General features: G+C 47.8%; 8 protein-coding genes and 1 pseudogene across 15 annotated transcripts in view; 5 read left to right on the forward strand and 4 right to left on the reverse strand.

Moving 5' to 3' along the window:
- The window catches only part of samd1b (sterile alpha motif domain containing 1b), a 22,532-nt gene extending 15,545 nt beyond the window's left edge, over nt 1-6,987 (forward strand). Inside the window, exons 5-7 of the mRNA XM_078429547.1 lie at nt 2,585-2,681; nt 3,094-3,205; nt 5,612-6,987. Of these exons, the coding sequence (XP_078285673.1) occupies nt 2,585-2,681; nt 3,094-3,205; nt 5,612-5,761 (359 nt within the window). The 3' untranslated portion in view covers nt 5,762-6,987. The remainder of the gene's footprint in view (nt 1-2,584; nt 2,682-3,093; nt 3,206-5,611) is intronic.
- A 5,672-nt stretch (nt 6,988-12,659) lies between these two features.
- LOC144610640 (protein Niban 1-like) lies at nt 12,660-49,101 on the forward strand. The gene is made up of 14 exons (XM_078429497.1): nt 12,660-12,764; nt 24,557-24,687; nt 26,143-26,274; nt 31,271-31,385; nt 33,004-33,171; nt 33,674-33,789; nt 35,402-35,506; nt 37,794-37,956; nt 38,764-38,951; nt 39,532-39,693; nt 42,350-42,466; nt 43,622-43,729; nt 45,852-45,963; nt 47,646-49,101. The coding sequence occupies exons 1-14, from the start codon at nt 12,710-12,712 to the stop codon at nt 47,864-47,866; spliced, it is 1,893 nt and encodes a 630-aa protein (XP_078285623.1). The 5' UTR covers nt 12,660-12,709; the 3' UTR covers nt 47,867-49,101.
- A 2,842-nt stretch (nt 49,102-51,943) lies between these two features.
- LOC144610646 (procollagen galactosyltransferase 1-like) lies at nt 51,944-100,782 on the forward strand. The gene is made up of 12 exons (XM_078429508.1): nt 51,944-52,232; nt 80,927-81,037; nt 82,017-82,134; nt 83,541-83,675; nt 84,758-84,962; nt 86,451-86,570; nt 88,412-88,488; nt 91,343-91,449; nt 93,000-93,132; nt 93,962-94,089; nt 95,372-95,578; nt 98,234-100,782. Exons 1-12 carry the CDS (start codon nt 51,997-51,999, stop codon nt 98,499-98,501), a joined length of 1,845 nt encoding a protein of 614 aa, XP_078285634.1. The 5' UTR covers nt 51,944-51,996; the 3' UTR covers nt 98,502-100,782.
- Nucleotides 100,783-102,121: 1,339 nt separating this feature from the next.
- Nucleotides 102,122-105,413, reverse strand: nxnl1 (nucleoredoxin like 1). The gene is made up of 2 exons (XM_078429616.1): nt 105,008-105,413; nt 102,122-103,089 (listed from the first exon to the last, which is right to left on the reverse strand). The coding sequence occupies exons 1-2, from the start codon at nt 105,331-105,333 to the stop codon at nt 102,813-102,815; spliced, it is 603 nt and encodes a 200-aa protein (XP_078285742.1). The 5' UTR covers nt 105,334-105,413; the 3' UTR covers nt 102,122-102,812.
- Nucleotides 105,414-116,584: 11,171 nt separating this feature from the next.
- On the forward strand, nt 116,585-154,470 carry tecrb (trans-2,3-enoyl-CoA reductase b). The gene is made up of 13 exons (XM_078429615.1): nt 116,585-116,727; nt 130,710-130,760; nt 133,880-133,931; nt 134,537-134,581; nt 137,878-137,981; nt 139,547-139,662; nt 141,115-141,220; nt 143,040-143,112; nt 144,777-144,820; nt 145,621-145,678; nt 150,740-150,828; nt 151,419-151,464; nt 152,038-154,470. The coding sequence occupies exons 1-13, from the start codon at nt 116,713-116,715 to the stop codon at nt 152,163-152,165; spliced, it is 927 nt and encodes a 308-aa protein (XP_078285741.1). The 5' UTR covers nt 116,585-116,712; the 3' UTR covers nt 152,166-154,470.
- Nucleotides 154,471-154,626: 156 nt separating this feature from the next.
- On the reverse strand, nt 154,627-161,360 carry ndufb7 (NADH:ubiquinone oxidoreductase subunit B7). The gene is made up of 3 exons (XM_078429617.1): nt 161,179-161,360; nt 157,505-157,673; nt 154,627-154,839 (listed from the first exon to the last, which is right to left on the reverse strand). Exons 1-3 carry the CDS (start codon nt 161,288-161,290, stop codon nt 154,755-154,757), a joined length of 366 nt encoding a protein of 121 aa, XP_078285743.1. The 5' UTR covers nt 161,291-161,360; the 3' UTR covers nt 154,627-154,754.
- Nucleotides 161,361-168,288: 6,928 nt separating this feature from the next.
- On the reverse strand, nt 168,289-241,109 carry gmip (GEM interacting protein). 3 transcript variants are annotated; one of them, XM_078429533.1, is made up of 22 exons: nt 240,716-241,109; nt 234,270-234,413; nt 206,881-206,974; nt 205,805-205,880; nt 204,249-204,318; nt 199,835-199,960; nt 198,092-198,156; nt 195,839-195,949; nt 193,074-193,154; nt 190,729-190,923; nt 187,360-187,497; nt 186,608-186,798; nt 185,373-185,467; nt 184,601-184,702; nt 182,745-182,837; nt 181,424-181,584; nt 179,548-179,736; nt 179,310-179,447; nt 177,486-177,706; nt 175,534-175,831; nt 170,482-170,602; nt 168,289-169,804 (listed from the first exon to the last, which is right to left on the reverse strand). In XM_078429533.1, exons 1-22 carry the CDS (start codon nt 240,930-240,932, stop codon nt 168,522-168,524), a joined length of 4,209 nt encoding a protein of 1,402 aa, XP_078285659.1. In that variant the 5' UTR covers nt 240,933-241,109; the 3' UTR covers nt 168,289-168,521. The 3 variants fall into 3 exon arrangements, with proteins under 3 accessions (XP_078285659.1, XP_078285658.1, XP_078285660.1); XM_078429532.1 differs by having other exon boundaries at nt 234,270-234,416; XM_078429534.1 differs by lacking the exons at nt 234,270-234,413; nt 240,716-241,109 and adding an exon at nt 232,512-232,738.
- A 6,016-nt stretch (nt 241,110-247,125) lies between these two features.
- trappc5 (trafficking protein particle complex subunit 5) lies at nt 247,126-253,003 on the forward strand. Of its 5 annotated transcripts, XM_078429448.1 has the most exons (3): nt 247,442-247,489; nt 247,710-247,719; nt 249,255-253,003. In XM_078429448.1, exon 3 carries the CDS (start codon nt 249,259-249,261, stop codon nt 249,829-249,831), a length of 573 nt encoding a protein of 190 aa, XP_078285574.1. In that variant the 5' UTR covers nt 247,442-247,489; nt 247,710-247,719; nt 249,255-249,258; the 3' UTR covers nt 249,832-253,003. The 5 variants fall into 5 exon arrangements, with proteins under 5 accessions (XP_078285575.1, XP_078285573.1, XP_078285572.1 ...); XM_078429449.1 differs by lacking the exons at nt 247,442-247,489; nt 247,710-247,719 and adding an exon at nt 247,126-247,190 and having other exon boundaries at nt 249,258-253,003; XM_078429447.1 differs by lacking the exon at nt 247,710-247,719 and having other exon boundaries at nt 247,133-247,467; nt 249,258-253,003.
- A 1,229-nt stretch (nt 253,004-254,232) lies between these two features.
- On the reverse strand, nt 254,233-264,915 carry LOC144610614 (zinc finger protein Gfi-1b-like; annotated as a pseudogene). The gene is made up of 6 exons (XR_013549440.1): nt 264,782-264,915; nt 262,411-262,663; nt 258,865-259,115; nt 257,320-257,463; nt 256,269-256,434; nt 254,233-254,505 (listed from the first exon to the last, which is right to left on the reverse strand). The product of XR_013549440.1 is annotated as a zinc finger protein Gfi-1b-like (transcript).
- Nucleotides 264,916-278,712: the final 13,797 nt, after the last annotated feature.

Consider the following 278,712-nt stretch of genomic DNA (forward strand, 5'->3'; position numbering starts at 1 on the left):
TCTTTTGATGTGCATTGAGATGTTTTATTACATTAAAAGGGATTATATATGGTTGGCAGTGTGCCTCTTTCTATGCGGATGTGTTATGTCAGTGCCTCTCTGATGGTATTTCAATGTTCTGTATTGTCTGCTGTGAACTACACCTCCTTAGGCACAGGAGGATCACCTCTTATTATTTGAAGTTTCTGAACTCCAAATGTTGTTTGATCTTTCCTTTTGCTTCCTGCTTCTGCAGATGTTGGAGATGAGGGTTAATCTCCGATTACCAAAGACAGCTTTGTAGCAGAGTCAAATAAAGCTGTATTTCTATTGCTGGTTCTGTAAGTGACAACCAGAACTGCCTAATATGTGACATATTAATTCTGGATACATGATAAGGGAATAACGTTTGGTGCAAGGTAAAGCCAGCAAAGTCCAATCAAGGATAGTCCGAGGGTCACCAAAGAGGTAGACAGTGCTGAACTACTATCTACCTCTTTGGTGACCCCCGGACTATCCTTGATCCTTAAGAGCTAGATAGAGCTCTTAAGGATAGCGGAGTCAGGGGGTATAGGGAGAAGGCAGGAATGGGGTACTGGTTGAGAATGATCAGCCATGATCACATTGAATGGCGGTGCTGGCTCGAAGGGCCAAATGGCCTCCTCCTGCACCTATTGTCTCCCGCACCTAAAGTCTATCTGACTTTGCTGGCTTTACCTTGCACCAAACGTCACTCCAGTATCATGTATCGATACACTGAAACCGAAGATAGACACAAAATGCTGGAGTAACTCAGTGGGACAGGCAGCATCTCTGGAGAGAAGGAATGGGTGACCCCCCTTCAGACTGAAGGGTCTCGACCCAAAATGTCACCCATTCCTTCTCTCCAGAGATGCTGCCTGCCCTGCTTACTCCTGCATTTTGTGTCTATCCTCTCTCTCTCCTCCCATGGTATTTGATCCCAGTCATTGGATTAGATTAGGTTTATTATTGTCTGGGGTACAGTGAAAAGGTTTGTTTTGCATTCTATCCAAGCAGATCAGATGGACCATGCATAAATACAATCGTCAAACTCAAGTACAATGGGTAGAGCTAACGGGAAGATACAGAGCACAGAATACAGTTCTCAGTTCTCAGCATCAGTTCCAGAGACTAACTCCAATGTCTGCAATGGGGTAGAGGTGAATCGGATAGAGCATATGGAAGTCCTGAGTCCATGCAATGCATTTCTTTGTCGGTTTTCCAGCGCTGCAGAATGCAACAAAGCATGTCGGGGCCCTGCACTCCTGTGCCTCTGGCAGCACTGAATACAGCTGCATTTCTGCAACAGCCAAAGCATTCTTTGCCGCACCGCACAATGACCCCTTAGCACGCCTCTCCTGCGCCAAGTAGCCTTGAAACTCCTTGCGCTCTCTTTCTAAATCCTTCATACTTTTGAACCCTTCTATGAAACCTCCCCTTGGTTTTCCCCATTCCTGAGGACTGTGAGGCGAATTACTTTTGTGAAGGAAGGAACTGCAGATGCTGGCTTGCAACGAAAATAGGCACAAAATGCCGGGGCAGCTCAGCTGGTCAGGGTGCATCTCTTGAGAAAAGGGATATGTGACGTTTTGGGTCGAGGTCCTTTTAGCATTGCTGCCTGACTGCTGAGTTAATCCAGCATTTTGTGTCCAGGCCAATTTCTTTTGATTTTTGCTGGCGTTGGAATCTGAAATATTTGTGTGGTCCTGATTCTATTTGTTATGTGCTATGAATTGTAAGCTATTGGCCCACATCGTCCCCATATTGGTTTGATATCTGTTAAACCACTCTTTGTCTGCACAAGTTTCTTTGTCATTCACTGATGTGATTGTACACAGCGCGATCTACCCTGAACGTATCATTGACATTCAGTCCTGCCAGATCCCAAAGCTTACAACTGTGAACGTTTGTGTCGTAAAGCGAAGAATTTACACTAAATATTTACATTTTAAACAGTAAAATTGAAGAGACTAGAAAATATTTTAAACACTTGTAAACGGTTGAGAGAGATGGAAGCAGGCCCTTTGGCCCACCGAGTCCGTGCAACTAATGATCATCCATAGATTAGTTCTTTCCAACATACGGGACAATTTACGGAAGCCAATTCACCTACAATCCTGCACGTCTTTGGAAAGTGGGTGGAAACCAGAGCACCTGGAGAAAACCCACGCAGGTCACAGGGAAAACGTACAAACTCTGTACAGACAGCACCTGTAATCAGGATCGAACCCTGGTCTCTGGCGCTGCAAGGCAACAATACCGCTGCGTCACTGTGCCACTGTATATTAACTAAAGTAATGAAACAAGATCTGAATATACCTAACCTTCTGCCTCAACCTTCCTCTTGCAATGTGCTGGCTTGTTCTCCTTTGTTGACCTAAGATCGCATGTACAGTGGGTGGATGTCCTGGTGGTGATAGAAATGTGTGGCACTCTATACTCTGTTGCTGGTCTAGCGAGCATTTACAGCTATTGATATATATATATATATGTATATATTTATAAATTTAAAGACGTGGGTCATTATGATTCACCAGATGATTGCTGCCTAAAGTCTGATGTTTGCATTTTCCTCTTGTTTTAGCGGTTCCTGAGGTTAGCGGTGCTTCCTGTCTACTTACGCCATCGGCTTCTCCAGTAGAGATGGTTCCTGAAGAGAACGGCCCCACAGATAGACACCTGTAAGTAACGCACTCTTGCAGAGTTCAGGGCTCGCATTACATTTTGTACCGCCCATCCTTGTCTGTAGCCTTGCACATTCGGCTTTGCATGTTCTGTGCAACTTCAACCGTGAATGAGTCAAGATGCCTCCGGAAAAACATAATCAAGGACCACTCGCATCCCGTCGGTCCATTCTCTCTTCTCACAGTGCCTCAGTACACGTGACGATAATAAACTAAAGTAAACTGATCTGAACGTAAAATGGTAACCCCTAGCATGGCCTTTTATCTGCGTATCCGCCATCTCAGCCACTTCTTCACCTACTTCACTTTGGCATCTCAGTTGGTTGAGGAGGAAGTGCAGTCAAGCTTAGACGGAGATGTGAATTAGAAGGGTATTAAGGTGGTTTATTCTTGGCGTCTTTGTTAACAGGGTGGAAGAGGAAGGGAAATCTGTAGACCCGACGGAATGGAGTATCGTTGACGTGGTGAATTACTTTAAAGCGGCTGGATTCCCAGAGCAAGCCGTTGCTTTTGAGGATCAGGTGAGTGACTGGGTTAACACATGATGAGCGTTTGACGGCACTGGGCCTGTACTCGTTGGGGTTTAGATGAGGGGGGACTGCATTGAAACACACAGAATAGTGAAAGGCCAGGGTAGAGTGAACGTGGAGAGGATGTTTCCACTAGTGGGAGAGTCTAGGACCAGAGGTCATAGCCTCAGAAATAAAGAATGTGCCTTTAGGAAGGCGGAAGAGAAATTTCTTTAGTCAGAGGGTGGTGAATCTGTGGAATTCATTGTCACAGACAGTTCAAGGAGGCCAAGTCAATGGATATTTTTAAGGTAGAGATTGACTGATTAGTAAGGATGTCAGGGGTTATGGGGAGAAGGCAGGAGAATGGGGTTGAGAGGGAAAGATAGATCAGCCATGATTGAATGGCAGAGTAGACTTGATGGGCCGAATGGCCTTATTCTGCTCCTAGAACTTATGAGTGTGAAGCCTTGTGATATTGAATTTACAAGCAGTGCCGATGTTTCTATTTTCTGAATTCCTCAAGAAGTGTTTTATGGTTGAAGGTGTTTTAAGTACAGACAGCATGCAAAACAAAGCTTTTCACTGTACTTCAGATGTGGCAATAATAAACTAATACCAATAAACTCTGCACTTAAAATCCCTTTAACCATAAAATCCCTGTTGGATGCCCGTTGGATGTAATGAATTCTGCCACAAGGAAGCTGCTGTTAATTTACAACTTGCTGTTCTTGCTTAATGGGTTCCACACGAGGGCTGTTTTATTTTCATTGGAACTCGTTACTGGTGTTTGCCGCAAAATATTTTTTTACAAGAGGGGGAGTGTCACCAAGATAGTTGGCTTACAACTAACTAAAATGGGTGGAAGATTAAATGTGTAAGTGAGCCCCCCTAGTTCAACTGTAAACGCATGCAGCTTCAGGAAGAGTATTTTATTTGAAAGCAGAGCAGTGCCTTGGTTTCCCTCAGGCATATCCAAGAGGGCAGCTGTCGGATTATTGCCAGATGCTCATGGGCCACACATCAAGAGTTTAGTTTAGATATACAGCGTGGAAACAGGCCCTTCGGCACACCGAGTCCGCACCGACAAGTCACATAAAAATATTAACACACACTAGGGACAATTTTACAATTATACCAAGCCAATTAACCTACAAACCTATACGTCTTTGGAGTGTGGGAGGAAACCGGAGATTTCGGAGGGCATTTAAAACTGAGGCGAGAAGCAACTTTTTCACCCAGAGAGTTGTGAATTTGTGGGATTCTCTGCCACAGAGGGCAGTGGAGGTCAATTCACTGGATGAATTTAAAAGAGAGTTAGATAGAGCTCTAGGGGCTAGTGGAATCAAGGGATATGGGGAGAAGGCAGGCACGGGTTACTGATTGTGGATGATCAGCCGTGATCACAATGAATGGCGGTGCTGGCTCGGGCTAAATGGCCTCCTGCACCTATTTTTCTATGTTTCTAAAACCTACGCAGAGGGGAGAATGTACAAACTCCGTACCGACAAGCACCCATAGTCAGGATTGAACCCGGATCTCTGGTGCTGTGCCTCTCTAAGAGCTCCCGGCAGCTGCAGAGTCTCAACAATTGCAGCACAGTTCCTCCAGCACACAGCCTGGGAGTCCCTGTTCCCGATCAGTCTGCATGTTGTTCTCCTCACTTCTTGCTTCGTCGCTGTTACCAGCCGTGTGTGGTATCTCCAGCTGAGATGCAAGTGTGGCGTTTAGCTGCTGCACACAGAGTGACCTGGTCTCATCACACGGTATGTTGCACTGGGCTTTGTAGTCAGGATTCTGAATACAACATTATTCTCTTAAAGCGAGAGACAGAAGGAACTGCAGATGCTAGTTTACACACAAAAAAAAACCCCACCAAGCTCTGGAGTAATTCAGCGGGTCAGGCAGCATCTCTAGAGGACATGGACAGATGATGTTTTGGGTCAAGTCCCATCTCCCCCTCCCCTAATTTCCTTGTGTATCTACTCATTATCACACAAACTCATAAAATCGCCATTGGTTCTTTTGTTTTGCACATTTGCCAATGATTTTATACTTGCAGTAGTGATGGTTTGAAGTGAGCAAGTAACCATCCAGCAGATAATTGGGATGAGGGAGGAAGCTAGCTCGGTGTCAGGGAGAATGTGCAGCCCCTGCACGGACAATACTGAGGGTCAGCTTCAGTCCTGGGTCTGCAGAACAGTGACGCAGTGGTACAACTGCTTCACCACCGTGGTTGTGGCTTCCAACCAGTGTCTCGTACCCCTGTGTCTACAAATGTTGTAGCTGAGACAGAGGGCGTTGCCATCTGGGCCATTGAACAAGCATGCAAAGTCAATATAAACATGAGGAACCTCATTGTGTCATTGTATTGAAATTATTTTGTCTGTAGACAAATTTTAATCTTCTTTACTCCAGGAGATCGATGGCAAGTCCCTACTCCTAATGAAGAGGAACGATGTTCTGACAGGACTGGCAATTAAACTGGGGCCGGCTCTGAAGATTTATGAATTTCATATCAAGGTTCTACAATTGCATCATTTTAACAATGAGGCTCCGTCGTGCTGATCTGCATACACCATTGGCAGCAGAATGTTTGTCCAGCTCCTGTCTGTAAGCACCTCACTGAAGTCTCGCTTCAGTGTGCTCCCAAACTAGACCCAAGTGAAAGGTGGAGCGACACCAGGAATAAGAAGTTCATGGAAGAAAAGTACTGGGTTTCTATAGTGTTTGGGAGTTTGTTGTAGACTTTCCAACACTATCTGACATATCTGAAGCTGAGATGATCTCTGTTGCAAGGATTGGCTGCACTCCTGGTGTGGGGGTCTTTAACCCATCTCTTTGCAGATGATGGCCAATTACCCCACTGGCCGAGGTGGGTGCGCTGTTCTACTACAGGGTCCAATGCCGTTCAAGCGTAAATGGAGGACTGCTCTGCAGGACTTGTTCTTCATCCTTTATGAAGCGTGGGATACTGCAAATAAACTAGAAAGCCCAAAGAAATGGGCAAATATTAAACACACAGAGTATCTAATAGATGAAGCATCTTCCTGCAGTCCGGCGGTAGTTGATTGTCCGACTAGCTTCATATTAACAGGAATCTTCAAGGTAAATATAAAATGTGCAGGAAGGAACTGTAGATGCTGGTTTAAACTGAAGATAGACACAAAGTGCTAGAGTATCTCTCCTCTCCAGAGATGCTGCCCGTCCCGCTGAGTTACTCCAGCATTTTGTGTGTATCTTGAATATAAATTGTCTCCATTGAGCCCATAATAATGTGATGGGCTCATCACAAACATCATCTCTGTGCTTTGTCTTCTGACCTTTACATCCTCCTCAAATTTGTCACTTTGAAGTTTTACTTCGAGTTACAAGGTTGTTACTGGTGTTTCTTGTGTATTTTTAAAGATTTTATTATTTTGGAAATGTGTATATTCCAAAGTACAATGAAAGCCTTAAAATTGAAATCTTGAGAGCAGGGGGGTTATGACTGTGTGATGACTCGTGCAGGAGTCGGTGTGCTTGTGAATGAATCTGCAACGTTTAAAAATATATATTTATATTATATATTGTGCTTCTGCTTGCTCTTTTTCTATTATAAATTCCTATATCTATACAATAGAATCTGAATGACTAAACTTCTCATATTCCCACAATCTTCTATGTTTTTGCGCTACCACTATTAGGGAGATGAGCTTACAATATGTGCAGGAAAAAAAACCTGCAGAAGCTGGTTTAAATCGAAGGTAGACACAAAATGCTGGAGTAACTCAGCGGGTCAGGCAGCATCTCAGGAGAGAAGGAATTTTTTTCGCTCCTGAGATGCTGCCTGACCCGCTGAGTTACCCCAGCATTTTGTGTCTACCTTGTGCTTACAATATGTTGTTTACATTGGTAGTTTCTATACGAGGCTGGGTATGGATGTATAGCAAAATGAGGACAAGATGTCCACCTTTTAAAATGGGTACTGAGTTTTCCTTAATTCTTCTTCGTCTGAAATTATAGTCTTGATTTGCAATCTTGCCGGATATTACTTTGTACATATCTAATCTAACTCTTTGGTTATCAGGTTGGTGAAGTTTAACTACAGTCTTGTTTAATGGATGTAACAGGTGTGACTAATTTTTTGCTTAAGAGGTGTTTCCATATAATATTTGGAGGATTTTACAATTTAGAATAGACCCTATCAATCGATGATCATGATTTGTTTTATGAATGATTTTACTGTGTTTACTCTCGATTGATAGGCGACTTTTAACTTTTACATTTTGTGATTTCTTTTTTTTGTCCCTCCAAGATCTTTTTCTGGTCTCCCATCAGTTTGAACATGTTTAAAGTTACAGTTCTGTTTTCATTTGCAGTTCAGTAGGAGCCACTTGATGGATTCTGTCTCACAGGCGTTTGTGTGTCAGTGACATTTATTGGAAACTGACTAAACCAGAAGGTGCCTTTAGACATGACTGCTGAAAGCTGAGGATGAACAGGGTACTTTCCAATGTTAGCTAGAAGTTAACAACAATTAGGGTGGCGCAGCGGTAGAGTTGCTGCCTTACAGCACCAGAGTCCCAGGTTCGATCCTGACTACGGGTGCTGTCTATACAGAATTTGTACGTTCTCCCTGTGACCCGTGTGGGTTTTCTCCGAGATCTCCAGTTTCCTCCCACACTCCAAAGACGTACAGATTTGTAGGTTAATTGGCCTGGTATAATTATTAATTGTCACTAATGTGTGTAGGATAGTGTTAGTGTGCGGGGATCACTGGTCAGTGCGGAATGGCCTGTTTCCACGTTCGTATCTAAACTAAACTAAACTCATTGTCGATGGATGCAGTACGGTTGTAATGATTCAATTGCCTAAATGAATTTTAAACGGGATAGAATGGTTTCAGGGAGCACTGACTTGGCAAATGCTCACACATGCAGGACTCTGTGCTGTGTGTGAAGACAAAACACCTTTGGCTAAATCTAGGAGGCGGTTGTGTTTATTGAGTCTCTGATGCACTTTGAAAGCTGGGTGTGAAAGCGCCGATTAGAACAGTATCGCACAGGAACAGGCCCTTCGGCCCACAATGTCCTTGCTGAACACAATGCCAAGTTAAACTAATCTCTGCCTGCACGTGATCCATTCTCACAGAGGTAGAGGAGAATTCTGTTTAGGCTCTCTACACTCTTTCAGCATTTAATTTTGATTATCTTGCTGCATCTTAACGTCCACCATGTGCCTCGCTTCCCACCTCCATCCCTTATAGGTCAAATCCTATCAATGCTCGTCCCAAAACATTTGAGTGATTCCCAGTAACTTGCCTCTCGGAGAGAGAAATCCACATTAGCTCTACTCTTTGTGTGTAGAAGTATTTCCTGATATCAGCTCAGCTGCAAATGTTCAGGTTTAACTAGTTCCAGCGTGCTCCATTAGAGAAGATATCTCCAGGTGTAATTATTAAACTGCCATTGCAGGTTGCCTTGCCTGAAGTTAGTATGCCAAGCTGGAGATATATTGTGTAGGAAGGAACTGTAGATTCTGGTTTACACCGGAGATAGACACAAAATGCTGGAGTAAGTCGGTGGGGACAGGCAGCATCTCTGGATGGAATGGGTGGCGTTTGGGGTCGAGACCCTTCTTCAGACTGAGTTAACCTCAGCTAACAATGATCCTTTCTACCTCTTCCTTGAACTTCGTCCCCTTTGATCTCTTGTTTTCTTTCCTTACCCGTACATATCTCTATGTCTCCCTCTCCCCTGACTCTCAGTCTGAAGAAGGGTGTCGACCCGAAACGTCACCCATTCCTTCTCTCCAGAGTTGCTGCCTGTCCCGCTGAGTGTTTTGTCCAGCATGTTGTGTCTATCTGGGGGTACATGGCAAGGCTCGTGTAAAATAAATATTGCATATGTGTTGGGAATAGCTGAAAGTGGGAAAAAACTAATGGGAATGAAATGGAAACATTCTCTCTGCCTCCACCCTTGTGTACCGTGTCCTAGATTCATTGGATAGTGGTTCAACTTTCCCTTTGCACTCCACATTTGCATGCTTTCTCCAGCATTGTCTTGCCTAGTTGGTCGTTGTACTTGAATTTTTATGGAAGCAGGGCTCCTTTACAGATGTGCTTTCTTACGTTGAGTTTCTTTGCTCAAAGGTGCTGTTATTTGGCAGTGGGCTGCAGGCCTTTGCAATGCGCTTCCATGTGGAAGTATAAGATGGCTAGTTGCCAATAAGCTGGTAGTATATCCCTTTCGTGGGATTGAATTGCAGATTGGAACTGAGATACAGAGCCTTGGTGTCCTTTGTGCAAACACCAGCTGTCAGTGCGCTTTATAAATGAGTGAATTATTTGAATTCATAATAAATAAAAGCCATGTGTCTTGAATGGAATGCACAAAATGAATAGGTGGGTTTTTAGAGTTTATTCTTGCTAATTGAGATGCTTTAAGCAATAAGAATATTAAAATGAAATGTCTAATAAAAAAATTGTTGATTCAGAATTACTTTGTTTGGCTGTTTGTAATTTTTTTTTACTGTAACTTAACATTTCATTTTGTAGCAACATTTCTATAACACTTTTATCACGGTGAAACATCACACGCTACTCCCCCGGAATATTATCAAACAACTGTCGACACTGAACGGTACGAAACAAAATGATGGGGGGGGCGGGGTTGTCAGGGACTACTTTATGTAAATGTACAATTATTTGGGGCAGGGAAAAGCTAAACAGTGATTGCCATAACAACTGAAAGCTGAAAATGAGGCCTAACGCTAATTGGAGGAACAGCACTTGGGCAGCTTACAACCCCAGCGGTATGAATATTGATTTCTCTAACTTCAAGTATCCCTTGCTTTCCCCCTCTACAACCTTATCTCCCTACTGGTTTCACTGACCTAATTAATTTTACTGTTTGTATGCTTCATTGTCACCTTCCCCTCAGCCAACAATGAACCATTCTACATTTTTTTTAGATTTATTTTTTATATTTAGAGATACAGCGCGGAAACAGGCCCTTCGGCCCACCGGGTCCGTGCCGCCCAGCGATCCGCGCACACTAACACTATCCTACACACACTAGGGACAATTTTAAAAAACATTTACCCAGTCAATTAACCTACAAACCTGTACGTCTTTGGAGTGTGGGAGGAAACCGAAGATCTCGGAGAAAACCCACGCAGGTCACGGGGAGAACGTACTGTAGTCAGGATCGAACCTGGGTCTCCGGCGCTGCATTCGCTGTAAGGCAGCAACTCTACCGCTGCGCCACCTCGCCTTAATCTTTGTCTGCTTTGATCTGTTTTCATACCTTACATGTTCTTTGTGCCCTTCCATATCTCTCAATTTCCCTCTCCCATGACTCTCAGTCTGAAGAAGGGTCTCGACCTGAAACGTCACCCATTCCTTCTCTCCAGAGATATTGCCTGTCCTGCTGAGTTACTCCAGCATTTTGTGTCTTATCTGCTTCAAGAAAATGGTTCAAGAGTACCAGCCAATAAGTTTAGTATAGAGGTACAGTGCGGAAACAGGTCCTTCGGCACACAGAGTCTAGCCACCAAATCCACACCGACCAGCAATCCCCGCACATTAACACTATCCCACACACACTAGGGACACGGGAGAATGTACAAACTCTTTACAGACAGCACCTGTCAGGATCGAACCCGGGTCTCTGGCGTTGCAAGTGCTGTAAGGCAGCAACTCTACCGCTGTGTTATCCATCCAGAGATCCTGCCTGCCCTGCTGAGATACTCCAGCACACTGTCTGTTTTGTAATGGGCATTAAGTGCTGTCCTGGACAGTGAAACTTCTGTCCCATGAATAAATAAATAAAAATAAAATTCTCATCCCAAACATGGTGTGGAAAATTGCAACATCTCTTTGACTTTTTCATCAACTTTAGTAAACCAGAATGGAAACAAAACAGGATTACAGTCCTGGTGAGTCAGCGAGAGTGTGGTAGCTCTCAGTGGAAAAGGTTACAGCGTTGGACACAGAGGTCTGAGTGTGTTGGGCAGCAACTAGAAAGACTTTGATAGAGAGCAACCAGAAAGTGGCAGAGTGATACCAATACCAGGAGATCAATGATCATAAGTATGGATCCAGTAATGGGATGGGCTGAAACACCAGGTGGACCATGTGTGGGTCATGCAACACCAGCCCCGGACAGAGTGGATGTGGAGAAGATGTCTCCACTAGTGGGAGAGTCTAGGACTAGAGCGCACAGCCACAGAATAAAAGGACGCACCTTTAGAATGGAGATGAGGAGGAATTTCTTCAGCCAGAGGGTGGTGAATCTGTGGAATTCATTGCCACAGAAGGTGGAGACCAAGTCATAGGGTATTTTTAAAGTAGTGATCGCTAGGTTCTTGAATTGTAAGGGCGTCAAAGTTTACGGGGGGAAGGCAGGAGAAAGCGGTTGAGAGAGAAAAATAGATTCTGCCATGATTGAATGGCGGAGTAGACTTGATGGGCCAAATGGCCTAAGTGAGACCGCAGCTGGAGTACTGTGTGCAGTTTTGGTCTCCAAATTTGAGGAAGGATATTCTTGCTATTGAGGGCGTGCAGTGTAGGTTTACTAGGTTAATTCCCGGAATGGCGGGACTTTCATATGTTGAAAGACTGGAGCGACTAGGCTTGTATACACTAGAATTTAGAAGGATGAGAGGAGATCTTATCGAAATGTATAAGATTATTAAGGGGCTGGACACGTTAGAGGCAGGAAACATGTTCCCAATGTTGGGGGAGTCCAGAACCAGGGGCCACAGTTTAAGAATAAGGGGTAGGCCATTTAGAACTGAGATGAGGAAAAACTTTTTCAGTCAGAAAGTTGTGAATCTGTGGAATTCTCTGCCTCAGAAGGCAGTGGAGGCAAATTCTCTGAAGGCATTCAAGAGAGAGCTAGATAGAGCTCTAAAGGATAGCGGAGTCAGGGGGTATGGGGAGAAGGCAGGAACGGGGTACTGATTGAGAATGATCAGCCATGATCACATTGAATGGTGGTGCTGGCTCGAAGGGTCAAATGGCCTCCTCCTGCACCTATTGTCTGCTTCTATAAGAGATGAACATATGAAGGCAGGAGAATGGGGTTGAGAGGGGAAAAATAGATAATGCCATGACTGAATGGCAGAGCAAACTCGATGGGCTGAATGGCCTAATTCTGCTCCCACGTCCCTATATCTTACCAGGATGCATCATGAGAAATTGCCAAGTACAGCAACAGTCGGCAAGGAAATAAACCATGCAAAATTATAAAAATCCTAAAGACCCAGAGGGCAGGGAGGAAAGGTAAATAATTCCCAGAGAACATTACTGTACCTGGATGATTGTCTTGTTGTTGCTATTAGTGTGCAATGTGAGACGGGTGTTCCATATTCATGAGCTGAGCTGTAAGGGCAGGTCACTGTGAATGATACCAGCCGCCCCACCCAGTCGGAGCCTCAGCAGATCCAGCTGACTTGCCTTCGAATCAGCACAAGGAGAAAGTGTTCGGCTCCTGTTATCCCCCCTCGCCGGGCACCTTCTCACCGATTGCAATGGGATTGAATTTCTCTGCCCAGTTGGACAGCAGAATGCAGGATTACCTGAGAGGTAAGGACAGCTGTTATCATATCAATATATAGTATAAGAAAATAACTGCAGATGCTGGTACAAATCGATGGTATCACAAAATGCTGGAGTAACTCAGCAGGTCAGGCAGCATCTCAGGAGAGAAGGAATTGGTGACGTTTCGGGTCGAGACCCTTCTTCAGACTTCAGACTGTTATCATATCAATCCTGTCAGGAAAATAACTGCAGATGCTGGTACAAATCGAAGGTATTTATTCACAAAATGCTGGGGTAACTCAGCAGGTCAGGCAGCATCTCAGGAGAGAAGGAATGGGTGACGTTCTGTCTGTCTTCAGTCTGAAGAAGGGTCTCGACCCCAGAAAAGTCACCCATTCCTTCTCTCCTAGATGCTGCCTGACCTGCTGAGTTACTCCAGCATTTTGTGATACCATATAAATCCTGTCAAGTATATATATATATATATATATATATATATATATATATATATATGTGATCTATATGTGTATTTGTGAGTGTATATATACACACACACAAACTTTTTTTCTCTCTCGAAGGTAGATACAAAATGCTGGAGTAACTCAGCAGGTCAGGCAGCATCTCAGGAGAGAAGGAATGGGTGACGTTTCGGGTCGAGACCCTTCTTCAGACTGTGTCTACTACCATCGATTTAAACCAGCATCTGCAGTATTTTTTCCTGCATACTTTTTTTCTCTCTCGTTTATTATATTGTTTGCAGTGTACTGTGTTTACATATTCTGTTGTGTCATTAAGAATATAATTGTAGATAGACCTCTTAAGGATAGTGGAGTCAGGGGGGTATGGGGAGAGGGCAGGAATGGGGTACTGATTGTGAATGATTAGCCATGATCACATTGAATGGTGGTGCTGTCTCGAAGGGCCGAATGGCCTCCTGCTGCACCTATTGTCTATTGTGCTGCTGCAAGTAAGAATATCATTGTTCTATCTGGGACTTATGACAATACAACACGCTTGAGTCTTGAAGCGCTGTGCACGGTTTCCAATGATGCCTCAACGTAGGAACGAGGATGTGCCAGTTGTTGTTCGACAAGCCTCTAAACCCCAGACCTGATATCAGCACTCATAACTATCAGATTCCACAAACCTTTTTGTCAGCCCGACGTTTTAAAAGTAATAACCTGTCTCATTTCCCTTCCTGTACATTCAACCCCTTCCTTGCTCTTTTAATTTCTTGGCAAGCTCTCCGGGTTTATTTTGAGAACAGTGAGATTGTGTTTGATATTTGGCCGCTGGGTAAAATTCCCCGTCCCATTACACTGGAAGTTCCTTCCTCAGTAGGTGACGGGTGGGGTGGAGGGCATCAGATATACGCCTTGTGGGATCTTTGCAAGGTGTCAAAAACATATTTTGCAGTACGTTTGAGGTACAGTCACTGCTGTAGGATCATAAGATCACAAGTGATAGTAGCAGAATTAAGCCATTCGGCCCATCAACTCTACACCGCCATTCAATCATGGCTGATCTATCTCTCCCTCCTAACCCCATTCTCCTGCCTTCTCCCCATAACCCCTGACACCTGTACAGATCATTAATGCAAGAAATTCACAGCCAGTTTGCAAGCACCAAGCTCCCATAGCCAGCAATGCGATAATGATGTTATGGAAGTGTAGACTGCCGGATAAATAGCATTCGGCATATTAGATATAACTCGCTGCTGATCTTTGAAGGATGCATATACCGACAATACTGTAACACAGTGAAATGTGTAGGAAGGAACTGCAGATGCTGGTTTATACTGAAGATAGACACAAAATGCTGGAGTAACTCAGCAGGACAGGCAGTAATACTGGAGAGAAGGGATGGGTTCGGGTCGAGACCCTTCTTCAGACTGAGAGCCAGGAGAGAGGAAACTAGAGATATGGAAGGGTAGGGTGTGAAAACGACAGATTTGAAGGAAGGTCCCGACCCGAAACGTCACCTATTCCTTTTCCCCAGAGATGCTGTCTAACCCGCTGAGGTACTCCAGCTTTTTGTGTCTATCTTAGATCTGCTTTGATCTGTTGTTTTCACACCTTATCCTTAAATATCTTCAGGATTCCTCTACCCTAACTCACTGAAGAAGGGTCTCGACTCGAGACAACATCTTGATTTTAGATTTCGATTTAGAGATACAGCGCGGAAACAGGCCCTTCAGCCCACCGGGTCCATGCCGACCAGCGATCCCCGCACATTAACACTATCCTACACACACTAGGGACAATTTTTTAAATTTTTACATTTGCCCAGCCAATTAACCTATATACCTGTACGTCTTCGGAGTGTGGGAGGAAACCGAAAATCTCGGAGAAAACCCACGCAGGTCACGGGGAGAACGTACAAACTCCGTACAGACGGCGCCCGTAGTCAGGATCGAACCTGAGTCTCCGGCGCTGCATTCGCTGTAAGGCAGCAACTCTACCGCTGCACCACCGTGCCGTCCTATCTTACAGTGAAGGTTGATGCCCACCAGTAAACTCATGATTGATTTTATGCATAAGGTTTATATGTTGTTATCAATAGACAATAGACAATAGACAATAGGTGCAGGAGTAGGCCATTCGGCCCTTCGAGCCAGCACCGCCATTCAATGCGATCATGGCTGATCATTCTCAATCAGTACCCCGTTCCTGCCTTCTCCCCATACCCCCTGACTCCGCTATCCTTAAGAGCTCTATCCAGCTCTCTCTTGATTGCATTCAGAGAATTGGCCTCCACTACCTTCTGAGGCAGAGAATTCCACAGATTTACAACTATCTGACTGAAAAAGTTTTTCCTCATCTCAGTTCTAAATGGCCTACCCCTTATTCTTAAACTGTGGCTGCTTGTTCTGGACTCCCCCAACATTGGGAACATGTTTCCTGCCTCTAACGTGTCCAACCCCTTAATAATCTTGTACGTTTCGATAAGATCCCCTCTCATCCTTCTAAATTCCAGTGTATACAAGCCTAGTCGCTCCAGTCTTTCAACATATGACAGTCCCGCCATTCCGGGAATTAACCTAGTGAACCTACGCTGCACGCCCTCCACCTGCTGCGTCACCTGATAGATCCACAGACGGGAGTTACAGGTTCTGGAAATTCAACAGGACTGTTGATATTGGTTGAATTCCAAGCTGCAGTTTCCAAATGCAAGCCCCTCCTGCCTTTGTGTAAGATACATCCCAGGTTGTGTTTGATGGGGATGCTGTCCCAGAGAGGGCTGAGGATCGCGGTGTAAACTGGGAGCCCTGATTATCAGACGTGTAAAGCAAACAGCTCGAATGATATCTAACATTCCACAACACTCCTGGAGAATCTCTGGAATCTGGCCATGAGTCATCTCAATGGTTACAGTGAACAGAAACATTCTCGACATAACTAGAGTTCAAGGGTGCTTCCAATCTTTAACAGCATCAACCCCATGAGGTCGCAGAGCATGGTGTCTGCAGTGGGAATGAACCTTCTGAGCACAAGCACAAGCCAGAGTCCTCCCCCCCATGATGAGCCAGTGCTGAAGAAGGGTCTCGACCCGAAACGTCACCCATTCCTTCTCTCCCGAGATGCTGCCTGACCTGCTGAGTTACTCCAGCATTTTGTGAATAAATCGATTTGTACCAGCATCTGCAGTTATTTTCTTATACTATATGAGCCAGTGCTCCATGTTCAACAACACTCAGGGATTAGCTCTTTTGCCACAGGGAGGAGATGTTGTAGAGGATTCATTGTCCATGTGCTAGATGGCATTGAGAGCCCCCAATATTCACCACAGCTACGCTCAGAGCCATGGAAATATATAGCGTGGAAACAGGCCCTTTAGCCCAACTCATCCATGCCAATGTCTGAAGAAGGGCCTCGACCCAAAACGTCACCCATTCCTTCTCTCCGGAGATGCTGCCTGTCCCGCTGAGTTACTCCAGCTTTTTGTGTCTGTCTTCGGTTTAAACCAGCATCTGCAGTTCCAACCAAGTTGCCTAACTGAGCTAGTCCCACTTGCCTGCGCATGTCCCACTTACCACTGAACCTTTCCTATCCATGAACCCATCGCGGTGTCTTTTAAATGTTGTAAATGGACCCATTTCTTCCATTCCACTGGCAGTTTGTATCTGTGACCTCCCCCCCCCCAAAGGTTCTCCACCCCTTAGTCCACAAGGACCCCCTTCCAATGGCCACGCTGTCCACGCCTTCAAGGGTGTGAATGAAGACCTGGAAGGTCCTAGTGTGTAGGGAGTGGATGAGAGTGTGGGATATCATAGGACTAATGTGAACGGGTGATCGTTGGTCGGCATGGACTCGGTGGGCCGAAGGGCCTGTTTAAACGATGTATCTTTCAATCAATCGATCATCCCCTGGCACTGTTTCAACCAAAACAGGGCATGACTTCAGGCTCCCAGCACATCCATTTAGAAGGATGAGAGGAGATCTTATCGAAACGTATAAGATTATTAAGGGGTTGGACACATTAGAGGCAGGAAACATGTTCCCAATGTTGGGGTAGTCCAGAACCAGGGACCACAGTTTAAGAATAAGGGGTAGGCCATTTAGAACTGAGATGAGGAAAAACTTTTTCAGTCAGAGAGTTGTGAATCTGTGGAATTCTCTGCCTCAGAAGGCAGTGGAGGCCAATTCTCTGAATGCATTCAAGAGAGAGCTGGATAGAGCTCTTAAGGATAGCGGAGTCAGGGGGTATGGGGAGAAGGCAGGAACGGGGTACTGATTGTGAATGATCAGCCATGATCACATTGAATGGCGGTGCTGGCTCGAAGGGCCGAATGGCCTCCTCCTGCACCTATTGTCTATTGTCTATCCATATCCATGTGCCTCTTCAGGAATGTTCGAAGAAGGGTCCCGACCCAAAACATCACCTTCCTCTTTCTCCAGAGATGCTGCCTGACCCGCTGAGTTACTCCAGCGCTCTGTGTCTGTCTTTCATGTGAGGTCTCCAGTGTACAAACGTGGTAGAATGCGTCATGCCATTTGCTCATGCCACATGCTATGTAACTGGAGAGTTCAGATGTATAACTGGCTGGGGAATCTGATGGCTAAATGGTTCTTTGCAACGCTTGCCATCTGTGCTTGTGGCTAATTGGGGGGTTGTGCATGACTGGAGCTAGTTGCTGGGATAGGGGGTTTGATTGGTAGGTTTTGGATTTGGTTACCAGGTTAGGGAATTGGCTGTTAGGATAGTGATTTGGTTGCTAGGTTCAGGATCCGTTTTGATCAGTTAGGGATTTGGTCGTTAGGTTTGGACTTTGGAAGAAGGATCCTGACCACAAACGTCACCTATCCATGTTCTCCAGAGATGCTGCCTGACCCGCTGAGTTACTCCAGCACTCTGTGAAACGTCACCTATCCATGTTCTCCAGAGATGCTGCCTGACCCACTGAGATACTCCAGCACTCTGTGAAACGTCACCTATCCATGTTCTCCACAGATGCTGCCTGACCCACTGAGATACTCCAGCACTCTGTGAAACGTCACCTATCCATGTTCTCCACAGATGCTGCCTGACCCGCTGAGTTACTCCAGCACTCTGTGTCCTTTTTTGGAATTTGGTTGCTAGGTGAGGGATTTTATTCTTGGGTGAGGGATTTGTTACATTAGGGATTTTGTTGACACAAGAAACTGCAGATGCTAGTTAACAAAAAAAAAGACACAAAGTGCTGGAGTAACGTCGCGGGTCAGGCAGCATCGCTGGAGAAAAAGGATGGGTGACGTTTCAGGTTGGAACCCTTCTTTAGACCTATTCAACTCGAAACCTCACCCATCCTTTCCCTCCAAAGATGCTGCCTAACCCGCTGAGTAACTCCAGCACTTTGTGTCTATTTATGGTTTGGCAACATTTCAGTTCAGGATCCTTCTTCTAACTGAATGTCGTTGCGAGAGAGCTGGAAGAGAGGTGGGGTGGGACAAAGACTGGAAAGTGACAGGTGGATACAGGTGAGGGGGGTATTGATAGGCAGATGATTTGGAAAAAGGCCAGAGATGTCAAGACAAATGTTAGTGAGATAAGTAATTAAGAAGTGTGAAATGTGAAGCCAGAGGAAGAAATATACAGATGCTCCTTGAGTTACGATGGGGTTACGTTCTGATAAACCCATCGTAAATTGAAAATATCGTAAGTCGAAAATGCATTTAATACACCTAACTTACCAAACGTCATAGCCATCTAATCTTCTGAACATCGTAGCCACCTAACCTACCCAACATCATAGCCACCTAACCTACCGAACATCATAGCCTAGCCTAACCTACCGAACCTCATAGCCTAACCTAACCTACCGAACATCATAGCCTAGCCTAACCTACCGAACATCATAGCCTAGCCTAACCTACTGAACATCATAGCCACCTAACCTACCGAACATCATAGCCTAGCCTAGCCTAACTTAAACGTGCTCAGAACACGAACAAGGGCGGCACGGTGGCGCAGCGGTAGAGTTGCTGCCTTACAGCAAATGCAGCGCCTGAGACTCAGGTTCGATCCTGACTACGGGCGCTGTCTGTACGGAGTTTGTACGTTCTCCCCGTGACCTGCGTGGGATTTCTCCGAGATCTTCGGTTTCCTCCCGCACTCCAAAGACGTGCAGGTATGTAGGTTAATTGACTGGGTAAAATGTAAAAATTGTCCCTAGGGTGTGTAGGATAGTGTTAATGTGCGGGATCGCTGGGCGGCGCGGACTTGGTGGGCCGAAGGGCCTGTTTCCGTGCTGTATCTCTAAATCTAAATCTACAAAACCCATCACATTAGAAAAGATCAAAATTAAAAACTTGAAGTACGGTTTCTACTGAATGTGGATCGCTTTTGGACCATCGTACAGTCGAAATATCGTACGTCGAGGAGCATCTGTAGATGGGACAGGGGGGGAATGGGAGAATGGGTGTGCATCCAGATGGGGGACAGGGAAGAGAGGAGGTGAGGAGAGAGGGAGGGGTTGTTAAATTTTAATTCACATCAGCTGGAAACAGCGGAGGTTTGAGCCCATAAACAAACGGGTTGTGAGAAGAGTCGCTTCAATGCCAAGCTAGCAAAGTACTTGGGGGTGCCTGGCACTGTGGGACTTCATTGCTTGGGTTGTGCAGCTCCCTCTCACTCCGTTACCTGGTACCAAAACCAGTTTAGAAGAACGAGGGAGGGACCTCATTGAAACTTACCCAATAATGGATAGAGTGGATGTGGAGAGGATGTTTCCACTGGTGGGAGAGTCTAGGACTAGAGGCACAAGTGATAGGTGGATACATGTAAGGGGTTGGGTGGTGATGGGTGGAAAGAGCATATCGAACAGATGGAAGATGATACCAAGTGAAACTGATCTCATCCGCCTGACTATGATCTATATTCTTCTATTCTCTGCACTTCCATGCACCTATCTAAATGCCTAGAGGTCATAGTCTCAGAATAAAAGGACGTACTATTAGGAAGGAGATGAGAAGGAATGTCTTTAGTCAGAGGGTGGTGAATCTGTGGAATTCATTGCCACAGACGGCTGTGGAGGCCAAGTCAGTGGATATTTTTAAGGCAGAGACTGATAGATTCTTGATCAGTACGGGTGCCAGGGGTTATGGGGAGAAGGCAGCAGAATGGGGTTAGGAGGGAGAGATAGATCAGCCATGATTGAATGGTGGAGTAGACTTGATGGGCCGAATGGCCTAATTTTTCCCCTATCACTTATGAACCAAGGCTGAGGTGAAGACTTTGCAGATCAGCAGGGAGTGGTCGTGGGACTCGCACGAACGGTTTGCCTCTAAGCAGCAAATGTTTAAGTGTTGACCTCAGGCATCCTTGGCTCTTCAAGAATGCTTGGGCGGAGTTGGAAACGTCATCTTGACACCTTAAGTGGCCATTTATTCCTTCTCAAGGCCAATTGTGCGCAGGGCATCTGCTGCAGAGATACGGCCAGATAGTATAGTGAAGGTAGACACAAAATGCTGGAGTAACTCGGCGGGTCAGGCAGCATCTCTGGAGAGAAGGAATGGGTGACGTTTCAGGTTGAGACCCTTCTTCTCAACCCGAAACGTCACCCATTCCTTCTCTCCAGAGATGCTGCCTGACCAGCTGAGTTACGACAGCATTTTGTGTCTAGCTTCGATTTAAACCAGCATCTGTAGGTTTTGTTTCCCCAGTTAGTATAGTGTGTGAGTGTTGATTTACTGCATGCAAAATAAGAAACTCAGAGGGTCAGGCAGCATCTGTGGTGGGAAAGGGATGATAAACATTGCCTCCACAGATAGACACAAAAAACTGGAGTAACTCAGAGGGACAAACAACATCTCTGGAGAGAAGGAATGGGTGACGTTTTGGGTCGAGGCGTTTCTTCAGACGTCTGCTCCAAGTTCTATGTTCCCAAGTTATAGGAGTAGAATTAGACCATTCGGCCCATTGTATCCACTCCGCCATTCAATCATGGCTGATCTCTGCCTCCTAACCCAATTCTCCTGCCTTCTCCCCATAACCCTTGACACCCGTTGTAATCAAGAAACTGTCTATCTCTGCCTTAAAAATATCCAAAGACTCGGCCTCCACACCCCATGCTCTAATGAAGAGTTTGGTCATGTGATAACCGATGGTTGTCGGAGGGGTTTTGTTTCAGTATCTGGGTGTCACAGGTCAGCCAGCATTTAATAGCCATCTGTAATTGCCATTGAGAAGGTGGCGATGAGCTGCCTTGTTGAATCACTAATATCCTTCTGATGAAGGTGTTTCCTCTGTGCTGCTGGATAGGGTGCTTCAGGATTTTAAGGGTGTTTCAGGATAATGACAGACTAGTGATATATTTCCAAGCAGGGATGTAATGCTGAGGCTTTCTAAGGTGCTGGTCAGACCACATTTGGAATATTGTGAGCAGTTTTGGGCCCCATATCCGAGGGAGGATGTTTTTAGATTTAGAGATACAGTGCAGAAACAGGCCCTTCGGCCCACCGGGTCCGCGCCGCCCAGCGATCCCCGCACACTAACACTATCCTACACCCACTAGGGACACTTTTTACATTTGCCCAGCCAATTAACCTACAAACCTGTACGTCTTTGGAGTGTGGGAGGAAACCGAAGATCTCGGAGAAAACCCACGCGGGTCACGGGGAGAACGTACAAACTCCGTACAGACGGCGCCTGTAGGATGTGTAGGAAAGAACTGCAGATGCTGGTTTAAATCGAAGGTAGACACAAAATGCTGGAGTAACTCAGCTGGACAGGCAGCATCTCTGGAGAGAAGGAATGGGTGACGTTTCGGGTCGAGAAGAAGGGTCTGAAGAAGGGTCTCAACCCAAAAACGTCACCCATTCGTTCTCTCCAGAAATGCTGCCTGACCCGCTGAGGAAGGTTGTGCTGGCTCTGGAGAGGGTCCAGAGGAGGTTTACGAGAATGATCCCAGGAATGAGTGGGTTTATATATGATGAGCGTTTGTCTGCACTGGCCCTGTACTTGCTGGAGTTTAGAAGAATGAGGGGGGGCCTCATTGAAACGTACAGAATAGTGAAAGGCCTGGATAGTGAGGATGTGGAGAGGAAGTTTCCACTAGTGGCACGACCTCCTTTACAAAGGAAATGGGGAGGAACCTCTTCAGCCAGAGGGTGGTGAATCTGTGAATTCTCGACCCGAAACGTCACCCATTCCTTCTCTCCTGAGATGCTGCCTGACCCGCTGAGTTACTCCAGCATTTTGTGAATAAATACCTTCGAGAGGGAGAGATAGATCAGCCATGATTGAACTCCATCCTGGGTTTGTGGAGGGAGAGGGGGTGGAGGTTGGTTGAAAGTGTTCCACTGAAGCTCACAGCTCAGATGCACTGGTTAAACAAGGAAGGTCACAGAGGAGAGTGTGAAGGATGAAAGGCAAAGCAAAGTTTGTTTTGGAACAAACACACACCCCTGGTTTCGGCACACAAGGCAGCAAGTTTGCTGTACACATTCAGGAACTCTGGTGACCTGTTTAATGACAGCTTCCCGTGACTAGCCTGCTGTCTTCACACGCATTCAATCGCCAGCATTAGCAGAGAGTCATAGAGTGATACAGTGTGGAAACAGGCGCTTCGGCCCAACTTGCCCACGCTGGCCAACATGTCCCAGTTACACTCGTCCCCACCTGCCCATCTTTGGTCCATATCCCTCCAAACCTGTCCTATCCATGTACCTGTCTAACTTTCTCCAACGTTGGGATAGTCCCAGCCTCAACTACCTCCTCTGGCAGTTTGTTCCCTACACCCACCACCCTCTGAGTGAAAAAGTTACACCTCAGAATCCTATTAAATCAGTTTCCCTTCACCTTAAACCTATTTCCTCTGGTCCTCGATTCACCTACTCTGGGCAAGAGACTCTGTGCATCTACCCGATCTATTCCTCTCATGATGCTAAACACCTCTATAAGATCACCCCTCATCATCCTGTGCTCCAAGGAATAGAGTCCCAGCCTACTCAACCTCTCCCTATAGCTCAGACCCTCTAGTCCTGTGTTTTTGATTAATCAGGCCCTTCAGCCCACCGGGTCTGTGCTACCCTCCAAGCAGTAGAACGTCACCTATCCATGTTCTCCAGAGATGCTGCCTGACCCGCTGAGTTACTCCAGCACTCTGTGAAACGTCACCTATCTATGTTCTCCACAGATGCTGCCTGACCCGCTGAGTTACTCCAGCACTCTGTGAAACGTCACCTATCTATGTTCTCCACAGATGCTGCCTGACCCGCTGAGTTACTCAGACACTGATAATTGTGTTTAGTTTATTGTCAGTTTATTGTCACGTGGCAAATGGTTCAATAATTTCTTTGAGAGAAGGGACACTGCCTCCATAAACTACACAAAGATTCAACCTGACAATATGCAGAAAAATGCCAGATGTGCTTGAGGTGATGAATACGGCCTTGCAGATACGTTTAGCTGTGATGTTGAACACACCCAGTCTGAGTCCATTTGAGTTGAGTTTAGTGTATTGTCACATGTACTGAGGTACAGTGAAAAGCCTTTGTCGTGTGCAATCCAGTCAGCAGAACGACAATCAATACACGATTGCAATCAAACCATTTACAGTGTACAGATAATGGGAATAATGTGAATAGCATTTAGTGCAAATAAAGTCCGATCAAAGATAGTCCAAGGATCTCTGTTGTAAGTGGAGTTAGAGTGGTTAGTGGACCTGTTGTAAGTGGCACAGCGGTAGAGTTGCTGCCTCACAGCGCCAGAGACTCAGGTTCGATCCTGACTACGGGCGCCGTCTGTACGGAGTTTGTACGTTCTCCCCGTGACCTGCGTGGGTTTTCTCCGAGATCTTCGGTTTCCTCCCACACTCCAAAGACGTACAGGTATGTAGGTTAATTGGCTGGGCAAATGTAAAAATTGTCCCTAGTGGGTGTAGGATAGTGTTAGTGTGCGGGGATCGCTGGGCGGCGCGGACTCGGTGGGCCGAAGGGCCTGTTTCCATGCTGTATCTCTAAATCTCTTTTTTTTTTTAAATCTAAAAAATGTTAAATTGTCCCTAGTGGGTGTCGGGTAGTGTCAATGTGCGGGGATCGCTGGTCGGCGCGGACTCGGTGGGCCGAAGGGCCTGTTTCCATGCTGTATCTCTAAAAATTAAAAATAAAACTAAAGTGGATTTAAGGTACATGGATAGGACAGGGTTGGGAGGATATGGGCCAAGCGCGGGCAGGTAGGACTGGTGTAGCTGGGAGGTGTTGGTCGGTGTGGGCTTGTTGGGCCGATGGGCCTGTTTCCGCGCTGTACCACTCTCGTGGTTGGTGGTATAGATGGAGTTAGTGTTGTTAGTGTGGGTGAGCGCTTTGCCAGTTGCTGTCCCTGCCTGCTGACTGAGTTTCTGTCTGTTGCATCCTCAGGGAGGGCGGACGAGGTTGTGGACGACCTGCGGCCTCTCTGTCGCAGGTGCTGTGCGGCTGCCTTCCTCAACCAGGTGAGCAGCGAGATGGAGATGCAGGCGAGCCGAGCTACCCAACTGCTACGCAACAAGGTAAGGAGTCCCGCCCCCTCCCCTGACATCAGTCTGAAGAAGGGTCTCAACCCGAAACGCCACCCATTCCTTCTCTCCAGAGATGCTGCCTGACCCGCTGAGTTACTCCAGCATCTTGTGTCCCGTCTCGCATGTACCTTTACACTCTGTGCCCCTGAGCTTTGTACTCTGTACCCTTGTGGTAAAGGATGACAACCATTAGCCTTCCTGAATGCTTCCCTCACCTGCATGTTTACTTTCTGCAACTCCTGAGCCTGCACACCCTGATCCTTCTGTACACAAACATTTACCACTTTCTCACCATTTAAAACATATTCTGCTTTCCTATTCTTCCAAAGTGCACAAACTCATATTTTCCCACATCGTCACATGTTGAAAGACTGGAGCGACTAGGTTTGTACACACTGGAATTTAGAAGGATGAGAGGAGATCTTATCGAAACGTATAAGATTATTAAGGGGTTGGCCACGTTAGAGGCAGGAAACATGTTCCCAATGTTGGGGGAGTCCAGAACAAGGGGCTACAGTTTAAGAATAAGGGGTAGGCCATTTAGAACTGAGATGAGGAAAAGCTTTTTCAGTCAGAGAGTTGTGAATCTGTGGAATTCTCTGCCTCAGAAGGCAGTGGAGGCCAATTCTCTGAATGCATTCAAGAGAGAGCTAGATAGTGCTCTTAAGGATAGCGGAGTCAGGGGGTATGGGGAGAAGGCAGGAACGGGGTACTGATTGAGAATGATCAGCCATGATCACATTGAATGGCGGTGCTGGCTCGAAGAGCTGAATGGCCTCCTCCTGCACCTATTGTCTATTGTCTAAATCAAAGATAATTCCAGTAACGTAATGATTGCTTAGACTGTTTACCCCAACCTAAGAGAACATAGAACAGTACAGCACAGGAACCCACAGCCCACAATGTCCGTGCCGAACACAATGCCAAGTTAAGGTGATCTCATCTGCCTGTACATGGTCCATACCCCTCCATTCCCTGCATATCCATGTGCCAATCCAAAAGCCTCTTAAACACCACTATCGTATCTGCCTCCACCACCACCACTGGCAGCGCGTTCCAGGCACCCACCACCCTCTGCGTAAAACACTTGCCCCACCTACCTCCAGTAAACGTTCCCCCTCTCGCTTTATAGCCATGCCCTCTGGTTTTGAACATTGCCAACCCGGGGAAAAAGGTTCTGACTGTCTCCGCTGTCTATGCCTCTCATAACTTTATGTTCTTCTGTCAAGCCTTCCCTCAACCTCCGACGTTGCTGAGAATCGTCCTCAATATTCAGGGGTAGGTATTGAACTTGATATTTCCAATCAATAATAAAAACTGGCCTCTCTTTTCTCAGAGTCTGAAGAAGGGTCTCGACCCGAAACGTCACCCATTCCTTCTCTCCAGAGATGCTGCCTGACCCGCTGAGTTACTCCAGCATTTTGTGTCTCTCTGTTCTTTCCCCAGGAGTCTGGAGATACCGACCAAGTGATATCCAGTGGCTACATCATGCAGTATGTGGGACACAAGAGGAAGTGGAAGGAGAAATACTTTGTGATGAAGGGGAGCTACCTGTTGGAGTGTTTTGAAACTAAAGAGGTAATGATGTTACCAGTTGCTATTGGAAGGGTGTCATCAAACCGAAAAGACTGCTGTGAAGATAGACACAAAAAGCTAGAGTAACTCAGCAGGACAGGCAGCATCTGTGGAGAGAAGGAATGGGTGACCTTTCAGGTTGAGACCCTTCTTCAGACTGAAGAAGGGTCTCGACCCTAACTTCACCCATTTACTCCAGCTTTTTGTGTCTACCTTCAGTTTAAACCAGCATCTGCAGTTCCTTCCTACACAAGAGTGCTGTGAAGATTTACAAGGATGTTTCCAGGACTTGAGGAACTGAGGTTGAGCAGGCTCGGATTTGGAGCACAGGAGGATCTTATAGAGGTGTATAAAATCATGGGCAATAGATAGATTTCGCTAAAGAAGAATAGATAAACTAAACTATGCTTCTGAGCGAAGGTGGCTGGTGAAATACCAGATGCTTTATAGCAGTACCCTTCCAATATTCCCTGCGTTTCTCATCATTCCCAGAAACTTGGACAGTCGCAGGATCTAAAACACTTTTCCAGGCAGCAGAGAGAGAACAAAAATGTGGAATCGTAGAGCAGCTAGCCAGACAAACACTTGCCCCAGCATTTTGTGTCGATCTTCGGTATAAACCAGCATCTGCAGTTCCTTTGAGTCTGAAGATGGGTCTCAACCCGAAACGTCACCCATTCCTTCTCTCCAGAGATGCTGCCTGTCCTGCTGAGTTACTCCAGCATTTTGTGTCTATCTGCAGTTCCTTTTGTCTGCTCCGCTACAAAATCTCCTCAAGGTATGCCTACTTTGAAGAAGTTATTTTCAGGCTGAGGAAAACCCCTGATCCGAAACGTCACCTGTTCCTTTTCCCCAGAGATGCTGCCTGACCTGCTGAGTTACTCCAGCACTTTGTGTCTATCTTCGGTGTAAACCAGCATCTGCAGTTCCTTTCAACACTATCAGCAGAATGTGTAGGAAGGAACTTCAGATGTTGGTTTAAACCGAAGATCGACACAAAACGCTGGAGTAACTCAGCAGGTCAGGCAGCATCTCTGGAGAGAAGGAATGAGTGACGTTTCGGGTCGAGACCCTTCTTCAGGCTGATGTCGGGAGAGGGAGATATGTAGATATGGAAGTGTAAGGTGTGAAAATAGGACAAAGGGAATGATTGGACTCACAACTGAAGAAGGGTCTCGACCCGAAACGTCACCCATTCCTTCTCTCCCGAGATGCTGCCTGACAATAGACAATAGACAATAGACAATAGGTGCAGGAGTAGGCCATTCAGCCCTTCGAGCCAGCACCGCCATTCAATGCGATCATGGCTGATCACTCTCAATCAGTACCCCGTTCCTGCCTTCTCCCCATAACCCCTCACTCCGCTATCCTTAAGAGCTCTATCCAGCTCTCTCTTGAAAGCATCCAACGAACTGGCCTCCACTGCCTTCTGAGGCAGAGAATTCCACACCTTCACCACCCTCTGACTGAAAAAGTTCTTCCTCATCTCCGTTCTAAATGGCCTACCCCTTATTCTTAAACTGTGGCCCCTTGTTCTGGACTTGTTACACTATTTTGTGAATAAATACCTTCGATTTGTACCAGCATCTGCAGTTATTTTCTTATACTCTTTAATTATCGAGCTGCCTTCCACCACCAGATGGAGCTATTCCAAATATAACCACATCTTCATTGACAACATCACAGGTTCTCAACACTAGTGTGAGGACAATCAGCTGCTACACAAACCATTCTTACCTAAAAGAAAGGTTCAGAGGCTTCCCACTGAGTGGGGGAGTCTAGGACCAGAGGGCATGGCCTCAGAATTAAATGACGTTCCTTTAGGAAGGAAATGGGGAGGAATTTATTTAGTCAGAAGGTGGTGAATCTGTGGAATTCGTTGTCACAGAAGGCTGTGGAGACCAAGTCAATGGATATTTTTAAGGCAGAGATTGTCAGATTCTTGCTTAGTGCGGGTGTCAGGGGTTATGGGGAGAAGACAGGAGAATGGTGTTGGGGGGGAGAGATAGATCAGCCGTGATTGAATGGCGGAGTAGACTTGATGGGCCGAATGGCCTAATTCTGCTCCTATCACTTATGAAGACGAAGGATTTGGGGAAAATAATTTGCATGGAAAGAAGATTGGTTGAAGCACAGAAAACAGAATCTAGAAAGAACAGATGGAAATATAAAACAAAAGCTTGAAATCTGAAATCGATCTGAGGGCTGCACAGTGGCACAGCGGTAGAGTTGCTGCCTCACAGTGCCAGGGACCCAGGTTCCATCCTGACTATGGAGTTTGTATGTTCTGCCCATGACCACGTGGGTTTTCTCCAGGTGCTCCCATTCCCTCCCACACTTAGAGTTAGATAGAGCTCTAGGGGCTAGTGAAATCAAGGGATTTGGGGAGAAGGCAGGCACGGGTTACTGATTATGGATGATCAGCCATGATCACAGTGAATGGCAGTGCTGGCTCGAAGAGCCGAATGGTCTCCTCCTGCACCTGTTTTCTATGTTTCTATGTAACTCCAAAGATGTATGGGTTTGTCGGTTAGTTAGATTCTATAAAATTATAAATTGTCCCTAGTGTGTAGGATAGTGTTAGTGTGCGGGGATCGCTGGTCGGTGCGGACTAGGTGGGCTGAAGGGCCTGTTTCCGCGCTGTACCTCAAGTCTAAATGCAGGGAACTGGGCTTCAGGGTGAGAGCTGGCCCTGCAGACTCTGTTAGTGGGAGGATCGGATGCTACTGTGTTACTGGCTCCCACCTGAATGAATGATGAATGTATGAATGCCTTTATTTGTCGTTGAAAGCATTGCATACAACGAAATTATTATTGCCACTCAATTGGTGCATAATATACTAACATAAAAGCACAGGACACAATTTTAAAACAATGTTATATAACTAGGGCTTAAGATAAATAAATAATCAATATTGCAATATATCAATAAACAATGGTGATAGTAAGGTAAAATGTAAGATAGGTCGCAGCGTGGAAGAGTGAAGCATGAGTAAAACTCAGTAGCTTTTCATATTGAGTGTGCAGATTACTTTGGGGAAGAAACTGTCTCTTAGTCTGGAGGTGCGTGTTTTGACTGACCTATAACGCCTGCCAGAGGGCAAGAGGTCAAACAGGTGGTGACCAGGGTGTGTGGAGTCTTTAATGATGTTAGTGGCTCTGCTGAGGTGGCGTGAGGTGGCAATATCCTCCATAGAGGGCAGTGGGCAGCTGGTGATTCTCTCTGCTGTTTTTACCACTCTTTGGAGCGTTTGTACAGGGCCCTAGTGAGACCGCACCTGGAGTACTGTGTGCAGTTTTGGTCTCCAAATTTGAGGAAGGATATTCTTCCTATTGAGGGCGTGCAGCGTAGGTTTACTAGGTTAATTCCCGGAATGGCAGGACTGTCATATGTTGAAAGACTGGAGCGACTAGGCTTGTATACACTGGAATTTAGAAGGATGAGAGGAGATCTTATCGAAACGTATAAGATTATTAAGGGGTTGGACACGTTAGAGGCAGGAAACATGTTCCCAATGTTGGGGGAGTCCAGAACCAGGGGCCACAGTTAAGAATAAGGGGTAGGCCATTTAGAACTGAGATGAGGAAAAACTTTTTCAGTCAGAGAGTTGTGAATCTGTGGAATTCTCTGCCTCAGAAGGCAGCGGAGGCCAATTCTCTGAATGCATTCAAGAGAGAGCTAGATAGAGCTCTTAAGGATAGCGGAGTCAGGGGGTAGGGGGAGAAGGCAGGAACGGGGTATTGATTGAGAATGATCAGCCATGATCACATTGAATGGCAGTGCTGGCTCGAAGGGCCGAATGGCCTCCTCCTGCACCTATTGTCTATTGTCTGTTGTCTATTGTTTTTTTATTTGCAGCAGAGCAACTGGCATACCACACTGACATGCAATATGTCAGTAGACTCTCAATAGTCGCTCGATAGAAGGCCATCGGGCCTTCTCTGAAGTTGCTCTCTGGGGTTACGTCTGTCCGTGCCCGGGTGGTTTTAGAGAGGGACCGCGTGCTGTTGACGGGAGCCCTGCAGGGATTTCCGGGACCGTAGGGAGTGGAGTGTATCCTTGACAAGGATAGTAACATCGTTGTTCAATAGACAATAAGTGCAGGAGGAGGCCATTCGGCCCTTCGAGCCAGTACGCACCGCCATTCAATGTGATCATGGCTGATCATTCTCAATCAGTACCCCGTTCCTGCCTTCTCCCCATACCCCCTGACTCCGCTATCCTCCACTCTCTATCTAGCTCTCTCTTGAATGCATTCAGAGAATTGGCCTCCACTGCCTTCTGAGGCAGAGAATTCCACAGATTCACAACTCTCTGACTGAAAAAGGTTTTCCTCATCTCAGTTCTAAATGGCCTACCCCTTATTCTTAAACTGTGGCCCCTGGTTCTGGACTCCCCCAACATTGGGAACATGTTTCCTGCCTCTAACGTGTCCAACCCCTTAATAATCTTATACGTTTCGATAAGATCCCCTCTCATCCTTCTAAATTCCAGTGTATACAAGCCTAGTCGCTCCAGTCTTTCAACATACGACAGTCCCGCCATTCCGGGAATTAACCTAGTAAACCTACGCTGCACGCCCTCAATAGCAAGAATACCCTGCCTCAAATTTGGAGACCAAAACTGCACACAGTACTCCAGGTGCGGTCTCACTAGGGCCCTGTACAACTGCAGAAGGACCTCTTTGCTCCTATACTCAACTCCTCTTGTTATGAAGGCCAACATTCCATTTGGCTTTCTTCACTGCCTGCTGTACCTGCATGATTCCTTTCAGTGACTGATGCACTAGGGCACCCAGATCTCGTTAATACTCAGTATAGTTGATATTTAAGAATATTTGTTTAACTTTGTATTCAGGCGGCAGGCTTGTTGGTATTGTTTGGTATTGTACATACTATTCTTGTGATGATTGATGACATTTATTTTTGGGTTAACAAATAAAACTCTGTGATGTTGCTGAGCCCCTGTGTCCTGTTACTGTGCTGCCCTGTGTTACAGACTGCCCAGAGAGGGGTGAGACCAGACAGTGAGGTTCGCCTCTCGGGCTGCATCCTGCTGAGCGAGGCTTCCGACTACAGGCAGATGCTGAGTCAGAGCTGGCCGGCGTTCAATGGTAAGAGACCACGGGGCCAGTGGATCAGACCTGGGCTGCACCTTCTCATCCAGGTTAATTCCCGGGATGGCGGGACTGACATATGATGGAAGAATGGGTCGACTGGGCTTATGTGTAGGAATAAAAACTGCAGGTGCTGGTTTAAATCGAAGGTAGGCACAAAATGCTGGAGTAACTCAGCGGGTCAGGCAGCATCTCTGGAGAGAAGGAATGGGTGACGTTTCTGAAGAAGGGTCTCAATCCGAAACGTCACCCATTCCTTCTCTCCCGAGATGCTGCCTGACCCGCTGAGTTACTCCAGCATTTTGTGTCTACCTTCGACTGGGCTTATATTCACTGGAGTTTAGAAGGATTAGAGGGGATCTTATAGAAACATATAAAATAAGGTAGACACAAAATGCTGGAGTAACTCAGTGGGACAGGCAGCATTTCTGAAGAAGGGTCTCGACCCGAAACGTCACCTATTCCTACTCTCCAGAGATGCTGCCTGACCCGCTGAGTTACTCCAGCATTTTGTGTCTACCTTCGATTTAAACCAGCATCTGCAGTTCTTGCCTACACATACAATTATTAAGGGATTGGACAGGCTAGATGCAGGAAAAATGTTCCCTATGTTGGGGGGGAGTCCAGAACCAGGGGTCACAGTTTAAGAATAAGGGGGAGGCCATTTAGGACTGAGATGAGGAAACACTTTTTCACCCAGAGAGTTGTGAATCTGTGGAACTCTCTGCCACAGAAGGCAGTGGAGGCCAATTCACTGGATGTTTTCAAGAGAGAGTTAGATTTAGCTCTGAGGGCTAACGGAACCAAAGGATATGGGGAGAAAGCAGGAACGGGGTACTGATTCTGGATGAACACTTCTTCCTACTCCTTTTCGCACATGTCAAGACGTTAAGTAATGGATGAAATTCTTTGTATTTCTTCTGTTTTTTTGTTTATTTTATTTTTTAATTGATGTCTTTTAACATGTACGAAATAAAATGATAGAATGAAATGAATCATATTAAATGGTGGTGCTGGCTCGAAGGGCCGAATGGCCTCCTCCTGCACCTATTGTCTATGTTTTCTATTCCTCACATGTCAGTGTATGGATACACCAAGGAATGCTAGCATTTATTTCAAAATGACGAGAGTATATCAATACACATCAACACACAGTAAATGGCTCAATTGTAATCACATATTGTCTTTCCGCTGACTGGTTAGCACGCAACTAAAGCTTTTCACTGTATGTGACAATAAACTAAACTAAACTATAGAAGCAAGCATGCAATGCTGAGGCTTTATAAGGCCTTGGTTGGACCACATTTGGAGTATTGAGAGCAGTGGGCGCCATATCTGAGCAAGGATGTGCTGGAGCTGGAGAGGGTCCAGAAGAGGTATCTCCAAACTAGAACGAACCCTTCTTGAGAGACGGGAGTGTGACAATAGACAATAGACAATAGGTGCAGGAGGAGGCTATTCGGCCCTTCGAGCCAGCACCGCCATTCAATGTGATCATGGCTGATCATTCTCAATCAGTACCCTGTTCCTGCCTTCTCCCCATACCCCCTGACTCCGCTATCCTTAAGTGTGTGGCTGTGAAAGGTGCTGTCTAAATGTAGTTGCTGCTTTGCAGGTGCGGTGGACTCTCACCTGGAAGAACAGCACATGAACTTTCCGACCAGGCACCACCTCTTCCTGTGGCATGCCTACAGACCCCACCTCCTGCTCAGTTTCCGCACTGAAGATGACTCTCACACCTGGGGCATGTTCCTTGCTGATGGGGTTCGACGTCTAAACACTGGTGAGAGCCTCCTAGCTTTCCTCCCCACCTCCTTCCCCCTACTGAGGCAGCACGGTGGAGCAGCGGTAGAGTTGCTGCCTCACAGCGTCAGAGACCCGGGTTCAATCCCGACTACGGGTGCTGTCTGTATGGAGTTTGTACGTTCTCTCCGTGATTGCGTGGGTTTTCTCCAGGTGCTTTGGTTGCCTCCCACACTCCAAAGACGTACAGATTTGTAGGTTGATTGGCTTGGTGTAAATGTAAAATTGTCCCTAGTGTGTGTCGGATAGTTTTATTGTGCGAGCTTCGCCGGTCGGTGCGGATTAGGTGGGCCGAAGGGCCTGTTTCTGCGCTGTATCTCTAAACTAAACTAAACTAAACCTGCAGTTCTTTGCTTCTCCGGATCTTGTGCTGTACTCTTCCATGTTGTGGCCCTACCTGTTCCTTAGCAGACCTGCAGAGAGAAGTCTATTCTTGTGATAATGCTAACCCGTGTGCACCAGTGTCAGTGTTTTCCTTGCAGTGCTCTTTGGCAGAGACTCCTTCGAGGCCCGTGTGTTCCTAGAAGCCGTGCGTGGATACAGGGAACGGAACGGACGTTACGGCACCTGTGACTTATACCTGGGCTCAGAGACCGAGGTAAGGTTCATGGATCGTCTGACAATAGACAATAGGTGCAGGAGGAGGCCATTTGGCCCTTCGAGCCAGCACCACCATTCAATGTTATCATGGCTGATCATTCTCAATCAGTACCCCGTTCCTGCCTTCTCCCCATACCCCCTGACTCCGCTATCCTTAAGAGCTCTGTCTAGCTCTCTCTTGAATGCATTCAGAGAATTGGCCTCCACTGCCTTCTGAGGCAGAGAATTCCACAGATTCACAACTCTCTGACTGAATTTTTTTTTCCTCATCTCAGTTCTAAACGGCCTACCCCTTATTCTTAAACTGTGGCCTTTTGTTCTGGACTCCTCCAACATTGGGAACATGTTTCCTGCCTCTAACGTGTCCAACCCCTTAATAATCTTATACGTTTCGATAAGATCTCCTCTCATCCTTCTAAATTCCAGTGTATACAAGCCTAGTCGCTCCAGTCTTTCAACATATGATAGTCCCGCCATTCCGGGAATTAACCTAGTAAACCTACGCTGCACGGCCTCAGACGGCATTTGCCCCCTTCTGACAGTAAAAGGATGAATCCCCATCTGTAAAAAACTACTGGTCATTTAGACGATGAAGATGGTGCAGCGGGTAGAGCTGCTGCCTCATCGTGCCAGAGGCCCGTGTTCCATCCACTGTGTGGAGAAACAGACCCGACCCATGCAACACAGAGTGCAGGTTCGGAAAGTTCTCTGAGACCTTTCAAACCTGGCTCTGCCTCTGATCCCGGCTGGGGTAAACATCAGGAACATCCATCGGATCAGGATTAGTGTTTCCACCGCTGTCAACAGAATGGAAATAGAGAGAGGAAATTGTGTCCCTACACCTTGTGTGGTCTTTATGTTTCATCTTGGAGATCCCCCATTCACCCAGTTTGATACCATAACTCTTAATACCTCAGCTCAGTTTAGTTTATTGTCACGTGTACCGAGAGGTACAGTGAAAAGCCTTTGTTGCGTGCTGACCAGTCAGCGGAAAGACAATACATGATTACAATCGAGCCATTTACACTGTACAGATACATGATAAGGGAATAACGTTTAGTGCAAGGTAAAGCCAGCAAAGTCCGATCAAGGATAGTCCGAGGGTCACCAATGAGGTAGATAGTAGTTCAGCACTGCTCTCTGGTTGTGGTGGGATGGTTCAGTTGCCTGATAACAGCCGGGAAGAAACTGCCCCTGAATCTGGAGCTGTGCGTTTTCACACTTCTGTACCTGTAATGTATTTGAAGGGGGGAACTCTGGCACTCTTGTGGGCAGCTCCAGTAAGAGGCGATCAGGAAACTCCGTGACGATGAGGGTTCTATGGATGAAGACCCCATGGTAGAGGGTGGACGTTTGTCCTTCCTCATGAACAACCCACCAACGAGGAGATCCTCCAGCGATACAAACCAAGGGAAGGCAGCGTGGAACCACATTAACAGCCCACCCTGTCTCAGGCAGACACTGAGAACCAGATCACAATGGATGGACACCACCCTAAGTATCTCACAACATCTCCCCCACTTCTTCAAGCCAAAGGAAGAAATGCCTACGCTGACTCAGAACAACGCTCAGTTCATGTGGAGATACATTGACTTCTGATCTCTTCTCAGATCCTGACTAATCTGGTGATGGAAGACCTGTGTCCTGTGTTGGAGTCTCAGCTCATTCCTCACGTCAGAGGGCCAGAGAGCAAGCGGAAGCAAACCTGGCTCAGAGTGAGTCCCACCTGAAAACGGGTTCAGACTAATCAACGGGGAGTTCTCAGTTCTCATTTCTCTACTTCTCTCCCTCCATCTTTGTGCCAGTGCCTCCTGCTTCCTCTCTCTGTGTCCCTGCAGTATTGAGTGTGTGTGTGTGTGTGTGTGTGTGAGTGAGTGTGAGAGTGTGTGTGTGAGAGTGTGTGTGTGTGAGTGAGTGAGAGTGTGTGTGTGTGTGAGTGTGTGTGTGTGTGTGTGTGTGAGTGTGTGTGTGAGTGTGTGAGTGTGTGTGTGTGTGTGAGTGTGAGTGTGTGTGTGAGTGTGTGAGTGAGTGTGTGTGTGTGTGTGTGATTGTGTGTGTGTGAGTGAGTGTGTGTGTGTGTGTGTGTGTGTGTGTGAGAGTGTGTGTGTGAGTGAGTGTGCGAGTGAGTGTGTGAGTGTGTGTGTGTGTGTGATTGTGTGTGTCTCGCTCTGTCTCACGCTCCCTGTCTCCCTGCCCTCTCTTTATTGAGCTCTCCCTCTCAGCCTCTTGTGCTCTCCCTCTCCTCTCTTGCACTCTCCCTCTCTCGCCTCCTCCCTCTCTCGCCTCCTCCCTCTCTCGGGCTAATTGGGTATTTTTAAAACAGTGATTGATGGGTCCTTGATTCGTAAGGGCGTCAGAGGTTACAGGGAGAAGGCAGGAGAATGGGGTTGAGAGGGAGAGACAGATCAGCCATGATTGAATGGTAGCCTCATTCTGCTCCTGTGTCTCACAGTGATGGCCTCTGCCTCTCTCTGTGGAAAGGTTTTCAGTTAAATATGCCATACTTGTCCATGCATCAGCACAAAATCCCTTGCCTTCTCATCCACGTCACTCCTCGAAGTTTCCCGCCACATAGTTTGCAACATCTTGTGTAGTTATTAAATGTTGCCACGTTATTGATTTTTTTCACAGAGGTCCGATCCCTCGCATTCCAGGAAGAGTAGGCAATTTCCTTTCTTCCTTTCTCCCCAGCTTTTGGGAGATCTGGTTTCTTGTGTGTAGGTGCCGTTCTCTGCGGTTCCGTTTATTACCGACTCTGTCCTTTGTCAGAGTGGGTTGAGCGTTACAGTCGCAGGAGGGAGGGTTGGTTGGTTGGTGTGCAGAAGTCAGACCTAACAAAAACCACTTCAATTGATCGATCTTTCGAGTAGCAGCCTCCCGCCATGTTTAAGATGCAGGCATTTATTATTTCTATTACAATTTGGATAAAGTGAATGAAAATAGAAGTCTTCACACACACAGTCACTCACGCGTACACACACGCACTCACATTCTAGTATATTGTATTGTACGTCTAGTTTAGTGTAGAGACACAGCATTGAAACAGGCCCTTCAGCCCACTGAGTCCATGCCAACTATTGATCACCCATTCACACTTGTTCCATCTAATTCCACTTTCTCATCCACTCCCTGCACACGAGGGGAAATTTACAGAGGGCAATTAACCTACAAACCAGCAGGTCTTTGGGATGTGGGCGGAAACCAGAGCACCCAGAGGAAACCCACGAGGTTACAAGGAGAACGTACAAAACTCTGTACAGACAGCACCTGTAGTCAGAGTTGAACCTGGTTGTCTGGCGCTGCAAGGCAGCAACTCTACCACTGCACCATCATGCCGCCCCTTGTTGGTTGGTGTCGATGTGTCGGTTGGTATGTGTTGCTCTCTGCACGGTGGCGCGGCGGTAGAGTTGCTGCCTTACAGCGCCGCAGACCCGGCTACGATCCCGACTACGGGCGCTGTCTGTGCGGAGTTTGTACGTTCTCCCCGTGACCTGCATGGGTTTTCTCCGAAATATTCGGTTTCCTCGCGCACTCCAAAGACGTACAGCTTTGTAGGTTAATTGGCTTGGTATAAATGTAAATTGTCCTTAGTGTGTGTAGGATAGTGTTAGCGTGCAGGGATCGCTGGTCAGCTCGGACTCGATGGGCCGAAGGGCCTGTTTCCGCGCTGTATCTCTAAACTAAACTAAACTAAATCTACGGTCTGAAGAAGGGTCTCGTCCCGAAACGTCACCCATTCCTTCTCTCCTAGATGCCGCCTGACCTGCTGAGTTACTCCAGCATTTTGTGATACCTTCAATTTGTAGCAGCATCTGCAGTTCCCAACTGTGACATTCCTGGCCGGTAGATATGCCGGAGCATGCACGGGAATTACCGTTTGGAATGGCACAGGGTGGAGCCCCAGCACCAGCATGGCTCAGTTGGGCCGAATGGTCTGTCGGTGATGTGAACTGGAGATGTTGTTGATGGTTGGTGTTGGAACCAGTTATCTTTGCTCCGCAGATGCTGGGGGCGATATTCGCCGTGGTGGAAGGGCGCGTGTCCGAGAGGTTCCCGGCTCTAGTCCAGGACAACAAGGAGCAGAGGCAGCGACTGGAGCGGGCTGTGCGGCCAGACCTCAGCCAGATCCTCACCTCCAAGAAGCAGCTCGGCCACAAGATCCAAGGTAGCCGCCATCTTGAATTATTGCATGAGTTCAGGGGGAGGTCAAAGGCACATCGAGCCCAGGTCACGACCCCAGCCAGGTCATGATCCCAGGTCGCCCCCAACCCCAACCAGGTCTGACCCCACCAGGTCATGACGCCAGGTCTGACCCCACCAGGTCATGACGCCAGGTCTAATCCAACACGGGTCACCCCAATCCCAACCAGGTCATGACACAAGCTCACGACCCCAGGTCTCACCACTCCCAGGTTACGACCCTGGGTCTGCTTCCACCAAGGTCAAGCCCCAGATCTGACCCCACGTAGGTCACGACCCCAGGTCTGACCCCAACCCCCCCCCCCCTCAGGACACCAGACCATGAGGAACATAGACACTGCACTCTGAAACACCGTTCATGGAGACCGCAATCTGACCTGTGCATGTTCCTGGCGTTCATCCATCCCTGGAACAACATTTCCAACATAATCCCAGCCCTGGGACACCCACTCGCTCCACAGGATCTAGGGGCAGAGTTTCAGATCTCTCTGGAGCTCCGGTTGTTGTGTGTCCCAGCAGCGGCACAACAACATGGACATGGTGTCCACTCCCAACCATCCCAGCCACATCTGATGGGGAAGATCAGCTCTCCGCCCCATTACAGAGGGTAACGTGGGTTGAGTTAGGTTAGGGTGGGTTGTGTTGGGTTGGGTTGGGTTGGGTTGGGTTGGATTGGGTTGAGTTGGGTTGGGTTGTTTGTTGGGTTGGGGTGGGTTGTGTTGGGTTGGGTTGGGTTGGGAGTGGGAGTGGGTGACAACTGTTGTCTCCACAGCCTCGGTGGAGGAGAGGGTGCGGGACTTCTGCCGAGAGCAGGTGGAGCCGCAGCTTGGGTCAGTGCGAGACACGGTGGCAACATCCATCAGAGATCTCCTCGCCGAGACCCGAACACTCTTCTCGCAGGATGTCAGTGAAGTGATCAGTGCGGTGAAGAGTGGAGGAGACAACTGTTCACTGCCCCAGGTACACAACCCGACTACAACATTTTGTGTCTAACGTCGGTTTAAACCAGCATCTGCAGTTCCTTTCTACACATCTTGACACAACTAAACTCCATCTGCCATTTCTCTGCCCAGCCCTTGTGTTCCACCTTTAGTTGAGCTCAGAGATACAGCATGGAAACTTGGTCCACCGGGTCCATGCCAACCTTCGATCACCCGTTCACACTAGTTCTACGTTATCCCACTTTCTCATCCACTCCCCACACACTAGGGGGCAATTCACAGAGAGCCGATCAACCTATAAACCCGCACGTCTTTGGGATGAGGGAGGAAACCGGAGCACTCGGGGGAAACCCACGCGGTCAAGGGGAGAACGTGCAAACTCTGCACAGACAGTACTCAAAGTCAGGACTGAACCTGGGCCTCTGGCACTGCAATGTAATGCAGCAACTCTGCCACTGTGCCACCCAATGATTGTGTTGTGAAGATAGGTGCGGTTCTGATCTCGCTGTGATGTGGAAGGTTGGGTCAAGGAGCCGTTACTATGGGGTCCCACCCTGGCTGAAGCTTCTTTGTTCGTCTCGTCCCCCCCCCCCCCACAGGTGGGCAGCCAGCTCCTGGAGTTTCCACATCCCTCGGCACAGCTGCATCACTGTTACAGGAAGACCAGCGAGCTGGAACAATACCTGGGCGAAGTGGCCCCACCTTTCACCTTCGACGGGGTTCACTTTCTGGTTCAGCGAGCTCAAAACATCGTCCAACAGGTCAGCACTGCCACCAGGCCTGGCAAACACGTCCACACCCGCTGGGGCAGCAGCACTCAGTGCAGTGGGGCACACATGCATGCATGCATGGACACAGCAGTGCATGACTCCAGCACGCACACATGCAGTCAGTTACGCACAGACAGGCAGGCAGACACTAGACTCACTCCCTCACTCACTCTCTCACACACTCTCTCACTCACTCCCTCCCTCACTCACTCACTCACTCACACACTCACACACTCTCTCTCACACTCACTCTCATCCTCTCACACTCACTCAATAGACAATAGACAATAAGTGCAGGAGGAGGCCATTCAGCCCTTCGAGCCAGCACCGCCATTCAATGCGATCATGGCTGATCACTCTCAATCAGTACCCCGTTACTGCCTTCTCCCCATACCCCCTGACTCCGCTATCCTTAAGAGCTCTATCCAGCTCTCTCTTGAAAGCATCCAACGAACTGGCCTCCACTGCCTTCTGAGGCAGAGAATTCCACACCTTCACCACTCTCTGACTGAAAAAGTTCTTCCTCATCTCCGTTCTAAATGGCCTACCCCTTATTCTTAAACTGTGGCCCCTTGTTCTGGACTCCCCCAACATTGGGAACATGTTTCCTGCCTCTAATGTGTCCAATCCCCTAATTATCTTATATGTTTCAATAAGATCCCCCCTCATCCTTCTAAATTCCAGTGTATACAAGCCTAATTGCTCCAGCCTTTCAACATACGACAGTCCCGCCATTCCGGGAATTAACCTAGTGAACCTACGCTGCACGCCCTCAATAGCAAGAATATCCTTCCTCAAATTTGGAGACCAAAACTGCACACAGTACTCCAGGTGCGGTCTCACCAGGGCCCGGTACAACTGTAGAAGGACCTCTTTGCTCCTATACTCAACTCCTCTTGTTATGAAGGCCAACATTCCATTGGCTTTCTTCACTGCCTGCTGTACCTGCATGCTTCCTTTCAGTGACTGATGCACTAGGACACCCAGATCTCGTTGAACATCCCCTCTTCCTAACTTGACACCATTCAGATAATAATCTGCCTTTCTATTCTTACTTCCAAAGTGAATAACCTCACACTTATCTACATTAAACTGCATCTGCCATGTATCCGCCCACTCACACAACCTGTCCAAGTCACCCTGCAGCCTTATTGCATCTTCCTCACAATTCACACTACCCCCCAGCTTAGTATCATCTGCAAATTTGCTAATGGTACTTTTAATCCCTTCATCTAAGTCATTAATGTATATCGTAAATAGCTGGGGTCCCAGCACCGAACCTTGCGGTACCCCACTGGTCACTGCCTGCCATTCCGAAAGGGACCCATTTATCCCCACTCTTTGCTTTCTGTCTGTCAACCAATTTTCTATCCATGTCAGTACCCTACCCCCAATACCATGTGCTCTAATTTTGCCCACTAATCTCCTATGTGGGACCTTGTCGAAGGCTTTCTGAAAGTCGAGGTACACCACATCCACTGACTCTCCCCTGTCAATTTTCCTAGTTACATCCTCAAAAAATTCCAGTAGATTTGTCAAGCATGATTTCCCCTTCGTAAATCCATGCTGACTCGGAGCGATCCTCACTCTCACTCACACTCACTCTCTCTCACACACACTCTCTCACACTCTCTCACACTCACACTCTCTCTCACACTCTCTCACACTCACACTCTCTCACACACTCACACACTCACACACACTCACAGCAGACACAAAGACACAAAGGCACAGCAGACACAAAGACATAAATGCAGTCTCTCACGTACAGTGCCCTCCATAATGTTTGGGACAAAGACCCATCATTTATTTATTTGCTTCTGCACTCCACAATTTGAGATTTGTAATAGAAAAAATCCTGTAATTAAAGTGCACATTGTCAGATTTTATGAAAGGCCATTTTTATACATTTTGGTTTCACAATGTAGAAATTACAGCTGTGTTTATATATAGTCTCCCCATCTCTCAAAGAACAGGCATCAGAGGAATGTTCCATCGGCCTGCAGGGAAACCCATGCTCTAGTGTGAACTAAAGCTTAGAGAAACAAGATCCTGCACAGATTGAAATGGCAGTGAGAATTATCAGCCAAACCTTTCGTTTAACTAATAACCTAACCTTAAACCCAAACCCTCCCGAGATTGAAATTTCAGGTAGAGTGAGTAATCAGCCATACCTTGTGTATAATGTTGTAACCTAACCTGAAACCCTAATCTCACACAGCCAAATCTCGTGTCTCTCCAAATAAGAGAATAAACTGTGGTGTATTGAAAAATTCTGAAGCCAGGAATTAGTCTGATGATAGACACAAAATGCCGGAGTAACTCAGCGGGTCAGGGCAGCATCTCTGGAGAGAAGGAATGGGCGACGCTTTGGGTCGAGACCCTTCTTCAGACCAAATCCTTCTTTGAGATCCTTCATCGGTTGTCTGGTGTTAATACTTGAATCAATAAATGAATACTTTATTCTCACATGGGACAAGTCACAGTGAGATTCTTTGTTTTGTGTACCCAAGGTATCGCCACACAAAGTTACAGTGTTTCCCACACCAGGCTTATGCCTTTGTTGTGGGTTGTGTGGTGATGTTGGGGTCTGTGTTGATCTTCCACCCCGTGGTGCACATTACCTCCTCTCTCGCTCTGCTTACAGTTGACGGACGATGCAGTGTACACCTTTCAGCACACTCTCGCTTCCCTGCAGCCTGCCATGGGACTGCCAGCTGAAATCAACCAGCTCCTCGATAACACCAGAGTCCTTGTACTGAAGGTACCTGTCGAGGGAGGGAGGGAGGGAGGGAGGGAGGGAGGGAGGGAGGGAGGGAGGGAGGGAGGGAGGGAGGGAGGGAGGGAGGGAGGGAGGGAGGGAGGGAGGGAGGGAGGGAGGGAGGGAGGGAGGGAGGGAGGGAGGGAGGGAGGGAGGGAGGGAGGGAGGGAGGGAGGGAGGGAGGGAGGGAGGGAGGGAGGGAGGGAGGGAGGGAGGGAGGGACAGACAGACAGGGGGTGAAACACATTGGGGGCGAAACACATTGGGGGAGAATGGGATGGGACTCAGAGCGCTGGAGTAACTCAGCGTGCCAGGCAGCATCTTTGGAGAATGTGGATAGGTGACGTTCCAGTTTGAGACCCTTCTTCAAACTGATTGTAGGGGGAGGAAGAAAGCTGGAATGGGAAGGAAGTGAGACAATGCGTACACGTACAATGTGTATTTGGCCCATGTAACAAACTGTGAGATTGAGGGGTGTGTACATTAAGTGCGAGCAATGTGTAAACAACAGTGGGATTAAGTGTGGAGGGTAGGGTTGTTTGTGTGTGTTTGTATGTGTGTGTGTGTGTGTGTGTGTGTGTGTGTGTGTGTGTGTGTGTGTGTGTGTGTGTGCGTGTGTGTGTGTGTGTGTGTGTGTGCATGTAAGAGCAGAAGGTGTAACAGTCTAAGAATAAAGAGGAGGCCACTTAAAACTGAGGTGAGAAAAACCTTTTTCACCCAGAGAGTTGTGAATCTGTGGAATTCTCTGCCACAGAGGGCAGTGGAGGCCAATTCACTGGTTGAAATTAAAAGAGAGTTAGAAAGAGCTCTAGGGGCTAGCGGAATCAAGGGATATGGGGGGAAGGCAGGCACGGGTTACTGATTGTGTATGATCAACCATGATCACAATGAATGGCAGTGCTGGCTCGAAGGGCCAAATGGCCTCCTCCTGCACCTATTTTCTATGTCTATGTCTATGTTAGACATCGTAACATGAGGTTTGTGGATAGGACAGGTTTAGAGGGATAATGGGCCAAACGCAGGCAGGTGGGACGAGTGTAGACTGGCATGTTGGTCAGCGTGGGCAAGTTGGGCTGAAGGGGCCTGTTTCCACGTTGTGTGGATCTATGGCTCTCTGGCCATGACTGGTTAACCTCTGTGTTGTCCTGTTCCCTGCAGAAGTTGGACTCGGACAGCAACACTGCTGGACGCCAGTTTGTTCGGGACACCCTCTTGGAGCTGGCCCTGCCCTATGTGCTGAAGAACCTGGATCCTGTCTGCAAACCAGTGAGTACGGGTCCGTGTGCTATCCAGTCAGCGGAAAGACAATACATGATTACAATTGAGCCGTCCACAGTGTACAGATACATGATAAGGGAATAACGTTTAATTCAAGGTAAAGCCAGCAAAGTCCAATCAAATATAGTCCGAGGGTCACCAATGAGGTAGATAGTAGTTCAGCACTGCTCTCTGGTTGTGGTGGGATGGTTCAGTTGCCTGATAACAGCCGGGAAGAAACTGTCCCTGAATCTGGAGCTGTGCGTTTTCACACTTCTGTACCTTTTGCCCGATGGGAGAGGGGAGAAGAGGGAGTGGCCGGGGTGAGACTGGTCCTTGATTATGCTGCTGGCCTTGCCGAGGCAGCGTGAGGTGTCGATGGAGTCAATGGAAGGGAGAACTCACACACACACACACACACACACACACACACACACACACACACACACACACACACACACACACACACACACACACACACACACACACACACACACGCATACTCACACACACACACGCATACTCACACACACACACGCATACTCACACACACACACACACACACACACACACACACACACACACACACACACACACACTCTCTCTCTCTCTCCCTCTCCCCCTCTCCCCCCTCCCCCTTTCCCTCTCTCTCTCTCTCTCTCTCTCTCTCTCTCTCTCTTTTCCATATTCTGAAGTGTATACAAGACACATACACGCAGAGACACACACTCTCAGACACGCATACTCACACACACACGGACAGACACACACACGCAGACTCACATGCACATGCATACGCACACACACACACACACACACACACGCACGCAGACACACACACACACACACACACACACACACGCAGACACACACACACACGCATACTCACACACACACACACACACGCATACACACACACACGCAAACACACACACAAGCACATGCATACTCACACACACAGACGTAGACACACACACACACACACATGCTAACTCACACATGCATACTCACACACACATGCATACTCACACACACACACACACGTACACACACACACACACACATGCTAACTCACACACACACACACGAAGGGTAGGCTCAGGGGGTGAATCCCTTCTGTAACTCTGTCAGCCTGCAGCTGCTGTGATTAATATCAAGTTTCAAACTGTTGAAAGTACATAAAAATTGTCGGAGAGGCAGTAACTCTTTGATGGCTTTCCAGCCTCATGGAACGGCTGGAGATGTAACAGCATCGGCCAAACCAAAGGTACAACTGGTCTGTGAGTGTCCCCAGCAGCTGCCTTCTACAAAGCCCACTTGACCTTGCAGTGCCATGCTGAGTTACTCATGAATTCATTTTTAGCAGCAGAGTAATATATTGTGCATTAAATAGCATAATGGTCCAGCAGGTTGCTGTAATTTATATCATATAACAGTATTCCTGATGTTTATTTAGTTAATTCACAAAATCCTGGAGTAACTCAGCAGGTCAGGCAGCATCTCGGGAGAGAAGGAATGGTTCAGTTTAGTTTAGAGATACAGAGCTGGAACAGGCCCTTCGGCCCACTGAGTCCGTGCCAACCAGCAATCCCCGCGCACTAACACTATCTTACACACTCTAAGGACGATTTACAATTATACCAAGCCATTTAACCTACAAACCTGAACTAATCTGAAGGCCTTTCATGTTTCTCACTATTGACTGATTGCTCTCGATTCTGCTGGCCTCTCAACACCTTTAACTCTCTTGTAATCATCCTTTGTTAAAGGCAGAGATATGGCCTCATGTCAAACAGCGGTAGATGTAGAAACAAAGACCTGCAGATGCTGGTTCTTACCAAAGAAAGGCACAGAGTGCTGGAGTAACTCAGCGGGTCAGGCAGCATCTCGGGAGAAAAAGTATGGGTGACGTTTCGGGTCGGGACTTAAGGTCGGTCTGATGAAGGGTCCTGACCCGAAACGTTACCTATCCTCTTTCTCCAGAGATACTGCTTGACCTGCTGAGTTACTCCAGCACTTTGCCTTTATCAGCGGCAGATACAGTCTTTCTTGCTCCCTATCACACTGTGCTTCTGAACAATGGACTCTGGGCGGCAGACTGGAATAATGATTCTTTTCTATTCCATTCTAGGAGCTGGCTGCTTACGAGTCGTATGTGCCTGTGGATGATGAGGGAGTGATACAGATTGAAAGCATCTATAAGGAACTTGTCCTACATATTGTGTCCGAGGAAATTAACAAAGGTATGTCATAAGGAATAGTAGAATTAGGCCATTCGGCCCATCAGGTCCACTCTGCCATTCAATCATGGCTGATCTATCTCTCCCTCCTAACCCCATTCTCCTGCCTTCTCCCCATAACCTCTGACACTTGAATCTATCTATCTCTGCCTTAAAAAACATATCCATTGACTTGGCCTCCATAGCCTTCTGTGGCAATGAATTCCACAGATTCACTACCCTCTAACTAAATACATTTCTCCTCATCTCCTTCCTAAAGGAACGTCTTTTAATTCTGAGGCTGTGCCCTCTGTCCCTAGACTCTCCCACCAGTGGAAACATCCTCTCCACATCCACTCTATCCAAGCCTTTTACTATTCTGTGTGTTTCAACGAGGTCCCCCCTCATTCTCCTAAACTCCAGCGAGTACAGGCCCAGTGCCGACAAACGCACATCATAGGTTATGTGGTTTGGGTCAAATATCAGAAGAGGGATTGTGAGGACTTAAAGTGCAGAGACCGGAGACTGCAGATGCTGGAATCTTGAGTTCAAAAGACGTACAGGTACCTAGGTTAATTGGCTTGATAAATGTAAAGATTGTCCGTAGTGGGTGTAGGATAGTGTTAATGTGCCGGGATCGCTGGGCGGCGCGGACCCGGTGGGCCGAAGGGCCTGTTTCTGCGCTGTATCTCTAAATCTAAAATCTAAAAACAAACTGCTGGAGTGATACAGAGGGTCAGGCAGCTTCTGTGGAGGGAAATGGCCAGCAAGGCTTTAACTTCCAGGAGGAGCGTTTACACAAGGCAGTCGATACTGTGATCAGTGACCTCGTAAGATTTCAGGTACAAACTCAGACACATATCTGTCTTGCTGGCACAATGAAATCAGCCCCATCTTCAGTTTAGTTTAGTGTATGATTATTGTCACGTGTACTGATGTACAGTGAAAAGATTTTGTTTGTGCTCTACCCAGTCAAAGACTGTACGTGATTACAATCAAGCTGTCCACAGATAAAGGGTACAGCATGTAATGCAAGATAAAGTCCGATTAAAGATAAGTTCATGAGTCAAGTGAACAGAACTAGGTTAATAAACCTTGTTCAAAATCATCTGATCACGGTGTCAAGTGTGATGAGACTACGCTGAATGTAATTGGCTTTATGACTGGACAGGTTTGCAAGATCTGGGTGGTTCGATCCTGACCTCGGGTGCTGTCTGTGTGGAGTTTGCACGTTCTCCCCGTGACCGCGTCGAGTTTCCTCTGGATGCTCTGGTTTCCACCCAAAGACGTGCGGTTTGGTCGGTAAATTGGCCCTCTGTAAAAATTGCCCCTGGTGTGTAGGGAGTGGGTGTGGTGGGATAGCAGCACTAGTGTGAATGGATGAAGAAGGGTCTCGACCCGAAACGTCACCCATTCCTTCTCTCCCGAGATGCTGCCTGACCTGCTGAGTTACTCCAGCATTTTGTGAATAAATACCTTCGATTTGTACCAGCATCTGCAGTTATTTTCTTATACTGGATGATGTATGGTCAGCTTGGGCAGAAGGGCCTTTTTCCATGCTGTTTGAGTGAACTAATCAGCCATGATTGGGGGGCCGCATCCTAGATTGATTGTGGATGGTCGGCATGGACTTGGTGGGCCGAAGGGTCTGTTTCCATGCTGTGCCTCTAACAGAAACCCATGCAGATTTTCTTTCTCTCTCCCAGCCATGAAGGTGTCGTCCACACGACCAGAGTTCAGTCTGTACAATGAGAGTACGGTCCATGTGTGGGATGGCGAAGCCCAGCATTCCATTGCTGAACACTCCAATTCCACCCGGCCAACAAGTCCGACGGATTCACCAGCACTTGGGACGAGTGAAGAACACAGGGATGAAATTGGGAGCACGTCACCCTCGGGGAATGACACAGCAGCTGGTGCAATGTGATCACCATGCCTGCTGGAGATGTGGGACTATAGTCACTGGAGTGATGGATGCAAGAGACCCAGCATGTGGATGGACAACAAGCAAATTGGAAAAGAAGGTTAAAAGGAACCTGCAGATCAGCTCGAAGAGCCAATGTCATTTGGAGACCTGGGGCAAATCCTGGACAGTCCCAGACGCAGTTAATGTGGAGGACTTCAATCATCCTTCTGGATAACTGTAACCCTGAAATGATCCACAATGACATGAGCTGTTGAACATTGACTTATGTAGAAACAAAGAACTGCAGACGCTGGTAAATACAAAAAAGGACACAAAGTGCTGGAGTAACTCAGCGGGTCAATAGACAATAAGTGCAGGAGTAGGCCTTTCGGCCCTTCGAGCCAGCACCACCATTCAATGTGATCATGGCTGATCATTCACAATCAGTACCCCGTTCCTGCCTTCTCCCTGTACCCCCTGACTCCGCTGAAAGCATCCAGAGAATTGGCCTCCACTGCCTTCTGAGGCAGAGAATTCCACAGATGTACAACTCTCTGAGTGAAAAAGCTTTTCCTCGTCTCCGTCGGGCAGCATCTGTGGAGAACATGGATAGGTGACGTTTCACAGAGTGCCTTTGTTCCAACCATCTGCCTATCAAACACCCCCTTCTCCCGCCACACTTTCTCCTACCTCTCCTCTTTTCCAACTTTCTCCCCACCCTCCTCCACTTACAATCAGTCTGAAGAAGGTTCCCGATCTGAAACGTCACCTATCCATGTTCTCCAGAGATGCTGCCTGACCCGCTGAGTACTCCAGCATTCTGTGAAACGTCACCTGTCCATGTTCTCCAGAGATGCTGCCTGACCCGCTAATAACTCCAGCACTTTGTGTCATTTAACAGTGATTACAGTGGGGCCATGATAAGTGGAAGCAATTGATTGTAAAATGATCTATTTCAATAGATGTATATGATGAAAAATGAAGTTCTGGATCTGCCATAATTATTTTTTAATATATGATCTTATGCAGCTTAAGTTAAAAGTATTTTTGTCTTATTTTGGAGAGGTGGAAGTTGCCACCTTGGTATTAGACAATAGACAATAGGTGCAGGAGGAGGCCATTTGGCCCTTCGAGCCAGCACCGCCATTCAATGTGATCATGGCTGATCATTCTCAATCAGTACCCCGTTCCTGCCTTCTCCCCATACCCCCTGACTCTGCTATCCTTGAGAGCTCTATCCAGCTCTCTCTTGAATGCATTCAGAGAATTAGCCTCCACTGCCTTCTGAGGCAGAGAATTCCACAGATTCACAACTCTCTGACTGAAAAAGTTTTTCCTCATCTCAGTTTTATAGTGTAGTTGGAGTCACAGTGATCACTGGTTTATTTAGACATCACTGCAGTTGTCAGGACCTTTGCTGCTCTACAGAACATTGTTATATTCGTACACACTCACCAGCCTGACGATAACACATCGCATTGACTCATTTTTGTTTTTTTGGTAGGCTTTTGGAATCATTGCATCTGGGTGGCACGGTGGTGCAGCGGTAGAGTTACAGCGCCAGAGACCCGGGTTCAATCCCGAATACGGGTGCTGTCTGTACGGAGTTTGTACGTTCTCCCCTTGACCCGCGTGAGTTTTCACCAGTTTCCTCCCACACTACAAAGACGCACAGGTTTGTAGGCTAATTGGCTTGGTAAATTTGTAAATTGTCCCTAGTGTGTATAGGATAGCGTTAGTGTACAGGGATCGCTGGTCGGTGAGGGTTAGGTGGGTCAAAGAACTTATTTCCGCACTGCAAAATAAAACTAGTTTCTCTAAAATAAACTAAAACTAAAGTAGTTTGGCTTCCTGGATTGGATATCAACATTATTCTCAATTGTGCATTAATCCAGGCAAATCTTCTACTAAGTAGAAACAGAGAATTTGTAATTAAAATTGTAGGTTTTTGAGATTCCTGAGAGGTTCCACAACAAAAGAGTGAATGTTCATGGATGTTTTGCAGATTGAACTTATAGACAGGGCATGGAATCAGGCCCTTCGGCCCACCGAGTCCAGGCCGGCCATCGAGCACCCGCTCACCACGTTATGCCACTTTCTCATCCACTCCCGACACACTAGGGACAATTTACAGAAGCCAATTAATCTACAAATCCGCACGTCTTTGGGATGTGGGAAGAGATCGGAGCACTCGGACAAAACCCACGCGGTCACGGGGAGATGAAGGGGAATGAGGGATAGTGCAAACTCCACACTGGCAGCACCCAAGGTCGGGATCGAACCCAGGTCTCTGGCGCTGCGACGCTTTTCAAATAACTGAAGACCTTTTTATCTGTAGAAATGACAAAGATGGCACTGCTAACCAGCCCTTCTACGCAGGTGCAATCCGCATTGAATCCCTTCTCTCAGCTTAAATTGCAATTTTTCCCTCAAAATATACTTGAATTGTGAAATATAGAGTTACATATTCCAGAACATTGCATTATCTTTATTCATTGTAAAAAGCATACCAATATGTTTAATTATAATGTTTGCATTGAGTCAAAATGGCATCAGATTTTTCTTTGATCAATTGAAAGATACAGCATGGAAGCAAACCCTCCGGCCTACTGAGTCCAAACCGACCTTGAGGTTGTCCCTGGCTCTCATCATCTTTTGTCTGGTGATGCCCCCTTTGAAGAACCCACCTAGCCCCAACCTCCCTCATTCCCCCCTTGCTCCTCATTCTCTCAAACTATCTCTCCCTCATTCCCCTAAGTCACCCCTCTCTCCTCCCTTGTTTCTACCTCCTTCTCCCCCAAACCCCCCCTCTGGCCCTCTATAGACAACAGGTGCAGGAGTAGGACATTCGGCCCTTCGAGCCTGTACGCACCGCCATTCAATGTGATCATGGCTGATCATTCTCAATCAGTACCCTGTTCCTGCCTTCTCCCCATACCCCCTGACTCCGCTATCCTTAAGAGCTCTATCTAGCTCTTTCTTGAATGCATTCAGAGAATTGGCCTCCACTGCCCTCTGAGGCAGAGAATTCCACAGATTTACAACTCTCTGACTGGAAATGTTTTTCCTCATCTCAGTTCTAAATGGCCTACCCCTTATTCTTAAACTGTGGCCCCTTGTTCTGGACTCCCCCAACATTGGGAACATGTTTCCTGCCTCTAATGTGTCCAACCCCTTAATAATCTTATACGTTTCGATAAGATCTCCTCTCATCCTCCTCTCCCCATCCCCCCTCCTCACCCTCATCCCCCCTCCTCTCCCCATCCCCCCTCCTCTCCCCATCCCCCCTCCTCACCCTCATCCCCCCTCCTCTCCCCATCCCCCCCTCCTCTCCCCATCCCCCCTCCTCACCCTCATCCCCCCTCCTCACCCTCATCCCCCCTCCTCACCCTCATCCCCCCTCCTCACCCTCATCCCCCCTCCTCACCCTCATCCTTCAACCATATTCCCCACCCCTCCACGCCTCCCTCATTTCCACCTGCCTCCTTCTCCCCTCATTCCCTCCTCCTCTCCTTTATTCTCTCTCCTTCCCTCTCACATTCCTTCTCTCCCTCCTTCCCTCATTCATTCCTTCCCTCCCATTCCCCTCTCCCTCGTTGCTTCTCATTCCCTCCCTCCCTCATCCCTCCCCCGGGCAGTGCGGCTCCTCCCCGGGGCGGGCCTGAGCCTGAGGGCGGGGCCTGTTGAGGCGGGGCCTGTGGGGCCGGGAGGCGGGGCCTGTGGGGCAGGGGGGCGGGCCTGAGGCCGGGGAGCGGGGCCTGAGGCAGGGGGGGCGGGCCCAGTGGGGCCGGGCCCTGTGAGGCCGGGGGGGGGGGGGGGGGGCGAGCCCTGTGAGGTCGGGGGGGGGGCGGGGCCTGTGAGGCCGTTGGGGCGGGGCCTGTGAGGCCGTTGGGGCGGGGCCTGTGAGGCCGTTGGGGCGGGGCCTGTGAGGCCGTTGGGGCGGGGCCTGTGAGGCCGTTGGGGCGGGGCCTGTGAGGCCGTTGGGGGGCGGGTCTGTGAGGCCGTTGGGGGGCGGGGCCTGTGAGGCCGTTGGGGGGGCGGGGCCTGTGAAGCCGTTGGGGGGGCGGGTCTGTGGGGGAGGGGCCTGAGCCGGGGGGCGGGGCCGTAGCCGCTCCGCTCAGCAGCATCCTCCACGCTCCGGGCTGCCCGCTATGTCGCGCCGGCCGCCGCTGCTCCTCGCCGCCGCGCTGGGCCTGGCGCTGGCGCTGACGCTCGCCCCCGCCCCGGGCCGCGGCTACTTCCCCGAGGAGCGCTGGGCCGAGGAATCGCCGCTGCTGCCGCCCCGCGTCCTGGTCGCCATCATCGCCCGCAACAGCGCACACGGCCTGCCCGCCTTCTTCGGCCACATAGACGAGCTCAACTACCCCAAGGACAGGGTCAGCCTGTGGTGAGCGGGGGGGCGGGGGTGGGGGGGGAGAGATGGGGGGTGAGATGGAGGGAAGGGAGGGGAGGGGTGAGTGAGGGAGGGAGGGAGGGGAAGGGGGAGAGATGGAGGGAGATGAGGGGCTGAGGGAGATGAGTCAAGTCAAGTCAAGTCAAGTCACATTTTATTTGTATAGCACATTTAAAAACAACCCACGTTGACCAAAGTGCTGTACATCTGATTAGGTACTAAGGAAAAAAATGAAACATACAGTAAGTAGCACGCAAACAGTTCACAGCGCCTCCTCAATGAGCCTCAAACGCTAGGGAGTAGAAATAGGTTTTGAGCCTGGACTTAAAGGAGTGGATGGAGGGGGCAGTTGTGATGGGGAGAGGGATGCTGTTCCACAGTCTAGGAGCTGCAACCGCAAAAGCGCGGTCACCCCTGAGCTTAAGCCTAGACCGTGGGATAGTGAGTAGCCCCAAGTCGGCCAACCTGAGGGACCTGGAGTTAGAGAGGGGGGTTAGAAGATTTTTGATGTGGGGGGGGGGGAATGTCCATTTAGGGCTTTATACGTGAATAGGAGGAGCTTGAAGTTGATTCTGTACCGTACAGGGAGCCAGTGGAGAGAGGCCAGAATCGGGGTGATGTGGTCCCTTTTACGGGTACCCGTCAGGAGTCTCGCTGCGGCGTTTTGGACCAGTTGCAGGCGGGACAGGGAAGATTGGCTGATCCCAGTGTATAGGGAGTTGCAGTAGTCTAGGCGGGAGGAAATGAAAGCGTGAATGATTTTTTCTGTGTCGTCGAATTGGAGGAAAGGTTTGATTTTATCTATGGTTCGAAGTTGGAAGAAGCTGGCTTTTACCACAGCGTTGACTTGCTTATCAATTTTAATGCAGAGTCAAATATCATGCCGAGGTTTTTGACATGCGGTTTGACTAGGCAGATAGACTTCCAAGACTGCCTGTATCAATTTGATGGAGTCGGGGGGGCCGAATAGGATGACCTCAGACTTGCTCTGAGGGGGGTGAGATGGAGGGGAGGGGGTGAGATGGAGGAGAGGGGGAGAGATGGAGGGGAGGGGAGGGGGTGAGATGGAGGGGAGGGGGGTGAGATGGAGGGAGGGGGAGAGATGGAGGGAGGGGGGAGAGATGGAGGGAGGGGAGGGGTGGATGGAGGGGAGGGGGAGAGATGGAGGAGGGGAGGGGGTGAGATGGAGGGGAGGGGGAGAGATGGAGGGAGGGGAGGGGGTGAGATGGAGGAGAAGAGGGGGTGAGGGAGTGAACAATGAGGGAAGGAGATGGAGGGAGAGGAGGCGGTGAGATGGAGATGAGGGGAGGGGTGGGAATAAGGGAGATGGAGAGGAGGGAAGGGGTGCGTGAGTGGACAATAAGGGAGGGGGTAGTGAGGAGAAAGGAGATGGAGGGTGAGGGAGATGTGGAGGAGGGGGTAGGTGAAGGAGGGGGAGATAGAATGAGAGGAGAAGAAGGGGCTGAGTGAGGATTGATCAGGGTGAGCATTGAAAAGGCGTCTGTGATTTTTGCAAGATTTCTACATGTGGTTTTGTATTCAGTCATTAAAGTGTGATCTTTATAAACAAATTCTGAATTTTAGGCACGTCTTTGTAAATGACATCAGAAAGAGTAAACTGAATTGGAAATTGCCATGGTTGTGTATTTAAGAATGATACTTTTCACAAACCTCCCCTCACGATGACTTTCTGGGAAGCCTTGTGTTGGTTGGTGCACTATCTATACACAGAGTCAAACTGTGGCTGGAGTGCTTGAATTCTGAGTCAAAGTGTATTTGAAATTGTCGACACAAGGCGAGACACCCCAAGATAAAGTAAACGAAATGGACAGGGATTTTCCTGGAAGGCTGGGTGTGTGCTGGCTCTCAGCCTGCAGAACACTGAGCTGCAGGGTTGGAGTGAGTGGGCAGTGGAGGAGGTGGGGCAGTTCCCATGGCTATTCACCCCCACCATCTCCGGTGGGAAAATGGAGACCTTCTGAAAGCATGAAATTTGATGCCTAAAGTGAACACTGTTGCCTAAAACTCAATTAGAAGTTGTTTTTTGATCTTCGGATTGATCCTGTGCAGCTGTCTTATCAGAGTGCTTGAGAAACCACAAAATGATGGTGTAATTCAGCAGAAGAATCAAGGAACTGCAGCTGTTGGTTTACACAAAAGGACAACAGAGTGCTGGAGTACCTCAGCGGGTCGGGCAGCATCTCTGGAGAACATGGATAGGTGATGTTTCACAGAGTGCTGGAGTAACTCTGCGGGTCAGGCAGCATCTCTGGAGAACATGGATAGGTGACGTTTCACAGAGTGCTGGAGTAACTCAGCGGGTCAGGCAGCATCTCTGGAGAACATGGATAGGTGACGTTTCACAAAGTGCTGGAGTAACTCAGCAGGTCAGGCAGCATCTCTGGAGAACATGGATAGGTGACGCTCTGGTTGGAGACCCATCTTTAGATTTAGATTTAGAGATACAGCGCGGAAACAGGCCCTTCGGCCCACCAGGCCCTTCGCCGCTCAGCGATCCCCGCACATTAACACTATCCTACACACACTAGGGACAATTTACACATATTACCCAGTCAATTAACCTACATACCTGTACGTCTTTGGAGTGTGGGAGGAAACCGAAGATTTCGGAGAAAACCCACGCAGGCCACGGGGAGAACGTACAAACTCTGTACAGACGGCGCCCGTGGTCAGGATTGAACCTGAGTCTCCGGCGCTGCATTCGCTGTAAGGTGGCAACTCTATCGCTGAAGAAGTGACCCGACCCAAATCTTTGCTTATCCATCGCCTCCTGAGATGATGCCCGACTTGCTGAGTTACTCCAGCACTTGGTGCTGTCTACTCATGGTTCCAGCGGCCCTCAAATGGGTTGAGTCTCTGCAGACTCCACGCTCAGACAGCATGGTCATCTTTTATAGTGACAGGGTTTGGGGAGCAGGCTGCCAGACGTGAGGATGAGGGGAGTGTAACTTGATCCCCTGCTGAAGATGTTGGCTGAGTGAGGAGGCGACTGCTTCACTTGTCCTGCACGAGCATTTGAAGGCTTTTACCGTGACCCTCTTTGGTGGTGTCTCTACAGTGCTTTGAGATAGTGCATATCTCTAAAGAGTACAGGAGAAAAGGCATCACTGCGCTGTGGAACATGTACCAGGTTTAAGGTTGTAATCAGAGAACATAGAATAGTACAGCACAAGAACAGGTCCTTAGGCCCACAACGTCTGTGCCGAATATGATGCCAAGACCATCACCTGTCTACCTGCACATAACCCATATCCCTTCAATCTCTGTTTACGCATATGCCTGTCCAAAAGTATTTTAAATGCCACTAATGTATCAGCTTCAACCACCAACCCTGGCAGTGCATTCCAGGCACTCACCACCCTCTGTGTAAAAAGAAATTGCCCCACACAAATCCTTTAAACTTTGCCACTCTCACCGTGAAGCTTTGCACTTCAAAAGACACTTGGACAGGTACATGGATAGGAAAGGTTTAGAGGGATATAGACCAAGTGGACCCGTTGGGCCCAAACCTCTCCTGCATTGGTGAAGACTCTCTCCTACCCCCCCCCCCCCTCCCTCTCTCCTCCCCCCCCCTCCCTCTCTCCTCCCCCCCCCTTCCCCCTCCCTCCACCCCCCCTCTGCCATCCCTCCCTCCTCCCCACCCCCCCACTCCATCCCCCTCAAACCCCCTTATCCTTCCTCTTCCCCCCTCTCCCTCCTACCCCATCCCTCCCTCCCTAGGAGATAGATTTAAACTTTAAATTGTGAATAACTTTAAAAATATGACACCGATTTCAATGAAACTTCTTCCATTGGCACCAAAGGGACGACGGTGAGTAAGGTGGGCCTATAATTGCCATGCTATCATGTACCGTTTTGGCTGTAGTTCAGGACCTGTTGGGCCCAAACCTCTCCTGCATAGGTGCAACATCTCCCCTCCCCACTCCCCTTCCCCCCTCCCTCCCTCCTTTCTCCCCTTCTCCTCCTCCCCTCCCTTCCCCCCTCCCTCCCCCCCTTTCTCCCCTCCTCCCCTCCTTTCCGCTCTCCCCCTTCACCTCCCTCCTCCCTTTCCCCTCCCCCCCACTCTATCCCCCTCAACCCCCCTTATCCTCCCCCTCCCCCCTCCCTAGGAGATAGATTTAAACTTTAAAATGTGAATAACTTTAAAAATATAACACTGATTTCAATGAAACCTCTTCCATTGGCACCAAAGGGACGACGGTGAGTAAGGTGGGCCTAAAGTTGTCGCGCTATGTTGGACCGTTTTGGCTGTAGTTCAGGAACAAACAAACAAACGAGAGTTTTAGTATATAGATGAGTCAAGCGTGGGCAAATGTGACTAGGTTGGATGGGGCATGTTGGTCGGCATGGACAAGATGGGCCGAAGGGCATGTTTCCATGCTGTATGACTCTGGGACTCTAAGCTCTCTTACTCTGATTGCCATGGTGGGAACTGAGGGCAGTGGTGAATGTCATCACTTTGTGTAAGAAGGAGCTGCCGATGCTGGAGTAACTCAGCAGGACAGGCAGCATCTCTGGATAGAAGGAATGGGTGACGTTTTGGGTCGAGATCATTCTCCAGACAGTGTATGTGCCCGCTGACAAGTGGTTGGTGACACATGGGTCACAGTCCCTTTCATCAGGTCTTGTCATCAACCTTTATCAGACAGAAAGCAAAGAGTGGGGATAAATGGGTCCCTTTCGGAATGGCAGGCAGTGACCAGTGGGGTACCGCAAGGTTCGGTGCTGGGACCCCAGCTATTTACGATATACATTAATGACTTAGACGAAGGGATTAAAAGTACCATTAGCAAATTTGCAGATGATACTAAGTTGGGGGGTAGTGTGAATTGTGAGGAAGATGCAATAAGGCTGCAGGGTGACTTGGACAGGTTGTGTGAGTGGGCGGATACATGGCAGATGCAGTTTAATGTAGATAAGTGTGAGGTTATTCACTTTGGAAGTAAGAATAGAAAGGCAGATTATTATCTGAATGGTGTCAAGTTAGGAGGAGGGGGAGTTCAACGAGATCTGGGTGTCCTAGTGCATCAGTCAATGAAAGGAAGCATGCAGGTTCAGCAGGCAGTGAAGAAAGCCAATGGAATGTTGGCCTTCGTAACAAGAGGAGTTGAGTATAGGAGCAAAGAGGTCCTTCCACAGTTGTACCGGGCCCTGGTGAGACCGCACCTGGAGTACTGTGTGCAGTTTTGGTCTCCAAATTTGAGGAAGGATGTTCTTGCTATGGAGGGCGTGCAGCGTAGGTTCACTAGGTTAATTCCCGGAATGGCGGGACTGTCGTATGTTGAAAGGCTGGAGCGATTGGGTTTGTATACACTGGAATTTAGAAGGATGAGGGGGGATCTTATTGAAACATATAAGATAATTAGGGGATTGGACACATTAGAGGCAGATAACATGTTCCCAATGTTGGGGGAGTCCAGAACAAGGGGCCACAGTTTGAGAATAAGGGGTAGGCCATTTAGAACGGAGATGAGGAAGAACTTTTTCAGTCAGAGAGTGGTGAAGGTGTGGAATTCTCTGCCTCAGAGGGCAGTGGAGGCCAGTTCGTTGGATGCTTTCAAGAGAGAGCTGGATAGAGCTCTTAAGGATAGCGGAGTGAGGGGGTATGGGGAGAAGGCAGGAACGGGGTACTGATTGAGAGTGATCAGCCATGATCGCATTGAATGGCGGTGCTGGCTCGAAGGGCTGAATGGCCTACTCCTGCACCTATTGTCTATTGTCTATTGTTTATTGTCGCCCACAGCGTTGTACAGCAGGCGTTACGAGAGATGACCTCTGAATGGTATCCAGCCTCAGATCAAAAATAGCCTTTCCCACAAATATCTTTGCCTTTTTTTTGCCAATAACTTTGTTTGTGTTGTCTGGTTCTTTACTTATTCACCAAAGGCAAGAGTATTTTTCTCTCTACCCTGATGAGCTATTTCTGAATTTGCTCAAAAGTGTTTCATTGTCACATACTGAAAACTGAAAATGAAATTCGCACTTCCAGCAGCACGTTTTTAGAATAACCCAATTTAAACTTCAAATTGCCACTGAAGTTTAATTTACACTCTCCTATTTCCAGAATAAAGCCGCAACTAGATGCCTGGGTCCATATGGCAGAATACCAAAGATGTGTACTTACAAAATTCTTAAGGGATTGGACAGGCTAGATGCAGGAAGATTGTTCCCGATGTTGGGGAAGTCCAGAACAAGGGGTCACAGTTTAAGGATAAGGGGGAAGTCTTTAAGGACCGAGATGAGAAAGTTTTTTTTCACACAGAGAGTGGTGAATCTGTGGAATTCTCTGCCACAGAAGGTATTTGAGGCCAGTTCATTGGCTATATTTAAGAGGGAGTTAGATGTGGCCCTTGTGGCTAAAGGGATCAGGGGGTATGGAGAGAAGGCAGGTACAGGATACTGAGTTGGATGATCAGCCATGATCATATTGAATGGCGGTGCAGGCTCGAAGGGCCGAATGGCCTACTCCTGCACCTATTTTCTATGTTTCTATGTACAAAGTGCTGGAGTAACTTAGCGGGTCAGGCAGCATCTCTGGAGAAAATGGATAGTCATTCATTTTCTCCAGAGATGTTGCCTGACCTGCTGAGTTATTCCAGCACTTTATGTCTATCTTTGTTATAAACTGCAGATCTCTGTTTCCACATGGTTGTGTGCAGTGCATGGAATTGATCTGATTTACGTGCGTTTTGTTTTATGCGCTGCCTTTCAAGCAGCTAACCCACCCCCGCGTAAAAAGAGAGGTGCCTGGACTCGGAGATAAGCAAATGCAAGTTCAATAACTTAATTAAAAAATATATTAGTGCAAAACAAAAACCTGAAGACCCAAGGTAGATTGTACTCTGTAGTTTAGTTGGTGTTTGTAGTTTAGTTTAGTTCAGAGATACAGCACGGAAACAGGCCCTTCTGCCCACAGAGTCCACACCGACCAGCGATCCCTGCACGCTAACACTATCCTACACACACTAGGGACAATTTACATTTGTACTAATCCAATTAATCTACAAACCTATATGTCTTTGGAGCGTGGGAGGAAACCGAAGCTCCCGGAGAAAACCCATGCAGGTCATGGGGCGAACGTACAAACTCCGTACAGACAGCACCCGTAGTCAGGATGGTGAGGCAGCAACTCTACCACTACACCACCCTTAGTGTTCAAGAATCTGTGTAGGAAGGAACTGCAGATGCTGTTTTAAACTGAAGATAGACACAAAAAGCTGGAGTAACTCAACGGGACAGGCAACATCTCTGGGGCGAAGGACATTTTAGGTCGAGACCTTTCTTCAAGTTTGTTCCTTGGCCACCATCTCTCACTCTGTACACTTCCCTTTGGAAACATAAGTGCAAATACCAAGTCGTAATCCGTATGCCCACTAATGACCACAAACTGGGTCCTCCTAACCCACCCACTCAATGCTCCCAGTGTTGCCAATTAGTCAGCTTGTGTGGCAGGCAGCCACAAGTGTGTTGCAATTTCTTCCAGTGAAACGTCTGAAAATCAAAGCCATCATTTAGTGAGTCCTTCATCCTTTCTAGCAGTGGATTGGCAGGGAATGGAGGGATATGAATCATGTGCGGGCAGATGAGGTTACTTTGTGTGGAAGCAAGGAACTGCAGATGCTGGTTTACAAAAAAGTGCTGCATTAACTCAGCGGGTCAGGCAGCGTCTCTGGAGATCATGACAGATAGAGGACATGACAGTCAACCTCACAAGCCTAACGGGAGCAACGATTACTACATGGAACAGTACATCGCTGGAACAGGCCATTCGGCCCACAATATCATTTTTTTTTCCTTCATATTTCAGATACATCGCGGAAACAGGCCTTTTCGGCCCACCAAGTCCGCACCGCCCAGCGATCCCCACACATTAACACTATCCTACACACACTAGGGACAATTTTTTACATTTACCCAGTCAATTAACCTACATACCTGTACGTCTTTGGAGTGTGGGAGGAAACCGAAGATCTCGGAGAAAACCCACGCAGGTCACGGGGAGAACGTACAAACTCCTTACAGTACAGCACCCGTAGTCAGGATCGAACCTGAGTCTCCGGCGCTGCATTCGCTGTAAGGCAGCAACTCTACCGCTGCGCCACCGTGCCGCAAATGGCACATCAATGGCAATGTCTGTGCTAAATACGATGCCAAGTTCAACTAAACTCATCTGCCATCAAATGATACATTCCCCTACATTCCCTGCATATCCACATGCCTATTTAAAGCCTCTCAAACACTACAATTGTCCCTCCTCCACCACCACCCCTGGCAGCACATTCCAAGCATTTGCCTCTCTCAGTGTAAAAGAAAACTTGCCCAGCACATCTCCTTGAAACTTCCCTCCTGATGTTACAGCTATGCCTTCTAATATTAACATTTCCATCCTGGGGAGAAAGGTTCTGACTGTCTACCCTATCTATGCTTTGCATAATTTTATATATATCTGTTAGGTCTCTGCTCAGCCTCTGGCACCCCAAAGAAAACAACCCCAGTTTGTCCAACCTCTCCTTCGAGCTAATGCCCTCTAATCCAGGCAGCATCCTTGCAAATCTCTTCTGCACCCATAGCAACGCCTCCACATCCTTCCTATATCGGGGGTGATCAGATCTGCACACAATACTCCAAATGCAGCCTGACCAAAGTCGTCTCACGCTGCACCACGACTTCCTGACTCTTGTACTCAAAGCCCTGACTGATCAATGTTTTGAGAAAGCTGTCTCGGGATTGAAACATTAATTGTTTATCTTTCCATAGATGCTGCCTGACCTGCTGAGTTTTCCCCGACATTTTCTGATTTTACTTATAACGTGTTATCCCCAAAATACCACCCTTTCAATCCCATGCCACCGACACCAGCTAACTCACCCATTCCAGCAAGTATTCAGGCTATTGAGTTAGCCTGGCCTGATATCTATTTCTGTGCCGTAATCTTGCATGTGGATGGAGCTACTAGTAATTTTATCCTACACTTTCCTGGCTTCACACTTCTCATCTTTCAAAGTCAACAGGAGAGCACTGCAAGGAATTTTTGGTGACTTCAAAAATATAATTCTTGTGTAAACTTCTTCTGCACATGAAAGGAAGCTGCTATCGTGTCAGTTTTTTTTTTTTTTAGCTGGAGATTTTTAATGTACTTGCACGCAAACACACTTGTGCCCTCTGTCACTGCCTGTCGTTCACTATCCTCCAATTCCATCTCCTTTACTGGAAACCCTCTCGATTAGAGAATGAAGATTCACCCTTGCAGAATTCACACATCCAAACTTTTGAGAAACATTATAAAATTTGCCGTCACGGTATTTATGTGGGTGAGAAATAAATTAAATAGTCACCTCTGATGCTGGGATGCTGACTGGCCTGTTGAGTTACTCCAGCACTTTGGGTCTTTTTTTTTTGTAAACCAGCATTTGCAGTTCCCAGCTTTTACACAGGACTAATACGTTTAGTTGCCAATAAGATTGAAACCAAAAGGTCTTCTGCTTTGTGTAGGAAGGGACTGCAGATGCTGGTTTACACCGAAGATAGACACAAAAAGCTGGAGTAACTCAGCGGGACAGGCAGCATCTCTGGAGGAAAGGAATAGGTGAGGTTTCAGGTCGAGACCCTCCTTCAGACAAAGATCTTTAGCTGAACTGCATCTCTTTCTTCCTTTGCTTGGCAAAGCTTGTAATGTTCCGCTCCCTCAACTCGACTTCCCAATTACTCTTGGATTTTAGCTTAGAGATACCGCACGGAAACAGGCCCTTCAGCCCACTGAGTCCGCATTTCCATCAATCCCCGTGCACTACCCTACACACCAGGCACAATTTACAGAGGGCAATCAACCAACCAATCCGCACGTCTTTGGAGTGTGGGAGGAAACCGGAACACCCGGAGAAAACCCACGCAGTCCCAGGGAGGGCGTGCAAACCACATACAGACAGCACCTGTAGTCAGGATGCAACCTGGCTCTCTGGCACTTTGAGGCAGCAACTCAAACGCTGCGCCACCACGCCTCTATTTCTCTAATTTCTCTCCTGTTCCTTCTCATGTTCTTTGTAAATCCACACCTTGCACATCCTTGCGACTGACTTGAACTGTATCCGTGCCTGTTGATCTCCACAAACATATTTACCTCCCACTCTGCTTTTTCTCCTCTCACCCGAAACATCACCTATTCCTTTTCTCCAAAGATGTACAGGTATGTGGGTAAATTGGCTTGGTAAAGGTAAACCTTTCCCCAGTGTGTGTAGGGTAGTGTTAATATGCGGGGATCGCTGGTCGGCGCGGATCCAATTGGGCCGAAGGGCCTGTTTCTGCGCTGTATCTCTAAACTAAACCTGTCACCCTGATCCCTGCCTTTGTTACATCTTCATCTCACTGTTCTAACACTCCTCCCTTTTCCCGATCTCCTTAAACCTGGAAATATCCTGGTTCTGTTTTAACTAGTACTAAACACCATAAAAATCTCCACCTGCTATTGTCTATTGTCTATGCTGTTCATATTAGTTCCCAATTCCATATCTCCAGTTTCCCTCTCCCCTGACTCTCAGTCTGAAGAACGGTCTCGACCCGAAACGTCACCCATTCCTTCTCTCCAGAGATGCTGTCTGTCCCGCTGAGTTACTCCAGCAGTTTGTGTCTACCTTTGATTTAAATAAGCATCTGCAGTTCTTTCCTACACTGTTTACATACAAGTGCATTTTCTATTGGGCATGTATCTCGTGGGCAAGGCAGCGACTAGTAGCTGCTCAGATCACGTCTTACAATGAAACATTTGAAAGCTGAAAAGTGTTGCAGTTTAAATAACTTAGCTCCTGCCTGTACATGTTTCGTCACAAGCACAGATTTCACTCACTCTGTTAGCATTAATCTTGATCTCGTTTATTTAGAGTTGAGTTATATTAACGGTGGTGTATGTGTCCAGTCTTGTTCAAAGAATTCCGTGCCACTGATTTGGGGCCCCATTTAGGCAGAACTTTGCTCAAGGAGATGGAGCACTGACATTTGATCTCAGCAATAGAATTCGGTAACTGGATTAATCCTGAATGCGTTAACTCACTCCATGCCAGTGCTGGGACGATGTGTAGGAAGGAGCTATAGATGCTGGTTTACATCGAAGATGGACACAAAATACTGGATTAACTCGGCAGGACAGGCAGCATCTCTGTTGAGAAGAAATGGCGGGACTGTCATATGTTGAAAGACTGGAGCGACTAGGCTTGTATACACTGGAATTTAGAAGGATGAGAAGGGATCTTATCGAAACGTATAAGATTATTAAGGGGTTGGACATGTTAGAGGCAGGAAACATGTTCCCAATGTTGGGGGAGTCCAGAACAAGGGGCCACAGTTTAAGAATAAGGGGTAGGCCATTTAGAACTGAGATGAGGAAAAACTTTTACAGTCAGAGAGTTGTGAATCTGTGGAATTCTCTGCCTCAGAAGGCAGTGGAGGCCAATTCTCTGAATGCATTCAAGAGGGAGCTAGATAGAGCTCTTAAGGATAGCGGAGTATGGGGAGAAGGCAGGAAGGGGTACTGATTGAGAATGATCAGCCATGGTCACATTGAATGGCGGTGCTGGCTCGAAGGGCCGAATGGCCTCCTCCTGCACCTATTGTCTATTGAAATGGGTGAGGTTTCAAGTCGAGACCCTTCTTCAGACTGAGAGCCAGGGGAGAGGGAAACTGGAGATATGGAAGGTTTTGTTTAGAGACACAGAGCGGAAACAGGCCCTTAGGCTCACCAAGTTTGCACCGACCAGTGATTTTACTGAAGCCAATTAACCGTGGGACTTGTATCCCACTAATTGAGAGTTTCACTCACGGCAGGGTAGAGAATGTAATTAAATTCAGCAAGTCTGTGCACTCGTCTACAGACACCTGGCAAGCATCTGTAGGAGCTCGGAGGGGCACAGCTGGAAACGCTCTGGGAAGCTTAACTCTGTTAATAGATCATGGGTTTGAGTCCAGCAACGCAGGCTGCTTGCAACATCTGGGCTGGTGCTTTTGGAGAGAGTGCAGGAAACACGGCCCCTTGGCCAAAATATTGCCCTGGTGAATGGTGCTCTCTCTCTCTTCCGCCCTGAGTAAATATTAAAGCTCCCACAACAATTGTGCGTCACGGTGGCGCAGAGGTAGAGTTGCCTCCTTACAGTGCTTGCAGCGCCGGAGTACCAGGTTCGATCCTGATGCTGGCTGTACGGAGTTTGTACTTTTTTCCCCGTGACCGCCTGGGTTTTCTACGAGATCGTCGGTTTCCTCCAACACTCGAAGGACGTACAAATCTGTAATTTAATTGGCCTGGTATAAGTGTAAATTGTCCCTAGTGCGTGTAGAATAGTCTTAATGTGTGGGGATCGCAGGTCAGTGCGGACCCGGTGGGCGGAAGAGCATGTTTCCACGCTGTATCTCTAAACTAAATGAAACATCATGTGAATGTTTTTCCCCTGATCCCCTGGTTAATATTTATCTTTCGTGGAAAATGCATTTGGTGATTGTAATCTGTGAAAGCTTGCGGAAAAAGAATACATTTCCCCTGCAGTGATTTCGTGTCAAGCATTACTAATGTGTAGGAAGGAACTGCAGATGCTGGTTTACAGCAAAGATAGACACAAAATGCTGGAGTCCTTCTCTCCAGAGATACTGCCTGTACCAAAATGTTATTACTAGTTGCAAAGACACAGTTTGAAGAAGGTCCCGACCCGAAACATGCCTATTCATTAACCTCATCAGATGCTGCCTGACCCGCAGAGTTACTCCAGCACTTTGTGTGTTTTACTCAAGATTCCAGCATCTGCAATTCCTTGTGCCTCAGCAATCTGTGTATTTCCCCCAATCACGAGCATCAGAATTGTCCCTAGTGTGCTTAGGCTAGTGTTAGTGTGTGGGGATCGCTGGTCGGTGCGGACTCGGTGGGCCGAAGGGCCTGTTTCCGCGATGTATCTATAAACTAAAAACATCTGCAGTTCCTCGTATCTCTGTAAAACAAGGTTGTGATAGACCGAGTGTGTACACATGATTTCCTGTCTCTTCCTTTGAGGGCGTCTGCTGCCATCATTGCTTGCTTTGGCAGACTAACCAGCAGCCTCGCCTGGCGTGTCTGACTCACTGTCTCCCTGCACTGGGCCTACCAGAATTTGTAGATGGCTGGTAAACGTGGCAGTGCCAACAAACCTTGTATTCAAGGCCGGGTATTTCACTCTGCAGTTTGAGCGTTTGTCAGCACTGGGCTTGTACTCGCTGGAGTTTAGAGGAATGAGGGGAGACCTCATTGAAACTTACCGAATAGTGAAAGGCTCGGATAGAGTGGATGTGGAGAGGATGTTTCCACTAGTGGGAGAGTCTAGGACTAGAGGTCATAGCCTCGAAATTAAAAGAAGTCTCTTTAAGAAGGTGATGTGGAGGAATTTCTTTGGTCAGAGGGTGGTGAATCTGTGGGATTATTTGCCACAGAAGGCTGTGGAGGCCAAGTCAATGGATATTTCTAGGGCAGAGATTGATAGATTCTTGATTAGTACGGGTGTCAGAGGTTATGGGGAGAAGGCAGGAGAATGGGGTTAGGAGGGAGAGATAGATCAGCCGTGATTGAATGGCGGAGTACACTGGATGGGGTGAATGGCCTAATTCTGCTCCTATCACTTATGACCTTATGAGATGCTTTGAATCCCTTTCATTTAGGGGTGTATGTTTTTAGCTTGTGTGTCATAGAGGCATACAGCATGGGTAGAAAAAAGACTGCAGATGCTGGTTAAAATCAAAGGTAGACACAAAATGCTGGAATAACTCAGCGGGTCAGGCAGCATCTCTGGAGAGAAGGAATGGGTGACATTTCTGAAAAGGGTCTCGATCCGAAACGTCACCCATTCCTCTCCAGAGATGCTGCCTTTCCCGCTGAGTTACTCCAGCATTTTGTGTCTACATACAGCATGGGAACAAGCCCTTCAGTCCAACTAGTCCATGCCAACCAAGAAGCCCCATCAAAACTCATCCAATTTGCCTGTGATTGGTCCATATCCCTCAAATTCTTTCCTATTCGTGTACCCTCCAAGTGTCTCTTAAATGCTGTTACAGTCCCTGCCTCAACTACCTACTCTGGCAACTCGGTCCATATACCCACCACCCTCTGAGCAAAAAGGTTGCTCCTCAGGTTCCTATTAAATCTTTCCCCTCTCATCTTAAACTGATGGAGCGTCACAATGGCGCAGTGGTAGAGTTGCTGCCTTACAGCGCCAGACACCCACGGTTTGATCCTGACCACAGGTGCTGTCTGTACGTGGCTGCGTGGGTTTTCACTAGGAGCTCGGGTTTCCTCCCACACTCCAAAGACGTACAGGTTTGTAGGTTAATTGGTTTTGGTAAAATTGTCCCTAGTGTGTCGGATAGTGTTAGTGTACGGGATGATCGCTGGTCTGTGTGGACTCGGTGGGTCGAAAGGCTGTATCTCTAAACTAAAAAACTAAACTTAAACCAATGTCCTCTAGTTCTTGATTCTATTACCTTGGGTAAAAGACTGCACTGATCTTGTGTGTGTGTGTGATGAAGTTGGGATGTGCTATGTATGTGGTGATCAGACGGCTTTGCAGTTTGCATAAATCTCCTCTCCTCCCTTGACCTATAACTTTAAGAAGGAAGTGTTTCATAATTTGGAAACATACTTTGCCTGGCAAACAGGCATGTTGGGGTTTGTAGTGTTGGTTAACTTCTCTGAGGCACTCGCTGGGAATCCTAAAAGGATTCTTTATTTCTGTGTTATTGCCTTGTCTCTATAAATAGTCACTTGTATAACTGCCTGGTTGGCAAGCCAGTTTGGGGGAAGGGTGGATGCACTCAGATCTCACAAACGCTTCTGGCCAAACCTCGCCGATGATGATGTTGCCTTTCATTGTTCCTCAGAGCTCGATCGTCATCTTTTCACCCGGTGAAAAGATGTACATGTGTGAGCAGTGGCTGCTCTCAGCCAGAAAGCTGCTTGTGAACGACACAGAGTGCTGGAGTAACCCAGCAGGTCAGGCAGCATTTCTGGAGAATGTGGGTAGGCGACCCTTCAGGATGTGCTCCAAGATCAAACACAACCTAAACTTAGGGCGGCACAGTGGCGCAGCGGTAGAGTTGCTGCCTTACAGCGCCAGAGACCCTGGTTTCATCCTGACTACGGGTGCTGTGCGTACGAAGTTTACATGTTCTCCCTGTGACCTGCGTGGGTTTTCTCCGGGTGCTCTGGTTTCCTCCCACATCCCCAAAGACGCGCAGGTTTGTAGGTTAATTGACTTCTAGTGTGTAGGATGCAAAAGTGGGATAGCACAGAATTAGTGTAGGGGGGATCGACAGTCGGCATGGACTCGTTGGGCCGAAGGGCCTGTTTCCACGTTGTGTCATTCAATCAATCATAGAACATAAAGTGCTGAAGTAACTCAGCAGGTCATGCAGCATCCAGAGATGTCAGACTAGTCGGAAGAAGGATCCCGACTCCAAACGTCACCTATCCATGTTCTCCACAGATGCTGCCTGACCCGCTGAGTTACTCCAGCACTTTGTGATCTATGCAAGATTTCAACATCTGCAGTTCCTTGTGCCTTCAATTAAATCAATTAAATTTACAGCAGCAGCAACCAGTTGCATTTATGTAAGCACTTTTATGGTAGTAAAACTTTCCAAGTTTCTTTGGAGGAGCAGTATCAAGCAAACAAGGAATATTCAAGCAAGGAATAAGGGTAGATCATGGGTGGTGGCCAAATGTAGGATTGAAGATTGGCACAAAATGCTGGAGTAACTCAGCGGGATCTCTGGAGAGAAGGAATGGGTGACCTTTTGGGTCGAGACCCTTTAGACTGAGAGTCAGGGGAGAGGGAAACAAGAGATATGGATGGATACGGTGTAAAAAACTAGAGAAATGGTTGAAGAGGCGGACTTTAAGGCACGCCTTATTTTGGGGAAAGAGACGTGGTGAGGCAAAAGGATGAGTGTACAACGCGGAGTGACTGTCAATTCTGGGGCAAGATGGTTTCAGTTTGTACATGTCCTCAGGGCTGGGGGAGTGCACAGCTCCCAGATTCTCCCACTGGAGGCTTTAGTCACCTGGAGCATTGAGATCGTAGAGGAATTTGAAAAACATAGGAAAGTTTTTTGGCAGAATCCAGGCCTCTTGCACAGTTCATTCCATTCCACACATGTAAGGCCTTCTTGTTCCACCCTAGAACAGGAAGGTAACGTGGCTGTCAAATTGACACGGTGTTCATACGGGTTTTACCATCTGCTGCACTGGTGTTTGCTTAAGCTGACTGGGAACATGCGCTTTACCCTAGATTGACTTGTTTGAAGTATGTATTGACCACAAGCTGCTGGGATGCAGAGAATCCAAAGGGCTGGAAAATGTTGTGCATTGAAAGTGGGAGCTGGCATTGATGTGGTGGGTGATGGAGGTCACAGTATCTACCACAGGTCCACAGGCAATTACAGTCCGGGAGCTCGGAACACACCAGGCGTTTGTGTGTCTAAACATCTCTCATATACCAGCCCAATGAATTGCCAGTTAACGTCTTCTGTGATGTTTGTTGTGGGATAAATAGTCAACAGGCTACTGAGAAAACCTCTGACCACTTCTACAACATGAGCAGATAGGGTGTCAGCCACAGAATGGTGCTTCTGACCGTGTACTTCTTTCTTCCTGGGCTCTCTGCTTAGAATAAACCCAAGACCTTTCTTTGCATTTTTTAAACTTTAGAAATACAAGGAGGAAACGGGCCCTTCGACCCACTGAGTCCGCGCCGACCAGCGATCGCCCGTCCACTAGCACTATCCTACACAATAGGGACAATTTAGGGGACGTACCACGAGATCTGGGTGCCCTAGTGCATCAGTCACTGAAAGGAAGCATGCAGGTACAGCAGGCAGTGAAGAAAGCCAATGGAATGTTGGCCTTCATAACAAGAGGAGTTGAGTATAGGAGCAAAGAGGTCCTTCTGCAGTTGTACAGGGCCCTAGTGAGACCGCACCTGGAGTACTGTGCAGTTTTGGTCTCCAAATTTGAGGAAGGATATTCTTGCTATTGAGGGCTATTACTAGGTTAATTCCCGGAATGGCGGAACTGTCATATGTTGAAAGACTGGAACAACTAGGCTTGTATACACTGGAATTTAGAAGGATGAGAGGAGATCTTATCGAAACGTATAAGATTATTAAGTCGTTGTGCATGTGGGCACGAATGACGTCGGGCGGAAGAGGAAGGAGGTGCTACAGCGGGAGTTTAGAGAGTTGGGAAAAACACTGAGAAGTAGGACGTCGAAGGTGGTTATCTCTGGACTGCTACCGGTACCTCGTGCTGGTGAGGCCAGGAACAGAGAGATAGAGGGTATGAATATATGGCTGAGGGGCTGGTGCAGAGAGCAGGGATTTAGATTTCTGGACCACTGGGATCTCTTCTGGGCTAGGGGTGACTTGTACAAAAGGGACGGGTTACATCTTAACAGCAGGGGGACAAACATTCTGGCAGGCAGGTTTGCTAGTGTGACACCTGTGGCTTTAAACTAAGTAGTGGGGGGGAGGGGTTGACAAATTGTGAATATGAAGATGAGGTATAAAAAGGGAATACAGGAGATATTGCAAAAGACTCTCGGAAGAATGGGAACAGAAGTTCTAGAGGGGAAAAGAAATTAAGGGCAGGGCCAATTGTGACCGATGTGAGAGAGGAGGTGAATACAGAAGTTAAAGTGTTGTACTTAAATGCGCGTAGTATAAAAAATAAAGTGGATGAGCTTGAGGCTCAGTTAGTCATGGGCAAGTATGATGTTGTAGGGATCACTGAGACATGGCTACAAGAGGACCAGGGCTGGGAACTGAATATTCAGGGGTACACAACGTATAGAAAAGACAGACAGGTGGGCAGAGGGGGTGGGGTTGCTCTGATGGTAAGGAATGATATTCATTCCCTTGCAAGGGGTGACATAGAATCAGGAGATGTTGAATCAGTATGGATAGAAATGAGAAATTGTAAGGGTAAAAAGACCCTAATGGGAGTTATCTATAGGCCCCCAAACAGTAGCCTCGACATAGGGTGCAAGTTGAATCAGGAGATAAAATTGGCGTGTCAAAAATGTAATGCTACGGTGGTTATGGGAGATTTCAACATGCAGGTAGACTGGGAAAATCAGGTTGGAAATGGACCCCAGGAAAGAGAGTTTGTAGAATGCCTTCGAGATGGATTCTTAGAACAGCTTGTACTGGAGCCTACCAGGGAGAAGGCAATTCTGGATTTAGTGTTGTGTAATGATCCTGATCTGATAAGGGGACTAGAGGTAAAAGAGCCATTAGGAGGCAGTGATCACAACATGATAAGCTTTACTCTGCAAATGGAAAGGCAGAAGGGAAAATCGGAAGTGTCGGTATTACAGTATAGGAAAGGGGATTACAGAGGCATGAGACAGGAGCTGGCCAAAATTGACTGGAAGGAGGCCCTAGCAGGGAAGACGGTAGAACAGCAATGGCAGGTATTCCTGGGAATAATGCAGAGGTTGCAGGATCAATTTATTCCAAAGAGGCGGAAAGACTCTAAGGGGATTAAGAGACACCTGTGGCTGACAAGGGAAGTCAGGGACAGCATAAAAATTAAGGAGAGGAAGTATAACATAGCAAAGAAGAGTGGGAAGACAGAGGATTGGGACTCTTTTAAAGAGCAACAAAAGTTAACTAAAAAGGCAATACGGGGAGAAAAGATGAGGTACGAGGGTAAACTAGCCAATAATATAAAGGAGGATAGCAAAAGTTTTTTTAGGTACGTGAAGAGGAAAAAAATAGTCAAGGCAAATGTGGGTCCCTTGAAGACAGAAACAGGGGAATTTATTATGGGGAACAAAGAAATGGCAGACGAGTTAAACCGTTACTTTGGATCTGTCTTCACTGAGGAAGATACACACAATCTCCCAAATGTTCTAGGGGCCGGAGAACCTAGGGTGATGGAGGAACTGAAGGAAATCCACATTAGGCAGGAAATGGTTTTGGGTAGACTGATGGGACTGAGGGCTGATAAATCCCCAGGGCCTGATGGTCTGCATCCCAGGGTACTTAAGGAGGTGGCTCTAGAAATAGTGGAAGCATTGGAGATCATTTTTCAATGTTCTATAGATTCAGGATCAGTTCCGGTGGATTGGAGGATAGCAAATGTTACCCCACTTTTTAAGAAAGGAGGGAGAGAGAAAACGGGTAATTATAGACCAGTTAGTCTGACATCAGTGGTGGGGAAGATGCTGGAGTCAATTATAAAAGACGAAATTGCTGAGCATTTGGATAGCAGTAACGGGATCATTCCGAGTCAGCATGGATTTACGAAGGGGAAATCATGCTTGACAAATCTACTGGAATTTTTTGAGGATGTAACTAGGAAAATTGACAGGGGAGAGTCAGTGGATGTGGTGTACCTCGACTTTCAGAAAGCCTTCGACAAGGTCCCACACAGGAGATTAGTGGGCAAAATTAGGGCACATGGTATTGGGGGTAGGGTACTGACATGGATAGAAAATTGGTTGACAGACAGAAAGCAAAGAGTGGGGATAAATGGGTCCCTTTCGGAATGGGAGGCAGTGACCAGTGGGGTACCGCAAGGTTCGGTGCTGGGACCCCAGCTATTTACGATATACATTAATGACTTAGACGAAGGGATTAAAAGTACCATTAGCAAATTTGCAGATGATACTAAGCTGGGGGGTAGTGTGAATTGTGAGGAAGATGCAATAAGGCTGCAGGGTGACTTGGACAGGTTGTGTGAGTGGGCGGATACATGGCAGATGCAGTTTAATGTAGATAAGTGTGAGGTTATTCACTTTGGAAGTAAGAATAGAAAGGCAGATTATTATCTGAATGGTGTCAAGTTAGGAGGAGGGAGAGTTCAACGAGATCTGGGTGTCCTAGTGCATCAGTCAATGAAAGGAAGCATGCAGGTACAGCAGGCAGTGAAGAAAGCCAATGGAATGTTGGCCTTCGTAACAAGAGGAGTTGAGTATAGGAGCAAAGAGGTCCTTCTACAGTTGTACCGGGCCCTGGTGAGACCGCACCTGGAGTACTGTGTGCAGTTTTGGTCTCCAAATTTGAGGAAGGATATTCTTGCTATGGAGGGCGTGCAGCGTAGGTTCACTAGGTTAATTCCCGGAATGGCGGGACTGTCGTATGTTGAAAGGCTGGAGCGATTGGGCTTGTATACACTGGAATTTAGAAGGATGAGGGGGGATCTTATTGAAACGTATAAGATAATTAGGGGATTGGACACATTAGAGGCAGGAAACATGTTCCCAATGTTGGGGGAGTCCAGAACAAGGGGCCACAGTTTAAGAATAAGGGGTAGACCATTTAGAACGGAGATGAGGAAGAACTTTTTCAGTCAGAGAGTGGTGAAGGTGTGGAATTCTCTGCCTCAGAAGGCAGTGGAGGCCAGTTCGTTGGATGCTTTCAAGAGAGAGCTGGATAGAGCTCTTAAGGATAGTGGAGTGAGAGGGTATGGGGAGAAGGCAGGAACGGGGTACTGATTGAGAGTGATCAGCCATGATCGCATTGAATGGCGGTGCTGGCTCGAAGGGCTGAATGGCCTACTCCTGCACCTATTGTCTATTGTCTATTGGACACGTTAGAGGCAGGAAACATGTTCCCAATGTTGGGGGAGTCCAGAACCAGGGGCCACAGTTTAAGAATAAGGGGTAGGTCATTTAGAACGGAGACGAGGAAAAACTTTTTCAGTCAGAGAGTTGTAAATCTGTAGAATTTTCTACCTCAGAAGGCAGTGGAGGCCAATTCTCTGAATGCATTCAAGAGAGAGCAAGATAGAGCTCTTAAGGATAGCGGAGCCAGGGGGTATGGGGAGAAGGCAGGAACGGGGTACTGATTGAGAATGATCAGCCATGATCACATTGAATGGTGGTGCTGGCTCGAAGGGCCGAATGGCCTACTCCTGCACCTATTGTCTATTGTCTAATTTACAGAAACCAATTAACCTACAAACTTGTATGTCTTTGGAGTGTGGGAGGAAACCAGAGCACCCGGAGAAAACCCACGCGGTCACAGGCAGAACGTACAAACTCTGCACAGGCAGCACCCGCAGTCAGGATGTCACAAAGATCCACAGGTTTGCAGGTTAATTGGCTTCTGTAAATTGTAAATTGTCCTTAGTGTATTGGATAGAGCGGATTTAGATTTAGTGATACAGCGCAGAAACAGGCCCTTCGGCCCACCGGGTCCGCGCCGCCCAGCGATCCCCGCACACTAACACTATCCTACACCCACTAGGGACAATTTTTACATTTACCCAGCCAATTAACCTACAAACCTGTACATCTTTGGAGTGTGGGAGGAAACCGAAGATCTCGGAGAAAACCCACGCAGGTCACGGGGAGAACGTACAAACTCCGTACAGATGGCGCCCGTAGTCAGGATCGAACCTGAGTCTGCGGCGCTGCATTCGCTGTAAGGCAGCAACTCTACCGCTGCGCCACCGTGCTGCTGGTCAGCGCGGACTTTGTGGGCTGAAGGGCCAGTTTCCAGGCTGTATCTCCAAAACAAAAGCCTTCCTTTCAGTGTGTCCGAGCATCACCCTATGGAACCTGTGACCAGGTGAGGCCAACGCAAGTGAACCGACTCTTTCTGCAACTCCGCTGGGCTGGTGCGAGCGTGTTTATTTGCACGCACAGCGCAGGAGCCGAGGGAGTTGGTTTGCGCAAGAACATGCATTAAAGGTGCCTTTGTGTGCGGGCCTGATGCGGACCAGAGACACTGGCACCACTGTACCAGCCTCTCACTGCTCTCTCTGAACAAGCAACCGGCCTCCTGACATGCGCAAGCCGGCTGATTGATTGCTTTCGCTCTGAATTGGATACCGTGTTCAGAAGCACAAGTGATTCTGCTTTGAGGGCTTTTAAGGCTTTTAAAATATTTCACTGATTAATGGGCCAAACACAGGGTTTCGCGAGTCATCTCCGCAACCAAGTTTCCTGCAACTTTCTTTACACCGACTGTTGAATGCTTCCAGTGTAACTTTCCTCGAAATTCTGAACACTTGGAATAAAGAAGGGATTTAGATTTGAGTAACTATGGAGCTTGTTACATGGGTAACCAGGCTGGAGTTGTCAAATACTAGAGAGAAGAGCTTTAAGGTCAGAGGGGGAAAGTTGAAAGGAGAACTGCAGGGCAGGTTTGTTCATGCAGAGAGTGGTGGGTGTCTGGAACGTACTGCCAGGCCCGGTGGTGGAAACAGGTAGGATAATGGAGTTTATGAGGCTTTTATGGTCTTTTAGAGGCTTTTAGATAGGTACATAAATATACAGGGAATGGAAAGATATAAATCACATGCAGGCAGAAGGAATTAGTTTAATCTGGCTTCGTATTTGACACAGACATAGTGGGCATTGGAGTATAGAGTCATACAGCATGGAATCATGCCCTTCGGCCCGACTTTCCCATGCTGTCCGTTGCCCCATCCACACTCGTCCCACCTGCCCGCGTTTGTTCCATATCCCTCTAAACCTTTCCTATCCACATACCTGTCTAAATGTCTTTTAAATGCTGTTGTAGTACCTCTCTTGGAAGCTTATTAAGGGATTGGTCACGCTAGAGGCAGGAAACATGTTCCCAATGTTGGGGGAGTCCAGAACCAGGGGCCACAGTTTAAGAATAAAGGGTAGGCCATTTAGAACGGAGATGAGGAAAAACCTTTTCAGTCAGAGAGTTGTGAATCTGTGGAATTCTCTGCCTCAGAAGGCAGTGGAGGCCAATTCTCTGGATGCTTTCAAGAGAGAGTTAGATAGAGCTATTAATGATAGCGGAGTTAAGGGGTAAGGGGAGAGGGCAGGAACGGAGTAGTGATTGAGAATGATCAGCCATGATCACAGTGAATGGCGGTGCTGGCTCGAAGGGCCGAATGGCCTCCTCCTGCACCTACTGTCTATTGTCATTCTGTACACACCACCTAGATGTCATGTTCTACATCTGAACGTGGGTGACTGGAGCTGAGGGCATTTTCCACCGCTGCGTCCCTGTGCTGCCCCAAATAATGCCCTCAACCACGAGGGAGCTTCTCCTGGTCACCAAAGGCAGTCAATGTCACACCAGGGTGGCACGGTGGTGCAGTGGTAGAGTTGCTGCCTCACAGCGCCAGAGACCCGGGTTCAATCCTGACTACGGGTGCCGTCTGTACGCTCTCCCTGTGACCGTGTGGGTTTTGTCCGGGTGCTCCGGTTTCCACACTCCAAAGACGTACAATTTTGTAAGTTAATTGGCATCAGTAAAACAAATTATAGATTGTCCTTAGTGCGCCGGATAGCGCTAATGTGCGGGGATCGCTGGTCGACATGTACTTAATGGGCCGAAGGGCCTTTTTCCACGCTCTATCTCAGTACTAAGTCTAACGGGTGAGTAGCAGTCATGATTTGAAGACCTCAACGCTGGGGTGAACACTGGATATCGGATTGGTTGAGTAGCTCCTGTTGGGTTGGTGGTGACCCCCTCTACCCTTGTACCCCCTGTACCCTCGTTACCTGGTCAAAGTACAGGCATAACTAGATGGAGTTTTCCACAACTCCTGAGCCTTGACTGCAGGGCCATTGTTCACCACTCAGAGGTGGCCCTTACGCTAAAGATCACGCCCCAACTATTGCTGCTAAATATGACTGGTTTGGTTTGGTTTAGTTTGTCATGTGTACAAGGCACAGTGAAAGGCCTTGGTTGCCTGCTATCCAGTCAACAGAAAGACTGCAGAAGAGTCTCGACACAGTTATAGGAGCAAAGAGGTCCTTCTGCAGTTGTACAGGGCCTAGTGAGATCGCACCTGGAGTCCTGTGTGCAGTTTTGGTCTCCAAATTTGAGGAAGGATATTCTTGCTATTGAGGGCGTTCAGCGTAGGTTTACTAGGTTAATTCCCGGAATGGCGGGACTGTCATATGTTGAAAGACTGGAGCGACTAGGCTTGTATGCACTGGAATTTAGAAGGATGAGAGGGGATCTTATCAAAACATAAGATTATTAAGGGGTTGGACACGTTAGAGGCAGGAAGCATGTTCCCAATGTTGGGGGAGTCCAGAACCAGGGGCCACAGTTTAAGAATAAGGGGTAGGCCATTTAGAACTGAGATGAGGAAAAACGTTTTCAGTCAGAGAGTTATAAATCTGTGGAACTCTCTGCCTCAGAAGGCAGTGGAGGCCAATTCTCTGAATGCATTCAAGAGAGAGCTAGATAGAGCTCTTAAGGATAGCGGAGTCAGGGGGTACGGGGAGAAGGCAGGAACGGGGTACTGATTGAGAATGATCAGCCATGATCACATTGAATGGTGGTGCTGGCTCGAAGGGCTGAATGGCCTACTCCTGCACCTATTGTTTATTGTCTAAAACAACACCCATTCCTTCTCTCCAGAGATGCCGCCTGACCCGCTGAGTTACTCCAGCTTTTTGTGTCTACCTTCAACAGAAAGACTATTCATGATTAGTACAATTGAGCCATCTGCTGTGTACAGACACATGACATGCCTGTTCTCACTGCCTCTCCATTTACTGCTTGTTCTGCCCCCCTGTGATGTGTAGCGAGCTGTCCAATGTGTGGGGAGAGTGTGGTTGAATGCACGGGCAGATCGGCCAAGCTGGGACATGTCTGTTGAATGCTTAGTACCCGTTGAATAGCTCCAATGTCTTTCTCCGATTTGTTAATTCTAAGTTTCACTGAGAATTGCCTGCAGGCTCCGTAAATGGCAGCAAGTTCAGAGCTTTGCCGTAAGCTTATCTAACTGCATCAGCTCCCAACCTGCTGGGCACATTCCACCTAGTAAATCCTACATTCCACATCAAATCCAGCGGCAGACAACAAACTAGCCGGCATTCACCGCCATTTGTGCACATCACACCGTTATTTTGAAAGGCGATTTCACCAGCTCTAAACTAAATCTCTAAACTAAACTGAAAGCTGCAATAAAAAAAGGTAAGATAGACACAAAAAACCTGGAGTAACTCAGCGGGACAGGCAGCATCTCTGGAGAGAAGGAATGGGTCAAGACAGAATCTGAAGAAGGGTCTCGACCTGAAACGTCACCCGTTCCTTCTCTCCAAAGATGCTGCCTGTCCCGCTGAGTTACTCCAGCATTTTGTGTCTAACTTCCGTTTAAAGCAGCCCCTGCAGTCCCTTCCAACACAATAAAAAAAAGGTAATATCTAATCCAGGCAGCATTCAGGTAAATCTCTTAATTTAAAGAACTTTTTAGAAATTACTGGAAACAAAAATAATTTTAAAATTGCATAAAATGCAAGTTGCTTTTTAAAAAAAAAAAAAAATTGTTTGCAGTAATTTTTTTAATGAAGTGATTTATCAGAATGCTGTCTGGATTATATGAAGGGGTTGTAAAGACTTGGATTGTGTTTGTTGCAGCATTGGAGGCTAAAGGGAGACCTGACAGAAGTATATAACATGATGAGAGGCATTGAGAGGGTAGACAGTCAGAACCTTTTTCCCCAGGATGGGAATGTCAAAGATTAGAGGGCGTAGCTTGAAGTGCGAAGGGCAAAGTTTAAAGGAGATGTGTGGGGTATTTTTTTTTACAAGGATTGGTAGGCATCTGGGATTGTGCTGCAAGGAGTGGTGCTGGAGGCAAATACAATGGTGCATTTGAGAGGCTATTAGATGGGCACATGGATGTGCAGGGAATGGAGAGGGATATATCACGCGCAGGCAGATAGATTTGTTTAACCTGGTCATCATGTTATGCATGGAGATTGCATGCCAAATGGCCTGTTACTGTACTGAACTGTTCTCTGTTTCAGCTGATTTTGTAAAAAGAATTGTTTAATAATTAATATATGTAGGAAAGAACTGCAGATGCCGGTAAATCGGAGATAGACGCAAAATGCTGGAGTAACTCAGCAGCATCTCTGGAGAGAAAGAATGGGTGACGTTTCAGGTCGAGACCCTTCTTCAGACTGATAAATTAATAATTAGTATTGTTGTTTATTTAAATTTCTAATGGTGTGTGAATGTTCTCTACAATCTTCAGAACATTGATAGCCAATGTTAGCAATCTAATCTCTGGAGAGAAGGAATGGGTGACGTTTCGGGTCGAGACCCTTCTTCAGACTGATAAATTAATAATTAGCAATACACTGGAATTTAGAAGGATGAGAGGGGATCTTATGGAAACGTATAAGATTATTAAGGGGCTGGACACGTTAGAGGCAGGAAACATGTTCCCAATGTTGGGGGAGTCCAGAACAAGGGGCCACAGTTTAAGAATAAGGGGTCGGCCATTTAGAATGGAGATGAGGAAAAAAAAATTCAGTCAGAGAGTTGTGAATCTGTGGAATTCTCTGCCTCAGAAGGCAGTGGAGGCCAATTCTCTGAATGCATTCAAGAGAGAGCTGGATAGAGCTCTTAAGGATAGCGGAGTCAGGGGTATGGGGAGAAGGCAGGAACGGGGTACTGATTGAGAATGATCAGCCATGATCACATTGAATGGCGGTGCTGGCTCGAAGGGCCGAATGGCCTCCTCCTGCACCTATTGTCTATTGTCTATCATCAAAGTTTGGATGGCATGGTGTATCAAATGGTTTTGCAAAGAACTGGTAATGACAGAATTAAATGGAGTTATTTCATGAAATGGAAGAGAAAATAAAAATGACTGGAATGGAAATCTGTGAGAATGGAAGAGCCGCAGGGGGAAGCTTAACAAAGGAGCTGCAAGTGAAGTGAAATCCAGCCTGACCTCAGTCAGCAGATGATGAAGGGGGTTGCAGCGAATTTTCAGCTTTTCCTAATCCGTCCCCTGGGGTGGCATTCCTCACTCCTTCTGTCTGCCTCTCTACTTCGGAAATACTGGCTGTGCAATAACTCGCCATTCGAAGTTCTTTAGTTTTAGTTTTTGAGATAAAGCCCTTCAGCCCAGAGAGCCCACGCCAACCAGCGATCACCCCGTACACTAGCACTATACTACGCACTGTGGACAATTTACTGAAGCCAATTAATTAATGTACAAAGCTGCACGACCTTGGGGTGTGGGGAGGAACTGGAGCACCCGGAGAAACCCCACGCGGTCACGGGGAGAACGTACAAACCAGCCATTAATCTGAATGTAGAGCCTGACCTCTGATTGATCACCGTCCCCTTTCAGAGTTCTCATCGGGAGCAGAATTAGGCCATTTGGCCCATCGTCTGGCTGATCTATTTTTCCCTCTTGCCTTCTCCAGATAACCTTTGGCTCCTTTACTGTTCAAGAAACTATCAATTTCCACTTTAAAAATACCCAATGACGGCCTCCACAGCAGTTTGTTGGAATAAAGTCCACAGATTCACGCCCTCCGGCTAAAGAAATTCCTCCTTATCTCTTGTCTAAAGCTACGTCCTTTTATTCTGAGACTGTGCCCTCTGGCTCTAGACTCTCCCACTAGTTCCAGCAGTCACTGCATGGTGGGGCATTGCCTACATGCAGCACCTCAGTCGTACAGTTCATTCAGAAACCCAACTCATGGCAACAAGGTGTGTTGCAAGGAACTGCAGATGCTGGTTTACACCAAAGATAGACACAAAGTGCTGGAGTAACTCAGCGGGACAGGCAGCATCTCTGGATAGAAAGAATGGGTGATGTTTCGGGTCGAGACCCTTCTTCAGACCCAGAACGTCACCATTCCTTTTTCTCCAGAGATGCTGCCTGTCCCGCTAAGTTACTCCAGCATTTTGTGTCTATCTTAGCAACAAGGGACTGCCCGTTCCTGTCCCACGGCCTTGAATCTGGATGACTTTATGCTCACTCCTGGACATGATTGGATTCAATATCTTGCGTGAAGGTGCACAAACTATCCCACATTCTGTAGAGCAGACTGTTCTAACAGAGCCATTGCCTCACAGCAGCAGAGACCTGCATTCCATCCTGACCTCAGGTGTCGTCTGTATGGAGTTTGCATGTCATTCTGTTGCTTTGGTAGAAGCCTCCTGTGTGTGTCAGGTTGCCAGTATAGATGACATTATGCTTTACATACACACAGAGTGCTGGAGTAACTCAGCGGGTCAGGCAGCATCTGTGGAGAACATGGATAGGTGACGTTTCACAGAGTGCTGGAGTAACTCAGCAGGTCAGGCAGCATCTGTGGAGAACATGGATAGGTGACGTTTTGGGCTAGGACCCCTCTTCAGACTGAATCTGAGGGGGAGGGGGATAGTGGTGAGACTTAACGGTGGCTACGGTGGCGCAGCGGTAGAGTTGCTGCCTTGCAGCGCCGGAGACCCGGGTTCGATCCCGACCACGGGTGCTGTCTGTACGGAGTTTGTACGTTCTCCCCGTGACCGTGCAGGTTTTCTCTGCGATCTTCAGTTTTCTCCCACACTCCAAAGACGTACAGGTTTGTAGGTTAATTGGCTTGGTGTATGTGTAAATTGTCCCTAATGTGTGTAGGGTAGTGTTAGTATGCGGGGATCGCTGGTCAGCACGGACTCGGTGGGCCGAAGGGCCTGTTTCCGCGCTGTATCTCGAAACTAAACTAAACTGAAGGTGAGGAAAGGCTAGGACCTCGGGCAGGGTGGTGCCCTGGTAGACCATTAGTTGAAATGGGAAGGTGTGATCTCAAGAGGGTTTCATCGTGGCAAACGGTGGAACTGGTTAAAAGACTGGGATGGAGTACGGGGTGGGGTGCGCTCCACTGTGTAATCTCTGTCTGGTTTTTAACATTACTCTTTGTTCTCTGTAGGATCGCCACGGACCACAATGTGGACAACACCACTGCAGTGATGCGGGAATGGCTGGTGAATGTCCAGAGGTTCTACCACTCCATTGAGTGGAGACCCTTGGATGAGCCCAAGTAAGTCCAGCTGCTGCCTGTGCACAAGGACCCTTCATTAACCCTTCAATTCTGGGCGGATATTTCCAATGGGCAACACTCTACGTTTAGTTTAGAGACACAGCGTGGAAACCGGCCCTGCGGCCCACTAATCCCCTGCCGACCAGCGATCACCCCGTACACTAGTTCTACCCTACACACTAGGAGTAATTTACAGAAGACGATTAACCTACAACCTGTACGTTATTGGAATGTGGGAGGAAACCAGAGCACCCGGAGAAAACCAACGCAGTCACAGGGAGAACGTACACACAGTCTACTTTGAAGAAGTTCTCCTCCTCTCTTCGATGAGAGTTTAGCAACATGCTCTCTCGCTGCTCCCCCTCTGTTATTTCTGCCCTCCTGCTCTATGACCACATTTTCCTCTTTCCCTCTCGTCCCCTCCCCCTTCCCAGATCTCCCTCTATCTTCCTGTCTCCACCTATATCCTCCTTTGTCCCGCCCCCCTGACATCAGTCTGAAGAAGGGTCTCGACCCGAAACGTCACCCATTCCTTCTCTCCCGAGATGCTGCCTGACCTGCTGGGTTACTCCAGCATTATGTGAAATAAATACCTTCGATTTGTACCAGCATCTGCAGTTATTTTCTTACACTTATTATACACACTCCGTACAGACAGCACCCGTGGTCAGGATTGAACCTGGGTCTCTGGTGCTGTAAAGTTGCAACTCTACCGCTGCGCCACCGTGCCGCTCTAAAGTCTGAACTGATGCCAATGCTAAAACGATGCAGTAACTAGCTCTGAATTTGGAGAACCATTGGGTAGAGTAGAAGTGGATTGGATAATGCTTCCAATGAATCACTTTGCAAGGGGGACTGAAATGGAGGTAGATGAGTGGGCAAGATTGTGGAAGACTTGGTCATCTGTTCAGTGTTGTGAAACACGGTTGGTATGCTGGCTCCTAACGTCCTGTGTGTTCTTTGCAATGTTGGGTTCCAGATCTTACCCCGATGAGACTGGGCCAAAGCACTGGCCAGACTCCAGATACGAGTACCTGATGAGGCTACGACAAGCAGCACTGAAGTCGGCCAGGGAGCGATGGGCCGATTACATTTTGGTAAGGACAGTCACGGGGAAACGCACACAACGCAGGAGCAAATCCCTGGAAGCTGTTTTGGTGTTAATTGGCGGTGCTGTTTTACTGGACATTTGGTTGTACATTGGTAAAGTGGTGGTTGCGAAGAGCTCTGAGATTTTGTGCAGGAAAGAACCGCAGATGCTGGTTTAAATCTCCAAATTTGGTCTCCAATTTGGTCTCCAAATTTGAAGAAGGATATTCTTGCTATTGAGGGCGTGCAGCGTAGGTTTACTAGGTTAATTCCCGGAATGGCGGGACTCTCATATGTTGAAAGACTGGAGCGACTAGGCTTGTATACACTGGAATTTAGAAGGATGAGAGGAGATCTTATCGAAACGTATAAGATTATTAAGGGGTTGGACACGTTAGAGGCAGGAAACATGTTCCCAATGTTGGGGGAGTCCAGAACAAGGGGCCACAGTTTAAGAATAAGGGGTAGGCCATTTAGAACTGAGATGAGGAAAAACTTTTTCAATCAGAGAGTTGTGAATCTGTGGAATTCTCTGCCTCAAAAGGCAGTGGAGGCCAATTCTCTGAATGCATTCAAGAGAGAGCTCGTTAGAGCTCTTAAGGATAGCGGAGTCAGGGGGTATGGGGAGAAGGCAGGAACGGGGTACTGATTGAGAATGATCAGCCATGATCACATTGAATGGCGGTGCTGGCTCGAAGGGCCGAATGGCCTCCTCCTGCACCTATTGTCTATTGTCTAAATCGAAGATAGGCATAAAAAAACTGGAGTAACTCAGCGGGACAGGCAGCCTCTCTGGAGAGAAGGAATGGGTGACGTTTCGGGTCGAGACCCTTCTTCTCAGTCACCCATTCCTTCCCCCCCGAGAGGCCGCCTGTCCCGCTGAGTTACTCCAGCTTTCTGTGTCTCGCTCTGTGAAATTTGTTTTGTTCACAAGAGACACCAGCCGTCGCGTTGCAGGCAGCACTGAATGAGACGGTGGTAGGTTTGAGTCTGACAGCAGACTGCAAGATCTAAGCCGATCGTCACATTGCAGTACAGTGCAGCACAGCTAGAAGTGCCAAAACTCAAATCAAATCTCCCATTATCCTGCCTCACTTGCCCCATCTCGTTCCCCGTCACCTTCTACCCTTATTGGGTAAGGGGGTTGGAACCAAAATGGATCCCTCTAGATGGCGGAACAAACTTGGGTGTTGAATGGTCCGTGACTCTTCCGGTGTTTGCAACTTTGCAACCTCATCATTGCAACTTTAGGAATGTTCCCACCTGACCCTCTGATGGTTATCAGGCAGTGCCTCAACCTGTGCCCAGCTCTGGGGAGCATTCTGCCCATTTACAGGTGACTGGGCGCAGTGCAACCCATAGCTGGTTCCCTCTCTCTGCTGCTACCCTTTGTGATGCTCTTGTCTCCTTTAAGTTTGTAGATGCAGATAACTACCTGACCAATCCAAACACCCTGACTCTACTCATAGAAGAGAATAAGACGGTTGTCTCTCCGATGTTGGACTCTCGCTCTGCTTACTCCAATTTCTGGTGTGGAATGACAGCAGAGGTAAGGCTGGCTGGTGTTTAAACAAAACTGCTCTGTGTTTGACTTCTGTTGTATTGAGCCCTGTCAACTGACCTCAGTCAGGCGAACGACAACAAACAGAGACGGCAGAAGCAGCTTCATAACTTCTGCTGCCTCAAACGCAAGAAGAAGAAGAACTGATTAGTTTTGATATACAGCGCGGAAACTGGCCCTTCAGCCCACCGAGTCCACGCCGACCAGCGATCCCCGCACACTAACACCAGCCTACACACACTAGGGACAATTTACACTTATACCAAGTGTACAAACCCAAGCCAATTAACCCTCAAACCTGCACGGCTTTGCAATGTGGGACGAAACCGGAGCACCCGGAGAAAACCCACGCGGTCACGGGGAGAACGTACAAACTCCGGAGAGACAGCACTCGTAGTCAGGATCGAACCCAGGTCTCTGGCGTTGCAAGCGCTGTAAGGCTCTTTAAGAGCTCTCCAATTAGTCCCCTTCTCTTATTCCTTCCTCCACAGTTATGTTTGGTATTTAATACGTTTCTGTGCTGAGAACTACGGATAAGCTAAGTTGCTGATGCAGGTATAGAGTGACAGGGTCATACAGGTCCTTCAACCCAACTTGTCCATGCCCACCCCCTCATCTACACTGCTCCCACCACCCCACGTTTGGCCAAACCCTCTAAACCTTTCATGTCCATGTACTTAAGGTCATTAGGTGATTTAGTCTACTCTGCAATTCAATCATGGCTGATTTATCGTTCCCTCCTAACCCCATTCTCCTGCCTTCTCCCCATAACCCCTGACACCTGCACTAATCAAGAATCTATCTCTCTATCTCTGCCTTAAAAATATCCATTGACTTGGCCTCCACAAACTTCTGTGGCAAAGAATTCCACAGATTCATCACCCTCTGATTAAAGAAATTCCTCCTCATTTCCTTCCTAAACGAACGTCCTTTAATTCTGAGGCTGTGCCCTCTAGTCCTAGACTCCCACTAGTGGAAACATCCTCTCCACATCCACTCTATCCAAGCCTTTTACTAATCGGTCATTTTCAATGAGGTCCCCCCCCTCATTAACTTACCTTGCTCTGCAGGGCTATTACAAACGGACGCCAGCCTATCCTCCACTACGGAAGCGGGACAGGCTGGGATGTTTCCCGGTGGTCATGGTTCATTCCACAATGCTGATCGATCTTCGCAAAGAAGCCTCCAAGAACCTGGTGTTTTACCCCCCACACCCGGACTACACCTGGTCTTTTGACGATATCATTGTCTTCGCCTTTTCGTGCAGGCAAGCAGGTAAGCTGCCATTCCTATTAAATCTATCCCCTCTCACCTTAACCTAACTGGATACACAGTTGGCTTGGAAAGACACAAAGTACTGGAGTAACTCAGCGGGTCAGGCAGCATCTCTCGAGCACATGGATAGGTGACGTTTCACAGAGTGCTGGAGTAACTCAGCGGGTCAGGCAGCACCTCTGGAGAACATGGATAGGTGATGTTTCACAGAGTGCTGGAGTAACTCAGCGGGTCAGGCAGCATCTCTGGAGAACATGGATAGGTGATGTTTCACAGAGTGCTGGAGTAACTCAGCGGGTCAGGCAGCATCTCTGGAGAACATGGATAGGTGACGTTTCGGGTCTGAACCCTTCTTCAGATCTGAAGACTCGAAACGTCACCTATTCTTTTACGTAATGATCCAGGCAAGATTTTACACTAAGCCCATATTAATCTCCCTACATCCCATCAACTCCCCCTCAGAATCTACCACTCACCTACACCAGGCACAGCCTCCAAGTTGTACCCTTCTCTCCTTCCCTCCACCACTGTTACAATAGACAATAGGTGCAGGAGGAGGCCATTCGGCACTTCAAGCCAGCACCGCCATTCTATGTGATCATGGCTGATCATTCTCAATCAGTATCCCGTTCCTGCCTTCTCCCCATACCCCCTGACTCCCCTATCCTTAAGAGCTCTATCCAGCTCTCTCTTGAATGCATTCAGAGAATTGGCCTCCACTGCCTTCTGAGGCAGAGAATTCCACAGATTCACAACCCTCTGACTGGAAAAGTTTTTCCTCATCTCAGTTCTAAATGGCCTACCCCTTATTCTTAAACTGTGGCCCCTGGTTCTGGACAATTGACATCCAATACGTTTCTGTGCTGAGAACTGTGGGTGAGTGGGTTGCTGGTGCAATTATAGAGTCGCAGATAGTCATACAGCCAGGAAACAGGCCCTTCAACCCATGATCTTTCGTGTCCATCATCCATGTTTCAAATGTTACATCACTGTCATCGTCCATCCTGAAAGGGACACAAGCTTCTGGTGACAGTCAGTGGGAGCCATCACTTGTACAGTGGATGATGGTAGCAGAATTAGCTCAGGACACTCTCAGTTTCCAGCCCCACCACGCGGACATTTCTGCTATGGGGCCCAGCCCAAGATGCCCCATCAACACTTGTCCTACCTGCCCACGTTCGGCCCGAATCCCTCTAAACCAGGGACAATGGAGAACCCGGCTTGAGGGGACTGCCGTGAGGGAGGGGGAAGAACAAACGGGGACCTAGCGCGGGGGTGGGGGAATTTGTAACTTTGTCAATGCCCTTTACGTGGCGACTGTTTGCATACCTTGGGTATGCAAGCGAAGAATTTCACTGTACCATGTCACATGTAACAATAGAGTATTCAATTCAATTTCCAGGCAGTATTGATCCCACATGTATTGATCCAGGTAGTTTGTGGTGTGAATGTAACTGTAGTATTGACTGCTGCTTACCTCTGTTCCAGGTGTCCAGATGCACATCAGTAACAGGGAGCACTTTGGCTTCCTGCAGGTCCCGCTGAAGTCGAGCAGCACCATGCAGGACGAGGTGGACAGCTTCATTCACGTCCAGCTGGAGGTCATGGGTAGGTTCAACACGTTTACTAGCGGGAGAGTCTAGGACCAGAGGGCGCAGCCTCAGAATTAAAGGACGTTCCTTCACGAAGGAGATGGGGAGGAATTTCCGAAACTTCACCCATTCCTTCTCTCCAGAGATGCTGCCAGTCCCGCTGAGTTACTCCAGCGTTTTGTGTCCACCTTCGATTTAAACCAGCATCTGCTGTTCCTTCCTACACAGGAATTATTTAGTCAGAGGGTGGTGAATCTGTGGAATTTATTGCCACAGAAAAGTCTGTGGAGGCCAAGTCAATGAATATATTTAAGGCAGAGATGGATAGATTCTTGATTAGTGCGGGTGTCAGGGGTTATGAGGAGAAGGCAGGAGAATGGGGTTAGGGAGAGATAGATCGGCCATGATTAGGCTTGGGCCAAATGGCCTCATTCTGCTCCTATCACAAATGCACTTGTTGCGCAGCTCCAGTCGGAGGTGTGGTGACCCGCTGAGTTACTCCAGCACGTTGTGTCCTCATCTGTCTTTAACTCTGGCCGCAAAGTGGAGCGTGCACTGCCAATTCCAACATCAGGTTTTTGCATTTGGCTGTGTTGACGTTGTGGTTGTGTTCAGGTGTGCGAGCTGTGTCACATGTTTACATTGTGGGAAGCCCATGTAAACCAACTGCAGAGAGATGGGAGAGAGACGGGGGTCACACTTCTACGGAGAGGGGTGTTGTAATCTGAAAAGCCTTGCCCTAGAGAGAGGTATACTGCACAGAAACAGCCCAACTCATCATTATCCACCAACGTGTCTTCCTTAACTTAGTGCCATCTGCCTGTATTTGGCTCGTATATCCCTCTAAACCTTGATGGAGGCAGCAGATTCCGCAGTCAGCTTTGAAGTGATACTTAAAATTGAGTGGTTTATTTAGAAGGATCAGGAATGGGACGTGTTAAGAAAACTTTTTCAGAGAGTTAGAAACATAGAAAATAGGTGCAGGAGGAGGCCATTTGGCCCTTCGAGCCAGCACCGCCATTCATTGTGATCATGGCTGATCATCCACAATCAGTTGGCACAGACGCAGTAGACAGATTGGCTACTGTATCTTCCCCATTGCTCTGTCCAGTGTTGTTATGTTGGAACTGATTGTATCTATATTGTATCTATATGTGGTATATGGGTGGTGCAGCAGTAGAGTTGCTACCTTACAGCACCAGGGATTGTGTAGGATAGTGTTAATGTGCGGGAATCGCTGGTCGGCGTGGACTCGGTGGGCCGAAGGGCCTGTTTCCGCGCTGTATATCTAAAAAATATATATCTGATCTGTTCGGATAGCATGCAAAACAAAGCTTTTCCCTGTACGTCGGTACACATGACGATACTAAACATATCTTAGAGGGGGATTTTATAGTAACTTACAAAATTCTTAAGGGGTTGGACAGGCTAGATTGTTCCCGATGTTGGGGAAGTCCAGAACAAGGGGTCACAGTTTAAGGATAAGGGGGAAGTCTTTAAGGACCGAGATGAGAAAGTTTTTTTTCACACAGAGTGGTGAATCTGTGGAATTCTCTGCCACAGAAGGTAGTTGAGGCCAGTTCATTGGCTATATTTAAGAGGGAGTTAGATGTGGCCCTTGTGGCTAAAGGGATCAGGGGGTATGGAGAGAAGGCAGGTACGGGATACTGAGTTGGATGATCAGCCATGATCATATTGAATGGCAGTGCAGGCTCGAAGGGCCGAATGGCCTACTCCTGCACCTATTTTCTATGTTTCTATAAACTGTCTCCGTTCCAGAGGAGGTGCACTTGGACTCTGTGAGTCTGGTCTCCAGGGTGGGTACTCGGGGTTTCTGATGCTCTCTCTCTGTTTCAGTGAATCACCCTCCCATGGAACCGTCCAAGTATGTGTCTGTGCAGCCCAAACGCCTCGACAAGATGGGCTTCGACGAGGTGAGATTTTATTTACACTTGCTGTAGGGAAATGGATGAAGGCAAGGTGACCTGTTACCCCAAGTGGGGTGGGGGTTTGATGGTAATGGTTGCAACCACTGCCGATTGTTTGGGCAATGTATCCTCATCGTATTAATAATTCTCCCCGTGACCCGCGTGGGTTTTCTCCGAGATCTTCGGTTTCCTCCCACACTCCAAAGACGTACAGGTTTGTAGGTTAATTGTCTGTTAGATCGAGCTCTTAAGGATAGCGGAGTCAGGGGGTATGGGGAGAAGGCAGGCACGGGGTACTGATTAAGAATGATCAGCCATGATCACATTGAATGGCGGTGCTGGCTCGAAGGGCCGAATGGCCTCCTCCTGCACCTATTGTCTATTGTCTATAATTGGCTTGGTATAAATGTAAATGGTCCCGAGTGTGTGTAGGATAGTGCTAATGTTCTGGGGTCGCTGGTTGGTGTGGACTCGGTGGGCCGAAGGGCCTGTTTCTGCGCTGTATCTCTAAACTAAACTAAACTAAAATAGGACATCCCTGGTTCTCAAACCCTTGTCAACGAAGAAAGGGCGGTGTTCATCTAAAATGAGGGGATACTTGGAGTTAATGGTCTTCCCATCATGTGTCCTCTCTTGCCCTGGTCTGGAGGAGGACTTTAAGGGCGGCCCTTGATTGATTTCCAGACCAATGTCTTGTGCTTCTCTTCCATTTGTGCAGACTGAGTTGATTAACAGTGTCTGGTTGGTCTACGAGTTATTTGACCGCACAGTCTTGTTGGAAGCTATACCTCCATTTTAACATGGTGGCAACCAGTTCCTCTGCAAACCCTCTGTTCACGAGGTGGCGCAGCGGTAGAGTTGCTGCCACACAGTGCCAGAGACCCGGGTTCCCTCCTGACTACGGGTGCTGTCAGTACATTCTCCTCATGGCCGCGTGGGTCTTCTCCGGGTTCCACCCACGCTCCAAATACGTACAGGTTTGTAGTTTACTTAGATTCGGTTAAAAAACGGAGAATTGTCCCTAGTGTGCAGGATGGTGCTAGTTTACAGGGATCGCTGGTTGGCCGAAGGGCCTCTTTCCATGCTGTATCTCTAAACTCAATTAAGCTAGTTGTACAGGGCCCCTAGTGAGACCGCACCTGGAGTACTGTGTGCAGTTTTGGTTTCCAAATTTGAGGACGGATATTCTTGCTATTGAGGGCGTGCAGCGTAGGTTTACTTGGTTAATTCCCGGAATGGCGGGACTGTCATATGTTGAAAGACTGGAGCGACTAGGCTTGTAAACACTGGAATTTAGAAGGATGAGAGGGGATCTTATCGAAACGTATAAGATTATTAAGGGGTTGGACACGTTAGAGGCAGGAAACATGTTCCCAATGTTGGGGGAGTCCAGAACCAGGGGCCACAGTTTAAGAATAAGGGGTAGGCCATTTAGAACAGAGATGAGGAAAAACTTTTTCAGTCAGAGAGTTGTGAATCTGTGGAATTCTCTGCCTCAGAAGGCAGTGGAGGCCAATTCTCTGAATGCATTCAAGAGAGAACTAGATAGAGCTCTTAAGGATAGCGGAGTCAGTGGGGTATGGGGAGAAGGCAGGAACGGGGTACTGATTGAGAATGATCAGCCATGATCACATTTAATGGCGGTGCTGGCTCGAAGGGCCAAATGGCCTAGTCCTGCACCTATTGTCTATTGTTTGAGCTAAACTAAAGTAAATTAGACTGAGTTTATTAACAGTGTCTGGTCGGTCCACTTGAGTTATGTGACCTGCTGAAAGCGACATCTCCTCTTTTAACAGTGTCTGGTTCTCGTTCCCTCCGTAACTCCCTGGTCCACTCGTCCCTCCCTACCCAAACCACCCCAACCCCGGGCACTTTCCCCTGCAACCGCATGAGATGCAACACCTGTCCCTTTACCTCCCCCCTCAACTCCATCCAAGGACCCAAACAGTCTTTCCAGGTGAGACAAAGGTTCACCTGCACCTCCTCCAACCTCATCTATTGCATCCGCTGCTCTAGATGTCAACTTCGGCGAAACCAAGCTCAGGCTCGGCGATCGCTTCGCTCAACACCTGCGCTCAGTCCGCATTAACCAAACTGATCTCCCGGTGGCCGAGCACTTCAACTCCCCCTCCCATTCCCAGTCTGACCTTTCTGTCATGGGCCTCTTCCAGTGCCATAGTGAGGCCCACCGGAAATTGGAGGAACAGCACCTCATATTTCGCCTGGGCAGTTTGCAGCCCAGTGGTATGAACATCGACTTCTCCAACTTTAGATAGTTCCTCTGTCCCTCCCTTCCCCTCCTCCTTCCCAGATCTCCCTCTATCTTCCTGTCTCCACCTATATCCTTCCTTTGTCCCGCCCCCCTGACATCAGTCTGAAGAAGGGTCTCGACCCGAAACGTCACCCATTCCTTCTCTCCCGAGATGCTGCCTGACCTGCTGTGTTACTCCAGCATTTTGTGAATAAATCTTCTTTTTGAAACTTACTCCACCCATTTGGCATTCAAACCCACCTCACCTGTATCCACCAGGCTTTATCCTGTCCCCACCCCCAACAATAATCAGTCGCAGTTTGCATTAAAGGTCATTCACCTTAAACATTATCATGTATTTGTACACTCGATTGTAATCATGTATTGTCTTTCCGCTGACTGGTTAGCACGCAACAAAAGCTTTTCACTGTACCTCGGTACACGTGACAATAAACTAGACTCAACTCAGTCTGTAGAATGGCTGGCTTGAAACGTTGCCAATCTATTCCCTGACCCGCTGAGTTACTCCAGCACCTTGTGTTTTGCTCTCCTTTTAAATACTCGTTGACTCTACAATTTGAAAGTGGTTCTTGCCTTTCAACTCCACAGGTGTTTCTGATAAACCTGAAGCACCGCCTTACCCGCAAAACGCGAATGCTTCGAACCCTGTACGAGCAGGAGATCGCAAGTGAAGTGGTTGACGCTGTCGATGGAAGGTAGTGGTTCTATACTAAATCAAACGGGAAATTCAACCCTGCCCGAGAGAGGTTTACACCAGTTTTATGTTAACTTATTATGCACGTTATGCTTACATGGTGGCTGTTCGGGTGCTGGCTCGAAGGGCCAAATTGCCTCCTCCTGCACCTATTTTCTATGATGAACATTTCTAGCCTCTATATTATAAAAACTATACTGGAGGGGTTGCAAGAAAGGTTACCAGAGCTTATAAAATTCGTAAGGGATTGGACAGGCTTGATGCAGGAAAAATGTTCCCCATGTTGGGGGAGTCCAGAACCAGGGGTCACAGTTTAAGAATAAGGGGTAGGCCATTTTGGACAGCGATGAGGAAAAACATTTACACCCAGAGAGTTGTGAATCTGTGGAATTCTCTGCCACAGAAGGCAGTGGAGGCCAATTCACTGGATGTATTCAAGAGAGAGTTGGATAGAGCTCTTGGGGCTAACGGAATCAAGGGATATGGGGAGAAAGTAGGAAAGGGGTACTGATTTTGGATAATCAGCCGTGATCATATTGAATGGTGGTGCTGGCTCGAAGGGCTGAATGGCTTCCTCCTGCACCTATTTTCTATGTTTCTAGATCTCTGCGCAAGAATTTACCAAGTTTATTTAGTTTGTTCTGCAGGAATTTGTTCTGATAAAGTTTGATCCTGACCGTGGATGCTGTCTGTGTGGAGTTTGCTCATTCTCCCTGTGACCACGTGGTCAACAATTGTTTGATAGTAGTCAATAGGTGCCTAAAAACAGTGAAATGTATAATCATACTTTACATAACCTGTCCTCTCCTAAGCTACGGCTAAAGTCCCAATCTTCCAACCTATCTTATGACGTTCAGATGCTTGACTAGTTGCAATTGCCTGATCAACAGTTGCAGCTTACAAGTTCATAAGACATAGGAGAGGAGTTAGGCCATTCGCCCCGTCGTGTCTGCTCCACCATTCGATCACGATCATGGCTGATCTATTTTCCCCTCTCAACCCCATTCTCTTGCCTTCTCCCTGTAACCTTTGATGGCCTTAGCCTGTTAGCCTAATTCTTCACTCGCATCCAAACTTTATTGTGGGAGACCCGGTGGTACAACATGGGGGACTGGGGAGGAAGTGTGGGGGGTAGGTGGCAAATCAAGTCAAGTGGGGTTGATTTGTGAGATTGTGATGTTTCTGTCAGACCCTGACTGTTGTCATGTGTTCCTGAGAACTACTTTGATCTGCAACTGGAGATTGTTCCTAACCCTAACCCTAACCCTAATGAAAAACAGCTTTTTTCCACGATTAGCAGCTCTACTCAATAACCAAAAGTCTGTAGCCTCCTTTTGCTCTGGTTTATTTCTTTCACATGTTTAAACTATAATATTTTATTCTTAATGTTTTAATATTTTATGCTTTATTCTTAATTGTTTACTGTATGTTCGTGTTGTTAATTACGAGCAGAGCACCAAGGCACATTCCTTGTATGTGTACATACTTGGCCAATAAACTTATTCAATTCAATTCAGTTCCTGAGATGTTTCTCTTGAATCTACCCGGCAGAGCTTTCAACAACAGTCAGATTAAAGCGCTGGGCATCACGATGATGGCTGATTACCAAGACCCGTATTCAGGGCGGCCTTTGACCAAGGGGGAGCTGGGCTGTTTTCTCAGTCACTACAAGGTCTGGAAGGAGGTAAGCAGTCACCGTGTTTGGCAAGAGAGTGTGGCAGCTTAGTTCACCAGTCTGAACACTGGCCTCAATGGGAATCATGGTAAGGCTTTAGTTTAGCGATACAGCGTGGAAACAGGCCCTTCGGCCCACCGGGTCCACACCAACCAGCGATCCTCGCATATTAACACTATCCTACACTCACTAGGGACAATTATTTTTACATTTACCAAACCAATTAACCGACAAACCTGTACATCTTTGGAGTGGTTCACTTATCCCAGTAAATTATCTGCTGTTCTGTTTTGTGACACTGAGGCAATATTCACTATCATAGAGTCATAGAGTGATGCAGTGTGGAAACAGGCCCTTCATCCCACCTTGCCCACACCGGCCAACATGTCCCAGCTACACTAGTCCCACCTGCCGGCATTTGGTCCATATCCCTCCAAACCTGAGGTAGACACAAAATGCTGGAGTAACTCAGCAGGTCAGGCAGCATCTCTGGAGAACATGGATAGGTGACGTTTCACAGAGTGCTGGAGTAACTCAGCGGGTCAGGCAGCATCTCTGGAGAACATGGATAGGTGACATTTCAGGTCGGGACCCTTCAGACTAATTGTAGAGGGAGGGTTGGGAGAGAAAGTTGAAGTGTGGAAGCGCAGGACAAAGCGTGGCAGGTAATAGTCTCAAGAAGGGTCTTGACCCGAAACTTCACCCATTCCTTTTCTCCAGAGATGCTGCCTGACCCGCTGAGTTACTCCAGCATTTTGTATCTATTGCAGATAATAGCATTTAGTTTCTGATTGTGCTGGTGTAACACCACTCCCTCTGCTCCTCCGGTATTCCACAGATCGTTGAACGAGGATTGAAAAAGTCGGTAGTGTTTGAAGACGATCTGCGGTTTGAAATCTTCTTCAAGCGAAGACTGATGTACCTGATGAAGGAAACGGAGAAAGCCAAACTCGACTGGGATCTAATGTGAGTGAGTCAGGAGAAATCGGTAGCTCTCGCTGCTGTTGCTTTGTTTAGTTTAGTTTAGAGATACAGCGCGGAAACAGGCCATTCGGCCCACCGGGTCCGCGCCGACCAGCGATCCCCGCACACTAACACTATCCTACACACACTAGGGACAATTATTACATTTACACCAAGCCAATTAACTTACAAATCTGTACGTCTACGAGTGTGAGAGGAAACCGAAGATCTCGGAGAAAACCCACGCAGGTCACAGGGAGAACGTACAAACTACGTACAGACAGCCCCTGTAGTCTGGATCGAACCTGGGTGTCCGGCGCTGTATTTGCTGTGAGGCAGCAACTCTACCGCTGCGCCACCGTGACCGCCCATACGCTGTCCAGTCGTCTTTGTACAGCTTTGTTATTTAAGGCCCTCGATGCCACCAGCTCAGTGTGAGTACAGGAACACTGTAAGTAAGCCCCACCCAACATTATACCTTTAGTATCTCACCACCATCTCCCATGGGGTCATTTACAGGAACTTTTGGCCAGGTTTGCGTTTGGTTCAGGAAAAAAATCTGCAGTTGCTGGTTTAAATCGAAGGTAGACACAAAATGCTGAAATAACTCAGCGGGTCAGGCAGCATCATGGGAGAGAAGGAATGGGTGACGTTTTGGGTCAAGACCCTTCTTCAGAAGCCTCCATAGCCTTCTGTGGCAACGAATTCCATATGTCGTATGTTGAAAGGCTGGAGCAATTAGGCTTGTATACACTGGAATTTAGATGGATGAGGGGGGATCTTATTGAAACATATAAGATAATTAGGGGATTGGACACATTAGAGGCAGGAAACATGTTCCCAATGTTGGGGGAGTCCAGAACAAGGGGCCACAGTTTAAGAATAAGGGGTAGGCCATTTAGAACGGAGATGAGGAAGAACTTTTTCAGTCAGAGAGTGGTGAAGGTGTGGAATTCTCTGCCTCAGAAGGCAGTGGAGGCCAGTTCGTTGGATGCTTTCAAGAGAGAGCTGGATAGAGCTCTTAAGGATAGCGGAGTGAGGGGGTATGGGGAGAAGGCAGGAACGGGGTACTGATTGAGAGTGATCAGCCATGATCGCATTGAATGGCGGTGCTGGCTCGAAGGGCTGAATGGCCTACTCCTGCACCTATTGTCTATTCACCTCCCTCTGACTAAAGAAATTCTTCTTCATCTCCTTCCTTTGATTCTGAGGCTGTGACCGCAGGTCCTAGACTCTCCCACTAGTGGAAACATCCTCCTGTGATCTGTGTTTCTCTTTCCTGCAGATACATTGGTCGTAAACGAATGCAGGTGGATCACCCGGAGAGCATAGTACCTGGCGTCCGTAATCTGGTCGAGGCTGACTACTCCTACTGGACGTTAGCCTACGCCCTCTCGCTGCAAGGAGCAAAGAAACTCATTGACGCCAAACCCTTTAACAAAATGCTGCCCGTGGATGAATTTCTACCCGTGATGTACAACAAACACCCAGTGTGAGTACCGCGCGATGAGAGCGAGCGATGACAGATTGGAGAGAGGGGACTTCTCCACACGGAGGGTGGTGGGTGCATGGAACGAGCTGCCAGTGGAGGTCATGGAGGCAGGTCAGAAAACAGCAGTTAAAAGAGATTCGGACTGGGTTTAGTTTTGTATTTTGAGATACAGTGTTGAAATTGGCCCTTCGACCCACCGAGTCCACGACGACCCACAATCATCCTACGCTCTCGGGACAATTTACAGAAGCCAATTAACCTACAAACCCGCGCATCCTTGGAATATGGGAGGAGCACCCGGAAAAACCCCACGCAGTAGCAGAGAGTGGAAAGGGCTCTTCCAGAAGATCAGAGGCACAAGGACCTGCAGATGCTGGGATCTTGAGCAAAACACCAGGTGCTGGAGAGTAAGGTGAGAGGGGAAAGGTTTAGTAGGAACCTGAAGGGCAGCTTTTCACTTGGAGGGCAGGAAAATGGAACGAGCTGCCAGAGGAGGTAGTTGACGCAGGTACTATAACAACATTGAAAAGACATTTGCACAGGTACATGGATGGGAAAGGTTTAGATAATTATGGGCCAATGCTTTCACACAGAGAGTGGTGAATCTGTGGAATTCTCTGCCACAGAAGTTAGTTGAGGCCAGTTCATTGGCTATATTTAAGAGGGAGTTAGATGTGGTCCTTGTGGCTAAATGGATCAGGGGGTATGGAGAGAAGGCAGGTACGGGATACTGAGTTGGATGATCAGCCATGATCATATTGAATGGCTCGAAGGGCCGAATGGCCTCCTCCTGCACCTATTTTCTATGTTTCTAATGCGGGCAGGTGGGACTAATGCAGATGGGGCATTGTGGTTGGCATAAGCAAGTTGGGCCGAATGGCCTGTTTCCATGCAATATGACTTAATGACACTACAACTCAGTGGGTCAGGCAGCATCTGTGGAAGGAATGGAGAGTCGATGATTCGGTTCTGGACCCTTCTTCAGGCTAAGGAAGAGTCCTGCCTGAAATATTGTCCATTCTCTCCACAGATGCTGACTCACCCGTTGAGTTACTCCAGCACTTTGTGTTTCTCTCCCAGAAAAACGTTGAGGTTAAAAGTGAACAAGATCCATGCGTAATGGATTGTGTGATGGGTGATAAAGGTTATGGCACCAAGGCAGATAGATGGAGATAAGATACAAATCAGTGAGGAATTAAGGGCTGAGTAACCTACTCTTATTCCCTGTGCCTCAAAGATGTGTGTCTTTTAAAGGGACAGTCTTTGGTATGGGAGATCAGTATTTAATGCAAAATCTTTACAAGTTAGATGATTCTAAATGTGAATGTTATTTAACATAATAATAATAATGCATTACATTTATATAGCGCTTTTCAAACACTCAAAGACGCTTTACAGGGATTTCTAGAACATAGAGAAGTGAATAAATAGATAAATAAGTAAACGAACAGAGAAAGGAGACAGAAGGTGAGGTGACCTTCAGTGGTTGAAGGCAGTGCTGAAGAGGTGAGACTTCAGTGATGTTTTGAATGTGGTGAGTGTGGAGGAGTCTCTGACGGTTTGGGGTAGTGAGTTCCAGAGGGTGGGAGCAGCGATGGAGAAAGCCCTGTCCCCCCAGGATCTGAGTTTGGTCCGGATGGGAGGGGACAGGAGGTTGGCAGCAGCAGAGCGGAGGGTGCAGGTGGGAGTGTGCCTGTGGAGGAGGTCAGTCAGGTAGGATGGGGCCAGGTTATGGAGGGCTTTGTAGGTCATGAGGAGGATTTTATATTGGATTCTCTGGGGGATGGGGAGCCAGTGGAGTTTGTAAAGGACGGGGGTGATATGGTCACGGATCGGGGTGTGGGTGAGCAGACGGGCAGCGGAGTTTTGAATGTATTGAAGTTTACTGATGATTTTTGAGGGTGAGCCATAGAGGAGGCTGTTGCAGTACAGTACATAGAACAGTACAGCATGGGAACAGGCCCTTCGGCCCACAATGCTTGTGCTGAACATGATGTCAAGTTAAATTAATTACATGATCCATATCCTTCTATTCCCTCCACTTCCATGTGCCTGTCTAAAAGCCTCTTTAAAGCCACAATTGTATTTACCTCCACCACTGCCCCTGGCTAAGCATTCCTGCACATCTCCCTTAAACCTTCTCCCTCTCTGGGATAGTCTTCCATTTCACTCACTCCTGCCACGGGATTTTGTGTCTCTTTGCTTTATCTGATCCAGGCATTTTATTCCTTTTCATATTTCCATACACCGTAAATGGCTCGATTGTAATTGTGTATTGTCTTTCCGCTGACTGGTTAGCATGCAACTAAAGCTTTTCACTGTAACTTGGTACACATGACAATAAACTAAATTAAACTTAGTTTGAAGGAATGGGTGATGTTTAGGGTCACGACCCAAAACATCACCCATTCCTTCTCTCCCGAGATGCTGCCTGTCCCGCTGAGTTACTCCAGCATTGTGCGACTATATTCGTTTTCAACCAGCATCTGCAGTTATTTTCCTAAACTTAGTTTGAACTTAGTTTAAACATCAGTCCGAAGAAGGGTCTGGACTCGAAACGTCACCCATTCCTTCTCTCCAGAGATGCTGCCTGTCCCACTGAGTTACATTTTGTGCCTCTCTTCTAACTAGCTAAACTTTGTGTTCCTCGATTAGACCCAAGTACATGGATCACTTTGAAAAGCGGGATCTGAAGGCTTTCTCGGTGGAGCCTCTCCTGATCTTCCCCACGCATTACACGGGTGAAGCGGGCTACGTCAGTGACACCGAGACCTCCACGGAGTGGGACAATGAGAAGCAAAAGACAGACTGGGACCGTGCCAAGTCTCAGAAGACCAGGGAGCAGGTGAAGATCCGTGAGGCAGCCCAGAACCTGGACATGTCTCACTCGCCCATCGGCTCGGCCTCCAGAGACGAGCTGTGACCAGCGGGTTGTCACCTTCACCCAGAGGCCCTGTACGTGCAGGAGCAGCGACAGCCATGTGCCGTGTTTCACAGCGGGTTGAGATGTCTTCCACACCAAGACTAGGCGAGGTAACGCCCATCTCTGTGGTTACACGCACGGGCAGGGGGGGGGGGGGATTTGCTGAGTTAACTGTCGATTAATTTGTTGCGTGCCTCAATGTATATAATTAATAAAGAGCCAGACACGATTCACCTCAACATGATTGAGCACCTTTGCAGGGCCAAAGCAGCAAAAACAGACAAGTGGTATTGCAGCGTTATTGAGTTCTATTGACTTTGGTCGAACAAGGTGTTTATAACTGATGTGATATCAGCCAGTACTGATCACATTTCTATCCACTGACTTATCAATCTGCCTTCACTTTCAATATAATGCAAATATCAATATGTCTTTTAACGCATTTTTACTATTTAATTTCTGTTGGTGCTATCTGGGCAGTCAAAGCTGTTTTGGTCCCCATGGGTTTAATCAGCTGTGTGCTAACCAGTTGCTTGGGTGAAAGTCCCTTGCCTTAACGTGCGTGATGATATGTTGTGCTCACCTCCTATGGTGCTATATCTCTGCCTATGGGTGTCCTGGGGAAATCAGCCTCTGCTTCCATACCTGGTGAAACAGTATAGACGACAAAACCAGGGGGATGTGGGAGAGAGACATCATAAGTGATAGGAGTAGAATTAGGCCATTCGGCCCATCGAGTCTACTCTGCCATTCAATCTATCTCTCCCCCCTGACCCCATTCTCCTGCCTCCTTCCCACAACCTCCTCTCATGGACTGTCGGCGTTGGCAGTGCCTGCTCCCCCAGCTCCTGTGAACTTACTGTGATGGGTTGTGGGGCTGAGGACCTGTCAGTGCCTACACACAGTGTGTAGGCCCCTTGCATTCTTCACACCCCTGCCCACCGCTCCCAGGTGCAGGACGTTCAGGAAATATTCACTGTTCAAACATTGCAGAGGTGGGTGCCAGGAAAGAAATTGATTTTTGGATGGAAATCTGGAAACTTTTACCATGAAGCAGTCTACCAAACTGACGTCAAGCATGTCACACCATCCCACTGGTGATACTTCCCAGAGTGTCTGCTCCCCCTAATCCAAACCTCCTGTCGAGCCCGGATGAGGTCACTGAGCATTCACTCTCCCTCAATGGTTCAATGGTGCTTTATTGTCGCATGTGCAAAGTGCAAACACACAGTGAAATTATTTTCTTACAAACAGTCCAGTACAGTATCACGTTACCCCCCCCCCCCCCCCCCCCCCCGATGAGCCCACATGCAAGAGGCGCCATGTTTGGCACCATTTTCCAAGTCTAGTCCACGCCCCGGTTGCTATGACCCGATTCAGACCAGCCTCAGGCTGCTGCAGTCCTACAACCATTGCCTTCCCTTGGTCGACCAGCAACCTGTGTCCTCTGCTCACACACCTGTGGCGTGGCGATAAGCCCGAAATGAAGGCGAGGAGCCAGGTGTTTTTTGGGAGGAATTTTATTAGCTGTTCTCTTGTCCAGTCGGGTCTGCAAGAGAACGATCGCGCCTAAACCCCTGGCCTTTATCCCCGTAGCTAAGGGCCGCCCCCGTACAAGTCACCAATACTCCTGGGTTGGTTTCCCATTTCAATCGGTGTTGCCTCACCTTTATCAGAGTTCACCTGTTGCACATATTTCATTCCTCTTTACACCAGAAAGAGCATTTTTTCTCTTTTACCGTTTAATTTCTGTTGGTGCTTTCCTTGCGGTCATAGCTGTTTTGGTCCCCATGGGTTTAATCAGCTGTGCACTAATCGATGATTAGGTGGAAGTCCCTTGCCTTAGCGTGTGTAATGGTGTCATTCTAACCTGTTCCAGTGCACCGTACTGTCCACTGCTGCATTTTGCCCATCGCACTCTGATCTGTGCCCTTTTGTCTTCACCATCCCTTGCACTTCAGTGCGGTCTGCAAAATTGACCTAGCTGCGTTGAGTTTCTGAGCCCAATCCATTGATGTGAATAAGAAGCTGACGATTCGGAAGCTGCACCCGTCAGCACCAGCTCTTCCTCCACTACCTGCACCCCCTGAGGTGTCTGGACATTCCTTGCTCTGCTGCTCCATGCTGTGGTTAGCAAGGGTCAGTGCCTTCAGCAGGGAAAACTGAGCAGCAACCTTTGTCTGTACTCCTCCATTTCTGCCTAAAATAACCAAAGACAACACTACCTTTCCTTAGATAGACACAAAAAGCTGGAGTAACTCAGCGGGACAGGCAGCATCTCTGGAGAGAAGGAATGGGTGACGTTTCTGAAGAAGGGTCTCAACCCGAAACGTCACCCATTCCTTCTCTCCAGAGATGCTGCCTGTCCCGCTGAGTTACTCCAGCATTTTGTGTCTATCTTCGGTTTAAACCAGCATCTGCCGTTTGCTTCTCACACACTACCTTTCCTTAACAGCTCAGCTCTCTCTTTCCATCACTTTATTTCTTGTTCCTCACACCCCTCACACCCTCAGAACTTCAGGGCAGTGGATAAGGGATTGGTGCTGATATAAAAATAAACAAGGTGATTGGGAGTTTTATAAGTACCTGGTATTTAATTATACTCTTATGTAGAAAGTCAGGTTTTTAAAAAAAAATTCTTGAAGAGTTAAAAATATATATTTTCAATGGGGAAACCTTGACTCTGCCAAGTCTCTTTATTTTGGCTGATTTGTCCCAAACATCATTCATTATCCTTGCAATGCCTAGGAACTTTTGATGTTATTTAATATTTCCTGTGTTTAACTTTGTTTACTACCTTTCAATTTTCAATAAAAAATTTATACAAATTTAGTCATCTTGTGTACCTCTTTATTTTCTCAATGAAAGTCATCACTTTATAGTCGCAGAGCTGTAGAGCATAGAAACGGGCCCTTCGGCCCGACTCACCCATGCCCACCAAGCTAGTCCCACTTGCCTGTACCTGGCCCATGCCCCTCCAAACCTGTCCCACCTGTATACCTGTCCCAAGTGTCTTTTAAATGTCATCATTGTACCCGCCTCTGCCAGTATTTCTAGCAGCTCATTTCATGTGCACACCATGTACCTTCTATGTAATCAAAACTTGGCCATGTGGACCCTTTTGGAGTTTTCCCCTCTCACTGTAACCTGTTCCTTCTAGTTGTAGATTCCACAACCCTGGGGAAAATACTGTTCACTTTATGTCAGCCCCTTTGGAGTATGGGAGGAAACCGGAGCACCCGGAGAAAACCCATACAGGGTTTCTCTGTACAGGCAGCACCTGCAGTCAGGATCGAACCTCTGGGTCTTTGGCGTTGTAAGGCAGCAATTTCGTAAGTTCATAAGTGATAGGAGCAGAATTAGGCCATTCGGCCCATCAAGTCCACTCTGCCATTCAATCACGGCTGATCTATCTCTCCCTCCTAACCCCATTCTCCTGCCTTCTCCCCATAACCCCTGACACCTGTACCACTGTGCCGCCCAAATACCAACAGGAGGACAAGTAAAACAGTTATTAATTGTTAATTAAATTAAACTTAATTACTCTCAACTGCAAAGCCACTACATTTAAAGAAAGAGGTCCCACAGTTTGAGACACTCTGCTGATGATTTTGTCTCCGACCGTCTTTGAAACTAATTATACTGAGGGGCTTGAAGGGCAATTTACCACTTTTGATAAAGATAACATCAGCACGCTTCCCTCAATCAGGGTACATCAGAGCTGTGACAGTAGAACAGAGAATCAGTCTGAAGAAGGGTCTCTACCCGAAACATCACCTATTTATTTTCTCCAGAGATACTGTCTGACCCGCTGAGTTGCTCCAGCTTTTAGTGTCTATCTCCAGAGAATACCACCACGCAGGTGAATCAATGTACAGGTTCCCGGTGGACAGGATAGCAGCTGATGAGATGGCAGGTTGAAGAGGATGATTGGATAGTTGCCCACTATGACTAATTACTCAAATGGACTGGAGAGGAATTTTAGTGTTATTTTTTTCTCTCTCTACTCGGGTGGCAAATTATTTATTCGGGAGCAGTGGCAGTGTCACAACAAGTGTCAAGGTTAGAAACAAAGGTTAGATTATCTCAGCTGCACACTAATCTAGAGCTGAGATAATCCCCCTCTGCTGAGGGGTTGGAAAATTATGGAGGGAACTTCACATATTCTCAAGAGAACGATTTCCTGCAATTTTGAATTAATTGTTGCTCCAGGGATCTGCAAACATTAGGGAATTAAAATGTGGATGTCCTGGAATGGAAGTTGGATACAGCCAAGAAGGATGAGGGAAAGGATCATGAGTTCCATGCTGGTCACTCGGTTTCATCATCCATCTCTGTAGTCGCCTTTTTAATCTTGTACTTGAGCTGCCTTAAGGGGTCTGTCATACTCTTCCAACTCCAGCCCTCGAAATCTTCTGCCAGCAGGAAATTCCGGTCAATGGCGTCAGATACTTCCCACCAATTCTTGAAACAATTTACTCCCATCATCGAGATCTCTGCCACTCCGTTCCTGCTGATAACATCTCCATTGGGTTTGAGAATAATGATGCACGGGATTTCTTTGACGTCATACATTCTTTGTAAGTCTCTGGAAGGACAAAAGATAAACGTTCACTTGCATCCACGCTACCTTAAAAGAACATGTCAGGATTTTGGTTACCTTTCACCAATAGTTTAGTTTAGTTTATTGTCATGTATACCAAGGTACAGTGAAAAGCCTTTGTTGCGTGCTAGCAGTCAGCAGAAAGACAATACAATCTCGATGATCTCAATGAGCCAGCCACAGGGTCTTGACCCAAAACGTCATCTATTCCTTTTCTCCAGATATGCTGCCTGACCGGCTGAGCAACTCCAGCATTTTGTGTCTATCATCCACAGTGTACGGGTACATGATAAAGGGAATCACGTTTAGTGCAAGATAAAGTCCAATAAAGTCTGATTAAAGATAGTCCAAGGGTCTCCAGTGAGGAAGATTGCAGCTCAGGACTGCTCTCTAGTGTTGATAGGATGGTTCAGTTGCCTGATAACACTTGGGAATAAACTCTTTCTGAATCTGGTGGTGTGCGTTTTCACTCTTCTGTACCTCTTGCCTGGGAGAGGGGAGAAGAGGGAGTGACCGGGGTGAGACTGGTCCCTGATTATACTGGTGACTTTGCCAAGGCAGTGTGAAGTGTCGAAGGTATCAATGCAAGGGATGGTGGTTTGTGTGATGGTCTGGGCTGCATCCACAGTTCTCTGCAATTTCTATACTAATATTCAGCAGCTAACAAACATTTGAACTGCACGTTTGGAAAATTTAGAACGTGGGATAATATAGAACTATTGTAATCGGGTGAGCGATGGTCTGCCTGGTGGGCCGAAAGGGACTGTTTCCATGCTATATCTTTAAATCAATCATAATCACTGTTCCACAAGCAGTGTACAACCCAATCTTTCGGATCAACATCCTTTGAACCTCTGGCAGCTTCTCCAGTTTGATGCTGACTATCTGTAGGAAGGCACAGAGCTATAAGTACCCCACAGTCGTGGCAAGCTTGAGAATAAGGGGTAGGCCATTTAGGACTGAGATGAGGAAAAGCTTTTTCAGCCAGAGAGTTGTGAATCTGTGGAACTCTCTGCCACAGAAGGCAGTGGAGGCCAATTCACTGGATGTTTTCAAGACAGAGTTAGATTTAGTTCTTTGGGCTAATGGAATCAAGGGATGTGGGGAGAAAGCAGGAATGGGGTACTGATTCTGGATGATCAGCCATGATCATACTGAATGGTGGTGCTGGCTCGAAGGGCCGAATGGCCTACTCCTGCACCTATTTTCTATGTTTCTAAGTGAGTGCTTGAACAATGAAGCCCAGTGACGTTAAAATTCAGCACCATTAACCAGACATTGTTCGGCCTGCGTTTGATCAGCAATATTTGCTGTAGACTTGGATTGTTGGGTTTGACCCCCTGAGAGGCTTCTGATTTGTAGTAAGCTACTAATTTGAAGCACATGCTGAATTCCAGAGCCTGCCAGGACTTTTCCTTAGTAAAGAGGTTTCCCCAAAGAGATTGTAAAGAATGCTTGTAAAGAGGTGATTGATAAGAAGTCAAACTTGGAAAACTTCAAGGATACCTAGCTACCAGCTTCGACTCTGAACAGAAGTGACTAATATAGAAATATACTGTCATACAGCAAAATATTTCAAGAAGTTTCACATACAAAACATTGATACAGCCACCTGGGAAGGTCAGGACAGGGGAAAGTCTGAAGAAGGGTCTCGACCCGAAACGTCACCCATTCCTTCTCCCCAGAGCCTGGCTCCCTAAGTTACTCCAGCTTTTTGTGTCTATCAAGGGGACTGATGGCTTGGCCAGAGAAAAGTACGAAGGAGAACAGACCAGGAAGAATGGGTGGTCGTGGGGGTGGGGGGTGGGGGTGGGGGGTGGGGGTGGGGGGGGGTGTGCGTGTGCGTGTGCGTGTGCGTGTGTGTGTGTGTTTGTTTGTTTGTTTGTTTGTTTACTTACCTTACCTTTTGTACTTGTCCTGGAAAGGTATGAAGAGCCACCTCGTGTGCAGCGTTTTGAGGTACTGCTGCTGCTGTTTCTCGGTTGCGTCCTGGGATACGTAGATCAGCACCAGCTGAGCCGCCCGCAGGATGTAATACTCGTCCATCAGGCGGTTGGAGAAGGCCTGCAGGGCCGGGGCAAACTCCCGGCATCGGGGGCAGTCCTTTGAGCCAAAGTACAGCAGCACCACCTTGTTGCGCAGTTTGTTGTCCAGCTGCAGCGGTGTGTCCAGCTCGTCCCTGGCCCTGTTGTTCTGTATCAACGTTCTCCCCGTAAACAGGTCTCCCATGGCCACCGGCCGTCTCTGCAGCTACCTCCGCCTCCAAATCCGATTTATTCAAGCGGGATCTTTACGTATGCTGCTTTAATTCCCCATCCCACTCTGACCCAGCTTCTCACATGCTTCCACTGAAGCTCAACGTAAGCCTAAGTAATTGCATTTAATGTTCTACTGGGCATTTTACAGCCTCGTGCCTTCAACATTGAATCTGATTTAGTAACATTGAACTTCATAGAACCACAACGTTGAATCACTCATAAGTACCTCTCCTCTTCATACCGGTGATCTTTACTCCCCCCTCTTAGTCCTGATGCGGGGTGTTGACCCGAAACCTCCCTACTTATTTTCCCCCACGGACACTGTTCGACCCGCTGAGTTCCTCCAACAGATAGTCTCGTCATGTTCATAAGTGACAGGAGCAGAATTAGGCCATTCGGCCCATCAAGTCTACTCCGCCATTCAACCATGGCTGATCTATCTTCCCCTCTTAATCCCGTTCTCCTGCCTTCTCTCCATAACCCCTGACGCCCGTACTAATCTTGCTCCAGATTCCAGCATCAGGGAGGTGAATCTGTGGAATTCATTGCCTCAGAAGGTTGTGGAGGCCAAGTCAATGGACATTTTTGAGGTGGAGGTTGATAGATTCTTGATTAGTACATTAGTTGAGGAACAAATGTTGTCCAGGACACCAGGGACCAGTTAGTTCCCTGCTCGTCTTTATGTGGCGATTAGCCATTGTTTAGGTCCATTTCAGAGAGCAGAGGTTTCTCACGAGAGAAAGTGGGAAATGGTATACGGTCTGTGAATTTGAACAGAAGACTGGCAAAAATTCATCTGAGCGTTGTGATCTGAATGGGAAATGAGGATCATTTATTGGATCATAAATAAAGTTGGAGTTTCATGCCACGCCCAATCAATTCCTTTGACACCAGTCTGAGGAAAGAAAATGGAACATTTGGTAATGTTTATATGAGCAGATTAAAGACCGAGACAGTGAGTTGAAATGGCAAAGAGACAAGGAATGCAAACAAATGGTCTGATTTAAAGACAGCTGTTGGGCAAGTTTCCATTCTTTCCAACAGATGTTGCCAGTGTGGTTTCTGAATGAATATTAAATTTAGGATTTGGATTGGATAGTTGGACAGTATTAAATGGATAAGAATGCAAAATGAGTTAAAAAAAACCTAGGATTGGCAGACAACCAAACAATGACACAGAGGGAGTGTGGAAAATAATATATTAGGGACATCAGAATAACTCAAGGAATCTTTTACAATTAAGTTGGAGGCAAGAGGAGGTTCAGAAGTGATGTGGTCTCTTGAAAATTGATGTTAGTGAAACAGTGGGACAGCGGATGAAGCTGCTGTCAGTACCCCAGGTTTAATTCTAGCCAGGTTATTTATGTGGAGTTTGCACGTTCCTCTTGTGATCATGTGGATGTCTGCGTTTCATCTTACAGACCAGAGATGGTGGGTCACTTGGTTACTTTAATGTAGTGGGTATAAGAAAATAACTGCAGATGCTGGTACAAATCGAAGGTATTTATTCACAAAATGCTGGAGTAACTCAGCAGGTCAGGCAGCATCTCAGTCTGAAGAAGGGTCTCGACCCGAAACGTCACCCATTCCTGCTGAGTTACTCCAGCATTTTGTGAATTAATGTAGGTGGGTGGTTGGAGAATCAAGGGGTAGGTCAGAGAGAGTAGGTTGCAGGGAAGAAAGTGGGGAAATGGGATTGATGTGATTGCTGTGAAAGTCAGCATGGAGTTTGAAGCACCGAATGACCTTCAATGCCATAAGGGAATATGAGAATATTTAAAGTCAGATTAGTTTATGACCATAAACTAGGATGCAATGAAATTCCTTGTTCACATGAAGCTCTCAAAATAAATAGCATACATAGAGTAATGATAAATACAATAATAAATACAACAGTGCAATAACAGCAGAGTGGTGCAAAGTTTGTAGTGCAATCTGAAGCATTGCAAAAAATACTGAAGAGCAATAGCTGGGTGAGGTGGGGTTAAGAGTAAGAGTATGTGGCATCAGGGAAGGGGATGTGAAAGAGCTGTTTGGTTCAGGAGTCAGATGCCAGTGGGGGAGAAGCTGTTCTTAAGTCTGGATAATTCTTTCAAGCTCCTCTATCTTAGACAATAGACAATAGGTGCAGGAGTAGGCCATTCGGCCTTTCGAGCCAGCACCGCCATTCAATGTGATCATGGCTGATCATTCTCAATCAGTACCCCGTTCCTGCCTTCTCCCCATATCCCCTGACTCCGTTATCCTTAAGAGCTCTATCTAGCTCTCTCTTGAATGCATTCAGAGAATTGGCCTCCACTGCCTTCTGAGGCAGAGAATTCCACAGATTCACAACTCTCTGACTGAAAAAGTTTTTCCTCATCTCCATTCTAAATGGCCTACACCTTATTCTTAAACTGTGGCCCCTGGTTCTGGACTCCACCAACATTGGGAACATGTTTCCTGCCTCTAATGTGTCCAACCCCTTGATAATCTTATACGTTTCGATAAGATCTCCGTTGTACGTCCCCGATAAGATCTCGTTGTACGTCCCCGATAAGATCTCGTTGTACGTCCCCTTTTCCTAACTTGACACCATTCAGATAATAATCTGCCTTCCTATTCTTACCACCAAAGTGGATAACCTCACACTTATCCACATTAAACTGCATCTGCCATGCATCCGCCCACTCACACAACCTGTCCAAGTCACCCTGCAACCTCATAGCATCTTCTCCCAGAATGTAGAAGAGTTTCTGCAACAAAATTCTGATTTGCAGCAGCACAAAACTTATGCAAACATAGTTCTGTGGATACTTTTAAAAAAATCAGAAAGTTCAATAAATCAGAAAAACGCACCAATATAGTGTAAAAATAACCGCAGTGCATTAAGTGAAGAAGTGAAGTGAAGTCCAAGTAGGAATTTCATTATTCTATCTGGGTCATATGACAATAAAACACTTTTGACTTTTAAAAGACACAAAATACTGGAGTAACTCAGTGGGACAGACAATATCTCTGGTGAGAAGGAATGGGGATTCCTGTTACTCCATCATTTTGTGTCTATCTTTGGTTTAAACCAGCATCTGCAGTTCCTTCCTACTCTTGAATCTTGAAATGTCTTGTGTTGGTGCTAGGAATAGATGCTCTGTCCTATACTATGCAGTATAATGTGGATAAGTGTGAGGTTATCCACTTTGGTGGCAAGAACAGGAAGGCAGATTATTATCTAAATGGTGTCAGATTCGGAGAAGGGGAGGTGCAATGAGACCTGGTTGTGTTTGTACAACAGTCACTCATCTATTGCATCCGCTGCTCTAGATGTCAACTTATTTACATCGGCGAAACCAAGCGCAGGCTCGGCGATCGCTTCGCTGAACACCTGCGCTCGGTCCGCATTAACAAAACTGATCTCCCGGTGGCCGAGCACTTCAACTCCCCCTCCCATTCCCAGTCTGACCTTTCTGTCATGGGCCTCCTCCAGTGCCATAGTGAGTCCCACCGGAAGTTGGAGGAACAGCACCTCATATTTCGCCTGGGCAGTTTGCAGCCCAGTGGTATGAACGTCGACTTCTCCAACTTTAGATAGTTCCTCTGTCCCTCCCTTCCCCTCCTCCTTCCCAGATCTCCCTCTATCTTCCTGTCTCCACCTATATCCTTCCTTTGTCCCGTCCCCCTGACATCAGTCTGAAGAAAGGTCTCAACCCGAAACGTCACCCATTCCTTCTCTCCCTTGATGCTGCCTGACCTGCTGAGTTACTCCAGCATTTTGTGAATAAATCGATTTGTACCAGCATCTGCAGTTATTTTCTTATAGTCACTGAAAGTAAGCATGTATGTACAGCAGGCGGTGAAGAAAGCTAATGGCATGTTGGCCTTCATTGCGAGAGGTTTTGAGTTTAGGAGCAAGGAGGTCCTACTGCAGTTGTACAGGGCCCTGGTGTATTGACCGCACCTGGAGTACTGTGTGCAATTTTGGTCTCCTAATTTGAGGAAGGACATTATTGCGATTGAGGGAGTGCAGCGTGGGTTCACCAGGTTAATTCCCAAGATGGCGGGACTGACATATGATGAAAGAATTGGTCGACTGGGCTTGTATTCGTTGGAATTTATAAGGATGAGAGCGAATCTTATAGAAACATAAAATCCTTAGAGGATTGGACAGGGCAGATGCAGGAAAAATGTCTGAGGAAAGAAAATGGAACATTTGGTAATGTTTATATGAGCAGATTAAAGACCGAGACAGTGAGTTGAAATGGCAAAGAGACAAGGAATGCAAACAAATGGTCTGATTTAAAGACAGCTGTTGGGCAAGTTTCCATTCTTTCCAACAGATGTTGCCAGTGTGGTTTCTGAATGAATATTAAATTTAGGATTTGGATTGGATAGTTGGACAGTATTAAATGGATAAGAATGCAAAATGAGTTAAAAAAAACCTAGGATTGGCAGACAACCAAACAATGACACAGAGGGAGTGTGGAAAATAATATATTAGGGACATCAGAATAACTCAAGGAATCTTTTACAATTAAGTTGGAGGCAAGAGGAGGTTCAGAAGTGATGTGGTCTCTTGAAAATTGATGTTAGTGAAACAGTGGGACAGCGGATGAAGCTGCTGTCAGTACCCCAGGTTTAATTCTAGCCAGGTTATTTATGTGGAGTTTGCACGTTCCTCTTGTGATCATGTGGATGTCTGCGTTTCATCTTACAGACCAGAGATGGTGGGTCACTTGGTTACTTTAATGTAGTGGGTATAAGAAAATAACTGCAGATGCTGGTACAAATCGAAGGTATTTATTCACAAAATGCTGGAGTAACTCAGCAGGTCAGGCAGCATCTCAGTCTGAAGAAGGGTCTCGACCCGAAACGTCACCCATTCCTGCTGAGTTACTCCAGCATTTTGTGAATTAATGTAGGTGGGTGGTTGGAGAATCAAGGGGTAGGTCAGAGAGAGTAGGTTGCAGGGAAGAAAGTGGGGAAATGGGATTGATGTGATTGCTGTGAAAGTCAGCATGGAGTTTGAAGCACCGAATGACCTTCAATGCCATAAGGGAATATGAGAATATTTAAAGTCAGATTAGTTTATGACCATAAACTAGGATGCAATGAAATTCCTTGTTCACATGAAGCTCTCAAAATAAATAGCATACATAGAGTAATGATAAATACAATAATAAATACAACAGTGCAATAACAGCAGAGTGGTGCAAAGTTTGTAGTGCAATCTGAAGCATTGCAAAAAATACTGAAGAGCAATAGCTGGGTGAGGTGGGGTTAAGAGTAAGAGTATGTGGCATCAGGGAAGGGGATGTGAAAGAGCTGTTTGGTTCAGGAGTCAGATGCCAGTGGGGGAGAAGCTGTTCTTAAGTCTGGATAATTCTTTCAAGCTCCTCTATCTTAGACAATAGACAATAGGTGCAGGAGTAGGCCATTCGGCCTTTCGAGCCAGCACCGCCATTCAATGTGATCATGGCTGATCATTCTCAATCAGTACCCCGTTCCTGCCTTCTCCCCATATCCCCTGACTCCGTTATCCTTAAGAGCTCTATCTAGCTCTCTCTTGAATGCATTCAGAGAATTGGCCTCCACTGCCTTCTGAGGCAGAGAATTCCACAGATTCACAACTCTCTGACTGAAAAAGTTTTTCCTCATCTCCATTCTAAATGGCCTACACCTTATTCTTAAACTGTGGCCCCTGGTTCTGGACTCCACCAACATTGGGAACATGTTTCCTGCCTCTAATGTGTCCAACCCCTTGATAATCTTATACGTTTCGATAAGATCTCCGTTGTACGTCCCCGATAAGATCTCGTTGTACGTCCCCGATAAGATCTCGTTGTACGTCCCCTTTTCCTAACTTGACACCATTCAGATAATAATCTGCCTTCCTATTCTTACCACCAAAGTGGATAACCTCACACTTATCCACATTAAACTGCATCTGCCATGCATCCGCCCACTCACACAACCTGTCCAAGTCACCCTGCAACCTCATAGCATCTTCTCCCAGAATGTAGAAGAGTTTCTGCAACAAAATTCTGATTTGCAGCAGCACAAAACTTATGCAAACATAGTTCTGTGGATACTTTTAAAAAAATCAGAAAGTTCAATAAATCAGAAAAACGCACCAATATAGTGTAAAAATAACCGCAGTGCATTAAGTGAAGAAGTGAAGTGAAGTCCAAGTAGGAATTTCATTATTCTATCTGGGTCATATGACAATAAAACACTTTTGACTTTTAAAAGACACAAAATACTGGAGTAACTCAGTGGGACAGACAATATCTCTGGTGAGAAGGAATGGGGATTCCTGTTACTCCATCATTTTGTGTCTATCTTTGGTTTAAACCAGCATCTGCAGTTCCTTCCTACTCTTGAATCTTGAAATGTCTTGTGTTGGTGCTAGGAATAGATGCTCTGTCCTATACTATGCAGTATAATGTGGATAAGTGTGAGGTTATCCACTTTGGTGGCAAGAACAGGAAGGCAGATTATTATCTAAATGGTGTCAGATTCGGAGAAGGGGAGGTGCAATGAGACCTGGTTGTGTTTGTACAACAGTCACTCATCTATTGCATCCGCTGCTCTAGATGTCAACTTATTTACATCGGCGAAACCAAGCGCAGGCTCGGCGATCGCTTCGCTGAACACCTGCGCTCGGTCCGCATTAACAAAACTGATCTCCCGGTGGCCGAGCACTTCAACTCCCCCTCCCATTCCCAGTCTGACCTTTCTGTCATGGGCCTCCTCCAGTGCCATAGTGAGTCCCACCGGAAGTTGGAGGAACAGCACCTCATATTTCGCCTGGGCAGTTTGCAGCCCAGTGGTATGAACGTCGACTTCTCCAACTTTAGATAGTTCCTCTGTCCCTCCCTTCCCCTCCTCCTTCCCAGATCTCCCTCTATCTTCCTGTCTCCACCTATATCCTTCCTTTGTCCCGTCCCCCTGACATCAGTCTGAAGAAAGGTCTCAACCCGAAACGTCACCCATTCCTTCTCTCCCTTGATGCTGCCTGACCTGCTGAGTTACTCCAGCATTTTGTGAATAAATCGATTTGTACCAGCATCTGCAGTTATTTTCTTATAGTCACTGAAAGTAAGCATGTATGTACAGCAGGCGGTGAAGAAAGCTAATGGCATGTTGGCCTTCATTGCGAGAGGTTTTGAGTTTAGGAGCAAGGAGGTCCTACTGCAGTTGTACAGGGCCCTGGTGTATTGACCGCACCTGGAGTACTGTGTGCAATTTTGGTCTCCTAATTTGAGGAAGGACATTATTGCGATTGAGGGAGTGCAGCGTGGGTTCACCAGGTTAATTCCCAAGATGGCGGGACTGACATATGATGAAAGAATTGGTCGACTGGGCTTGTATTCGTTGGAATTTATAAGGATGAGAGCGAATCTTATAGAAACATAAAATCCTTAGAGGATTGGACAGGGCAGATGCAGGAAAAATGTCTGAGGAAAGAAAATGGAACATTTGGTAATGTTTATATGAGCAGATTAAAGACCGAGACAGTGAGTTGAAATGGCAAAGAGACAAGGAATGCAAACAAATGGTCTGATTTAAAGACAGCTGTTGGGCAAGTTTCCATTCTTTCCAACAGATGTTGCCAGTGTGGTTTCTGAATGAATATTAAATTTAGGATTTGGATTGGATAGTTGGACAGTATTAAATGGATAAGAATGCAAAATGAGTTAAAAAAAACCTAGGATTGGCAGACAACCAAACAATGACACAGAGGGAGTGTGGAAAATAATATATTAGGGACATCAGAATAACTCAAGGAATCTTTTACAATTAAGTTGGAGGCAAGAGGAGGTTCAGAAGTGATGTGGTCTCTTGAAAATTGATGTTAGTGAAACAGTGGGACAGCGGATGAAGCTGCTGTCAGTACCCCAGGTTTAATTCTAGCCAGGTTATTTATGTGGAGTTTGCACGTTCCTCTTGTGATCATGTGGATGTCTGCGTTTCATCTTACAGACCAGAGATGGTGGGTCACTTGGTTACTTTAATGTAGTGGGTATAAGAAAATAACTGCAGATGCTGGTACAAATCGAAGGTATTTATTCACAAAATGCTGGAGTAACTCAGCAGGTCAGGCAGCATCTCAGTCTGAAGAAGGGTCTCGACCCGAAACGTCACCCATTCCTGCTGAGTTACTCCAGCATTTTGTGAATTAATGTAGGTGGGTGGTTGGAGAATCAAGGGGTAGGTCAGAGAGAGTAGGTTGCAGGGAAGAAAGTGGGGAAATGGGATTGATGTGATTGCTGTGAAAGTCAGCATGGAGTTTGAAGCACCGAATGACCTTCAATGCCATAAGGGAATATGAGAATATTTAAAGTCAGATTAGTTTATGACCATAAACTAGGATGCAATGAAATTCCTTGTTCACATGAAGCTCTCAAAATAAATAGCATACATAGAGTAATGATAAATACAATAATAAATACAACAGTGCAATAACAGCAGAGTGGTGCAAAGTTTGTAGTGCAATCTGAAGCATTGCAAAAAATACTGAAGAGCAATAGCTGGGTGAGGTGGGGTTAAGAGTAAGAGTATGTGGCATCAGGGAAGGGGATGTGAAAGAGCTGTTTGGTTCAGGAGTCAGATGCCAGTGGGGGAGAAGCTGTTCTTAAGTCTGGATAATTCTTTCAAGCTCCTCTATCTTAGACAATAGACAATAGGTGCAGGAGTAGGCCATTCGGCCTTTCGAGCCAGCACCGCCATTCAATGTGATCATGGCTGATCATTCTCAATCAGTACCCCGTTCCTGCCTTCTCCCCATATCCCCTGACTCCGTTATCCTTAAGAGCTCTATCTAGCTCTCTCTTGAATGCATTCAGAGAATTGGCCTCCACTGCCTTCTGAGGCAGAGAATTCCACAGATTCACAACTCTCTGACTGAAAAAGTTTTTCCTCATCTCCATTCTAAATGGCCTACACCTTATTCTTAAACTGTGGCCCCTGGTTCTGGACTCCACCAACATTGGGAACATGTTTCCTGCCTCTAATGTGTCCAACCCCTTGATAATCTTATACGTTTCGATAAGATCTCCGTTGTACGTCCCCGATAAGATCTCGTTGTACGTCCCCGATAAGATCTCGTTGTACGTCCCCTTTTCCTAACTTGACACCATTCAGATAATAATCTGCCTTCCTATTCTTACCACCAAAGTGGATAACCTCACACTTATCCACATTAAACTGCATCTGCCATGCATCCGCCCACTCACACAACCTGTCCAAGTCACCCTGCAACCTCATAGCATCTTCTCCCAGAATGTAGAAGAGTTTCTGCAACAAAATTCTGATTTGCAGCAGCACAAAACTTATGCAAACATAGTTCTGTGGATACTTTTAAAAAAATCAGAAAGTTCAATAAATCAGAAAAACGCACCAATATAGTGTAAAAATAACCGCAGTGCATTAAGTGAAGAAGTGAAGTGAAGTCCAAGTAGGAATTTCATTATTCTATCTGGGTCATATGACAATAAAACACTTTTGACTTTTAAAAGACACAAAATACTGGAGTAACTCAGTGGGACAGACAATATCTCTGGTGAGAAGGAATGGGGATTCCTGTTACTCCATCATTTTGTGTCTATCTTTGGTTTAAACCAGCATCTGCAGTTCCTTCCTACTCTTGAATCTTGAAATGTCTTGTGTTGGTGCTAGGAATAGATGCTCTGTCCTATACTATGCAGTATAATGTGGATAAGTGTGAGGTTATCCACTTTGGTGGCAAGAACAGGAAGGCAGATTATTATCTAAATGGTGTCAGATTCGGAGAAGGGGAGGTGCAATGAGACCTGGTTGTGTTTGTACAACAGTCACTCATCTATTGCATCCGCTGCTCTAGATGTCAACTTATTTACATCGGCGAAACCAAGCGCAGGCTCGGCGATCGCTTCGCTGAACACCTGCGCTCGGTCCGCATTAACAAAACTGATCTCCCGGTGGCCGAGCACTTCAACTCCCCCTCCCATTCCCAGTCTGACCTTTCTGTCATGGGCCTCCTCCAGTGCCATAGTGAGTCCCACCGGAAGTTGGAGGAACAGCACCTCATATTTCGCCTGGGCAGTTTGCAGCCCAGTGGTATGAACGTCGACTTCTCCAACTTTAGATAGTTCCTCTGTCCCTCCCTTCCCCTCCTCCTTCCCAGATCTCCCTCTATCTTCCTGTCTCCACCTATATCCTTCCTTTGTCCCGTCCCCCTGACATCAGTCTGAAGAAAGGTCTCAACCCGAAACGTCACCCATTCCTTCTCTCCCTTGATGCTGCCTGACCTGCTGAGTTACTCCAGCATTTTGTGAATAAATCGATTTGTACCAGCATCTGCAGTTATTTTCTTATAGTCACTGAAAGTAAGCATGTATGTACAGCAGGCGGTGAAGAAAGCTAATGGCATGTTGGCCTTCATTGCGAGAGGTTTTGAGTTTAGGAGCAAGGAGGTCCTACTGCAGTTGTACAGGGCCCTGGTGTATTGACCGCACCTGGAGTACTGTGTGCAATTTTGGTCTCCTAATTTGAGGAAGGACATTATTGCGATTGAGGGAGTGCAGCGTGGGTTCACCAGGTTAATTCCCAAGATGGCGGGACTGACATATGATGAAAGAATTGGTCGACTGGGCTTGTATTCGTTGGAATTTATAAGGATGAGAGCGAATCTTATAGAAACATAAAATCCTTAGAGGATTGGACAGGGCAGATGCAGGAAAAATGTTCCCAATGTTGGGGGAGACCAGAGCCAGGGGTTGCAGTTTGAGAATAAGGAGTAGGCCATTTAAGACTGTGATGAGGAAAAAACATTTTCACCCAGAGTTGTGAATCTGTGGAATTCTCCGCCACAGAACGCAGTGGAGGCCAATTCACTGGATGTTTTCAAGAGAGAGCTAGATGTAGCTCTTGGGGCTAACGAAATCAAGGGATATGGGGAGAAGGCCGGAACGGGGTACAGATTGTGGATGATCAGCCATGATCACATTGAATGGCAGTGGCTCAAAGGACCGAATGGCCTCCTCCTGCACCTGTTGTCTATGTATCTGTGTTTCTATGTCTCTATGTTTCTGTCCTTACCATAAAGCCGCATCCTGATTGGCCGACGGAGCAGACCGTCCTCTCCTTTTGATTGGTCCCGGGAATTCATTTGCGCGCAGTCTATTGGCTGGAGGCGGAAGGTCGGGAATTCTGGGCGGCGATTGGGCCGTCGAGGTCACGGGGTGATTGGTTCTGGGGGAGCGAGTCGGTGATTGGCCGTCTGGTGACCGTGGCCCCTCCCCCTGCCGCCACCGCGCAGTCACGTGGTTGGCGCGGAGCCGGCGACCGTTGGGCGGTTTGGAGTTGGCGGCGGCGGTTGCTCACCAGCGGCGCCATGAAGCATTATGAGGTGAGCCCCAGATGCCCGCCGGGCGTTAGGTCGGCCAGATGCTAACAACGAGCGGGCATGAGTGAAGCGCGTCGTGTCACGGTCCCCCATTGTTGTAAAGCCCCGGGGAGGGGAGGGTTAAACCTGCCGCCTCAAAGCCGTCGCCGTGCAGGCGCATGCGCCGCTGATCGCCCGACACCGCGCACGCGCGACCCGCTGTGCGCAGGCGCGATGCCGGCACCGCCGGTGCTACTGACACCGCGCACGCGCGACCCGTCGTGCGATCTCGCTGTGCGCAGGCGCGATGCCGGCACCGCCGGTGTTGCTGACACCGCGCACGCGTGTCTGCCCCTCTGAATGACCCATGTTCAGAGATGGCGACATCATGTGGGTTGAGTCCAGAGTCAAGAGTGTTTTATTGTCAAGAGATTCAAGATTCAAGATAGCTTTATTTGTCATCCAATATTGGACGAAATTCAGTCACCCACAGTCCAACAATAAAAGCACTAAATAGGCATTAAAATTACACAACCCCAAAAACACACAAAAAAAATAAACATCCATCAAAGAAACATCCATCACAGTGAGTCTCCTCCAGTCCTCTCCTCACTGTGATGGAAGGCCACAATGTCTTTCCCTTCTCCTGCCGTCTTCTCCCGCAGTCAGGTTGTTGTGGTTGCAGGCCGCGCCGCGTCATAAGTGATAGGAGACGAATTAGGCCCATCAAGTCTACTCCGCCATTCAATCATGGCTGATCTATCTCTCCCTCCTAACCCCATTCTCCTGCCTTCTCCCCATAACCCCTGACGCCCGTACTAATCAAGAATCTATCTATCTCTGCCTTTAAAATATTGATTGACTTGGCCTCCACAGCCTTCTGTGGCAGCGAATTCCTCAGATTCACCACCCTCTGACTAAAGAAATTCCTCCCCATCTCCTTCCTAAAGGAACATCCTTTTATTCTGAGGCTATGGCCTCTAGTCCTGGACTCTCCCACTAGTGGAAACATCCTCTTCTTCACATCAACTCTATCGAGGCCTTAGATAGAACAATGAAATTCTTACTTGCAGCAGCACAACATGGGAAGGAATTTGTAGAGAAACGTGGGTCTCAGTTGAATGCTACTCTCTGATACTTAAATGCTGACTCCTCTTTCTACCATTAAAACTATGGTAGAAAGTGGATGTGGAATTTATGATTCATTTTTATGGCATCATGTTATGCAGTTCCTAATCATTCAAAGTCAGCATTTTGTCACCGCTGAACCAGGCACGGTGGATGTCCATTTATACCGCGCCTGCATTGTTGCCATGTCTGTGAGATTAAGATAGACTTGCATTTTCAAATATTTTATCATAATGTTAATGGTTCAATTGCTTCTTTATTGCCACGTGTACCAGGTACAGTGAAATACATTTTTGCATACAGCTCAGCAAAACTATTCCTGTACACAATCGCCCCGGTCAGTACAGTATGTACAGTGTAGCCCACCGAGTTCACTAATGTTATGATATCCCCAATGACTTACTTTCTTCAAGGAGCAGTTGATATTACAATGTGGCAGCTGACCTGTATGCAGAAAGTGTGTAGGAAAGTACTGCAGATGCTGATTTAAATCGAAGATAAACACAAAATGTTGGCGTAACTCAGCGGGGCAGGCAGCATCTCTGGAGAAAAGGAATGGGTGAAATTTCAGGTCGAGACCCTTCTTCAGACTGATCATACATTTCTGTACACAGAGAGTGTTCACAATTAGCAAAATACAAGATAATCTGTTTGCAATTTAAAAAACAAAATGTTGCAAATGCTGAAAGTAGAAACAAGGAACTGTTTCAAGCTGGTTTACGCAAAAGGACACAAAGTGCTGGAGTAACTCAGCGGGTCAGGCAGCATTGTTTTCGTTCGGGACCCTTCTTCAGACTGTTGGAAATACACACCAGGTCCAGGTCTGATGGTTGAAATAAGTGTTAATTACTTGGGTACAACTCTTCTTTGTACCTCATAATTCTGAGAATGAACTGACCAAAATCTACCAGAAGTCCACAGACTTCTGCAACTAGATTAACTATACTTCTGAAGAAGGATCTTGACCCGAAACATTCCCTATCCATTCCCTCCGTAGATGCTACCTGACCCATTAAGTTTCTCCAGCACTTTGTGTTTTGCATACGATATTTCTCTCCTGTTTCTATATGAAATTCCAATTTTTCCGCTTCTTTGATGCCTTGGTGCAATTTCCACATCGGTGGTTTGGATTTGAGATCTGTTCCAATGGGAGGCACAGTGGCCTAGCTGGTAGAACCGCTGCCTCACAGCGCCAGAGACTTGCGTTTGATCCTGATTTCATGTTCTGTGTGTGTTGAGATTACACATTCTCCCTGTGACTATTTGGGTTTCCTGCGTGTGCTCCGGTTTCCTCCCACATCCCAAAGATGTGTGAGTTTGTAGGGTAATTGGCCTCTGTAAATTGCCACTAATGTATAAAGAGTGGATGAGAAGGTGGGATAACATGGAACTAATGTGAATTGTTGTTGTTCAGTGGTCGGTATGGAGTTGGTGGGCTGAAGGGCCTGCTTGCATGCTGTATGTTCCAATCCAATTACAATAAAAATCTGATCATAGTGGATCTAAACCCAGTCTGAGCCCTTACTGCAGAATATCGTTCTTGGACACTTGAGACCAAAAAAGGACACTCCAAAGCCAGATGTGACAGAGGCATATCTAATGGCAACACCTAGGAAGGTGCCCCATGATCCTGGTCAATTTCAAGTATTGCAACTAGCTGATGCCAAATCAAACTGAAATAAATGCATGAAAATACAACAGGTCGGGTGATTTATAAGGAGTGAAACCAAGTCAATGTTTCAAGTCACGGAGCCTTCAACACATTGAAAAGACAATCATGTTTTAATTTGCAGAGAGATGGCAGGTTGGAGACCAAAATTGCCCAGATAACAAATACTTTAAATGCCAGTAGATAGAGAGAGAAGGGAAAATAGAAACAAATTGAAACAGAAATATGCAGCCGCATTTGCAGAGAACAATAGGCTTGTTACTTAAAACCGTTGAGTCCTAACTTGCCTAAGAGTTCATGGAACGTGACCCTTATGCAAGTCAGGAAGTGGCAGTACATTGATATGGAAATCAAGTAAGAACACCAGTGTGAAGTGTTGGTGGTGTTATGGATGCGGAGGAACCTGACAGCAGCTCTGCTGACAAGCACAGGATTTGTTCACCCCTCTATTCCCATATGTCAACAACCAGCTGTTTTGTCTTGCTGACATCAAGTGCGACGTTGTTGTCAACGTGACACAAGGTTCCTGATCTCTCCTTCCCCTACTCGGTCTTGTTATTGTGGTTGGATCCAGCCAATGACTGTGGTATCATCAATGAATCTAAAGATCAAACCACAACTTTGCGATGTGGAAGAAAACTGAAGTACCTGGACAAAACCCACAAGTTTACTTACTGCACAAAGGATAGAGAGAATGTGCAAACTCCACACAAGCAGCATTGAGGTCGGGGTCAAACCACAAGCTCTGGAACTGTGAAGGTTGCAGCACCTCTGCTGCTTTACCATTATGAAACCCTAAGATGCTGCCAATTATATATGCAAATAGTTCTATCATATAATGTAGCTGCATGCAATCCTAATTGCCTTCTGTTCGTTCTCACCAACAGAAATATTCACCTGAGTAAAAGTGTTGTTGCAATTATTAAGTCATCGTGAGAACTTGACTTTACCCTTGTAATCGTTTTTGAGAATGATACAGGTCTCTTGTGCCTATGCCACCATCAGAAAGAGTTACTGATTGTATTGCTATGCCATATCTTCTGTTTTAAATATTTATCTAATTCCATTTTGCAAGTTGCTGTTGTTTCAGCATCCACCCCCCTTTCTGCTAATCAATTCTAGATAATAAAAACTTATTGCCTGAAACATTTCCCGCTACTTTTGCAAACGTTCACACATCTGTATCTTTGGATGTGGATGTGAACTGATGCCTTCCAGGAATTTGTCGGGGAATGTGCAGAAGCTGTTAAGTACCATGCTACAGGACATTGTACCCCCAAGAGCTGCAGGCTGAATGAAGCCTGGTTGGAATCTAATTGCAGGTGGTTCTGCTATAAAGCAATAGTTGCGTTCCTAAGAAATCTTGAGTAATTAAAAAATGCATTACATAAACAACAGAGAAAAGAAGTGAGGGGCTAGACTGTTTCAGACTCTCAATAACAAAGTTATTCGAGAAGATTCAGAGGAAATTTGCTAGCGTGGTCCAGGAATGATAGCGTTTAGTTTCAAGGTTAATTTGGAGGTGCTGGATTGTTCTCTGACCAAAGAAAGTTGAGGGGAGACTTGATTGCAGATTTAAATAACATTCCCACCAGGTGATGCTACAAGGCTTGGGGTACACGGATGTAAGGCTTAGACAAGAGATGTGGGGGAGTGATATGTGCATGAATTTTATTACACACAAGTGGCTATGACCTGAAGCACTTGCTCCAGAGGGTGGAGCCAGTGAAGATGAGCAATGATTTCAGAAGGAAATTTGATAGGAGTTCACAGGGCTGCAGGAGGCTGGCATGGGCTTGATGTGCTGAATGGCCTCCTGTGCGTAATGACTCCAATTCTGATAAAGGCCTGATTGAAAGCTTGGAAAGGATCCATGAACCAGCCTTAATTCTATGGGTTTGATTGATGGGTTTATCTAATGAGTGTGCCTTGTGGAATTTAAATAGTAGTAAAAATGGGCAATGCCTTTGCTAACTTAAACCACATGGAAGTTTCTATTAAGTGTCAAGAGGTTTTCTTGGAAAGAACATTTCTGAAACTTGAGGAATGTCGGGAGCAGTTTGGCGAGGACCAGAGAAAGATTTAGTATTAATACAACAGAAACCAAAGCTGGAAGCCATCACCGCTACTGGTAACCAGCTCAGACTCTGATCATTAGTTATTTTGACAGCGTAGAGTATACGTGAGAACACGCAACCCCAGAAAAGAGGAATTGACACACGTGTAATGACAAAGAGAACACGGCAAGCTAATGGCCGGGGTAATACCAACTCATCGCGCCCGCCCCGCATCATGAATACTGAGGCATCCAAACACTTCCCAGCGCTTCCTGCAGATGTGATCTCGGGGGATGGACAGAAAACTTGTCTTTTCAAATAAAAGGCCAATGTCATGGAATCTGGTCCAGGAAATGAAATGGACAAGATTTCTGCGAGGCAGTGCATTCTGCCCAAGTCACAAACCGTGTCGGGGAAGTGGCTAACACAAAGCTGTCGAAATTTAGCGCGACATGCAAGGCTTGGTCGGACAAGTAAGGAGAAACGGAACATGTTAACAAGCATCATTTTACATTTGGTGTAAGTGTCTGTGCATAAATCTTTTGAAATCTGCAGTGCTGAAATTCAAGTAAAACACGAGTGTTACCTCACCTGGATTGTTTTGTTCATTTCTGATCATTGTGTTTTCGGGACGGTGAGGGTGTAAAAGTTTTTCAGGATATAGTTTATGGAAATTAGACTTTAGAGATACAGCGTGGAAACAGGCCCTTCGGCCCACCGATTCCACATCAATCAGCGATTACCCCATATACTAGCTGTATCCTACACACCAGGGTCAGTTTATGGAGGCCAGTTAACCTACAAACCTGTACGTCTTGGGATGAGGGAGGAAACTGGAGCACCTGGAGAAGTATGGCCTGACACGCCAGTGAAGAGTCAGCTACCACAGATTTAAAATGTTGATAAACAACCTCGGTTCCCTATGAAGAGATGTTGGACAGTGTGGACTTGTATTTCTTGGAATTTAGAAGCATGAGGGGTGACCGTATTCAAACATTTAAGAGAGCTTAATAGGGTAAGTGCTGAGGTATTTTCACTCATGGTAGAGTCACAAACATAGAGATGGTTACAAAATAAGGGGCTGGTTATTTAAACCTGTGCCTAGAATTTATTTTCTTTTGAGGGTAGTGAATATCTGGAATTCTTTGCCTCCCCCAAGGTAGTGGAGGCAAGATTATCAGAGGTGGAGATAGACAAATATTTGAAAGGTCAAGGAATTGAGGGTGTGGGAGGTGGGGACAGAAGAGAAATTGTTTAATTTAGTTTAGAAATACAGTGCGGAAACAGGTCCTTCAGCCCACCAAGTCAGTGCCGACCAGCTATCCCGGCATACGTAACAGTATCCTATACACACTAAGGACAATTTACAATTCTACCAAGCCAATTAGCCTACAAACCTGTACGTCTTTGGAGTGTGGGAGGAAACCAGAGATCCTGGAGAAAACCCATGCGGTCATGGGGAGAACGTACAAACTCTGTACAGACAGTGCCTGTAGCCAGGACTAAACACGGTTCTATGGTGCTGTAAGCGCTGTGATGCAGCGACTCTACCGCTATGCCACCGTGCATCAGCATACATCAGCCACGATCATGTTGCATGGTGGGGCAGACTTGAGGGATCTACTCTTGCTCCCAGTCTATTCATGTGTACCTGAGACATCATGAAGGAGTCCATCTTTGGGATTTAGAAAGCACGTTAATAATGGGACACTGGTCTTGGATTTTATACTCACGTTGAAAATATACTGGGAGGGGAACAAAGCAAGGACATAGCAAAGTTGAAAGAGTTGGCATCAATTCTTGTGTTGAGGAAGCAATTGGGAAACTTGAGGATTTAACCAACTGCACTTTGGACCTTTTCAGCAGATATCCCAGATTGCAGCATGCCTAATTTAGGTGTATAAATCAGAATTCCAGAAACATCAAAAGGTCCACAGTTCCATTGTAAGAGTAATATGAAATGTTGATAATAACTAAATGAGGCCATAAAGCCGTCAAATTATCATGTTCAGTTCTTGGATTTGTTTGGGTTTTATTGTAGACCTTGCTGATGTAATTGGCTTATCAGCACTCTGGTCAGTGTGGATTGGGTGGGCTCAGAGTGCCCATTTCTGAGGTGTATCTATCTGACTGTATTTAAGCTCTGCTTTTACTGCTGTGTCAGGCCATACTTTAGATAATCACCCAGATTTGATTGTTTGGGGGATAACACATCCATATTTTGGGCCGTAAATCTAATCCCATACAGGATAACAGAGTTATGATAGGTTAGAAAAATTTGCACTCTTCAAACTTGAATGGGTTTTGGAGCAGTTTCTGGAGGTATCAGATGACAGCAATGCTTAAATGCTTCACATTCTTACATCCAAATAAGAAGGCTGGGGGGTTAAGCTCCATTCCTGTTTCTTGAGCACATAATCCTCCCGGATTCTCCAGTGGATTACTGAGAGAATGCCACACTGTCGACTTTCTGAAGGGATTTATAATAAAATCCTTTTGATGCCACCAGTATTTTTGATGCAATACTTCAACATGTCACTGGATGGGGGTATTGTATAGATCTGAAAATCATCCTTGATCAACTGACTATTTTACAAACGTGCTGAATGAGTCTTGATTTTTGAAAATTAAAGCAACTGTAAAAGGCCCCGCTGAAGAGGAAAGGTTGAGAGGAATATGGGCCAAATGCGTGCAGGTGGGACTAGTGTAGAAGGGGCATCTTGGTCAGCATGGTCAAGTTGGGCCGAAGGGCAGGTTAAGAGGCTTGGTGGTTTAATGCTCTTGTTTTATTGTGTACTTCTGTGCCATTGACCAGTGATCTCCATTTTTGAATCTCATACCTGTGATGTCTGCTTGGATATTTGTTCTGTATCTCCCATATGAATGTCATTCCAACACTGGGTGAAATTGTGAGCAAATTTTGTTGATTCTCCTCCAAAAAGTTGGTAAAATTATGACAAGATGTCCTTACATTTGTATTTACTCTCAGTGGATTTTCTTTTAGCTGATGGCAGACACCACAGCCTGAATCCACAGTGAATGAAATGATGGTTCATGCTGCTACTTCGGATAAACACACTTGAGTGTGTTTCCTAAAGTATTGAATTATCTCTACACGTTGACCTTTTCCTGCTCTGAGAGGGAATAAACATAATAATTTGGTTACATTGAGAGCAAACACCACATTACCACCCCATTCTAAATATATATTGGCACTGCGTCTGACATTCCCTGCCTGGGGATGTGTTCTGATTAAATGCCTCCTGAATGCAAGGTACCAAACACAACTCAGTGGCAGGACCTAGACTGACCTGAATTTGGAGCAAGACCCTCAGGTACAATGCCTGTCGTGGGCACATATGATAGGAGCCACTACTGAGACATAGCTTCATGAACCTGGGATTTAACTTAATATTGTCTGTTGGGAAGTGGTGAAATATTGGAATATTAGAAAGAATCATGCTTGATTAAGGATGATGTTTCCATATGTATTGCCTTTCCGCTGACTGGCAGCATGCAACAAAAAAGGTTTTCACCGTACCTCGGTACATGTGTCCATAAACTAAACTCAACTCAACAAATGAACAATACATGTGTATGAAAGAATTCCAGATGCTGGTTTAAATCAAAGGTAGACACAAAATGCTGGAGTAACTCAGCGGGCAGGTAGCATCTCTGGAGAGAAGGGAATGTGTGACGTTTTGGGCCGAAACCCTTCTCAGACAAAGGAAGTTGCTGTGGATAACCAGACACAACTCGAGAAGGCAACTCCCTTCTTCACATCCCTCCACCCCTACTCCCAAACCAGCAGCCATGAACATCACTAATTATTTGGCATGGAGCAAAGAGCTGGAGGTTTGTGTGCTTAGATTGACAGCAAAAGAAAGTCTGCAACTTTCTGCCTAAATATCTTTATGCTCATTAGTTGAGTTTAGAGATACAGCATGGTAACAGGCCCTTCGACCCCCCACGTCCACAGCGATCATCGATTACCCGCTCACACTAGTTGTATGTTATTTCACTTTTGCATTCACTCCCTACACACATTCACTCCCTACACCCTTACAGTGGCCTATCAACTTTCAAACCCGCGTGTCTTTGGGTTGTGGGAGGAAACCAGAGCATCCATAGGAAACCCACACAGTCACGGGGAGAACGTGCAAACCAGCACAGACAGCACTCGCGGTCAGGATCGATTCCGGGTCTCTGGCTTTGTGAGGCAGCAGCTCTACCCACTGTGCCACCCATAATTGTCTTAAACACTGATTCAAATTGTTTAAAGGCTTTAAAGCATGCACTGGAGCTGAATGGTTCTTTTTTTGACCCGTGTTATGAAGACTTTAACAAACGTCATAGCTCCACGTGTCACACCTACCCCCCCCCCCCCCCCTTAGATTATCTCCAGAGGTACTTTAACAACATCTCGACCCGAAACCTCACCCATTCCGTCTCTCCAGAGATGCTGCCTGACCGGCTGAGTCACTCCAGCATTTTGTGTCTAACAACGAATTGTATGATCTGCTCTCGGAGGCAAAGTAAAGCACTGGGTAGCTTACTGTTTGGTGATTATGGAGCCAGCCGTTGCTGGTAAAGTCCAGTACTCCTCTACCTTCTGGTCTCCCCGTGAAGAACGGTTGTGTGACAATCAGTCTTCTCTGTTTGTACTGCCCACTGCATTCGTTCCTGCCTGTAGGTTCTATTAATAGATTCAACACAAGCCTAGCTCAATGCTCAGTTTTAACAGCTGCAAATAAGGTGCGAGCATTTGCACATTAACGCGGACCCGACTTGCATTCATGTCATCTGTCACCCAGGCTCTACACATCCCTGACTGCATCTGCAGCCATTTTGAGGAGTGAGGTGTCAGCCTAGATCCAGTAGAAATCCTTTTTTCCCTTGAGCCCAGTGGTGTATAACACATCCAACCTTAGAAGGAAACCATTCAGTCCATTGAGTGCATGTCAGCACTTTCAAAGAACCATTTACCACCATGCCCCTCCTCCCCCGCATGTCCCTGCAACCTTTCTTAGATATTTACTTGGATTCTGCTTGAAGACCGCTGCTGAATCGCTATCCATTGCCCAATTGGCCAGCGAGTCTCGAACCCTGACACTATTAGATAAGGTAGATGGCGGGGAACTTCTTCCACTGGTGGAAGGTTCAACAACGAGGGGACATAGATACAGGGTAAGGGGAGGGAGGTTTCGGGGGGATGTGAGAAAGAACTTTTTCACCCAGAGGGTGGTTGGAGTCTGGAACTCACTGCCTGGGGTGGTGATGGAGGCGGGAACACTCACAACGTTTAAGAGGCATTTGGATGGGCACTTGAAATGCTACAACATTCAGGGCTACGGTCCAAATGCGGGAAAATGGGATTAAAATTAGACTGTGTTTGGTAACGGGCGGCACGGGCACGATGGGCCGAAGGGCCTCTTTCTGTGCTGTAGGACTCTATGACTCTATTAAGAATGATTCTCCTCTGATTCTTTCTCTTTAAATCTGTCTCCCCTGGTTGTAGATCATCCAACCAATGGAGACTCTGCAGCTTAAATTCCTGCAGCTTCAGCAAAGAAAATGTGCACAAGTCCCAAATTGCTGATACAGCTTGTGGGTTCTGATGCCAGCATCTATCCACCAATCCAGCAATGCCAGGAATAGCCCTCGACATCCTCCAAGAACAAGTAATTCAAACCGGCCGGCTCAGCAGGCAAGGGATTAGTAATTAATAATTAGTCACAGGATAAATAAATGGGCGGGCTGAGCCTAATGGGTCACTGATTGCCCATTGACTGTGTTGACCTATTTCCTAGCCCAAGCCCTGTTCTAGTTTAGAGTAGGAAAATAAACTGCAGATGCTGGTACAAATCGAAGGTATCACAAAATGCTGGAGTAACTCAGCGGGTCAGGCAGCATCTCAGGAGAGAAGGAATGGGTGACGTTTCGGATCGAGACCCTTCTTCAGACTAATGTAGTTTGGAAGGTTCTGCAGCTAGATTGGCCGAGGATACAGTTATCAGATGTCCCCTGCTGACTGTTTTTTTCAGTGAGCCTGTCTCATGCTGGCAACGCTGACCATCTGTGAGCAGACACTGAGCCTCCTGGCAGACCATGGTCTTGTGCTAATGGAGAATCGGAGGTTGACTTCTTCGTGTTTAATTTGTGTGCAGTTCGTTGAGGGAGTTCTGGTGGAATTGATCATGTTTGCTTGGTAGACTATTCTTCGTATTGTGATGGCCAAGCTTCCAATATGATTTTGTTCAAGTGTGCTTGCTTGGGTCAGTCATTATAAGTCACAATCATCCTTTAGTGATCATAGGCTAAGGAAATCTGCCTTTGATCCTGGACTGATTGTCAACTTACCATTCAATAACAGAATATACACAGATGATCCCACGGAAACGTCATAATTTGGTGGACCTGCTACGTTGGCCTTGATAAAAGACATTATTTGACTAATTACTTCCACTTTTTTTGCTCCACCTCCACTGAAAATTTTCCAGTGAACATTCTGGCTAATCTTTAGTCAGAGGATGGTGAATCTGGAATACTTTGCCACAGAAGGCTATGGAGGCCAAGTCAGTGGATATTTTTAAGATAGATCGATTCTAGATTAGTACAGGTGTCAGAGGTTATGGGGAGAAGACAGGAGAATGGGGTTAGGAGGGGGAGATAGATCAGCCATGATTGAATGGTGGAGTAGACTTGATGGGCGAATGGCCTGATTCTGCTCCTATCACTTATGACCTTATGACAATGGTGACAGGAAATTACCCTGCATGATTCCCCACTGACCCCCTCAGCCAATATAAGCCAGTCCAGGGAACATCATCCTTGATTATTTTTCAGGATCAGACTGTTCACTGGCAAGCCTAGTGTTTATTGTCTATCCCTGCAGAGACCCAGCCTGGGTTTTCCAGCACTTTGTTTTTTTGCTCAAGATCACAGCAACTTGAATCTCCTCAATGTTCTCGTGCCAGCGTTCCTCTTTGCTGCCATTCCCAGGGATTGTGGTGCATAAGCCTCGTACTTGGACTCAGTAGGTATGAATCTGCCAGGCTATTGTTTGACCACTCTGGGAAAGTTCTCCCAAATTAGTCAATCCAATTTGAAAGTTGTTGGGAGCTTTTCTTGAGGTAGGGAGCAATGCCGTGGCCAATCCTAGCCAGTCTATCTGCTTTCATCCTTCATTTTTGGTGTGTGTGTGAGGCAAGTGTTAGCGTGGGGGAGGCAGCCAGCATAGATCAGATTGACCGAATAGCCTGGGTGTGGGCAGCATGTTCTATCAAGTTCTCGTCGAAGGGGAGACCCAGCGGGGGGTCGCTGAGAAAGAAGGGGGGGGGGGCAGCAGGGGGTCGCTGAGACAGAAGGGGGGGCCCGGCAGGGGGCCGCTGAGAATGAAGGGGGATCCCGGCAGGGGGCCGCTGAGAATGAAGGGGGGGCCTGGCAGGGGGTCGCTGACAATGAAGGGGGGGGGCCGGCAGGGGGTCGCTGAGACAGAAGGGGGGGCCCGGCAGGGGGCCGCTGAGAAAGAAGGGGGGGGCCAGCAGGGGGCCGCTGAGAATGAAGGGGGGTCCCGGCAGGGGGCCGCTGAGAAAGAAGGGGGGGCCAGCAGGGGGTCGCTGAGACAGAAGGGGGGGCCCGGCAGGGGGCCGCTGAGAATGAAGGGGGATCCCGGCAGGGGGCCGCTGAGAATGAAGGGGGGCCTGGCAGGGGGTCGCTGACAATGAAGGGGGGGGGGGCCGGCAGGGGGTCGCTGAGACAGAAGGGGGGGCCCAGCAGGGGGCCGCTGAGAATGAAGGGGGTAGGTCCGGCAGGGGGCCGCTGAGAATGAAGGGGGGGGAGGCGGCAGGGGGCCGCTGAGAATGAAGGGGGGGCCCGGCAGGGGGCCGCTGAGAATGAAGGGGGGGCCCGGCAGGGGGCCGCTGAGAATGAAGGGGGGGCCCGGCAGGGGGCCGCTGAGAATGAAGGGGGGGAGGCGGCAGGGGGCCGCTGAGAATGAAAGAGGTGCCCGGCAGGGGGCCGCCTGGTTCCACGCACAGCGGCGGGTCTGGTTCGCCACTGCAAGCAGACGGTGAGTCTGTTCGATGAACTTTGTGTAACTTTATCAGTGCCAGAAATGTGGCGACTCTTGTGTACTGCCGAGGTGAGGTCTGCTGTATGAGTTTACCAGGTTGTATGCAGAACAAAGCATTTCACTGTCCCTAGGTACATGTGACATTGAATATCTAGTGCAGCGGCCCATGGAGACCTGTGATTTTGTACGTTCCTCTGACTATCAGTCCCCTTGTGCTTGAAACTCTTTTCCTATTCTAGAAGGGTTGGCACTCTTCATGAATTGCTGTGTCTGACAGGGATTATCTTTGCGTGACCTCTTTCCCCTTTCAGGCTGGGGTGTGAGGTTAATGCTGTTGATTCCTGATTCGTGGCCAAAATCCTTGCCTGATCTGCCGTTGTCTGGTCTCTCAAGTGTCCTGACTGGCTGGACATTGCAGGATGTCTGAAGAAGGGTCTCCACCCGAAAAGTCACTTATTCCTTTTCTCAATAGACAATAGGTGCAGGAGTAGGCCATTCAGCCCTTCGAGCCAGCACCGTCATTTAATGTGAACATGGCTGATCATCTTCTCCAGAGATGCTCCCTGACCCGCTGAGTTACTCCAGCTTTTTGTGCCTACGGTTTAATCCAGCATCTGCGGTTCCTTCCAATACTTTACACGATGTTTATTAGTTTACAAAAAAAATGATATGGATAGGTTCCTCGGGTTTGCCAAGCCCTCTGTCCCAGATGTTCTGGTGTTTGCTTATTAATTAGATTATATTTAGTTGGAGTCAGAGTTCAGATTCCAGGGCTATCAGGTTTCACCTTCTCTGAGTGGTCTCCTTTTTACAGCTGCCTTGTCGAGATGCAACAGATATCTGGGTTTCATCCCTGCTGCCCGTGACACGGGCAGGAGCAGTAACCTGATTTGTCTGTTAAGTCTCTTAAAAAGAAGACCGGACTGATTAATGTTTTAGAGTTGACCAGACTGCGATGACTAAGTACATGAACGTGATGTTGCCGGAGCCAGACCTGCTGATGACCAATGGCTTATTTTTTGCCAATCGCCCCATAAAACCACAGAAGAAATCTAAAAAAGCTTGTGTTTTCTTTGAGGTGGAGATCTTGGATGCCAGGACCAAGCAGAAGCTCAGCTTTCTGGACAAGGTAAGCACGTGCCTTTCCTTTAACTCCATGCAAAAAAATATACATGTCGACACTCCGTTAAAACATGTCAATCCCATATGTCACCCAACGTTTTGCATCGATACAGTACTTTCATTGGGAAATCTAATTCAAATCAGTACCCTGTAATGTCTGTCTTTTATTAGTCTCCTCAAATTGTGCTAGTGATCAATTCGCAATCAAGATGCCTCGGTACACAGGTACTCCCCAGGTTGCGATGCTTCGACTTGCGATAGTTGGACTTTGCGATGGTGCAAATGGCAGGGACCCGTAGCGAGCCGCCGCTCGCTTCCGGACACGTGATCACGCGTTTTCAATGCGTTTCGACTTACGATACTTTCGGTTTCCGATGGGTTTGTTGGAACGGAACCCCATCGGAAGCTGAGGAGCACCTGTAGGCACTGGCAGCTAGCGCAGTGACGTTTTCAGAGTGTTTGCGAGGTTAGTTGTAAAAGGAATCATGGAGGGAGGATGGCATACCCTTCCCTTAAGAGCAGACGTTTTATAGGAGAAATTATGGAATAAATAAATAAAGAGCACGGGCAGAAAGAATAAACCTTTGCACCGGCAGAAGAGGCAGTGTACCTCAGACAGAGTTCTATTGATTGGCAGAGTTAATGCTTAGTTCTGAACTACCTTAGATAAAGCAGATTAACCAGGAACCTTCAAAGGGGCATTGGCTAAGTGCTTGGGAAAAATATTTAGATGGTTGCAGGAAAAAAATGCATATGGGATTCATTGATAAATTTCCCAAAGAGCAAATCCAAGTTGATTAGCCTTCCTGTTGTTATCTCTTCAAGATTCCTGATAGAATCTAGGTTTGCCCTGTGGCTTTTGTTTGCTTTCATAGTTTGCCTATAGACTACTCTAAACATCCTACCCCTCCACCCCTGATGTGACCTGCAGCACTTCCAGTCACTGCACTGAAGAGTTTGTTTTGAGCGGTGCTAAGAAGTATCAATAACTGGCATGTGTCCATCTGCAAAAGACCAAAGGCACTGGGAGGCCATTCTATCAATTTTCAACTTCATTCATTTCTTCTCACATGGAAGGTCCAACTCTATCTACACTTGTGCTGCTTCAGGGATGCAGCCAACATAATCGAGGACCTTTTTCACGCCAGATATTCCCTTTTTTCCCCTCTCCCGTCAGGCAGAAGATACTAAAGCTTGAAAGCAGATTCAGGAAAAGCATCTTCCCCTCTGTAATCTGACCACTGATAAACAATGGGTGTAGTCCCAATCTTCCAACCTACCTCGTGGCAGACATTGGACTTTTTTTCTTGACAAAGAACGCTTCAATGCTGTAAAACTACATTCTGCAAGCTGATACTTTTCTCTTTGTCCTACCTGTTGCGTTACCTGTATTTGTGTGTGGCTTGATTGTACTCCTGAATAGACTGGCTAGAATGCAAACATAGCAGTACACGTGACAACAATAAACCAATGGCAAAAGTGTGAGGTTATCTGATCCACCCTGTTAATATCTCTTGATAATAATAATGGGCATCTTGGTTGGCATGGACGTGTTGGAACGAAGGGCCTGTTTCTGGGCTATATTACTCTAGCCCATGCTACAACTCTCCTAGCCTGTTGCCGTTCCCATCCTCCTTTTTTATTTGATTCTGGACATACATCAATCCATGTGCCAGTATATGTGCCATTTCTAGATTTTAGATTTAGAGATACAGAGCGGAAACAGGCCCTTCGGCCCACCGGGTCCGCGCCGCCCAGCGATCCCCGCACATTAGCACTATCCTACACACACTAGGGACAATTTTTACATATTACCCAGTCCATTAACCTACATACCTGTACGTCTTTTAAGTGTGGGAGGAAACCGAAGATCTCGGAGAAAACCCACGCAGGTCACGGGGAGAACGTACAAACTCCGTACAGACGGCGCCCGTAGTCAGGATCGAACCTGAGTCTCCGGCGCTGCATTCGCTGTAAGGCAGCAACTCTACCGCTGCGCCACCGTGCTGCCCTAGGAGCTTTCAGGAGCTTATAGGCAGATATTGACTGAGGGTAGAGACAAAATGCTGGAGTAACTCAGCGCGTCAGGCAGCATCTCTGGACAGAAGTAATAGGTGATATTTCGGGTCGAGACCCTTCTTCAGACCGAAGGTAAATGGTCGGTGGAATTCTTGGAAAGAACCAATCTAGATTCACATAACATCTAATCTCTGATGACAGCATCAGTCCCAAAGCGTATCGTAATGTAGTAATTCTAAAATATTGGCTTTCTGGCACCTTAGGAATAAGACAAGGTAAATAATTTGGTTTGGTTATGAGTTGAGGGATGCAGATTGGCCAGTCACATGCTGACTGGTTATAACTTGCCTAAAATAAAAATGTCATTTGGTTGTTTTCTTGAACCTGCCCCATTACGTAACGCGTTTCCCAAATCGCTAGTCTGATTTCATGAGTTCAGCATTTGTTGGCGCTGGCCGCTTTATGCTTGCTCGGGGCCGTGAAGTAAATACTGGCAGGACTGGAGATTGTTTTTCACCTCTCTTCTTACAACTACGTTCCTGCATCAGTGCCAGCCTCTAAAGTGAATCCACTTGGCGCGGGATTCATGCCAGTATGAAGAGTGAAGAGTCCTGGGGAAGAGAGTTTCATCCTTTGATTCTTTTGCTGTTGACATCTGCCTCATAAGTGCCTCACTCCCAACCCATGCACTCTATCCCAGGAGATCATTTGGGATTCTCAGTGACCTGTTTCTCACGGAGGCCTTTGATCCATATTTAGTGTTGGTTCAACTGATCTCGACAGGAGGGTGTCAGAGTTGGAGGAGTGCAGAGTGCATTGATTGGTGCTGCTGCTTTTAGATTCAGAGTCCCTTGACCAGAAAAGTTTAACATTAAATGTGCAAACCTCAGACAAGCACGTGTCCTTTAGTTTAACATTAAATGTGCAAACCTCAGACAAGCACGTGTCCTTTTCACCTCTGTCGCAGGTGCCGTAGCAAAATAGTTGGTCCTTGTTTCCAGGATTTTGTGTCACCAATGGTATTTATTTTGATTTCCCTAGCCCGAATGCCCATCACTGTGGAAGCTGAGTGATCTATTTGCACTAACTATTGAAATCTTTCAACAGGTGGAGCCAAATGCCACGATCGGAGAGATCAAGGTTATGTTCCATAAGAACAGTGAGTAGACTTTACTTTAGATTTTAGAGATACAGCGCGGAAACAGGCTCTTCGGCCCACCGAGTCCACGCCGACCAGCGATCACTCAGTACACTAGCAATATCCTACACACGAGGGACAATTTACAATTTTACCGAAGCCCATTAACCTAAAAAACTTGAAAGTCTTTGGAGTGAGGGAGGGAAAATGGAGCACACGGAGGAAACCCACACGGTCACGGGGAGAACGTACAAACTCTGTACAGACAGCACCCATAGTCAGGATGGAACCCGGGTCTCTGGGGCTGTAAGGCAGCAACTCTTGAGAGAAGGAATGGGTGACGTTTCGTGTCAAGATCCTTCTTCAGAGGCTGACACTCCAAAATTATGCTGTTTCTACCCAAAATAATGGAATGCCTGAGATTCCGAACCAACAGTTTTGAGGTTGATGAAAGAGTGATATAAGGATTGTGTTTGCAACTGTTTGAATTTAGTGGGGCTCCATTAGACAGTGGAGATGGTAATGATTTTCCAGTATTTTTAAGTTGGCCACTTTTACCTGTAAGATGTAAACTCATCATCTGCAATGGAGATATGTATTAATGATAACTGTCCCTTGTGTTTCAGATGCACAATGGTACCCCGCCAGGCAATCCATCAGGCTGGACCCAAGTAAGTCACAAACCAGCTTCTCCTGCAGGGAGGTAGACACAAAATGCTGGAGTAACTCAGCGGGTCAGGCAGCATCTCAGGAGAGATGCTGAGATGCTGCCTGACCCGCTGAGTTACTCCAGCATTTTGTAACTACCTTCGATTTTAACCAGCATCTGCAGTTTTTATTTCCTACACATTCTCCTGCAGGGAGCACGGTACACTGCTTGGTGACTATCCCAATGCTGTGGTATCAGGGGTGGCATTACATCTAGCATTGCCATCTGTATATCCCAAGCCTTGTCGCATCCAGGCTTCCTAGTGATCAAAACCACAATGCTCCAATGAATCACCAAGTATGAAAGGTTGTCTATAACATTGTGGTGCCGTGCTGGTATTCCAATACTGTCTGATCTCTTGAGGATGATTCCCAGGGGCAGGCAAGCGCTAATTCACCAGAATGACACTGGAGACGTTATGAAGCAGAAGGTAGACACAAAATGCTGGAGTAACCTTTGCCCCGCCCCGTCCCCTGACATCAGTTTGAAGAAGGGTCTCGACCCGAAAAGTCACCCATTCCTTCTCTCCAGAGATGCTGCCTGTCCCGCTGAGTTACTCCAGCATTTTGTGTCTACCTTCAATTTAAACCAGCATCTGCAGTTATTTTTCCTAGAAGTTATGAAGCAGGTCACTTACAAGCTTTGCATTCCCTTGAACACTTGGTAAATCCACTCAACCTGGATTAAAATTGAAGTATAGAGGGAATGGGACTGGATTGAGGTCTGTCTGGAAGCACTGCATACAAAGCATGGTGGAAACCTGAGATACTCTTTCCCCCAAAAGCTGCAGAACTGGGTGTCAGTGTCAAATTCAGACCACTTTGGTTTTTTGTTTGGTTGGGTAAAATATTAAAGGATATTGAACAAATTAAATAAATGGAGTTGTGATATTGGTCAACAAGATTTAGAGGGATATGGGCCAAACGTGGACAGGCGGGACTGGTGTCGATCTTGGTCGGCATGTGCAATTTGGGCCGAAGGGCCTGTTCCCACGCTGTATGACTATAACAAGAATGCAAAGTGGGGTAAAGATTTTTCCTCTTTGCGATCTGTGAGGAGTCTGAATTTAACCAGACTTGGAGGTTGGGCTGTGCTGAATGGCAGTGGAAGAATTGTGCGACTATGCTAATGGTTCCCCAGCAGCCAGGGAATTACAACCAGTTGTGTGCATGTACGTGTGTCTTTCATTTTGCAGTGTGTTTCTCTGTGTGGTCTGGTGGAATTGGCCTTTGTAGTTTCGTAAAACACCTGCCCCCTGACTTAATATTGTTGCCACTGTCAGCTATTGAAGTGGTGGTGATTAGACTAGGCTGAACTTGAGCTTGGAACTACAACGTAATCTGCTGCTTAAACCAAGATCCTATATCCAGAAAACTAGACCAACTATTGGATCTGTGTAGGAAGGAACTGCAGATGCTCGTTTAAACTAAAGATAGATACAAAATGCTGGAGTGACTCAGCAGGACAGGCGGTATCTCTGGAGAGAAGGAATGGGTGACGTTTCAGGTCGAGACCCTGAAGAAGGGTCTCGACCCGAAACGTCACCCATTCCTTCTCTCCAGAGATTCTGCCTGTCCCGCTGAATTACTCGAGCATTTTGTGTCTACCACAATTGGATAGATACACAATGTAAATTGTATGTGTAAAAGTACTCGTCGGGCATGATTTTAAAAAATAGATACTTAAGTGCTGGAGTAACTCAGCAGGTCGGACAGCATCTCTGGAAAACATGCGGAGGTGACGTTTCAGATCAGGAACCTTCTTCAGATGTTCCGACCCAAAATGTCACCCGTCCATGTTCTCCAGAGATGCTGCCTGACATGGTGAATTACTTCAGCACTTTGTGTCTTTTTTTTGTAAACGAGCATCTGCAGTTCTTAATTTCTTCAAGCATGATTGATGGAGTAAATTAATCAGACATTGCCAGGAATTGTGCCACTGTTTGCAGCTGGCTTTTATTGTTTTTGTGAAAAAATGGATTAGCCCATTTATTTTAAATAGTATCTTTGCATTGTTGTTTAAAAAAAAAAAACTGTGCGTCTACATTCCTTCTTCGGAGTAGCTCGAGCTGAGAGGGTGGGCCTCTTGGCGTCGACGAGAGTTCTTCTTTAGAAGTGTTTACAAGACAGCAGAGGGTTCTCAACACTTCCAGAGCTCCAGCCTTAATTCCTCCTACAATCCCCAGGGCCAAATTGAATCAAAGCACAAGCTATAGGAAATGGGCAGGGCAAAGAACCCATTGTCCAGAGACAGACACAGAGTGCTGAAGTAACTCAACGGGTCAGGCAACATCGCTGGAGAAAATAGATAGATGACATTTCTTCAGACTGATTACAGTGGGAGAGGGGGAGAAAAAACTGCAAGCGGAAAGGGGATGGAAAAAACACAGCCATCAACAGATGACCTTGGGCTAAGAGGTTCCCTGATAGGCAGATTGTTGGACAAAGGTTTGTTGTAGAAAGCGGGTGTGAGCCCAAAAGGGATACACAGCTGCAATGGAGGAAACCTAGGACGGAAAGTCTGAAGAAGGGTCTCGATCCGAAAAGTCACCCATTCTTTACCTCCAGAGATGCTATCTGTCCCGCTGAGTTACTCCGGCATTTTGTGTCTATACACAGTTGCAAAGTGTGAAGATAGTGAAATGATTTTTGGTGGGTGGGGGGAGAAACTGGTGCAGTCAGCCAGGGTTCAGGAGTAGCCTCCAGACCGGTCCCACCACACATTTTCCAACACTGCAGCAGTGTTTGACAAAATACTGATGTAAAACAGCAGGACAATCTGGGGAGGTCCAATGACAGAACATAGAGCAAAGAACAGTACAGCACAGGAACAGGCCCTTTGGCCCACAATGTCTCTGCTGAATATGATGCCATGATAAACCGAGCTTATCTGCCTGCATGTGATCCATATCCCTGTTTCCTGCATTATCATGTGCCTATCCAAAAGCCCCTCAAATGCCATTATTGTATCTGCTTCCACCACCTTACAGCGCATTCCAGACACCCGACACCCTCCACCCTCTGCGTAAAGAAAATGAAATTTCCCCACACGTCTCCTTTAAACTTTGCACCTCTCACCTTAAAGCTATGCCCTCTAGTCTTTGGTATTTCCACCCTAGTTTAAGCCATCTACGTGTAGAAGAGATGGAGAGGGTTGATCAATGACCTCTTCCCTGAGCTTTATTATGTTATGCGGGGAACTGAGAGGGAGCAGTTTGGTTGGGGCAGTTTTAGTTATCTCTCTTGTTCCATATTACAGAAGGGAAGTCACTGAGGGACGAAGAAATCTTGCAGAATCTCCCTGTTGGTACCACAGCTACTCTTTACTTCAGAGACCTTGGTGCTCAGATTGGGTGGGTCACGGTAAGTTTTTAATAACATTCGTGCTTCAGCCACTAATGTTGTCAGGCCTGTTTCGTGATGCATAACTCTGTGAATCTAGTAACTGATTCGTCACCAGTAAGTGCAGATGGACCCTTTTGTTTAACAGCTTGTTCAAATTACGGCACGTCCAACATTGGACTGGAGCCAGTCTGGTTTATGTGTTCTGATCCGGGGTGAAAGATAATCACAACTTTCCTCAGGACTGATACCAAACAATGCTTTACCATGGCAGCACAGTGGCGCGGCAGTAGAGTTGCTGCATTACAGTGCCAGAGGTCTGGGTTCGATCCTGACTATGGGTGCTGTCTATACAGAGTTTGTACGTTCTCCCTGTGATGGTGTAGGTTTTCTCCGGGTGCTCTGGTTTCCTCCCACACTCCAAATACGAACAGGCTTGTAGGTTCATTGGTAAAAAATATAAAATTGTCCCTCGTGTGTAGGACAATGTTAGTGTACAGGGTGATCGCTGATCAGCATGGGCTCAATGGGCCTGTTTCTGCGATGTATCTCTAAAGACTAAAGTAAAGTTATGATCCCATATAATTATTGTGTTCAGCTGTTTACTTATCAATTCTGCATCCAGCCCAGAGATACGTGGTCGAAGATAGAGACAAAAAGCTGGAGTAACTCCAGTAACTGGAGGGTCAGACAGCATCTTTGGAAAAAAGCAATAGGTGATATTTTGGGTCGAGACCATTTTTCAGACTTCTTCAGAGTCTTAAGAAGGGTCTCGACCCAAAACGCCTCCTATTCCTTTTCTCCAGAGATGCTGTCTGACTCACTGAGTTACTCCAGCTTTTTTTGTGTCTATCTTCAGTTTAAACCAGCACCTGCAGTTCCTTCCTGCACACCAGAGATAAGTGGTGGTGGCTGAGGCAAGAATATTCTCCAAAACACTGACCTCCTGCCCGACTTTGAATAGACTTGTGAGATGTGTAACATCCAGCTAGTATCTGTTCTGAAGGGCAATGCCATGAGGGCAATATAGTGACAGAGCTAATAGAGCTGCTACCTCACAGCATCAATGATCCAGGTTCAATCCTGACCTCTCTGGTGCTGTTTGTGTGGAGTTTGCAAATCTCCCTGAGACTAGGGCTGGCACAATGATGCACCTGAGACCCGGGTTTGATCCCGACTACGGGGCGCCGTCTGTACGGAGTTTGAACGTTGTCCCCGTGACCGCGTGGGTTTTCTCCGAGATCTTCGGTTTCCTCCCACTCTCCAAAGGCGTACAGGTTTGTAGGTTAATTGGCTTGGGTTTGTATACTAGGTATAAGTGTAAATTGTTCCTAATGTGTTTTGGCTTGTGTTAATGTGCGAGGATCACTGGTCGGCGCAGACTCGGTGGGCAGTAGGGCCTGTTCCTGTGCTGTGTCACTAAACTAAACCCCTTGAGTTACCCATGGGTGCTTCACATTCCTCCTGTGTCCCAATAACTTGCGGGTGGAAGGTTAATTGGCCCTTCTACATTACCCCCTAGATGTGCAGGCGAGTGGTACAATGCAATAGCTCAACATGTGATGTGCTTTGTTATTTCTCTGCAGGTGTTTCTCACTGAGTATGCTGGGCCTCTGCTCATTTACCTGCTCTTCTATTTCCGGCTGCCCTTTATTTATGGTCCGAAATATGCTTTCACCACAAGTCCACATTCGGTCGTGCAGTAAGTTAAATGTTGTCAAATTACTGAGACCAATCTATTATCATTCACCGAGGTTTAAATAATCCAAACACTACAAGGATTTCAGCAGTTGTCGAAGGTTCACTACCTTTGTGAACACAACGTGCTGGAGTAACTCAGCGGGTTAGGCACCTTCTCTGGAGAACGTGGATGAGTAACAGTTTTGGTCATGACTGTTCTTCATTATTACCGGGCAGCAGAGATCTAATGGCCACAAGAAATGTCTCCATATTTGGAGGGAGTTAAAAAGGAAAGGAAAAGGTACCAAAAAGAGGAGGGGGGGGGGGGGTTGCGGAACTTAGAACGAGACAAATATACCAAAAAATTGATAGGTTTCTTTTTGAAGTGGTAAAGGATTCATTGGATTTCTAGTTACATTTGTGCTATTACTTGTGTACAAAATCATGGGAAGAGTAGATCGGGTAGACGCAAAGAGTCTTGCCCAGAGTTGGGGAATCAAGAACCAGAGGACATAGGTTTAAGGCGTGGGGGGAAAGATTTAATAGGAACCTGAGGGGTAACTTTTTCACGCAAAGGGTGATAGGTGTATGGAATAAGCTGCCAGAGGAGGTAGTTGAGGCCGGTACCATTGCAACGTTTAACAAACATTTAGACAGGTACATGGGTAGGACGGGTTTGGAGGAATATGGGCCAAAAGCAGGAATGTGGAACTAGTGTAGATGGGACATGTTGGCTGGTGTGGGCAAGTTGGGCCGAAGGGCCTGTTTCCATGCTGGATGACTCTATGACTGAGGAACTCAGGGATTGTATGTGGGTTACCGTGACTGTTCTCTGATGCATGTTATTTTTACATGTTGCTTTCAATGAGTAACCCCAGCTCGTACCAACGTTGCTAAGTAATGCTCTGCCAGATTGCAACGTTATGTGGTGGGCACCTGGAGTACTGTGTGCAGTTTTGGTCTCCAAATTTGAGGAAAGATATTCTTGCTATTGAGGGCGTGCAGCGTAGGTTTACTAGGCTAGGCTTGTATACACTGGAATTTAGAAGGATGAGAGGAGATCTTATCGAAACGTATAAGATTATTAAGGGGTTGGACACGTTAGAGGCAGGAAACACGTTCCCAATGTTGGGGGAGTCCAGAACAAGGGGCCACAGTTTAAGAATAAGGGGTAGGCCATTTAGAACGGAGATGAGGAAAAACTTTTTCAGTCAGAGAGTTGTGAATCTGTGGAATTCTCTGCCTCAGAAGGCAGTGGAGGCCAATTATCTGAATGCATTCAAGAGAGAGCTGGATAGAGCTCTTAAGGATAGCGGAGTCAGGGGGTATGGGGAGAAGGCAGGAACGGGGTACTGATTGAGAATGATCAGCCATGATCACATTGAATGGCGGTGCTGGCTCGAAGGGCCGAATGGCCTCCTCCTCCACCTATTGTCTATTGAGTTTAACCCTTCTCTTGCTCTCCTTCCCACAGCCTGGCTGCTGCTTGCCACTCCTTCCACTATATCAAGAGGCTGCTAGAGACATTGTTTGTTCACCGCTTTTCCCACGGTACAATGCCTCTACGAAACATCTTTAAGGTAAATGTTTACCTGTGTTATGTTTACTCTTTAGGTTGTTTTCTTCTGCACAGAGCTTTTTACCTGCCTGGCCAGGGGACATGAAATTAGACTTTTAGACTTCAGAGATACAGTGAGAAAACAGGCCCTTTGGCCCACCGAGTCCGTGCCTACCAGCGATTACCCTGTACACTAACATTATCCCACACACTAGGGACAATTTACAATTTTACCGGAGCCAATTAACCTACAAACCTGGGATGTGAGAGGAAAGTGGAGAACCCAGATAATCCATGCGGTCACGGGGAGAACGTACAAACTCCGTACAGACAGCACCCATGGTCAGGATCAAACCCGGGTCTCTGGCGCTGTCAGGCAGCAGCTCTACCACTGTGCCGCCCTGAATTGGTATGCATCTGGTGAGCTGAGGGGAATATGAATTTCATTTATAACCAATCTTCATTGTTAAAACTAAAGTTAGGACAGAACGTGCTGGATGTGCTGTGCACGAGCAGCTGCTATGGTGAGAGGAAGACCGTGGACATTTCAGGTGGATCGCCTTTCGCCAGATTTAATCTTGCACTTCCTGTGGTATTATTTTTACAAATTAACCGTTGTGAGCTGGAGTGAACATTGCAACTACACTGACTACACTCTGGTGCAGGCGACGATGTTGATGCAAGACTTCGCCTCAGGGTTCCCTCCACAAAATAAACATGCCTTGCATTTCACTGGAAGTGGAAGATCAAGACTCTTCCAGTCTGAAGAAGGGTCCCGACCTGAAGTATTGTCTGTCCGTTTCCTCCACAGATGCTCCCTGACCCTCTGAGTTCCTGCAGTACTTTTGCGGTTTGTTCAAGATTCCAGCGCCTGCAGTTTATTGCGTCTGGTTCAAAACTGTTGATCTGTACTGAATTTGATCTGATCCCTTTTGGTACAAACTCCAGATGATATCACGTTACCAGCAAAATATGTGCTGTGATGCAGCCCGTTGGAATGACACTACCTTTCAACCTGGTCCTCGGGCAGTTCGGTTTTAAGACAAATTACAGGGGAGCTGGTTGTGTGTGTTTTTTCGGAATAATTGCAAGGTTAGGCATCGCCAACGGTTTTAAATATGTTCCAATCAGGCTCATACAGGTGTATGCCCTCTGGTGTCAACACAATTTAAGAGTTTGCCTGCATCTGTTTGGACAGCTGTCATTGGACATGGCAGACCTTGTCCCAAAGTGCTCATACACAAATCTTCTAAAAAAGCACAGGTAGTATAAGAAAATAACTGCAGATGCTGGTACAAATCGAAGGTATTTATTCACAAAATGCTGGAGTAACTCAGCAGGTCAGGCAGCATCTCAGGAGAGAAGGAATGGGTGACGTTTCGGGTCGAGACTGAAGAAGGGTCTCGACCCGAAATCTCACCCATTCCTTCTCTCCTGAGATGCATGCCTGACCTGCTGAGTTACTCCAGCATTTTGTGAATAAATACCTTCTAAAAAAGCACAGTAACTATAAGCTGAAACATCCTGTGGGTGTCTTGTTTCTTTTCCACCTCCCCTGCATTGACTCATGCCCATTTTTAGTTTAGTTTTAGCTACTGTAGAGATACAGCATGTAAACAGGGTCTTCAGCCCACTGAGTCCATACAGACCAGTGGCTGCCTGCCCCATTGAGTTACTACAGTATTCCATGCTTGCTATTCAAGATTCCAACATCTGCAGTTCCTTCTGTCTCCATATTAATGAGTATGTGGGCTTGATTGAAGTATTCGCCCTTTCTGTTAACTTTAATCCCACATTCTGTCTGTGAGTACTGCTTTACCCTTTGTTTCCTCCGCCTTTAGAATTGTACCTACTACTGGGGGTTTGCAGCCTGGCTGGCGTATCACATCAACCACCCCCTCTATACACCGCCCGGTAAGTCACACCACCTGCTGCACTAGCACACCATGAATCCAGGTTCTCTATCTCGCCACCACACCATTGTTGTTCCTTTCCCAAAGTAGTTTAGTTGAGCGATACAGTGTGGAAACAGGCCCTTTGACCCAGCAAGTCCGCATCGACCACCGATCTCCCGCACATTAACACACACTCGGGACTAGTTTACATTTGCCCAGCCAATTAACCTACAAACCTGCACGTCTTTGGAGTGTGGGAGGAAACCGAAGATCTCTGTGAAAACCCATGCAGGCCACGGGGAGAACGTACAAACTCCGTACAGACAGCACCCGTAGTCAGGATCGAACCCGGGTCCCTGGCGCTGTAAGGCAGCAACTCTAGCGCTGCGCCACCGTGCTGCCCCTTCACAGGAGTGCAATGCACAAAAGTAAAACAGGTAGACAGACTGGAGACCATGAATCGCGGTTCTCTATCTCACAGCCACATCACAATTGTTCCATTCCTTAAATCCTCTTCTACTCATAACTGTGGGGAGGGTAAGAAAGTGAGGTGAGGGCAGCCTCGGGCCGGCTCCCTCAAACAATGGACACTTGGGTGAAGGACACAGAGTAACTCAGCGGGTCAGGCAGCATCTCTGGAGAACATGGATAGGTGACGTTTCACAGAGTGCTGGAGTAACTCAGCGGGTCAGGCAGCATCTCTGGAGAACATGGATAGGTGACGTTTCGGATCGGATCCCTTCTTTAGTTATCCTTGTTTTCCTATAGATGCTGTCTGACCCACTGAGTTACTCGAGCACTTTGTGACCTTTGTAAACCAGCATCTGCTGCAGTTTCTTGTTTCGACACTTGGGTGAGGAAGGGTTTAAGTTGTTGCTGTTGTCTCTGGAGCAGCTTCTTCCTTTCAACCTTCGGGCAATTAAACACTATTAGCACCGTTTTGGGACAGTTATTCATAAAACAGTGCGTACTTGCAATGTTTTAAAAACGAGAGGTGTATGCAAAAAGAATGTCACTGTGCAGTTGCATATGTGACAAATAAACTACTGTTGAACTATTCTGTCGTGCAAGTCTTCAGTGCTACAACCAGGATTTTGACGGGTTTGCTGTATCTGAAGCTCTCTATATTGATATCAAGTGGTGAGGGTGGGGATCTTGGGATGAAGCCAAGATGGATCATCCATTCAGTTGCTGTGGAGGGATGCAAACTTGTGTTTCCGGTTTGTCAGTCTAGTTGGTTGGTGCTCTGCTAATATTTAACCTCTGTGCCACCACTGTAACCTATATCCACACAAGGCAGACAGTCCCTCACTTTGTGTACCTCTTGCCACCAATCGAGTTAACATATGGTATTTTACGATTCTCCTCCACCTTCAGTTTCCTCTCACTGTTTACAAAGCTCTAAGGTTTCTGACAGTTGGTGAACAACTACATTTAGAAGGAAGATCGAGACCCACGAGACCCGAAACGTCACCCATTCAATCTCTCCAGAGATGCTGCCTGTCCCGTTGAGTTACTCCAGCTTTTTGTGTCAATCTTTGGTTTAAAGCAGCATCTGCAGTTCCTTCCCACACAACTACATTTAGATGACTTGGTTGTCAAAGGGCAGAATGATGGAGGGGTGTGGATTGGCAATTGCTCTTGTCTTCTGCATAATCTGATGAATTTCCTATTTTCTTTCAGCCTATGGAGATAAACAAGTGAAAATAGCATTTGCCATATTTCTGGTGAGTTTCCTCCAATATATGGAAATTACAATTTGACATTTATTAAGTAGTTGCTATGGGGTTATGTTGGTTTAAAACAAAAGGCATTAACAAAAATTGGGCAATTATTTGCATTGTAATTTTAAATTGTAAAAATTATATTAAAATAGTTTTATTTACAATGAAATATTATTAGTCATGTAGCACAGTAACAGGCCCTTTGGCCGAACTTTCCCATTCCAATCAAGATTCATAAGATCATGTGTCATAGGAACAGAATTAGGCCATTCGGCCCATCGAGTCTGCTCTGCCGTTCATTCATGGCTGATCTATCTCTCCCTCTCAACCCCATTCTCCTGCCTTCTCCCCATAACCCCTGACCACTATACTAATCAAGAATCTATCTATCTCTGTCTTAAAAATATCCATTGACATGGCCTCCACAGCCTTCTGTGGCAAAGAATTCCACAGATTCACCACCCTCTGACTAAAGAAATTCCTCCTCATCTCCTTCCTTTTATTCTGAGGCTATGGCCTTTGGTCCTACTCTCCCACTACTGGAAACATCCTCTCCACATCCACTCTATCCAGGCCTTAGATAGAACAATGAAATTCTTATCCTGAACACCCAGATTCTTCATCTGGCGGTTTGACTTCTCTTGTGCTGTGAGTGGTGTCCCTCGTCCAGCTGTGATGTTGGTCCAGGGATGGTGGGGCCCAGACTCCCCCCAATACCCAACCAATTGTAAACTGCTGTACCTGCGCTCTCAACAACCTTCACACAACATTTTCTAACAGAATGTCTCTCTTCGTTTTTATAGTTATGTCAAATCGGAAACTTCTCAATCCATGTGGCGCTGAGGAATCTTCGGCCAGCAGGTGAGCATGTCCTGGTAGCTCACATCACTGTTTATATCATCACACCATGGCATTTTGAGAAATGAATTCAAATTCCTGATTAGTAAGGGCATCAAAGGTTATGGGGAGAAGGGGGAGAATGGGATTGAGAGTGCAAAATAGATCAACCATGATCAAATGGTGGAGCAGACTCAATGGGCCGAATGGCCTAATTTTGCTTCTTTTTAAAATTTGTTCGTGTCATCACACAACTGTTTGCCAATAGCGAGCAAATTTTAGTACAACATCGTTGGCCTCTGCAAGATCCTTTACAGTGCGTGTGTCATGCAGCATGTCACAGCTCAGGAGATGTTCCATAATCTGGAGGTCCCGTCCACACTCGCAGTCTGCCACATCTTCAGTATATCCCCACTTCAGCATGTTCGGTTTGCTCCTCCCCACGCCTGTCCACAGTCTGTTGAGACTGCGCCAGGTTATCCACGGTTGGTCGGAACCAGGTGGGAGTTTCTCAGAGGGATTGATTGCCATGCTTCTATATCTTCAGGTCTTATGGACCGTGGCTTAAAGAATGGAAAATAAAAGGGGTTATCATTAACTGTGCAGATAAAGGTTACTAAAGTGGGTGTGGAAAATCTGAAATGAAAACACGGATTAATTCCAAATACTCCACAGGTCTCGCAGGAACCAAAGGGGTTTCAGGTTGATTGTTTATTAGAGCAGGAAGAGATTTTAAGTAGTGAAAAAGAGAGGCACCAAATGTGTTTAATTGTCACGTGACAATAGAAGGCACATTATTAACAACACCACAAATAATTATGCAATAATCAATAGTACAATAAAACATCAGTTATATTAGGGAACCAGATCATAGTAGTGCAAGCAGAAGCATGTTGTTGTGGACGCTTGACATTCCCCCTCTCATTCAAATGCACTTAGTCCTGTGTGGAGAGTATACAATACTGTGCACTTTGTATACAGAATATACAGGCGCCTTTTACACAGCTTTGATTTATGCGTTTTTGGAATAACGTGCTTCTTTAGTTAATACAAAAGCCTAATATATGTGCTCGTATCTTTGAAGTAACGCTGTGGAATTTACGCCTGGCAGCATAGTTGCGTATGGATTTTGGGTTCTGCACCTTTTGTTTTGGGGGTGTGTTTGACAACGACCTCTTTATAACAGTGGGCAGCAGTAGAGCTGTTGCCTCACACCACCAGTGCTGAACGTGGGTGCTGTGTCTGTGTGGGCTTTCTCCGGGAGCTCCGGTTTCCTCCCACATCCCTAAGACGTGCAGGTTTGTAGATTAATTGGCTTCTGTAAATTGTAAGTAGTGTGCAGGGAATGCATGTGAAATTGGGATAACATAGAACAACGGTACGGCTGATCGATGGTGGGCGTGGACTCGAAGGGCCTGTTTCCAAAGCTGTATCTCTCAACCTTTACCTCCAAACTCTAAACTGTGCTGGTGATCAGGGTGCCCTTGAGATCCCAGGACTAGGTCAAACTGATGGATTTATTTACTGTTAGAGTAACGTGGAACTGAAAATGGAAGCAGTAAGGTGAACCCCCGTGGGGTAAATTGATGGAGGCACAATTGGCATCCCCTTTTAAAAAATGAGATCAAGATACAGGATATGTGGATGATGCAAATAGTTAATTCGAGGACCAAAACTATGGGACATGTAGAAGGTGTTGAGAGGAGGTAAGCTGTATGTACTTTACAGGGTCAGCACACGGCCTGTCTGTTTTTACTGCGTGCAGTGACTGATGAGTGCGTGCATGCGTCCTCCAGAGCCAACTTTCCTCATGTTACAGCCTTCGTTGGCAATCCAGAGAAAGTTTCTGGACACTGATTATAGTTCAGCACGCACGGTGGTGCAGCGGTAGAGTTGCTGCCTTACTGCGCCAGAGACTCGCGTTCAATCCTGACCACGGGTGCTGACCGTATGGAATTTGTACATCTCCCCGTGACCAGGGAGGGTCTTCTCTGGGTGTTCCAGTTCTCTCCCACACTCCAAAGATATACGAGTTTGTAGGTTAATTGACTTCAGTAAAATGGTAATTGTCCCTAGTGTGTGTAGGACAGTGTTATAATAATAATAATAATATATTCCTTGATTCGTCCCACACCGGGGAAATTTAATGTGTGGGGTCACTGGTCGGCGCGGACTCAGTGGGCCATAGGGCCTGTTTCCCCGCTGTATCTCAAAATTAAATTAAACTAAACTACATGTGAACTTTATAACAGATCCTTTTATTGCAAACAAAAGTGAGCTAGAGCCAAAACGGAGTCTTTAGGATTGGTGACCTGAGCTTTAAGGGTGAAGGAAGGTGGCAGCCTTAGGGAGGATCTCCAGAACTCAAGGAATGGGAGATGGATAAAAACCTGGAATTGGGAAGCTGGAAAGATTGGCGGCTTGTGGGACTGGAGGAAGTGAGAGGGAGGAGTGAGATCCTGAAAGGAGCTGAACATATAAGTATAGAAAATCCCGTGTCTCAGAGACAGTTAGAGTTTAGTTTAGTTTAGAGATACAGAGTGGAAACAGGCCCTTTGGCCCACCGGGTCTGCACCGATCAGCGATCCCCGCACACTATCCCAACACACTGGGGATCATTTTACATTTATACCAAGCCAATTAACCTACAAACCTTGGAGTGTGGGAGGAAACCAAAGATCTCGGAGAAAACACACGCAGGTTACGGGGAGAACGTACAAACTCCATACAGACAGCGCCCGTAGTCAGGATCAAACCTGGGTCTCTGGCGCTGTAAGGCAGCAACTCTATCGCTGTGCCACAGGGGAGAAGCTGGTTGCTGGCCTCGCCGTTGGTTAAAATGCGATGGAGAAGCAGTTTAAGTACTGAGGTGGAATGAAATGGGGGGCAAATACATGAGGAATGGCACATGGGTACACGTGGTAGAGCAGCTGGCTCACAGCACCAGAGTTCCAAGGTCCATCCTGACCTCGACTCCTGACTGTGTGGAGTTTGTACGTTCTTCCTGTGAAAGCATGGGTTTCTTCCATCTGCCCATCATCATGGGATTGTAGATTAATTGGCCTCTATAAATCGGTCCACAAAATGTGTAGAGTGGATGTGAAAGTGGGATAACAGAACTGTGGATGGATGATTGAGCCGGTATGCATTCATTGGGCAAAAGGGCCTGTTCCCATACTGTTTCAAACTTCACAAAGACGTGCGGGTTTTTTCAGGTTAATCGGCCTCTGTGCCCTTAGTGTGTAAGGAGTGGATGAGAAAGTGGGATAGCCCAGCACTAGCGTGATCGATTGGCAGTCGGGGCTCAGTGGGCCGAATGCCCCGTTCCCATAATGTATCTCTAAACTAAACGAAACAAAACATCTCCTTCCTCCTCTTCCTCTCGGGGTGAGGAGGTGATGAGACAGGGCTAGAAGGCCAGTGACAAACACCACACATACCAGCGACACACGAGTCCAAGGTCCCTGCACGGAATGCAAGGTGAACTTTAACCCGTGGCCTTTTTGTAACTTCAACTGCTGCTCTAAGTTAAGATGATTTGTATATAATTAATCCCTGGCTTGCTCTAGTGTTTCAGAGTCTGATGCCAAGGATTCTGGAGCATTTAACTTATCCAAACAGGCGGTGTATGGTCTTCGAACAGGTGGCCTGCTGACAGCCTGTTAGTAACAGGCACCACTCGAGCCTTGGGGTGACTCAAGGGGCCAGGCACCTTCCACAACAGTTTAGTTTAGAGATTCAGCACGGAAACAGACCCTTCTGCCCACCGAGTCCGCACCGACCAGCGATCCCCTCACACTAACACCATCCTACCCACACTCAGGACGATTTATAATTTTACCAAGCCAATTAACCTACAATCCCGTACGTCTTTGGAATGTGGGAGGAAACCGTAGCACCTGGAGAAAACCCACGCAGGTCACAGGGAGAACGTACAAACTCTAGACAGTCCAGTAGTCAGGATTGAACCCGGGTCTCTGGCGCTGTAAGGCAGCAACTCTGCCCCTGCGCCACCGTGCCACTAGTTACAGCTGCTGCCCATAATGTGTGGGGTCGCTTCCTGCAGGAATATGATCCACCTCAATCTGTTTTACACCTCCCTTAAAATAGGACATATTTACAAAAGAACATATCACTTGTATACCGGCATAATTAAATGTAATTAGCTCCCTCTCTCCCCCACTCAGAGCCGGATGCATTGGGGAATACAGGCCCAAAGTGGCACGGTCACGGGTTGCATTGCCTTGCTTGTCTCAGCTTGTGGGAGCTTCTGGCTGCCCTGCGCAGTGACTGACAATCCCAACTAACGCACTACTTTAAGACTTGCACTGCCTTCGGTCAGACGGGATCGTGCTTGCTGCTGTGTACGGGCGTCGGGTTATAGAGAGAAGGCAGGAGAATGGGGTTAGGAGGGAAAGATAGATCGGCCATGATTGAATAGCATAGACTTGATGGGCTGAATGGCCTAACTCTGCTCCTATCATGAACTTTTTCACACAAATATATATATATATGGAATGAGTTATCAGAGGAGGTCGTTGAGACAGGTACTATCACAACATTTAAAAGACATTTGTGAAGATACATGGATAGGAAAGGTTTAGGGTATGGGCCAAATGCAGACAGGTGGAACTGGTGCAGGTGGGACATCTTGGTCAGCATGGCTAGTTGGTCCGAGCTACATGACTGACCTGGTACATCAGATCCATGGCCACTTCACTGCATGTAAGCCTCTCTCTCACAACTCTCTCCCGCAGCGAGCGTTGTTGTCGCTACAGGTTAGACTCGACTGATTCTAAGTTGACCGTTCTTGTTCTGGGTTATGGGGAGAATCCAGTTGGTTCAACAATGGGGGAACTTTGGTTCCAGTCCCCTGGTGGTCAGTAAATGAGAAGCTGGACAGGATGGTGATTGAAGGCAAGACCAAGCCTGGTGCCAAGATTCTGATAGCTGGTGTAGTTGAACCTATCTGCATGCACCAGCCCAATGATGGAGGAGGGGACAGACCCCTGGCATTGTGACCAAGCCCTTACTTTCCAGGGCAGTGCAGGGCACATCACATCTCCTCTCTCTTCCCCCCTCCAGGGTCCAAGACTCGCAGGATTCCCTTCCCCACAAAGAACCCCTTCACCTGGCTTTTCCTCGTGGTGTCTTGCCCGAACTACACATACGAGGTAAGTCTGTGGATGGGCACTGAATGAATGCTGCTGGGCACTCCGAGCTGGGGCTGGTCCGGTTGTACAAAAGTAGCGAGAGATGTTTCACCCAACAAGTTGTTATTATCTGAAATTTATCAGCATCGAGGGCGGGTGGAAAAAATTGTAACTTGCAAAATGGGATTAGTTAAATGGACAAACCAGAGACTGCAGGTGTTGGAATCATGAGCTGAACACAAAGTGCTGGAGAATTACCTGTACCTCAGTTATAAATGGCCAGTCCCTTGTCTTGTAACTGTTCCCACATTCTCCTATTGGTAAAACCCATCCTCTCACCTGCCCTCGGGTGATTGATTACTGTGGTGCATGTTGACTGCGATTCTGATTGTAACTGAAGATAGACACAAAGTGCTGGATTAACTCAATGAGTCGATATCCCTGGGAAAAAACATGGGTGACGAAGGGTCCCGACACCCATCCCTTTTTCCAGAGATGCTGCATGACCCGCGGAGTTACTCCAGCACTTTGTCTATCCTCGGTATGTAGCAGCATCTGCAGTTCCTCTCTACACTGATTGTGACCGTGTTGTTCTCTCCCTGTGACTGCAGGTGGGCTCCTGGATCGGCTTCACCATAATGACACAGTGTCTCCCAGGTGAGTCCACGCCGCTGGCACCACCAGGTTCCCGTGGGCGCTCGTTCACGGGGAGCTCGCTGCTCGTTATCGAACCACCGCGCTTTAGGGTCAATAGCCGTTTCCAAATATTCCAATTAGGGAAGACTGATTTGTATTAAACACAAAAAGCTGGAATAACTCAGCGGGAGAGAATTGAATGGGTGAGGTTTTGGGTTGAGACCCTTCTGGTGTGTATAGAGAAGTGTTAATGTGCGGGGATCGCTGGTGGAAGACCCTCCTTTGACCAGCGATCCCCACACATTAACACTACTCTACACACACAAGGGACAATTACACATTGATACCAAGCCAATTGACCTGCAGACCTGTACATCTTTGGAGTGTGGGAGGAAACCGGAGATCTCGGAGAACACCCACGCAGGTCACGGGGAGAAGATACAGACAAGCACCAGTAGTTGGGATCGAGACCGGCTCTCTGGAGCTCCACTGCTGCGCCACAGTGTTGTTCTCTCAGGCTGTGGCTCCAGGTGGTCTGGGCTGGCAGGGGATGCTCAGACTGTGTCTTAACAGGTTGAATTTCCTCTCTTGCAGTTGGAATGTTCACTCTGGTCGGGTTCATCCAGATGGCCATCTGGGCAAACAGCAAGCACCGCAGCTACCTGAAGGACTTCCGTGACTACCCGCCACTCCGCACTCCCATCGTCCCCTTCATCTTGTAGAAGCTGGCCTCTGTGAGTCTGGGCGGGAGAGGGGCCTGTCTGTGGGCCCCCACACTCAAACCCCTCCTCTTCTCTATCTTTCTGCCTGTCCCTTCTGCAATAAACTCATCACAAGCTTCCCCAGATGGTGAAAGCCCAGCTGTCGTATGCGGACCTCTTGGCAGTGTGAATGAGCAACCACTGCGACAGTCCTGCCCTTCCCTGCAGACTGCAGGGGCCGGGAGGGGTAGCCCTTCAGAGTCTTAAACCCACCAGTCCTGTTTGGATGCTCAAAGATCTCCAACATGTTTCATCATTATCAGCCAGGACCTCCTTGATCTGTGAGTGCAGGATTCCCAGTACTATTGGAACACAAACTTGGGATCCCAGTGCAATCCTTGAAGCTCACTTTGCCCAGATGTGCCGCCTTTGTGCTCTGGTTACCGGCCAGCTCACTCCCTTTCCTCCCCTCTCCTCTGGGCAGCTGGTGTGTGTAGTGCTTGACCAGGCTGGGGAGACTGTGGGGAAAGCTTTTGCCTCTGCTGTTAAACTGATGCCGAGGCCACTGCTTGCAGCAGACTGGAGACCAACAAGGAGTCTCGGACTCCCTTTCTCCACAGTCCCCAATAACTAACCCACTGTACCACTCCCACTTGGAATAAAATGGAGCAATATCTGTCTTCAAGCTAGCTTGTTGTCGTGCAGAGTAGAGCCCCTCACCTTCTCCACCGGGCATGTCTCCAGTTTGTTCTTTATTGGTCTGAGCCACAGCTGTCTCGACCTGTTTGCATTCATCATTGGTGTAGTCTGTATTTCCGTTGGCCAGGAGACCCGTGAGCTAAACGTGTGGATAAACTCCATTCCTGAACCCGAGGATTTGTTGGAACCAGCAGAAAATAAATATTCACCATGCCAGAGACCCGGGTCTAATCCTGACTCTGGGTGCTGGCTGGATGGAGTTTGCACGTTCTCTCTGTGTTGGCGTAGGGTGTCTCCAGGAGCTCGGGTTTTCTCCCACATCCCTGTCATGTAGGTTAATTCCCCCCACAGTGTACAGAGTTGATGAGAAAGTGTGATAACATAGAAAGGGTGATCGATGGACATTGTGAACTCAGTGGGTCTAATGGCCTGTTTCCATGCAGTACCTCTACACTAAACGTATATCAATGGGAGATCTGGGCAATATTTGCCACATTTGTGGTTTCAAACGTTGCCTATTGTTAGTGGCTAGGGAGAGATGGCATCACTGACTTCCTTGCTAAGGATGGCACTTCCCTCAGCACCACAATCTGGAGCTGACGGTTTAACCTGGGAAAACCTGGCATTGCCAGTCCCTGCTACCCTGAGATGCAGGAGTAGAACAGGAGCTGCAATGGAAACACCACCTCACTGCGACCCCTCCCAATCACGGCAGTATGGACCTGGTGGGGAGGTGTCTAACCCACGCTGTATCTGGGACCTTCGACTGAGCCAGCGGTCAATAGACCAGACATTGTGCCGTCTACCTAGATCGTTTGGGCGGAGGAGAGCAGTCCGCTGGGGTTTTGCAACAGATTTAATTACATGGATGTGAACAGTTCTATCCCATTGTTGCCAGTTTCGTGTCCCAGCTCCTCATCGTCGTTAGACACCACCCTCCTCCCCCCAGCCCAGTGCTCCTCTACCTCTGACACCACCCTCCTCCCCCCCCCAGCCCAGTGCTCCTCTACCCCTGACACCACCCTTCCCCCCCCCAGCCCAGTGCTCCTCTACCCCTGACCATTATTTCTTCTGATAAATCAGCGAGGAGCAGTTTCAGCCCCTCGTACTGGAGCTACTGAACAAAACGACCAAAGGAAGTCTCAGCACTGAATACTGGCAGCCACCACATCCTGCTAAAAAAATGCATTTGCACTGATTAGAGTGGGCAGAGATGGGGAGAGAAACAGAATATTGTTACTAGGGAACTTTCCTGGTTTAACTTAACTGGGGTCCCATGAGAAATTAATCTTTTGGTTCTTGCACTCTGACTGAATTGCTGCTTCTCATAATTTTAAGTCTTATTACTGCTGGTGTGACTAGCTGCTGTCTGTGTTTAATTGCAATGCATTGCGAGGTTTCCATTACTCCTGATCACTGCTGAATGTTGTAGGTGTCTCGTTAATAATTGTATTTGCAGGTTACTGGGGGAAATTGGGCTTACAAAAGACAATGTTAGATTTTGGTGATTTATTGCGTTCCCTGAGTAATGGGGATTAAATGAACTAATCCCTTCAAACCGCACTGTCAACAATAATTCTGTTTCTTTGTAAACAATAAACTTCACTTGTCTTCACGTGGTTCTTGCTTCGTCCGTTTTAAAATTATTTCCTAAATGTCTTTTGCGACTAACATCCAAGGCCAGGTTTCTCTGCCTGTATCATGAGACTCTCTTGACAATACCTTTTTGTAGTTGCTTCCTGTAATGTAATAATTATGTACATGGGAAATAGAAGAACGAGGTGTGACCATGCTAGGTTTAGAACATTTTTACTGATTTCAGACAGAATTATGTACAAGAATATCACCCATCTCTACTGCACATGGGATGTCCTGACCAGTTCTGGGACGGAGCTGGACTGGGAGTGCTTCCTAGGCTGCCTGCCTCTGTTCCATCAACTTCTTCCTCGTCAGCAGACGTCTCTCTCTCTCATACTCCTTCATGCGCATCACGTAACTGGCAAAACAACAAGGTTACTCGGTTAGACCGTATGTGAAAGACCTGATGTGAACACAACTGTTGATTGAAAGATTCAGCAGGGAAACGTGTTGTTCAGCCCACCCAGTCCATGCGACCATCGTTCACGGTAGTTCTATGTTATCAAATGTTCCCACCCACACATATGGGGCAATTAGTCTACAAACCCACACATTTTGAGATGTGGCGCACCCAGAGGAAACCCACGTGCAAACGCCACATAGACAACACTCAAGGTCAAATATCAGAGGGCATAGCTATGAAAGAAACAAAGTTTCTAGGAGATGTGAATGGCAAGTGTTTCTTTACAGAGGGTTGAGACTGCGTGGAATGTGCTGGCAGGAGTGGTGGAAGCAGAAACGATAGTGGCATTAAAGAGACTTGGATCGGCAGATGGATATGGAGTGATCTGGATTAGGTGCAGGCAGTTAAAGGTTCTTGATTAGTAGGGATGTCAAAGGTTATGGGGAGAAGACAGGAGAAAGGAGTTGAGAAGGGGGTAGTTCAGCCATGACTGAATGGCAGAGTAGACTTGATGGGCCGAATGGCCCAATTCTGCTCCTATGACTTATGCAGAATACTTCCACGCTGTATTTCTGGTCTACAGACTTAGTGTCTTCTTGGTTTCAAGCCCTGAACCTTCCCTTCGCACCGTTGACCATCAGTGGGGTAAAACTTCAGAGCGGGGGATTGTGGCTTAGTCCAGCTGAAGGGGCAAACTGTCCCACAGTTCCCTCTAGGACCTGATGCAAGGTCTCAATCCAGAACGTCAACTTACACTCTCTGCCTCCACAGTCACTGCGTGACCCACTGAGTTCTTCCAGCGTTCTGTTTTGCGTCCTACAGCTCCCCTGTAGCCCAGAGTACAAACTTCTAAACAGCTGGGATCTAATTACAGATCAGCTCTTCCACCGTGGAGAGTGAAGGAGTGGATGTCACGGCCTCAACAAACCCTGGGCTCAACAGGGCAGTTAACCAGGAGACCTGGTTGAGGGGGTCAATCCTTCAGTGAACAGACAGGATCAGAGCTGGCTCTCTCCTGATACCCATGGATAAGCACTGACCATTGATATTAGATAACAGAAAATGCTGAGAACACTCAGCAGGACGGGTAGCATCTATGGAGAGAGAAGCAAGGACACTGAGCAAGAGTGTGGCGATTCTTTTTGTGCTCTTCCCAGAGAAGGATGTACTATCATCTGATACAATCACTCTATTCTTAAATCTCTGCTCTATCTGTAAATCAATCACTATTTAAAAATGCTCCCTTAAGAGTCCTTCTATAGTCTTGGGTATTGTCCAATTCATCTCTACCCCATTGCAAACATTGGAGATTGTATGTGGAACCGATGCGCTATAATGCTGAGAACTATATTCTGCATTCCGTATCTTCCCCTTTGCTCCACCTATTGTACCTGAGTTTGACTTGATTGTCTCAAGGCTTATGCATAGTGATACTTGCACTGAACTTATATTAATGATTTAGACGAGGGAATTGAATGCAACATCTCCAAGTTTGCGGATGACACGAAGCTGGGGGGCAGTGTTAGTTGTGAGGAGGATGCTAGGCAAGGTGACTTGGATAGGTTAGGTGAGTGGGCAAATGCATAGCAGATGCAGTATAATGTGGATAAATGTGAGGTTATCCACTTTGGTGGCAAGAACAGGAAAGCAGACTATTGCCTGAATGGTGGCCGATTATGAGAAGGGGAGATGCAACGAGACCTGGGTGTCGTGGTACACCAATCATTGAAAGTAGGCATGCAGGTGCAGCAGGCAGTGAAGAAAGCGAATGGTATGTTAGCATTCATAGCGAGGGGATTTGAGAATAGGAGCAGGGAGGTTCTGCTGCAGTTGTACAGGGCATTGGTGAGACCACACCTGGAGTATTGCGTACAGTTTTGGTCTCCTAATCTGAGGAAAGACATTCTTGCCATAGAGGGAGTACAGAGAAGGTTCACCAGATTGATTCCTGGGATGGCAGGACTTTCATATGAAGAAAGACTGGATAGACTCGGCTTGTACTCGCTGGAATTTAGAAGATTGAGGGGGGATCTTATAGAAACTTACCAAATTCTTAAGGGGTTGGACAGGCTAGATGCAGGAAAATTGTTCCCGATGTTGCGGAAGTCCAGAACAAGGTGTCACAGTTTAAGGATAAGGGGGAAGTCTTTTAGGACCGAGATGAGAACGTTTTTTTTCACACAGAGAGTGGTGAATCTGTGGAATTCTCTGCCACAGAAGGTAGTTGAGGCCAGTTCATTGGCTATATTTAAGAGGGAGTTAGACGTGGCCCTTGTGGCTAAAGGGATCAGGGGGTATGGAGAGAAGGCAGGTATGGAGAGAATGCCGATGCAGGCTCGAAGGGCCGAATGGCCTACTCCTGCACCTATTTTCTATGTTTCTATGTATACAACAATGAAATTCACTGTACCTGAGTACATGTGACAAATAAAGTACCATTGTGATTACGTATAGCATTATCTGATCCGAATGAACAGCATGCAAAACAAAGCATTTAACTGTACCTCAGTACACGTGACAATAATGAACCTAAAGCTGCAGCTGTCGTGCCTATGGTGGGAGGTGGCGTGGGAATTAAACCAAAGGTTGAGGGGACACATGACACAACAGTAATGCTTACTCCTCGTGCTCACACAGGTCCCACTCGTGACGCTCGTGTTTACACTCCAGGAAGTTGGGCCACATGTCCCTCTTGCACTTCAGAAACTTGATGAGGTGGTGTGCGCAGTAATCCCGCTGGCTCAGGGGCAGCTGGGCGTCGTTCATCTCATCTTGGGATGCAATCATCTCTGAGACAGACACACAGCCACAGCAGTCAAGTACCATGCAGGGAATTCAACCAACATCTTACCAATAACACAGCGTTAACTTCACAACAGCACTACTGTACACTGATATTTTTACTATAGATTCCTTTAAGAAACACGGGCTTCATAGACTGAGCCAGTATTTAATTATCTGCCCCTAATTCCTGTCAAGAAGATGATGGAGTGGGGATGTTCAAAGTGCTGGAATAATTCAGCAGGTCAGACAGCATCTGGAGAACATGGATAGGTGACGTTTCACAGAATGCTGGAGTAACTCAGCGGGTCAGACAGCATCTGGAGAACATGGATAGGTGACGTTTCACAGAATGCTGGAGTAACTCAGCGGGTCAGGCAGCACCTGTGGAAAATGTGGATAGGTGACGTTTCAGAGTGCTGGAGTAACTCAGGCAGCATCTGGATAAAATGGATAGGTGACATTTGAATGTTTTTGTGACTCCATGTTTTCTCCTCTGGGTGTTCCAGATATGTAGGTCAGTAGATTGATTGGTCAGTGTAAATTATGCTTGCTGTGTCACTGTGGTAGAATCAGGAGCAAGTTGACAAAAACGTGGGGAGATTAATGTCCGATTTATGTAAATAGGTGGTTGACGGTCAGCTTTGACACTGTCGGCCGAAGGGCCTGTTCTGGATGGCCCTATGACCAGATATATGGCTCACTCCTGCTTTTACCCCTGGTCTTAATTATAGCTGCTAATATTTTGCCAGCAGTACAACTTTGGGTAATTATGGGCGATAACTCAGGTGACTATTTGTGTGCTAACCACAGAAGCAGACCCACAAACACATATTACAATCCCTCCAAACTCTTAAATATGTACTGTAATACACTGTGTGGGTCGATGGTAATCATGTATTATCTTTCTGTTCACAAAATGCTGGAGTAACTCAGCAGGTCAGGCAGCATCTCAGGAGAGAAGGAACGGGTGATGTTCCGGGTCGAGACCCTTCTTCAGTCTGAAGAAGGGACTCGACCCGAAACATCACCCATTCCTTCTCTCCTGAGATGCTGCCTGACTTGCTGAGTTACTCTGCAGTTATTTTCTTATATTTCTGTTGATCGGTTCGTACGCAACTAAAGGTTTTCACTGTACCTCAGTACACGTGACATTAAACTCAAACTGAACCGTGCACTCTGATCCCATCAGTTAGCAAGTAGCAGAATTTTAGAAATATTTACATCGTCACAAACAATTAACAGCTTAAAGCAACACACCCCAGCCCCACATCCTGCACCCCATCCATTCCCCAAATACACCTCTCCCCTCTCACTACATTGCTTCTCTCTTGCTCTTCACCCTTCCCTCTCATCCTCCCCTCATCCACCACAAATGCTCCTTCCACTCAACCTTCTCTCCCCCTTAACCTCCATCTCCCTCCACTAAACCTTCAACCTCCCTCCCCTAAACCTTCAATCTCCCCTCTCTCTCAACGTCCCCTAAACCTTCAACCTCCCTGCCCCTAAACCTCAACCTCCCCTCCCCTAAACCTTCAGCCTCCCCTCCACTAAACCCTCAACCTCCACTAAACCTTCAACCTCCCCTCCCTCTCCCTCCCCTAAACCTTCAATCTCCCCTCTCTCTCAACGTCCCCTAAACCTTCAACCTCCCTGCCACTAAACCTTCAACCTCCCTGCCCCTAAACCTCCCCTCCCCTAAACCCTCAGCCTCCCCTCCCCTAAACCCTCAACCTCCCCTCCACTAAACCCTCAGCCTCCCCTCCACTAAACCCTCAGCCTCCCCTCCACTAAACCCTCAGCCTCCCCTCCACTAAACCCTCAGCCTCCCCTCCACTAAACCCTCAGCCTCCCCTCCACTAAACCCTCAGCCTCCCCTCCACTAAACCCTCAGCCTCCCCTCCACTAAACCCTCAGCCTCCCCTCCACTAAACCCTCAGCCTCCCCTCCACTAAACCCTCTCCCTCCACTAAACCCTCAACCTCCCCTCCCCTAAACCCTCAACCTCCCCTCCACTAAACCCTCAACCTCCCCTCCACTAAACCCTCAGCCTCCCCTCCACTAAACCCTCAACCTCCCCTCCACTAAACCCTCAGCCTCCCCTCCACTAAACCCTCAGCCTCCCCTCCACTAAACCCTCAACCTCCCCTCCACTAAACCCTCAGCCTCCCCTCCACTAAACCCTCAACCTCCCCTAAACCCTCAGCCTCCCCTCCACTAAACCCTCAGCCTCCCCTCCCCTAAACCCTCAGCCTCCCCTCCACTAAACCCTCAGCCTCCCCTCCACTAAACCCTCAGCCTCCCCTCCACTAAACCCTCAGCCTCCCCTCCCCTAAACCCTCAACCTCCCCTCCACTAAACCCTCAACCTCCACTAAACCCTCAACCTCCCCTCCCCTAAACCCTCAACCTCCCCTCCACTAAACCCTCAACCTCCCCTCCACTAAACCCTCAGCCTCCCCTCCACTAAACCCTCAACCTCCACTAAACCCTCAGCCTCCCCTCCACTAAACCCTCAGCCTCCCCTCCACTAAACCCTCAACCTCCCCTCCACTAAACCCTCAGCCTCCCCTCCACTAAACCCTCAACCTCCCCTAAACCCTCAGCCTCCCCTCCACTAAACCCTCAGCCTCCCCTCCCCTAAACCCTCAGCCTCCCCTCCACTAAACCCTCAGCCTCCCCTCCACTAAACCCTCAGCCTCCCCTCCACTAAACCCTCAGCCTCCCCTCCACTAAACCCTCAGCCTCCCCTCCCCTAAACCCTCAACCTCCCCTCCACTAAACCCTCAACCTCCCCTCCACTAAACCCTCAACCTCCCCTCCACTAAACCCTCAACCTCCCCTCCACTAAACCCTCAACCTCCCCTCCACTAAACCCTCAACCTCCACTAAACCCTCAACCTCCACTAAACCCTCAGCCTCCCCTCCACTAAACCCTCAGCCTCCCCTCCACTAAACCCTCAGCCTCCCCTCCACTAAACCCTCAGCCTCCCCTCCACTAAACCCTCAGCCTCCCCTCCACTAAACCCTCAACCTCCCCTCCACTAAACCCTCAGCCTCCCCTCCACTAAACCCTCCCCCTCCACTAAACCCTCAGCCTCCCCTCCACTAAACCCTCAGCCTCCCCTCCACTAAACCCTCCCCCTCCACTAAACCCTCAGCCTCCCCTCCACTAAACCCTCAGCCTCCCCTCCACTAAACCCTCCCCCTCCACTAAACCCTCCCCCTCCACTAAACCCTCTCCCTCCACTAAACCCTCTCCCTCCACTAAACCCTCAACCTCCCCTCCCTCTTCTCAACCTCTCCCCTCAAATCCCTTTTGCGGTGACGTCCCCTTCCCTACTGCAATCCCCACTTCCCCATCTCCATCCCCCCCCCCCCCCCCCCCTCTGTCCGGGGGCCGTCACCGCAGCCATGGCCATGGCCGGGCCGGGCCGGGCCGGGCCGGGGCAGCTCCAGGGCCCACAGCAGCAGCACCAGGCCCCGGGTGTCGGTGTCTCTGTCTCTGTCTCACCGCGAGGCTGGCGCTCGGGGAAGCCGAGTTGCGGCGGGAAGGTGGGCATGTTGTCGGGGTCGGGCTCCAGCTCCGGTTCCGTCACGTATCTCCGCACCAGGTGAGCGCCCATGGCGGCCGCGGCTCAGGGTCACCCGCCGGTAGGCCCGCCTTCCGACCCGGACACACTCGCACCAGCACTTCCGGGGCAGCAGCGCCGCCGCCGCCGCTGCGGGGCATCCGCCCGGTGACGTCATTGCGGGGGCAACAGCGGCTGCTGGGAGCACTGCGCCTGCGCCCCAGGGAATGGGAATAGACAATGGTTCAATGATCAATGGTTCAATGGTCAATGGTTCAATGGTTCAATGGTTCAATGGTCAATAGACAATGGTTCAATGGTCAATGGTTCAATGGTCAATGGTTCAATGGTCAATGGTTCAATGGTTCAATGGTTCAATGGTCAACGGTTCAATGGTTCAATTGTCAATGGTCAATGGTTCAATGGTCAATGGTTCAATGGTTCAATGGTCAATGGTTCAATGGACAATGGTCAATGGTTAAAGTTTCAACAGTTCAATGGTCAATGGTTCAATGGTCACTGGTTCAATGGTCAATGGTCAATAGTTCAATGGTCAATGGTTCAATGGTCAATGGTCAATGGTTCAATGGTCAATGGTTCAATGGTCAATGGTTCAATGGTTCAATGGTTCAATGGTCAACGGTTCAATGGTTCAATGGTCAATGGTCAATGGTTCAATGGTCAATGGTTCAATGGTTCAATGGTCAATGGTTCAATGGACAATGGTCAATGGTTAAAGTTTCAACAGTTCAATGGTCAATGGTTCAATGGTCACTGGTTCAATGGTCAATGGTCAATAGTTCAATGGTCAATGGTTCAATGGTCAATGGTTCAGTGGACAATGGTCAATGGTTAAAGTTTCAACAGTTCAATGGTCAATGGTTCAATGATCACTGGTTCAATGGTCAATGGTCAATAGTTCAATGGTCAATGGTTCAGTGGACAATGGTCAATGGTTAAAGTTTCAACAGTTCAATGGTCAATGGTCAATGGTTCAATGCACCAATGGTTCAATGATAAATGATTTAATGGTCAATGGTGCAATAGTCAATGGTGAAATAGTCAAGGATTAATGCTTTAATGGTCCAATGGTTAATGTTTCAATGGTTAAATGAGCAATGGTAAATTGTTCAATGATTCAATAGTTAGATGAACAATGGTAAATGTGTCAATGGTTCAATGGTTAATGTTATAATGTTACAATTGTTCATTGGTCAATAATTCAGTCAATGGTTCGATGGTTCAAATGTTAATGGTCAACGGTTCAGTGTTTCAATGGTTCACTGATCAATAGTTCATTGGTTAATGGTCAAGTGTCAGCCATGATTGAATGGCAAAGTAGACTTGATTGGCCAAATGGCCTAATTCTACTCCTATTCCTTATGACCTTATGATTCAATGGTCAATGCTTCAATGTATGTTTATGGTCAATGATTCAGTGGCCAATGGTTCAATGCTAATGGTTAAATGGTTCAATGGTCAAATGAGCAATGGTAAATGGTTCAATGGTGCAATAGTATTTAATTGTCACATGTACTGAGGTACAGTGAAATTCATCTTTTGTATTCAGTTCAGTCCAAGTGTCATCATGCATAAGCACTGAGATACATCTTAGATAAGCATCTAAGACATAGTAATATCTGCACAGCGATATAGTTACTGCCTTATAGCACCAGAGACCCGGGTTCGATCCTGATTATGGGTGCCACAAAATGGTGGAGTAACTCAGCAGGTCAGGCAGCATCCAGGAGAGAGGGAACGGGTGACGTTTCGGGTCGAGACCCTTCTTCAGACTGAAGAAGGGTCTCGACCCGAAACGTTCAGTCTGAAGAAGGGTCTTGACCCGAAACGTCACCCATTCCCTCTCTCCTAGATGCTGCCTGACCTGCTGAGTTACTCCAGCATTTTGTGATACCTTTGATATGTACCAGCATCTGCAGTTATTTTCCTACACTGATTACAGGTGCTGTGTGTATGGAGTTTGTACCTTCTCCCTGTGTCTGCGTGGGTTTTCTCCGGGTGCTCCGATCTCCTCCCATATTCCAAAGACGTACAAGTTTGTAGGTTAATTGGCTTCGGTAAAAATTGTAAATTGTCCCTAGTGTGTGTAGGATAGTGTTAATGTAGGGGGGGAACTCCTGTACAGTCTTGGTGGGCTTGTTTCAACACTGCATCTCTAAAGTCTAAAAGTTCGAGTGTTTGGTACTAGTACACTAAGCCAGCATGCAGAGTTGCCAAATTTGGCATCATTTTCAAGTCCCAGTTGTTGGAAGTGCAGGGTTCTTAACCTGACCATGAAGGCCCATTGACCTGGCAGCATTGCTGGGTCATCCAGGCCAAGCGTAGTTGTGGTGTCCTCCACCGCTGCTCCATGCTGGTCCCGTCTTGTCCATGTGCTTGGCGTCTTGGAACAGCGCACGTTCCAGCTGGGCCCCAGGCTGCTGAAGGCACTCCACCATCGAGGCACTGTACTGCCTCCCCCAGCTGGTCCAGCCCTCTGTCCAACTCTGACTCCCTCCTCTCCGGTCCATGGGGTGAACAATGGCCAGACGAGCTTCCAGCTCCGCGGCCAGCGAGCCAGGCAAGTTGCCAGGCTTGGCCGGCATCCTCTCTGAGGTGCCCGTGTCCCTCTCCCACCTCACCCATGGATTGAGGAGTCTGTTCCCAGCACAGTCCTAACCCTCATACCCCTGCCCCCACCTCTCATGGACCATAGAACAGTACAGCACCAGAACAGGCCCTTCGGAACATGATGCCGAGACCATCTCCTATCTGCCTGCACATTATGCATGTCCCTCCATTCCCTGTATATCCATGTGCCTATCCAGAAGTCTCTTAAACACTGCTTTCATCTCCTGCTCACCATCCATCCCTGGCAGTGTGTTCCACAGCCTGTGTAAGGATCCTACCACAACCAGAGAGCAGTGCTGAACTACTATCTACCTCTTTGATGACCCTTGGACTATCCTTGTTCGGACTTTGCTGGCTTTACCTTGCACTGAACGTTATTCCCTTATCATGTATCTGTACACTGTGAATGGCTCGATTGTAATCATGTGTGGTTTTTCTGCTGACTGGATCGCACGCATCAAAAGCTTTTCACTGTACCTGGTGCACGTGACAATAAACTAAACTAAACTAAACTAAATCTTGCCCCACACATTGCCGTTAAACTTTGCAGAAAAGGACGAGTTCAAAGCGAGGAAGAAGAACACGGTGCCGTGCCTCAAGGACTACCGACCAGTGGTACTAACATCCGTGGTGATGAGAGGTTGGTTATGGTGCATATAAACTCCTACCTCAGCAAGAACATGAACGCACTACAATGTGCCCACTGCCATGGCTGCCTGCCACTGTATGTTTCTTTTCTTTTTTCCTAATCAGATGTGCAGCACTTTGGTCAACGTGGGTTGTTTTTAAATGTGATATACAAATAAAATTGACTTGACTTGACTTGACAATAGCACAGCACATATTCTGTTGTGCTGCTGCCAGTAAGAATTTCATTGTTCTATCTGGGACATATGACAATGAAACACTCATCCCCCTGCAGGACCTATACATCAGGAGGTGCAGATCCAGAGCCAGCAGCGTTATGGGGGATCCCTACCACCCCAGTAACGGACTGTTCCAGATGCTACGGTCAGGCAAACGCCTCCGCTGTCACGCTGTGAAAACGGAGAGGATGAGACGGAGTTTCTTCCCAAGGGCCATCAGGACTGTTAACTCTCATATCACCAGGGACTAATCTAATTTATTGTCTTAATTTTTTTTTGTGTTAAACATTTTCTTTCTATTCTGTTTTGTAGTTTAGCACAATCCGCAGGCGTTGCCACTTACATTTCACTGCACATCTTGTATATGTATGTGACAAATAAACTTGACTTGACTCTTTCTGAAGAAAGATAGATCAGTCTGAAGAAGGGTCTCGACCAGAAACGTCACCCATTCCTTCTCTCCCGAGATGCTGCCTGACCTGCTGAGTTACTCCAGCATTTTGTGAATAAATCGATTTGTACCAGCATCTGCAGTTATTTTCTTATATATATTGGCTTGACTCTTGACCAGATCAACAAGGATTCAATCTTGCTGGCTCTCCACTCCACTTCAGCCTGGCAATTTTAGTTCGGGACTTCAGACTCAGTCTGAAAAAGGGTCCCGAACTGATAAGTCACCTGTCCATGTTCTCCAGAGATGCTGCCTGACCCGCTGAGTTACTCCAACACTCTGTCCTTCTGTGCAAATCAGCATCGGCAGTTCCTTGTTTCTCCGTGGTCATGATGTTACACAGCTGTTGGAGAAGCAACCAGCAGAGGGAGGTGCTGTGCAGAATTCCAGACACAAGGCTCAGAGTTGTGTTCAGCTGGTTGGGTGCGTTACCTGACGTGCTGATCAGTCTCAGTAATCCAGAGATCTGTGTAGGAAGGAACTGCAGATGCTGGTTTACACCAAAGAAAGACACAAAATGCTGCAGTAACTCAGCGGGACAGGCAGCATCTCTGGAGACTTCCAGTTTCGACCTTTAAAACATCTCCCATTCCTTCTCTCCAGAGATGCTGCCTGCCCCACTGAGTTACTACAGCATTTTGTGTCTACATCTAAGGACTGAGATCTGCCGTGTCTGATGCACCTCTCCAGTGACCCAGTTACGTTGCTCACCAAAAATCAGCTCATCCTTCAGGCAAACACCCAAACACCTTCCCGTCATTCAAGAGCATTAAGGCAGTGGATAAAAATAGAAACTAATTGAAGGTTATTCCGTACTATGCCAAGAAACTTTGCCAGAGTGTTTGATTCCCACCCATTCTGATTATTGAGGTCAATTCTATTCAGGGCAGCAGAGCAGAAGCTGGAAGCCGGGAAAACACGCAGTGATCTTGTAATCTCCTGCAAATCGTCCTGACATTTAAATGTACCCCTCCCGTCATTAATTATTGAAAGGATTCCCAGAAGGATCCTGACAATGCAAACGGGTACAACCAGATAAATGGCATGAACTTTCCCTGCACAACCCGCCCGCTCGCAAACCACTGCAAACACAAGGAACTGCAGATGCTGGTTTACAAAAAAAAGAGACAACGTGCTGGAGTAACTCAGCAAGCCAAGCAGCATCTCTGGAGAACATGGACACGTGTCGTTTTGGATCAAGACTCTTCTTCAGACTGATTGTAGGGAGAGGTTATGAATATTTATTCGTAATTTGTCCGTCACTCAAGCCTACTGACAAAACTGCTCTAAATGACTGAAAATGATTTAATGCACATAATTTAACTTCAGCATAATGCTTCAGTAGGAATTACCCTAGTTTTACTGGGAGAAGTTGCTGAGGTTTCTGTTCATTCTGCCCTGCAAATAGATCTTTTTATTTACTTCAGTCTGAAGAAGGGTCTTGACCCGAAACGTCACCCATTCCAGAGATGCTGCCTGTCCCGCTGAGTTACTCCAGCTTTTTGTGTTTATCTTCGGTTTAAACCAGCATCTGCAGTTCCTTCCTACACATTCTGTTCTTTCAAATGTCATTATATTACTACTAGACAGGACTCCAGTAACATGCAGAGAAGCAACTTAATATAGTCTTGTAGATCTTCCCTTTCACAGAACCCTCCAAGACCACCCAACCCATTGTTCTTCCACAATTCCCTTCTAACAAAATCTTCAGCACACCAACACCAGAGCAGGAAAGGACACCTTCCCTTCCCTGTGAGGGAGTTGGATTTTATGACCCCTCACCTGTGGAAGCTCAAATCGCAGATCTCTCACTGAATCAGATAATGTGAGTTCAATGTCTACTCTAGAGATTTAATGTTGCATCATTCATGCTGCCAAGTTGGAGATCATCTGTGAAATGAGCTGTGTAGGAACGAACTGCAGATGCTGGTTTAAACCGAAAATAGACACATAATGCTGGAGTAACTCAGTGGGACAGGCAGCATCTCTGGAGAGAAGGAATGGCTGCCTTTTCTGAAGAAGGGTCTTGATCCGAAACGTCACCCATTCCTTCTCTCCAGAGATGCTGCCTGTCCCTCTGAGTTACTCCAACATTGTGTGCCTATCTTCGGTTTAAACCAGCATCTGCAGTTCCTTCCAACACAAAGTATCTTTCAGTTTGGTTTCAGTCTGAAGAAGGGTCCCGACCCAAAACGTTACCCATCCTTTTTGTCCCGATCTTAGGCCCACGCAATCAAGTCATCACCGCCTGCTTTGATCTGTCCTTTTCACACCTTACCCCTCCATATCTCCTGACTCTCAGTCTGCAGAAGGGTCTCGACCCGAAACGTGATCCAGAGATGCTGCTGTCCCGCTGAGTTACTCCAGCATTTTGTGTCTCCCCACTAATGATGGAATTTCAAAGAGTAAGAAAAGGGGTTCTACTCAGTACCCTAGCTGATATTTATTCTTCAATCAACTTCATAAAATAATGTCGGCATTGATGAGAACATGCTGTGCAGAAATGAATGGCCTAATTGTCTTCATGTTGGCTCACCTGTCTGAATAATTAGTCATGTTATCTTTCCAACAGAGTTGTGGGGTTACCCAGCCCACGTTGGCGTTGTGGGGTTACCCAGCCCACGTTGGCGTTGTGGGGTTACCCAGCCCACGTTGGCGTTGTGGGGTTACCCAGCCCACGTTGGCGTTGTGGGGTTACCCAGCCCACGTTGGAGTTGTGGGGTTACCCAGCCCACGTTGGCGTTGTGGGGTTACCCAGCCCACGTTGGAGTTGTGGGGTTACCCAGCCCACGTTGGCGTTGTGGGGTTACCCAGCCCACGTTGGAGTTGTGGGGTTACCCAGCCCACGTTGGCGTTGTGGGGTTACCCAGCCCACGTTGGCGTTGTGGGGTTACCCAGCCCACGTTGGCGTTGTGGGGTTACCCAGCCCACGTTGGCGTTGTGGGGTTACCCAGCCCACGTTGGCGTTGTGGGGTTACCCAGCCCACGTTGGAGTTGTGGGGTTACCCAGCCCACGTTACTCATTGTCCTTTAAAGTACGGGGTGAGTGGGGGTCCACGACAACAATGCCCCAAATTAATTGGATATCAACCCAAATACGTGGTTAGCAATCTTTATGGCATTGATAATGGTCCATTATTAAAAAAAAGGTCGTAAAGGACCTCTGTCATGACGGAATACTTGAATCTCTTTGTCTCGAAGGTTTGTATAATGTACATTGTTCTGTTTGAGTTGTGCTTGGTCCATCCATCTACATGAGTTACTTCTGCCTAGTCCACCCGCTCAAGGTTGAGTGGTCAGGTAGAGAGGGCGGCCATTGACCCCGTCATCGTGCCTCTCACACAAAGTAGGCCTCCCTGCCCTCGAGACTCTGTCTCTGGCGCAGCAGGAGAAGCATCTTCTCCACGTCGCGCTGCTCGCTGGAGACGTTGTTGGACTGGTTGGTGTTGAGGTCTCCGTCCGTGTGGTCCGCCACCACCGCCGGCCCGGCCTCCGCGCCGCCCCTCACCGCGACCTCGCGGTAATCCTGCCGCCGCTCTGTTTCCAGGCTCCCCGCCCGCTCTCCGGCCCCACTTGCTGCAGCCGCATGCGGCGACGGCTCTGTTTCAAGACTCCCCTGTGGGCTGTGGTTCGACGGCACGGTGCGTTCTGTTTCGAGGTTTTCCTGCAGGCCATGATTTGGCGCCGCGGTGTGCTCGGTTTCCAGATCCCCCGGCAGGCTGTGGTTTGGTGCCACAGTGCGCTGGGTTTCCAGGTCCCCCGGCAGGCTGCGGTTTGGAGCCGCGGTGCGCTCGGTTTCGAGGCTCCCCTGTGGTGGGTGATTTGGTGCCGCGGTGCGCTGGGTTTCCAGGTCCCCCGGCAGGCTGTGGTTTGGTGCCGCGGTGCGCTGGGTTTCGAGGCTCCCCTGTGGTGGGTGATTTGGTGCCGCGGTGCGCTGGGTTTCCAGGTCCCCTGGCAGGCTGTGGTTTGGTGCCGCGGTGCGCTGGGTTTCCAGGTCCCCCGGCAGGCTGCGGTTTGGCGCCGCGGTGCGCTGGGTTTCCAGGTCCCCTGGCAGGCTGTGGTTTGGTGCCGCGGTGCGCTGGGTTTCCAGGTCCCCCGGCAGGCTGCGTTTTGGCGCCGCGGTGCGCTGGGATTCCAGGTCCCCCGGCAGGCTCTGCCCACCTTCAGGAGTTGCCGGCCCCACGGCAGAGCCAGTGCTCTCCACGCGCCGCCGTTCCTGCAGCTTGGACACCAGCCGTGCCGCGCCCACCGTCAACTCAAACCGCTTGTGTTTGCCGCACGTCCGCCGCAGCGTGCCGCCGCCACCGTCCGGCGAGGTGCTGCGGCTGGAGCTGCCGGTCGTGGCCTTCGGCCGTCTCTCCGTGTCCGCGCCGCCCGGCACGGTGTCCACCCCCGCCGTCTCCGGGCACTCCACCGTGGCCGGCATGTTGGCCGTGATGATCGGCAGAGCAGACGGCCTGGGGATTACCGCGCGGGTCTTGGCCTGGCCGTAGCGCTGGTACTTGCCCGGCTGCCGGTTGAAGTTGCATCGCAGCAAGGAGTCCGTGCCGCCAACACCACCACCACCACCACCACCATCAGAGTCCTGGCCGTCCAGGGATCGAGCATCATCCGCCACACCTGCAACACAAGGGCCGCACGGAGCTCCGGTCAGTTCTTTTTAAAAAAATATTTATTTTATTGAAGGAAAGATACAATACGAATGTAATGCATTACATTCCCCTAACAACAAAAATAACCCTCACCCACCCTCCCTGGACACCCCTTTGCAGCCGATGTGTTCACAATACATCATATCACAAATACAAATGCACAATTTGTCAGCAAAACCTCTCCATTCTTCCTTCCAAGGCGCAGGCCCATACATATCTACAACATGTCAGATGGTTCAGGATACACTCATTCATTATGCATCAGCCATCCTGTGAGGTAATCGGCAATTGTGTAAACAAAAATAAGTAAATAAATAAAAGGAAAACATAATTAAAGGCAGATCCCCAACTACAATCAAGTGCCCTCAGTTCAGTTCTAAACGAGATACTAAACTGTATCAGCTGCAGGTAGTCACAAAATGCTGGAGTAACTCAGCGGGTCAGGCAGCATCTCAGGAGAGAAGGAATGGGTGACGTTTCGGGTCTTCAGTCTGAAGAAGGGTCTCGACCCAAAACGTCACCCATTCCTTGTCTCCTGAGATGCTGCCTGACCCGCTGAGTTACTCCAGCATTTTGTGTCTACCATGGATTTAAACTATCATCTGCATTTTATTTCCTGTATAAAGTGCAGGCCAGGTTACTCACATGCCACGTCACAGCTGTCAGAACTGACCCTACGCTGGTCGTGTGTGTCATCAAGGGCTTCGTTTGATGAGGACTTGTCTGACACATACCCTTCACTCGAATGCCTCTTCAGAACCAGGCTCTGCAGTGAGAAAGACACAAGTCAATGTGGGATGCAGAATGGTTTTTCAGTAAAACCCCCATACACACATTCCCCTAATTCGAGAGTTTAGTTTAGTTGAGAGTTTAGTTTAGAGATACAGAGTGGAAACAGGCCCTTTGGCCCACCGGGTCTGCGCCGACCAGCGATCCCCACACATTAACACTACCCTACCCACACTAGGGACAATTGGCACTATACACCAAGCCAATTAACCTACAAACCTGTACGTCTTTGGAGTGCGGGAGGAAACCGAAGACCTCAGAGAAAACCCATGTGGGTCACGGGGAGAACGTACAAACTCCGTACAGACAGCAGAGTGTCAGAGTTGCGGTTGAACAAACGGGACTATGAAGGCATGAGAGAGGAGCTGGCCAAGGTAGACTGGAAAGGGATCCTAGCAGGATTGATGGTGGTACAGCAATGGCAGGAATTTCTGGGCATAATCCGGAAGACGCAGGATCATTTCATTCCAAAGAGGAAGAAAGATTCTAAGGGGAGTAGGAGGCAACCGTGGCTGACAAGGGAAGTTAGGGATGGAATAAAACTAAAAGAAAAGATGTATAACACAGCAAAGAGTAGCCGGAAGCCAGAGGATTGGGAAACCTTCATTGGACAACAGAAGGTAACAAAACGGGCAATACGGGCTGAAAAGATGAAGTACGAGGGGAAGCTGGCCAAGAATATAAAGAAGGACAGTAAAAGCTTCTTTAGATATATTAAGAGAAAAAGAGTAGCAAAGTCAAATGTGGGTCCCTTGAAGGCAGACACGGGTGAAATTATTATGGGTAACAAGAAAATGGCAGAAGAGTTGAACAGGTACTTCGGATCTGTCTTCACTAAGGAAGACACAAACAATCTCCCAGATGTACTGGAGGACAGAGGATCTAGGGGGTATAGGAACTGAAAGAAATTTTCATTAGGCGAGAAATAGTATTGGGTAGACTAATGGGACTGAAGGATGATAAATCCCCAGGGCCTGATGGTCTGCATCCCAGGGTCCTCAGGGAGGTGGCTCTAGAAACAGTGGATGCATTGGTGATCATTTTCCAATGTTCAAAATATTCGGGATCAGTTCCTGTGGATTGGAGGATAGCTAATGTTATCCCACTTTTCAAGAAAGGAGCGAGAGAAAAACGGGGAATTACAGACCAGTTAGCCTGACATCGGTGGTGGGAAAGATGCTAGAGTCAATTATTAAAGAGGTAATAACGGTGTGTTTGGATAGCAGTAAAAGGATAAGTCCAAGTCAGCATGGATTTATGAAATGGAAATCATGCTAGACTAATCTTCTGGAATTTTTTGAGGACGTGACAAGTAAAATGGATGAAGGGGAGCCAATGGATGTAGTGTATCTAGACTTTCAGAAAGCCTTTGATAAGGTCCTGCACGGGAGATTGGTGACTAAAATTAGAGCACATGGTATTGGGGATAGGGTGTTGACATGGATAGAGAATTGGTTGGCAGACAGGAAGCAAAGAGTAGGAATAAACAGGTCCTTTTCAGAATGGCAGGCAGTGGCGAGTGGAGTGCCGCAAGGCTCGGTGTTGGGGCCGCAACTGTTTACCATATATATTAATGATTTGGAAGAGGGAATTAGAAGCAACACTAGCAAGTTTGCGGATGACACAAAGCTGGGTGGCAGTGTGAACTGCGAAGAGGATGTTCGGAGGTTGCAGGATGACCTAGACAGGTTGAATAAGTGGGCAGATGCGTGGCAGATGCAGTATAATATAGATAAATGTGAGGTTATCCACTTTGGCAGCAGAAACAAGGTGGCAGATTATTATCTCAATGGAGTTAGGTTCGGTAAGGGGGAGGTGCAGCGAGACCTGGGTGTCCTTGTACACCAGTCACTGAAAGTTGGCGTGCAGGTACAGCAGGCAGTGAAGAAAGCTAATGGAATGTTGGCCTTCATAGCAAGAGGATTTCAGTATAGGAGTAAAGAGGTTCTTCTGCAGTTGTATAGGGCCCTGGTAAGACCACATCTGGAGTAATGTGTACAGTTTTGATCTCCTAATTTGAGGAAGGACATCCTTGTAATTGAGGCAGTGCAGCGTAGGTTCACGAGATTGATCCCTGGGATGGCGGGACTGACATATAAGGAAAGATTGAAAAGACCAGGCTTGTATTCACTGGAGTTTAGAAGGATGAGAGGGGAAATGTTCCCAATGTTGGGTGAGTCCAGAACCAGGGGCCACAATCTTAGAATAAAGAGGAGGCCATTTAAATCTGAGGTGAGAAAAAACGTTATCACCCAGAGAGTCGTGAATTTGTGGAATTCTCTGCCACAGAGGGCAATGGAAGCCAAATCACTGGGTGGATTTAAGAGAGAGTTAGATAGAGCTCTAGGGGCTAGTGGAATCAAGGGATGTGGGGAGAAGGCAGGCACGGGGTATTATCATATCATATCATATATATACAGCCGGAAACAGGCCTTTTCGGCCCTCCAAGTCCGTGCCGCCCAGCGATCCCCGTACATTAACACTATCCTACACCCACTAGGGACAATTTTTACATTTAACCAGCCAATTAACCTACATACCTGTACGTCTTTGGAGTGTGGGAGGAAACCGAAGATCTCGGAGAAAACCCACGCAGGTCACAGGGAGAACGTACAAACTCCTTACAGTGCAGCACCCGTAGTCAGGATCGAACCTGAGTCTCCGGCGCTGCATTCGCTGTAAAGCAGCAACTCTACCGCTGCGTGGGGACGATCAGCCATGATTACTATGAATGGCGGTGCTGGCTCGAAGGGCCGAATGGCCTCCTCCTGCACCTATGTTTCTATGTTTCACCCGTAGTTGGGATGGAACCCTGGTCTCCGGCGCTGGGAGCGTTGTCAGGCAGCAACTCTACCGCTGCGCCACCGTTGTACTGACTGGTTCTAAGTTCTATCCCCAACATGAGCCAAATTAATTTTTGAGCTGAGATAGTGATGGAACTACTACAACTAGTGTTAGCAGTTTTCAGTACAGTAAGTGGCAGGAAGAATGGACCAAGCACGAGTAAGACAGCGAGTCCTGCTGGAAATACAGATGTTTGATCATTAGAAGGGACGTTGGAAGAATATTCCCGGCATTTTGGGGGGGAATCTTTTTCACACAGAGGGTGGTGGGTGGATGGAACCAGCTGCCAAAGGAGGTAGTTGATGCTGGGACTATCCCAACGTCTAAGAAACAGACAGGTACATGGATAGGACAGGTTTGGAGGGATATGGACAAAATTTGGGCCAGGTGGGACTAGTGTAGCTGGGACATGTTGGCCGGTGTGGGCATGTTGGGCCGAAGGGCCTGTTTACACACTGTATCACTATGACACTATGACTGTCATTTCTTAATTTTATGGTTGGGGATCCTTTTTCAGATTGCAAAATTTACAGGAAGTTTGTGTCTATGATATAAACCACCTTTGCAGTTTCATTGTTGAACTTCAGAATATTTGACTTGGCACAAAACATTGGGGTATTGTGTAAACTTAAAATACTACCAACTAAAATCTTTGCTACAGAGTAGATATTATATTTTTCTTAATATGTGGTGCAATGGTAAAGCTGTTGCCTTACAACACCAGAGACACAGGTTCGATCCTGACTATGGGTGCCGTCTGTATGGAGCTTGTACAAGACCCGCGTGGGTTTTCTCTGGGATCTCCGGTTTCCTCCCACACTCCAAAGACGTACAGGTTTGTAGGTTATTCACAAAATGCTGGAGTAACTCAGCAGGTCAGGCAGCATCTCGGGAGAGAAGGAATGGGTGACGTTTCGGGTCGAGACCCTTCTTCAGACTGATGTCGGGGGTGGGACAAAGGAAGGATATAGGTGGAGACAGGAAGATAGAGGGAGATCTGGGAAGGAGGAGGGGAAGGGAGGGACAGAGGAGCTATCTGAAGTTGGAGAAGTCAACGTTCATACCACCGGGCCGCAAACTGCCCAGGCGAAATATGAGGTGCTGCTCCTCCAATTTCCGGCGGGCCTCACTATGGCACTGGAGGAGGCCCATGACAGAGAGGTCAGACTGGGAATGGGAGGGGGAGTTGAAGTGCTGGGCCACCGGGAGATCAGTTGCGTTAATGCAGACCGAGCGCAGGTGTTCAGCGAAGCGATCGCCGAGCCTGCGCTTGGTTTCGCCGATATAGATGAGTTGACATCTAGAGCAGCGGATGCAATAGATGAGGTTGGAGGAGGTGCAGGTGAACCTCTGTCTCACCTGGAAAGAATGTGGTTCGTAGGTTAATTGGCTTGGTGTAAATGTAAAATTGTCCCTAGTGTGTGCAGGATAGTGTTAGTGTGCGGGGATCGCTGGTCGGTGTGGACTCAATGGGCCGAAGGGCCTGTTTCCGCGCTTTCTCTAAAATAAACAAAAACTCAGGTCAATAGACAATAGACAATAGGTGCAGGAGGCCATTCGGCCCTTCGGCCCTTCGAGCCAGCACCGCCATTCAATGTGATCATGGCTGATCATTCTCAATCAGTACCCCGTTCCTGCCTTCTCCCCATACCCCCTGACTCCGCTATTCTTAAGAGCTCTATCTAGCTCTCTCTTGAAAGCATTCAGAGAATTGGTCTCCACTGCCTTCTGAGGCAGAGAATTCCACAGATTCACAACTCTCTGACTGAAAAAGTTTTTCCTCATCTCAGTTCTAAATGGCCTACCCCTTATTCTTAAACTGTGGCCCCTTGTTCTTGACTCCCCCAACATTGGGAACATGCTTCCTACCTCTAACGTGTCCAACCCCTTAATAATCTTATACGTTTCGATAAGATCTCCTCTCATCCTTCTAAACAGTCTGAAGAAGGGTGTCGACCCAAAACGTCATCCACTCCTTGTCTCCAGAGATGCTGCCTGTCCCGCTGAATTACTCCAGCTTTTTGTGTCTGCCTTCTAAACTAAAACTAAAACGCAAGTTTGTACCTCTGAGGATTGGCTCCTGCCTTTTGCCGAGCTCAGGACCTCGCCTGCCCTGTTCACGCCCGGCTCTGTTGGGGAATTCCTCGTTGCAGGAGTCCAAGAACTGGGACCTTGTTTGGGCTCAAAGATCTGACTGCACTGCGTGATGAGGAAGTCCACAACCTGGGCCTGATATCCCGAGTTCACCAGGGACGTCATTGAAACGGTGTCATCCTGAGCTTGAGGCCGGATTAGCGTGGGGCCAAAGATTATTCCTAGGTTATTCGATGTCATCTTGTTTTCTTCACATCGTTCCGCCACTCTGTAAAAGAAGAGAGATTTACTTTGCAGCTATAAAGATTCACATGCCCTTCCCTCCATTGCCACTAGGGTTGCCAACTGTCTCGCATTAGCCGGGACATCCCGTACATTGGGCTAAATTGGTTTGTCCCGTACAGGACTGCCCTTGTCCCGTATTAGACCTGGGGGCCGCTGTAGGTCCAGACAGTGTAGGCCCAGGCGCCGCCTAAAGGAGGTTGCATAGCAACCTGCCTCCCAGCGCGGGCGGCCACCTTTGGTGGAGTGGGAGCACATGACCGCTGGCTGGGTGAGATCACGTAGGGCACGGGGCGGTGACGTCACTGTTTCTCCCTTATTTGGGAGTGGGAACGTTGGCAACCTTAATTGCCACCCTGAGCTGTAACAAAGGCAATGCTAACCTGCAAGGCTTTATTCTTCATGGGTGTGTCTCTACACACATCAAAGACAAGCCCAAAGACGCTGCCTAAACAATAACACATAGTTAACCCTGAGCCCCATGCATAACAAACTCTTTTACATATTTGCAAGGCGGTATTTATCACAACCTCATCTGACATTTTGCGGCATACTGTGAGGTTGAATCTTTGTGTAGTTTACACAGGTTATTCTTGCTATTGAAGGAGTGCAGCGTGGGTTCACCGGGTTGATTCCCAGGATGGCGGGACTGACATATGATGAAAGAATGGGTCGACTGGGCTTGTATTTGCTGGAATTTAGAAGGATGAGAGGGGATCTTATAGAAACATGTAAAATTCTTAAGGGATTGGACAGGCCAGATGCAGGAAAAATGTTCCTGATGTTGGGGGGAGTCCAGAACCAGGGATCACAGTTTAAGAATAAGGGGTAGGCCATTTATGATTGAGATGAGGAAAAACCATTTCACCCAGAGAGTTGTGAATCTGTGGAATTCTCTGCCACAGAAGGCAGTGGAGGCCAAATTCACTGGATGTATTCAAGAGAGAGTTAGATTTAGCTCTTGGGGCTAAGGGAATCAAGGGATATGGGGAAAAAGCAGGAAAAGGGGGGTTATTTTGGATGATCAGCTCGAATGGCCTATTCCTGCACCTATTTTCTATGTTTCTATGTTATGGTGGCAGCTTCCCCTCTCCCATCAGGCGAAAGATACAGAAGTGTGAAAACGCACACCTCCAGATTCAGGGACAGTTTCTACCCAGCTTTTATCAGGCAACTGAACCATCCTACCACAACCAGAGAGCAGTGCTGAACTACTATCTAGCTCATTGGAGACCCTGGGATATCTTTGATCGGACGTTACTGGCTTTACCTTGCACTAAACGTTATTCCCTTATCATGTATCGGTACACTGTGAATGGCTCGATTGTAATCGTGTATTGTCTTTCCGCTGACCGGATGGGATACTGTAGCTCGGTACACGTAACAATAAACTAAACTGATCTAAACTGAAAGGAATTATTGAACCATTTGCCATTGTGACAATAGAATAATTTGCATCTAACAATTATCAGTTCTGAGGAAGGGTCTCGACCCGAAACGTCACCCATTCCTTCTCTCCAGAGATGCTGCCTGTCCCGCTGAGTTACTCCAGTTTTTTGTGTTTACGGTTTAAACCAGCATCTGCCGTTCCCTCCTACGCATTCCATACTTGTGGAGCTGTACGTCAAAGTTCTGCCTACCTGTGGAGATGCCTGATGATGTGCTCCAGAGTGTTGTAGTGGGAAGCTGGAAGGTTGTGCAACAAGGTCTTAGCCTGCTGCACGAGTTGCGATACTTTGTCAGTTGCGACAGGTATCCCCTTGGACTGACTGTCCTTCAGCTCATCACAGCCCTGCTGCAACTCTTTGGCAAACTTCATAAAATCATCGTAGAGTCTGAAGAGCACAATTGGCTCAGGTAGCTTTAAGAAATAAAAATAGAAAAGCATATTCAAAACCAGAAGATGAGAAATGAAAGATTGCTTAGTGCTACGCCCCATGAGGAATGAAACCAGTAGTGTAGCTATTTGACTAAATGTGATGTGAAGGCCATGAGTGATAGGATCAGAATGAGGCCATTCGGCCCATCGTCTACTCCGCCATTCAATCATGGCTGATCTATCTCTCCCTCCTAACCCCATTTTCCTGCCTTCTCCCCATAACCCGACACCCGTACTAATCAAAAATCTATCTATCTTTGCCTTAAAAATATCCATTGATGGCCTCCACAGCCTTCTGTGGCAAAGTATTCTCTCCATAACCTCTGACACCTGTACTAATCAATGCAGGCAGAGGAGGTTAGTTTAACTTGGAGATAGACAAAAAACACGCGTACTAATCAAGAATCTATCGCTGTTCTGGGTCTAGACTGTCAGTAAATAATCAGCTGCAGCAGTTAGAAAATGATCATTGTTTATCCTGATCCCAATCCTGCACTTTTCAGAGTAGTTTTTGTAAAGCAGACACAGGGGTCTGGCAGCACCTCGGGAGAAAATAGAAAGATGATATATTGGGTCGGGACCCTTCAGACTGATTGGAGTAGGGAGGGGGGGAACAGGAAGCAATATTAAAAACCAGGGCAAATCCAGCAACAGATCACCTTAAGCAGGGAGGTTCCCCGCTAGGCTGATTGTTGGCTAGAGACAATTTCTTTATGATATAATAGGGCATCACAGTGGCGCAGCGGTAGAGTTGCTGCCTTACAGCGCCAGAGACCCGGACTTGATCCTGACTATGGGTGCAGTCTGTACGGAGTTTGTACATTCTCCCTGAGACCATATGGGTTTCTCCAAGATCTTATGTTTCCTCCCACACTCCAAAGACATACAGGTTTGCTTTTATTCTATATTTCCTTGAAATATGATAATAAATAATCTTGAGTGATTCACACTTTCCTTGAAATATGTACCCAAGATCTGACTAGATCTGCCGGCACGGGTTAACTGATTTTGGATAGGAAAATAACTGCAGATGCTGGTACAAATCGAAGGTATCACAAAATGCTGGAGTAACTCAGCGGGTCAGGCAGCATCTCAGGAGAGAAGGAATGGGTGACGTTTCGGGTCGAGACCGTTCTTCAGACTTTTGTGATACCTTTGATTTGTACCAGCATCTGCAGTTATTTTCCTACACAACTTGCCGCTCCACTGCGATTTCACAGAAGAGTCTGAAGAAGGGTCTCAACCCGAAAAGTCACCCATTCCTTCTCTCCTGAGATGCTGCCTGACCCGCTGAGTTACTCCAGCATTTTGTGATACTGATTTTGGATGATCAGCCATGATCACAATGAATGGCGGTGCTGGCTCGAAGGGCCAAATGGCCTCCTCCTGCACCTATTCTCTATGTTTTTATGTTTCTATGAGCTTATGTTTTTATGTTTCCCATCGCAGCAGAAAGGCTGTCACAACTTACACATGTCCAGCGTGCACAGGTCACTGAATTAATGTGGCCACGGCGTGTGACTAGAATTCAGTATCAACACTTCCTTGGTGAAGGACCAGAGTGGTGTGCAGCCCTGTAACTCACCTCTCGAAGGTAGAGGTTTACGAGGTTGGTGATGTCGTGAGGCGAGTTCTCGGACATGTCGGTGAGGTCCCGGCCGTTTTCGAAGGACTGCCGCAGTTTGGCGATGCGGATCTTCGACCCGTTCATCCGATAGATTCCCTGAAACGTCAACAACAAGCGGTAGAAATTAGTGAAAGAAAAAAATGAAACCCATCTCTAAACTAACCAAATGAAAATAAACCAAACTTCAGGGTCCCACCTGTACACTCAGAGCCCGCCGCTCGATCTCGGACGTGCAGTTTCGGATGATGAAGGGCACCTCGTCAGGTGTCTCTCTTGGAGCGAGCCCAAAGTCAACTCCAAATAGAGTGATCCTCGTCTGGAGCTTGCGGTGGCCACACAAGATGGCAATGGACTCCAGGCATTTTCTGTGACAGGCCAGGTAGCACTGTGGAGGGGAAACAACCCAAAGGAATCGTGAAACTAAACGCTAAATTACCTCAAAGAATGCCATTCAACTTGAAGTGGGAGTGGTGAGTGTTTTATTGTCCTGTGTCCCAGATAGAACAATGAAATTCTGACTTGCAGCAGTACAACAGAATATGTAAACATAGTACTCTGTAAACAATATAATAAACGAGAAAAAAAGTTCAGTATTTATATATATATGTGTGTGTGTGTGTGTGTGTGTGTGTGTGTGTGTGTGTGTGTGTGTGTGTGTGTGTGTGGGTTCGATCCTGACGATGGGTGCAGTCTGTACGGAGTTTGTACGTTCTCCCTGTGATCTACTGGGTTTTCTCCAGGAGCTCTAATTTCCTCCCACACTCCAAAGACGTACAGGCTTGTCGGCTAATTGGCTTGGTAAAATGGCAAATTGTCCCTAGTGTGTGTAGGATAGTGTCAGTGTGTGGGGATCGCTGGTCGGCGTGGACTCTGTGGGCCAAAGGGCTTATGTCCGCACCGTATCTCTAAACTAAATTGAAGTAAAAGTTAAAACATCAAATTTTATGGAAGATAGCAGACATGGCAGCCTCGCCTACAGTCTGCCTGTCTATTCGTCTTTTTCGTTATTTTTAGTGTGTTTTAAAAAGTATGTGTTAATGTTCTCTGGTTTGTTTTATGTGGGAGGTGGGGGGGGGGTCGTAGATGTGATTGTTTTCCGGATCGTACCTCCGGTCGCTCTGCGGCCTAACATCATGGAGCTGGTGGCCTTGCTCGAGACTGACTTGGATCCCACTGCGGGGGCCTGGACTTAAACATCGGAGCCTGCGATCCCTTGCCTGGGATCGACGCTCCAACCACGCCCTGCGGATTTCAACATCAGGGAGCTCGCAGTCTCGGGTAGAGACTGATGTCGGGAAGCTCCAAGCCGCAGGAGGTTCGACCAGCCCCGACTCGGGAATCTGATCGCCCGGCGTGGGGAGCTGAGATCCCCCCTGATGCAGGAGCTTGATCGCACCGACGCGGAGGGCTCAACGGCTGGTTGTGGGAGCCAAGATCGCCCCGACAACGGAAGGTTCGAGTGCCCCAACCGTGGGAGAATAAAGAAAGGAAGAAGTTTGAACCTTTTTTGCCTTCCATCACAGTGAGGAATGTGGGGGAGTCGCTGTGGTGGATGTTCATGTTAAAAAATTATTTGGTTACTCTTTATTGGTATGACTGTACGGCAAATCGAATTGCACGGTGGCGCAGCGGTAGAGTTGCTGCTTTACAGCGAATGCAGCGCCGGAGACTCGGGTTCGATCCTGACTACAGGCGCCGTCTGTACGGAGTTTGTACGTTCTCCCCGTGACCTGCGTGGGTTTCCTCCGAGATCTTCGGTTTCCTCCCACACTCCAAAGACGTGCAGGTTTGTAGGTTAATTGACTGGGTAAATGTAAAAATTGTCCCTAGTCTGTGTAGGATAGTGTTAGTGTGCGGGGATCTCTGGGCGGCGCGGACCCGGTGGGCCGAAGGGCCTGTTTCCGCGCTGTATCTCTAAATCTAAAAAATCTAAAATCCTCGCATGTTGCAAAACATACTTGGCCAATAAATTACCATTATGATTATGATTACGGTCTGCTTGATTACTACGGTTTGATTATGATTACTGTTCTGTACTCTATGATCATGTGTTCTATGCTCTATTTCCTCACCTCCTCACACTCCGCTCCATTCACCACAACAAGGCCGTCACACTCCCGGCATTTGGTCGGGGCTCGAAGCTTCCGAAATCGGTGTGTCTGTGCTGCTTTCGATAACAAAATATTCTTGAAGGTTGCTGGTGTTCTCGACGTTTCGTTCAAGTCGGCCAAATCTGAAAATAGATTTTTGAGAAAGATGATTCGTGATTTTCTCCGTTCCAGAACCAGTTTAAGAATAAGGGGTAGGCCATTAAGAACGGAGATGAGGAAAAACTTTTTCACTTGGAGAGTTGTAAATCTGTGGAATTCTCTGCCTCAGAAGGCAGTGGAGGTCAATTCTCTGAATGCATTCAGGAGAGAGCTAGATAGAGCTCTTAATGATAGGGGGTAAGGGGAGAGGGCAGGAACGGGGTACTGATTGTGAATGATCAGCCATGATCACATTGAATGGTGGTGCTGGCTCGAAGGGCCGAATGGCCTCCTCCTGCACTTATTGTCTATTGTCAAATCATTTCTCCTTATTCCCCATTTCCTTTTTTATTCTTTGCCCTTTTGATGTATTTCTCCATCATCTCTGCTCTCCATTTCCATTTCCTCTATACGTCATTCCTCTTTCCTTTCCCAGTACAATTCTCTATCTTGTCTATTTCAGAATCACATAGTGTGGAAACAGGACCTTCGGCCCAACTCGCCCACACCGGCCAACATATCCCAGCTACACTAGTCCCACCTGCCTGCGTTTGGTCCATATCCCTCCAAACTTGCCCAATCCATGTACCTGTCTAAATGTTTCTTAAACATTACAATAGTCCCTGCCTCAACTACCTCCTCTGGCAGCTTATTCTATGCACCCACCACCCTTTGTGTGAAAAAGTTACCTCTTCGATTCCTATTACATTTTTTCCCCCCTCACCTTGAACCAAATGTCCTCTGGTCCTCGATTCCCCTGCTCTGGGCAAGAGACTACCCAATCTACTCCTCTCATGATTTTATACACCTCTATAAGATCACACCTCATCTCCCTGTGCACCAAGGAATAGAATCCTTGCCTACTCAACCTCTCCCTGTAGCTCAGACCCTCGATTCCTGGCAACATCCTCGTAAATCTTCTCTGCACCTTTTCCAGCTTGACAACATCTTTCCTCTAACATGGTGCCCAGAACTGAACACAATACTCTAAATGCGGCCTCACCAACATCTTATATAACTGCAACATGACCTCCCAACTTCGATACTTCTATAAAAGTCTTTATTTAGACTACATATTTTTGCATTAGAGGGATGTCCCATCCCAATTTAATTTTGTAACTAGATTGAAGCCTGTGTAACAAACCATTATCTTGCAGCTGGGTCACATCCCGTTCTTCGTATTCATCTGGAGACATCCCTGGCATTGTGGCCTTTGGTAATTTTCTTCCAAAATGTGCTGAAAAGACAAAACACACAATATTAAGCATAAAAATCCTTATTTTTCATGTTTGCCCATTCCCAAGAGCTCTTGAGAAGACAGACGCAAAATGCTGGAGTAACTCAGCGGGACAGGCAGCTTCTCTGGAGAGAAGGAATGGGTGACGTTTTGGATCGAGACCCTTCTTCAGATCGACAGGGGGACACTGGAAGTACAGAACAAAGCAGAGCCTGCATCGATCATTCAGGTAAAGGGGAGCCCACAATGGTCCATTGTTGGTTGTGGATGAGGTGATAACGAAGGAATAAAAAATGGTGAAATTAGCCAGAGGACTAGGGTGGGGAATGGAGAATGAGGGAACACAAGGGTTACTTGAAGTTAGAGAAATCAATACTCATACCGACCGCTGAGTTGTAAGCTCCGGGAGCGAAATATGATGTGCTGTTCCTCCAGTTTGTGTGTGGCCTCACTCTGACAGTCGAGGAGGCCCAGGACAGATAGAAGTTAGAGAAATTCGGTGTAAACAATAGACAAGAGACAATAGGTGCAGGAGGAGGCCATTGGGCCCTTCGAGCCAGCACCGCCATTCAATGTGATCATGGCTGATCGTTCTCAATCAGTACCCCGTTCCTGCCTTCTCCCCATACCCCCTGACTCCGCTATCCTTAAGAGCTCTATCCAGCTCTCTCTTGAATGCATTCAGAGAATTGGCCTCCACTGCCTTCTGAGGCAGAGAATTCCACAGATTCACAACTCTCTGACTGAAAAGGTTTTTCCTCATCTCAGTTCTAAATGGCCTACCCCTTATTCTTAAACTGTGGCCCCTGGTTCTGGACTCCCCCAACATTGGGAACATGTTTCCTGCCTCTAACGTGTCCAACCCCTTAATAATCTTATACGTTTTGATAAGATCTCCTCTCATCCTTCTAAATTCCAGTGTATACAAACCAGCATCTGCAGATCCTTCTAACACATTTATACATGTATTCCTGCTGTTTTCTGTCCATTAACCAATCCTCACCCCACACCAATGAATTACTTTCAATCTGATGTGCTCTAATTTTGTTTAATGATCTTTTATGCGGCACCTCCTGAAGAGCAAAATACATGACATCCAAACGTTTCCTTTTATCTTAGTTTAGAGATACAGCGCGGAAACAGGCCCTTCGGCCCACCGAGTCCGTGCCGACCAGCGATCCCCAAACACTAACACTATCCTACACATATTAGGGACAATTTTACATTTATACCAAGCCAATTAACCTATAAACCTGTACGTCTTTGGAATGTGGGAGAGAACTGAAAATCTCAGAGAAAACCCACGCAGGTCACGGGGAGAACGTACAAACTCTGAACAGACAGCACCCGTAGTCAGGATTGAACTTGGGGTCTTTCATGTATCTTGTGTTTTATGACTGCTGGCAAATCAATTTCCCTCCTGGGATAAATAAAGTGCTATCTTATCGCTACCCTATCTTTGTCCCGCCCCCTCCTCTGACATCAGTCTGAAGAAGGGTCTTGACCCGAAACGTCACCCATTCCTTCTCTCCCGAGATGCTGCCTGTCCTACTGAGTTACTCCAGCATTTTGTGTCTACCTTCTGTCGTATCGCATCGTATCGTGGGTCTCTGGCGCTGTGAGGCAGCAGTTCTACCCGCTACACCACCGTGCTGCCCTAAACTGTTCCCAAAAACTCAAAACAAATTTGCAGACATCATTACCATTTCATATATCAGTGTGAGCTGCTTGGCCTTGAGACGGCATCGTTCTTTGGCATTTACCTGGGCTGGATATCGGTGAATCGAGGGATCGAGTCTCGCTACTTGCTCCAGTGCTTTCTGAATCGCTTAAGCCCGGTTTCGTTCCACTTGTATTATGAAACACTATAACAACAAAAAAAAGACATTTTGTTTTAGGCAGCATGGTGGCTTCCAACAGTGGTGGTGGAGGCATCTAAAAGACTGGAGTTTAGATTTCACAGTGCAAGAACCTTTTCAAAGGCATTTCTTGCTTCTGATTAATTGTTTTCCTGAGTCATTAGGTCTCCACCCACTCCCACAGAATATAATCAAGGCTTATTGCTTTTTGAAAATGACAAATATTAACTTGAAGGTTGACACAAAGTCTGAAGAAGGGTCTCAACCCGAAACGTCACCCATTCCTTCTCTCCCAAGATGCTGCCTGACCCACTGAGTTACTCCAGCATTTTGTGTCTACCTTCAATATTAACTTGAAGGTAGACACAAAATGCTGGAGTAACTCTATATAGAATCTCATTGGGAGAGGCGGTGGGTCCGAGTCTTTCCATTAGGGTATTTGTAAATATTCACAATGGAACAAACACCACATTCAATCCCACTCCGCAGAATCCCAAGACCAAACCATTCCGTTTAGTATTGACTGCTCCACTGCAAAATATCCTCAACATATGCCTACTTTGCCCATTCCTTCTCTCCCGAGATGCTGCCTGACCTGGTGAGTTACTCCAGTATTTTGTGTCTACCTTCGTTTTAAACCAGCATCTGCAGTTCTTTCCTACAAATATTAACTTACTAAGTTTGTTGTCAAACTCGTCTGGCACATTTGGGAAGTCGCTGGAGGAAGCTGATGTCCGATGACCACTTTTTCTCCGTCCAGCAGGAGAAGACCTGAAAAAGAGATTAACAAGCAATTTATCAAACATTTCAGTTCACACCGGCATAGAAACCAATTGGTCAAACCCTTCCTATTCACTCTCACAGTAAATTTACTGGAGTTTAGAAGGATGAGAGGGGATCTTATGGAGACATATAAAATTATGAAAGGACTGGACAAGCTAGATGCAAGAAAAATGTTCCCCATGTTGGGGGAGTCCAGAACCAGGGGCCACACACAGTCTAAAAATAAAGGGGAGGCCATTTAAAACTGAGGTGGGTGAGAAAAAAACTTTTTCACCCAGAGTTGTTCATTTGTGGAATTCTCTGTCACAGAAGGCAATGAAGGCCAATTCACTGGATGAATTTAAAAGAGAGTTAGATAGAGCTCTAAGGACTAGTGGAATCAAGGGATATGGGGAGAAGGCAGGCACAGGTTACTGATTGTGGATGATCAGCCATGATCACAATGAATTGTGGTGCTGGCTCGAAGGGCCAAATGGCCTTCTCCTGCACATATTTTCTCTATAGAGTCACATTGGGAGAGGCGGTGGGTCCAAGTCTTGCCATCAGGGCATTTGTAAATAATCACAATGGAACAAACACCACATTCAATCCCACTCTGCAGAATCCCAAGACCAAATCATTCCGTTTAGTATTGACTGCTCCACTGCAAAATATCCTCAACATATGCCTACTTTGCCCATTCCTTCTCTCCAGAGATGCTGCCTGACCTGGTGAGTTACTTCAGCATTTTTTAGTTTAGTTTAGTTTAGAGACTCAGCGCGGAAACAAGCTCTTTGGCCCACAGAGTCCACACCGACCAGCGATCCATGAGCATTAACACTACCCTACACACACTATTTTACATTCTTACCAAGCCAATAAACCTACAAACCTGAGCATCTTTGGAGTGTTTGGGAGGAAACTGAAGATCTCGGAGAAAACCCACGCAGGTCACGGGGAGAACGTACAAACTCCGTACAGACAGCACCCGCAGTCGGGATCAAACCCGGGTGTCTGGCGCTGTACGGCAGCAACTCTACCTCTGCGCCACCGTGCCGCCCGAGACACTTTGTGCCTATCTTCCATTTTGTCTGATTGCTCTCAACATCTATGGGTCAAACCCTCCCAACCAAGCTCTGAAACACTGACCTCCTGCTGGGGGTCGCGAACTCCTCAAATTCATAGCTCTCTGTCGACTGTGCATTCTTGTCCAAGTTCTGGATAAATTCAAAGTATTTCTGGGCAGGCTGGTATAGTTGGAGATTCTCATGCAGTGACTGCATGGAACGTGGCACCTCTTGTATCTGTTCCTGCTTCATTTGGAACATGTTCATGGACACCTGTCGATACCAACACAGGAAGGGTTACAATTTACCTATTGAGGTATGCGTCTGTAGAATTGCAAGAGCCTTTTGCCCCGGGAGTCACTCCCATGTCAGATGCAACATGGATTAAACAGGGTGGGAGCTGGGGGTGGGCACTAAGAATGGGCCAGTGGGAGGGTGAACCCGGGCAATGCCTCCAGTGCCTTCAAGATCGTCTGCAGGAGGCGCCCAGGGACACAAAGATGGCCGTGCGAGGAGAGGAGAGGAGAGGGACGTCGGTTCACGGGAACATCGAGCTCACGGGCCAACCGGACTGTGGACTTTGAATGTAGACACAAAAAGCTGGGGTAACTCAGCGGGCCAGGCAGCATCTCGGGAGAGAAGGAACGGGTGACGTTTCTGAACATTCTGAAGAAGGGTCTCGACCTGAAAGGTCACCCATTCCTTCTCTCCCGAGATGCTGCCTGTCCCGCTGAGTTACTCCGCCTTTTTGTGTCTATCTTCGGTTTAAACCAGCATCTGCAGTTCCTTCTTACACAAAAGTGAAAGGGAAACTATGTTAGCTGATGAGCTCACCACTTTTAGTATGTTGTCGCCAGAGCAGATGAGTTTGCGTAGCTGTGTAATAATATCCACTTTTATTTTCTCCAGTTCATTGCGTCTGAAGTTGGCCTCATAAACACAGTTCTTATAATGTATTTCAGCCTCGTGGACCTATGGGGAAGAGCGGTGGTTAATGTTTATCAGCATTGAAGGGTGTACATCCATCTCACGGACTGTAAAAGTATAACTGATCAAAACATCGAACTTTCATCTGCAAGACACTATTATTTGAGCTTAGCTAGATCCAATTATCACGTTATGTATTTGACAAGGGAAATGTAGATAGGGAAAATAGACACAAAATGCTGGAGCAACTCAGCGGGACGGGCAACATCTTGGGAGATAAGGAATGGGTGACGTTTCGGGTTGAGACCCATCTTCAGACCCAAAACGTCACCCATTCCTTCTCTCCAGAGATGCAGCCTGTCCCACTGAGTTACTCCAGCATTTTGTGTCTTTCTTCGGTGTAAACCAGCATCTGCAGTTCCTTCCTAAGCATGTACAATAGAGAATTCTGGTCGTGTTGTTCCAAAGTCTCAATCCTCATCCACTAACAAAAGGTGAAAATTAATAGAAAAAGACAGAATTCATAAATCATTTAGTTTTGTTTAGTTTATTGTCACGTGTACCTTTATACAGTGGAAAGGTTTTGTGCTATCCAGTTAGCGGAATGATGATACATGATTACAAATTAACCATCCAGAGTGTACAGATATGTGATAAAGGGAACAAAGTTTAGTGCAAAATAAAGTCCAGTATTAAAGTCTGATTAAAGATAGTCCAGGGGTCTCTAATGAGGTAGATGGGAGGTCAGAATCACTCGTTGTTAGAAACTCAAGCAGAATCAGTGTTCAGCTTCAATGCCTACAATGATTAAACTGTCAAATGTCTTTGAGATTCAAGGCAAGTTGGCACATAGGATCCAAAATCAGCTTGGTAATTAGGAGCCAGAGAGTGGTGGTGGAGGATTGCTTTAGGGATTGAAAGTCTAACCAATATTCAAAAATACATCAATATTCAAAAATACATCAACAGCGGTAGAGTTGCTGCCTCACAGCGGTAGAGTTGCTGCCTCACAGCGGCAGAAACCCAGGTTCAATCCTGACCTCAGGCACTGTCTGAAAAGGAGTTGGTACGTTCTCCCCGTGACCACGTGGGTTTCCTCCGGGCGCTCCGGTTTCCTCCCACACACCAAAGGCCTTCAGGTTTGTAGATTAATTTGTTTCCATAAATTGTCCCTAGTTTGTAGGATCCAGAACTGGGATAACATGGAGCTAGTGTGGTGCAGGTGATTGTTGGTCGGCATGGACCCACTTTCCACGCAGTGGTATCTCTAAACTAAACTAAACAAAACTGGCTGGATGGAACTCATTCACGATAAGCGTATGTGATATCTTTGGAATTTTAAGTAGTATGAGTCATACATTTTGAATGGTAGGGCCCCAAGGCATATTGGATATTGAAAGAATGCAGGAAACTAGCTTCATTTAGAAAAGATCTTTTGCTTTCAAAATTCTGAATCCATTATTAAGGACGTAGGAACATGCCATTCGGAAACTGATAATACAATTGATAAAATCAACAATATCTTAAGAAAGGGAAGTCGTGTTTGACAAACAAAATAAAGTTCTTGGAGGATGCAATGAACAAAGTTGATAAAGGGGAACTGGTAGGTGTAATATATTGAGGTTTCAAAAGCTTTCAATTAAATGTGACATAAAAGGTTACAAGGTACCATTGGAGGCACATTGGAAGCATAGTCAGAGGATTAGACAACTAACAGAAAGCAGGCAAAATGTATAGGAAGGATTTGCAGATGCTGGTTTAAACCAAAGATAGACACAAAAAGCTGGAGTAAAACTGAGCGGATCAGACAGCATCTCTGGAGAAGGGTCCCAAGTTCACGTTACAGGAGTAGAATGAGGCCATTCAGCCCATCGAGTCTACTCCACCATTCAATCATGGCTGATCTCTGCGTCCTAATCCCATTTTCCTGCCTTCTCCCCATAACCCTTGACACCCATTCTAATCAGGAATTTGTCTGTCTCTGCCTTAAAAATATCCACTGATATCCACTCAACCTGAAACGTCACATTTTCCTTCTCTCCAGAGATGTTGTCTGACCCGCTGAGTTACTCCAGCTTTTTGTGTTTACCTTGGGTCTTTTCTTGTTTGGAAAACTATTAAATTGTTGTGCGTTACCACATTGATCAGTGCTGGGGCAGTAACTATTTACAGAGTATATTAATTATTTAATGTTTACATTGCATTTTTAGCCATGCTTGTGATTAAAAGATACAATAGGTAGCTCCAGGTTGTGAGCACACAGTCTGCAAAGTGATCGAGAGAAGTATGTAAGTTTGAGTTTAGTTTAAAGATAAACACAAAATGCTGGAGTAACTCAGTGGGACAGTCAGCATCTCGGGAGAGAAGGAATGGGTGACGTTTCGTGTCGAGACCCTGCTTCAGACTTCTTCTCCTCAAGGTATGTCAACTTTGAGTTTAGGTTATTGTCACATGAACCGAGGTAAGGATGTACATTTAGAAAGGAGATATGGAGAATTTATTTAGTCAGAGTGGTGAATCTGTGGAATTCTTTGCCACAGAAGGCTGTGGAGGCCAAGTCAATGGATATTTTTAAAGGCAGAGATTGACAGATTATTGATTAGTACGGGTGTCAGGGTTATGGGAAGAATGATCAAATACATCTGAAAAGATAGTTCAGAACATGTCATTAGTTGCTACCTTTTAGTTGATAGCCGAGCTGTGAAAAACAACTCTACTGCGCTTGGAACAGCAAATTAGCCTATTTGTATTCAATTCTTGAAATAACTTTCCAGGTCAAGGCGCTACAATCAAACCAAATTGTGTTTTTCCAGAACCAGGGGCCACAGTCTGAGAATAAAGAGTAAGGCCATTTAAAACTGAGGTGAGAAAAAACTTTTTCACCCAGAGAGTTGTGAATTTCTGGAATTCTCTGCCACAGAAAGCAGTAGAGGCCAATTCACTGGATGAGGTTAGATAGAGCTCTATGGACTAGTGGAATCAAGGGATATTGGGAGAAGGCAGGCACGGGTTACTGATTGTAGATGATCAGCCATGATCACAATGAATAGTGGTGCTGGCTCGAAGGGCCAAATGGGCTCCTCCTGCACCTATTTTCTATGTTTCTATGAATACTTCAATGGACACAGAATTATCAAATACATCAGAAAAGATAGAGAACAACTCGACCGCCTTGGAAACAGCTAACTATTTGCAGCAAACAGCACTCAATTCCATACTTGATGGGCCGAATGGCCAATTTCTGCTCCTAGAACTTCCGAAGCCCGGTTTACTCACCTTCATCTGTGCTTCATCCTTTGACCGTCTGCGTCTCTCCAGAGTCTTGCTGGCACTCCCTGGGTTGTTGCCGCCCATACTCAGTGAAAGCTGATCTTCCTCTGCCTTGGTACTTTGCTGCTTCGCTTTTTCAAATTCCTCGCTGCGTTGGAAGTACATGTGTCTCGATTTCCGCAGCCCCGTTAAGCTGTCATTCTGCAGGTAGAAAGAGGTTTACAGCCTCATCACCAGCTCTCTCCCTCTATGTATTTGATGCATTCAGCCTCATAGTTACTAGCACAGTTACTAATTTGAGGAAGGTCTTTCTTATTATTGAGGGAGTGCAGCGAAGGTTCACCAGGTTAATTCCCAGAATGGCGGGACTAACATATAATGAAAGAATGGATCGACTGAGCTTGTATTCATTCACTGGAATTTAGAAGGATGAGACAGGACTTATAGAAACATATACAATTCTTAGGAGACTGGATAGACTAGATACAGGAAAATTGTTCCCCATGTTGGGGGAGTTCAGAACTAGGGATCACAGTTTAAGAATAAGGGGGAGGCTATTTAGGACTGAGATGACGAAAAACCTTTTCAGTCAGAGAGTTTTGAATCTGTGGAATTCTCTGCCACAGAAGGAAGTGGAGGCCAATTCACTGGAGAGAGGTAGATTTAGCTCTTAGGGCTACGGAACCAAGGGATATGGGGAGAAGGCAGGAACGGGGTACTGATTCTGGATGATCAGCCATGATCATATTGAATGGGGGTGCTGTCTCGAAGGGCTACTCCTGCACCTATTTTCTATGTTTCTATGTAAAAATTATTATTTGTGTTTAATCTGATAATCTATTATCTGCCAATTAACCTAGAAACTTGCACATCTTTGGAAATTGGGAAGGAGCAGGAAGAACCTGTAGACACAACTGTAGTCAAGATGGAACCCAGGTCTCTGGCGCTGTGCGGTCGGTAGCAGCTCTAAAGCTGCGCTAGTGTGCTGTAAATAATCATTAACAATGATCTTGCCATCATTCCTTTTGGATAGACACAAAATGCTGGAGTAACTCAGCGGGACAGGCAGCATCTCTAGAGAGAAGGAATGGGTGACGTTTCGGGTCGAGACCCTTCTTCACGTCACTACATCCCATCTTTTACAATCCTCATCTGAAAATCCTGTCTCCAGGTTTGCACTATAATAAACCTGCCTTATGAGCTCGAGTCTCTGGTGTGGAAATCGGTAACTGTGACTTTCAGACTTGCACATGAGGATGCTATCCACTGAGTCAGGGTACATTGGCACATGTTGTCATGGTGTGTGGTCTTAGCTGAACTGGGGAGAGAGAGGATGAGGGGTAATGGGTCATAGAGTCATAGTCATAAAGTCGTATAGTATGGAAACAGACTCTTACATAGAAACATAGAAACATAGAAAATAGGTGCAGGAGTAGGCCATTCGGCCCTTCGAGCCTGCACCGCCATTCAATATGATCATGGCTGATCATCCAACTCAGTATCCCGTACCTGCCTTCTCTCCATACCCCCTGATCCCTTTAGCCACAAGGGCCATATCTAACTCCCTCTTAAATATAGCCAATGAACTGGCCTCAACTACCTTCTGTGGCAGAGAATTCCACAGATTCACCACTCTCTGTGTGAAAAAAAACGTTCTCATCTCGGTCCTAAAAGACTTCCCCCTTATCCTTAAACTGTGACCCCTTGTTCTGGACTTCCCCAACATCGGGAACAATCTTCCTGCATCTAGCCTGTCCAACCCCTTAAAAATTTTGTAAGTTTCTATAAGATCCCCCCTCAATCTTCTAAATTCCAGCGAGTACAAGCCGAATTCCTTGATCTACGTCCCCTTTGATCTCTTGTTTTCACACCTTATCCTTCCACATCTCTCGCTTCCCTCTCTCTTGATGCTCAGTCTGAAGAAAGGTCTCGACCTGAAACGTCACCCATTCCTTCTATCCTGAGATGTTGCCTGTCGCGCTGAGTTACTCCACCATTTTGTGTCTATCTTCAACAGTGTTTAGTTTTAGCTTAGTTTAGTTTGGAGATACAGCGCGGAAACAGGCCCTTCGACCCACCAAGTCCGCGCCGACCAGGGATCCCCACACATTAACACTACCCTACACACACTAGGGACAATTTTTACATTTATACCAAGCCAATTATTCTGCACAACTGTACATCTTTGGAGTGTGGGAGGAAACCAAAGATCCCGGAGAAAATCCACGCAGGTCACGGGGAGAACGTACAAACTCCATACAAACAGCACCCATAGTTGGGATGGAACCCGGATCTCTGGCGCTGCAAGCGCTGTGAGGCAGCAACTCTACCACTGCGCCCATTTCACTCACCATTCTGCGTAATTCTTTCTGCCATTGCTCTTTGAATTCTCGTCGTTGTTTTTCCAACTCGTTTTTAACCTTCATTAGCGGCTGTTTATTCAAAAGCAAAAAAGAGGAAACAATTTAAAACAACTTCTTTAGTCAGTGGGTGGTGAATGTGCCTCAGAAGGCTGTGGAGACCATCAATGCATATTCTTAAGGCAGAGATAGATAGATTATACATTATTAGTCAGGGTTATGAGGAGAAGGCAGAAGAATGGGGTTAGGAGGGAGAGATAGATCAGCCATGATTGAATGGTGGAGTAGACTAGAAGGGCCGAATGGCCTAATTCTATTCCTATGACTTATGGATATAGAAGAAAGCATGGAAGATAAACACAAAATGCTGGAGTAACTCAGCAGGTCAGGCATCATCTCTGGAGAAAATGAATAGGAAACATTTTTGGTTGAGACCCTTCTTCAGGCTGAATCAGGGGAGAGGAAAACTAGAGGAATGAAAAGGAACAGAACAAATCAGAGCCAGCACCGATGGCCAATGAGCCCACAAGGGTCCATTGTTGGCTGCTCAGTTTCATCAACTATGTGGGATGGAGACAAAGAATAAGTCGAAAATTTGGCTAAACCTTACTTGCAGATTTCACTCAAAACACTAATCTTATATTAAAAGATTAATTCCCTCAGTTCTTTTATGTATAAGAGACATTTAGGGCGGCACGGTGGTGCAGTGGTGGAGTTACTGCCACACAGCGCCAGAGACCCAGGTTTGATCCTGACTACAAGGGGTGTCTGTCTGCAGTTTGTATGTTCTCCCTGTGACCTGCATGGGTTTTCTCCGAGATCTTCGGTTTCCTCCCACACTCCAAAGATGTACAGGTTTGTAGGTTAATTGGCCTGGCATAAATCTAAAAAAAAAACTATCCCCAGCGTGTGTAGGGTAGTGCTAGCGTGTGTAGGGTAGTGCTAGCGTGTGTAGGGTAGTGCTAGCGTGTGTAGGGTAGTGCTAGCGTGTGTAGGGTAGTGCTAGCGTGTGTAGGGTAGTGCTAGCGTGTGTAGGGTAGTGCTAGCGTGTGTAGGGTAGTGCTAGCGTGTGTAGGGTAGTGCTAGCGTGTGTGGGGTAGTGCTAGCGTGTGTAGGGTAGTGCTAGCGTGTGTAGGGTAGTGCTAGCGTGTGTAGGGTAGTGCTAGCGTGTGTAGGGTAGTGCTAGCGTGTGTAGGGTAGTGCTAGCGTGTGTAGGGTAGTGCTAGCGTGTGTAGGGTAGTGCTAGCGTGTGTAGGGTAGTGCTAGCGTGTGTAGGGTAGTGCTAGCGTGTGTAGGGTAGTGCGGGGATCGCTGGTCGGCACAGACTTTGTGGGCCAAAGGGCCTGTTACCGCACTATAACTCTAAACTAAAAAAAAACTAAGAAGGAAACGGTGTCACCGTCCTCTGTATCTGCCAGAGTAATTAGGAACATAAAATCTGGAGGTATAAAGACTAAGATTCAGTTTTTACTCCTCCAGATTTTATGTTCCTAAGTACTCTGGTAGATAATAAACTAATTTATGTTTCCTTCAGCTTCCCTGCTAACTGAATGATAATATTAAATGGCTGTTGATTGCATAATAACTAACAACATCCATCATTTAGATAATAACAAAGTAAACTCTGGTGCTGAAAACTTACAAACTTTTGGTTCAGAGTTACAGTTCCTCTCCACACATGCTAATCTCCCTAAAACCATATCTCAAATATTCACATTGTATGCCAATATTTTATTTTATGAATCAATTACTAAATAAAAGGATACAATTATTTTCCTTAATGAAAAGGAAGGTATGAGTTCGTCCAATGAGGGGCCTTTCATTTTGTAGGAAGGAACTGCAGATGCTGGTTTAAACCGGAGATCGACACAAAATGCTGGAGGAACTCAGCGGGACAGGCAGCATCTCTGGAGAGAAGGAATGGGTGACGTTTCGGGTCGAGACCCTTCCTCAGGCAGTCTGAAGAAGGGTATTGACCTGAAACGTCATCCATTCTTTCTATCCAGAGGTGGGACCTTTCATGAAGTGTGACTCAAAGATTTTTTCCAATAAGAAGTTGTGTTAACTTCGTTACTCATACTAGTTAGAATGGGTTTAGTTTAAAGTTTGGTTTAGAGATACAGCGTGGAAACAGGCCCTTTGGCCCACAGAGTCCACACGCTAACACTATTCCACACACACTCGGGACAATTTACAATTATACCAAGCCAATTAACCTACAAACCTGTACGTCTTTGGAGTATAGTTTAATTTAGAGATACAGCTTGGAAACAAGCCCTTCAGCCCACCGAGTCCGCACTGACCAGCGATACCCCACACATTGACACATCCTGCACTTACTAGGGACAATATTATATTTTACATTGATACCAAGCCATCTTTGGAGTGTGGGCGGAAACTAAAGATCTCGGAGAAAACCCACGCAGGTCACGGGGAGAACGTACAAACTCCGCACAGACAGCACCCATGGTCGGGATGGAACCTGGGTCTCTGGCACTGACTGTACGGCTGCAACTCTACCGCTGCACCACCGTGCCATCCCCTACTTACACAAGGATTATGTGAGGTAAATAGAACAGATTCATTTAAGGGGAAGCTTTGTTAGACACTTGAAGAAAGGAACAGAAAAGAAAATATGGGCTGATCAGATCAGGTTGTTTGCTGTTTAAAGCTTCAGGCTCAAGCAATAAAAGGCACAAATATCTCAGCAATACTATACCACTTCTTAACAATTCTAAATTCACCAAACCTCTCACCTGGATGTATCTATTATGCTGCAGCAAACTCATGGTTTTGATCGACTTATCTCCTTGTTGGATGTCGTGCTGCAAGGCCATTGTGTAGGTGTATTGGAAGGGCATGGATTTCTGTTGGGGAGATATGAATGACTGAGATAGTCACAGAGTCATAGAGTGATACAGCGCGGAAACAGGCCCTTCGACCCAACTTGCTCACACCGGCCAACATGTCCCAGTTACACTAGTCCCATCTGCCCGCATTTGGTCCATATCCCTCCAAACCTGTCCTATTCATGTACCTGTCTAACTGCTTCTTAAACATTGGGATAGTCCCAGCCTCAACTATCTCCTCTGGCAGCTTGGTCCATACACCCACCACCATTTGCGTGAAAAAGTTACCCCTCAGATTCCTATTAAATCTTTTCCCCTTCACCTTAAACCTATCTGGTCCTCGATTCCCTTACTCTGGGCATCTACCCAATCTATTCCTCTCATGATTTTATACACCTCTATAAGATCACCTCCTGCACTCCAAGGAATAGAGACCCAGCCTACTCAACCTCTCCCTATAGCTCACACCCTCTAATCCTGGCAACAACATCTGCATAAATCTTCTCTGTACCCATTCCAGCTTGACAACATTTTTCCTATAACATTGTGCCTAGAACTGAACACAATACTCTAAATGCAGTCTCACCAGCATCTTATACAACTGCAACATGACCTCCCAACTTCTACACTTGTTAACATCATTTAATCACTCTCTATACATTCAAGAATCATTGATGCACAACAGTTATTTTCTTTTAAGGCCATGGTTTTGAAAAAGAATCTAAAAACTCCCCTTTTTTGAAGGCTAACATAGCAATGTAGAACGTGATTTTGTGGTTGAATTGCAGAACAAATGCAGAGGGTGGTGAATCTGTGGAATTCTTTGCCACAGATGGCTGTGGAAGCCAAGTCAGTGGATATTTTTACGGCAGAGATTGACAGATTCTTGATTAATAAGGGTGTCAAGTGGTTATGAGGAGAAGGCAGGAGAATGGGGTTGAGAGAGAAAGGCAGATTAGCCATGATTGAATGGCAGAGTAGACTTGATGGGTGGAATGGCCTAATTCTGCTCCTAGAATTTCTGAATGTATGGACAATTTGACATTAAGATAATAGATGGAGCAGCTCAAACGGACTAATGAACACATTCTGGAACTCATCCTTTCCCATGCTGAGTGTCAAACTCTGCTTCTCAATTTCACGTTCAATTTGGAGTCCCACCAGGACACATCTGGAAGGTCCTGATACTCTCCTGGAAATGCTTTGGGTATTATGTGGTTACAGATTCCTCAAGCATGAAGCAGGCCCCTTGGTGTAGTGAGCCCAGACAAATCACCAAGTACCCAATTTATTCACACCATATTCCCATCAATTCCCAGAAGATTCGACCAACCACCGATGCCGTAATCATGTATTGTCTTTCCGCTGACTGGTTAGCACACAACAAAAGCTTTTCACTGTACCTCGGTACACGTGACAATAAACTAAACTGAACATTGGCAAGGGGAATTTACAGGGCAGTTAAGTACAGTACCAACGCATACATCTTTGGGATGCAGGGTGAAATGGAAAAGAAGCACCTGGAGGAAACTCACAGGTATGAGGGGAACACAATGCCTGAAGTCAGGATCAAACCCAGGTCACTAGAGTGGAGGCAGCAGCACCACTGTGATGTTTAGTTGATTTCATGAATGAATAAATACTTTATTGTCACATGTGACAGGTCACAGTGAAATTCTTTGCTTGCACACCCAAGGTATGCAAATGGTCTCTACATAAAGGGCGCTGACAAAGTTACAAAGTACGCACTGTATCCGCACCAGACCCCCGTTTGTTCTCCTCCTCCCCCCCCCCTCATGGCGGTCCCCCCACGCCAGGTCCCCATTGTCCATTGTTCTCCCCCCCCCCCCCCCCCTCACTGCAGCCCCCCATGCCAGGTCCTCCATTGTTCCTTCCCTTAATTTACTGTCACGTGTACAGAGGTACAGTGAAAAGCTTTTTGTTGCTTGCTAACCAGTCAGCGGAAAGACCATACATTATTACAATTGAGCCGTCCACAGTGTACAGATGTGCCACTGTGCCATCTCCAGAACTCTGTGGTCCTTTCAATGCCAACTTTGGGGGTGTATGTTTGCATTCCCCAGTCCATGAGGAGATCTCCGTACATGTCTCATCCAAAAACCCACCAAGATACAGCGACCTTCAGTTTGAACACTTTACCTCTTGGTTAATCGAGCTCTTGCTTGCTTCTGCCATTTTCATTATGCTCTTTGAGAATTCAATCTCTGTAAAACAAAGACACTGTTAGGGGGAATGGCAACATTTCTCAAGGAAAGAACTTCCTAAGTCTTTATGTTCCATCATTTTGTGCAGAGAAATGGGTGCAGAGCCAGGTCACAAATCCATAAACGTATAGGTTTTCTTTAGAGATACAGCGCGGAAACAGGCCCTTCGGCCCACCGGGTCCGCGCCGACCAGCGATCCCCGCACACTAATACTATCCTACACACACTAGGGACAATTTACAATTTTACCAAGCCAATTAGGTAAAAGGACACCCCATTAGGTATTCACCACATTTCAGAGCCATCGTAGGCAGTAGACAATAACTTTTAATCTTGGTCCGCACAGAGTCACTGATCTCATTCGTTTTGTGTGAAATGTCTCCAATAGTTTGTATTTTTGCTCAAGGTTCCAGCATCTCCAGTCTCTTGTCTCCATTCAACTTATTTGTGCACTGTGGACTGCTTGATTGTAATCATGTACAATCTTCTCACTGACTGGATGGAATGCAACAAAAAAGCTCTTCACTCTACCTCAGTACACGAGTCAATAATAAACTGAACTAAACTACAGTGGTGTAACTCAATGGGGTCAGGCAGCATCTTTGGAGAACATGAACTATCCATGTTCTCCAGGATTTCTTCCTGACCTGCCGAGATACTCCAGCACTTTGAGCCTTCTTTTGTAAACCAGCATCTGCAGTTCCTTGCTTCTTTACTTTACTTATACAGCACAGAAACAGGCACTTTGGCCCACCGAATCCGTGCCGACCAGCGATCAGCCCCTACAATAACCGACACTGGAATTTAGAAGGATGAGAGGAGATCTTATCGAAACGTATAAGATTATTAAGGGGTTGGACAAGTTAGAGGCAGGAAACATGTTCCCAATGTTGGGGGAGTCCAGAACAAGGGGCCACAGTTTAAGAATAAGGGGTAGGCCATTTAGAACTGAGATGAGGAAAAACTTTTTCAGTCAGAGAGTTGTGAATCTGTGGAATTCTCTGCCTCAGAAGGCAGTGGAGGCCAATTCTCTGAATGCATTCAAGAGAGAGCTAGATAGAGCTCTGAAGGATAGCGGAGTCAGGGGGTATGGGGAGAAGGCAGGAACGGGGTACTGATTGAGAATGATCAGCCATGATCACATTGAATGGCGGTGCTGGCTCGAAGGGCCGAATGGCCTCCTCCTGCACCTATTGTCTATTGTCTATTGACACACACTAGGGACAATTTTACAACTTACCAAAGCCAATTAACCTATAATCCTGCATACTTTTTGAATGGGGAAGGAAATCGGAGCACCCGGAGAAAACGTATACGGTCACGGGGAGAATGTACAAGCTCTATACAGATACCACCCGTAGTCAGGATCGAACCTGGGTGTCTGGGGCTGTAAGGCAGCAACTCTACCGCTGCACCACCGTGCCACCCCCTAAATGTTATTGACTGAGGATAGGCTCATGGGCGCACAGCTTGAAATGCTGTCAACACACACTGTGCAAGAATAAGACACTGAGCGCTCTGTTCTCCCCGCCACACGGTACCAACGTGCCAGTACATCACACGGTCTGAGGAAATGCCTCGACTCAAAACGTCACCTATTCCTTCTCTCCAGAGATGCTGCCTGTCCCGCTGAGTTGCTCCAGCTTTTTGTGTCTGATCTGCTAGTCACACTGCTCACCCGCACAGGTCCTCTTGTCCATCCACAACAGCAGGTCCTTTGTGTACTTGGTCCAGTGCTTGGCGTAACTCAGGGCAGACTCAACCCCATCCATACACTTCATCAGCATCGCATCAGCTTCCTCGGCTGCAGAGAGAGCACAGGGAGAGCAGGTCATGGGCCAGCCTGCCTTGTCGCAGACAGAGCCTGACATAGAGCTACAGGCCCCGCCACAGTCTGACCTTGGCAGCGAGCAGCCACAGATTAACAGCACTAAGTAGCAATATGCCCTGATGACTCTCAGAGGGAGGATACCAAAGACAAGGATTAATTAAGACGCGGTGAAAGAGACACAAACAGTCTGTGCACAAGAACGGAATCACCAGATAGGGAAGGACAGAGATGACTACAGAAAATTAACAATAGAGATATTTATTAAGTTAATAGAAACACCATAAAACAGAAAACTCGAACAGAGAAATCACTAGATGGATGTAATAATGCGAACGAAAGTTAAAGGAATGACAGGTTCAGCAAATTTTCATGAACATAGAACAGTACAGCACAGGAACAGGCCCTTCAGCCCATAATATCTGTGCTGGATATCACGTTGTACTCATCTCTTCTGCCAGTACATGATCCATATCCCACCATTCTCTGCATATTCAAACGCCTAAATAACTTAAATATGTAAATGTGTAAATATCAAAATATCTCCCAAATATCTTCTACCAATACATGATCCATATCCCACCGTTCTCTGTATATCCAAAGGCTTCTTAAATATCTTAAATATGTAAATGTGTAAATGTCTAAATATCTCCTAAATATCCTCTGCCAGTACCTGATCCATATCCCACCATTCTCTGCATATCCAAAAGCCTCCTGGATGTTGCTATTGTATCTGCCCCCACCACCACCCCTAGCATTAATGCTGTTTCTGTTCTTTCTTTTCATCACTTTACCAGTCGGAGTTTCCAATTGATTCAAGCCTTAAGAGAACATCGCGCCCTGCTGATCACCTTGACTGGCCAATTCTGCAGTTCCTAATCTGACAAATTGTGACCGTCAGTGAAATAAAGTGTCTAGCTAACTTATAGGTAGAGAGCAGTCTGAAGAAGGGTCCCAACCCAAAACGTCACCTGTCCATGTTCCCCAGAGATGTTTGTTGCCTGACCCGCTAAGTTACTCCGGCACTTTATGTTTTCTTTTGAAAAGCAGCATCGGCAGTTCCTTGTTTCTGTACAGTTAACATAGAAACATAGAAACATAGAAAATAGGTGCAGGAGTAGGCCATTCGGCCCTTCGAGCCTGCACCGCCATTCAATATGATCATGGCTGATCATCCAACTCAGTATCCTGTACCTGCCTTCTCTCCATACCCCCTGATCCCTTTAGCCACAAGGGCCACATCTAACTCCCTCTTAAATATAGCCAATGAACTGGCCTCAACTACCTTCTGTGGCAGAGAATTCCACAGATTCACCACTCTCTGTGTGAAAAAAAACGTTCTCATCTCGGTCCTAAAAGACTTCCCCCTTATCCTTAAACTGTTACCCCTTGTTCTGGACTTCCCCAACATCGGGAACAATCTTCCTGCATCTAGCCTGTCCAACCCCTTAAGAATTTTGTAAGTTTCTATAAGATCCCCCCTCAATCTTCTAAATTCCAGCGAGTACAAGCCGAGTCTATCCAGTCTTTCTTCATATGAAAATCCTGCCATCCCAGGAATCAATCTGGTGAACCTTCTCTGTACTCCCTCTATGGCAAGAATGTCTTTCCTCAGATTAGGAGACCAAAACTGTATGCAATACTCCAGGTGTGGTCTCACCAATGCCCTGTACAGCTGCAGCAGAACCTCCCTGCTCCTATACTCAAATCCCCTCGCTATGAATGCACAGGGCAGCACAGTGGCGCAGCGGTAGAGTTACTGCCTTGTAGTGCCAGAGAAACAGGTTCGATCCTGACTCCGGATGCTGTCTGTATGGAATGCAGTATATACCTTCTCTCTGTGACCGCGTGGGTTTCCTCACACATCTCAACGATGTACAGGTTTGTAGGTTAATTGCCTTCTGCAAGTTGTCCCCAGTGTGTCGGGTGGAACTAGTGTACGGGTGACCACTGGTCGGCATGGACTTGGTGGTGTAAAGGGCCTGTTTCACCATCTCCAAACTATACTAACATTTAAGCTTTGAGAGACACACAAAAAGCTGGAGTAACAGCATCTCTGGAGGAAAGGAATAGGTGACTTTTCGGGTCGAGACCATAAACTAAAAAACTTTCCTCTGTGCAATTTTGAGGAGAATAATAATGATGTTTGGATTGGACCTTCTGCCTTCTGTGCTCGAGTCATTAAATTGCATCAAAAAGACCCAGAACGTCCGAGAGTGTCTAAAGAAGGGTCTCGACACGAAGCATCTCTCCAGAGATGCTGCCTGTCCCGCTGAGTTACTCCAGCTTTTTGAGTTTATCTTCAGTTTAAACCAGTATCTGCAGTTCCTTCTTATACATAGAATGTCCGTGAGCCTGGGTGTAAAAGTCAGAACTTGCCGGGCTGACACAGGACGACCGATGTACCTGCATTGCTTTAAAGCGAGTCTGCTCCACATTGATAAAGTGTGTTTGTACTGAGACCAATGCACAGGCTCCGGGCTGGGCTGGCATGCGCTGATCTCCCCGATACTGCTGTACTAACCGTTCCCAACAACTTGAAACACTTAGTAAGAATGCAGAGCAGCCAGATAGTCCAGTTCCGTGAGGGGACACTCACACAAGGAACGTGCCAATACCCAGGAGCACAAAAGCAGCCTCTGTACACCGCCAGATAGTTTGTTCCAACTTCTTCAATAAGAAGATCATCAGATTCTTTCACTCACACAGCAGCAGCTCATTCTGTGCTCACGTTTTGTTAACTACACTTTCGTCATTGTACTGGGCTGATGAGGGAAATCACAGCCACACCTGTGGTGGTGCAGCGGTAGAGTTGCTGCCTCACAGTGCAGGTTCCATCCTGACTACGGGTGCTGTCTCTACGGAGCTTGTATGTTCTCTTGTTTTACAATATAAGGAGTGGGAAATATATGTAAATACATATGCACACACATATCATATATACATATACACACACACATACACATAAAAACAAACAATAATACTGCAAAAAGACAAAATAAATGCAATGAAGCAGGGTCCCGACCCGAATCGTCACCTATCCATGTTCTCCAGAAATGCTGCCTGACGTGGTGAGTTACTCCTGCACTTTGTGTCTATCTTCGGTATAAACCAGCATCTGCAGTTCCTTGTTTCTGCATTCACCACTTAAACCCTGGCTGTCTTGGTGATACTGTATACACTGGAATTTCTTGTATACACTGGAATTTAGAAGGATGAGAGGAGATCTTATCGAAACGTATAAGATTATTAAGGGGTTGGACATGTTAGAGGCAGGAAACATGTTCCCAATGTTGGGGGAGTCCAGAACAAGGGACCACAGTTTAAGAATAAGTGGTAGGCCATTTAGAACGGAGATGAGGAAAAACTTTTTCAGTCAGAGTTGTGAATCTGTGGAATTCTCTGCCTCAGAAGGCAGTGGAGGCCAATTCTCTGAATGCATTCAAGAGAGAGCTAGATAGAGCTCTTAAGGGTAGCGGAGTCAGGGGGTACGGGGAGAAGGCAGGAACGGGGTACTGATTGAGAATGATCAGCCATGATCACATTGAATGGCGGTGGTGGCTCGAAGGGCCGAATGGCCTCCTGCACATATTGTCTATTGTCTATTGACCCACTTTTATTTACCCAGGCAAATTGAATCCAAAAACCAGGTCTCACATCAGATCTGTCTCCTTCTGACTGGTCCTGCACCCTCCTGCCTGGTCACCTGGAGCAGAGGTGCCTGGAACGAGCTATCAGACGTATAAATGGATAGGCACAAAGTGCTGGAGTAACACAGCAGACTTATATCCACTGGAATTTAGAAGGATGAGAAGGGATCTTATAGAAACATATAAAATTCTTAAGAGATTGGTCAGGCTAGATGCAGGAAAAATGGTCCCGATGTTGGGGGAGTCCAGAACCAGGGGTCACAGTTCAAGAATAAGGGGTCGACCATTTAGGACTGAGATGAGGAAAAACTTTTTCACCCAGAGCGTTGTGAATCTGTGGAATTCTGTGCCACAGAAGGCAGTGGAGGCCAATTCACTGGATGTATTCAAGAGAAAGTTAGATTTAGTTCTAAGGGTTAACAGAATCAAGGGGTATGGGGAGAAAGCAGGAACCGGGTACTGATTTTGGATGGTCAGTCACGATCGTATTGAATGGCGTTGCTGGCTCAAAGGGCTGAATGGCCTACTCCTGCACCTATTTTCTATGTTTTCCATGTTTACTATGGGTCAGGCAGCATCTCTGGAGAAGAGGAACAGACACACAGGTTGCGTACGTGAAGTTTGGAACTCGTCCCTCTCCTCCATTTTGTGGTCATGGCAACCCGGGAAGGAATCCTCATTCACCTGAAGGAAGAACAACGGAAACAGTCATTTCATGAGTGAAACTTTGCTCCCAAGATGAAACATTTCAATTAAACGTTACATGGAGTCATACAGTGTGGGAGCAGGCCCTTCTGCCCATCTCACTCATGCCAACCAAGCTGCCCCATCTACACTAGTCTTACCTGCCTGTGTTTGGTCCATATCCCTCCAAATCTTTCCTATCCATGCACCTGTCTAAATTTCTTTTAAATATTGTTATAGTTTCTGGTTCAACTACAACCTCTGGCAGCCAATTCCATACACCTGATGTATCTCTAAACTAAATTAAACAATGGCTGATGTGGATCATAGTGCTATCTATCTGCCTTGGCTCCTTATCCTTAAATGCCTTAACATCAACAATCCAACAAATGTGGTCTTGAAACTATCACTTGAACTGGCGTGTAGCGTTATGGGATGAGTATTTCTACTGCACTTCATGTGTAGGGAGGAACTGCAGATGCTGGTTTAAACAGAAGATATTCACATAAAGCTGGAGTAACTCAGCGGGACAGGCAGACTCCCTGGAGAAAAGGAATGGGTTTCGGGTCAGTCTGAAGAAGGGTCTCGACCCGAAACATCACCCATTCCTTTTCTCCAGAGATGCTGCCTGACCCGCTGAGTTACTCCAGCACTCTGTGAAACGTCACCTATCCATGTTCTCCACAGATGCTGCCTGACCCGCTGAGTTACTCCAGCTCTCTGTGAAACGTCACCTATCCATGTTCTCCAGAGATGCTGCCTGACCCGCTGAGTTACTCCAGCACTCTGTGAAACGTCACCTATCCATGTTCTCCAGAGATGCTGCCTGACCCGCTGAGTTACTCCAGCTTTTTGTGTCATACTTCATGTGAAGATCAGCTTCTCTGGGTACTGAACTGGGAACTGTCCAGGTCTATTTGCACCATCCAAGCCATTGGTTCTACTTTATATTTCCATATTGTTTCCGCATGTGATGTTTCAATAAAGCATGATCAGTTCGCAGGGTAATTCCTTGCCAAAGGCAACGTCATACATGACTGCGTAATGGTAAATATTGCACAATTGAAGTCCGTCCTACCACCCAATCACTTACTGCACCAGCTTTGCCAGAAGTCAGTCTTGGCAATGTTCTGTACCTTCTGCTTTGAAAGATGGCATCTAGCCTAACAACAATATTCAGCAATCTGACCAAGGGTGGACACAGAGTGCTGGAGTAACTCAGCGGGTCAGGCAGCATCTCTGGAGAACATGGATAGGTGACGTTTCAGGTTGGGACCCTACTTCAGTCCGACCTGAAACGTCACCTATCCATGTTCTCCAGAGATGCTGCCTGGCCTGTTGAGTTACTCCAGCACTTTTGTGTCCTTTTGTGTGAAGCAGCATCTGCAGTTCTTTGTACAGTCTGACCAAGAGTGCTGGGCAGGAATGTCTTCATCATCTCTGCTGGTAAGGCGAGGTGGATGTGAAGCAGATACTCAGGACTTACCGGACTCTCGCCCTCAGGAGATTGTTCTGGCGATGTTAAGCTGCCTTCTGCTTCTGTCAAGAACAGGTCCACTGTGCTGGATTGGTAAGAACAGTATGGTGTTAACTTACAACAGATTAGTTCACAAGTTCATAAGTGATAGGAGCAGAATTAGGCCATTCGGCCCAGCAACTCTACTCCGCCATTCAAACATGGCTGAACTATCTCACCCTCCTAACCCCATTCTCCTGCCTTCTCCTCACAACCTCTGACACCCGCACTAATTAAGAATCTATCTATCTCTGCCTTAAAAATATCAATTGATTTGACTTCCACATACTTCTGTGGCAAAGAATTCCACAGATTCACCACTGACTAAAGAAATTACTCCTCATCTCCTTCCTAAAGGAACGTCCCTTAATTCTGAGGTTTTGACCTCTAGTCTTAGACTCTCTCACCAGTGGAAACATCCTCTCCACATCCACTCTATCCAAGCCTTTCATTATTCGAGAAACTCTATCAGAGAAATCTGCTACAGTTATTGGTCATGGTTTCTTGATCGGAGGGGAGGGGGGGTTGGGGTGGGGGGTGGGGTTGCTCCCCATCTGTTGGGCGATGAGGAGCAATTCATGGCCTATAACCAAGACCACAGCCCCTCTTTTCAATTGGCGTCTTTAGAGATACAGCGCAGAAACAGACCCTTCAGCCCACCAAGTCCGCACCCACCAGCGATCACCCTGTAAACTAGCACTATCCTACACATGAGAGACAATTTACAGAAGCCAATTGACCTACAAACCTGCACATCTTTGGAGTGTGGGAGGAAACCAGAGCACCTGGAGAAAACCCGTGTTGTCAATGGGAGAGCGTACAAACTCCACACAGACAGCGCCCGTTGTCAGGACTAAACGCGGGTCTCTGGTGCAGTGAGGAAGCGGCACTACCACCGCACCGCCCTAAACTAAACAACGAGGCATGACAACAGTGCTGAGACGCGCTGAACTCATTGGTCAGGTTATTTTTTTCGCATCAAGTCTGAGCGCAGCGCAGTAGAGCCGGAATCATCTGGGACCCAGCACGGCTTCCGTTCTACTCACGAGTTTCCAAAGGAAATTTCAAATGCATCCAGCTCCCGGAATATTTCACTGAAACGTCTCGGCTTCTCGGTGCTTTCGTCTTGAGCACCTAAACCTGCATAGAGAACAGAGTTCATTAGATGGAGATTTGGAGAGTCTCTCTCTCTGACACTCTCTCTATGACTCTCTCTCACTCTCCCCTCTCTCCCTCTCCCCTCTCTCTCTCTCTCTCTGACTCTCTTTCTCTCTCTCTCACTCTCTATCTCTGACTCTCTCTCCCTCTCCCCTCTCTCTCTCTCTCTGACTCTCTCGCTCTCCCTCTCCCCCTCTCTCTCTCTGTGACTCTCTTTCTCTCTCTGTGACTCTCTCTCTCTCTGTCTCTCGCTCTCCCTCTCTCCCTCTCTCCCTCTCCCCTCTCTGACTCGCTTTCTCTCTCTCTCGCTCTCCCTCTCTCCCCTCTCTCTGTGTGACTCTCCTTCTCTTTCTCTCCCCTCTCTCTGTGACTCTTTCACTCTCTGACTCTCTCCCTCTCCTCTCTCTCTCTCTCTCTCTCTCTCTCTCTCTCTCTCTCTCTCTCTCTCTCTCTCTCTCTCTCTCTCTCTCTCTCTCTCTCTCTCTCTCTCTCTCTCTCTCTCTCTCTCTCTCTCTCTCTCTCTCTCTCTCTCTCTCTCTCTCTCTCTCTCTCTCTCTCTTTGACTCTCTCTGTGACTCTCTCTGTGACTCTCTCTGTGACTCTCTCTCTCTCTCTCTCTCTCTGCTTTTCACTGTACCTCGGGGTACATGTGACAATACGGGGACTGACAGATGAAAGAATAGACCGGCTGGGCTTATATTCACTGGAATTTAGAAGGATGAGAGGGGATCTTATAGAAACATATAAAATTCTTAAAGGATTAGACAGGCTGGATGCAGGAAAAATGTTCCTGATGTTGAAGGAATCCAGAACCAGGGGCCACACAATTTAAGAATAAGGGATAGGCCATTTAGGACTGAAACGAGGAAAAACTTCTTCACCCAGAGAGTTGTGAATCTGTGGAATTCTCTGCCATGTAAGGCAGTGGAGGCCAATTGACCGGATGTTATCAAGAGGGGGTTAGATTTAGTTATTAGGGCTAATGGAATCAAGGGATATGGATGATCAGCCATGATCATATTGAATTTCGGTGCTGGCTCGAAATGCCGAATGGCCTACTCCTGCACCTGTTTTTCTAATAAAGTAATATATAAGCTGACTCTCTCTCTCAAGGCTCTGCCCCTCATTTGTCCTCAGTAAGGAACGCTGATGGAATGCTCGCAGGATTCCTACTGTCCCTCTCCTCCCCAGCAAGGCAGGAGTTGATGTCAGGTGCTGTGTGAGGGTTGGCCCCAGAGTGTACATGCATCGGACAAGTTTGAAGAGATATGGACCAGACGCAGGCAGGTGGGACTAGTGTAGCTGGGATATGTGTAGGAAAACAACTGCAGATGCTGGTTAAAATCGAAGAGAGACACAAAATGCTGGAGTAACTCAGCGGGACAGGCAGCATCTCTGGAGAGAAGGAATGGGTGACGTTTTGGGTCGAGACCCTTCTTCAGACTGAAACGTCACCCATTCCTTCTCTCCAGAGATGCTGCCTGTCCCGCTGAGTTACTCCGGCATTTTGTGTCTATCTTCGGTTTAAACCAGGATCTGCAGTTCCTTCCTATGGCCTTTGTGTTCCTTCTCATCACCTTCCCTCTTCCCTTTCCCCTTGCCTGTCACAATCTGCCTTGTTTCTCTCTCTCATCTGCCTCATTCCATTACCTTCCTGCCTCTAAAATAATCACAAGTGCTGGAGTAACTCAGCGGGTCAGGCAGTATCTCTGGAGGATATGGGAACATGGGTAGGCAATGTTTTGGGTCGGAATCGTCTTCACACTCCAGTCTTCCAGCGCCTTGTGTTTGTTTTTTTTATAAACCAGCAACCGCAGTTCCTAGTTCCTCATCTATCTGCCTCGGTCTCCGAACTTCACCCTCCCCCTCCCCACCTGCCTCGAGCTGCCCCTCATCCCTCTACCTTCCTCTGCTTCACACACTCTCACACACAAACTCACACACAAACTCACACACAAACGCACACACAAACCCACACACAAACCCACACACAAACCCACACACAAACGCACACACAAACGCACACACAAAAGCACACACAAACTCACACACAAACTCACACAAATTTACACACAAACTCACACACAAATTTACACACAAACTCACAAACAAATGCACACACAAACGCACACACAAACTCACAGTAGCTCACACAAACACACACACACAAACACACACAAGTTCACACAAACACACACAAACACACACAAACACACACCTCTCCAAATGCCATTTGTTTAGGAAGTACACTGCTGTTTCTGTTCTTTAGTTGCTTTGATATAAACTTTGCTTGCTGACAGGTTACAGCAGAATTACTTTCCAAACTGCAGGACAATCCGCTCCACATAACATTCCACCAGCTGACAGCTCTGACGATTTCCAGGCCATTAACTTACAAATCTGGGCCCATGCAGGACGTGTGATGTGCGGTCCATGTACACAGAGCGTAGGTGGGTCAACCTCAGTGGATGAGGCAGCACTCTTACCCTGCCCTTCTCCAGCAGCGAGATGCTCCCACAAACTCTGCACCACCACCGAGATTCTGCTGGCGTCGGCAGCAGAAGCCCGGAGACGGCACTGCGGAACAAGGTTCCGAGGCTCGGAGCGGCTTCCTGTGAGAGGCAGACAGAGACCGACCACAAACGGATGGAACTGCAAGATCAGAGAGGAAGGAGGGGAGAGCAAGGCCTGCTGTACACTGACAATAACAATAGGTGCAGGAGTAGGCCATTCGGCCCTTCGAGCCTGTACGCACTGCCATTCAATGTGATCATGGCTGATCATTCTCAATCAGTACCCCGTTCCTGCCTTCTCCCCATACCCCCTGACTCCGCTATCCTTAAGAGCTCTATCCAGCTCTCTCTTGAATGCATTCAGAGAATTGGCCTCCACTGCCTTCTGAGGCAGAGAATTCCACAGATTCACAACTCTCTGACTTAATTTTTTTTTCCTCATCTCAGTTCTAAATGGCCTACCCCTTATTCTTAAACTGTGGCCCCTGGTTCTGGACTCCCCCAACATTGGGAACATGTTTCCTGCCTTTAACGTGTCCAACCCCTTAATAATCTTATACGTTTCGATAATATCTCCTCTCATCCTTCTAAATTCCAGTGTATACAAGCCTAGTCGCTCCAGTCTTTCAACATATGGTAGTCCCGCCATTCCGGGAATTATCACTGCGTTCCATTTACAGTGCAGTACTGCAGGGACTGTGCTCAATCATCACTGATGTTGATGGTTCTTGGGAACAAGTGCCGGGAATGTCTCTCCCCACTTGTCATACCCCCACTCCCACTCCCCCGTCAAGCCCATTGTCTTTGCAAGATACTCCCAGTGGGTAACAAATCAGCCCATCGAACACAGTGGTAAGCAGCGACCTACATAGAGCCTTCACTTCCTCTCCACCACACGCACAGGGTCAACCACCAAAACTCCTCAGCAGCAGAGGAAGAAGCAGAGAATAAAGCAAGACTTTTCACGTCTACTTCTGCTTTCACCCATTACCTCTACATTTCTCTCCCTCCCCCCCCCCCCCCCCCCCCCCCCGACAACTTGGTAACATAGAAACATAGAAAATAGGTGCAGGAGTAGGCCATTCGAGCCTGTACGCACCGCCATTCAATATGATCATGGCTGATCATCTACAATCAGTACCCCGTTCCTGCTTTTTCCCCTTACCCCTTGATTCCGTTAGCCCTAAGAGCCACATCCACTCTATCTTGAATACATCCAGTGAATTGGCCTCCGCTGCCTTCTGTGGAAAAGAATTCCACAGATTCACAACGCTCTGAGTGAAAATAATAAAGGGCAAAATACTGTGATTTTTTAGTTTGCAGATACAGCGTGAAAACAGGCCCTTCGGCCCACCGAGTCCGCACCGACCAGCGATCCTTGTACATTAACACTATCCTACATAAACTAGGGACAATTTTACATTCATACCAAGCCAATTAACCTACAAACCTGCAAGTCTTTGAAGTGCGGGAGGAAACCGGAGATCTCGGTGAAAACCCACACAGGTCACGGGGAGAACGTACAAATAGACAAGCAACTTGGATAAGGTGCACATTAAAAGGATTGTGTCGTGCCTTTTTCTTCCCAATGCCAAAGGTTTTGGGCGGGGAAAGCAGAAAGAGGAAAGTAATGTTAAAAGTGTCCAAAATTCCATTGAAATCGATTTTTAATGAACTCCTTTTGTCAAAAGAACATGCCTAATAGAACACAGGAAGGTGGGATGATTAATGCAGCAATAAATATTTTTGAGACAGTCGGAAATTATTATGTGAATCTTAAACGAATTGAAGTAGTGTTGACTAGTCTAGAAAGCTCTTAGATATTCACAATGTGCTGGAGTAACTAAGCGGGACAGGCAGCATCTCTGGAGAAAAGGAATAGGTGACATTTCAGGTCGAGACCCTCCATCAGACTGATGAAGTTTGACCCAAAATGTCGCCCATTCCTTCTCTCCAGAGACGCTGCCTGTCCTGCTGAGTTACTCTGGCATTTTGAGCCTATCTTCGGTGTAAACCAGCATCTGCAGTTCCTTCTTATGCATACTAGAAAGCTCTTATCCAAATACCATTGACAATGTAGCTCAGCAGGTAGGGCCACTGCCTCACAGCGCCTGAGACCCAGGTTCAATCCTGACTTCGGGTGTTGTCTGTGTGCAGTTTGCATGTTCCCCTGTGATAGTGTGGGTTTCTCCCTGATTTCCTCCCACATTCACAATATGTGCGGGTGAGCAACATAACATTCCCCTGCTAATTGGGTGTCAATTCCCCTCGAAAATGTTGCGTCAACAAGTGGTAGAATGTAGGGATTTTAGGAGTTTAGAGATTCAGCGTGGAAACAGGCCAATCGTCCCACTGAGTCACTAACACTATCATACACACGATTGACAATTTATTTACCGAAGCTAATTAACCTATAAACCTGTACGTCATCATCATCATATATATACAGCGCGGATAATGTCTTGGTAATGCAGGAGGAAGCCGGAGCTACTGGAGTAAAGCCACGCGGTCAAAGGGGAGAACGTGCAAACTCCGTACAGACAGCACCCGTAGTCAGGATCAAACCTGGGTCTCTGGCCCAGTGAGGCAGCAACTCTACCGCTGCACCACTGGGCTGCCCAGATGATGAGAATGTGGGGAGAATAGGCAGTGGGATTAATGGTGGATTAATGGTTAATTAATGGTTGAAGGGGCCTGTTCCCATACTGTATCTCTCTTTGACTATTAGTAAACAAAACACAAGCCTCTATACCACCTCCCTATCTCGTAGATAGATGGAAAATGAAACCCATCTCCCAGGTTTGGATGAATTGTTTTTGAACGAACACACATGGCCTTTGTGTGGGAGGGGGAAAACAAAAATCACGAGGGACCTATCATAGAGCAAGGTTAAGGTCGCCAACTGTCCCGTATTAGCCGGGACATCCCGTATTTTGGGCTAAATTAGTTTGTCCCGTACGGGACCGCTCTTGTCCCGTGTTAGTAGGGTTGCCGACTTCCTCACTCCCAAATAAGGGACAAGGGGTGACATCACCGCCCCGCGTCCCACGCGGCCGCCATTGGTGGAGCGGGAGCACGTGGCCGCTGGCTGGGTGAGGTCATGTGGGGCGGCGATGTCTCCCTTTGTCCCTTATTTGGGAGTGAGGAAGTTGGCAACCCGAAACAAAGTTGAGAAAGGGAGAAAATGTCATTTTAAAGGCCTCTTCAAGAACCAGAGGACATAGGTTTAGGTGAGTGGGGAAAGATTTAATAGGAACCCGAGGACCATCTTTTTCCACACCGGGTGAAATTCTGCCCACATTGTCTGTGCCGAAAATGCCGAAAGCCAAAGACTAAATGTTGCAACCTCCAATTACCAGCCTCTCCTCGGAAGCTCACCACTAGGACAGGGATTAGCCTTGCCGGGCTGTGACTTGAGGCTAGAAACAAGACACAAAGTGCTGGAGTAACTCAGCGGGTCAAGCAGCATCTCTGGAGAACAGAGCCACACAGCATGGAAACAAGCCTTTCGGCCCAATCTACATGTCCCATTCACACTAGTCCTTCCTGCTTGCGTTTGGCCCATGTCCCTCGAAACCTGTCATATCCATGTACCTGTCCAAATGATTTTAAAAAGTTGTGATAATACCTACCTCAAACACCTCCTCCGGCAGCTCGTTCCAGATACACATCACCCTTTGAGTAAAATAGTTTCCTATTAAATCTTACCCGTCTCACCTTAAACCTGTGTCTTCTGGCTCTTGATTCCCCTACTCTGGGTAAAAGATTCTGTGCATTTACCCGATCTCTTCCTCTCGTGATCTTACACATGGATAGCTGACATTTCGGGTCAGAGCCCTTCTTCAGACGAGAGGCTCCTTGATTATATTTCGCCACCACCAAAGAAAAGAGTATGCTTTTAATCCCATCACATGTCTGCGCAACCATTAAATCTCGGTTCATAGCTCCCAATCCCTTCAATGGGTGTTCTCGTTGTTCATTAACCAATTAATTTCAGTCCCTGCCAAAAGATTGGTATTTACAACTGCCAGAGGTAAACACACACCTACTAATCTGCCCCTCTCAACAATCCCGCTCACATTCCTCTCATTCCTAGCCCTTCACTGGCCACACGTATTGCTTTTAGTTTAGTTTAGAGATACAGCACAGAAACAGGCCCATCAGCCCACTGAGTCCACGCAGACCAATAATCCCTGCACACTAACACTAACCTACACACGCTAGGAACAATTTTTCAATCAACCTACAAACCTGTACGTCTCTGGAGATGTGGGAGGAAACCGGAGATCCCGGAGAAAACCCACGCAGGTCACAGGAAGGAAATGCAAACTCCGTACAGTCAGCACCCATAGTCAGGATGGAACCCGGGTCCCTGGCGCTGTGAGGCAGCAACTCTACCGCTGCGCCACCGTGGAGCCCCTACCGTGAAGCCATTCCCCATTCCCGCACACCTCTGTTTACCTGATGGTGCTGATTCGAACGGCAGTTTATGGGAAAGGTAGAGAGTAGTTGGAGCCAGGCGCCCAGTTGAACTTACATATCTGTTGTGCAGCTGCAAGTAAGAATGTCATTGTTCCATTTTGGAACATATGACAAGTAAACATTCTTGACTGAAACGAATGCGATGACACTGTCACACTATATTCTGCACTCTGGTATTTTTCTCTACGCTCTCTCTTTTGTACTTGAGTAATGGCTCGATTGTATTCATGAATAGCATTGCTAAACTTTAGTTTAGTTTAGTTTAGAGATACAGAGCGGAAACAGTCCCTTCGGCCCACTGGGTCCGCGCCGCCCAGCGATCCCCGCACATTAACACTATCCTACACACACTAGGGACAATTGTTTTTTACATTTGTCCAGCCAATTAACCTACAGACCTGCACATCTTTGGAGTGTGGGAGGAAACCGAAGATCTCGGAGAAAACCCACGCAGGTCATGGGGAGAACGTACAAACTCCGTACAGACAGCATCAGTAGTCAGGATGGAACCCGGGTCTCCGGTGCTGCATTTTCTGTAAGGCAGCAACTCTACCGCTGCGCCACCGTGACTGGTTAGAAAGAATCCGTAACGGAAAGCTTTTCCACTGTATCTCGGTACACGTGACTAGTCAGTGTGGACTCGGTGGGCCGAAGAGCCTGTTTCTGCGCTGTATCTCTAAACTAAACTAAACTGAATAAATCAATACCAGTTTCTCTAACGTTAGGTGTTCACCTCCTCATTTTGAAATTGGCCCATGATGGTGGGGTTAATAATGAGCCTGGGGCTTGGGTAGACCAGGCACAACCGTACTAAGCATTAGAGTGCAAGACAGTAGACCACACTGAGTCCGTGTAGAAGAGTCGTCACGTATTTACATGCCTTCTTGTATCATATCATATATCATATCATATCATATATATACAGCCGGAAACAGGCCTTTTCGGCCCACCAAGTCCGTGCCGCCCAGCGATCCCCGCACATTAACACTATCCTACACCCACTAGGGACAATTTTTACATTTACCCAGCCAATTAACCTACATACCTGTACGTCTTTGGAGTGTGGGAGGAAACCGAAGATCTCGGAGAAAACCCACGCAGGTCACGGGGAGAACGTACAAACTCCTTACAGTGCAGCACCCGTAGTCAGGATCGAACCTGAGTCTCCGGCGCTGCATTCGCTGTAAAGCAGCAACTCTACCGCTGCGCTACCGTGCCGCCCTCCCTCAAGTCCAAAGTTTAAAACAATAGTGTGAGTCTTAACTCTGCCATAAAGGCCGCTCCAAGAGGCCGAGCGAGCTGATGGGACAGGGCCTACAGCGGCATGGAGCAGTGGTGGAGGACACCAAGACCCAGATGGGCTGCTCCTTGCCTTCTGGCTGAACTTCTCACCCACCATTATCATCTTTGGACACCCTGCGTGTAAGGGAGAGGGTAGGGCTGAGGATGTCCTGGTTGGGTTGCTCCTGGGCCTGGCCAAGCTGGCCATCTGCGAGTCACGGCGCCAGACGGAAGAGGGCTCTGCCCGAGCCGGCTGCCTGCCCCTATTCCAGGGTTACGTCCGTCCGTGCCCGGGTGGGTTTAGAGAGGGATCACGTGCTGTCCACGGGTGGCCTGGGGGATTTCCGGGACCATGGAGGTGGGGAGAAAGGATGGGTAGTTGTTTAAAGAAAAGGATAGTTGTTTAAAGAAAATTAATTTAAGAATAAGGGGTCGGCCATTTAAGACTGAGATGAGAAAAAAAAATGTCACCCAGAAGTTGTGAATCTGTGGAATTCTCTGCCACAGAAGGCAGTGGAGGCCAATTCACTCGATGTTTTCAAAAGAGAACAAGATTTAGCTCTTAGGGCTAACGGAATCAAGAGATATGGGGAGAAAGCAGGAACGGGGTACTGATTGTGGATGATCAGCCATGACCGTGACCATATCACCCCCGTCCTTTACAAACTCCACTGGCTCCCCATCCCCCAGAGAATCCAATACAAAATCCTCCTCATGACCTACAAAGCCCTCCATAACCTGGCCCCATCCTACCTGACTGACCTCCTCCACAGGCACACTCCCACCTGCACCCTCCGCTCTGCTGCTGCCAATCTCCTGTCCCCCCCCATCCGGACCAAACTCAGATCCTAGGGGGACAGGGCTTTCTCCATCGCTGCTCCCACCCTATGGAACTCACTACCCCAAACCGTCAGAGACTCCTCCTCACTCACCACATTCAAAACATCACTGAAGTCTCACCTGTTCAGCACTGCCTTCAACCACTGACCGTCACCTCACCTTCTGTCTCCTTTCTCTGTTCGTTTACTTATTTATCTATTTATTCACTTCTCTATGTTCTAGAAATCCCTGTAAAGCGTCTTTGAGTGTTTGAAAAGCGCTATATAAATGTAATGCATTATTATTATTATTATTATTATTATGATCGTATTGAATGGCGGTCGGTGCTGGCTCGAAGGGCCGAATGGCCTACTCCTGCACCTATATTCTATGTTTCCATGGTGGTGGGCTGGCAACTTCAGGAGGTGGGACAGAGAGGGAACAGAGAATGCAGACACTATTTTGTGCGTCATCAGTGAATCATTCCCCTCAGCCACACTTCCCTTTTTCGATTCTGAGAACACTGAATATATATAGACTGCCAGGCAAGAAGCCTTTACCACCCACACTGTAATCCCCGGCTGCATGTTATCTCCTGTGTGCAACAGCTGTATCGGTCTGTGGAGGAAGAGGGAAGACCACTCTCTCTGTGCTGCACAGCTGACCTTTAATACAGCTCACTTGGAGGAAGGAACTGCAGATGCTGGTTTACACCGAAGAAAGACACAAAGTGCTGGAGTAACTCAGCGGGTCAGGCAGCATCTCGGGAGAGAAGGAACGGGTGACGTTTCGGGTCGAGACCCTTCTTCAGATTAGGAGTCAGGGTAGAGGGAACGAGAGATATGGAAGGGTAAGGTGTGAAAACGAGATATCAAAGGGGATGCAGTTGAAGGAAAATGTAAAAGGAAACATTCTCGTTCTTTTTAAATGCCGGCTGATCTTATCCATGAAGCTGAGGCAGGGTGTGACCCTGCAACCCGCACTCTCTGGCAATCCTATCAGATTCAACAAATGCTTCAGCAGGTTGGGGCAGAACATTTAAAGCGCAAAGAACCAGTGGTGTGTCACTGTGACAGAGTTGTGACAGAGCCTTGCGACACAGTGATACAGCGTGAAAACAGGCCCTTCAGCCCACCTTGCCCACACCGGCCAACATGCCCCACCCAGCTACACTAGTCCCACCTTGCCCACACCGACCAACATGCCCCAGCTGCACTAGTCCCACCTTGCCCACACCGGCCAACATGCCCCAGCTGCACTAGTCCCACCTTGCCCACACCGGCCAACATGCCCCAGCTACACTAGTCCCACCTGCCCACACCGACCAACATGCCCCAGCTACACCTGTCCCACCTTGCCCACACCGGCCAACATGCCCCACCCAGCTACACTAGTCCCACCTTGCCCACACCGACCAACATGCCCCAGCCACACAAGTCCCACCTTGCCCACACCGGCCAACATGCCCCAGCTACACCTGTCCCACCTTGTCCACACCGACCAACATGCCCCAGCTACATTAGTCCCACCTTGCCCACACCGGCCAACATGCCCCAGCTACACCTGTCCCACCTTGCCCACACCGACCAACATGCCCCAGCTACACCTGTCCCACCTTGCCCACACCGACCAACATGCCCCAGCCACACAAGTCCCACCTTGCCCACACCGGCCAACATGCCCCAGCTACACCTGTCCCACCTTGGCCACACCGACCAACATGCCCCAGCTACACTAGTCCCACCTTGCCCACACCGGCCAACATGCCCCAGCTACACCTGTCCCACCTTGCCCACACCGACCAACATGCCCCAGCTACACTAGTCCCACCTGCCTGCATTTGGCCCTTATCCCTCTCAACCTGTCCTATCCACGTCTAAATGTTTCTTAAATGTTGCAATAATATCTGCCTCAACTACGTGATCCATTATAAACTACTGTTAACAGTCACATCTGTTCCCACTTTAGTTTAGTTTAGAGATACAGCATGGAAACAGGCCCTTCAGCCCATCGTGTTCGTACCCACCAGCGATCATCTCGTACACCAACGCTATCCTACACACACGAAGGACAAGTTACAATTATACCAAGCCAATTAACTCAATCATCCATGTTCTCCAGAGATGCTGCCTGACCCGCTGAGTTACTCCAGCACTCTGTGAAACGTCACCTATCCATGTTCTCCAGAGATGCTGCCTGACCCGCTGAGTTACTCCAGCACTTTGTGTCCTTTTGTGCATTAACCAGGAATGTAGTCCCTTGTTTCTGCTAAGCAGTCGCAGTGTGACCTATCAATCGATGGTCATTCCTTGTCCTCCAGGAGTGAGCCGACAACATTCAGAAGCAGTCTGGTTGGCGTGCTCTTCTCCCCCAAAGCATCACACCGGTCACCAACAGTCCACTGTGACCGTGTCTTACTCAGCCTTCATCCGACCAACCTCAGAGCAGGGAAGTCCCTGGTGTCCATGACCGGGTGCCAGAAAAAGGAACCAGCGCTCAGGTATAGCTGCGTTTCCGCAGTTGGAAGCAGATGCCTTAATTCCTTTTTCAACTGCACTTTCAATGCAGTCAGACGTGAAAGGACAACAGTGGTACAGTGGTTAGAGCTGCTGCCTCACAGCGCCAGAGACCCGGGTTCAATCCTGACATTTGGGTTCTGACTGTGTGGAGTTTGCATGTTCTCCCTGTTACCGCGTGGGTTTCCTCCCACACTTCAAATGACGTGCGGGTTTGTAGGTTAATTGGCTTCTGCAAACTGTCCTCAATGTGTAGGGGCCAGGTGCGAAAGTAGGACAACATAGAACTCGTATGAACGGTTGATCGATGGTCAGTGTGGACGCCACACGTTCTCAGTTTGCACGATACGGCTACAGACCTTGTCTTTTAGCCGGCGTTTCCACTATTCAGATGGGTATCTTCAAACACCATCTAAAATGGAACCAATGTTTCACACCCGAAGGACCTAGTTCACAAGCAGTGTCTCTAACATAAACATTGCAAATCACAGTGCTGGTTTGACTGTTTGATTCTGAGCCACGCAAGTGTAGAGGAGGATTGGGTGAGGTTTTGGGTCGAGACCCTTCTTCAGACTGAGAGTCAGGGGATGGGGAGACACAGGGATATGGAAGGGTAAGGTGGGAAAACGAGACATCAAAGGAGATGAAGTTCACGGATAATGTATAATAGATAATTGTTAACTAGGAAAAGGTGACAATGAAGCATACAATGTAAAATTTAATCAGGAAGACAGTCAGACTGGTCAGAGAACTAGGATGGGGGCGGGTTGAGAGAAAGGGAAACAAGGGTTACTTGAAGTTAGAGAAGTTGACATTCGTACCGCTGAGTTGTAAGCTGCACAAGCCTACTTTGAAGAAGGCTTCCTACCTGAAGAAGGGTCTCGACCCAAAACGTCACCCATTCCTTCTCTCCAGAGATGCTGCCTGTCCCGCTGAGTTACTCCAGCATTTTGTCTACCTTCGATTTAAACCAGCATCTGCAGTTTTTTTTCCTACACTTGCTACCTCTTGTTTGTTTCAGTTTGATTACATTCCTTTCAGTGGCACCAACCCTGTTCCCTTTTAAAATCAGAATGAACTTAATTCTTTTAACTTTGTTTCCTGTTCCCTTGCAGTCAGCTGATCGTGCCTCATTTATGCTAAAGAAGTTCCTTTTCCATTACTTCTACTTCTACATTCTCCCCGTAACCGCGTGGGTTTTCTCCAGGGGCTCCGGTTTCCTCCCACACTCCAAAGACGTACAGATTTGTAGGTTAATTGGTTTCGGTAAAATTATAAATTGTCCCAGGTGTGTATAGGATAGTGTTAGTGTGCAGTGGGCCGAAGGGCCTGTTTCCGTGCTGTATCTCTAAACTAAACAAAATTATTGCTAGCTCTACTCACGCAGTCTATGGGATCATCAAGTCTGAAGAATGGTTCCGACCTGAAATGCCACCCATCCTCCCTCTCTCGAGCGGGCCTTAATCCCGCAAGGCTTGGCCGACCAATGGACAACAGAGGATATTGCAAGACCCCGCACAACCTCCCCCATTAGGTAGTGATTGACAGATTCTTGATTAGAACGGGTGTCAGGATTTGTGGGGAGAAGCCAGGAGAATGGGGTTGAGAAGGAGATAAATCTGTGGAATTCTCTGCCTCAGAAGGCAGTGGAGGCCAATTCTCTGAATGCATTCAAGAGAGAGCTAGATAGAGCTCTTAAGGATAGCGGAGTCAGGGGGTATGGGGAGAAGGCAGGAACGGGGTACTGATTGAGATTGATCAGCCATGATCACATTGAATGGCGGTGCTGGCTCGAAGGGCCGAATGGCCTCCTCCTGCACCTATTGTCTATTGTCTATCATCCATGATTGTATGGCGCAGTAGACTTGATGGGCCGAATGGCCTAATTTTGCTCCTTGATGGGCCGAATGGCCTAATTTTGCTTGGTCGGTGCGGACTCGGTGGGCCGAAGGGCCTGTTTCCACTCTGTATCTCCAAACTAAACTAAACTAAGACTTAGCAGGAAACATCAATCTGGAACTGGATTCCTGGGGGATCTCCATATCTGCACAGACATGGTGTTTTCCCCCGGGGTGGGACATTCCAAACTAGGAGGGTGTAGTTTTAAAGTGAAAGAGGAAAGATTTCAAGGGAACCTGAGGAATAAACACTCTCACACAGAGAGAGAATGATGGGTACATGGAACGAACTACAAAAAAAGGAATCGAGGCAGGAAAAGTAACAACATTAAAAATATTACATTTGGACGGGTACATTGATAGGAGAGGTTTTGGAGGGATAAGTTTGGAGGTAGATCATGTTGAAACACCTTGGACTCTATGTATGGGGAGGAATTACAGATGCTGGTTTACACGGAAGATTGACACAAAAGATTGGAGTAACTTAGCAGGTCAGGCAGCATCTCTGGAGAAAAGGAACAGGTGGTGTTTTGGGTCGAGACCATTTTTCAGACTCTTGGACTCTAGTTTAGTTTGTTATTGTCATGTGTACCAAGGTACAGCGAAAAGCTTTATGTGTTATGTCCTATTCAGTCAGTGAAAAGCTATACATGATTACAATCGAGCTGTCCAGTGCGCAGATACAGGATAACGGGAATAATGTTTAGTGTAAGATAAAGTCCAGTAAAGTCCGATTACAGATAGTTTGAGGGTCTTGGGTAGTTGAGGCAAGTATTATGATAACATTTTAAAGACATTTGCACAGTTACATGCAAACACTAGCACTAGAGTTGTTGCCTTACAGCGCCAGAGACCTGGGTTTGATCCTGACTACGGGTGCTGTCTGTACGGAGTTTGTACGTTCTCCCCGTGACCTGCGTGGGTTTTCTCCGAATGCTCCGGTTTACTCCCACACTCCAATTACGTACAGGTTTTGTAGGTTAATTGGATTCTGCAAATTGTAAATTGTTCCTAGTGTGTTCTAGTGTACGGGGTGATTGCTGATCGGTATGGACCCGGTGGGCCAAAGGGCCTGTTTCCATGTTGTATCTCTAATGCCCAAAGTAAAGTTTAAAGTTTACATGGATACGAAAGGTTTAGAGCGAGGATGTCTGAAGAAGGGTCTCGACCCGAGACGTCACCAATTCCTTTTCTCCAGAGATGTTGTCTGACCCGCTGAGTTACTCTAGCATTTTGTGTCTACCTAAAGGTTAAGAGGAATGTGGTCCAAATGTGGACAGGTAGGACTAGTGTCTTTTTATTGTCAAAAAATGTATTCAAATATTTAAAACAATATTTACAATACAATAAAACAATAGACAATAGACAATAGGTGCAGGAGGAGGCCATTCGGCCCTTCGAGCCAGCACCGCCATTCAATGTGATCATGGCTGATCATTCCCAATCAGTACCCCGTTCCTGCCTTCTCCCCATACCCCCTGACTCCGCTATCCTTAAGAGCTCTATCTAGCTCTCTCCTGAATGCATTCAGAGAATTGGCCTCCACAGATTCACAACTCTCTGACTGAAAAAGCTTTTCCTCATCTCAGTTCTAAATGGCCTACCCCTTAATCTTAAACTGTGGCCCCTTGTTCTGGACTCCCCCAACATTGGGAACATGTTTCCTGCCTCTAACGTGTCCAACCCCTTAATAATCTTATACGTTTCGATAAGATCTCCTCTCATCCTTCTAAATTCCAGTGTATACAAGCCTAGTCGCTCCAGTCTTTCAACATATGACAGTCCCGCCATTCCGGGAATTAACCTAGTAAATCTACGCTGCACGCCCTCAATAGCAAGAATATCCTTCCTCAAATTTGGAGACCAAAACTGCACACAGTACTCCAGGTGCGGTCTCACTAGGGCCCTGTACAACTGCAGAAGGACCTCTTTGCTCCTATACTCGACTCCTTTTGTTATGAATGCCAACATTCCATTGGCTTTCTTCATTGCCTGCTGTACCTGCATGCTTCCTTTCATTGACTGATGCACTAGGACACCCAGATCTCGTTGTACGTTCCCTTTTCCTAACTTGCAAAACAAAACATAACCCACCACCAGAATACAACACAAACAAATATACCAAATGAAACTATTATACAATTATATTACAATCCCTATTCAGGATGCATGTAATCCCCCGCGGTGCCCAGCGGTCCCGGAAATCCTCCAGGGTGCCCGTGGACATCGCGTAGTCCCTCTCCAATACCACCCGGGCACGGACATAACCCCAGAAAAGGGGGTAGGACTAGTGTCTTGGTTGGAATGGACGTTGGGCCAAAGGGTCTGTTTCCGTGCTGTATGACTGTGACATTCACACATGTTGAAAGGACAAATCAGGAGAGCACCTATCAACATCCCAACTTCAATCAGAAGTCAACGTCTTCAGGAAGGAGGGAAGTTTGGCGAAACAACGCCCCAAAAAAACCCATCGACCTTAAAATGCATTTTTCTGAAGAGGTCAGTTCTGAAACACAATTTTTGGTGCAGTTACAGACGTTGATAGGAAGGCAGCCAAACTTTCAGTGACTGTTACGTTGCTTTCCATTGCTCGTTTGAAAGATAGGGAGAGGGTGACTAAGAGTTCAATGATAAGCAGAAACTAAACTGCAGAGGATCAGAGAGCAACCGATCATCAATCACCATCAGTTTCATTGATTGATTTCGAGCCGGTCTCCCTGTGTTTTATAACGTGAAGGGCCTGTTTCTGTGTTCTACAGTTCCAGGACTTTAATCAGGGATCTATACAAGAGTTTTAGTTTGCTCTATTCCCTATTAAATTCCAAGACTGATCAAGGACAAAATTCACTTGGGAACATACGCCAACAAGCAGTAACATTTAATAAGCTTCTTAACAACTCAACCCTAAAGGTCAACCATTCCTCCTCTCCAGAGAGGCTGCCTGTCCCACTGAGTTACTCCAGCTTTTTGTGTCTATTAAAAAGTAACCTACCTGCAATCTCCTCCAACCCGACAAACACTCCCAGATATTTATGGTCCTTTAGTTCTAGCCTGGTGGGTACACCCTGAATGGTCCTTTAGTTCTAGCCTGGTGGGTACACCCTGAATGGTCCTTTAGTTCTAGCCTGGTGGGTACACCCTGAATGTAGTCACTTCACCTTTATTGGCAATGCTTCAGCTATCAAGGACCTGCGCTTCTCTACTCTCTACTATCATCCCTTTGTTTAAGATGTTACTCTAGTTTTGAATAAACTTGCGGTTATCTGCCCAAATATCTCATGATGTGACCTGGCGCCCAAATTATGTTTGATAGGTGGTGCAGCAGTAGGGTTGCTGCCTTACAGTGATTGCAGTTCCAGAGACGCTGGTTCGATCCCGACTACGGGTGTTGTCTGTACATAGTTAATACGTTCTCCCCGTGACCGCGTGGGTTTCCTCCGAGATCTTCGGTTTCCTGACGTACAGGTTTTGTAGGTTAATTGGCTTTGTTAAAATTGTAAATTGTAAATTGTCCCTAGTTTGTATAGGATAGTGTTAGTGTACGGGGATCGCTGGTTGGCGTGGACTCCGTGGGCCATGGTGGGGCCTGTTTCTACATTGTATCTCTAAACAAAACTAAACCAACACACCTGCATACATTTTGCAATCTTAGTTTAGTTTAGTTTATAGTCACGTGTACCAAGGTACAGTGAAAAGCTTTTGTTAAATCTTAAAGATAATATTAAAACGCAAGTTTATTGGTAAAATTGTAAATTGTCCCTTGTGTGTGCAGGTCTAGTCCTAGTGTGTGGGGATCGCTGGTTGGAGCGGACTCGGTGGGCCGAAGGGCCTATTTCCGCACTGTATCACTAACTAATTCACACAGAGAGTTGTGAATCTGTGGAATTCTCTGCCACAGAAGGTAGTTGAGGCCAGTTCATTGGCTATATTTAAGAGGGAGTTAGATGTGGCCCTTGTGGCTAAAGGGATCAGGGGGCATGGAGAGAAGGCAGGTACAGGATACTGAGTTGGATGATCAGCCATGATCATATTGCATGGCGGTGCAGGCTCGAAGGGCCGAATGGCCTACTCCTGCACCTATTTTCTATGTTTCTATGTTTCTAATCTAAAGGCTGTGGGCTGATGTACTGCACTCTTAACCAGATCACCATTGGCATGTGGTCAAGACCAGCTGGACTTTGCCCAAACGATCGATGCTGTCCACAGTGGTCGTTTATCACGAGTATACGCAGGTTGTAAATGTACAACCACTTGGCCCAACAAAATAAAAACAGCAGCAGCCACTCCGGACACCGTGGGTAAATGTTAAACCTCAGTAAAAAATCCCTTCCCCAACCTGACATTTAGTCTTGAAAAATATTAAAGCTCAGAGGTAGAAACAAGGAGCTGCAGATGTAAATATGTTCTCATTCTCAGTCAATGTATTAGTCCTCATCCAATGTGCTCTAGTGTTGTTTAATAAACTCTTATTTAGTTTTTAGTTGTAGAGATACAGTGTGGAAATGGACCGTTCGGCCTACCGACTCCACGTCGGCCAGCAATTACCCTGTACATTAGTTCTACCCTACACACTCGGGACATTATACAGAAGTCAATTAACCTACAAACCCGTAGGAAGGAACTGCAGATGCTGGTTTACACCAAAGATAGACACAAAATGCTGGAGTAACTCAGCGGGACAGGCAGCGTCTCTGGAGAGAAAGAATGGGTGACATTTTGGGTCGAGACAATTCTCACCCAATGTCACCCATTCCTTCTCTTCAGACATGCTGCCTGTCCCGCTGAGTTACTCCAGCATTTTGTGTCAAGCTACAAACCTGTACATCCTTGAAGAATGGGAGGAAATCGGAGTGTCCGGAGAAAACCCACGCGGTCATAGGGAGAACGTGCAAACTCTGCGCAGACAGCACTCATAGTCAGGATCGAACCCGAGTCTTTGGCGCTGTAAGACAGCAACTCTACCGCTGCACCACCGTGCACCCTTTTGTGGCACCTTATCAATGCTCTTCAAAACTCTGAGTACACAATAGCCATTGATTCTCCCTTATCTATTCTACTTCTTATAACCTCAGAAAACCCATTTGCAAGCACAATTTCCCTTTCACAACTCTCACATTGACTCAGCAGGGTCGTATGATTATTTTCTAAATGTCATGTCAGTGGTTCTTTACCAACTGACTCAAGCATTCATCCCTGCTTGTCGTCAGGCTGACTGGGGCACAGTTTACAGTTTTATCTTGCTTTCCTTTCTTGAATATCTTCCCGCTTTCTCCCTCCCCTTTCTGAAATAGCGGGGTGTCATTTGCCAAATTCTGATCCGTGGAACCGTTCCGTGGAACTGAATTCCAGCGGAAAACAGCCAGTTCATCTCTGGTCCTCCACAGCACCTCCATAAAATACCAACCCCCACTAAAAGTCCGTTCACCAGCACGGTGGCGCAGCGGAAGAGTTGCTGCCTTACAGCACTTGCAGCGCCGGAGACCCGGGTTCCATTCCGACTACGGGTGCTTGTCAATAGACAATAGACAATAGGTGCAGGAGGAGGCCATTCAGCCCTTCGAGCCAGCACCACCATTCAATGTGATCATGGCTGATCATTCTCAATCAGTACCCCATTCCTGCCTTCTCCCCATACCCCCTGACTCCGCTATCCTTAAGAGCTCTATCTAGCTCTCTCTTGAATGCATTCAGAGAATTGGCCTCCACTGCCTTCTGAGGCAGAGAATTCCACAGATTCACAACTCTCTGACTGAAAATGTTTTTCCTCATCTCAGTTCGAAATGGCCTACCCCTTATTCTTAAACTGTGGCCCCTTGTTCTGGACTCACCCAACATTGGGAACATGTTTCCTGGTTCTAACGCGTCCAACCCCTTAATAATCTTATACGTTTCGATAAGATCTCCTCTCATCCTTCTAAATTCCAGTGTAAACAAGCCTAGTCGCTCCAGTCTTTCAACATACGACAGTCCCGCCTTTCCGGGAATTAACCTAGTAAACCTACGCTGCACGCCCTCAATAACAAGAATATCCTTCCTCAAATTTGGAGACCAAAACTGCACACAGTACTCCAGGTGCAGTCTCACTAGGGCCCTGTACAACTGCAGAAGGACCTCTTTGCTCCTATACTCAACTCCTCTTGTTATGAAGGCAACATTCCATTGGCTTTCTTCATTGCCTGCTGTACCTGCATGCTTCCTTTCAGTGACTGATGCACTAGGACACCCAGATCTCGTTGTACGTCCCCTGTTCCTAACTTGACACCATTCAGGTAATACTCTGCCTTCCTATTCTTACCACCAAAGTGGATAACCTCACACTTATCCACATTAAACTGCATCTGCAATGCATCCGCCCACTCACACAACCTGTCCAAGTCACCATGCAACCTCATAGCATCTTCCTCACAGTTCACACTACCACCCAGCTTTGTATCATCTGCAAATTTGCTAATGGTACTTTTAATCCCTTCATCCAAGTCATGTACAGAGTTTGTACGTTCTCCCCGGGACCTGCATGGGTTTTCTCCGAGAACTTCCGTTTCCACCCACAGTCCAAAGACGTGCAGGTTTGTAGGTTAATTGGCTTGATATAAGTGTAAATTGTCACGAGAATAGTGTTAATGTGCGGGGATCGTTGGTCAGTGCGGACTGTTAGGGCCTGTTTCCGTGCCATCTCTAAACTAAACTAGTTCCACAGATCGCATCGATGTATCCAACATAGCCAATAATCAGGAACCTCCCTGCCCGAGCTCTTCTGTTGCTGGCCCTGATTTGTCCTGGTTTTACTTGCTTCCAGACCCCCCCCGCCCCCCTTCCCTACAATCAGTCTGAAGAAGAGTCCCGACCTGAAACGTCACCTATTAATTTTCTCCAGAGATGCTGCCTGACCCGCTGAGTTACTCCAGCGTTTTGTGACCATGGTATATGTGTGATTGCTAGTCAGCATGGACTCAGCGGGCCGAAGGGCTCCATAAACCCTGGGATGCAGGTGATCAGAAACTTTCAGTCCCATTAATAGCTACACACTTTATTTTCGCTAATACTGGTTTCTTTCACCTCCTCATTCTCTCTAGACCTGCTGTTCTCCACAACATTTAGAATTGATCCCTGCAGGCAGAAATAAAATATCTGTTATCTCATCATACCCTAACGTGACATCTCCTGTCTCAGTCTGCAGATGAACCACATTATTTGTTGCTTGTCTTTTCCTCTTTACCAGGCTACAGGTGTTTTAATGCATCTTATCAGATTATTTCCCCATTACACCTTCTCCCACCTTTGCTAAATTCTAAACTCTTCTGATCCCGACATACGCAGTTCTGATTGATGACATTACAGCCTTTTTCTTAGATCCAATATTTTAACGTTTTCTCTGGAATGCTGGAGGTTGAGGGGAGACCTGACAGAAGTGACCTGACAGAGGGCACAAGCTCAAGGTGAAGGGGAAAAGATTTAATAGGAATCCGAGGGGTAACTTTTCCCACACAGAGGGTGGTGGGTGTGTGGAACAAGCTGCCAGAGGAGGTAGTTGAGGCTGGGACTATCCCATTGTTTAAGAAACAGTTGGACAGAAACATGGAGAGGACAGGTTTGGAGGGATATGGACCAGGCGCAGGCAGTGGGACTAGTGTAGCTGGGACATGTTGGCCGGTGTGGGCGAGTTGGGCAGAAGGGCCTGTTTTCCGCACTGTATCATGCTATGACTCTATCTATGACTCTAAGTCTATAACATTATGAGAGGCATCGATAGGGTAGACAATCAGAACCTTTTTTCCCCCCAGGTTGGAAATGTCAAAGACTGGAGTTGCCACCTTCCACTGTACCGCTGCACCACCATGGCCTCCCTAATGTGAGAGCACACATTCTGGGGGGGAATAAGCTCACAGACTCACTGGAGTTTAGAAGGATGAGGGGGGACCTCATTGAAACATACAGAATAGTGAAAGGCCTGGATAGAGTGGATGTGGAGAGGATGTTTCCACTAGTGGGAGAGTCTAGGACCAGAGGGCACAGCCTCAGAATTAAAGGGCGTTCCTTTGGAAAGGAGGAAGTTCTTTAGCCAGAGGGTGGTGAATCTGTGAAACTCGTTGCCACAGATGGCTGTGGAGGCCAAGCCAGTGGATATTTGTAAGGCAGAGATAGATAGATTCCTGATTAGAAATGGGGTGGGGTGTCAAGGGTTATGGGGAGGAGGCAGGAGAATGGGATTAGGAGGCAGAGATCAGCCATGATTGAATGGCGGAGTAGACTTGATGGGCCGAATGGCCTAATTCTGCTCCTATAACTTGTGAATAGCACAAAAGCCAAGTTTAACATTTGACTGGAAAGCTGGAGGTTGAGGGGAGACCCGACAGAAGTATATAAAATGATGAGAGGATAGACAGTCATAACCTTTTTCCCCAGGGTACAAATAAGATAAACTGAGTTAATGGCTCAGGTCTGGGATCCACCATCAGAATTACTGGACCTGAAATGTCAGCTGTTTCTCTCTCCACAGATGGTGCTGGGTTTGCTGGGTGTTCTCAGCATTTTCTGTTTTTATTTCAGATTTGCAGCATCTGCAGTTTGGTTATGTAAATGCAGCAACAGAGTAAAATCCTCTTCTCATTGATCACCCAAGTACAAAAACATGACACAAAAAAAACACACACAGAGTGCTGGAGTAAAACCCATCGGGTCAGGCAGCATCTCTGGAGAACATGGACAGGTGACGTTTCACAGAGTGCTGGAGTAACTCAGCGGGTCAGGCAGCATGTCTGGAGAACATGGACAGGTGACGTTTCACAGAGTGCTGGAGTAACTCAGCGGGTCAGGCAGCATCTCTAGAGAATATGGACAGGTGACGTTTCAGGTTGGAACCTTTCTTCAGACTGATTGTGGTGAGGTGAATACCTCTCTTCCAGCTTTCTCCCCTTCCACCCCAATCAGTATGAAGGGACACATCCGAAACGTCACCTATCCATGTTCTCCAGAGATGCTGCCTGACCCGCTGAGTTACTCCAGCACTCTGTGAAACGTCACCTATCCATATTCTCCAGAGATGCTGCCTGACCCGCTGAGTTACTCCAGCACTCTGTGAAACGTCACCTATCCATGTTCTCCAGAGATGCTGCCTGACCCGCTGAGTTACTCCAGCACTCTGTGAAACGTCACCTATCCATATTCTCCAGAGATGCTGCCTGACCCGCTGAGTTACTCCAGCACTCTGTGTCCACCCATGGTCAGATTGATGAATATTGGAGTTGCCAGGCTAGATACCATCTTCCAAAGCAGAAGGTACACAACATTGCCTGACTTTTGTAAACCACCACCTGCAGTTCCTTGTTCATACAAAAAAAAATGGCCCATCAACTGACCGGTAATTGGTTTATGGCAGAGTAGACTCGATGGCACGAATGGCCTAATTCTACTCCTATAACTTATGAAATTGGTATATTATTGTCACGTCTACCGAGATACAGTGAAAAACCTCTGTTTGCATGCTATCAAACCAAGTCAGATTATACTGTACATGAACACAATCAGGCCACACACAGTTTCAACAGGAAACATAGTTTTCAGCATTGAAATAATGATAAGAGTTCCAAATGGAACAAGGATTTTAAAAAGTTCACCAATTTTATTGGATAATATTTGATCCCCACGTTTCTGTAATTAAGTTCCACAAAATACGTGTATGTGACCACACACATACTTCCACAATTCTTGTTGTGTGTACTTACTCAGAATAGCTTGGCTTGGGGAAATTTTGCAAAAGTCTTTCTTCCTGAGTGAGTTGCAACAAGTTGATATGTCATAGGAGCAGAATTAGGCCATTCGGTCCACCAAGTATACTCAGCCATTCAATCATGGCTGATCTCTCTCTCCCTCTCAACCCCATTCTCCTGCCTTCTCTCCATAACCCCCGACACCTGTACTAATGCTCAAGAACCACGATATAGTGGACTTTCCCAGGTCCAAAAAATGTTCAAGAGCTGAGGAACTGAGAAAGTCTTGCTTCACCTCACAATCCATCATGTCTCCTGGAGTGAGACTCCCTCAACACCCCTGTGATGCACTGGTGCCAGTTCACAATTAGTACAGGTGTCAGGGGTTATGGGGAGAAGGCAGGAGGATGAGGTTAGGAGGGAGAGATAGATCAGCCATGATTGAATGGAGGAGAAGACTTGATGGGCCGAACAGCCAAATTCTGCCCCTATCACTTATGACCTTATGACCATGATCATAAATTTGAGGAAGGACATTCTTGCTATTGAGGGAGTGCAGCGTAGGTTCACTGGTTTATTCCCAGGATGGCGGGACTGTCGTATGTTGAAAGACAGGAGCGACTGGGCTTGTATACACTGGAATTTAGGATGAGAGGGGATCTTATTGAAACATATAAGATTATTAAGGGGTTGGACACATTAGAGGCAGGAAACATGTTCCCAATGTTGGGGGAGTCCAGAACCAGGGGCTACAGTTTAAGAATAAGGGGTAGGCCATTTAGAACGGAAAAACTTTTTCACTCAGAGAGTTGTGAATCTGTGGAATTCTCTGCCTCAGAAGGCAGTGGAGGCCAATTCTCTGGATGCATTCAAGAGAGAGTTAGATAGAGCTCTTAAAGATAGCGGAGTCAAGGGATATGGGGAGAAGGCAGAAACGGGGTACTGATTGTGGATGATCAGCCGTGATCATAGTGAATGGCGGCGCTGGCTCGAAGGGCCGAATGGCCTCCTCCTGCACCTATTGTCTATTGTCTATATGCCCTTCTTCAGACTATTTACTATCGTTTGCACTGAGGACATTTTTTTCTTGAATTGCGGTTATTAATTTATTGCATGTGTTAATGATATGCTGTCTATGAGCATTGTGCTTACAGACATGTTATGCTGCTCCAAAGAAGAACTTCATTGTTCTGTTGTCAGTACTTATGACAATTACTTCTTGGCACTCGTGTCTGGGTTTTTTCCCCCAGTCTTTTCCGTTTCATTGTCTTGTAGAATTTATGTGAACTGTATGTTTTTTGAGTGTTTGGCTGAGACTCTGTGCCTGGGAAACACTGCTGTGGGCAAGATTTTCATTGTACCTGTAGCCCGCTGTACTTGTGCACATGTTGACCGGACTTGATGGTCTCGCCTCTGGCAGGGTCAGAGCCCAGACACTGAGGACATATCTGACCAGTGAAGGCAAGGACAGGCACTTACCTTAATGGGAAGGCCAAGGGGACAAGATTTAATAGCAATCTAAGGGGTAAGTTTCTCACACAAAGGGTGGTGGGTGTATGGAACGAGCTGCTAGAGGAGGTATTTGAGGAAGGGACTATCCCAACGTTTAATAAACAGTTAGACAGGTACATGGATAGGACAGGTTTGGAGGGATATGGACCAAATGCTGGCAGGTGGGACTAGTGTGGCTGGGACATGTTGGCCGGTGTGGGCAAGTTGGGCAGAAGTGCCTGTTTCCACGCAGTATCACTCTATGACTCGAGGAGAAAGCGAGATGAGAGGGAGTTTAAAATAAATCTCTACAAAGATTTAACTTCCCCAAAATGGCGAATGATGAATTAAAGATCAGTGAAGGAAACGGACCAGTCAGCACTTTAGTGAAGTCCCAATACCACTCCCCAAACTCTTTTCCAGCTACTCTTTCTTCACCCTCTGCATTATTCAGAGTTTCCACAATGAATCTTTCCAGTAAAAGCCAACTGGTCTTACGTCAGAACCCACAGTTAGGATACAGAGTATCAAATGGCCCAAATGGTTTAGTTTGGGGAGATTGTTTCAGCAAGTAGCAACCATGATTGCCCTAAGTTGCAACCGAGACAGCAGACATTTGTTGTACTAACATAACGGATGTTACAGGATGTGGTCTGTAGCAACCTCAATGGAGACAAGAAACTAAAGGCTGAAAGAAAGAAATTAACCCAACTTTCTGACTGTAAACATTTTGTATTTTAACCAACAAAACACTTTGAGAACTTTGTCTAAGTTACCAAGTTACAGCAGGACTTGGAAAACCTCTTACTTACCATTCTCCTCTGTGACTTCCATGCCTCTTGTGCTGATGGTGATGTCAATGAGTTTACTGTCAGTCACCGTCTGTCTTTGGTCGGGGAGCCGGGTTAACAGGGAAGGGGTGATGAGGGGGCTTCACGGGTGATGGTCAGCGTGGGTGGGCTCCTCTGCCGGGCATGGGTGTCCTCAGGTCCGCCGCGGGTAGTACGGCGCAGGTTCTCCAGTCCAACGCTGCCCAGACACTTCAGTCTCGGCAAGGCTTGTGATGTCAGCAAATCCGCAGAGCCGGTGCATTTCCTGCCTGTCAGACGTTTCACCCACTGCAGAGACTCGGGTTCCAACCAGAGCTTCCTGTCTTCTGGTGTCTCTTCGGTACCCTGCAGCTCCGCTCTTTCTCCCCCTCCCCCCCAGTCACAACAGGGACAGAGTCCCCCCTCGTCCTTAGCTTTCACCCCATCAGCCGTCGCATACAGCACATAATCCTCCGACGTTTTCACCACCTCCAACACTGGCCACATCTTCCCATCTCCACCCCTTTCCGCTTTTGGCAGAGACCATTCCCTCTGCAACTCCCTGGTCAACTTGTCTCTTCCCACCCAAACCACCCCCTCCACAGGTACTTTCCCCTGCAACCGCAGGAGATGCAACACCTCCCTCGACTCTGTCCAGGGACCTCGACAGTCCTTTCAGGTGAGGCAGACGTTCACTTGCACCTCCTCCAACCTCATGTACTGTATTGACTGTTCCAGGAGGGGACTCTTATATATCGGCGAGACCAAGCGCAGACTCGGTGATCGTTTTGTTGAACACCTCCGCTCAGTCCACCTAAATCTACGTGATCTCCCGGTTGCTCAACACTTTAACTCCACCTCCCATTCCCACACTGACCTGTCTATCCTGGGCCTCCTCCACTGTCAGAGTGAGGCCCAGCGCAAATTGGAGGAACAACACCTCATATTTCGCTTGGGCAGCTTACACCCCAGCGGTATAAACATTGATTTCTCTAACTTCAAGTAACCTTTGCCTCCCTCTCTCTCTCCATCCCTCCCCCACCCTAGTCATTGTACTAGTTTCACTGTCGTCCTGGTGAGTTTCACTATCTGTATAACTCATTATCACCTAGCCCACAGCCAACAATGGACCATTGTGGGCTCCACCTATCGTTGATCATTGCTTTTTCCATATCTTTCATATGTTCTATGTATCGTCTATATCTCTCGTTTCCCTTTCCTCTGACTCTCAATCTGAAGAAGGGTCTCGACCTGAAATATCACCTATTCCTTTTTCTCCAGAGATGCTGCCTGTCCTGCTGAGTTACTCCAGCTTTTTGTGTCGATCTTCCTGTCTTATAACTGGACACAGCCATCATGACCAAGGTACACAGCACACACACACACATGAGTTTTAACGTCCCACAGAGCTTTCCAGAAGGGTTGTCAGGCAACCATTGAATCCCAGCCTCATGGAGAGATTAGACAGGGTGGCCAACAGTTACTTGTGTAGATTTTAAGGACCATCTTAAGAGAGAAAATCTAAAGAGACAGAGATAATGTCTTTTAGTACGTTCTCCCCATGACCTGTATGGGTTTTCTTCGGTTTCCTCCCACACTCCAAAGACGTACAGGTTTGTAGGTTAATTGGCTTGGAATAATTGTAACTTATCCCTAGTGTGTGTCGGTCAGTGTTAGTGTGTGGGGATCGCTGGTTGGCGTGGCCTTGGTGGGCCGAGGGGCCTGTTTCCGCGCTGTCTCTCTGAAGTAAAGGTGTCTTACCGTGTACCATGTTGACCAGCAGGGCTGCCGTCTCCAGGAGGGAGTTGTTGGGGTTCAGTGAGGGGTAGTGACCGATGACGAGCTCCAGGGACAACAGCATCTGTGCCAGGCGTTCCTGCAATGCCTCGTGCCTCACACCAACGTCTGCTGCAAGAGAAGGCCAGACATTTGGACAGGCACATGGATAGGACAGGTTTAGAGGGCAGGCAAGGTTGGAGTAACTCACCGCATCAGGCAGCATCTCTGGAGAAAAGGAATAGTTCATAAGGTCATGTACTAGGAGAAGAATTAAGCCATTCGGCCCATCAAGTCTACTCCGCCATTCAATCATGACTGATCTATCTCTCCCTCTCAACTCCATTCTCCTGCCTTCTCCCCAAAACCCGTGACACCCGTACTAATCAAGACCTTCAGAGTTCAGTCTATTCCTTCTCTCCAGAGATGCTACCTGACTCGCTGAGTTACTCCCCCTTTCTGTGTCTGTCTTCGGTTTAACCAGTATCTGCAGTTCCGCCTTACACAGGGTTTAAAGGGATATGGGCCAAAACTCAGGCATGTGGGGCAAGTGTAGTTGGGGCAACAGGGTCGGCAAGGGCAAGTTGGGCCGAAGGGACTGTTTCCATGCTGTATGACCATGACCTTCAGGTTACTGGGGCCAGGGGGCGAGGGGGCGAGGGGGCCAGGGGGGCAGGGGGCCAGGGGGCCAGGGGGCCAGGGGGCCAGGGGGCGAGGGGGTCAGGGGGCGACGGGGGTCAGGGGGCGAGGGGGTCAGGGGGCGAGGGGGTCAGGGGGCGAGGGGGTCAGGGGGCGAGGGGGTCAGGGGGCGAGGGGGTCAGGGGGCGAGGGGGTCAGGGGGCGAGGGGGTCAGGGGGCGAGGGGTCAGGGGGCGAGGGGGTCAGGGGGCGAGGGGGTCAGGGGGCGAGGGGGTCAGGGGGCGAGGGGGTCAGGGGGCGAGGGGGTCAGGGGGCGAGGGGGTCAGGGGGCGAGGGGGTCAGGGGGCGAGGGGGGTCAGGGGGCGAGGGGGTCAGGGGCGAGGGGTCAGGGGCAGGGGGCGAGGGGGTCAGGGGGCGAGGGGGTCAGGGGGCGAGGGGGTCAGGGGGCGAGGGGGTCAGGGGGCGAGGGGGGCCACGGGGCGAGGGGGGGCGAGGGGGGCGAGGGGGGGGCGAGGGGGGCCAGGGGGGGCGAGGGGGCCAGGGGGGGCGAGGGGGTCAGGGGGGGGCGAGGGGGTCAGGGGGGGCGAGGGGGTCAGGGGGGGCGAGGGGGTCAGGGGGGGCGAGGGGGTCAGGGGGGCGAGGGGGTCAGGGGCGAGGGGGTCAGGGTGCGAGGGGGTCAGGGGGCGAGGGGGTCAGGGGGCGAGGGGGTCAGGGGGAGAGGGGGTCAGGGGGTCAGGGGGCGAGGGGGTCAGGGGGCGAGGGGGTCAGGGGGGAGGGGGTCAGGGGGCGAGGGGGTCAGGGGGCGAGGGGGCGAGGGGGCGAGGGGGGCCAGGGGGCGAGGGGGGTCAGGGGGCGAGGGGGGTCAGGGGGGTCAGGGGGCGAGGGGGGTCAGGGGGCGAGGGGGTCAGGGGGCGAGGGGGTCAGGGGGCGAGGGGGGCCACGGGGCGAGGGGGGGCGAGGGGGGCCAGGGGGGGGGCGAGGGGGGCCAGGGGGGGGCCAGGGGGGGCGAGGGGGCCAGGGGGGGCGAGGGGGCCAGGGGGCCAGGGGGGGCGAGGGGGTCAGGGGGGGCGAGGGGGTCAGGGGGGGCGAGGGGGTCAGGGGGGGCGAGGGGGTCAGGGGGGGCGAGGGGGTCAGGGGGGGCGAGGGGGTCAGGGGGCGAGGGGGTCAGGGGGCGAGGGGGTCAGGGGGCGAGGGGGTCAGGGGGCGAGGGGGTCAGGGGGCGAGGGGGTCAGGGGGCGAGGGGGTCAGGGGGCGAGGGGGTCAGGGGGCGAGGGGGTCAGGGGGCGAGGGGGTCAGGGGGCGAGGGGGTCAGGGGGCGAGGGGGTCAGGGGGCGAGGGGGTCAGGGGGCGAGAGGGTCAGGGGGGCGAGGGGGTCAGGGGGGCGAGGGGGTCAGGGGGGCGAGGGGGTCAGGGGGGCCAGGGGGCCAGGGGGGCGAGGGGGCCAGGGGGGGCGAGGGGGCCAAGGGGGTCAGGGGGGCGAGGGGGTCAGGGGGGCCAGGGGGGCGAGGGGGTCAGGGGATGGACCACTGATGTTGCCCCCTGTGCCATTGTAGGATGGATGGTAGCACCATAGAGTCATCACCACAGAAACAGGCCGTTCGGCCCAACCGGCCCGTGCTAGCGGGGAGGATCGGCCCGTGTGAGCAGTCCCCAGGTGAAGGGATGCAACACGCAGGGAAGGAGACGAGAAAACGAGAACTGCAGCAAGACAGGCAACCACTTCCTGGCATGTCTGGCAGTGCAGCCAGAGTGCAACGTTCAGTCTGCAGGTTATAGAGGGGGAGGAGAGGGGGGGGAGAGGGGGGGGAGAGGGGGGGGAGAGGGGGGGGAGAGGGGGGGGAGAGGGGGGGGGAGAGGGGGGGGAGAGGGGGGGGAGAGGGGGGGGAGAGGGGGGAGAGGGGGGGAGAGGGACAATAATTTGGCGTGCCTTTTTTAATTGTATAGTTTTGTCATTGTGGAATTCTAGGGGGGGAAATCTGAAAGGCCCAGCTCAGATGTTGCACAACACACGAGTACATCCTGTCCCAATGTTTCACAGTCTGTGCTGTTTAATGGAGAATGTAGTTGTGGTGAATCAGGCAGGATTATTAGCACATCACAATGCCCTGACACACCTGTAGGCACCAAGAACAGGGAGACAGGTCAGAAACAGATAGGTGCTGACAGATCTCTACAATGGGGACTCTATCTCTGTCACGTATTACAATTAACATTGTCCACAAAGATTACATTTACATGAGGTGTGTACAGTGTCTCATGTACATCCCACATGTCGGTATAAAGTAATACGAGTATCACACTATGTAGGTCAGCACTTCCAGTGACAGACCCGTCCACACCAGTACTGTATCCCAGTATTACACACCTGTACTGTACCCCAGTATTACACACCAGTATTGTACCCCAGTGTTATACACCAATAATGTACCCCAGGATTATACACCAGTACTGTACCCCAGTATTATACACCAGTATGGTACCCCAGGATTATGCACCAGTGTTATACACCAGTACTGTACCCCAGTGTTATACACCAATACTGTACCCCAGTATTATACACCAGTATTGTACCCCAGGATTATGCACCGGTGTTATACACCAGTACTGTACCCCAGTATTACACACCAGTACTCTACCCCAGTGTTATACACAAGTACTGTACCCCAGAGTTATACAACAGTACTGTACCCCAGTATTATACACCAGTACTGTACCCCAGTATTATACACCAGTATTGTACCCCAGGATTATGCACCAGTGTTATACACCAATATTGTACCCCAGGATTATACACCAGTGTTATGTACTGGGGTACAGTACTGGTATATGAAGGGGCGTGGCTGTGTTCTGCAGCTGCGGCTCACCGGCAGTCTCTCCGTTTTTTTTGTGTTTTTTTGTCATTGTTGATGTTAAATGTACGTTTTGTTTTATTTTTAATTCTGTGTATGTAGGGGGGTGGTGGGGGGGTTGGGGGAAACCTTTTTTAAAATCTCCTCCTCAACGGAGATGCGACTTTTACCGTGTCGTATCTCCGTTCGCGCAACGGCCTAACAACGTGGAGTCGGCGGCCTCCAGCTGGGATCGACCTCGAAGACTCAGGTCGCAGGGCCTGGACTTACCATCTCGGAGGCTTCGGCCGTGGGCCCTGCAGACCGCAACATCGGGAGTTCGCAGGTCCCTGGCTGGCGACCGGCTTTTGGGAGCTCCAGCCGTAGCAGCTTCAACCGCCCCGAAGCACAAGGCACGATCAACCCGCCCGCAGGCCCTTCATCACCCTGCGTGGCTCGGCCGCAGCACTTTACATCGCCCGGTGGGGGCTCAGGACTCTCATCGCCCTGCGTGGCTCGGCCGCGGCATTTTCCATCGCCCGGTGGGGGCTCAGGACTTTCATCGGCCTGCTCGGCTCGGCTCGGCCCTGGGACTTTCCATCGCCCGGTGGGGGCTTCAAGGGATTGGGAGCCTCGATCGCCTCGTGGCGCCACGGGAGAAGAACGAGGAGGAGATAAGACTTTGCCTTCCATCACAGTGAGGGTATGCCTAGAGCAATCACTGTGATGGCTGTTTTGTGTAAAAAATTGTATCTGTGTGTCTTGTGTTCTTTAATGTCTACTGCCGGACCCTGACGTGAGAGGACGCTGGCGTTGAGTATTCGCCGCTTTTCCGTCAGGATAGTTTGTCTGTTTGACTGTTTGTTTCTATGTTAATTGTATTTGTAAAGCGCTTTGTGCATGTGCTAAGGCGCTATATAAAATAAATATATTATTATTATTATTATTATTATACACCAGTACTGTAGCCCAATATTATACACCAGTATTATACACCAATGTTACATAGAAACATAGAAAATAGGTGCAGGAGTAGGCCATTCGGCCGGCCCTTCGAGCCTGCATTGCCATTCAATATGATCATGGCTGATCATCCAACTCAGTATCCTGTACCTGCCTTCTCTCCATACCCCCTGATCCCTTTAGCCACAAGGGCCACATCTAACTCCCTCTTAAATATAGCCAATGAACTGGCCTCAACTACCCTCTGTGGCAGAGAATTCCACAGATTCACCACTCTGTGTGAAAAAAAACTTTCTCATCTCGGTCCTAAAAGACTTCCCCCTTATTCTTAAACTGTGACCCCTTGTTCTGGACTTCCCCAACATCGGGAACAATCTTCCTGCATCTAGCCTCTCCAACCCCTTAAGAATTTTGCAAGTTTCTATAAGATCCCCCCTCAATCTTCTAAATTCCAGCGAGTACAAGCCGAGTCTATCCAGTCTTTCTTCATATGAAAGTCCCGCCATCCCAGGAATCAATCTGGTGAACCTTCTCTGCACTCCCTCTATGGCAAGAATGTCTTTCCTCAGATTAGGAGACCAAAACTGTACGCAATACTCCAGGTGTGGTCTCACCAATGCCCTGTACAACTGCAGCAGAACCTCCCTGCTCCTATACTCAAATCCCCTCGCTATGAATGCCAACATACCATTCGCTTTCTTCACTGCCTGCTGCACCTGCATGCCTACTTTCAATGACTGGTGCACCACGACACCCAGGTCTCGTTGCATCTCCCCTTCTCCTAATCGGCCACCATTCAGATAATAGTCTGCTTTCCTGTTCTTGCCACCAAAGTGGATAACCTCACATTTATCCACATTACACTGCATCTGCCATGCATTTGCCCACTCACCTAACCTATCCAAGTCACGTTGCAGCCTCCTAGCATCCTCCTCACAGCTAACAATGCCCCCCAACTTTGTGTCATCCGCAAACTTGGAGATGTTGCATTCAATTCCCTCGTCCAAATCATTAATATATATTGTAAATAGCTGGGGTACAGTATTGTAAATAGCTGGAGTACTGGTTATACACCGGTACTGTACCCCAGTGTTATACACCAGTACTGTACCCCAGGATTATACACCAGTGTTATACACCAGCACTGTACCCCAGGATTATACACCAGTGTTATACACCAGTACTGTACCCCAGGATTATACACCAGTGTTATACACCAGCACTGTACCCCAGGATTATACACCAGTGTTATACACCAGCACTGTACCCCAGGATTATACACCAGTACTGTACCCCAGGATTATACACCAGTGTTATACACCAGCACTGTACCCCAGGATTATACACCAGTGTTATACACCAGCACTGTACCCCAGGATTATACACCAGTGTTATACACCGGTACTGTACCCCAGTGTTATACATCAGCACTGTACCCCAGGATTATACACCAGTATTACACAAGTACTGTACCCCAGTGTTATACACCAGTATTGTACCCCAGTGTTATACACCAGTACTGTACCCCAGTATTATACACCAGTACTGTACCCCAGTGTTATACACCAGTGTTATACACCAGCACTGTACCCCAGGATTATACACCAGTATTACACAAGTACTGTACCCCAGTGTTATACACCAGTACTGTACCCCAGTATTATACACCAGTACTGTACCCCAGTATTATACCCGTATTATACACCAGTACTGTACCCGTGTTATACACCAGTACTGTACCCCAGTATTATACACCAGTACTGTACCCCAGTGTTATACACCAGTGTTATACACCAGCACTGTACCCCAGGATTATACACCTGTACTGTACCCCAGTATTATATGCCAGTATTATACACCTGTACTGTACCCCAGTGTTATACACCTGTACTGTACCCCAGTGTTATACACCTGTACTGTACCCCAGTATTGTACCCCCGTGTTATACACCAGTGTTATACACCAGCACTGTACCCCAGTGTTATACAGCGACAGCACCCACCGTGTAATTGAAGGACGTCTTTAAGCTGTGCCAGCGTGTGTGCGAAGTCGCGGACCAGCTCTACGAGCTGCAGGGTCGCATCTGTTGGGCTGTCTCCATGTTGCTGCCAAAGTCCAGGGCTCTCGGTTCCCCGCTGATCCCGGTGCATGGCATCCAGAGACGGGGACAGCAGAGGAGCGGCGCCGCTCATGGACAAGGGGCCGGAGCGAGAGCACATCCAATGCGGAATCCTTCTCCTGATGTACCCTGGACACAGCTAGATCCCCATCCAGCGCCGCCCACCTAGAACTCTCTGACTAGGCTGCACTGAGCCCGTCCTCCACTAATACAGCTACTGCAACACACCTAAACTGAACTCACAGTCACAGCACCTGTCTGTCCACCTGCAAAAATACCTTCGCATCTCCCTGGAGCTCAAGAGTTGCCTTTTTTTAAATACTCTTAATTAATCCTTTAAAAAGTTGGTTTTTTTTCAATGGTAAGGCTATTTAAAAATGGTAAGGTTATTTAAAAATGGTAAGGTTATTTTAACATTGTAAGACTGTATAAAAATGTTAAGGCTATATTAAAATTCTAAGGCTGTATTAAAATGCTAAGGCTATATTAAAATGTTAAGGCTGTATTAAAATGTTATGGCTGTATAAAAATGCTAAGGCTGTATTAAAATGCTAAGGCTGTATTAAAATGCTAAGGCTATATTAAAATGTTATGGCTATATTAAAATGCTAAGGCTATATTAAAATGCTAAAGCTATATTAAAATGTTAAGGCTGTATAAAAATACTAAGGCTGTATAAAAATGTTAAGGCTGTATAAAAATGTTAAGGCTATATAAAATGCTAAGGCTATATTAAAATGCTAAGGCTATATAAAATGCTAAGGCTATATAAAATGCTAAGGCTGTATTAAAATGTTAAGGCTGTATAAAAATGCTAAGGCTATATTAAAATGTTAAGGCTGTATAAAAATACTAAGGCTGTATAAAAATGCTAAGGCTATATAAAATGATATGGCTGTATTAAAATAGTAAAACTATTTAAAATTTGCAGACCCGTGCAAGGTATCTAGATCTTTATTTATTTTGACAAACACTGTTACTTCCTGACACAGAAGAGCCACCGAGAAGATGAGAGACCTAATTTACTTAGAGCAACTTAGTATAAGTTTTCTTCTCCCTGAATCTCCACAAACCTCACTTGTGCTTTGATCCGCAGCACTGCACCGCTCTCTCTCTCTCTCTCTCTCTCTCTCTCTCTCTCTCTCTCTCTCTCTCTCGCTCATGCCCTCATTTCCCAGCCTGGAGTCTGCTTTACTGCAGCAGTGTCAGGGACAAACTGCAATCTCGCCATCGGCACAGGACAGTGGTTATCCCACTCTGTCTTTAACCAGGGTTTAGTGGGAACAAAAGTGCACTTGCAAATGGAGCCGACGCAAAAAAATGCCTCTGGAACCACTCTGCCCCCTTCTGTCCGATAAGGGACAACGTGTAGGAAGGAACTTTTCAAGAGAGGGGATTTGAGTATAGGAGCAGGGAGGTTCTGCTGCAGTTGTACAGGGCATTGGTGAGACCACACCTGGAGTATTGCGTACAGTTTTGGTCTCCTAATCTAAGGAAAGACATTCTTGCCATAGAGGGAGTACAGAGAAGGTTCACCAGATTGATTCCTGGGATGGCAGGACTTTCATATGAAGAAAGACTGGATAGACTCGGCTTGTACTCGCTGGAATTTAGAAGATTGAGGGGGGATCTTATAGAAACTGACAAAATTCTTAAGGGGTTGGACAGGTGAGATGCAGGAAAATTGTTCCCGATGTTGGGGAAGTCCAGAACAAGGGGTCACAGTTTAAGGATAAGGGGGAAGTCTTTTAGGACCGAGATGAGAACTTTTTTTTCACACAGAGAGTGGTGAATCTGTGGAATTCTCTGCCACAGAAGGTAGTTGAGGCCAGTTCATTGGCTATATTTAAGAGGGAGTTAGATGTGGCCCTTGTGGCTAAAGAGATCAGGGGGTATGGAGAGAAGGCAGGTACGGGATACTGAGTTGGATGATCAGCCATGATCATATTGAATGGCGGTGCAGGCTCGAAGGGCCGAATGGCCTACTCCTGCACCTATTTTCTATGTTTCTATGATTTACCTCTGAGGGCCAAGGGAATCAAGGGAAATGGGGAAAAAGCAGGAACGGGGTACTGATTCTGGATGATTACCATATAATATAACCATATAACAACTACAGCACGGAAACATCTACCTGCACTCAGACCATAACCCTCTAATCCCCTCTTATCCATATACCTATCCAATTTACTCTTAAATAATAAAATCGAGCCAGCCTCCACCACTTCCACCGGAAGCCCATTCCATACAGCCACCACCCTCTGAGTAAAGAAGTTACCCCTCATGTTACCCCTAAACTTTTGTCCCTCAATTCTGAAGCTATGTCCCCTTGTTGGAATCTTCCCCACTCTCAAAGGGAAAAGCCTACCCACGTCAACTCTGTCCGTCCCTCTCAAAATTTAAAAAACCTCTATCAAGTCCCCTCTCAACCTTCTACGCTCCAAAGAATAAAGACCCAACCTGTTCAACCTCTCTCTGTAGCTTAAGTGCTGAAACCCAGGCAACATTCTAGTAAATCTCCTCTGTACCCTCTCCATTTTGTCGACATCTTTCCTATAATTTGGCGACCAGAACTGCACACCATACTCCAGATTCGGCCTCACCAATGCCCTGTACAATTTTTTAACATTACACCCCAACTTCTATACTCGATGCTCTGATTTATAAAGGCAAGCATCAGAGATGGTTAGCCATGGTCAGGCTCCAAGGGCCGCGTGACCTACTCCTGCACCTATTTCCCATGTTTCTATGTACTGCAGATGTTGGCTTCCACTGAAGATTAGACACAAAATGCTGGAGTAACTCAACGGGACAGCCAGCATCTCTGGAGAAAAGGAATAGGTCACATTTCAGGTCGAGACCCTTCTTCAGACTCTTAATGTTAAGAGTAACTTAATGCTATTGTAACTTAATGTTGTTACAATGATCCTATTTGTTTCCCCATATTCCCACCAACGTTGCCCAGATTCTACCACTCGCTACACACTGGGGACGATTTACACCGGCCAATTAACCCACCGTCTTGCATGTGTGTGAGATGTGGGAGGAAACTGAAGCTCATGGGAAAACTGAAGTAACTCAGCGGGTCAGGCAGCAATTCTGGAGAAGGATCTTGACCCGAAACGTCACCCATTCCTTCTCTCCAGAGATGTTGCATCTCCAGCACTTTGTGCCTACCTCAAGAAGAATGGAGAAACAAGGAACTACAGATGCCGGTGTACAGGACAAGGCACAAAGGTGCATGAGTAGGTCTCACTGAGTCTGAAGAAGGGTCCCGACCCAAAATGTCACCTATTCCTGTTCTCCAGTGATGCTGCCTGACCCTCTTGCCTGGAATGATCTTATAGAAGCGTATAAGATCATGAGGGGATAGGGAAATGGACAGAGTCGAGTAGAACCAGAGAATCAAGAACCAGAGCTCACAGGTTTAAGGTGAGGGGGGAAAGAGTTAATGGGAACATGAGCGGCAACTTTTTCATCACATGTGTTTTACTAACTCATGGTGTGGAAACACCTGTCAGAGCCTAACGACCTGTATTCCAAATCAGGTCAGATTAGGGAAGACACAAAGTGCCGGAGTAACTCAGCGGGTCAGGCAGTATCTCTGGGGAACATGGATAGGTGACGTTTCACAGAGTGCCGTAGTAACTCAGCGGGTCAGGCAGCATCTCTGGGGAACATCGATAGGTGATGTTTCCGGTTGGGACCCTTCTTCAGATGTCCTCAATCTGAAGAAGGGCCCTGACCTGCAACGTCACCTATCCATGTTCTCCAGAGATGCTGCCTGACCCACTGAGTTACTCCAGCACTCTGTGAAACGTCACCTATCCATGTTCTCCAGAGATGCTGTCTGGCCCGCTGAGTTACTCCAGCACTTTGTGAAACGTCACCTATCCATGTTCTCCAGAGATGCTGCCTGACCCGCTGAGTTACTCCAGCATTCAGTGAAACGTCACCTATCCATGTTCTCCAGAGATGCTGCCTGACCCGCTGAGTTACTCCAGCACTCTGTGAAACGTCACCTATCCATGTTCTCCAGAGATGCTGCCTGACCCACTGAGTTACTCCAGCACTCTGTGCCTTCCCTTGGTAAATCAACATCTACAGTTCCTTATTTCTACATATTGATCCTGCTTTAGGGGAAATCTAATCAGTGACAACAGAGGAATGCAGAAGCGATCAGTTAAAACTGAGTTTTTGTCTCTGCAATTATATCCCTTTTGCAAAGATAAGGATGAGCTCCCTGAGAGCAATGACCTGGATTGTCAGATTTAAATGTGTCACAACCAACTATTTGTCCTCCAGGCAAATGCTTTGTTGATATTTATTGCAGGATTTGAGAACAAGAAGAGAAATACGGAGACACAAGGAACTGCAGATGCTAGAAACCTGAGTGGAACAGAGTGCTGGAGTAACTCAGGGGTCAACAGCATCTCTGGAGAACATGGATAGGTGATGTTTCAGGTCGAGACCCCTCTTCTGAAGTACCTGTTTCAATGATATCAGGCCCTGCTGAGACTGCATCTTGAATATTGTGTGTCGCTCTGGTCTCCTTACAGGAGGGTAGACTAGCAATTGAGAGAGAGTAGGAAAGAGCAGCCAGATTCATTCCTCAGTGTGTGTCAGAATCATATAGCATGGAAACAGGCCCCTTGTCCCAACTTGCCCGTGCCAAACAAGATGCCCCGTCTAACCTAGTCCCACCTGCCTGCATTTAAACATAGAAAATAGGTGCAGGAGTAGGCCATTTGGTCCTTTGAGCCATTCAATATGATCATGGCTGATCATCCAAAATCAGTACCCCGTTCCTGCTTTCTCCCCATATCCCTTGATTCCTTTAGCCTTAAGAGTATATCTAACTCTCTCTTGAAAACATCCAGTGAATTGGCCTTCACTGCCTTCTGTGGCAGAGAGTTCCACAGATTCACAACTCTCTGGGTGAAAAAGTTCTTCCTCATCTCAGTCCTAAATGTTCTAATTCTTACACTGTGACCCCTGGTTCTGATCATTGGCCCATATCCCTCTGAACCTTTCCAATCTATGAAGCTATCCAAATGTCTTTTAAATGTGGTTCTGGTACCTGACTCAACTACCTCCTCTCGCAGCTCATTTCATATATCCCCCACCCTATATGTGAAAAAGGTTAAATTAAATCTTTCCCCTCTCACCTTAAACCTTTGTCCCTAGTTCTTGATTTCCCTCCTCTGTGCATTTACCCGATCGATTCCATTCATGATCTTCAACACCTCTATAAAAATCACCCCTAGTCCTCCTATGCTAAAGTCCTAGCCTGCCCATCTGCCCCCTGAGGCTTAGGCCCCGAATCCCTGGCAAAATCCAAGTAAATCTTGTCTGTACTCTCTCCAGCTTAACATCATTCCTATTAGTGTGTCCAAAACTGGACACAATACTCCAAATGCAGCCTCCCCAATGGTCTTGTACGACTATCACATAACATCCTAACGTTATGTCTGGAGATAGACACAAAATGCTGGAGTAACTCAGCGGGACAGGCAGCATATTTGGAGAGAAGGAAATGGTGACGTTTTGGGTCGAGACCCTTCTTCAGTCTGGCTGGCTACTCCTGGTGAAGCCTCTGCTAGCCCATGCCAGCCTTGCCAACCCCATTCCTTGGCCAAGCCTATGCCAAGCCAACTCATTCTTTGGCCAGGCTATGCTAACCCATGCCAGCCTTGCCAAGCCCATTCTTTGACCAAGCCCATGCCAGCCTAAGTCTTGGCAAACCCATGCCAGCCCTGCCAAGCCCTACCAAGCCCATACCAAGCCTACCCGTTCTTTGGCCAGACTATGCTAACCCATTCCAGACCTGCCAAGCCCATTCCTTAGCCAATCCCATACCAAGCCTACCTGTTCTTTGGCCAGGCTATGCGAACCCATGCCAGCCTTGCCAAGCCCATTCTTTAGCCAACCCCATGCCAAGCCAATCCATTTTTTGGCCAGATCAGAGCATGTTAACCCATGCCAGCTTTGCCAAGCCCATTCCTTGGCAAACCCATGCCAACCCTACCAAGCCCTGCCAATCCCATACCAACCCTACCCATTCTTTGGCCAGGCTATGCTAACCCATGCCAGCCTTGCCAAGCCCATTCTTTAGCCAATCCCATACCAGCCCTGCCAATCCCATACCAACCCTACCCGTTCTTTGGTCAAGCTATGCTGACCCATGCTGACCCGTGCCAGCCCTGCCGAGGCCATTCCTTGGCCATGCCCATGCTAGCCCATGTTGTTGGCCAACCTCTCCAGGGTTCACGGGGCTCCATCCGGTCCACGTGACCGGCCGCGGCGTGACCCGGAAGTGAGCGCACGGAGCGACGGCGTCCGAGACCAACAGTTACCGGTAACGGGGACGGCCCGACCTCCGCACCCGGCCCGCACACGGACAGCACCCGGCCCGGCCCGACCTCCGCGCCCGGCCCGCACACGGACAGCACCCGGCCCGCACACGGACAGCACCCGGCCCGGGTACCGCACCCACCCGGCCCAGCCCGCCCACACAGGTACCGCACCCACCCGGACAGCACAGGTACCGCACCCGGCCCGGCCCGGCCCGCACACGGACAGCACCCGGCCCGCACACGGACACGGACAGCACCCGGCCCAGCCCGCCCACACAGGTACCGCACCCACCCGGCCCAGGTACCGCACCCGGCCGGACAGCACAGGTACCGCACCCGGCCGGACAGCACAGGTACCGCACCCGGCCCGGCCCGGCCCAGCCCAGCCCGCATAGACCAACAGTTACCGGTAACGGGGACGGCCCGACCTCCGCGCCCGGCCCGCACACGGACAGCACAGGTACCGCACCCGGCCTAGCCCAGCCCGCACAGCAGCTGGGGCCACAGGTACCGGGGCCCAGCCCGCACACACACCCCCCCCCCCCCCCCCCCCCGCACCCAAACCCGCACAGCAGCTGGGGCCACAGGTACAGATACTGGGGCACGGCCCGCACACACACACACACACACACAAACCCGCACAGGTACCGGGGCACGGACAGCACTCGGGCTGGGGACGGGACGGGAGGGGAGTGATGGAACCCCCGGGGGAGAGAGAAAAAGGGAGGGGAGGGGGGTGGAGGGAGGAGGGTGGGGGGAGAGAGGGGGCGTGGGGGGGAGGGTGGAGGGGGAGAGGGAGGGGGGAGAGAGGGAGGGGGGAGAGAGGAGGGAAGAGAGAGGGGGAAGAGAGAGGAGGGAGGGGGAAGAGAGAAAGGGAGAGAGGGGGGGAGGGAGGGAGGGAGGGAGGGAGAGGAGGGAGGGAGAGAGGGAAGGGAGAGAGGGAGGGGGAAGAGGGAGGAGGGAGGGGGAAGAGAGAAAGGGAGAAAGGGAGAGGAGACAGAGAGGGGGGAGGGAGAGAGGGAGGGGGGGTGGGAGAGAGGGAAGGGAGGGTGGGGGGAGAAGAGGGAGGGTCGTGGGAAGCCCCCAGGGACCAAGCGTGGGAAAGATGGGGGGGTGGGGGTGTGACGGATGCCCGGGCAGTGACCCTGACTCTATGCTATCTGTGTAAGAAAATAACTGCAGATGCTGGTACAAATCGAAGGTATTTATTCACAAAATGCTGGAGTAACTCAGCAGGTCAGGCAGCATCTCGGGAGAGAAGGAATGGGTGACGCTTCTTCAGTCTAAAGAAGGGTCTCGACCCAAAACGTCACCCATTCCTTCTCTCCCGAGATGCTGCCTGACCTGCTGAGTTACTCCAGCATTTTGTGAATAAATACCTTCGATGCCATCAGTGCACATAATGGTCCAAATGTGGCCATGCAAAGTCCTATAAAGCTCCATCACCTCTTCCTGACTTTCATACTCAACACCCTGACTGGTGAAAGCAAACATGCCTGTGCAGTGCTGCTGAGTCTGGCACTGTGTCTTCCTGCAGGAAAGTGCCTTGCAACTTTTGTCTAGTTTAGAGATACAGCATGGAAACAGGCCCTTCAGCCCACCGAGTCCACACTGACCATCGATCACCCATTCACGCTAGTTCTTTGTTATTCCTCTTTCTTATCCACTCCCTGCACACACCAGGGGCAACTTTACAGAAGCCAATTAACCTACAAACCCACGAGGTCACGGGGAGAACGTACAAACTCCACACAGACAGCACCCATAGTCAGGATCTAAACTTGGTCTCTGGTGCTGTGAGGCAGCGGCCCTACTAGCAACTTTGTTTAGTTTGGTTTAGTTTAGTTTATTGTCACGTGTACAGAGGTACAGTGATCAGCTTTTGTTGCGTGCTATCCAGTCAGCGGAAAGACAATACACGATTACAATCAACCCATTCACAATGTGTGGATACATGTTAAGGGAATAACGTTTAGTGCAAGGTGAAGCCAGTAATTGAGCCATCCAGTGTACAGCTGTCTGATAACGGTCTTGCCAGTGCTGTGATGTGTTTGTCTGCTCGTCCCCAGCATGGCCATGGACACTCGCTTCACCAGGGGCAAGTCGGCCATCCTGGAGCGCTCACTCACCCGCCCCAAGTCAGAGGTCAGCCTGAGCGCCTTCACTCTGCTCTTCTCGGAGATCGTGCAGTACTGCCAGAACCGCGTGTACTCGGTGTCGGAGCTGCAGAACAAGCTGTCCGAGCTGGGTCAGCAGGTGGGGGCCCGAATCCTGGACGTGCTGGTGATGCGCGAGAAGAATGGCAAGCGTGAGACCAAGGTGATCAACGTGCTGCTCTTCATCAAGGTCAACGTGTGGAAGGCCTTGTTCGGCAAGGAGGCGGACAAGCTGGAGCAAGCCAATGACGACGACAAGACCTACTACATCATCGAGAAGGAGCCCCTCATCAACGCCTACATCTCGGTGCCCAAGGAGAACAGCACGCTCAACTGTGCCTCCTTCACCGCGGGCATCGTGGAGGCCATCCTCACCTACAGCGGATTCCCCGCCAAGGTCACGGCCCACTGGCACAAGGGCACCACCCTCATGATCAAGTTTGACGAGTCTGTCATTGCACGCGACAAGACTTTGGATGGGCGATAAGATGTGCTCTCCCTCTCCCCCAACTGCCCACAGTCGTCAAGGACAGTAACCATGTGCAGTGTTAAGATAACTTTGTCTCCACCTGCCCTCCTCTTTCACCCCCTGCTGTGGACTATTAACCATTCCAAGTGTGCAAGTGTTGCTGTTTAACTGTGTCCCTTATTCCGCCTGTTTCAGTCTTCTGTACTTTAGGAAATCTCCTAAATAAGGATGGATTTGCTGGCACCTGGTATTAATTATCTGATGTGTGTGAAAATTAGCATTGCGTATAAAACCATTACAAAATCTCGGGTTGCTTTGGTGGCGGTGACAAACTCTCATGTTTGTGGTGATTCTGGGTGTGGTGGAGACGTTGATGATCCCTGTCCAGTGATGGTGTTGCCCTGGTTTGTTGTCATTCTCACTGTAAGAGTGGGAAATGATACCGTAGGGCTCCTCTGTTGTAGTCAGGATAATGTACCCGCTGTACCGAGAAAAGTCGTTTCATTTAATGGCTTTTATGGAAACGCTGTCCTATGTAAATTAACCGAGAAAGTTTAATATTTACACGGGAAATCCATTCACATTGGATCAGGAGATTGTGAAGAACTTCGGAATCTGTTTTGTGTCAGAATTAGAGTTTTTGTTTTGCGCTCTGAAAACAGTTAATGTTTGCGATAATCCCTTTCCCTTGAACCCATCTGTGGTAAAAGTTAGTCTTGGAGCACTTGTACGTGTTGTTCTAATAAAAGTAAAGAATTAATTTATGCAAATGGAATGCTTAAGAATTGTGATACATTGTGCTGTGCGGTACCTGATTTGCTCCTGTTCCAGTAATGTCCACTTGACAGAGACCTAACTCCTGCACGCATCATTCAACAGTGAATCAGCCAGGTATTCTTGCTTGATTATTATCCGGCCTTGAGCTTGGTCATTTCACTATCTTTACTTCAGATACAGATAGAGCTCTAGGGGCTAGTGAAATCAGGGGATATGGGGAGAAGGCGGGCACAGAGTTACTGATTGTGGATGATCACAATGAATGGCGGTGCTGGCTCGAAGGGCCAAATAGCCTCCTCCTGTCACCGCGGACAACAGGCCCTTCAGCCCACCGAGTCCACGGTTGGGACAATTTACGGAAGCACGTCTTTGGAATGTTGGGGGAAACCAGAACACCCAGAGAAAACCCCACAAGGTCACAGGGAGAATGTAAATCTCCGTTAAAAAAAAAAACTTGCCTCGTAAACCTCTTTTTAAACGTTACCTCTCTCACCTTAAAAGTACGCCCTCTGGTGTTTGATATTCCCACCCTGGGAAAAAGACTCCATCCTTATCTTTATATATAGTATAAGAAAATAACTGCAGATGCTGGTACAAATCGATTTATTCACAAAATGCTGGCAGCATCTCGGGAGAGAAGGAATGGGTGACGTTTCGGGTCAAGACCCTTCTTCAGACTTATCTTTGCCTTGCATAATTGTCTGTACTGGTACTGAAACTATCAGGTTGCTCCAGAGAAAACAATCCAAGGTTGTGCAGCCTCTCATCACAGAATATACTCTCCGGTTCAGGTAGTATTCTGGCAAACCCCTTCACCAACACTCCAAATCCTCCATTTTACCTATAGAGTGTGACGCCACAAAGGTGCTTTATTGTCACAGTGAAATTATTTCTGCCTCGATCACACTTGCACGAGTCGCCATATTTTGGCGCCATTTACAAAATGTCCGGTCCGTGCGCTGGATGTACAGGAGCGGCTCCTGATCCAGGCGAGCCCCAGGCTGCTACAGGGCCTCTTCCTCCGTCACCCTCGAGCTTCTCGGCCCGCCGACCCACGTCCCTCTCCCCGCCCGCCCGCCCGTGTGTCCCGGGGGCAAACACCTGCAGCTGACCTTGCAGGCGCTGGAGGCAAATACCCCGCTCCCTCACCCACCGGCCCACTCCTCAGGTCCGTCGTCACCAGCGGCTCCCTCCTCAACTCTCTGGTCTTCGGGGCCGAGTTCAGCGGCTTCCCCCCTGCAGGCTGCGGGCTTCTTAAGGCAGAAACCTTTGCATCCCATGTCAAGCAAGGTGCCAGCCTACATGGTGTGAGCTTGGTTACGTAAAACCCACCTGGAGAAGTGGACCATTAGAAATACAAGCACCTGGAGGAGATACCAACGAAGATAGACACAAAGAGCTGGAGTAACGCAGCGGGACAGCACCTCTGGAAGAAAACAAGGAGGTGTCGAGACCCTTCTTCAGACTGATACCTCCAAGATAAGTTCAGAAGTATGAGAGAGGTGGCACGGTAGCGCAGCAGTAGAGTTGCTGCTTGACAGCGGCTGCAGCGCCAGAAACCTGGGTTCGATCCCGACTACGGTTTCTGTCTGTACGGAGTTTGTATGTTCTCCCCGTGACCTGTGTGGGCTTTCTCTGAGATCCTCCCACACTCCAAAGACGTACAGATTTGTCGGTTAATTGTCTTGGTAAATTATCCCTAGTGTGTGTGTAGGATAGTGTTAATGTGCAGGGATCGCTGGTCGGCACGGGCCCGGTGGGCCGATAGAGCCTGTTTTCGTGCTGTATCTAAACTAAACCCGTTGAAAATTACCGAATAGTGAAAGGCCTGGATAGAGTGGATGTGGAGAGGATGTTTCTGTTAGTGGGAGAGTCTAGGACCAGAAGGCACAGCTTCAGAATTAATGGACGTTCCTTTATGAAGAAGATGAGGAGGAATTTATTTAGTCAGAGGGTGGTGAATCTGTGGAATTCTTTGCCACAGAAGGGTGTGGGGGCCAAGTAAATTGATATTTTTAAGGCAGAGATAGATTCTTGATCAGTAAGGGTGTCAGGGGTTATGGGGAGAAGGCAGGAGAATGGAGTTGAGAGAGAAAGATAGATCAGCCATAATTGAATGGCGGGGTAGACTTGATGGGCCGAATGGCCTAATTCTGCTCCTATCATTTATGAACATGAGATGACCAATAGATTATTCAGCACAACAGGATAGTTTGTCTGTTTGTTTCTATGTTAATTGTTTTTGTAAAGCGCTTTGAGCATGTGATAAGGCGCTATATAAAATAAATGGATTATTATTATTATTATTATTACTGTTTCCACATCAATCTCTGTACCAACAGCGAAGCCAGCTCCCAACCCACATTGTAAAGCCACCTTTGTAAATTGGGGGTTTCTTTATTATTAATTAAAAATATATCATACAAGCATTTACAACAGAAGAAACTTGAAGTGCATCAATTCCCACTGCGCCATCACGACAGAGGTTACAAAGGCTGTTACATGGAGCTCTGACTGGCGCTGTAAACTGAATGATGATTCCCCATGTGTGCACGTTGACTTTGAAAGTGAAGGGGAAATGATTTAATAGGAATCCGAGGGGTAACTTTTTCATACAGAGGGTGGTGGGTGTATGGAACGAGCTGCCAGAGGAGGTAGTTGAGGCTGGGATTATCCCAACATTTAAGAAACAGTTAGACAGGTACACGGATGGATAGGACAGGTTTGGAGGGATATGGACCAAGCGCGGGCAGGTGGGACTAGTGTAGATGGGACATGTTGGTCGGTGTGGGCAAGTTGGGCCAAAGGGCCTGTTTCCACACTGTATCACTCAATAACTATGACTTTCATGATTACCCTGAGATTCAAGAGAAAGTGATGATCAGTTCCAATTCCGCTGACATGTTTCCTGGTTAAGGCACAATGTTACATCATAACATTTTTGGAAAATATTTTTTAAAAAGCGCTTCAGGGTCGTTGTCCTTGTTTGGTCGGTTTTCCACCCAGTGCAAAGTGGAGGAGAGAACTACTTTCCCTGCCCCTGGCAGGCAAACCCTTCAAAATGGTTGGCAGACTCTGGACCCTTGCAGGAACTATCCCAACGTTTAAGAAACATTTACACAGGTACATGGATGGGACAGGTTTAGAGGGATATGGACCAAATGCAGGCAGGTGGGACTAGTGTAGCTGAGGCATGTTGGCCGGTGTGGGAAAGTTGGGCCGCAGGGCCTGTTTCCACACTGTATCACTCTATGACTGTGCACCAATTTCAAAAGATTCTGGAACAGCTCATTGATTTCTGGCTTGGAAGCAACAAAAAAGACAGACACAAAATGCTGGAGTAACTCAGCGGGTCAGGCAGCATCTTGGGAGAGAAGGAATGGGTGACGTTTCGGGTCGACACCCTTCTTCAGACTGCCAATGTCTCTCATCCATTCAATTCTTCAGATAACAATGTCTTTTTGGTTCAGTTTGGAGAGGAGAAATATTTCTCATTGGTTAAATTTCTGTGGCTGAGTTAGAGGGCTAGGATTTTGTTCATCGGTTCAATGAAGAGCTGGTTCATCATTCGTTGGTTTAATCTCAAAGCTGGAATGTCGCTCGTTCATCGAGTTGGAAAGCTGGAGAGTTGTTCAATGGCCAAGACACCAAACGAGGTCAATGTTTATTGGCCCAGCTGGAGATCTTCAGCAGTGGGCGAAGCCTACGCTAGCTAGGCTTTGACCCATCCACCAGCTGAGCTGAACTCGATGTGGGTCTCCTGGTGTCTCCGCAAGTCGACTTTCCGCTGGAACCCCTTGCCGCAGATGGAGCAGATGAAAGGCTTGAAGCCGGTGTGTTTCCTGCTGTGGGTGATGAGGTTGGAACTCTGGCTGAAGGCTTTCCCACACACCTGACACTTGTGGGGCTTCTCACCTGCAACACAACACCGTTGGCAGTGGTAGATACCAGGGTCCCGGTCTCAGTGGAGGAAGCACTGCCGAGAACAAAGGGGGACCGGTGTGGGGGGGGGGCGCGCGCACCAGAATCAAAGAGGGACCCGTTGTGGGGGGGGACCGAGAACAAAGAGGGACCCGTTGGGGGGGGGGGGGCACCGAGAACAAAGAGGAATCGCGGGGGGGGGGGGGGGGGAGGAAGAGGGACTATATTCACAAGTTACAGGAGTAAAATTAGGCCATTCGAACCATCGATTCTACTCCGCCATTCAATCATGGCTGATCTCTGCCTCCTAATCCCACTTTCCTGCCTTCTCCCCATGACCCTTAACACCAGTTCTAATCAAGAACTTGTCCCTCTATGCCTTTAAAATATCCACTGACTTGGCCTCCACAGCCCTGTGTGGCAATGAGTTCCACAGATTAACTGCCCTCTGACTAAAGAAGTTCCTCCTCTCCTCCTTTCTAAAAGAGGTGAATATTGAAAATATTGACTGCTTGTGTAACTTTACGTGGCAACTCTTGCGTACTTGTTCTGATGCGAACAAATAATCTCACTGTACCAAGTACATGTAACTGTAATTAATCAATCAATCAATAAATCAATCAATCAATAAAATGGCCACATGCAAACTGGAGGAACAGCACCTCATTCTGCATGGGCAGCTAACAACCCAATGGAGTGAAGATTAAATTCTACAATTTTAGGTAACCTCTAACAACCCTCCCCTTCCTTTTCTCCCCCCTCCCCTCTGCCCCACCTGGGCTTTCACCTCTTTCTCCTCCACCTACATTCCTTCCTCGAGCTTCATGTCCCTTTTCTCCCCCTTCTCTCTCCTGTGCCACCTCCACCCCCACCCCCCCTTATCCTGCTTCCCTCTTCCACGTACATCCTTCCTCTGGCTTCACATTTCACTCCTCTTCTCTCCCTCTCTGACACCCTTTTGTCTTCTCTCCCTCTCCCTCTCCCTCTCTGCCAATCTAACCCATCCTCGCAAGTGTCCACCTGTCACCTGCCAGGCTTTGTCGCGACTCCACCTGGTTCAGAGATACAGCATGGAAACAGGCCCTTCAGCCCACCAAGTCCTTACTGACCATCAATAACTGAGGGCATGTGCTGGAGTAGATCCCAGTAGCCATGGGGATGTGCTGCATAGTAGACTATGGGAGTGTGCTGGAGTAGACTGGTACCTGTGTGGATGAGGGTGTGCTGGAGTAGATCCCAGTAGCCAAGGGGATGTGCTGCATAGTAGGCATGGGATCCCATCCAGCACACACTCCCATCGTCTACTGGGATCCATTCCAGCACATAGTCAACTCTGCAACACATGACAGAGTGGACCCCAGTAGACTATGGGAGTGTGTGCTGGATAAGATCTCATTAGCCATGGGGAGTGTGCTGGAGCTGTGTGGATGAAGGTGTGCTGGGGCAGACGGGTACCTGTGCGGATGAAGGTGGGGCAGGCAGGTACCTGTGTGGATGAAGGTGTGCTGGGGCAGACAGGTACCTGTGTGGATGAAGGTGTGCTGGGGCAGACAGGTACCTGTGTGGATGAAGGTGGGCCAGACAGGTACCTGTGGATGAAGGTGTGCTGGGGCAGACAGGTACCTGTGTGGATGAAGGTGGGCCAGACAGGTACCTGTGTGGATGAAGGTGTGCTGGGGCAGACAGGTACCTGTGTGGATGAAGGTGGGCCAGACAGGTACCCGTGTGGATGAAGGTGTGCTGGGGCAGACAGGTACCTGTGTGGATGAAGGTGTGCTTCTTCATGTCTGACTTCTGGTGGAAGCACTTGCCGCAGTACTGGCACGGGTAGGGCCGAGTGTCTGAGTGGATCAGCAAGTGTGTGGACAACGTGGAGGAACGCTTGAAGTTTTTCCCACAGATCTTGCAGTTGAAACTCCTCTCCTGCTGAAACAGAAAGAACGTTTAATGCCGAAGACAGACACAGAGTGCTGGAGTAACGCAGCGGGTCAGGCAGCATCTCTGGGGAGAAGGAATAGGTTCCGTTATGTATCCCTTCGTTAGCTCTTGCTGTGAGGGATCGATCTTGGCACGGTCACAGCTGGGGTCAACAGTGGCCAAACCTCACGCCCCACAATCCCGTGACACCAATCGTGGAGGACCAGAAACTACTCACACGGTGGCGCAGCGGTAGAGTTTCTGCCTCACGGTGCCAAAGACCCGGGTTCGATCCTGACTACGGGTGCTGTCTGTACGGAGTTTGTACGTTCTCCCCGTGACCTGCGTGGGTTTTCTCCGGGATCTTTGGTTTCCTCCCACATTCCAAGGACAGACAGCTTTGTAGGTTAATTGGCTTCATAAATGTCAAAATTGTCCCTAGTACGTGTTGGATAGTGTTAGTGTGTGGGGATCGCTGGTCAGCCTAGACTCAGTGGGCCGAAGGGCCTTGTTTCCGAGCTGTATCTCTAAACTAAAATATACTACTCACCCTTGGGGGCATCACATTATTGACCCAGTTTAATCCCCATGGCCGTTTATTTAATCCAGATTAATCTCCAACTTTAGATAGACACCAAATGCTGGAGTAACTCAGCAGGTCAGGCAGCATCTCTGGAGAGAAGGAATAGGTAACATTTTGTGTCGGAACCCTTCTTCAGACTGGAAGATAGAAAAGGCCAGAACAAATCAGGGCCACGGCAGATGACCTCAGGAAGGGTGGAGTCCACAATGGTCCATTGTTGGCTGGGGAAGATGTGCTAATGACAGGGACACAAGGGTGCGAACAGTGGAACTAGCAGGACCAGCCTTCTGTCCACAGTTACTCCTTACCTTGGTTTGGGTGTGTGTGGCCCGGTGTTGCTCCAGACTGGCAGAGTGACCAAAGGCTTTCTCACACATCCCGCAGGAGAAGGGCTGGGCCCCGCTGTGTGATCTCCGGACATGAACGTCCAGCGCATGTGGACCTGGAAAGCCCTGCATTGGAAATAGTCATGGTGAAGATAGGTAACTGGTCACACATGTCCAGTTATCAGTAACTGGTCACACATGTCCAGTTATCAATAGACAATAGGTGCAGGAGGAGGCCATTCGGCCCTTTGAGCCAGCATCGCCATTCAATGTGATCATGGCTGATCATTCTCAATCAGTACCCCGTTCCTGCCTTCTCCCCGTACCCCCTGACTCCGCTATCCTTAAGAGCTCTATCTAGCTCTTTCTTGAATGCATTCAGAGAATTGGCCTCCACTGCCTTCTGAGGCAGAGAATTCCACAGATTCACAACTCTCTGACTGAAAAAGTTTTTCCTCATCTCCGTTCTAAATGGCCCACCCCTTATTCTCAAACTGTGGCCCCTGGTTCTGGACTCCCCCAACATTGGCTGGTCACACATGTCCAGTTATCAGTGGCCAGTCACACACGCCCAGTTGTCTGGGGACTGCTCCACCAGTGAGACCTTCTCACGGCCATGGACAGAGGCCACCGAGTCCCCACCAACACCAAGCATCACAGTTACACCCAACCCACTTCCTTCTCTCGTTAACTCCCCTCAGACTCCAGCACCCACTGCAGGTGAGTCACCGATCCACCCACCGTGGAGAGCTGATCCCTCTTGTAAATGATGGGTGTATGGAACGAGCTGTGTGCCTGTGTGTGCGTACTTGTGTACGTGTGTGTGTGTGTGTGTGTGTGTGTGTGTGTGTGTGCGCGCGTGTGCTTGTATTTGTGCGTGTATGTCAGTGTACACGTATGTGTACGCACTTTGTGTGTGTGCACGTGTGTGTACTTGTGTGTGTGTGTGTCCAGTGCGTGCATGTCTAGTGTGTGCGTACTTGTGTGTACATGTGTGCGCCTCGTGTGTGTGCGCTTGCGTGTGTGTACACCTGGGTGTGTGTGTGTGCGTGTCTACACACCTGGATCTGTATGTGTGTGTTTGTGTGTGCGTGCATACCTGGGTCTCTGTGTATGTGCGTGCACGTGTGTGTGTGCGCGCATGCGTGCACACCTGGGTCTGTGTGTGTGTGTGTGTGTGCGCACCTGGATCTCTATGTGTGTGTGTGAGTGCGTGCACACCTGGGTCTGTGTGTGTGTGTGTGTGTGTGTGTGTGTGTGTGTGTGTGTGTGTGCGCGTGTGCACACCTGTGTGTGTGTGTGTGCGTGCGTGCGTGCGTGCACACCTGGGTCTGTGTGTGCGTGTGTGTGTGTGGGCACGTGCGTGCACACCTGGGTCTGTGTGTGTGTGTGCACCTGGGTCTGTGTGTGTGTGTGTGGGCACGTGCGTGCACACCTGGGTCTCTGTGTGTGTGCGTGCGTGCGTGCGTGCACACCTGGGTCTGTGTGTGCGTGGCCAGGTGTGACTGGGACACAGTGACCATTTACCTTGTCACATTTGAGGCTGTGGTCCGGGTCTCTGCGCTGGCCTCTCGGAGTGACCACCGTGCGGCCGTGACCTTCGCTGCTCTGTGTGCCGCTCTGTTTCTGGACGGTGCCTTTGGCCTCCAGAAGTGGCGACAGGTAATCCTCAACCAGGTGTTTGAGCCGGGCAGTGGAGCTCCCGGTCCAGGGGCAGGGCCGGCATCGTAACCCCATGGCCACGACCGTGTCCGACGGAACAAACACTTTGTCTGAAGCTGCAAGAGGTCAGACCGTTCAAATCAGTATTGACATGGATCTTAGAGTCGATCTCGACACAGAGTGCTTGAATAACTCAGCGGGTCAGGCAGCATCTCTGGAGAAAAGGAATCATTCATAAGCGATAGGAGCATAATTAGGCCATTCGGCCCATCAAGTGGCACGGTGGCGCAGCGGTAGAGTTGCTGCCTTACAGCGAATGCAGCGCCGGAGACTCAGGTTCGATCCTGACTACGGGTGCCGTCTGTACGGAGTTTGTACGTTCTCCCCGTGACCCGCGTGGGTTTTCTCCGAGATATTCGGTTTCCTCCCACACTCCAAAGACGTGCAGGTTTGTAGGTTAATTGACTGGGTAAATGTAACAATTGTCCCTAGTGTGTGTAGGATAATGTTAGTGTGCGGGGATCGCTGGGCGGCGCGGACTTGGTGGGCCGAAGGACCTGTTTCCGCACTGTATCTCTAAATCTAAAAATCTAAGTCTACTCTGCCATTCAATCATGGCTGATCTATCTCTCCCTCCCAACCCCATTCTCCTGCCTTCTCCCCATAACCCCTGACACCCGTGCTATCCAAGAATCTATCCATCTGTCTCTGCCTTATCTATACACTAAAACTCTCGTTTGTTTGTTTGTTTGTTTGTTCCTGAACTACAACCAAAACGGTCCATGATAGCGCGACAATTTTAGGCCCACCTTACTCACCGCCATCCCTTTGGTGCTAATGGAAGAAGTTTCATTGAAATCGGTGTTATATTTTAAAAGTTATTCACATTTTAAAGTTTAAATCTATCTCCTAGGGATGGAGGGGGGAGAGGAGGGAGGAGAGGGTGCTGCACCAATGCAGGAGAGGTTTGGGCCCAACGGGTCCACTTGGTCTAGTATCCATATAAATATCCTCCACAGCCTTCTGGAGCAATGAATTCCACAGATTCACCACCCTCTGACTAAAGAAATCCCTCCTCATCTCTTTCCTGAAGGAACGTCCTTTTATTCTGAGGCTGTGCCCTCTGGTCCTGGACTCTCCCACTAGTGGAAACATCCTCTCCACATCGTTTGACGTTTTGGGTCGTGACTTTTCTTCAGACTGAGAGTCACGTTTGACGTTTTGGGTCGTGACTTTTCTTCAGACTGAGAGTCAGGGAGGGGGAAACTAATGGTACGGGAAGGTTCTGGAAAAAGCAGAGCCAGCACCGATGACTTGGTAAAGGTGGAGCCCACAATGGTCCGTTGTTGGATGTGGAAGAGGTGACAATGAAGGGGTTCAAGACGACTAGGGTGGTGGAGGGAGGGAGAGAGAGGGAATGCAAGGCTCACTTGAAATGAGAGAAATCAATATTCATACCTTTGGGTTAAGCTACTCAGAATCGATCTGTGCCTGTGCATCTGAGCTGGGAGTGATATTCTCAGTATGAACTCTTCCTGCTGTTTATTTGTCTTCTAGAAGTTTCCTGCTGTTGCTCCCAGCTTCACTGGAACTAGATCCTTACCCTTTGGTCCTCCCAGTTGCTGATCTGTGGCCTATGTTTAGTTTAGAGATACAGCGCTGAAACAGGCCCTTCGGCCCACCGAGTCCGTACCAACCAGCAATGCCCGCACATTAACACTACCCTACACACCCACTAGGGACAATTTACATTTACCAAACCAATTAACCTACATGCCTGTACGTCTTTGGAGTGTGGGAGGAACCCGAAGATCTCGGAGAAACCCCGCGCAGGTCACGGGGGGGAACGTTCAAACTCCGTACAGACAGCACCCGTAGTCAGGATCGAACCCGGGTCTCTGGTGCTGTGAGGCAGCACTCTACTGCTGCGCCACCGTGCCACCCTAGTTTTCTTGTCTCCACACTACACAAAGGATGTGGTAGCAATGGAGAAAGTGCAGAAGAGATTCACTAGAATGTTCCTGGAAAGGAGGCCTTGAGTTCAAAGGAGGGATTGGACAAGAACCAGGGGCCACTGTCTAAGAATAAAGGGGACGCCATTTAAAACTGAGGTGGGAAGAAACGTTTTCACCCAGAGAGTTGTGAATTTGTGGAATTCTCTGCCACAGAGGGCAGTGGAGGCCAATTCACTGGATGAATTTAAAAGAAAGTTAGATAGAGCTCTAGGGGATAGCGGAATCAAGGGATATGGGGAGAAGGCAGGCACGGGTTACTGATTGTGGATGATCAGCCATGATCACAAAGAATGGCGGTGCTGGCTCGAAGGGCCAAATGGCCTCCTCCTGCACCTATTGTCTATGGATCGTCTGGGCTTCATGTCACTGGAACACAGGAGGCTGAGGGGTGAGCTGATGGAGGTTTATAAACTTACAAGGGGCGTAGTCAGGGTAGAGAGTCATGTTCCCCAGAGCAGGGAGCACAGTAGTACAGGGTTAGGCTGAGAAGATGAGGGACAGGTTTTTCACACAGAGGGAGGGGTGGTTATCTGGAACGAGCTGCCAAAGGTAGTAATGCATCGGGTAAAATTACATAGTTTAAAAGGCCATTTCAACAGGCACTTGCATCGTGAAGGTACATAGGAATCCCAAAGACATGCAGGTTTGTAGGTTGTGTAGGAAAAAAACTGCAGGTGCTGGTTTAAATCGAAGGTAGACACAAAATGCTGGAGTAAACTCAGCGGGTCAGGCAGCATCTCTGGAGAAAAGGAATGGGTGACGTTTCGGGTCGAGACCCTTCTTCAGACTGACCACGAAACGTCACCCACTCCTTCTCTCCCGAGATGCTGCCTGACCCGCTGAGTTACTCCAGCATTTTGTGTCTACCTTCAGGTTTGTAGGTTAATCGGCCCACTATAAATTGTCACTCGTGTGTTAGGGAGTGGATGGGAAAAGGGAATAATATAGAACTAGTGTGAACGGGTGATCGATGGTTGGCGTGGACTCGGTGGGCCGATGGGCCTGTTTCCATGTTGGATCTCCAAACTAAAAGCTTGAACCACTGGTGAGATTACCGATAAAGAGGTTCTCCATAACTGAGAGATTAGACAAGGTCTCAGCTTAACATTGCATGTTTGGCAGCAAGGTGGCTCAGTGGTAGAGTTGCTGCCTTACAGCTCCAGAGACCTGGGTTCCATCCTGACTACGGGTGCTTTGTTTACGGAGTTTGTACCTTCTCCCCATGTAGGTTGATTGGTTTCTGTAAAAATCGCAAATTGTCCCTAGTGTGTAGGATAGTGCTAGTGTGTGTTCGGCACGGACTCGATGGGCCGAGGGCCTGTTTCCACTCCGTATCTGCCGAACAATCTACCCGTCTCTGCATCCACGGACGCTGCCCCAACCGCGGATAACACACCTGACGGGGAGTGCGTTGTCCAAAGGTCCTGGCACGCGGGGCTTCTCACGCACGCTCCCTCCTCCGCTCCAGGTGAAGCCGCGAGCCTGTCCTCTCCTGAGCCCACCCTGTGTCGGAGCACCTCGCCAGCACCTTGGCTCAGGGCCGCAGAACGAGGGGGACGTCTCCATGGGGTTCACGCTCCTCGGGGGCTCCTCCAGTTTAATGACCAGAGCTGCTGGTCCCTGAGATCCGGTCTCCTCTGGGCCAGGCACTGTGGAGGGAAGGAGAGAGGGAGGGAAGGAGAGAGGGAGGGAGGGAGGGAGTGGGAGGGAGGGAGGGAGGGAGGGAGGGAGGGAGGGAGGGAGGGAGGGAGGGAGGGAGGGAGGGAGGGGAGGGGAGGGAGAGAGAGAGAGAGAGAGAGAGAGAGAGAGAGAGAGGAGAGAGAGAGAGAGAGAGAGAGAGAGAGAGAGAGAGAGAGAGAGAGAGAGAGAGAGAGAGAGAGAGAGAGAGAGAGAGAGAGAGAGAGAGAGAGAGAGAGAGAGAGAGAGAGAGAGAGAGAGAGAGGGAGGGAGAGGGAGAGGGAGAGGGAGAGGGAGAGGAGAGGGAGAGGGAGAGGGAGAGGGAGGGGGAGGGGGAGGGGGAGGGGGAGGGGGAGGGGGGAGGGGGAGGGGGAGGGGGAGGGGGGAGAGGGAGAGGGAGAGAGAGGCCATTTAAAACTGAGGTGAGAAAAAACGTTTTCACCCAGAGAGTAGTGAGTTTGTGGAATTCTCTGCCACAGAGGGCAGTGGAGGCCAATTCACTGGATGCATTTAAAAGAGAGTTAGATATAGCTCTAGGGGCTAGTGGAATCAAGGGATATGGGGAGAAGGCAGGCACAGGTTACTGATTGTGGATGATCAGCCATGATCACAATGAATGGTGGTGCTGGCTCGAAGGGCCAAATGGCCTCCTCCTGCACCCTTTTTTCTACGTTTCTAAGACCAGGGCCCTTCAGCCCACAATGTCCGTGCCAAACCATCTCTTATCGAGCTGCACTTCATCCATATCCCCCCATCCTCTGCACATCCATGTCCCCATCCAAAAGCCTCAAGCACCACTATCCTACCTGCCCCAAGCATCACTATCATACCTGCCCCAAGCACCACTATCATACCTGCCCCAAGCATCACTATCACACCTGCCCCAAGCATCACTATCACACCCTGCCCCAAGCATCACTATCACACCTGCCCCAAGCACCACTATCACACCTGCCCCAAGCATCACTATCCTACCTGCCTCAAGCATCACTATCACACCTGCCCCAAGCATCACTATCCTACCTGCCTCAAGCATCACTATCACACCTGCCCCAAGCATCACTATCATACCTGCCCCAAGCACCCACTATCACACCTGCCCCAAGCATCACTATCCTACCTGCCCCAAGCACCACTATCACACCTGCCCCCAAGCATCATGATCATACCTGCCCCCAACCACCACTCTGTTTAATTTTACCAAAAATACATTTATTCAATTATTTACAACAATAATATTTACAAAACGAACAATACCAACACAGCCACCACCAAGTACAAAAATTACCAACTATTCAAAATACTAAGATAGACACGAAATGCTGGAGTAACTCAGCGGGTCGGGAAGCATCTCGGGAGAGAAGGAATGGTGACGTTTCGGGTCGAGCCTCTTCTTCAGACTGAAGAAACAATCACCCATTCCTTCTCTCCCGAGATGCTGCCTGACCCGCTGAGTTACTCCAGCATTCCGTGTCTCCCTTCAGGTTTGTAGGTTAATTGGCCCACAATAAATTGTCCCTCGTGATTGAATTCTTAATACTAAATTCTAAATATTAAATGACTACATTCCCCGATCCTGATCCAGGATGCAGTCAACCCCCCCCACCCCTGTCCCCCCAACCCACTCGCCCCTGCCCCTCCAACCCACTCGCCCCTGCCCCTCCAACCCACTCGCCCCTGCCCCCAACCCCCCACCCACTCACCTCTGCCCCCTCAACCCCCCACCCATTCCCCCCAACCCCCCACCCACTCACCCCTGCCCCCCAACCCCCCACCCACTCACCCTGCCCCCCACAACCCCCCACCCACTCACCTCTGCCCCCTCAACCCCCCACCCATTCCCCCCAACCACTCACCCCTACCCCCCAAACCCCCAACCCACTCGCCCATGCCCCCCAACCCCCAACCCACTCGCCCCTCCCCCCAACCCACCCCCCCAGTGCCCAGTGGTCCCAGAATCCCCCCCAGTGCCCGTGGACACCGCGTGTTCCTTTTCGAGGGCCTCTCGGTCACGGACGTAACCCCCAAACAAGGGCCCTTGCGTGTAGGGTGGGGGGAAGGGGGGAGGGTGACGTCGCTGGGTTTCTCACCTGGAACGTGTGCCGGGCTGAGCACGTAGTCATCCTCATCAAAGGGCCGGGTCTGGTGACTGGTGAACCGGCGGCTTCGTACCAGAAACGACCGAGGCATCCTGGCCGATCCCCCTCTCCCCTCGTATCCCCAAGGTCCCTCCTCTAAAATAAATGGGGAAAAACATTATGTAAAAATAAATAGGGTGGATCAGGTAGAACGCAGGAGGATGAAAGGTGATCTTATAGAATTTGTAGGATAGAACTGCAGATGTTGGTTTAAATCGAAGGTGGACACAAAATGCTGGAGTAACTCAGCGGGTCAGGCAGCATCTATGGAGAGAAGGAATGGGTGACGTTTCTCCAGTCTGAAGAAGGGTCTCGACCCGAAACGTTACCCATTCCTTCTCTCCAGAGATGCTGCCTGACCCGCTGAGTTACTCCAGCATCTTGTGTCTGCCGGTGATCTTATAGAGATGTATAAGATGATGAGAGGAATAGATCGGGTAGATGCATGGAGTCTTTTGCCCAGAGTAGGGGAATCGAGGACCAGAGGGAGCTCCAGTTTCCCCCTACATTCCAAAGACGTGCAGGTTTGTCGGTGTATTGGTTTCTGTAAATTGTCCCTGGTGTGCAGGATAGAACAAGTGTGTGGGTGATTGCTACTTCCATTGGCGTGGACCTAGTGGGCTGAAAGGTCTGTTTCCACGTTGTATCTTTAAACTAAACTAGACATTTTCCATCTTCCATCTTCTCAGCTCAACCTGCCCCTCCCCTAAAGCCTCTCTACACCAGCCTCCTCCTCGTTATATCAGAGAGTTGCGGCTCTTTTGAGTTTTGCAAGTTCGATGTAAAACTGAAACAACACCCAATACTTTGCTCAAGGTTTTATCGGCAAACCCTGAGAAAGATTAAGGCAATCAATACCTCAATACCCACCCGCTATCACAATGGACATTTAAATGATGGTAAACAGTGGCCTTCTATGCAGAGGATGCGGAGGCTCGAGGGGCAGGTTGAAACATTGAGGACCAAATGCCTCTTGCTCCAGGTGAACCTGGCATCCTGCAGTGTGCTCATTCCAACTCTAGAGGGAGATTGAGGCCCATCTCTGGTGCAGTGGTGTAAACAATGGCAAATGCCCATTTCTCAGACTGAAACATAGAAAATAGGTGCAGGAGTAGGCCATTCGGCCCTTCGAGCCTGCACCGCCATTCAATATGATCATGGCTGATCATCCAACTCAGTATCCCGTACCTGCCTTCTCTCCATACCCCCTGATCCCTTTAGCCACAAGGGCCACATCTAACTCCCTCTTAAATATAGCCAATGAACTGGCCTCAACTACCTTCTGTGGCAGAGAATTCCACAGATTCACCACTCTGTGAAAAAAAACTTTCTCATCTCGGTCCTAAAAGACTTCCCCCTCATCCTTAAACTGTGACCCCTTGTTCTGGACTTCCCCAACATCGGGAACAATCTTCCTGCATCTAGCCTGTCCAACCCCTTAAGAATTTTGTAAGTTTCTATAAGATCCCCCCTCAATCTTCTAAATTCCAGCGAGTACAAGCCGAGTCTATCCAGTCTTTCTTCATATGAAAGTCCTGCCATCCCAGGGATCAATCTGGTGAACCTTCTCTGTACTCCCTCTATGGCAAGAATGTCTTTCCTCAGATTAGGAGACTAAAACTGTACACAATACTCCAGATGTGGTCTCACCAATGCCCTGTACAACTGCAGCATAACCTCCCTGCTCCTATACTCAAATGAAGAAGGGTCTCGACCTGAAACGTCACCTGTTCCTTCTCTCCAGAGATGCTGTCTGTCGAACTGAGTTACTCCAGCTTTTCAATCCTCGGTTTAAACCAGCATCTGCAGTTCCTTCCTACACATTTCTCCACTGTCAGAGTGAGGCCCAATGCAAATTGGAGGATCAGCACCTCATATTTTGCTTGGGCAGCTTGCACCCCAGCAGTATGACATTGAATTCTAACTTCAAGTAACCCTTGCTTTCCCTCTCTCTCTCCGTCCCTCTCCCACCCTAGATCTCTGACTAGTTTCACTGCCCTCCTGATTAATGTTACTGTTTGTATACCTCATTGTCACCTTCCCCATAGCCAACAATGAACCATTGTACATTTCCTTGACCATCATCCCCTTTGATCTGTTATTTTCACTCCTTACCCTTCCATGTCTCTGTGTCTCCCTCTCTCGTGGCTCTCGGTCGGAAGAAGGGTCGCAACCCGAAACGTCACCCATTCCTTCACTCCAGAGATGCTGCCTGTCCAGCCGAGTTACACCAGCACTTTGTGTCTACCCACTGTGAGCTGGAGAGGTGCGACCAGGGCTGTGTTCTCCACACCCGGACCCAGATCCAGGGGTAGACGACTTCATCCCCGGTGCCCAACGACCCCACACTCTACCCCAATCACGGTCACTGTAGCGGGCAGAGGTCAGACCGCTTGCGAAACGCAGAACATCCTCAGTGCCTCACTGAGAACTCCCAGTGAGAGCCAGTGACCATACGTAGTCTCCCAGTGAGAGCCAGTGACCGTACCCAGTCTCCCAGTGACCTTATGCAGCCTGCCAGTGAGAGCCAGTGACCTTACGCAGCCTTCCAGTGAGGGCCAGTGACCGTACCCAGTCTCCCAGTGAGACCCAGTGACCGTACGCAGCCTTCCAGAGGGCCAGTGACCGTATGCAGCCTGCCAGTGAGAGCCAGTGACCTTACGCAGCCTTCCAGTGAGGGCCAGTGACCGTACCCAGTCTCCCAGTGAGACCCAGTGACCGTACGCAGCCTTCCAGAGGGCCAGTGACCGTATGCAGCCTGCCAGTGAGAGCCAGTGACCTTACGCAGCCTTCCAGTGAGGGCCAGTGACCGTACCCAGTCTCCCAGTGAGACCCAGTGACCGTACCCAGTCTCCCAGTGACCATACGTAGTCTCCCAGTGAGAGCCAGTGACCGTACCCAGTCTCCCAGTGACCTTACGCAGCCTGCCAGCGAGAGCCAGTGACCGTACCCAGTCTCCCAGTGACCTTACGCAGCCTGCCAGCGAGAGCCAGTGACCGTACCCAGTCTCCCAGTGACCTTATGCATCCTGCCAGTGAGAACCAGTGACCGTATGCAGTCTCCCAGTGACTGTACGCAGCCTGCCAGTGAGGGCCAGAGTCCATGAACCATGTTGTCAGTGGCCGTGAGGGTCAGTGACCATGCATCGTACCCTTCTGCGTGCCTGTTGCTTTGCATTGCTCTATCCCCATGGCGAGCTGACTAACCGACCCAGCAGTGGCTGAGCTGGGACGCACCATAAATAACTCAGCTGTGCCAAGTCTCAGAAACGTTCCAACGTCAAAAACAAATCTCACTCCGTCTACTCACAGCGAAAGGAAGCGGTGTTCATCCTGGGAGAATGAGAGACAGAGTCCGTCCGGGACTTGGCGGTCGTGGAGAGAAGACGGGGGTTCGTGTGCCGGGCGTGAGAGGATCGAGCTGAGCTGTGTGTCTCCAGTGCCCCGGCTCGCTCTGTAACCACAGCTTCCCTTCTCAACCAGCGAGTGTGGGCTGGCTACGGAGCATCGAGCAAGGGGAGGGGCTGTTCACACAGCCAGCCTCACCCCTACTAAATCAGAACCAAATTAGCACAGGCCTCCTCACCCTGCCGCTCCAAGCCTGCATTACATTGACATTCTGAGCGGGTTCATCTCACACCAAGAGGTTTCAGATGCTGGTTTATACCGAAGATGCTGCAGTAACTCAGCAGGTCAGGCAGCATCTCTGGAGAACATGGATAGGTGACGTTTCACAGAGTGCTGGAGTAACTCAGCGGGTCAGGCAGCATCTCTGGAGAACATGGATAGGTGACGTTTCACAGAGTGCTGGAGTAACTCAGAGGGTCAGGCAGCATCTCTGGAGAACATGGATAGGTGACGTTTCGGGTAGAGACACTTCAATCTGAAGAAGGGTCCCAACCTGAAACGTCACCTATTCCTTTTCCTCCAGAGATGCTGCCTGACCCGCTGAGTTACTCCAGCATTTTGTGTCCATCAAGCCGGGGGGGGGGGGGGGGGGGGAGCTGTTCATACAACATGTCTCACACAGACAAAATCAGAACCAAATTAGCTCAGGCCTCCACACTCTGCCACTCTGACCCCGGGCATTAAGCTGGCTCCTTGAGTCATTCTATCTCACAGTGAGAGATTGCAGCAGTGGGAAGCTGCAGGAGGTTCTGGCTTTGAGTCATCCACCCCAACACCAACACCCAGAGCTGATACCGTGAGAAAATGTAGACAGTAGGGTTGCCAACTTCCTCACTCCCAAATAAGGGACAAAGGATGACGTCACCGCCCCGCGCCCCACGTGACCTCACCCAGCCAGCGGCCGCCATTGGTGGAGTGGGAGCACGTGGCCGCTGGCTGGATGAGGTCACGTGGGACGCGGGTCGGTGACGTCACCCGTTGTCCCTTATTTGGGAGTGATGAAGTTGGCAACCCTACTAATACGGGACAAGGGCGGTCCCATACGGGACAAACTAATTTAGCCCAAAATACGGGATGTACCGGCTAATATGGGACAGTTGGTCAACCCTAGTAGACAGACACAAAACGCTAGAGGAACTCAGCGGCACAGGCAGCATCACTGGAGAGAAGGGATGGATGACGTTTCGGGTAGAACTTCGGTTTAATCCAGCATCTGCAGTTGCTTCCTACACAGAGGGAAAATGTTGCTGGAAAAGTGTTGGTAAAATCACAGCCCACACACACATCAACGTTAAACTCTCTGCAGCCTTCCAGGACGTGGACAGAGAGTCGTAGAAACATAGAAAATAGGTGCAGGAGGAGGCCATTCGGCCCTTCGAGCCAGCACCGCTATTTAACATGATCATGACTGATCATCCAAAATCAGTACCCTGTTCCTACTTTTTCCCCATATCCCTTGATTCCTTTAGCCCTCGGAGCTAAATCTAACTCTCTCTTGAAAACATCCATTGAATTGGCTTCCTGCCTTCTGTGGCAGAGAATTCCACAGATTCACAACTCTCTGGGTGAAGAAATTTTTCCTCATCTCAGTCCTAAATGGGCTAGTCTTATTCTTAAACTGTGACCCCTGGTTCTGGACTCCCCCAACATGGGGAACATTTTTCCTGCATCTAGCCTGTCCAATCCTTTAAGAATTTTATATGTTTCTATAAGATCCCCTCTCATCTGGACGTTGTAAATGTCCAGACCTTGCCCTGGGATTGAGACCAGTCCGTCCTGTCTCACAGAACCTACACTGGGAACAAACCTCCCTGTTATTTCTAACAACCTGCTGCAAATGCACATCAGTTCTTCCCATAAACCTCACCAGCAAAGGTTGGCACTGGAAGGAAGCAGAGCGAATCCATCCTCTTTACCACTTTAGACTAGTTTATTTATTGTCACGTGTACTGAGGTACAGTGAAAAGCCTTTTGGTGCGTGCTAACTTTAGACTGAATGCAAATCCTGAAACAACAAATGTACCCACGATTGAGGTAGGATGGAGTGGTATTTAAAAGAGGCACACAGAAGTGCAGGGAATGGAGGGATATGGATCATGTACAGGCAGTTAAACTTGGCATCATGTTCGCCACAGTCATTGTGGGCCGAAGGGCCCGCTCCTGTGCTGTACTGTTCTATGTTGCTATTGAGGGCGTGCAGCGTAGGTTCACCAGGTTAATTCCCGGAATGGCGGGACTGTCGTATGTTGAAAGACTGGAGCGACTAGGCTTGTATACACTGGAATTTAGAAGGATGAGAGGAGATCTTATCGAAACGTATAAGATTATTAAGGGGTTGGACACGTTGGAGGCAGGAAACATGTTCCCAATGTTGGGGGAGTCCAGAACAAGGGGCCACAGTTTAAGAATAAGGGGTAGGCCATTTAGAACGGAGATAAGGAAAAACTTTTTCAGTCAGAGAGTTGTGAATCTGTGGAATTCTCTGCCTCAGAAGGCAGTGGAGGCCAATTCTCTGAATGCATTCAAGAGAGAGAGCTGGATAGAGCTCTTAAGGGGGAGTCAGGGGGTATGGGGAGAAGGCAGGAACGGGGTACTGATTGAGAATGATCAGCCATGATCACATTGAATGGCGGTGCTGGCTCGAAGGGCCGAATGGCCTCCACCTGCACTTATTGTCTATTGTTCTGTCAACTGTTGAATCATTCCTGCAGGAAGACGACGTTCTTCCCCTTTCCTTTCTCCAGCCACATGTAGCCCTCACACATTCCCTGTCCCCTTTACAGTACATATTGTAGGAAGGAGCTGCAGATGCTGGTTTAAACCAAAGATAGACACAAAATTTAGAAGGATGAGGGGGGATCTTATTGAAACATATAAGATAATTAGGGGATTGGACACATTAGAGGCAGGAAACATGTTCCCAATGTTGGGGGAGTCCAGAACAAGGGGCCACAGTTTAAGAATAAGGGGTAGGCCATTTAGAAAGGAGATGAGGAAGAACTTTTTCAGTCAGAGTGGTGAAGGTGTGGAATTCTCTGCCTCAGAAGGCAGTGGAGGCCAGTTCGTTGGATGCTTTCAAGAGAGAGCTGGATAGAGCTCTTAAGGATAGCGGAGTGAGGGGGTATGGGGAGAAGGCAGGAACGGGGTACTGATTGAGAGTGATCAGCCATGATCGCATTGAATGGCGGTGCTGGCTCGAAGGGCTGAATGGCCTACTCCTGCACCTATTGTCTATTGTCTAAAATGCTGGAGTAACTCAGCGGGACAGGCAGCATCTCTGGAGAAGGAATGGGTGACGTTTCGGGTTGAGACCCTTCTTCAGACTCAGAAACGTCACCCATTCCTTCTCTCCAGAGATGCTGCCTGACCCGCTGAGTTACTCCAGCATTTTGTGTCTACCCTCACAGCTCATACCACTGCGCCACCATGCCGCAAGTATCTCCTAAACTATCTCCTAAACAGTTGGTGACTGTTACCAACCACCAGTCTGAAATACAATGTCACTGGGATGTTGAAGAACAGAAGTAGGGAATTGGTCGGAAGCACTGAAGGAGATTGGGGAATTGTTTAGGAGATAGTTTAGGAGATCCAGGTGGCACGGTGGCGCAGCGGTAGAGTTGCTGCCTTACAGCGATTGCAGCGCTGGAGACCCGGGTTTGATCCCGACTACGGGTGCTGTCTGTACGGAGTTTGTACGTTCTCCCCGTGACCGCGTGGGTTTGTAGGTTAATTGGCCTCTGTGAAGTTGCCCCTAGTGTGTGGAGGGGGTGGCTGAGAAAGAGGGATAACATAGAAATTTACAGAGGGCCAATTAACCCACAAACTCGCACGTATTTGGGATGTGGAGCACCCGGAGAAAACACATGCTGATATAGGGGAAACGTGCAAACTCCACACAGACAGCACCCGAGGTACTGATCGAACACGGGTCTCTGGTGCTGTGAGGCAGCAGCTCTACCAGCTGCTCCATTGTGCCACACTGAACTGACGGGGTTTGTCAAAGGGGGCTGCAGCCACAAACCTGGTGAAAACAAAGAACAGTTGTGAACCTGCAGATGGGCGAACCCCCAATAACATTTCCTGTTGACGTGCGTTCAGTTAGAAACTCACGCTCACCAACGTCTCTGGCTTTGGCAGAGACAGACAATTCAGCTTCACTCCAGAGTCACGCACTCATCCACTAGACGCTGTACTACCCAGGATCAGCCTCCGAGATGCTGGCATTTATTTCAAGAGGGCTGGAATACAAAAACAAATATGTAATACAGTGTTCAGGAAGGAGCTGCAAATACTGGTTGAAACCCAAGATAGACACAAAAAGCTGGAGTAAGAGCGGGACAGGAAATGCTAAGGGTCTATTATAAGGCTTTGGTCAGACTGCATTTGGAATATTGTGTGCGGTTTTGGGCACCATATCTGAGGTAGGGTCCAGAGGAGGATCACACGAATGATCCCAGGAATGAGTAGGTTAACACATGATGAGCGTTTGTCGGCACTGGGCCTGTACTCGCTGGAGATTAGAAGAATGAGGGGGGACTTCATTGAAGCGTACAGAATAATGAAAGGCCTGGATAGGGTGGATGATGAGTGGATGTTTCCACTAGTGGGAGAGTCTAGGACTAGAGGTCACAGCCTCAGAATTAAAGGACATTCCTTTGGGAAAGAGAAGAGAAGGAATCTGTGGAATTATTTGTCACAGAAGGCTGTGTCAGGCCAAGTCAGTGGATATTTTTAAGGCAGAGATTGATAGATTATTGATTAGATTTTAGATTTAGAGATACAGCGCGGAAACAGGCCCTTCGGCCCACCGGGTCCGCGCCGCCCAGCGATCCCCGCACATTAACACTATCCTACACCCACCAGGGACAATTTTTACATTTGCCAAGCCAATTAACCTACATACCTGTACGTCTTTGGAGTGTGGGAGGAAACCGAAGATCTCGGAGAAAACCCACACAGGTCACGGGGAGAACGTACAAACTCCGTACAGACGGCGCCCGTAGTCAGGATCGAACCTGAGTCTCAGGTGCTGCATTTGCTGTAAGGCAGCAACTCTACCGCTGCGCCACAGTGCCGCCGGCACACGTGTCAGGGGTTACGGGGAGAAGGCAGGAGAATGGGGTTAGGAGGGAGAGATAGATCAGCCATGATTGAATGGCGGAGTAGACGATGGCAGAATGGCCTGATTCTGCTCCGATCACTTATGAGCTGATGAGAGGGAGGGGGACAGCAGGGGGAATGAGGCCCCACGCCCGGCTCCAGCAGCTACAAGCATCGTTGGTCAAGGAGCTACGAGCCCCTGCACCCCACTGGAACGGAGCGGTGGAGGGGTAGTAAGGTCCGTGGCCTTACTCCAAATTGTGTGAGAAAACCCCAAACACGGCTGTACACGAGAAGATACTGTGCTCCTAACCATGACGATGTACAAAATCACGAGAGGAATGGATCGGGTAGATGCACAGAGTCTCTTACCCAGAGTAAGTGAATCGAGGACCAGAGGACATAGGTTTAAGGTGAGGGGGGAAAGATTTAATAGGAACCTGAGGGGTAACTTTTTCACACAAAGGGTGGTGGGTGTATGGAACAAGCTGCCAGAGGAGGTAGTTGAGGCAGGGACTATCCCAATGTTTAAGAGACAGTTAGACAGGTACATGGATAGGACAGGTTTGCATGGGATATGGACCAAATGTGGGCATGTGAGACTGGTGTAGCTTGGATATGTTGACCGGTGCGGGCAAGTTGGGCCGAAGGGCCTGTTTCCACAGTGTATCACTATGACAGAACATGGCTCAAGACCTGTGTAGGAAGGAACTGCAGATGCTGGTTTACACCGAAGATAGACCCAAAATGCTGGATTAACTCAGCGGGACAGGCAGCATCTCTGGAGCGAAGGAATGGGTGATGTTTATGGTCAAGAAGAAGGGTTTCGACCCTAAACGTCACCCATTCTTTCTCTCCAGCGATGCTGCCTGTCCTGCCAAGTGGCTTCAAGACTCAGAGGAATGGCATTGAGCCCACTCCAACACCATTCAGTCTGAAGAAGGATTCCATCCTTTTCTCCAGAGATGCTGCCTGACCACGCTAAGTTACTCCACCACTCTGTGTCTGTCGGCAGCCCCCTTCTATGCTGTTTCACCACTGGACTGACCCCACTCACAGCACTCCCATCACCTTGTGTTGCTGCAACCCAGCCCAACATGGCAGCAACTCCCCAACATAACAGCTGCCTTCTATTTTAGTTTAGAGATACAGCGTGGAAACAGGCCCATTGATCACTTGTTCACATTATTTCTATGTTATCTCACTTTTGCATCCATAAGGGGCTATTTACAGAAGCCGTTTAACCTGCAAACCCGCACGTCTTTGGGATGTGGGAGGGGAGCCATGGGGTTACTGGGAGAACGTGCAAACTCTGTGCCAGTGTCAGGATGGAACCTGGGTCTCGATGCATTGGGGCAGCAGCTCTACCACTGTGCTACTTGCATTGAATGTTCAATTGTCCACCTGTTTAACAGGCCTGTAAACACAATACAAAGTTAATATATAATATACATGTTTTAAATCAATAAATTAATGACATACACAAGTGTAAAAAGTGAAACAGGCCCTTCAGCCCACACCGACGTGTGATCCCTGCACACTAACACTATATTTTCACCCAGAGAGTTGTGATTCTGTGGAATTCTCTGCCGCAGAAGGCAGTGGAGGCCAATCACTGGATGTATTCAAGAGAGAGTCAGGTATAGCTCTTAGGGCTAACGGAATAAAGGGATATGGGGAGAAAGCAGGAACGAGGTACTGATTTTGGACGATCTGCCGTGATCATTTTGAATGGCGGTGCTGGCTCAAAGGTACTCATGCACATATTTTCCATGTTTCTATTGTACACACACCATGACCAATTAACCTACAAACCTGTACGTCTTTGGAGTGTGGGAGGAAACCGAAGCACCCGGGGCAAACACACGCAGGTCACGGGGAGAACGTACAAACTCCGTACAGACAGCACCCATCGACAAGATTGAACCCGGGTCTCTTGCGCTGTGAGGCAGCAACTCTGCCTCTGTTAAACCCAGCTCAACCTGCTGTGCCACTGTGACTGCGCGAGTCGAACTGGGGTGGGTCAGAAAACCAGGGAGTGGGCTCCACAAAAGTAATTATTTTGGACAGAGTGTGAATGAAAGTGAATGAGGGAACTTGGAACAGCTCTCAATCACCGAGACATGGAAGTGGGAACGGTGTTAATAGACAATAGGAAATAGGTGCAGGAGGAGGCCGTTTGGCCGTTCAAGCCAGCACCGCCATTCATTGTGATCATGGCTGATCATCCACTTACAAGTACTGATTCTAGATTCATCACCCTCGGATTCTTGCAAGTTCTGAGCCGAATGCAGCGGTTGAAAAGAGGGAGGGATGTGAACACAATGTGGAATGATCAGTGTGGAGAGGGAAAGGCAGGGATATTTCGGGATGGCGGAGACGAAGGGTGAGACTGGTCTTAGGAGGACTTGCTCCACTCTGCGTGAAATTCGTGGAATTCGTTGCCACAGACGGTGGTGGAGGTCAAGGCAATGGATATTTTTAAGGCAGAGATACATAGATTCTTGATTAGTATGGGTGTCAGGGGTTATGGGGAGAAGGCAGAAAAATGGGGAGAGATAGATCAGCCATGATTGAATGGCGGAGTAGACTCAGTGGGCCGAATAGCCTAATTCTGCTCTTAGAACTGAGAAACAAGATGAATTTGTTCAATCCGTCTCATTACGGGGAGCCTGCTCTGTTCTCTGACTGAGTTTCTGAAAGTTCCACAACTCTGAGAGATGGTCTCAACGTTCACCTACTCTCCCCAACTTCCTGGGGCTTGTTTTTGCACAGATTCATGTTTGCGACACTGATTTATCAAAAAATAAAACGAGGTGATTAAGATCGGCGAGATGTGTACACTGACATACCCCCCAGTCACTCAGCGCCTTTGATCTGTTCAGATATAGCTGTGGTAGGATGTAGGCGGACTTAAAATCATCTGTGGTACACTCCAACCACAAGCAAAACGCTCATACATTAGCAGTGCTCATTATTTCCCTTCACTCAGTCTCTCCACCTTGCTCTCTTCCTTTTTAAAAGTTAATTGTGGTTTCAATTGCACAAGATTGAGTTTAATGTTTGGATTAAAAACTCACTAGCTTGAAACCTACTGAACCGTGGGACCTCATCCTCATTTGTAGACTTATGTCTAAGATGGTACTTGGATAGGACAGGTTTGGAGGGATATTGACCAAGCACAGGCAGGCGGTACTAGTGTGGATGGGACATGTTGGCCAGTGTGGGCAAGTTGGGCCTGTTTCCACACTGTATCACTCTACGATTATCTATCTATCTTCTATCTATCTATCTATCTATCTATCTATATAATACTAAAACTCAGATCTTGTGTATATTTTTTTTTGTGGTTTGGCCTGATATATTCGTAACAGCGATTGCAGCAAAACGGCGGACCCTAGCGCGACGGTTTTCGCACCGCCTCAATCGCCAATCTCGCGCTCGCTCGGCCGTGATATTTTCATTTAATTTGGTCGCGTGTTTTTTAAGTTACAGAGGTTTTAAAGCGCTGCCCCCCCCTTTTTCAGGGGGGCGCTGCGGTGCAGATTTAGTTTTCAGTTTGTGGCTTGTGACGGCTACATTGTTTCGAAAAGTTTCCAGAAAAGGATTTAGTTTTCAGCTTGTGATGGCTACATTGTTTCGAAAAGTTTCCAGAAAAGCACTGATTGTTTTGTTATTGCAAGTCAAGTCAAGTCAATTATATTTGTATAGCACATTTAAAAACAACCCATGTTGACCAAAGTGCTGCACATCTGATTAGGAAAAAAAAAAAAAAAGGTTGTAGTGGTCACTTGACATACACAGATCAGGAGGACGGGCCCAACGGGAACACTTGGAGAGTAAGAGTGGGGCTGGGGGAGGAGAGAATGGGGGGTGTGGGGACGGGCCCAACGGGCCCGCTTTGAACGGGCACACTTGTTCTAGTATAATATTAAAAATGTTATATTCTCCTGATGGTTGGTCAACTTCAAAACTAACGTATCATTTTGAAACTAAACTATTTACTGCTCGCTCAGTGTGATGCACTTTTAATTTGGAATACAAATTCAATGTATTAAACAGATGTACTCAGAATATTAATTCTCATTCTATTTCAATCTTACTTTAAAAACAGAATTAAACAATTATCTCATTAAATAATTAATGTTAATTAATAATGATTAATGTTCGCACATAAGCAAGAGTACAGGTGATGGTTACAGCGGGTGTCAGGGGTTATGGGGAGAAGGCAGGAGAATGGGGTTAGGAGAGATAGATCAGCCATGATTGAGTCTGAAGAAGGGTCTCGACCCGAAACGTCACCCATTCCTTCTCTCCTGAGATGCTGCCTGACCTGCTGAGTTACCCCGGCATTTTGTGAATAAATACCTTCGATTTGTCTTCGAATTGTATAACTGCATCTGCAGTTTTCTTACACTAAGCCATGATTGAATGGTAGAGTAGACCTGATGGGCTGAATGGCCTCATTCTGCTCCTATCACTGATGAACTGATGTCCTCCGCATTGAATCTCTCGTTTTTTTGTGTTGGATAAGTTCATCAAAAACTAATCATTTGCAACTTTGACATTTCCAGTTGCTCACCTCCAACTTTGTAGCCTTTAAATATTCATCAGAGTCATCCCACAACTTTTTGCTTCTTCATCTGGTTTTGTCTCAACCGCCCACACTGAAGCCACCAGCAGATTTAGACCCACCACAGTCTCACGGAGGGCCATGGAGAGCTGAAGCTGCCTCTGCTAACCCCTGGACAAATTGATTGATTGAAAGATGCAGCACGGAAACCAACCCATCTCCAACATGGCAGCAATATCTGAACCCAGTATCAATCTGCCAACTTTTTATCATCATTAGCATCCCTCAAGTAAAGTATAACTCTGTCTACTGCATCACCTCTAAAAATGCTACTCTCTAGATGTAGCAACTTTGCTGACTGAGTCCACAACAAACTATGTGCAGGAAGGAACTGCAGATGCTGGTTTAAAGGAGATGAGGAGGAATTTCTTCAGCCAGAGGGTGGTGAATCTGTGGAATTCATTGCCACAGAAGGCTGTGGAGGCCAAGTCAATGGGTATTTTTAAGGCAGAGATAGACAGATTCTTGATTAGAGCGGATGTTAAGGATTGTGGGGAGAAGGCAGGAGAATGGGGTTGAGAGGGAGTGATATATCAGCCATGATTGAATGGCAGAGTAGACTCAATGGGCTGAATGGTACTTCTGCTCCTACGACTTTTGAAGTTATAAACTTGGTCTATTGCTTGCTCCAATGCTGAAGTCATCAGCAAAGGCTAAGATTCACTTACACAACTTCTGTGTAGGACAACCAGGAAATTGTTGGCAACGTAACAATCCCAATTCATGAGGCACCTCTAGACCTG

Source organism: Rhinoraja longicauda, chromosome 37 (assembly GCF_053455715.1).
Source record: "Rhinoraja longicauda isolate Sanriku21f chromosome 37, sRhiLon1.1, whole genome shotgun sequence".
NCBI classification, from domain to species: domain Eukaryota; kingdom Metazoa; phylum Chordata; class Chondrichthyes; order Rajiformes; family Arhynchobatidae; genus Rhinoraja; species Rhinoraja longicauda.

Coding starts and splice junctions, on each gene's coding strand:
- LOC144610640 (XM_078429497.1), top strand. CDS start 12,710: ATGGGATTGAATTTCTCTGCCCAGTTGGACAGCAGAATGCAGGATTAC. Junction 31,386..33,003: donor GAGCTGGCCGGCGTTCAATG/GTAAGAGACCAC, acceptor GCTGCTTTGCAG/GTGCGGTGGACTCTCACCTG. Junction 33,790..35,401: donor ACCTGGGCTCAGAGACCGAG/GTAAGGTTCATG, acceptor ATCTCTTCTCAG/ATCCTGACTAATCTGGTGAT.
- LOC144610646 (XM_078429508.1), top strand. CDS start 51,997: ATGTCGCGCCGGCCGCCGCTGCTCCTCGCCGCCGCGCTGGGCCTGGCG. Junction 52,233..80,926: donor AAGGACAGGGTCAGCCTGTG/GTGAGCGGGGGG, acceptor TGTTCTCTGTAG/GATCGCCACGGACCACAATG. Junction 81,038..82,016: donor AGACCCTTGGATGAGCCCAA/GTAAGTCCAGCT, acceptor GTTGGGTTCCAG/ATCTTACCCCGATGAGACTG.
- nxnl1 (XM_078429616.1), bottom strand. CDS start 105,333: ATGGGAGACCTGTTTACGGGGAGAACGTTGATACAGAACAACAGGGCC. Junction 103,090..105,007: donor TTCCAGGACAAGTACAAAAG/GTAAGGTAAGTA, acceptor TTGTCCTTCCAG/AGACTTACAAAGAATGTATG.
- tecrb (XM_078429615.1), top strand. Junction 130,761..133,879: donor AGCTCAGCTTTCTGGACAAG/GTAAGCACGTGC, acceptor ATCTTTCAACAG/GTGGAGCCAAATGCCACGAT. Junction 141,221..143,039: donor CTCTACGAAACATCTTTAAG/GTAAATGTTTAC, acceptor CTCCGCCTTTAG/AATTGTACCTACTACTGGGG.
- ndufb7 (XM_078429617.1), bottom strand. CDS start 161,290: ATGGGCGCTCACCTGGTGCGGAGATACGTGACGGAACCGGAGCTGGAG. Junction 157,674..161,178: donor CCCCGAGCGCCAGCCTCGCG/GTGAGACAGAGA, acceptor TGTCTGTCTCAG/AGATGATTGCATCCCAAGAT. Junction 154,840..157,504: donor GACCTGTGTGAGCACGAGGA/GTAAGCATTACT, acceptor TTGTTTTGCCAG/TTACGTGATGCGCATGAAGG.
- gmip (XM_078429532.1), bottom strand. CDS start 240,932: ATGTGCTCTCGCTCCGGCCCCTTGTCCATGAGCGGCGCCGCTCCTCTG. Junction 198,157..199,834: donor GGACAAGAGGACCTGTGCGG/GTGAGCAGTGTG, acceptor TTTGTTTTACAG/AGATTGAATTCTCAAAGAGC. Junction 187,498..190,728: donor AGGATGAAGCACAGATGAAG/GTGAGTAAACCG, acceptor TCTTCCCCATAG/GTCCACGAGGCTGAAATACA.
- trappc5 (XM_078429449.1), top strand. CDS start 249,259: ATGGCCATGGACACTCGCTTCACCAGGGGCAAGTCGGCCATCCTGGAG.